The sequence below is a fragment of the Hyla sarda genome, unplaced genomic scaffold (assembly GCF_029499605.1).
Source record: "Hyla sarda isolate aHylSar1 unplaced genomic scaffold, aHylSar1.hap1 scaffold_398, whole genome shotgun sequence".
Classification (NCBI taxonomy): Eukaryota; Metazoa; Chordata; class Amphibia; order Anura; family Hylidae; genus Hyla; species Hyla sarda.
Genome location: NW_026610415.1, coordinates 1 through 278,950, shown reverse-complemented (window position 1 = coordinate 278,950; position 278,950 = coordinate 1). Strand labels below are relative to the sequence as shown.

Here is a 278,950-nt window from a genome sequence, read left to right as displayed (position 1 = left end):
ACAGACTTTGAGATCTATACTTTAGACTGTATCTAAACCTGCTCCAACATGGACTGACATTCTGGCCTACTTTCAGCCGATGCGACTTGTCTGTCGCTGAACAGTCGCTTTTTATGTATTCAGCACCTATGTATAATGTTGTAAAAATGCTCTAGAAGCTAAAGTCGCAGAAATGTCACACATATTTGGCCTGCAACTTTCTGTGCGACAAATTCAGACAGGAAAAATCAGTATAAATCCTTAGAAAATTATCCCCCAGTGTCTCCATCTGCTGGCGGTATTGAATAAGCATTGCTGCACAGATGGGGTATGCATTAGACGAAAAAAAAGAAGAAAAAGAAGAATAATACGCCCAGAAAAGAGGCGAAAAGGAGAAAAACGTAAAAAAACGTGAAAAAAAAGTAAGAGGAAGAGAAGGGAAAAAAAGGTGGAAATGGGTTTAAAAGTGATTTCGGCGGAGAAATATATATATGTATATATATATATATATATATATATATATATATATATACGCGCACACACACACATATATATAAACGTATTCTCCGTTGAGATATTGCAGCCGCTGCTGTGTCCAGGCCCAGGAGCCTTAGCACTGTGCTGTGATGTCACTCAATACCACTGACATCACTAGGTGTAAACAACATCTCTCCTTTGCTGTGTATGTGACTATGGAGCTGTTTGGTGATGTCGTCTATTATGGCCTTCATAGAAGCAACAGGAGATTGTTGCATCCATCTAGAACCCTCAGAACTACAGTGCTATGATGTCACTCACTTCCACAGGCCTTGCAGAGTGTAAACAACAACAACCCAGCTTTGTTGTGTATGTAACCATAGGGATTTGTGATGTCACCTAGAACCTTCACAGCAGCGACAGCTTTATGAGGAGCATCAGCACTGCTCTGCCTGAGCAGAACCATCACCGCCATAGGTTGTCAAATAACCCGGGTTTAACCCACACAGGTAAGTCCAATGGGGTGCAGGCATGTCCTCTATGCTTACAGCTTCCCGTGGGTGTTGGTTTGATACCGTTTGGGGACAGCCAAGGAGGCATCTGCAGGCAACAAAGGTAGGTGTGTGCTTGTGTGTGTGTTTCCTATGCAGATCCTAAGCCCAGTGTCACATGCAAGTAGGAGGAGTAAGAAGGGTTCCTGGCAAATCCGGGTTATGGATTGCATTTAAAAAGGCCCCGTGGGAGTGCAATGGGCCCCTGTCTTGCTGCTTAGCAATAATGGTATGGGTTTAGGTTCTGCTGTGTGTACTGGTGGTTGACTGCCCCCCAGCCCAGAGTGTGCATGGAAAATTGTCTGGCAGCCTCCCTGACAGCAAGCAGTGATAGTGCCCATGAAGGGCACCTTGTTGGGCCCGCCCCTTTCACGGTTATCGCTTCTCGGCCTTTTGGCTAAGATCAAGTGTAGTATCTGTTCTTATCAGTTTAATATCTGATACGTCCCCTATCTGGGGACCATATATTAAATGGATTTTTGAGAACGGGGGCCGATTTCGAAGCTTGCTTCCGTCGCCCTATGCATTGACCCGATATGGCAGTATCTTCGGGTACAGTGCACCACCCCCTTACAGGGTTAAAAAGAAAGATTCCTACTTTCATTGCTACCTGCTTGCTGGCTAGCCAGCTAGCCAGCCCTGTGGGCCTTGCTGCTGCTGCAGCCAAAAAACAAAAGGTGGTGCTGCTGCTGCTTCTGCTGCTTCTGCTTCTGCTTGTGTCTGGCCGCTGTTGGAGCGTCCAGGCACAGGACTTCTGCTGCTGCTGACTAAATGGCCTCCTTAATTGGATCATTTGAGTAGCCAGCACACCTGTGCAGGTAGGGCATGACATGATAGGCAGCTGCCTTGATAGCGGGTGGGTGCTGAATGTTCCTAATTGACAAAATAAGATTAATGCTTATGAAGAAATATAAAATCTCATCCCTTCCCCAATATCGCGCCACACCCCTACCCCTTAATTCCCTGGTTGAACTTGATGGACATATGTCTTTTTTCGACCGTACTAACTATGTAACTATGTAACATAACATGGGGGGGGGGGGGGGTCTCCTGGCTGTTCACACAGGTGTGTCATTGCTGTACATTGACCATGCATTGCTTCTGTGGTATTGCAAAGGCAAAGACAAATGCTTCCAGCCATCCATTGCACTAATGGATTGGTCATCAGCTGGCTGTCTATGTCCCGCATCAATATAGACCAAAGTACAGAGGGTTAGGCTATGCTATTGTGTACCTACCTGATGCATCAGAAGGTGCGAGGCCCTTGCTAAATTCTGTGCACAGACTTTGAGATCTATACTTTAGACTGTATCTAAACCTGCTCCAACATGGACTGACATTCTGGCCTACTTTCAGCCGATGCGACTTGTCTGTCGCTGAACAGTCGCTTTTTATGTATTCAGCACCTATGTATAATGTTGTAAAAATGCTCTAGAAGCTAAAGTCGCAGAAATGTCACACATATTTGGCCTGCAACTTTCTGTGCGACAAATTCAGAAAGGAAAAATCAGTATAAATCCTTTGAAAATTATCCCCCAGTGTCTCCATCTGCTGGCGGTATTGAATAAGCATTGCTGCACTGATGGGGTATGCATTAGACGAAAAAAAAGAAGAAAAAGAAGAATAATACGCCCAGAAAAGAGGCGAAAAGGAGAAAAACGTAAAAAAACGTGAAAAAAAAGTAAGAGGAAGAGAAGGGAAAAAAAGGTGGAAATGGGTTTAAAAGTGATTTCGGCGGAGAAATATATATATATATATATATATATATATATATATATATACGCGCACACACACACATATATATAAACGTATTCTCCGTTGAGATATTGCAGCCGCTGCTGTGTCCAGGCCCAGGAGCCTTAGCACTGTGCTGTGATGTCACTCAATACCACTGACATCACTAGGTGTAAACAACATCTCTCCTTTGCTGTGTATGTGACTATGGAGCTGTTTGGTGATGTCGTCTATTATGGCCTTCATAGAAGCAACAGGAGATTGTTGCATCCATCTAGAACCCTCAGAACTACAGTGCTATGATGTCACTCACTTCCACAGGCCTTGCAGAGTGTAAACAACAACAACCCAGCTTTGTTGTGTATGTAACCATAGGGATTTGTGATGTCACCTAGAACCTTCACAGCAGCGACAGCTTTATGAGGAGCATCAGCACTGCTCTGCCTGAGCAGAACCATCACCGCCATAGGTTGTCAAATAACCCGGGTTTAACCCACACAGGTAAGTCCAATGGGGTGCAGGCATGTCCTCTATGCTTACAGCTTCCCGTGGGTGTTGGTTTGATACCGTTTGGGGACAGCCAAGGAGGCATCTGCAGGCAACAAAGGTAGGTGTGTGCTTGTGTGTGTGTTTCCTATGCAGATCCTAAGCCCAGTGTCACATGCAAGTAGGAGGAGTAAGAAGGGTTCCTGGCAAATCCGGGTTATGGATTGCATTTAAAAAGGCCCCGTGGGAGTGCAATGGGCCCCTGTCTTGCTGCTTAGCAATAATGGTATGGGTTTAGGTTCTGCTGTGTGTACTGGTGGTTGACTGCCCCCCAGCCCAGAGTGTGCATGGAAAATTGTCTGGCAGCCTCCCTGACAGCAAGCAGTGATAGTGCCCATGAAGGGCACCTTGTTGGGCCCGCCCCTTTCACGGTTATCGCTTCTCGGCCTTTTGGCTAAGATCAAGTGTAGTATCTGTTCTTATCAGTTTAATATCTGATACGTCCCCTATCTGGGGACCATATATTAAATGGATTTTTGAGAACGGGGGCCGATTTCGAAGCTTGCTTCCGTCGCCCTATGCATTGACCCGATATGGCAGTATCTTCGGGTACAGTGCACCACCCCCTTACAGGGTTAAAAAGAAAGATTCCTACTTTCATTGCTACCTGCTTGCTGGCTAGCCAGCTAGCCAGCCCTGTGGGCCTTGCTGCTGCTGCAGCCAAAAAACAAAAGGTGGTGCTGCTGCTGCTTCTGCTGCTTCTGCTTCTGCTTGTGTCTGGCCGCTGTTGGAGCGTCCAGGCACAGGACTTCTGCTGCTGCTGACTAAATGGCCTCCTTAATTGGATCATTTGAGTAGCCAGCACACCTGTGCAGGTAGGGCATGACATGATAGGCAGCTGCCTTGATAGCGGGTGGGTGCTGAATGTTCCTAATTGACAAAATAAGATTAATGCTTATGAAGAAATATAAAATCTCATCCCTTCCCCAATATCGCGCCACACCCCTACCCCTTAATTCCCTGGTTGAACTTGATGGACATATGTCTTTTTTCGACCGTACTAACTATGTAACTATGTAACATAACATGGGGGGGGGGGGGGGGTCTCCTGGCTGTTCACACAGGTGTGTCATTGCTGTACATTGACCATGCATTGCTTCTGTGGTATTGCAAAGGCAAAGACAAATGCTTCCAGCCATCCATTGCACTAATGGATTGGTCATCAGCTGGCTGTCTATGTCCCGCATCAATATAGACCAAAGTACAGAGGGTTAGGCTATGCTATTGTGCACCTACCTGATGCATCAGAAGGTGCGAGGCCCTTGCTAAATTCTGTGCACAGACTTTGAGATCTATACTTTAGACTGTATCTAAACCTGCTCCAACATGGACTGACATTCTGGCCTACTTTCAGCCGATGCGACTTGTCTGTCGCTGAACAGTCGCTTTTTATGTATTCAGCACCTATGTATAATGTTGTAAAAATGCTCTAGAAGCTAAAGTCGCAGAAATGTCACACATATTTGGCCTGCAACTTTCTGTGCGACAAATTCAGACAGGAAAAATCTGTATAAATCCTTAGAAAATTATCCCCCAGTGTCTCCATCTGCTGGCGGTATTGAATAAGCATTGCTGCACAGATGGGGTATGCATTAGACGAAAAAAAAGAAGAAAAAGAAGAATAATACGCCCAGAAAAGAGGCGAAAAGGAGAAAAACGTAAAAAAACGTGAAAAAAAAGTAAGAGGAAGAGAAGGGAAAAAAAGGTGGAAATGGGTTTAAAAGTGATTTCGGCGGAGAAATATATATATGTATATATATATATATATATATATATATATATATATATACGCGCACACACACACATATATATAAACGTATTCTCCGTTGAGATATTGCAGCCGCTGCTGTGTCCAGGCCCAGGAGCCTTAGCACTGTGCTGTGATGTCACTCAATACCACTGACATCACTAGGTGTAAACAACATCTCTCCTTTGCTGTGTATGTGACTATGGAGCTGTTTGGTGATGTCGTCTATTATGGCCTTCATAGAAGCAACAGGAGATTGTTGCATCCATCTAGAACCCTCAGAACTACAGTGCTATGATGTCACTCACTTCCACAGGCCTTGCAGAGTGTAAACAACAACAACCCAGCTTTGTTGTGTATGTAACCATAGGGATTTGTGATGTCACCTAGAACCTTCACAGCAGCGACAGCTTTATGAGGAGCATCAGCACTGCTCTGCCTGAGCAGAACCATCACCGCCATAGGTTGTCAAATAACCCGGGTTTAACCCACACAGGTAAGTCCAATGGGGTGCAGGCATGTCCTCTATGCTTACAGCTTCCCGTGGGTGTTGGTTTGATACCGTTTGGGGACAGCCAAGGAGGCATCTGCAGGCAACAAAGGTAGGTGTGTGCTTGTGTGTGTGTTTCCTATGCAGATCCTAAGCCCAGTGTCACATGCAAGTAGGAGGAGTAAGAAGGGTTCCTGGCAAATCCGGGTTATGGATTGCATTTAAAAAGGCCCCGTGGGAGTGCAATGGGCCCCTGTCTTGCTGCTTAGCAATAATGGTATGGGTTTAGGTTCTGCTGTGTGTACTGGTGGTTGACTGCCCCCCAGCCCAGAGTGTGCATGGAAAATTGTCTGGCAGCCTCCCTGACAGCAAGCAGTGATAGTGCCCATGAAGGGCACCTTGTTGGGCCCGCCCCTTTCATGGTTATCGCTTCTCGGCCTTTTGGCTAAGATCAAGTGTAGTATCTGTTCTTATCAGTTTAATATCTGATACGTCCCCTATCTGGGGACCATATATTAAATGGATTTTTGAGAACGGGGGCCGATTTCGAAGCTTGCTTCCGTCGCCCTATGCATTGACCCGATATGGCAGTATCTTCGGGTACAGTGCACCACCCCCTTACAGGGTTAAAAAGAAAGATTCCTACTTTCATTGCTACCTGCTTGCTGGCTAGCCAGCTAGCCAGCCCTGTGGGCCTTGCTGCTGCTGCAGCCAAAAAACAAAAGGTGGTGCTGCTGCTGCTTCTGCTGCTTCTGCTTCTGCTTGTGTCTGGCCGCTGTTGGAGCGTCCAGGCACAGGACTTCTGCTGCTGCTGACTAAATGGCCTCCTTAATTGGATCATTTGAGTAGCCAGCACACCTGTGCAGGTAGGGCATGACATGATAGGCAGCTGCCTTGATAGCGGGTGGGTGCTGAATGTTCCTAATTGACAAAATAAGATTAATGCTTATGAAGAAATATAAAATCTCATCCCTTCCCCAATATCGCGCCACACCCCTACCCCTTAATTCCCTGGTTGAACTTGATGGACATATGTCTTTTTTCGACCGTACTAACTATGTAACTATGTAACATAACATGGGGGGGGGGGGGGGGGTCTCCTGGCTGTTCACACAGGTGTGTCATTGCTGTACATTGACCATGCATTGCTTCTGTGGTATTGCAAAGGCAAAGACAAATGCTTCCAGCCATCCATTGCACTAATGGATTGGTCATCAGCTGGCTGTCTATGTCCCGCATCAATATAGACCAAAGTACAGAGGGTTAGGCTATGCTATTGTGCACCTACCTGATGCATCAGAAGGTGCGAGGCCCTTGCTAAATTCTGTGCACAGACTTTGAGATCTATACTTTAGACTGTATCTAAACCTGCTCCAACATGGACTGACATTCTGGCCTACTTTCAGCCGATGCGACTTGTCTGTCGCTGAACAGTCGCTTTTTATGTATTCAGCACCTATGTATAATGTTGTAAAAATGCTCTAGAAGCTAAAGTCGCAGAAATGTCACACATATTTGGCCTGCAACTTTCTGTGCGACAAATTCAGACAGGAAAAATCAGTATAAATCCTTAGAAAATTATCCCCCAGTGTCTCCATCTGCTGGCGGTATTGAATAAGCATTGCTGCACTGATGGGGTATGCATTAGACGAAAAAAAGAAGAAAAAGAAGAATAATACGCCCAGAAAAGAGGCGAAAAGGAGAAAAACGTAAAAAAACGTGAAAAAAAAGTAAGAGGAAGAGAAGGGAAAAAAAGGTGGAAATGGGTTTAAAAGTGATTTCGGCGGAGAAATATATATATATATATATATATATATATATATATATATATACGCGCACACACACACATATATAAACGTATTCTCCGTTGAGATATTGCAGCCGCTGCTGTGTCCAGGCCCAGGAGCCTTAGCACTGTGCTGTGATGTCACTCAATACCACTGACATCACTAGGTGTAAACAACATCTCTCCTTTGCTGTGTATGTGACTATGGAGCTGTTTGGTGATGTCGTCTATTATGGCCTTCATAGAAGCAACAGGAGATTGTTGCATCCATCTAGAACCCTCAGAACTACAGTGCTATGATGTCACTCACTTCCACAGGCCTTGCAGAGTGTAAACAACAACAACCCAGCTTTGTTGTGTATGTAACCATAGGGATTTGTGATGTCACCTAGAACCTTCACAGCAGCGACAGCTTTATGAGGAGCATCAGCACTGCTCTGCCTGAGCAGAACCATCACCGCCATAGGTTGTCAAATAACCCGGGTTTAACCCACACAGGTAAGTCCAATGGGGTGCAGGCATGTCCTCTATGCTTACAGCTTCCCGTGGGTGTTGGTTTGATACCGTTTGGGGACAGCCAAGGAGGCATCTGCAGGCAACAAAGGTAGGTGTGTGCTTGTGTGTGTGTTTCCTATGCAGATCCTAAGCCCAGTGTCACATGCAAGTAGGAGGAGTAAGAAGGGTTCCTGGCAAATCCGGGTTATGGATTGCATTTAAAAAGGCCCCGTGGGAGTGCAATGGGCCCCTGTCTTGCTGCTTAGCAATAATGGTATGGGTTTAGGTTCTGCTGTGTGTACTGGTGGTTGACTGCCCCCCAGCCCAGAGTGTGCATGGAAAATTGTCTGGCAGCCTCCCTGACAGCAAGCAGTGATAGTGCCCATGAAGGGCACCTTGTTGGGCCCGCCCCTTTCACGGTTATCGCTTCTCGGCCTTTTGGCTAAGATCAAGTGTAGTATCTGTTCTTATCAGTTTAATATCTGATACGTCCCCTATCTGGGGACCATATATTAAATGGATTTTTGAGAACGGGGGCCGATTTCGAAGCTTGCTTCCGTCGCCCTATGCATTGACCCGATATGGCAGTATCTTCGGGTACAGTGCACCACCCCCTTACAGGGTTAAAAAGAAAGATTCCTACTTTCATTGCTACCTGCTTGCTGGCTAGCCAGCTAGCCAGCCCTGTGGGCCTTGCTGCTGCTGCAGCCAAAAAACAAAAGGTGGTGCTGCTGCTGCTTCTGCTGCTTCTGCTTCTGCTTGTGTCTGGCCGCTGTTGGAGCGTCCAGGCACAGGACTTCTGCTGCTGCTGACTAAATGGCCTCCTTAATTGGATCATTTGAGTAGCCAGCACACCTGTGCAGGTAGGGCATGACATGATAGGCAGCTGCCTTGATAGCGGGTGGGTGCTGAATGTTCCTAATTGACAAAATAAGATTAATGCTTATGAAGAAATATAAAATCTCATCCCTTCCCCAATATCGCGCCACACCCCTACCCCTTAATTCCCTGGTTGAACTTGATGGACATATGTCTTTTTTCGACCGTACTAACTATGTAACTATGTAACATAACATGGGGGGGGGGGGGGGTCTCCTGGCTGTTCACACAGGTGTGTCATTGCTGTACATTGACCATGCATTGCTTCTGTGGTATTGCAAAGGCAAAGACAAATGCTTCCAGCCATCCATTGCACTAATGGATTGGTCATCAGCTGGCTGTCTATGTCCCGCATCAATATAGACCAAAGTACAGAGGGTTAGGCTATGCTATTGTGTACCTACCTGATGCATCAGAAGGTGCGAGGCCCTTGCTAAATTCTGTGCACAGACTTTGAGATCTATACTTTAGACTGTATCTAAACCTGCTCCAACATGGACTGACATTCTGGCCTACTTTCAGCCGATGCGACTTGTCTGTCGCTGAACAGTCGCTTTTTATGTATTCAGCACCTATGTATAATGTTGTAAAAATGCTCTAGAAGCTAAAGTCGCAGAAATGTCACACATATTTGGCCTGCAACTTTCTGTGCGACAAATTCAGAAAGGAAAAATCAGTATAAATCCTTTGAAAATTATCCCCCAGTGTCTCCATCTGCTGGCGGTATTGAATAAGCATTGCTGCACTGATGGGGTATGCATTAGACGAAAAAAAAGAAGAAAAAGAAGAATAATACGCCCAGAAAAGAGGCGAAAAGGAGAAAAACGTAAAAAAACGTGAAAAAAAAGTAAGAGGAAGAGAAGGGAAAAAAAGGTGGAAATGGGTTTAAAAGTGATTTCGGCGGAGAAATATATATATATATATATATATATATATATATATATATATATACGCGCACACACACACATATATATAAACGTATTCTCCGTTGAGATATTGCAGCCGCTGCTGTGTCCAGGCCCAGGAGCCTTAGCACTGTGCTGTGATGTCACTCAATACCACTGACATCACTAGGTGTAAACAACATCTCTCCTTTGCTGTGTATGTGACTATGGAGCTGTTTGGTGATGTCGTCTATTATGGCCTTCATAGAAGCAACAGGAGATTGTTGCATCCATCTAGAACCCTCAGAACTACAGTGCTATGATGTCACTCACTTCCACAGGCCTTGCAGAGTGTAAACAACAACAACCCAGCTTTGTTGTGTATGTAACCATAGGGATTTGTGATGTCACCTAGAACCTTCACAGCAGCGACAGCTTTATGAGGAGCATCAGCACTGCTCTGCCTGAGCAGAACCATCACCGCCATAGGTTGTCAAATAACCCGGGTTTAACCCACACAGGTAAGTCCAATGGGGTGCAGGCATGTCCTCTATGCTTACAGCTTCCCGTGGGTGTTGGTTTGATACCGTTTGGGGACAGCCAAGGAGGCATCTGCAGGCAACAAAGGTAGGTGTGTGCTTGTGTGTGTGTTTCCTATGCAGATCCTAAGCCCAGTGTCACATGCAAGTAGGAGGAGTAAGAAGGGTTCCTGGCAAATCCGGGTTATGGATTGCATTTAAAAAGGCCCCGTGGGAGTGCAATGGGCCCCTGTCTTGCTGCTTAGCAATAATGGTATGGGTTTAGGTTCTGCTGTGTGTACTGGTGGTTGACTGCCCCCCAGCCCAGAGTGTGCATGGAAAATTGTCTGGCAGCCTCCCTGACAGCAAGCAGTGATAGTGCCCATGAAGGGCACCTTGTTGGGCCCGCCCCTTTCACGGTTATCGCTTCTCGGCCTTTTGGCTAAGATCAAGTGTAGTATCTGTTCTTATCAGTTTAATATCTGATACGTCCCCTATCTGGGGACCATATATTAAATGGATTTTTGAGAACGGGGGCCGATTTCGAAGCTTGCTTCCGTCGCCCTATGCATTGACCCGATATGGCAGTATCTTCGGGTACAGTGCACCACCCCCTTACAGGGTTAAAAAGAAAGATTCCTACTTTCATTGCTACCTGCTTGCTGGCTAGCCAGCTAGCCAGCCCTGTGGGCCTTGCTGCTGCTGCAGCCAAAAAACAAAAGGTGGTGCTGCTGCTGCTTCTGCTGCTTCTGCTTCTGCTTGTGTCTGGCCGCTGTTGGAGCGTCCAGGCACAGGACTTCTGCTGCTGCTGACTAAATGGCCTCCTTAATTGGATCATTTGAGTAGCCAGCACACCTGTGCAGGTAGGGCATGACATGATAGGCAGCTGCCTTGATAGCGGGTGGGTGCTGAATGTTCCTAATTGACAAAATAAGATTAATGCTTATGAAGAAATATAAAATCTCATCCCTTCCCCAATATCGCGCCACACCCCTACCCCTTAATTCCCTGGTTGAACTTGATGGACATATGTCTTTTTTCGACCGTACTAACTATGTAACTATGTAACATAACATGGGGGGGGGGGGGGTCTCCTGGCTGTTCACACAGGTGTGTCATTGCTGTACATTGACCATGCATTGCTTCTGTGGTATTGCAAAGGCAAAGACAAATGCTTCCAGCCATCCATTGCACTAATGGATTGGTCATCAGCTGGCTGTCTATGTCCCGCATCAATATAGACCAAAGTACAGAGGGTTAGGCTATGCTATTGTGCACCTACCTGATGCATCAGAAGGTGCGAGGCCCTTGCTAAATTCTGTGCACAGACTTTGAGATCTATACTTTAGACTGTATCTAAACCTGCTCCAACATGGACTGACATTCTGGCCTACTTTCAGCCGATGCGACTTGTCTGTCGCTGAACAGTCGCTTTTTATGTATTCAGCACCTATGTATAATGTTGTAAAAATGCTCTAGAAGCTAAAGTCGCAGAAATGTCACACATATTTGGCCTGCAACTTTCTGTGCGACAAATTCAGACAGGAAAAATCAGTATAAATCCTTAGAAAATTATCCCCCAGTGTCTCCATCTGCTGGCGGTATTGAATAAGCATTGCTGCACAGATGGGGTATGCATTAGACGAAAAAAAAGAAGAAAAAGAAGAATAATACGCCCAGAAAAGAGGCGAAAAGGAGAAAAACGTAAAAAAACGTGAAAAAAAAGTAAGAGGAAGAGAAGGGAAAAAAAGGTGGAAATGGGTTTAAAAGTGATTTCGGCGGAGAAATATATATATGTATATATATATATATATATATATATATATATATACGCGCACACACACACATATATATAAACGTATTCTCCGTTGAGATATTGCAGCCGCTGCTGTGTCCAGGCCCAGGAGCCTTAGCACTGTGCTGTGATGTCACTCAATACCACTGACATCACTAGGTGTAAACAACATCTCTCCTTTGCTGTGTATGTGACTATGGAGCTGTTTGGTGATGTCGTCTATTATGGCCTTCATAGAAGCAACAGGAGATTGTTGCATCCATCTAGAACCCTCAGAACTACAGTGCTATGATGTCACTCACTTCCACAGGCCTTGCAGAGTGTAAACAACAACAACCCAGCTTTGTTGTGTATGTAACCATAGGGATTTGTGATGTCACCTAGAACCTTCACAGCAGCGACAGCTTTATGAGGAGCATCAGCACTGCTCTGCCTGAGCAGAACCATCACCGCCATAGGTTGTCAAATAACCCGGGTTTAACCCACACAGGTAAGTCCAATGGGGTGCAGGCATGTCCTCTATGCTTACAGCTTCCCGTGGGTGTTGGTTTGATACCGTTTGGGGACAGCCAAGGAGGCATCTGCAGGCAACAAAGGTAGGTGTGTGCTTGTGTGTGTGTTTCCTATGCAGATCCTAAGCCCAGTGTCACATGCAAGTAGGAGGAGTAAGAAGGGTTCCTGGCAAATCCGGGTTATGGATTGCATTTAAAAAGGCCCCGTGGGAGTGCAATGGGCCCCTGTCTTGCTGCTTAGCAATAATGGTATGGGTTTAGGTTCTGCTGTGTGTACTGGTGGTTGACTGCCCCCCAGCCCAGAGTGTGCATGGAAAATTGTCTGGCAGCCTCCCTGACAGCAAGCAGTGATAGTGCCCATGAAGGGCACCTTGTTGGGCCCGCCCCTTTCACGGTTATCGCTTCTCGGCCTTTTGGCTAAGATCAAGTGTAGTATCTGTTCTTATCAGTTTAATATCTGATACGTCCCCTATCTGGGGACCATATATTAAATGGATTTTTGAGAACGGGGGCCGATTTCGAAGCTTGCTTCCGTCGCCCTATGCATTGACCCGATATGGCAGTATCTTCGGGTACAGTGCACCACCCCCTTACAGGGTTAAAAAGAAAGATTCCTACTTTCATTGCTACCTGCTTGCTGGCTAGCCAGCTAGCCAGCCCTGTGGGCCTTGCTGCTGCTGCAGCCAAAAAACAAAAGGTGGTGCTGCTGCTGCTTCTGCTGCTTCTGCTTCTGCTTGTGTCTGGCCGCTGTTGGAGCGTCCAGGCACAGGACTTCTGCTGCTGCTGACTAAATGGCCTCCTTAATTGGATCATTTGAGTAGCCAGCACACCTGTGCAGGTAGGGCATGACATGATAGGCAGCTGCCTTGATAGCGGGTGGGTGCTGAATGTTCCTAATTGACAAAATAAGATTAATGCTTATGAAGAAATATAAAATCTCATCCCTTCCCCAATATCGCGCCACACCCCTACCCCTTAATTCCCTGGTTGAACTTGATGGACATATGTCTTTTTTCGACCGTACTAACTATGTAACTATGTAACATAACATGGGGGGGGGGGGGGGTCTCCTGGCTGTTCACACAGGTGTGTCATTGCTGTACATTGACCATGCATTGCTTCTGTGGTATTGCAAAGGCAAAGACAAATGCTTCCAGCCATCCATTGCACTAATGGATTGGTCATCAGCTGGCTGTCTATGTCCCGCATCAATATAGACCAAAGTACAGAGGGTTAGGCTATGCTATTGTGCACCTACCTGATGCATCAGAAGGTGCGAGGCCCTTGCTAAATTCTGTGCACAGACTTTGAGATCTATACTTTAGACTGTATCTAAACCTGCTCCAACATGGACTGACATTCTGGCCTACTTTCAGCCGATGCGACTTGTCTGTCGCTGAACAGTCGCTTTTTATGTATTCAGCACCTATGTATAATGTTGTAAAAATGCTCTAGAAGCTAAAGTCGCAGAAATGTCACACATATTTGGCCTGCAACTTTCTGTGCGACAAATTCAGACAGGAAAAATCAGTATAAATCCTTAGAAAATTATCCCCCAGTGTCTCCACGGTATTGAATAAGCATTGCTGCACTGATGGGGTATGCATTAGACGAAAAAAAAGAAGAAAAAGAAGAATAATACGCCCAGAAAAGAGGCGAAAAGGAGAAAAACGTAAAAAAACGTGAAAAAAAAGTAAGAGGAAGAGAAGGGAAAAAAAGGTGGAAATGGGTTTAAAAGTGATTTCGGCGGAGAAATATATATATATATATATATATATATATATATATATATATATATATACGCGCACACACACACATATATAAACGTATTCTCCGTTGAGATATTGCAGCCGCTGCTGTGTCCAGGCCCAGGAGCCTTAGCACTGTGCTGTGATGTCACTCAATACCACTGACATCACTAGGTGTAAACAACATCTCTCCTTTGCTGTGTATGTGACTATGGAGCTGTTTGGTGATGTCGTCTATTATGGCCTTCATAGAAGCAACAGGAGATTGTTGCATCCATCTAGAACCCTCAGAACTACAGTGCTATGATGTCACTCACTTCCACAGGCCTTGCAGAGTGTAAACAACAACAACCCAGCTTTGTTGTGTATGTAACCATAGGGATTTGTGATGTCACCTAGAACCTTCACAGCAGCGACAGCTTTATGAGGAGCATCAGCACTGCTCTGCCTGAGCAGAACCATCACCGCCATAGGTTGTCAAATAACCCGGGTTTAACCCACACAGGTAAGTCCAATGGGGTGCAGGCATGTCCTCTATGCTTACAGCTTCCCGTGGGTGTTGGTTTGATACCGTTTGGGGACAGCCAAGGAGGCATCTGCAGGCAACAAAGGTAGGTGTGTGCTTGTGTGTGTGTTTCCTATGCAGATCCTAAGCCCAGTGTCACATGCAAGTAGGAGGAGTAAGAAGGGTTCCTGGCAAATCCGGGTTATGGATTGCATTTAAAAAGGCCCCGTGGGAGTGCAATGGGCCCCTGTCTTGCTGCTTAGCAATAATGGTATGGGTTTAGGTTCTGCTGTGTGTACTGGTGGTTGACTGCCCCCCAGCCCAGAGTGTGCATGGAAAATTGTCTGGCAGCCTCCCTGACAGCAAGCAGTGATAGTGCCCATGAAGGGCACCTTGTTGGGCCCGCCCCTTTCACGGTTATCGCTTCTCGGCCTTTTGGCTAAGATCAAGTGTAGTATCTGTTCTTATCAGTTTAATATCTGATACGTCCCCTATCTGGGGACCATATATTAAATGGATTTTTGAGAACGGGGGCCGATTTCGAAGCTTGCTTCCGTCGCCCTATGCATTGACCCGATATGGCAGTATCTTCGGGTACAGTGCACCACCCCCTTACAGGGTTAAAAAGAAAGATTCCTACTTTCATTGCTACCTGCTTGCTGGCTAGCCAGCTAGCCAGCCCTGTGGGCCTTGCTGCTGCTGCAGCCAAAAAACAAAAGGTGGTGCTGCTGCTGCTTCTGCTGCTTCTGCTTCTGCTTGTGTCTGGCCGCTGTTGGAGCGTCCAGGCACAGGACTTCTGCTGCTGCTGACTAAATGGCCTCCTTAATTGGATCATTTGAGTAGCCAGCACACCTGTGCAGGTAGGGCATGACATGATAGGCAGCTGCCTTGATAGCGGGTGGGTGCTGAATGTTCCTAATTGACAAAATAAGATTAATGCTTATGAAGAAATATAAAATCTCATCCCTTCCCCAATATCGCGCCACACCCCTACCCCTTAATTCCCTGGTTGAACTTGATGGACATATGTCTTTTTTCGACCGTACTAACTATGTAACTATGTAACATAACATGGGGGGGGGGGGGGGTCTCCTGGCTGTTCACACAGGTGTGTCATTGCTGTACATTGACCATGCATTGCTTCTGTGGTATTGCAAAGGCAAAGACAAATGCTTCCAGCCATCCATTGCACTAATGGATTGGTCATCAGCTGGCTGTCTATGTCCCGCATCAATATAGACCAAAGTACAGAGGGTTAGGCTATGCTATTGTGCACCTACCTGATGCATCAGAAGGTGCGAGGCCCTTGCTAAATTCTGTGCACAGACTTTGAGATCTATACTTTAGACTGTATCTAAACCTGCTCCAACATGGACTGACATTCTGGCCTACTTTCAGCCGATGCGACTTGTCTGTCGCTGAACAGTCGCTTTTTATGTATTCAGCACCTATGTATAATGTTGTAAAAATGCTCTAGAAGCTAAAGTCGCAGAAATGTCACACATATTTGGCCTGCAACTTTCTGTGCGACAAATTCAGACAGGAAAAATCAGTATAAATCCTTAGAAAATTATCCCCCAGTGTCTCCATCTGCTGGCGGTATTGAATAAGCATTGCTGCACTGATGGGGTATGCATTAGACGAAAAAAAGAAGAAAAAGAAGAATAATACGCCCAGAAAAGAGGCGAAAAGGAGAAAAACGTAAAAAAACGTGAAAAAAAAGTAAGAGGAAGAGAAGGGAAAAAAAGGTGGAAATGAGTTTAAAAGTGATTTCGGCGGAGAAATATATATATATATATATATATATATATATATATATATATATATATACGCGCACACACACACATATATAAACGTATTCTCCGTTGAGATATTGCAGCCGCTGCTGTGTCCAGGCCCAGGAGCCTTAGCACTGTGCTGTGATGTCACTCAATACCACTGACATCACTAGGTGTAAACAACATCTCTCCTTTGCTGTGTATGTGACTATGGAGCTGTTTGGTGATGTCGTCTATTATGGCCTTCATAGAAGCAACAGGAGATTGTTGCATCCATCTAGAACCCTCAGAACTACAGTGCTATGATGTCACTCACTTCCACAGGCCTTGCAGAGTGTAAACAACAACAACCCAGCTTTGTTGTGTATGTAACCATAGGGATTTGTGATGTCACCTAGAACCTTCACAGCAGCGACAGCTTTATGAGGAGCATCAGCACTGCTCTGCCTGAGCAGAACCATCACCGCCATAGGTTGTCAAATAACCCGGGTTTAACCCACACAGGTAAGTCCAATGGGGTGCAGGCATGTCCTCTATGCTTACAGCTTCCCGTGGGTGTTGGTTTGATACCGTTTGGGGACAGCCAAGGAGGCATCTGCAGGCAACAAAGGTAGGTGTGTGCTTGTGTGTGTGTTTCCTATGCAGATCCTAAGCCCAGTGTCACATGCAAGTAGGAGGAGTAAGAAGGGTTCCTGGCAAATCCGGGTTATGGATTGCATTTAAAAAGGCCCCGTGGGAGTGCAATGGGCCCCTGTCTTGCTGCTTAGCAATAATGGTATGGGTTTAGGTTCTGCTGTGTGTACTGGTGGTTGACTGCCCCCCAGCCCAGAGTGTGCATGGAAAATTGTCTGGCAGCCTCCCTGACAGCAAGCAGTGATAGTGCCCATGAAGGGCACCTTGTTGGGCCCGCCCCTTTCACGGTTATCGCTTCTCGGCCTTTTGGCTAAGATCAAGTGTAGTATCTGTTCTTATCAGTTTAATATCTGATACGTCCCCTATCTGGGGACCATATATTAAATGGATTTTTGAGAACGGGGGCCGATTTCGAAGCTTGCTTCCGTCGCCCTATGCATTGACCCGATATGGCAGTATCTTCGGGTACAGTGCACCACCCCCTTACAGGGTTAAAAAGAAAGATTCCTACTTTCATTGCTACCTGCTTGCTGGCTAGCCAGCTAGCCAGCCCTGTGGGCCTTGCTGCTGCTGCAGCCAAAAAACAAAAGGTGGTGCTGCTGCTGCTTCTGCTGCTTCTGCTTCTGCTTGTGTCTGGCCGCTGTTGGAGCGTCCAGGCACAGGACTTCTGCTGCTGCTGACTAAATGGCCTCCTTAATTGGATCATTTGAGTAGCCAGCACACCTGTGCAGGTAGGGCATGACATGATAGGCAGCTGCCTTGATAGCGGGTGGGTGCTGAATGTTCCTAATTGACAAAATAAGATTAATGCTTATGAAGAAATATAAAATCTCATCCCTTCCCCAATATCGCGCCACACCCCTACCCCTTAATTCCCTGGTTGAACTTGATGGACATATGTCTTTTTTCGACCGTACTAACTATGTAACTATGTAACATAACATGGGGGGGGGGGGGGGGTCTCCTGGCTGTTCACACAGGTGTGTCATTGCTGTACATTGACCATGCATTGCTTCTGTGGTATTGCAAAGGCAAAGACAAATGCTTCCAGCCATCCATTGCACTAATGGATTGGTCATCAGCTGGCTGTCTATGTCCCGCATCAATATAGACCAAAGTACAGAGGGTTAGGCTATGCTATTGTGCACCTACCTGATGCATCAGAAGGTGCGAGGCCCTTGCTAAATTCTGTGCACAGACTTTGAGATCTATACTTTAGACTGTATCTAAACCTGCTCCAACATGGACTGACATTCTGGCCTACTTTCAGCCGATGCGACTTGTCTGTCGCTGAACAGTCGCTTTTTATGTATTCAGCACCTATGTATAATGTTGTAAAAATGCTCTAGAAGCTAAAGTCGCAGAAATGTCACACATATTTGGCCTGCAACTTTCTGTGCGACAAATTCAGACAGGAAAAATCAGTATAAATCCTTAGAAAATTATCCCCCAGTGTCTCCATCTGCTGGCGGTATTGAATAAGCATTGCTGCACTGATGGGGTATGCATTAGACGAAAAAAAGAAGAAAAAGAAGAATAATACGCCCAGAAAAGAGGCGAAAAGGAGAAAAACGTAAAAAAACGTGAAAAAAAAGTAAGAGGAAGAGAAGGGAAAAAAAGGTGGAAATGGGTTTAAAAGTGATTTCGGCGGAGAAATATATATATATATATATATATATATATATATATACGCGCACACACACACATATATAAACGTATTCTCCGTTGAGATATTGCAGCCGCTGCTGTGTCCAGGCCCAGGAGCCTTAGCACTGTGCTGTGATGTCACTCAATACCACTGACATCACTAGGTGTAAACAACATCTCTCCTTTGCTGTGTATGTGACTATGGAGCTGTTTGGTGATGTCGTCTATTATGGCCTTCATAGAAGCAACAGGAGATTGTTGCATCCATCTAGAACCCTCAGAACTACAGTGCTATGATGTCACTCACTTCCACAGGCCTTGCAGAGTGTAAACAACAACAACCCAGCTTTGTTGTGTATGTAACCATAGGGATTTGTGATGTCACCTAGAACCTTCACAGCAGCGACAGCTTTATGAGGAGCATCAGCACTGCTCTGCCTGAGCAGAACCATCACCGCCATAGGTTGTCAAATAACCCGGGTTTAACCCACACAGGTAAGTCCAATGGGGTGCAGGCATGTCCTCTATGCTTACAGCTTCCCGTGGGTGTTGGTTTGATACCGTTTGGGGACAGCCAAGGAGGCATCTGCAGGCAACAAAGGTAGGTGTGTGCTTGTGTGTGTGTTTCCTATGCAGATCCTAAGCCCAGTGTCACATGCAAGTAGGAGGAGTAAGAAGGGTTCCTGGCAAATCCGGGTTATGGATTGCATTTAAAAAGGCCCCGTGGGAGTGCAATGGGCCCCTGTCTTGCTGCTTAGCAATAATGGTATGGGTTTAGGTTCTGCTGTGTGTACTGGTGGTTGACTGCCCCCCAGCCCAGAGTGTGCATGGAAAATTGTCTGGCAGCCTCCCTGACAGCAAGCAGTGATAGTGCCCATGAAGGGCACCTTGTTGGGCCCGCCCCTTTCACGGTTATCGCTTCTCGGCCTTTTGGCTAAGATCAAGTGTAGTATCTGTTCTTATCAGTTTAATATCTGATACGTCCCCTATCTGGGGACCATATATTAAATGGATTTTTGAGAACGGGGGCCGATTTCGAAGCTTGCTTCCGTCGCCCTATGCATTGACCCGATATGGCAGTATCTTCGGGTACAGTGCACCACCCCCTTACAGGGTTAAAAAGAAAGATTCCTACTTTCATTGCTACCTGCTTGCTGGCTAGCCAGCTAGCCAGCCCTGTGGGCCTTGCTGCTGCTGCAGCCAAAAAACAAAAGGTGGTGCTGCTGCTGCTTCTGCTGCTTCTGCTTCTGCTTGTGTCTGGCCGCTGTTGGAGCGTCCAGGCACAGGACTTCTGCTGCTGCTGACTAAATGGCCTCCTTAATTGGATCATTTGAGTAGCCAGCACACCTGTGCAGGTAGGGCATGACATGATAGGCAGCTGCCTTGATAGCGGGTGGGTGCTGAATGTTCCTAATTGACAAAATAAGATTAATGCTTATGAAGAAATATAAAATCTCATCCCTTCCCCAATATCGCGCCACACCCCTACCCCTTAATTCCCTGGTTGAACTTGATGGACATATGTCTTTTTTCGACCGTACTAACTATGTAACTATGTAACATAACATGGGGGGGGGGGGGTCTCCTGGCTGTTCACACAGGTGTGTCATTGCTGTACATTGACCATGCATTGCTTCTGTGGTATTGCAAAGGCAAAGACAAATGCTTCCAGCCATCCATTGCACTAATGGATTGGTCATCAGCTGGCTGTCTATGTCCCGCATCAATATAGACCAAAGTACAGAGGGTTAGGCTATGCTATTGTGCACCTACCTGATGCATCAGAAGGTGCGAGGCCCTTGCTAAATTCTGTGCACAGACTTTGAGATCTATACTTTAGACTGTATCTAAACCTGCTCCAACATGGACTGACATTCTGGCCTACTTTCAGCCGATGCGACTTGTCTGTCGCTGAACAGTCGCTTTTTATGTATTCAGCACCTATGTATAATGTTGTAAAAATGCTCTAGAAGCTAAAGTCGCAGAAATGTCACACATATTTGGCCTGCAACTTTCTGTGCGACAAATTCAGACAGGAAAAATCAGTATAAATCCTTAGAAAATTATCCCCCAGTGTCTCCATCTGCTGGCGGTATTGAATAAGCATTGCTGCACTGATGGGGTATGCATTAGACGAAAAAAAAGAAGAAAAAGAAGAATAATACACCCAGAAAAGAGGCGAAAAGGAGAAAAACGTAAAAAAACGTGAAAAAAAAGTAAGAGGAAGAGAAGGGAAAAAAAGGTGGAAATGGGTTTAAAAGTGATTTCGGCGGAGAAATATATATATATATATATATACGCGCACACACACACATATATATAAACGTATTCTCCGTTGAGATATTGCAGCCGCTGCTGTGTCCAGGCCCAGGAGCCTTAGCACTGTGCTGTGATGTCACTCAATACCACTGACATCACTAGGTGTAAACAACATCTCTCCTTTGCTGTGTATGTGACTATGGAGCTGTTTGGTGATGTCGTCTATTATGGCCTTCATAGAAGCAACAGGAGATTGTTGCATCCATCTAGAACCCTCAGAACTACAGTGCTATGATGTCACTCACTTCCACAGGCCTTGCAGAGTGTAAACAACAACAACCCAGCTTTGTTGTGTATGTAACCATAGGGATTTGTGATGTCACCTAGAACCTTCACAGCAGCGACAGCTTTATGAGGAGCATCAGCACTGCTCTGCCTGAGCAGAACCATCACCGCCATAGGTTGTCAAATAACCCGGGTTTAACCCACACAGGTAAGTCCAATGGGGTGCAGGCATGTCCTCTATGCTTACAGCTTCCCGTGGGTGTTGGTTTGATACCGTTTGGGGACAGCCAAGGAGGCATCTGCAGGCAACAAAGGTAGGTGTGTGCTTGTGTGTGTGTTTCCTATGCAGATCCTAAGCCCAGTGTCACATGCAAGTAGGAGGAGTAAGAAGGGTTCCTGGCAAATCCGGGTTATGGATTGCATTTAAAAAGGCCCCGTGGGAGTGCAATGGGCCCCTGTCTTGCTGCTTAGCAATAATGGTATGGGTTTAGGTTCTGCTGTGTGTACTGGTGGTTGACTGCCCCCCAGCCCAGAGTGTGCATGGAAAATTGTCTGGCAGCCTCCCTGACAGCAAGCAGTGATAGTGCCCATGAAGGGCACCTTGTTGGGCCCGCCCCTTTCACGGTTATCGCTTCTCGGCCTTTTGGCTAAGATCAAGTGTAGTATCTGTTCTTATCAGTTTAATATCTGATACGTCCCCTATCTGGGGACCATATATTAAATGGATTTTTGAGAACGGGGGCCGATTTCGAAGCTTGCTTCCGTCGCCCTATGCATTGACCCGATATGGCAGTATCTTCGGGTACAGTGCACCACCCCCTTACAGGGTTAAAAAGAAAGATTCCTACTTTCATTGCTACCTGCTTGCTGGCTAGCCAGCTAGCCAGCCCTGTGGGCCTTGCTGCTGCTGCAGCCAAAAAACAAAAGGTGGTGCTGCTGCTGCTTCTGCTGCTTCTGCTTCTGCTTGTGTCTGGCCGCTGTTGGAGCGTCCAGGCACAGGACTTCTGCTGCTGCTGACTAAATGGCCTCCTTAATTGGATCATTTGAGTAGCCAGCACACCTGTGCAGGTAGGGCATGACATGATAGGCAGCTGCCTTGATAGCGGGTGGGTGCTGAATGTTCCTAATTGACAAAATAAGATTAATGCTTATGAAGAAATATAAAATCTCATCCCTTCCCCAATATCGCGCCACACCCCTACCCCTTAATTCCCTGGTTGAACTTGATGGACATATGTCTTTTTTCGACCGTACTAACTATGTAACTATGTAACATAACATGGGGGGGGGGGGTCTCCTGGCTGTTCACACAGGTGTGTCATTGCTGTACATTGACCATGCATTGCTTCTGTGGTATTGCAAAGGCAAAGACAAATGCTTCCAGCCATCCATTGCACTAATGGATTGGTCATCAGCTGGCTGTCTATGTCCCGCATCAATATAGACCAAAGTACAGAGGGTTAGGCTATGCTATTGTGCACCTACCTGATGCATCAGAAGGTGCGAGGCCCTTGCTAAATTCTGTGCACAAACTTTGAGATCTATACTTTAGACTGTATCTAAACCTGCTCCAACATGGACTGACATTCTGGCCTACTTTCAGCCGATGCGACTTGTCTGTCGCTGAACAGTCGCTTTTTATGTATTCAGCACCTATGTATAATGTTGTAAAAATGCTCTAGAAGCTAAAGTCGCAGAAATGTCACACATATTTGGCCTGCAACTTTCTGTGCGACAAATTCAGACAGGAAAAATCAGTATAAATCCTTAGAAAATTATCCCCCAGTGTCTCCATCTGCTGGCGGTATTGAATAAGCATTGCTGCACTGATGGGGTATGCATTAGACGAAAAAAAAGAAGAAAAAGAAGAATAATACGCCCAGAAAAGAGGCGAAAAGGAGAAAAACGTAAAAAAACGTGAAAAAAAAGTAAGAGGAAGAGAAGGGAAAAAAAGGTGGAAATGGGTTTAAAAGTGATTTCGGCGGAGAAATATATATATATATATATATATACGCGCACACACACACATATATATAAACGTATTCTCCGTTGAGATATTGCAGCCGCTGCTGTGTCCAGGCCCAGGAGCCTTAGCACTGTGCTGTGATGTCACTCAATACCACTGACATCACTAGGTGTAAACAACATCTCTCCTTTGCTGTGTATGTGACTATGGAGCTGTTTGGTGATGTCGTCTATTATGGCCTTCATAGAAGCAACAGGAGATTGTTGCATCCATCTAGAACCCTCAGAACTACAGTGCTATGATGTCACTCACTTCCACAGGCCTTGCAGAGTGTAAACAACAACAACCCAGCTTTGTTGTGTATGTAACCATAGGGATTTGTGATGTCACCTAGAACCTTCACAGCAGCGACAGCTTTATGAGGAGCATCAGCACTGCTCTGCCTGAGCAGAACCATCACCGCCATAGGTTGTCAAATAACCCGGGTTTAACCCACACAGGTAAGTCCAATGGGGTGCAGGCATGTCCTCTATGCTTACAGCTTCCCGTGGGTGTTGGTTTGATACCGTTTGGGGACAGCCAAGGAGGCATCTGCAGGCAACAAAGGTAGGTGTGTGCTTGTGTGTGTGTTTCCTATGCAGATCCTAAGCCCAGTGTCACATGCAAGTAGGAGGAGTAAGAAGGGTTCCTGGCAAATCCGGGTTATGGATTGCATTTAAAAAGGCCCCGTGGGAGTGCAATGGGCCCCTGTCTTGCTGCTTAGCAATAATGGTATGGGTTTAGGTTCTGCTGTGTGTACTGGTGGTTGACTGCCCCCCAGCCCAGAGTGTGCATGGAAAATTGTCTGGCAGCCTCCCTGACAGCAAGCAGTGATAGTGCCCATGAAGGGCACCTTGTTGGGCCCGCCCCTTTCACGGTTATCGCTTCTCGGCCTTTTGGCTAAGATCAAATGTAGTATCTGTTCTTATCAGTTTAATATCTGATACGTCCCCTATCTGGGGACCATATATTAAATGGATTTTTGAGAACGGGGGCCGATTTCGAAGCTTGCTTCCGTCGCCCTATGCATTGACCCGATATGGCAGTATCTTCGGGTACAGTGCACCACCCCCTTACAGGGTTAAAAAGAAAGATTCCTACTTTCATTGCTACCTGCTTGCTGGCTAGCCAGCTAGCCAGCCCTGTGGGCCTTGCTGCTGCCGCAGCCAAAAAACAAAAGGTGGTGCTGCTGCTGCTTCTGCTGCTTCTGCTTCTGCTTGTGTCTGGCCGCTGTTGGAGCGTCCAGGCACAGGACTTCTGCTGCTGCTGACTAAATGGCCTCCTTAATTGGATCATTTGAGTAGCCAGCACACCTGTGCAGGTAGGGCATGACATGATAGGCAGCTGCCTTGATAGCGGGTGGGTGCTGAATGTTCCTAATTGACAAAATAAGATTAATGCTTATGAAGAAATATAAAATCTCATCCCTTCCCCAATATCGCGCCACACCCCTACCCCTTAATTCCCTGGTTGAACTTGATGGACATATGTCTTTTTTCGACCGTACTAACTATGTAACTATGTAACATAACATGGGGGGGGGGGGGGGTCTCCTGGCTGTTCACACAGGTGTGTCATTGCTGTACATTGACCATGCATTGCTTCTGTGGTATTGCAAAGGCAAAGACAAATGCTTCCAGCCATCCATTGCACTAATGGATTGGTCATCAGCTGGCTGTCTATGTCCCGCATCAATATAGACCAAAGTACAGAGGGTTAGGCTATGCTATTGTGCACCTACCTGATGCATCAGAAGGTGCGAGGCCCTTGCTAAATTCTGTGCACAGACTTTGAGATCTATACTTTAGACTGTATCTAAACCTGCTCCAACATGGACTGACATTCTGGCCTACTTTCAGCCGATGCGACTTGTCTGTCGCTGAACAGTCGCTTTTTATGTATTCAGCACCTATGTATAATGTTGTAAAAATGCTCTAGAAGCTAAAGTCGCAGAAATGTCACACATATTTGGCCTGCAACTTTCTGTGCGACAAATTCAGACAGGAAAAATCAGTATAAATCCTTAGAAAATTATCCCCCAGTGTCTCCATCTGCTGGCGGTATTGAATAAGCATTGCTGCACTGATGGGGTATGCATTAGACGAAAAAAAAGAAGAAAAAGAAGAATAATACGCCCAGAAAAGAGGCGAAAAGGAGAAAACGTAAAAAAACGTGAAAAAAAAGTAAGAGGAAGAGAAGGGAAAAAAAGGTGGAAATGGGTTTAAAAGTGATTTCGGCGGAGAAATATATATATATATATATATATATATATATATATATATACGCGCACACACACACATATATATAAACGTATTCTCCGTTGAGATATTGCAGCCGCTGCTGTGTCCAGGCCCAGGAGCCTTAGCACTGTGCTGTGATGTCACTCAATACCACTGACATCACTAGGTGTAAACAACATCTCTCCTTTGCTGTGTATGTGACTATGGAGCTGTTTGGTGATGTCGTCTATTATGGCCTTCATAGAAGCAACAGGAGATTGTTGCATCCATCTAGAACCCTCAGAACTACAGTGCTATGATGTCACTCACTTCCACAGGCCTTGCAGAGTGTAAACAACAACAACCCAGCTTTGTTGTGTATGTAACCATAGGGATTTGTGATGTCACCTAGAACCTTCACAGCAGCGACAGCTTTATGAGGAGCATCAGCACTGCTCTGCCTGAGCAGAACCATCACCGCCATAGGTTGTCAAATAACCCGGGTTTAACCCACACAGGTAAGTCCAATGGGGTGCAGGCATGTCCTCTATGCTTACAGCTTCCCGTGGGTGTTGGTTTGATACCGTTTGGGGACAGCCAAGGAGGCATCTGCAGGCAACAAAGGTAGGTGTGTGCTTGTGTGTGTGTTTCCTATGCAGATCCTAAGCCCAGTGTCACATGCAAGTAGGAGGAGTAAGAAGGGTTCCTGGCAAATCCGGGTTATGGATTGCATTTAAAAAGGCCCCGTGGGAGTGCAATGGGCCCCTGTCTTGCTGCTTAGCAATAATGGTATGGGTTTAGGTTCTGCTGTGTGTACTGGTGGTTGACTGCCCCCCAGCCCAGAGTGTGCATGGAAAATTGTCTGGCAGCCTCCCTGACAGCAAGCAGTGATAGTGCCCATGAAGGGCACCTTGTTGGGCCCGCCCCTTTCACGGTTATCGCTTCTCGGCCTTTTGGCTAAGATCAAGTGTAGTATCTGTTCTTATCAGTTTTCATGCTGGTGGGGATGGGTGCTGCATGGAGGATGCAGGTGTACCAGGGCTTTCCGGGGCTGGTTCTGAGGAATCAGCTCGACGGCTGCCCCGATGTGACCTGTTCCCTTCGGGTCTCGCCATGAGGCTGAGAGGGTCTAGAGCCGAGGTACTTTTGTGCCTCGGGGAGTGGTGACCCCGAGGTGCCGAAACTCACTGGGAGAATAGACTCACTGAGTTGAAGCACGGGCACCATAATCTCTTCACCTTGTGGCACTCACCTCTTGATTCCCGGCCTTCTGGCTAGGATCAGAGAAATTTTTATAGATCCGGCCGGATGTCCGGGCAGTATATCTGCACACATTCACTTATTTATTTATTTTTTGTCTCACTGTGTCACTTTTTGCGTGTTGTGTGTTCACAGGATTTGTCAGGATGCGGTAGCCCTTCTGGGTGTCCCTCCTGGCGGTCTAGGGGAGGTGTGTGTGGCCATTAGGTTCCGCACCTCCCTGCAAACACCCCGGGTACTCCTGCTTTGGCAGGGTACCTACCGTAATCGGCTCTGCGGGCAGATACCTTGGCTAACGCCAAGGGGGATGCCGGGAGCATTTGTGGTCCCCTAGTAGCTTCGGCGAAAAGGGACATCGAACCTGGAACCTCGCAGGTACCTTTTGGTCCGGAGGCGAAGGGTAAGGTTTGTTGGGGGGCCTCTCTCCTATCGGAGAAGGGCTTGCGATAGACCGCATCCTTTGTGCACGTTTTTTTTAGTGTAACACGTTTGCACTTTTTCTTGCACTTTGGGTGAATCGAAAGCACGTTCCTCGGCTTTAGATAAAAAAAAAAAAAAAAAAAAAAAAATCTGTTCTTATCAGTTTAATATCTGATACGTCCCCTATCTGGGGACCATATATTAAATGGATTTTTGAGAACGGGGGCCGATTTCGAAGCTTGCTTCCGTCGCCCTATGCATTGACCCGATATGGCAGTATCTTCGGGTACAGTGCACCACCCCCTTACAGGGTTAAAAAGAAAGATTCCTACTTTCATTGCTACCTGCTTGCTGGCTAGCCAGCTAGCCAGCCCTGTGGGCCTTGCTGCTGCTGCAGCCAAAAAACAAAAGGTGGTGCTGCTGCTGCTTCTGCTGCTTCTGCTTCTGCTTGTGTCTGGCCGCTGTTGGAGCGTCCAGGCACAGGACTTCTGCTGCTGCTGACTAAATGGCCTCCTTAATTGGATCATTTGAGTAGCCAGCACACCTGTGCAGGTAGGGCATGACATGATAGGCAGCTGCCTTGATAGCGGGTGGGTGCTGAATGTTCCTAATTGACAAAATAAGATTAATGCTTATGAAGAAATATAAAATCTCATCCCTTCCCCAATATCGCGCCACACCCCTACCCCTTAATTCCCTGGTTGAACTTGATGGACATATGTCTTTTTTCGACCATACTAACTATGTAACTATGTAACATAACATGGGGGGGGGGGGGGTCTCCTGGCTGTTCACACAGGTGTGTCATTGCTGTACATTGACCATGCATTGCTTCTGTGGTATTGCAAAGGCAAAGACAAATGCTTCCAGCCATCCATTGCACTAATGGATTGGTCATCAGCTGGCTGTCTATGTCCCGCATCAATATAGACCAAAGTACAGAGGGTTAGGCTATGCTATTGTGCACCTACCTGATGCATCAGAAGGTGCGAGGCCCTTGCTAAATTCTGTGCACAGACTTTGAGATCTATACTTTAGACTGTATCTAAACCTGCTCCAACATGGACTGACATTCTGGCCTACTTTCAGCCGATGCGACTTGTCTGTCGCTGAACAGTCGCTTTTTATGTATTCAGCACCTATGTATAATGTTGTAAAAATGCTCTAGAAGCTAAAGTCGCAGAAATGTCACACATATTTGGCCTGCAACTTTCTGTGCGACAAATTCAGACAGGAAAAATCAGTATAAATCCTTAGAAAATTATCCCCCAGTGTCTCCATCTGCTGGCGGTATTGAATAAGCATTGCTGCACTGATGGGGTATGCATTAGACGAAAAAAAAGAAGAAAAAGAAGAATAATACGCCCAGAAAAGAGGCGAAAAGGAGAAAAACGTAAAAAAACGTGAAAAAAAAGTAAGAGGAAGAGAAGGGAAAAAAAGGTGGAAATGGGTTTAAAAGTGATTTCGGCGGAGAAATATATATATATATATATATATATATATATATATATATATATATATATACGCGCACACACACACATATATATAAACGTATTCTCCGTTGAGATATTGCAGCCGCTGCTGTGTCCAGGCCCAGGAGCCTTAGCACTGTGCTGTGATGTCACTCAATACCACTGACATCACTAGGTGTAAACAACATCTCTGCTTTGCTGTGTATGTGACTATGGAGCTGTTTGGTGATGTCGTCTATTATGGCCTTCATAGAAGCAACAGGAGATTGTTGCATCCATCTAGAACCCTCAGAACTACAGTGCTATGATGTCACTCACTTCCACAGGCCTTGCAGAGTGTAAACAACAACAACCCAGCTTTGTTGTGTATGTAACCATAGGGATTTGTGATGTCACCTAGAACCTTCACAGCAGCGACAGCTTTATGAGGAGCATCAGCACTGCTCTGCCTGAGCAGAACCATCACCGCCATAGGTTGTCAAATAACCCGGGTTTAACCCACACAGGTAAGTCCAATGGGGTGCAGGCATGTCCTCTATGCTTACAGCTTCCCGTGGGTGTTGGTTTGATACCGTTTGGGGACAGCCAAGGAGGCATCTGCAGGCAACAAAGGTAGGTGTGTGCTTGTGTGTGTGTTTCCTATGCAGATCCTAAGCCCAGTGTCACATGCAAGTAGGAGGAGTAAGAAGGGTTCCTGGCAAATCCGGGTTATGGATTGCATTTAAAAAGGCCCCGTGGGAGTGCAATGGGCCCCTGTCTTGCTGCTTAGCAATAATGGTATGGGTTTAGGTTCTGCTGTGTGTACTGGTGGTTGACTGCCCCCCAGCCCAGAGTGTGCATGGAAAATTGTCTGGCAGCCTCCCTGACAGCAAGCAGTGATAGTGCCCATGAAGGGCACCTTGTTGGGCCCGCCCCTTTCACGGTTATCGCTTCTCGGCCTTTTGGCTAAGATCAAGTGTAGTATCTGTTCTTATCAGTTTAATATCTGATACGTCCCCTATCTGGGGACCATATATTAAATGGATTTTTGAGAACGGGGGCCGATTTCGAAGCTTGCTTCCGTCGCCCTATGCATTGACCCGATATGGCAGTATCTTCGGGTACAGTGCACCACCCCCTTACAGGGTTAAAAAGAAAGATTCCTACTTTCATTGCTACCTGCTTGCTGGCTAGCCAGCTAGCCAGCCCTGTGGGCCTTGCTGCTGCTGCAGCCAAAAAACAAAAGGTGGTGCTGCTGCTGCTTCTGCTGCTTCTGCTTCTGCTTGTGTCTGGCCGCTGTTGGAGCGTCCAGGCACAGGACTTCTGCTGCTGCTGACTAAATGGCCTCCTTAATTGGATCATTTGAGTAGCCAGCACACCTGTGCAGGTAGGGCATGACATGATAGGCAGCTGCCTTGATAGCGGGTGGGTGCTGAATGTTCCTAATTGACAAAATAAGATTAATGCTTATGAAGAAATATAAAATCTCATCCCTTCCCCAATATCGCGCCACACCCCTACCCCTTAATTCCCTGGTTGAACTTGATGGACATATGTCTTTTTTCGACCGTACTAACTATGTAACTATGTAACATAACATGGGGGGGGGGGGGTCTCCTGGCTGTTCACACAGGTGTGTCATTGCTGTACATTGACCATGCATTGCTTCTGTGGTATTGCAAAGGCAAAGACAAATGCTTCCAGCCATCCATTGCACTAATGGATTGGTCATCAGCTGGCTGTCTATGTCCCGCATCAATATAGACCAAAGTACAGAGGGTTAGGCTATGCTATTGTGCACCTACCTGATGCATCAGAAGGTGCGAGGCCCTTGCTAAATTCTGTGCACAGACTTTGAGATCTATACTTTAGACTGTATCTAAACCTGCTCCAACATGGACTGACATTCTGGCCTACTTTCAGCCGATGCGACTTGTCTGTCGCTGAACAGTCGCTTTTTATGTATTCAGCACCTATGTATAATGTTGTAAAAATGCTCTAGAAGCTAAAGTCGCAGAAATGTCACACATATTTGGCCTGCAACTTTCTGTGCGACAAATTCAGACAGGAAAAATCAGTATAAATCCTTAGAAAATTATCCCCCAGTGTCTCCATCTGCTGGCGGTATTGAATAAGCATTGCTGCACTGATGGGGTATGCATTAGACGAAAAAAAAGAAGAAAAAGAAGAATAATACGCCCAGAAAAGAGGCGAAAAGGAGAAAAACGTAAAAAAACGTGAAAAAAAAGTAAGAGGAAGAGAAGGGAAAAAAAGGTGGAAATGGGTTTAAAAGTGATTTCGGCGGAGAAATATATATATATATATATATATATATATATATATATATATATATACGCGCACACACACACATATATATAAACGTATTCTCCGTTGAGATATTGCAGCCGCTGCTGTGTCCAGGCCCAGGAGCCTTAGCACTGTGCTGTGATGTCACTCAATACCACTGACATCACTAGGTGTAAACAACATCTCTCCTTTGCTGTGTATGTGACTATGGAGCTGTTTGGTGATGTCGTCTATTATGGCCTTCATAGAAGCAACAGGAGATTGTTGCATCCATCTAGAACCCTCAGAACTACAGTGCTATGATGTCACTCACTTCCACAGGCCTTGCAGAGTGTAAACAACAACAACCCAGCTTTGTTGTGTATGTAACCATAGGGATTTGTGATGTCACCTAGAACCTTCACAGCAGCGACAGCTTTATGAGGAGCATCAGCACTGCTCTGCCTGAGCAGAACCATCACCGCCATAGGTTGTCAAATAACCCGGGTTTAACCCACACAGGTAAGTCCAATGGGGTGCAGGCATGTCCTCTATGCTTACAGCTTCCCGTGGGTGTTGGTTTGATACCGTTTGGGGACAGCCAAGGAGGCATCTGCAGGCAACAAAGGTAGGTGTGTGCTTGTGTGTGTGTTTCCTATGCAGATCCTAAGCCCAGTGTCACATGCAAGTAGGAGGAGTAAGAAGGGTTCCTGGCAAATCCGGGTTATGGATTGCATTTAAAAAGGCCCCGTGGGAGTGCAATGGGCCCCTGTCTTGCTGCTTAGCAATAATGGTATGGGTTTAGGTTCTGCTGTGTGTACTGGTGGTTGACTGCCCCCCAGCCCAGAGTGTGCATGGAAAATTGTCTGGCAGCCTCCCTGACAGCAAGCAGTGATAGTGCCCATGAAGGGCACCTTGTTGGGCCCGCCCCTTTCACGGTTATCGCTTCTCGGCCTTTTGGCTAAGATCAAGTGTAGTATCTGTTCTTATCAGTTTAATATCTGATACGTCCCCTATCTGGGGACCATATATTAAATGGATTTTTGAGAACGGGGGCCGATTTCGAAGCTTGCTTCCGTCGCCCTATGCATTGACCCGATATGGCAGTATCTTCGGGTACAGTGCACCACCCCCTTACAGGGTTAAAAAGAAAGATTCCTACTTTCATTGCTACCTGCTTGCTGGCTAGCCAGCTAGCCAGCCCTGTGGGCCTTGCTGCTGCTGCAGCCAAAAAACAAAAGGTGGTGCTGCTGCTGCTTCTGCTGCTTCTGCTTCTGCTTGTGTCTGGCCGCTGTTGGAGCGTCCAGGCACAGGACTTCTGCTGCTGCTGACTAAATGGCCTCCTTAATTGGATCATTTGAGTAGCCAGCACACCTGTGCAGGTAGGGCATGACATGATAGGCAGCTGCCTTGATAGCGGGTGGGTGCTGAATGTTCCTAATTGACAAAATAAGATTAATGCTTATGAAGAAATATAAAATCTCATCCCTTCCCCAATATCGCGCCACACCCCTACCCCTTAATTCCCTGGTTGAACTTGATGGACATATGTCTTTTTTCGACCGTACTAACTATGTAACTATGTAACATAACATGGGGGGGGGGGGGTCTCCTGGCTGTTCACACAGGTGTGTCATTGCTGTACATTGACCATGCATTGCTTCTGTGGTATTGCAAAGGCAAAGACAAATGCTTCCAGCCATCCATTGCACTAATGGATTGGTCATCAGCTGGCTGTCTATGTCCCGCATCAATATAGACCAAAGTACAGAGGGTTAGGCTATGCTATTGTGCACCTACCTGATGCATCAGAAGGTGCGAGGCCCTTGCTAAATTCTGTGCACAGACTTTGAGATCTATACTTTAGACTGTATCTAAACCTGCTCCAACATGGACTGACATTCTTGCCTACTTTCAGCCGATGCGACTTGTCTGTCACTGAACAGTCGCTTTTTATGTATTCAGCACCTATGTATAATGTTGTAAAAATGCTCTAGAAGCTAAAGTCGCAGAAATGTCACACATATTTGGCCTGCAACTTTCTGTGCGACAAATTCAGACAGGAAAAATCTGTATAAATCCTTAGAAAATTATCCCCCAGTGTCTCCATCTGCTGGCGGTATTGAATAAGCATTGCTGCACTGATGGGGTATGCATTAGACGAAAAAAAAGAAGAAAAAGAAGAATAATACGCCCAGAAAAGAGGCGAAAAGGAGAAAAACGTAAAAAAACGTGAAAAAAAAGTAAGAGGAAGAGAAGGGAAAAAAAGGTGGAAATGGGTTTAAAAGTGATTTCGGCGGAGAAATATATATATATATATATATATATATATATATATATATATATATATACGCGCACACACACACATATATATAAACGTATTCTCCGTTGAGATATTGCAGCCGCTGCTGTGTCCAGGCCCAGGAGCCTTAGCACTGTGCTGTGATGTCACTCAATACCACTGACATCACTAGGTGTAAACAACATCTCTCCTTTGCTGTGTATGTGACTATGGAGCTGTTTGGTGATGTGGTCTATTATGGCCTTCATAGAAGCAACAGGAGATTGTTGCATCCATCTAGAACCCTCAGAACTACAGTGCTATGATGTCACTCACTTCCACAGGCCTTGCAGAGTGTAAACAACAACAACCCAGCTTTGTTGTGTATGTAACCATAGGGATTTGTGATGTCACCTAGAACCTTCACAGCAGCGACAGCTTTATGAGGAGCATCAGCACTGCTCTGCCTGAGCAGAACCATCACCGCCATAGGTTGTCAAATAACCCGGGTTTAACCCACACAGGTAAGTCCAATGGGGTGCAGGCATGTCCTCTATGCTTACAGCTTCCCGTGGGTGTTGGTTTGATACCGTTTGGGGACAGCCAAGGAGGCATCTGCAGGCAACAAAGGTAGGTGTGTGCTTGTGTGTGTGTTTCCTATGCAGATCCTAAGCCCAGTGTCACATGCAAGTAGGAGGAGTAAGAAGGGTTCCTGGCAAATCCGGGTTATGGATTGCATTTAAAAAGGCCCCGTGGGAGTGCAATGGGCCCCTGTCTTGCTGCTTAGCAATAATGGTATGGGTTTAGGTTCTGCTGTGTGTACTGGTGGTTGACTGCCCCCCAGCCCAGAGTGTGCATGGAAAATTGTCTGGCAGCCTCCCTGACAGCAAGCAGTGATAGTGCCCATGAAGGGCACCTTGTTGGGCCCGCCCCTTTCACGGTTATCGCTTCTCGGCCTTTTGGCTAAGATCAAGTGTAGTATCTGTTCTTATCAGTTTAATATCTGATACGTCCCCTATCTGGGGACCATATATTAAATGGATTTTTGAGAACGGGGGCCGATTTCGAAGCTTGCTTCCGTCGCCCTATGCATTGACCCGATATGGCAGTATCTTCGGGTACAGTGCACCACCCCCTTACAGGGTTAAAAAGAAAGATTCCTACTTTCATTGCTACCTGCTTGCTGGCTAGCCAGCTAGCCAGCCCTGTGGGCCTTGCTGCTGCTGCAGCCAAAAAACAAAAGGTGGTGCTGCTGCTGCTTCTGCTGCTTCTGCTTCTGCTTGTGTCTGGCCGCTGTTGGAGCGTCCAGGCACAGGACTTCTGCTGCTGCTGACTAAATGGCCTCCTTAATTGGATCATTTGAGTAGCCAGCACACCTGTGCAGGTAGGGCATGACATGATAGGCAGCTGCCTTGATAGCGGGTGGGTGCTGAATGTTCCTAATTGACAAAATAAGATTAATGCTTATGAAGAAATATAAAATCTCATCCCTTCCCCAATATCGCGCCACACCCCTACCCCTTAATTCCCTGGTTGAACTTGATGGACATATGTCTTTTTTCGACCGTGCTAACTATGTAACTATGTAACATAACATGGGGGGGGGGGGGTCTCCTGGCTGTTCACACAGGTGTGTCATTGCTGTACATTGACCATGCATTGCTTCTGTGGTATTGCAAAGGCAAAGACAAATGCTTCCAGCCATCCATTGCACTAATGGATTGGTCATCAGCTGGCTGTCTATGTCCCGCATCAATATAGACCAAAGTACAGAGGGTTAGGCTATGCTATTGTGCACCTACCTGATGCATCAGAAGGTGCGAGGCCCTTGCTAAATTCTGTGCACAGACTTTGAGATCTATACTTTAGACTGTATCTAAACCTGCTCCAACATGGACTGACATTCTGGCCTACTTTCAGCCGATGCGACTTGTCTGTCGCTGAACAGTCGCTTTTTATGTATTCAGCACCTATGTATAATGTTGTAAAAATGCTCTAGAAGCTAAAGTCGCAGAAATGTCACACATATTTGGCCTGCAACTTTCTGTGCGACAAATTCAGACAGGAAAAATCAGTATAAATCCTTAGAAAATTATCCCCCAGTGTCTCCATCTGCTGGCGGTATTGAATAAGCATTGCTGCACTGATGGGGTATGCATTAGACGAAAAAAAAGAAGAAAAAGAAGAATAATACGCCCAGAAAAGAGGCGAAAAGGAGAAAAACGTAAAAAAACGTGAAAAAAAAGTAAGAGGAAGAGAAGGGAAAAAAAGGTGGAAATGGGTTTAAAAGTGATTTCGGCGGAGAAATATATATATATATATATATATATATATATATATATATATATATACGCGCACACACACACATATATATAAACGTATTCTCCGTTGAGATATTGCAGCCGCTGCTGTGTCCAGGCCCAGGAGCCTTAGCACTGTGCTGTGATGTCACTCAATACCACTGACATCACTAGGTGTAAACAACATCTCTCCTTTGCTGTGTATGTGACTATGGAGCTGTTTGGTGATGTCGTCTATTATGGCCTTCATAGAAGCAACAGGAGATTGTTGCATCCATCTAGAACCCTCAGAACTACAGTGCTATGATGTCACTCACTTCCACAGGCCTTGCAGAGTGTAAACAACAACAACCCAGCTTTGTTGTGTATGTAACCATAGGGATTTGTGATGTCACCTAGAACCTTCACAGCAGCGACAGCTTTATGAGGAGCATCAGCACTGCTCTGCCTGAGCAGAACCATCACCGCCATAGGTTGTCAAATAACCCGGGTTTAACCCACACAGGTAAGTCCAATGGGGTGCAGGCATGTCCTCTATGCTTACAGCTTCCCGTGGGTGTTGGTTTGATACCGTTTGGGGACAGCCAAGGAGGCATCTGCAGGCAACAAAGGTAGGTGTGTGCTTGTGTGTGTGTTTCCTATGCAGATCCTAAGCCCAGTGTCACATGCAAGTAGGAGGAGTAAGAAGGGTTCCTGGCAAATCCGGGTTATGGATTGCATTTAAAAAGGCCCCGTGGGAGTGCAATGGGCCCCTGTCTTGCTGCTTAGCAATAATGGTATGGGTTTAGGTTCTGCTGTGTGTACTGGTGGTTGACTGCCCCCCAGCCCAGAGTGTGCATGGAAAATTGTCTGGCAGCCTCCCTGACAGCAAGCAGTGATAGTGCCCATGAAGGGCACCTTGTTGGGCCCGCCCCTTTCACGGTTATCGCTTCTCGGCCTTTTGGCTAAGATCAAGTGTAGTATCTGTTCTTATCAGTTTAATATCTGATACGTCCCCTATCTGGGGACCATATATTAAATGGATTTTTGAGAACGGGGGCCGATTTCGAAGCTTGCTTCCGTCGCCCTATGCATTGACCCGATATGGCAGTATCTTCGGGTACAGTGCACCACCCCCTTACAGGGTTAAAAAGAAAGATTCCTACTTTCATTGCTACCTGCTTGCTGGCTAGCCAGCTAGCCAGCCCTGTGGGCCTTGCTGCTGCTGCAGCCAAAAAACAAAAGGTGGTGCTGCTGCTGCTTCTGCTGCTTCTGCTTCTGCTTGTGTCTGGCCGCTGTTGGAGCGTCCAGGCACAGGACTTCTGCTGCTGCTGACTAAATGGCCTCCTTAATTGGATCATTTGAGTAGCCAGCACACCTGTGCAGGTAGGGCATGACATGATAGGCAGCTGCCTTGATAGCGGGTGGGTGCTGAATGTTCCTAATTGACAAAATAAGATTAATGCTTATGAAGAAATATAAAATCTCATCCCTTCCCCAATATCGCGCCACACCCCTACCCCTTAATTCCCTGGTTGAACTTGATGGACATATGTCTTTTTTCGACCGTACTAACTATGTAACTATGTAACATAACATGGGGGGGGGGGGGGGGTCTCCTGGCTGTTCACACAGGTGTGTCATTGCTGTACATTGACCATGCATTGCTTCTGTGGTATTGCAAAGGCAAAGACAAATGCTTCCAGCCATCCATTGCACTAATGGATTGGTCATCAGCTGGCTGTCTATGTCCCGCATCAATATAGACCAAAGTACAGAGGGTTAGGCTATGCTATTGTGCACCTACCTGATGCATCAGAAGGTGCGAGGCCCTTGCTAAATTCTGTGCACAGACTTTGAGATCTATACTTTAGACTGTATCTAAACCTGCTCCAACATGGACTGACATTCTGGCCTACTTTCAGCCGATGCGACTTGTCTGTCGCTGAACAGTCGCTTTTTATGTATTCAGCACCTATGTATAATGTTGTAAAAATGCTCTAGAAGCTAAAGTCGCAGAAATGTCACACATATTTGGCCTGCAACTTTCTGTGCGACAAATTCAGACAGGAAAAATCAGTATAAATCCTTAGAAAATTATCCCCCAGTGTCTCCATCTGCTGGCGGTATTGAATAAGCATTGCTGCACTGATGGGGTATGCATTAGACGAAAAAAAAGAAGAAAAAGAAGAATAATACGCCCAGAAAAGAGGCGAAAAGGAGAAAAACGTAAAAAAACGTGAAAAAAAAGTAAGAGGAAGAGAAGGGAAAAAAAGGTGGAAATGGGTTTAAAAGTGATTTCGGCGGAGAAATATATATATATATATATATATATATATATATACGCGCACACACACACATATATATAAACGTATTCTCCGTTGAGATATTGCAGCCGCTGCTGTGTCCAGGCCCAGGAGCCTTAGCACTGTGCTGTGATGTCACTCAATACCACTGACATCACTAGGTGTAAACAACATCTCTCCTTTGCTGTGTATGTGACTATGGAGCTGTTTGGTGATGTCGTCTATTATGGCCTTCATAGAAGCAACAGGAGATTGTTGCATCCATCTAGAACCCTCAGAACTACAGTGCTATGATGTCACTCACTTCCACAGGCCTTGCAGAGTGTAAACAACAACAACCCAGCTTTGTTGTGTATGTAACCATAGGGATTTGTGATGTCACCTAGAACCTTCACAGCAGCGACAGCTTTATGAGGAGCATCAGCACTGCTCTGCCTGAGCAGAACCATCACCGCCATAGGTTGTCAAATAACCCGGGTTTAACCCACACAGGTAAGTCCAATGGGGTGCAGGCATGTCCTCTATGCTTACAGCTTCCCGTGGGTGTTGGTTTGATACCGTTTGGGGACAGCCAAGGAGGCATCTGCAGGCAACAAAGGTAGGTGTGTGCTTGTGTATGTGTTTCCTATGCAGATCCTAAGCCCAGTGTCACATGCAAGTAGGAGGAGTAAGAAGGGTTCCTGGCAAATCCGGGTTATGGATTGCATTTAAAAAGGCCCCGTGGGAGTGCAATGGGCCCCTGTCTTGCTGCTTAGCAATAATGGTATGGGTTTAGGTTCTGCTGTGTGTACTGGTGGTTGACTGCCCCCCAGCCCAGAGTGTGCATGGAAAATTGTCTGGCAGCCTCCCTGACAGCAAGCAGTGATAGTGCCCATGAAGGGCACCTTGTTGGGCCCGCCCCTTTCACGGTTATCGCTTCTCGGCCTTTTGGCTAAGATCAAGTGTAGTATCTGTTCTTATCAGTTTAATATCTGATACGTCCCCTATCTGGGGACCATATATTAAATGGATTTTTGAGAACGGGGGCCGATTTCGAAGCTTGCTTCCGTCGCCCTATGCATTGACCCGATATGGCAGTATCTTCGGGTACAGTGCACCACCCCCTTACAGGGTTAAAAAGAAAGATTCCTACTTTCATTGCTACCTGCTTGCTGGCTAGCCAGCTAGCCAGCCCTGTGGGCCTTGCTGCTGCTGCAGCCAAAAAACAAAAGGTGGTGCTGCTGCTGCTTCTGCTGCTTCTGCTTCTGCTTGTGTCTGGCCACTGTTGGAGCGTCCAGGCACAGGACTTCTGCTGCTGCTGACTAAATGGCCTCCTTAATTGGATCATTTGAGTAGCCAGCACACCTGTGCAGGTAGGGCATGACATGATAGGCAGCTGCCTTGATAGCGGGTGGGTGCTGAATGTTCCTAATTGACAAAATAAGATTAATGCTTATGAAGAAATATAAAATCTCATCCCTTCCCCAATATCGCGCCACACCCCTACCCCTTAATTCCCTGGTTGAACTTGATGGACATATGTCTTTTTTCGACCGTACTAACTATGTAACTATGTAACATAACATGGGGGGGGGGGGGGGTCTCCTGGCTGTTCACACAGGTGTGTCATTGCTGTACATTGACCATGCATTGCTTCTGTGGTATTGCAAAGGCAAAGACAAATGCTTCCAGCCATCCATTGCACTAATGGATTGGTCATCAGCTGGCTGTCTATGTCCCGCATCAATATAGACCAAAGTACAGAGGGTTAGGCTATGCTATTGTGCACCTACCTGATGCATCAGAAGGTGCGAGGCCCTTGCTAAATTCTGTGCACAGACTTTGAGATCTATACTTTAGACTGTATCTAAACCTGCTCCAACATGGACTGACATTCTGGCCTACTTTCAGCCGATGCGACTTGTCTGTCGCTGAACAGTCGCTTTTTGTGTATTCAGCACCTATGTATAATGTTGTAAAAATGCTCTAGAAGCTAAAGTCGCAGAAATGTCACACATATTTGGCCTGCAACTTTCTGTGCGACAAATTCAGACAGGAAAAATCAGTATAAATCCTTAGAAAATTATCCCCCAGTGTCTCCATCTGCTGGCGGTATTGAATAAGCATTGCTGCACTGATGGGGTATGCATTAGACGAAAAAAAAGAAGAAAAAGAAGAATAATACGCCCAGAAAAGAGGCGAAAAGGAGAAAAACGTAAAAAAACGTGAAAAAAAAGTAAGAGGAAGAGAAGGGAAAAAAAGGTGGAAATGGGTTTAAAAGTGATTTCGGCGGAGATATATATATATATATATATATATATATATATATATATATATATATATACGCGCACACACACACATATATATAAACGTATTCTCCGTTGAGATATTGCAGCCGCTGCTGTGTCCAGGCCCAGGAGCCTTAGCACTGTGCTGTGATGTCACTCAATACCACTGACATCACTAGGTGTAAACAACATCTCTCCTTTGCTGTGTATGTGACTATGGAGCTGTTTGGTGATGTCGTCTATTATGGCCTTCATAGAAGCAACAGGAGATTGTTGCATCCATCTAGAACCCTCAGAACTACAGTGCTATGATGTCACTCACTTCCACAGGCCTTGCAGAGTGTAAACAACAACAACCCAGCTTTGTTGTGTATGTAACCATAGGGATTTGTGATGTCACCTAGAACCTTCACAGCAGCGACAGCTTTATGAGGAGCATCAGCACTGCTCTGCCTGAGCAGAACCATCACCGCCATAGGTTGTCAAATAACCCGGGTTTAACCCACACAGGTAAGTCCAATGGGGTGCAGGCATGTCCTCTATGCTTACAGCTTCCCGTGGGTGTTGGTTTGATACCGTTTGGGGACAGCCAAGGAGGCATCTGCAGGCAACAAAGGTAGGTGTGTGCTTGTGTGTGTGTTTCCTATGCAGATCCTAAGCCCAGTGTCACATGCAAGTAGGAGGAGTAAGAAGGGTTCCTGGCAAATCCGGGTTATGGATTGCATTTAAAAAGGCCCCGTGGGAGTGCAATGGGCCCCTGTCTTGCTGCTTAGCAATAATGGTATGGGTTTAGGTTCTGCTGTGTGTACTGGTGGTTGACTGCCCCCCAGCCCAGAGTGTGCATGGAAAATTGTCTGGCAGCCTCCCTGACAGCAAGCAGTGATAGTGCCCATGAAGGGCAACTTGTTGGGCCCGCCCCTTCCACGGTTATCGCTTCTCGGCCTTTTGGCTAAGATCAAGTGTAGTATCTGCTCACTTGGTCTGGCTGGAAGGTTCCTGGGGTACCCGTGCCTTGGCCTTGGGGGATCGCTCTACCTATTTGGTGGAGCTTCACCCCCTTGCTGCTTTTGGGGTTACGGCTTACTCCCCAGTAAACGAGAAGTGATCACCAGGCAGCCACTGGGTCGCCTGGTTGCAAACAGAGGACGGAAGAAGATCTCGGCAGCTGAACAGACATGGCGGATATACCTGAATATGCTCGGGTCAAAAATGCTGTTCGATTTATCGTGGAGGAGCAAGCCAGAGGAGAAAAGAATCTGGACTTCTTAATCGTGGAGATCTTGTTTGGTCTGTTCCAAGTGCCAAGAATGGAGATCTTGACAGTCATGGATTACCCTCGAAAGGGAGTCTATGATGTTACTTTCAACAGCAAGTCTTTCTACAGAAAATTTTTGGAAACCTTGGAGAAAACCCGGAATCATCCAAAGATGGAAGGCATAAAATTGGTTGAGCACTTCGTGGACAATACCAAGCTGTTCACAGTTAAGATGTACTCGCCATACACGAAAGAAAGTGACATCAAGCTCTTTTTGCAGGAATTTTGTGTGGAAGTAGAGGAAAGAGGTAAAGTCCTTAACCAACACCAGCTTTGGACAGGAAAATGGAAGTTCTTGTGCAGACTGAAAGAGGATGCGGGGGCGCCCGGAAGATTGTTGCTCCCACCAGCTCGGTTTAAAATAGGGAAGGACACAGGGGATTTATTTTTCCCAGAGATGGGAACTTTCTGCAAAAACTGCAAACAATACGGGCATGAAAGTTGTGGAAAGATAATATGTACCAAATGTCTAAAGGAAGGTCATGTCTTTTCTGAGTGTGGCCAAAGTAAGACCTGCAGGGCCTGTAAAAAGACTGGGCATTTCTTTAAAGACTGCCCGGAAAAATCTGAGGCTATGGAAGTTGGGGTGAAATTGAAGAGGAAGACAAAAGAAGAGAATATAGTTCCAGAGGCCAAAAAAGTTTCTGGCAAGAGCAAAGAAAAGTTGGACACAGGAAAAGAAATGGAAGAAGAAAGCGTAAGTGAGGCTTCTGAAGGGGAGCACACAGAGGAATTAAAGAAAATAATTCTCAGTGAGTATTTTTCTGGATATTTGGGTGAGGTGCTAGACCAAGCCCCAAAGGAAGAAACAGAAATATTTGTTCAAGACCTAGTGAAATTTAAAATAAAAGTGAATACCCGGCTTGAAACTGTGAGGGGAAAAATAATGCAGTCCATGAAGCCTGATGTAAGGCGCTTCATGGCGACCTACCAAGTGTCACCATGGTTGGCAGTCCCTGTCAAAGAAGCTTTGAAGAGTGGAGCTCTTCAATTCGGTTTAATTGATTATTTGGCAGTTTTCGCATGGAGAAAGGGTTTCATTTTGGATTAAGGTTTATTTGAGTTATTCTTGTTAGTTGTTTTGTTGTTTTAATTTGTTTTATTCTGGAAATAAAAAAAAAAAAAAAAAAGTTACCTGATGATGAGCACAAAAATCTAGTTCATATGAGATCTTAGAACTATGATTTAGTTCTGAGGGAAACTTAAAAATCTGTTCTTATCAGTTTAATATCTGATACGTCCCCTATCTGGGGACCATATATTAAATGGATTTTTGAGAACGGGGGCCGATTTCGAAGCTTGCTTCCGTCGCCCTATGCATTGACCCGATATGGCAGTATCTTCGGGTACAGTGCACCACCCCCTTACAGGGTTAAAAAGAAAGATTCCTACTTTCATTGCTACCTGCTTGCTGGCTAGCCAGCTAGCCAGCCCTGTGGGCCTTGCTGCTGCTGCAGCCAAAAAACAAAAGGTGGTGCTTCTGCTGCTTCTGCTTCTGCTTGTGTCTGGCCGCTGTTGGAGCGTCCAGGCACAGGACTTCTGCTGCTGCTGACTAAATGGCCTCCTTAATTGGATCATTTGAGTAGCCAGCACACCTGTGCAGGTAGGGCATGACATGATAGGCAGCTGCCTTGATAGCGGGTGGGTGCTGAATGTTCCTAATTGACAAAATAAGATTAATGCTTATGAAGAAATATAAAATCTCATCCCTTCCCCAATATCGCGCCACACCCCTACCCCTTAATTCCCTGGTTGAACTTGATGGACATATGTCTTTTTTCGACCGTACTAACTATGTAACTATGTAACATAACATGGGGGGGGGTCTCCTGGCTGTTCACACAGGTGTGTCATTGCTGTACATTGACCATGCATTGCTTCTGTGGTATTGCAAAGGCAAAGACAAATGCTTCCAGCCATCCATTGCACTAATGGATTGGTCATCAGCTGGCTGTCTATGTCCCGCATCAATATAGACCAAAGTACAGAGGGTTAGGCTATGCTATTGTGCACCTACCTGATGCATCAGAAGGTGCGAGGCCCTTGCTAAATTCTGTGCACAGACTTTGAGATCTATACTTTAGACTGTATCTAAACCTGCTCCAACATGGACTGACATTCTGGCCTACTTTCAGCCGATGCGACTTGTCTGTCGCTGAACAGTCGCTTTTTATGTATTCAGCACCTATGTATAATGTTGTAAAAATGCTCTAGAAGCTAAAGTCGCAGAAATGTCACACATATTTGGCCTGCAACTTTCTGTGCGACAAATTCAGACAGGAAAAATCAGTATAAATCCTTAGAAAATTATCCCCCAGTGTCTCCATCTGCTGGCGGTATTGAATAAGCATTGCTGCACTGATGGGGTATGCATTAGACGAAAAAAAAGAAGAAAAAGAAGAATAATACGCCCAGAAAAGAGGCGAAAAGGAGAAAAACGTAAAAAAAACGTGAAAAAAAAGTAAGAGGAAGAGAAGGGAAAAAAAGGTGGAAATGGGTTTAAAAGTGATTTCGGCGGAGAAATATATATATATATATATATATATACGCGCACACACACACATATATATAAACGTATTCTCCGTTGAGATATTGCAGCCGCTGCTGTGTCCAGGCCCAGGAGCCTTAGCACTGTGCTGTGATGTCACTCAATACCACTGACATCACTAGGTGTAAACAACATCTCTCCTTTGCTGTGTATGTGACTATGGAGCTGTTTGGTGATGTCGTCTATTATGGCCTTCATAGAAGCAACAGGAGATTGTTGCATCCATCTAGAACCCTCAGAACTACAGTGCTATGATGTCACTCACTTCCACAGGCCTTGCAGAGTGTAAACAACAACAACCCAGCTTTGTTGTGTATGTAACCATAGGGATTTGTGATGTCACCTAGAACCTTCACAGCAGCGACAGCTTTATGAGGAGCATCAGCACTGCTCTGCCTGAGCAGAACCATCACCGCCATAGGTTGTCAAATAACCCGGGTTTAACCCACACAGGTAAGTCCAATGGGGTGCAGGCATGTCCTCTATGCTTACAGCTTCCCGTGGGTGTTGGTTTGATACCGTTTGGGGACAGCCAAGGAGGCATCTGCAGGCAACAAAGGTAGGTGTGTGCTTGTGTGTGTGTTTCCTATGCAGATCCTAAGCCCAGTGTCACATGCAAGTAGGAGGAGTAAGAAGGGTTCCTGGCAAATCCGGGTTATGGATTGCATTTAAAAAGGCCCCGTGGGAGTGCAATGGGCCCCTGTCTTGCTGCTTAGCAATAATGGTATGGGTTTAGGTTCTGCTGTGTGTACTGGTGGTTGACTGCCCCCCAGCCCAGAGTGTGCATGGAAAATTGTCTGGCAGCCTCCCTGACAGCAAGCAGTGATAGTGCCCATGAAGGGCACCTTGTTGGGCCCGCCCCTTTCACGGTTATCGCTTCTCGGCCTTTTGGCTAAGATCAAATGTAGTATCTGTTCTTATCAGTTTAATATCTGATACGTCCCCTATCTGGGGACCATATATTAAATGGATTTTTGAGAACGGGGGCCGATTTCGAAGCTTGCTTCCGTCGCCCTATGCATTGACCCGATATGGCAGTATCTTCGGGTACAGTGCACCACCCCCTTACAGGGTTAAAAAGAAAGATTCCTACTTTCATTGCTACCTGCTTGCTGGCTAGCCAGCTAGCCAGCCCTGTGGGCCTTGCTGCTGCCGCAGCCAAAAAACAAAAGGTGGTGCTGCTGCTGCTTCTGCTGCTTCTGCTTCTGCTTGTGTCTGGCCGCTGTTGGAGCGTCCAGGCACAGGACTTCTGCTGCTGCTGACTAAATGGCCTCTTTAATTGGATCATTTGAGTAGCCAGCACACCTGTGCAGGTAGGGCATGACATGATAGGCAGCTGCCTTGATAGCGGGTGGGTGCTGAATGTTCCTAATTGACAAAATAAGATTAATGCTTATGAAGAAATATAAAATCTCATCCCTTCCCCAATATCGCGCCACACCCCTACCCCTTAATTCCCTGGTTGAACTTGATGGACATATGTCTTTTTTCGACCGTACTAACTATGTAACTATGTAACATAACATGGGGGGGGGGGGGGGGGTCTCCTGGCTGTTCACACAGGTGTGTCATTGCTGTACATTGACCATGCATTGCTTCTGTGGTATTGCAAAGGCAAAGACAAATGCTTCCAGCCATCCATTGCACTAATGGATTGGTCATCAGCTGGCTGTCTATGTCCCGCATCAATATAGACCAAAGTACAGAGGGTTAGGCTATGCTATTGTGCACCTACCTGATGCATCAGAAGGTGCGAGGCCCTTGCTAAATTCTGTGCACAGACTTTGAGATCTATACTTTAGACTGTATCTAAACCTGCTCCAACATGGACTGACATTCTGGCCTACTTTCAGCCGATGCGACTTGTCTGTCGCTGAACAGTCGCTTTTTATGTATTCAGCACCTATGTATAATGTTGTAAAAATGCTCTAGAAGCTAAAGTCGCAGAAATGTCACACATATTTGGCCTGCAACTTTCTGTGCGACAAATTCAGACAGGAAAAATCAGTATAAATCCTTAGAAAATTATCCCCCAGTGTCTCCATCTGCTGGCGGTATTGAATAAGCATTGCTGCACTGATGGGGTATGCATTAGACGAAAAAAAAGAAGAAAAAGAAGAATAATACGCCCAGAAAAGAGGCGAAAAGGAGAAAACGTAAAAAAACGTGAAAAAAAAGTAAGAGGAAGAGAAGGGAAAAAAAGGTGGAAATGGGTTTAAAAGTGATTTCGGCGGAGAAATATATATATATATATATATATATATATATATATATATACGCGCACACACACACATATATATAAACGTATTCTCCGTTGAGATATTGCAGCCGCTGCTGTGTCCAGGCCCAGGAGCCTTAGCACTGTGCTGTGATGTCACTCAATACCACTGACATCACTAGGTGTAAACAACATCTCTCCTTTGCTGTGTATGTGACTATGGAGCTGTTTGGTGATGTCGTCTATTATGGCCTTCATAGAAGCAACAGGAGATTGTTGCATCCATCTAGAACCCTCAGAACTACAGTGCTATGATGTCACTCACTTCCACAGGCCTTGCAGAGTGTAAACAACAACAACCCAGCTTTGTTGTGTATGTAACCATAGGGATTTGTGATGTCACCTAGAACCTTCACAGCAGCGACAGCTTTATGAGGAGCATCAGCACTGCTCTGCCTGAGCAGAACCATCACCGCCATAGGTTGTCAAATAACCCGGGTTTAACCCACACAGGTAAGTCCAATGGGGTGCAGGCATGTCCTCTATGCTTACAGCTTCCCGTGGGTGTTGGTTTGATACCGTTTGGGGACAGCCAAGGAGGCATCTGCAGGCAACAAAGGTAGGTGTGTGCTTGTGTGTGTGTTTCCTATGCAGATCCTAAGCCCAGTGTCACATGCAAGTAGGAGGAGTAAGAAGGGTTCCTGGCAAATCCGGGTTATGGATTGCATTTAAAAAGGCCCCGTGGGAGTGCAATGGGCCCCTGTCTTGCTGCTTAGCAATAATGGTATGGGTTTAGGTTCTGCTGTGTGTACTGGTGGTTGACTGCCCCCCAGCCCAGAGTGTGCATGGAAAATTGTCTGGCAGCCTCCCTGACAGCAAGCAGTGATAGTGCCCATGAAGGGCACCTTGTTGGGCCCGCCCCTTTCACGGTTATCGCTTCTCGGCCTTTTGGCTAAGATCAAGTGTAGTATCTGTTCTTATCAGTTTAATATCTGATACGTCCCCTATCTGGGGACCATATATTAAATGGATTTTTGAGAACGGGGGCCGATTTCGAAGCTTGCTTCCGTCGCCCTATGCATTGACCCGATATGGCAGTATCTTCGGGTACAGTGCACCACCCCCTTACAGGGTTAAAAAGAAAGATTCCTACTTTCATTGCTACCTGCTTGCTGGCTAGCCAGCTAGCCAGCCCTGTGGGCCTTGCTGCTGCTGCAGCCAAAAAACAAAAGGTGGTGCTGCTGCTGCTTCTGCTGCTTCTGCTTCTGCTTGTGTCTGGCCGCTGTTGGAGCGTCCAGGCACAGGACTTCTGCTGCTGCTGACTAAATGGCCTCCTTAATTGGATCATTTGAGTAGCCAGCACACCTGTGCAGGTAGGGCATGACATGATAGGCAGCTGCCTTGATAGCGGGTGGGTGCTGAATGTTCCTAATTGACAAAATAAGATTAATGCTTATGAAGAAATATAAAATCTCATCCCTTCCCCAATATCGCGCCACACCCCTACCCCTTAATTCCCTGGTTGAACTTGATGGACATATGTCTTTTTTCGACCGTACTAACTATGTAACTATGTAACATAACATGGGGGGGGGGGGGTCTCCTGGCTGTTCACACAGGTGTGTCATTGCTGTACATTGACCATGCATTGCTTCTGTGGTATTGCAAAGGCAAAGACAAATGCTTCCAGCCATCCATTGCACTAATGGATTGGTCATCAGCTGGCTGTCTATGTCCCGCATCAATATAGACCAAAGTACAGAGGGTTAGGCTATGCTATTGTGCACCTACCTGATGCATCAGAAGGTGCGAGGCCCTTGCTAAATTCTGTGCACAGACTTTGAGATCTATACTTTAGACTGTATCTAAACCTGCTCCAACATGGACTGACATTCTGGCCTACTTTCAGCCGATGCGACTTGTCTGTCGCTGAACAGTCGCTTTTTATGTATTCAGCACCTATGTATAATGTTGTAAAAATGCTCTAGAAGCTAAAGTCGCAGAAATGTCACACATATTTGGCCTGCAACTTTCTGTGCGACAAATTCAGACAGGAAAAATCAGTATAAATCCTTAGAAAATTATCCCCCAGTGTCTCCATCTGCTGGCGGTATTGAATAAGCATTGCTGCACTGATGGGGTATGCATTAGACGAAAAAAAAGAAGAAAAAGAAGAATAATACGCCCAGAAAAGAGGCGAAAAGGAGAAAACGTAAAAAAACGTGAAAAAAAAGTAAGAGGAAGAGAAGGGAAAAAAAGGTGGAAATGGGTTTAAAAGTGATTTCGGCGGAGAAATATATATATATATATATATATATATATATATATATATATATATACGCGCACACACACACATATATATAAACGTATTCTCCGTTGAGATATTGCAGCCGCTGCTGTGTCCAGGCCCAGGAGCCTTAGCACTGTGCTGTGATGTCACTCAATACCACTGACATCACTAGGTGTAAACAACATCTCTCCTTTGCTGTGTATGTGACTATGGAGCTGTTTGGTGATGTCGTCTATTATGGCCTTCATAGAAGCAACAGGAGATTGTTGCATCCATCTAGAACCCTCAGAACTACAGTGCTATGATGTCACTCACTTCCACAGGCCTTGCAGAGTGTAAACAACAACAACCCAGCTTTGTTGTGTATGTAACCATAGGGATTTGTGATGTCACCTAGAACCTTCACAGCAGCGACAGCTTTATGAGGAGCATCAGCACTGCTCTGCCTGAGCAGAACCATCACCGCCATAGGTTGTCAAATAACCCGGGTTTAACCCACACAGGTAAGTCCAATGGGGTGCAGGCATGTCCTCTATGCTTACAGCTTCCCGTGGGTGTTGGTTTGATACCGTTTGGGGACAGCCAAGGAGGCATCTGCAGGCAACAAAGGTAGGTGTGTGCTTGTGTGTGTGTTTCCTATGCAGATCCTAAGCCCAGTGTCACATGCAAGTAGGAGGAGTAAGAAGGGTTCCTGGCAAATCCGGGTTATGGATTGCATTTAAAAAGGCCCCGTGGGAGTGCAATGGGCCCCTGTCTTGCTGCTTAGCAATAATGGTATGGGTTTAGGTTCTGCTGTGTGTACTGGTGGTTGACTGCCCCCCAGCCCAGAGTGTGCATGGAAAATTGTCTGGCAGCCTCCCTGACAGCAAGCAGTGATAGTGCCCATGAAGGGCACCTTGTTGGGCCCGCCCCTTTCACGGTTATCGCTTCTCGGCCTTTTGGCTAAGATCAAGTGTAGTATCTGTTCTTATCAGTTTAATATCTGATACGTCCCCTATCTGGGGACCATATATTAAATGGATTTTTGAGAACGGGGGCCGATTTCGAAGCTTGCTTCCGTCGCCCTATGCATTGACCCGATATGGCAGTATCTTCGGGTACAGTGCACCACCCCCTTACAGGGTTAAAAAGAAAGATTCCTACTTTCATTGCTACCTGCTTGCTGGCTAGCCAGCTAGCCAGCCCTGTGGGCCTTGCTGCTGCTGCAGCCAAAAAACAAAAGGTGGTGCTGCTGCTGCTTCTGCTGCTTCTGCTTCTGCTTGTGTCTGGCCGCTGTTGGAGCGTCCAGGCACAGGACTTCTGCTGCTGCTGACTAAATGGCCTCCTTAATTGGATCATTTGAGTAGCCAGCACACCTGTGCAGGTAGGGCATGACATGATAGGCAGCTGCCTTGATAGCGGGTGGGTGCTGAATGTTCCTAATTGACAAAATAAGATTAATGCTTATGAAGAAATATAAAATCTCATCCCTTCCCCAATATCGCGCCACACCCCTACCCCTTAATTCCCTGGTTGAACTTGATGGACATATGTCTTTTTTCGACCGTACTAACTATGTAACTATGTAACATAACATGGGGGGGGGGGGTCTCCTGGCTGTTCACACAGGTGTGTCATTGCTGTACATTGACCATGCATTGCTTCTGTGGTATTGCAAAGGCAAAGACAAATGCTTCCAGCCATCCATTGCACTAATGGATTGGTCATCAGCTGGCTGTCTATGTCCCGCATCAATATAGACCAAAGTACAGAGGGTTAGGCTATGCTATTGTGCACCTACCTGATGCATCAGAAGGTGCGAGGCCCTTGCTAAATTCTGTGCACAGACTTTGAGATCTATACTTTAGACTGTATCTAAACCTGCTCCAACATGGACTGACATTCTTGCCTACTTTCAGCCGATGCGACTTGTCTGTCACTGAACAGTCGCTTTTTATGTATTCAGCACCTATGTATAATGTTGTAAAAATGCTCTAGAAGCTAAAGTCGCAGAAATGTCACACATATTTGGCCTGCAACTTTCTGTGCGACAAATTCAGACAGGAAAAATCTGTATAAATCCTTAGAAAATTATCCCCCAGTGTCTCCATCTGCTGGCGGTATTGAATAAGCATTGCTGCACTGATGGGGTATGCATTAGACGAAAAAAAAGAAGAAAAAGAAGAATAATACGCCCAGAAAAGAGGCGAAAAGGAGAAAAACGTAAAAAAACGTGAAAAAAAAGTAAGAGGAAGAGAAGGGAAAAAAAGGTGGAAATGGGTTTAAAAGTGATTTCGGCGGAGAAATATATATATATATATATATATATATATATATATATATATATATACGCGCACACACACACATATATATAAACGTATTCTCCGTTGAGATATTGCAGCCGCTGCTGTGTCCAGGCCCAGGAGCCTTAGCACTGTGCTGTGATGTCACTCAATACCACTGACATCACTAGGTGTAAACAACATCTCTCCTTTGCTGTGTATGTGACTATGGAGCTGTTTGGTGATGTGGTCTATTATGGCCTTCATAGAAGCAACAGGAGATTGTTGCATCCATCTAGAACCCTCAGAACTACAGTGCTATGATGTCACTCACTTCCACAGGCCTTGCAGAGTGTAAACAACAACAACCCAGCTTTGTTGTGTATGTAACCATAGGGATTTGTGATGTCACCTAGAACCTTCACAGCAGCGACAGCTTTATGAGGAGCATCAGCACTGCTCTGCCTGAGCAGAACCATCACCGCCATAGGTTGTCAAATAACCCGGGTTTAACCCACACAGGTAAGTCCAATGGGGTGCAGGCATGTCCTCTATGCTTACAGCTTCCCGTGGGTGTTGGTTTGATACCGTTTGGGGACAGCCAAGGAGGCATCTGCAGGCAACAAAGGTAGGTGTGTGCTTGTGTGTGTGTTTCCTATGCAGATCCTAAGCCCAGTGTCACATGCAAGTAGGAGGAGTAAGAAGGGTTCCTGGCAAATCCGGGTTATGGATTGCATTTAAAAAGGCCCCGTGGGAGTGCAATGGGCCCCTGTCTTGCTGCTTAGCAATAATGGTATGGGTTTAGGTTCTGCTGTGTGTACTGGTGGTTGACTGCCCCCCAGCCCAGAGTGTGCATGGAAAATTGTCTGGCAGCCTCCCTGACAGCAAGCAGTGATAGTGCCCATGAAGGGCACCTTGTTGGGCCCGCCCCTTTCACGGTTATCGCTTCTCGGCCTTTTGGCTAAGATCAAGTGTAGTATCTGTTCTTATCAGTTTAATATCTGATACGTCCCCTATCTGGGGACCATATATTAAATGGATTTTTGAGAACGGGGGCCGATTTCGAAGCTTGCTTCCGTCGCCCTATGCATTGACCCGATATGGCAGTATCTTCGGGTACAGTGCACCACCCCCTTACAGGGTTAAAAAGAAAGATTCCTACTTTCATTGCTACCTGCTTGCTGGCTAGCCAGCTAGCCAGCCCTGTGGGCCTTGCTGCTGCTGCAGCCAAAAAACAAAAGGTGGTGCTGCTGCTGCTTCTGCTGCTTCTGCTTCTGCTTGTGTCTGGCCGCTGTTGGAGCGTCCAGGCACAGGACTTCTGCTGCTGCTGACTAAATGGCCTCCTTAATTGGATCATTTGAGTAGCCAGCACACCTGTGCAGGTAGGGCATGACATGATAGGCAGCTGCCTTGATAGCGGGTGGGTGCTGAATGTTCCTAATTGACAAAATAAGATTAATGCTTATGAAGAAATATAAAATCTCATCCCTTCCCCAATATCGCGCCACACCCCTACCCCTTAATTCCCTGGTTGAACTTGATGGACATATGTCTTTTTTCGACCGTGCTAACTATGTAACTATGTAACATAACATGGGGGGGGGGGGGGTCTCCTGGCTGTTCACACAGGTGTGTCATTGCTGTACATTGACCATGCATTGCTTCTGTGGTATTGCAAAGGCAAAGACAAATGCTTCCAGCCATCCATTGCACTAATGGATTGGTCATCAGCTGGCTGTCTATGTCCCGCATCAATATAGACCAAAGTACAGAGGGTTAGGCTATGCTATTGTGCACCTACCTGATGCATCAGAAGGTGCGAGGCCCTTGCTAAATTCTGTGCACAGACTTTGAGATCTATACTTTAGACTGTATCTAAACCTGCTCCAACATGGACTGACATTCTGGCCTACTTTCAGCCGATGCGACTTGTCTGTCGCTGAACAGTCGCTTTTTATGTATTCAGCACCTATGTATAATGTTGTAAAAATGCTCTAGAAGCTAAAGTCGCAGAAATGTCACACATATTTGGCCTGCAACTTTCTGTGCGACAAATTCAGACAGGAAAAATCAGTATAAATCCTTAGAAAATGATCCCCCAGTGTCTCCATCTGCTGGCGGTATTGAATAAGCATTGCTGCACTAATGGGGTATGCATTAGACGAAAAAAAAGAAGAAAAAGAAGAATAATACGCCCAGAAAAGAGGCGAAAAGGAGAAAAACGTAAAAAAACGTGAAAAAAAAGTAAGAGGAAGAGAAGGGAAAAAAAGGTGGAAATGGGTTTAAAAGTGATTTCGGCGGAGAAATATATATATATATATATATATATATATATATATATATATATACGCGCACACACACACATATATATAAACGTATTCTCCGTTGAGATATTGCAGCCGCTGCTGTGTCCAGGCCCAGGAGCCTTAGCACTGTGCTGTGATGTCACTCAATACCACTGACATCACTAGGTGTAAACAACATCTCTCCTTTGCTGTGTATGTGACTATGGAGCTGTTTGGTGATGTCGTCTATTATGGCCTTCATAGAAGCAACAGGAGATTGTTGCATCCATCTAGAACCCTCAGAACTACAGTGCTATGATGTCACTCACTTCCACAGGCCTTGCAGAGTGTAAACAACAACAACCCAGCTTTGTTGTGTATGTAACCATAGGGATTTGTGATGTCACCTAGAACCTTCACAGCAGCGACAGCTTTATGAGGAGCATCAGCACTGCTCTGCCTGAGCAGAACCATCACCGCCATAGGTTGTCAAATAACCCGGGTTTAACCCACACAGGTAAGTCCAATGGGGTGCAGGCATGTCCTCTATGCTTACAGCTTCCCGTGGGTGTTGGTTTGATACCGTTTGGGGACAGCCAAGGAGGCATCTGCAGGCAACAAAGGTAGGTGTGTGCTTGTGTGTGTGTTTCCTATGCAGATCCTAAGCCCAGTGTCACATGCAAGTAGGAGGAGTAAGAAGGGTTCCTGGCAAATCCGGGTTATGGATTGCATTTAAAAAGGCCCCGTGGGAGTGCAATGGGCCCCTGTCTTGCTGCTTAGCAATAATGGTATGGGTTTAGGTTCTGCTGTGTGTACTGGTGGTTGACTGCCCCCCAGCCCAGAGTGTGCATGGAAAATTGTCTGGCAGCCTCCCTGACAGCAAGCAGTGATAGTGCCCATGAAGGGCACCTTGTTGGGCCCGCCCCTTTCACGGTTATCGCTTCTCGGCCTTTTGGCTCAGATCAAGTGTAAACTTGGTCTGGGTCAGGGGTGCGTGTTTCTCTGCTTGCAGAGGGTTTTTTCAGGAGGCGATACTGTGGTCTCAGACCGACAGAGAAGATGGCAGCTGGATTCGTTAAGAACACTATTCGGGTGAAGGTGGAGGTTTCTGATGTGGAGAAGAATAAGATCACGTTTGTGGGGCGTCGTTTGGTGGAGGACATGGCCGGGATACCGATGAAGGACGTCTTTTGCTTACAGGAAAGTAAGCGGCAAGGTATATATGATGTGAGTTTCTACACTATTAATGGGTGCCTGTCCTTTTACCAGAGCCTGCGTGAGAATGTGGAAAATACCATTATGAAGAATGTGTCGTTTGAGCCTTTGTTTGAGTTGGAGGAGAAACCCCTTTTAGTCCGTGTATACAACCCGTTTATGGATGTGAAGTTGGTGGAAAATTTTTTGAAGCAGTACTGTGAGACTGTCAGAGGAGGGATTGCACAGAAGAGCATATTGGGAGTGTTTAATGCGGAGTATAAGTTTTTGGTGAAGTTGAAGCAAGATGCCAGTGGAATTTACGGAGTGCAGCATCCCCCGGCGAGTTTTTCTATTGCGGGGCAGAGAGGTTATCTTACCTACCCTGGGCAGCCCATGTTCTGCAGAAAGTGCCATATGTTTGGGCATGTGAAGGAGAATTGTGCGGCTGTGAGAGTGTGCAGGAATTGCCAGAAAGAGGGACATGAGGCCAATGCGTGTCCTGAGCCAAAAAAATGCCATGTATGTGGAGAGGCTGGACATGTGATGAGAGAGTGCCCGGAAGAGAGAAAAAGGAGGGAGGAGGAGAAGATCGAAAGACAGAAAGAGGTAGAAAGGAAGCAGGAGGAGGGAAAGAGATACCTGGAAGAGAGAGATAAAATGGAGACAAGTGCTGTGATGGAGGGGACTCCAGTTTTGGAGGGGACTCCAGTTTTGGAGGGGTCTCCAATTTTGGAGGGAAATCCAATTTTGGAGGGAAAACCCGTTTTGGCGGGAAAACCTGGACTTAAGCTTATGGAGAGCAAGACTGTGGCTGTGGTGCAGAAGGAGTTGGAGGAAGAGATGGAGAATGAGCCTGTGATTGAAGATTTTACTACCGATTCAGAGAGTGCTGTGTCTTCAGGAAGGCATAGAGGGAAGAAAGTGGCGGATGATTTGTGTCACAGGTATCCAAAAAAAGCGAGAAAGAAAGAATGGGCTGAGAGGAGTGAGGAGACTTCGTTTAGTTCGAGAAACCCTTTCGAACCATTATTTAGATCCGAGGTGGATCAGGAAGGTGATGGACAAGTACCGCTTGGTACCTTAACCCGTAGAACATCGCATTGATTGGTGTTTTCTTTTGTATATAGGTGATTGTTTTGTTGTGTTTTTTCCTTTGTTTGTTTTTTTCATATGGGGATAGTAGTATGTCTTTTAAAATAATTTCATCTAATGTTAGGGTGTTTAGGAGTAGGGTTAGGAGGGCTGCAATTTTGCAGGAGTTGGCAGGTATGGGGGCTGATGTTATTTGTGTACAAGAGTGTGGGTTGGTGGAAGAGGTAGGGAAGGGGGAGTGGGGATATGGGGATTCTGTGTGGTCTATGTCTTCTGTAAATAGGAATGATGGGGTTGGTGTGTTATTTAAGGATAAGAGGTTCAAGGTAGAGAGCCATTCAGTGATTGAAGAGGGAAGGTGTTTGATGGTTAAGGTGGAGGTGGGTGGAGTTAAGGTTCGAATATTTAATGTGTATGCGTCTGTTAAGAAGAATGAGAGGGTGGAGTTGTTTGAGAAGTTAAAGTTGTTTTTGCCGGGGAGAGAGCCTATGGTATGTGTGGGGGATTTCAATTGTGAGATTGAAGGGAGTAAGATCGATGTATCTGGTAGGATGTTGAGGAATGTGGTGAATGATTTGAGGTTGCAAGATGTGGCTAAATTGTGTAATGTTGATGTGTGTCCGACTTATTTTTCAGATAGGGGAAAGTGTGCTTCAAGATTGGATATGTGTTTTGTGTCAAAAGGAGTGTTGGGTAGGGAGTATATGCAAATGAAGGTATTGTATTCAGATCATGAGTGTGTAAGATGTGATTTGGGGTTTAATGTGGAATGTTTGAGTGGGCGGGGTTTATGGAAATTGAATGTTAGTTTGATGGAGGAGGGAGGGGTGTATGAGAGGTATGTGAAGAAGTATGAGGTTTGGAAGAGGAGGAAAGCTGATTTTGTGGATGTATTGCAGTGGTGGAGTTGGGTGAAGGAGAGAACGCATGTTTTCTTTAAAAGAGAGGGGTATAAGAGAGCTGCGGGAAAGAGAAGAAGGTATGAGTGGCTGCAGAAGAGATTGATCTTTTTGAAAAAATGGAGGAAGAGTGGTGGTTGTGTGGAGAGTGAGATTGAAGAGATTAAGAAGGAAGTAGAGAAGTGGATGTTGGAGAGAGGAAGAGAGATTGTGTATCAGGCTAAGTTGAATAAGTTGGAGAAGGGTGAGAGATGCTCAAGGTTTTTCTTTAAAAGGGTGTCTGGTAAAAGAGAGGAGTTGATAGAGGTGTATGATAAGGATGGTGTGATGGTTAAAGGTAAAAGAGTGTTGAGTGTGGTTGAGGATTTTTATAAGGATTTATATGCTGAGAAGGAGTGTGATATGGGTCTGCAGTCTGAGGTGATTGGGAAGATTGAGAGCAGAGTGCATGACAGGGAGGCAGATAGCCTGGTGAAAGGTGTGGGAGTGAAAGAATTGGAGTTGGTGATTAAAAGTATGGCTAGAAATAAGACACCAGGTGAGGATGGGTTGCCGGTGGAATTTTATGCTAGAATGTGGGAGACGGTTAAAGTGGATTTGGTGGAGATTTATGATTTTGTGTGCAAGAATGGTAGATTGGAGGAAAGTATGAAGAGTGGAGTGGTGGTATTGATCTTTAAAAAAGGGGATAGAAAGGATGTGAGGAATTGGAGACCGATTACGTTATTGAATGTTGATTATAAAATTCTTGCAAAGGTGTTGGCGAATAGAATGAGGGATGTGATTGATCAGGTGATTGGAGAAGAACAAGTATGTGGTGTGCCAAAAAGAAGGATAAGTGAGAATTTGGGTTTGTTGCGTGATGTATTATGGGATTGCTTGGGTAGAGATCAGTGTGTTGGAGTGTTGTCTTTGGATTTTGAGAAAGCTTTTGATAGGTTGTCACATGAGTTTTTATTTAAAGTGTTGGATAGAATGGGTTTTCCGGAAGGTTTTGTTAAAATGATTAGAGTATTGTATGATGGAGTGTATAGTAAAGTATTAATTAATGGCTGGGTTAGTAAGAAAGTGAATGTGTGTTCTGGAGTGAGACAGGGGTGTCCCCTGTCACCCTTGGTCTTTATATGTGCGATAGAGCCTTTGTTGGAGTTGTTGAGAAGGGATAAGTGTATGAGAGGTGTGAGGATTCCTGGGAGTGGTGGGAGAGACTTGAAAGTGTTGGCATATATGGATGATGTTTGTGTGATCTGTGAGTATGTTGGAGCTTTGCAGAGAGCAAAGTTGTTGGCTGGGTATTTTTGTGGTGCTTCTGGTTTTAGAGTTAATTGGGATAAGAGTGAGTATAAGGTTTTTGGAAGGATGTATGAAGTAGAGGATGTAGGGGTGAAATGTGTAGACGGAGCGATTAAGGTGTTGGGAGTTAAATTTGATGAGAGGCTGGATGGAAGAGAAAGTTGGGAAGAGGTTGGTGTTAGAATAAAAAGGAAGTTGGATTTTTGGAGTATGAGAGAGTTGTCAATGATTGGTAAGATTGTGGTGATCAAGAGTGTGATATTGCCGATCCTGTTGTATGTGGCTTTGGTGTTTCCACCAGGTTATATGACACTGAGAAAGTTGAATAGGATTTTGTTTGTATTTTTCTGGGGGTCGAAAGTGGAGAAGGTGAGAAGAGAGAATGTGATGAAAGAGTGTAGGAATGGAGGAATGAATTTTCCTAATGTTGAAGTGTATCTGGGGATTAATCTATTGTTTGCTGTGAGGAGAAGTATGGGAGAGCAGTGGAAATTTGCATGTATGATGAGGTTTCTAGGAGGGGGTGTGTTATGCAGATTAGGGTGGATGGAGAGAGATCTGAGAAAGCCGTATGCTTTGGTGAGTCCTGGTTGGTATGGGTTTGTTGAGGTGTTCATGAGAAAGTTTGGTTTGATAGGTGTGAGACAGGATGTGTTAAAGGAGAAGAAGAGTATGGTGAAGTGTATTAGGGAGAAGGAAGTTCAGTGTAATATTAATATGGTGAGAGGACAGAATGTGAGTAAAGTGTGGAAGAGTTTGCAGACAGATGGTATGACTAATAGACAGAGAGAGATTGTATGGCAGAGTTTGCATGGTGCATTGCCAGTAAGAGAGGTACAGAAGAGTCGGGGGATTGGAAGGAGTGAGAGATGTCCGAGAGAGGGTTGTGGAGGGAATGAGAGTATTATGCATTTGTTTTGGAATTGTGATAGAGCGCAAGAAGTGTGGAAGGGAATTGGTCCGTTGGCCAAAGAATTGATGGGGGTAAGAAAGTGGTCTTTTGAAGTGATTATGTTTGGTCTGGCGGTGGTAGGTGGGAGGAAGGAGAGAATGTTATATGTGTTGTTAGCGATAATTAAGGAGGTATTGTGGGATGTTAGGAATTTGTATATATTTAAGAAGAAGGATGTGTCGGTTGAAGAGTGTATGAGAATGATATTAGATAGATTGCATACTGTATATTTGTGGGATAAGAAGAGATTTGGAGAGGATGATGCGGAGGGGACTTGGAAGTTTTTAAAATGGAGACACGTGGTGAGGGTTTGAGGGTGGTGTGTTGTTATGCTATGTACTTTGTTTTTGGGTGTATTTTGTTATATGTTGATAAAGTAACCTAATGATGAGTTTGATGAATTGTGACTAAGTTCAGTAAATCTGAGAGGCAAACGTGAAGTAAACCTGAACGATTAAGTTTTAATTCAAACCTGAAGGTTTTAAAAAAAAAAAAAAAAAAAAAAAAAAATCTGTTCTTATCAGTTTAATATCTGATACGTCCCCTATCTGGGGACCATATATTAAATGGATTTTTGAGAACGGGGGCCGATTTCGAAGCTTGCTTCCGTCGCCCTATGCATTGACCCGATATGGCAGTATCTTCGGGTACAGTGCACCACCCCCTTACAGGGTTAAAAAGAAAGATTCCTACTTTCATTGCTACCTGCTTGCTGGCTAGCCAGCTAGCCAGCCCTGTGGGCCTTGCTGCTGCTGCAGCCAAAAAACAAAAGGTGGTGCTGCTGCTGCTTCTGCTGCTTCTGCTTCTGCTTGTGTCTGGCCGCTGTTGGAGCGTCCAGGCACAGGACTTCTGCTGCTGCTGACTAAATGGCCTCCTTAATTGGATCATTTGAGTAGCCAGCACACCTGTGCAGGTAGGGCATGACATGATAGGCAGCTGCCTTGATAGCGGGTGGGTGCTGAATGTTCCTAATTGACAAAATAAGATTAATGCTTATGAAGAAATATAAAATCTCATCCCTTCCCCAATATCGCGCCACACCCCTACCCCTTAATTCCCTGGTTGAACTTGATGGACATATGTCTTTTTTCGACCGTACTAACTATGTAACTATGTAACATAACATGGGGGGGGGGGGTCTCCTGGCTGTTCACACAGGTGTGTCATTGCTGTACATTGACCATGCATTGCTTCTGTGGTATTGCAAAGGCAAAGACAAATGCTTCCAGCCATCCATTGCACTAATGGATTGGTCATCAGCTGGCTGTCTATGTCCCGCATCAATATAGACCAAAGTACAGAGGGTTAGGCTATGCTATTGTGCACCTACCTGATGCATCAGAAGGTGCGAGGCCCTTGCTAAATTCTGTGCACAGACTTTGAGATCTATACTTTAGACTGTATCTAAACCTGCTCCAACATGGACTGACATTCTTGCCTACTTTCAGCCGATGCGACTTGTCTGTCACTGAACAGTCGCTTTTTATGTATTCAGCACCTATGTATAATGTTGTAAAAATGCTCTAGAAGCTAAAGTCGCAGAAATGTCACACATATTTGGCCTGCAACTTTCTGTGCGACAAATTCAGACAGGAAAAATCTGTATAAATCCTTAGAAAATTATCCCCCAGTGTCTCCATCTGCTGGCGGTATTGAATAAGCATTGCTGCACTGATGGGGTATGCATTAGACGAAAAAAAAGAAGAAAAAGAAGAATAATACGCCCAGAAAAGAGGCGAAAAGGAGAAAAACGTAAAAAAACGTGAAAAAAAAGTAAGAGGAAGAGAAGGGAAAAAAAGGTGGAAATGGGTTTAAAAGTGATTTCGGCGGAGAAATATATATATATATATATATATATATATATATATATATATACGCGCACACACACACATATATATAAACGTATTCTCCGTTGAGATATTGCAGCCGCTGCTGTGTCCAGGCCCAGGAGCCTTAGCACTGTGCTGTGATGTCACTCAATACCACTGACATCACTAGGTGTAAACAACATCTCTCCTTTGCTGTGTATGTGACTATGGAGCTGTTTGGTGATGTGGTCTATTATGGCCTTCATAGAAGCAACAGGAGATTGTTGCATCCATCTAGAACCCTCAGAACTACAGTGCTATGATGTCACTCACTTCCACAGGCCTTGCAGAGTGTAAACAACAACAACCCAGCTTTGTTGTGTATGTAACCATAGGGATTTGTGATGTCACCTAGAACCTTCACAGCAGCGACAGCTTTATGAGGAGCATCAGCACTGCTCTGCCTGAGCAGAACCATCACCGCCATAGGTTGTCAAATAACCCGGGTTTAACCCACACAGGTAAGTCCAATGGGGTGCAGGCATGTCCTCTATGCTTACAGCTTCCCGTGGGTGTTGGTTTGATACCGTTTGGGGACAGCCAAGGAGGCATCTGCAGGCAACAAAGGTAGGTGTGTGCTTGTGTGTGTGTTTCCTATGCAGATCCTAAGCCCAGTGTCACATGCAAGTAGGAGGAGTAAGAAGGGTTCCTGGCAAATCCGGGTTATGGATTGCATTTAAAAAGGCCCCGTGGGAGTGCAATGGGCCCCTGTCTTGCTGCTTAGCAATAATGGTATGGGTTTAGGTTCTGCTGTGTGTACTGGTGGTTGACTGCCCCCCAGCCCAGAGTGTGCATGGAAAATTGTCTGGCAGCCTCCCTGACAGCAAGCAGTGATAGTGCCCATGAAGGGCACCTTGTTGGGCCCGCCCCTTTCACGGTTATCGCTTCTCGGCCTTTTGGCTAAGATCTTGTATCTTGTCAAGGGGCTCTGAGTTCGTCGAACCTTCGGCCTTGAGGCATCGACGGTTTTTTAGCCGTCTTAAGCCTCATGCTGCTATAGGAGGAGGACTTACAAAGAACGGGAAGGCGATCCCCCATGGCGACCCTTAGGTTTGCTGCGCATACTGAAACTCGGATTAAGAACACCTTCCGTATTGAAGTGGATGAGGAGAAAAAGGAGAAGATGACTTTGGAATTTTTTGTCAAGAGAATTATGCTGGATTTATTGCACATTCAGAGAGAAGATGTGTTTTGCCTAAAAGACCCAGGTAAAGGACTTTTCATTCTTACCTTGACTTCCGCATCTGCATGTGACCATATGTTTGAGAAAGTTCGGGAGCTTGCCAATGAGGAGGATATGAAAGGACTTGTTTTCATTGCTCTATATTCTAATGGCGATGTTCCACTGGTGGTTACTATGCACGATCCATACGTTGATATAAGAGACATTGTCTTATTTTTAAACCAATATTGTGCGGAAGTCAAATACTCTCATAAAATAATGAATGCAATGGACTTTTGGACTGGAAAGCATAAGTTTGCTGTTAAGTTCAGAGAGGATGTGAGAGGAATTGGAGGTCTGTGTCGCCCACCTGCAAATTTTTTAATTGGGCGTAAACGTGGCTATTTATTCTACCCTGGGATGCCGTATTATTGCAGGAAATGCCATGAATATGGTCATACACAAGAATCTTGCAAAGAGGAAGTGGTTATTTGCAAAAGATGTGGCCAAAAAGGCCACACCACTTTTGACTGTCAAAATGAGATTCTGTGTAATGTGTGTAAGCAGAAAGGACACGCTTTTAAGGATTGTCCTCAACGCTCCTGGGCCAATATTGTGGCTACGTCGGCTGGTCCCTCGATGAGGAAGAGCTCCATGGATGCTGTGCCTGTGCCTAAGACCCACACCCTGAAAGTGATGCCTGAGTCTTCTGCTACCGGAATTCCTGTGATACCTGCTGTGGCTCATGTCTCCAAAAGCATTGTGTCCCCGGGGAAGGTCGTGGGACCTGAGACAGAAGTGAGGGGTTCTCCTCTCATGGAAGTTGAGGGTCCTGGACCGCCCAGAAGGGATACAGAGGAGATGGATGTAGAAGAACGGCGAAAGAGGAAAAGCAGAGACCGGAAAGAGGAAAAGGGCCTTAACATCAAAAGGAGTGGTCGAGTTAGTGCGGACGAGGGGAACGTGGAGATTGTCTGCCAAAAGGTTATAACAGCATCCGACCCTGTTAATATTGAGGAATTTGTGTCACCACCTACAGATTGGGGTTCTTTGTCTGAGGATAATGAATGACCCAGGAGCTACCAAGTGTTAATATCTCCTCCTTCAATGTGAGGAGTTTGAAGAGCCCAGAGAGGAGGGCTGCTTTATTTTCTTTCTTGTCTTCTTTGCCTACAGACATTTTATTTTTACAGGAATGTGCCATTGATTATGATATCAATTATTCATCTTTGAGATCTGAATGGACTCTTGGCCCGTCTGTGTGGTCAGGGGATAATGAGAGGAAAGTGACTGGTGTTGGCATACTGTTCAAGAGCAGTGAGTATAAAGTTACCTCCTTCACAGACATTGTACCCGGTAGAGCCCTGCTCGTTCATATTATTTATAATGACATGAATATGAGACTTTTAAATGTATATGCCTCTCCAGATAAGGATGAAAGATCTGATTTATTAGAGAAAATTCAGTTTTATTTACCGGGTTCATCCCCGCTTATCATCGCTGGTGATTTTAATTGTATAATGGCAGGAGAGGAGCGGGCTGGAGGATCTGAACAAAGGAAAGATAAGACTGAAAAACAACTAAAGGATTTTATAGTTGATTTTAATTTAAAAGATTTGTGGAGAACCTCTTTCCCTAATGACCCTGGGTATACCTGGGGGAATAGCCTTTATATGTCAAGGATTGATTATATTTTTGCTTCTGGATTTGCATTTTATGGGAATATGCAATTGACTTCTACCTTTTTTTCAGATCATAAGATTTTATCTGCTACATGTAAGTTTGATGGGGTTTGCAGAGCCAAAGGAGTCTGGCGTCTGAATGTCTCTTTGCTTGAAGATGAAGAAATTAAATGTAATTTTATCTATCTTTTTAAAAAATTGCAGAACTCAAGGACTAATTTTAATTCTCTTTTAGCATGGTGGGAATTCTGCAAGGTAAAATTTAAAGAGTATTTTATTAAGATGGGTGTTAAAAAAACAAAAGAGAAATTGAAATGGTATAGAGATCTTAACACAAAACTACAAACCTATTATCAACTCAAAGAGCTGGGTGTATATGTAGACGATCTGATTTTAAGTGTTAAAAGTGATATTCAGAAGGCTATAACTAACAAAGGGAAAGAAATAATTTTTAACTCCAAAGTTGAATGTAAAGAGAAGGATGAAAAGTGTACAAGATTCTTTTTTAAAAAGGTAATGGAAACAAAAAAGTTAATGATTAACATTGAGGATGAAACTACTAATGTAGGAATGTTATCCAAAGCTAAATCCTTTTATCAAGATCTGTTTAATGAGAAACCCATTGATATATCTGCTGCTAATTTTCTCCTAAGCACTTTAGATTGTGGTTTAAGTAAGGAGGACCAAGATGCACTTTGCACAGAAGTAAGATGCCAAGAATTAGAAATTGCTGCTAAAAGTTTATCCACAGGTAAAACACCAGGTTCTGATGGACTTCCTGTAGAGTTTTATAAAACCTTTTGGGAGATTTTTAAAGATGATTTGCTTAATATTTTTAAGGAGGCTTTTAATTCTGATGTTCTACCTTTATCTTGGAGGAGTGGTATAGTGTCTCTGATCCCCAAAAAGGGGGATAGGAACAGCTTAGAAAATTGGAGACCAATTACGCTTCTTAATGTTGATTATAAGATTATGTCAAAAATTTTTGTTAACAGAATGAAGCCGTTTTTGTACAAGGTCATCCATGTGGATCAGGTATGTGGTGTCCCAGGAAGGAGTGTAGCTGAACCTTTAAATGCTATTAGGGACGTCATATGGTATCAGCAAGAGCGGAATCAAAATCTAGCCATTCTATCTCTAGATTTTCATAAAGCGTTCGATAGAGTATCACATTGTTTTTTATGGATGGTTTTACAACGCATGGGTTTTCCTAACATATTTATTCAGCAAATTGCTCTCTTATATAAAGGTTCTTTTAGCAGGATTTTAATAAATGGTTTCCTTACAGATTTTATTAATTTATCATCAGGGGTAAAGCAAGGCTGCCCTCTGTCTCCTATACTGTTTATATGTGCAATAGAACCTCTGTTAAACTTAATAAGGAATGATAAAATAATAAAAGGAGTGCCAGTTCCTGGAGGTAATAATGCCACCCTTAAAGTGTGTGGCTATATGGATGATATTAATGTTTTTTGTGAAAGTGCCTTCTCTTTACAAAGAGTTGTTGATGTTACTGATTTCTTTTGTAAAGCTTCTGCTTTTAAACTTAATTTATCTAAATGTGACTGTTTTTATATAGGTAAATGGGAAAACGTGCAAATACCAAACCTAAAATTACAGTCAGAAAAAATAAAAATCCTTGGAGTCATCTTTGATAAAAATAACAATGGTGAGGAAAGTTGGCTAATGGTAAAAGAAAAGGTAAAGAAAAAGGTAGACTTTTGGTCCCTTAGGAAATTATCCTTAGAAGGTAAAATTTTGGTGATTAAGGCTATGCTAATACCCATTATGCTCTATTTAAATATGATTTATCCTCCTAATGAACTTATGTCTAGGCAACTTCAGAGGATTCTCTTTGAGTTTCTATGGAGTTCTAAAGCAGAAAAATTAAAAAGAGATACTATGTATAAGTCACAAAAAAATGGAGGAAAACAGGTTCCCTGTATTAGAAAATTTTTATACTTAAGGTTTTTTAGTTGGTGTTTTAGGGGACTTTTTATGAAAAGTGTATGGTCCTGTTTTTTAAAGTACTCTGCGGGACATATTTTTAGAAAAAGAGAATGGGTGTTTTTATCATTATCTTCTCCTGTACTTTTAACTCCGCCTAAACATTATGCCATCTTAGAAAAAATTATACGTATGTATAACCTTAAAGACTTTGACTTGTTAACCTTGAGGGATGCTCGCAAGATAGAAGTACAGTTAAATTTGCAAGAAGAAATATGTATGGTCTCTAATTTTTCTTATAATAGGTGTGTACAAATATGGAAAAAGGTAAACGAGCCATATCTTTTTAATGAGCACAAGGATTTAGCATGGATGATTATCCATGAGTGTCTTCCGGTAAGATTTTTCCAATATAGAAGAGGTCTAAATGCTGTATGTGTCTGTCCCCGGGATAATTGCAATATAGATGAAACTGTTTTGCACCTTTTCTGGAATTGTTATTTTGCACAAAAGGTTTTTAGACTAATTGGTTCTTTATTGAAATTCCTAACAGGTCTAAAAGTTTTAAATCATGAAGTTGTTTTATATGGCAAAAGTGATGGAGTTACAAAAGAAAAAGAGAGAATTTTGTGGATTTTTATCAACTGTACAAAAAATGTATTATGGAAAGTTCGTAATATCCTTGTCTTCAAAAGAGATTTTATTTGTGAAAAAGAATGTTTGAAGATGATATACAGTGAAGTTTACTTGTACTATTTAATTGATAAAAAGAGATATGGGCAGAAAAAAGCATTAGCTATGTGGAATTTACATTTATGGAAAACAGTATTTGATGTATTGTAAACATTTTTTGTGATGTATTTAAGTTTTTGAGTTTTTTTCAATAAAAATGTAAAAAAAAAAAAAAAAAAAAAAAAATCTGTTCTTATCAGTTTAATATCTGATACGTCCCCTATCTGGGGACCATATATTAAATGGATTTTTGAGAACGGGGGCCGATTTCGAAGCTTGCTTCCGTCGCCCTATGCATTGACCCGATATGGCAGTATCTTCGGGTACAGTGCACCACCCCCTTACAGGGTTAAAAAGAAAGATTCCTACTTTCATTGCTACCTGCTTGCTGGCTAGCCAGCTAGCCAGCCCTGTGGGCCTTGCTGCTGCTGCAGCCAAAAAACAAAAGGTGGTGCTGCTGCTGCTTCTGCTGCTTCTGCTTCTGCTTGTGTCTGGCCGCTGTTGGAGCGTCCAGGCACAGGACTTCTGCTGCTGCTGACTAAATGGCCTCCTTAATTGGATCATTTGAGTAGCCAGCACACCTGTGCAGGTAGGGCATGACATGATAGGCAGCTGCCTTGATAGCGGGTGGGTGCTGAATGTTCCTAATTGACAAAATAAGATTAATGCTTATGAAGAAATATAAAATCTCATCCCTTCCCCAATATCGCGCCACACCCCTACCCCTTAATTCCCTGGTTGAACTTGATGGACATATGTCTTTTTTCGACCGTGCTAACTATGTAACTATGTAACATAACATGGGGGGGGGGGGTCTCCTGGCTGTTCACACAGGTGTGTCATTGCTGTACATTGACCATGCATTGCTTCTGTGGTATTGCAAAGGCAAAGACAAATGCTTCCAGCCATCCATTGCACTAATGGATTGGTCATCAGCTGGCTGTCTATGTCCCGCATCAATATAGACCAAAGTACAGAGGGTTAGGCTATGCTATTGTGCACCTACCTGATGCATCAGAAGGTGCGAGGCCCTTGCTAAATTCTGTGCACAGACTTTGAGATCTATACTTTAGACTGTATCTAAACCTGCTCCAACATGGACTGACATTCTGGCCTACTTTCAGCCGATGCGACTTGTCTGTCGCTGAACAGTCGCTTTTTATGTATTCAGCACCTATGTATAATGTTGTAAAAATGCTCTAGAAGCTAAAGTCGCAGAAATGTCACACATATTTGGCCTGCAACTTTCTGTGCGACAAATTCAGACAGGAAAAATCAGTATAAATCCTTAGAAAATGATCCCCCAGTGTCTCCATCTGCTGGCGGTATTGAATAAGCATTGCTGCACTGATGGGGTATGCATTAGACGAAAAAAAAGAAGAAAAAGAAGAATAATACGCCCAGAAAAGAGGCGAAAAGGAGAAAAACGTAAAAAAACGTGAAAAAAAAGTAAGAGGAAGAGAAGGGAAAAAAAGGTGGAAATGGGTTTAAAAGTGATTTCGGCGGAGAAATATATATATATATATATATATATATATATATATATATATACGCGCACACACACACATATATATAAACGTATTCTCCGTTGAGATATTGCAGCCGCTGCTGTGTCCAGGCCCAGGAGCCTTAGCACTGTGCTGTGATGTCACTCAATACCACTGACATCACTAGGTGTAAACAACATCTCTCCTTTGCTGTGTATGTGACTATGGAGCTGTTTGGTGATGTGGTCTATTATGGCCTTCATAGAAGCAACAGGAGATTGTTGCATCCATCTAGAACCCTCAGAACTACAGTGCTATGATGTCACTCACTTCCACAGGCCTTGCAGAGTGTAAACAACAACAACCCAGCTTTGTTGTGTATGTAACCATAGGGATTTGTGATGTCACCTAGAACCTTCACAGCAGCGACAGCTTTATGAGGAGCATCAGCACTGCTCTGCCTGAGCAGAACCATCACCGCCATAGGTTGTCAAATAACCCGGGTTTAACCCACACAGGTAAGTCCAATGGGGTGCAGGCATGTCCTCTATGCTTACAGCTTCCCGTGGGTGTTGGTTTGATACCGTTTGGGGACAGCCAAGGAGGCATCTGCAGGCAACAAAGGTAGGTGTGTGCTTGTGTGTGTGTTTCCTATGCAGATCCTAAGCCCAGTGTCACATGCAAGTAGGAGGAGTAAGAAGGGTTCCTGGCAAATCCGGGTTATGGATTGCATTTAAAAAGGCCCCGTGGGAGTGCAATGGGCCCCTGTCTTGCTGCTTAGCAATAATGGTATGGGTTTAGGTTCTGCTGTGTGTACTGGTGGTTGACTGCCCCCCAGCCCAGAGTGTGCATGGAAAATTGTCTGGCAGCCTCCCTGACAGCAAGCAGTGATAGTGCCCATGAAGGGCACCTTGTTGGGCCCGCCCCTTTCACGGTTATCGCTTCTCGGCCTTTTGGCTAAGATCAAGTGTAGTATCTGTTCTTATCAGTTTAATATCTGATACGTCCCCTATCTGGGGACCATATATTAAATGGATTTTTGAGAACGGGGGCCGATTTCGAAGCTTGCTTCCGTCGCCCTATGCATTGACCCGATATGGCAGTATCTTCGGGTACAGTGCACCACCCCCTTACAGGGTTAAAAAGAAAGATTCCTACTTTCATTGCTACCTGCTTGCTGGCTAGCCAGCTAGCCAGCCCTGTGGGCCTTGCTGCTGCTGCAGCCAAAAAACAAAAGGTGGTGCTGCTGCTGCTTCTGCTGCTTCTGCTTCTGCTTGTGTCTGGCCGCTGTTGGAGCGTCCAGGCACAGGACTTCTGCTGCTGCTGACTAAATGGCCTCCTTAATTGGATCATTTGAGTAGCCAGCACACCTGTGCAGGTAGGGCATGACATGATAGGCAGCTGCCTTGATAGCGGGTGGGTGCTGAATGTTCCTAATTGACAAAATAAGATTAATGCTTATGAAGAAATATAAAATCTCATCCCTTCCCCAATATCGCGCCACACCCCTACCCCTTAATTCCCTGGTTGAACTTGATGGACATATGTCTTTTTTCGACCGTGCTAACTATGTAACTATGTAACATAACATGGGGGGGGGGGGTCTCCTGGCTGTTCACACAGGTGTGTCATTGCTGTACATTGACCATGCATTGCTTCTGTGGTATTGCAAAGGCAAAGACAAATGCTTCCAGCCATCCATTGCACTAATGGATTGGTCATCAGCTGGCTGTCTATGTCCCGCATCAATATAGACCAAAGTACAGAGGGTTAGGCTATGCTATTGTGCACCTACCTGATGCATCAGAAGGTGCGAGGCCCTTGCTAAATTCTGTGCACAGACTTTGAGATCTATACTTTAGACTGTATCTAAACCTGCTCCAACATGGACTGACATTCTGGCCTACTTTCAGCCGATGCGACTTGTCTGTCGCTGAACAGTCGCTTTTTATGTATTCAGCACCTATGTATAATGTTGTAAAAATGCTCTAGAAGCTAAAGTCGCAGAAATGTCACACATATTTGGCCTGCAACTTTCTGTGCGACAAATTCAGACAGGAAAAATCAGTATAAATCCTTAGAAAATGATCCCCCAGTGTCTCCATCTGCTGGCGGTATTGAATAAGCATTGCTGCACTGATGGGGTATGCATTAGACGAAAAAAAAGAAGAAAAAGAAGAATAATACGCCCAGAAAAGAGGCGAAAAGGAGAAAAACGTAAAAAAACGTGAAAAAAAAGTAAGAGGAAGAGAAGGGAAAAAAAGGTGGAAATGGGTTTAAAAGTGATTTCGGCGGAGAAATATATATATATATATATATATATATATATATATATATATACGCGCACACACACACATATATATAAACGTATTCTCCGTTGAGATATTGCAGCCGCTGCTGTGTCCAGGCCCAGGAGCCTTAGCACTGTGCTGTGATGTCACTCAATACCACTGACATCACTAGGTGTAAACAACATCTCTCCTTTGCTGTGTATGTGACTATGGAGCTGTTTGGTGATGTCGTCTATTATGGCCTTCATAGAAGCAACAGGAGATTGTTGCATCCATCTAGAACCCTCAGAACTACAGTGCTATGATGTCACTCACTTCCACAGGCCTTGCAGAGTGTAAACAACAACAACCCAGCTTTGTTGTGTATGTAACCATAGGGATTTGTGATGTCACCTAGAACCTTCACAGCAGCGACAGCTTTATGAGGAGCATCAGCACTGCTCTGCCTGAGCAGAACCATCACCGCCATAGGTTGTCAAATAACCCGGGTTTAACCCACACAGGTAAGTCCAATGGGGTGCAGGCATGTCCTCTATGCTTACAGCTTCCCGTGGGTGTTGGTTTGATACCGTTTGGGGACAGCCAAGGAGGCATCTGCAGGCAACAAAGGTAGGTGTGTGCTTGTGTGTGTGTTTCCTATGCAGATCCTAAGCCCAGTGTCACATGCAAGTAGGAGGAGTAAGAAGGGTTCCTGGCAAATCCGGGTTATGGATTGCATTTAAAAAGGCCCCGTGGGAGTGCAATGGGCCCCTGTCTTGCTGCTTAGCAATAATGGTATGGGTTTAGGTTCTGCTGTGTGTACTGGTGGTTGACTGCCCCCCAGCCCAGAGTGTGCATGGAAAATTGTCTGGCAGCCTCCCTGACAGCAAGCAGTGATAGTGCCCATGAAGGGCACCTTGTTGGGCCCGCCCCTTTCACGGTTATCGCTTCTCGGCCTTTTGGCTCAGATCAAGTGTAAACTTGGTCTGGGTCAGGGGTGCGTGTTTCTCTGCTTGCAGAGGGTTTTTTCAGGAGGCGATACTGTGGTCTCAGACCGACAGAGAAGATGGCAGCTGGATTCGTTAAGAACACTATTCGGGTGAAGGTGGAGGTTTCTGATGTGGAGAAGAATAAGATCACGTTTGTGGGGCGTCGTTTGGTGGAGGACATGGCCGGGATACCGATGAAGGACGTCTTTTGCTTACAGGAAAGTAAGCGGCAAGGTATATATGATGTGAGTTTCTACACTATTAATGGGTGCCTGTCCTTTTACCAGAGCCTGCGTGAGAATGTGGAAAATACCATTATGAAGAATGTGTCGTTTGAGCCTTTGTTTGAGTTGGAGGAGAAACCCCTTTTAGTCCGTGTATACAACCCGTTTATGGATGTGAAGTTGGTGGAAAATTTTTTGAAGCAGTACTGTGAGACTGTCAGAGGAGGGATTGCACAGAAGAGCATATTGGGAGTGTTTAATGCGGAGTATAAGTTTTTGGTGAAGTTGAAGCAAGATGCCAGTGGAATTTACGGAGTGCAGCATCCCCCGGCGAGTTTTTCTATTGCGGGGCAGAGAGGTTATCTTACCTACCCTGGGCAGCCCATGTTCTGCAGAAAGTGCCATATGTTTGGGCATGTGAAGGAGAATTGTGCGGCTGTGAGAGTGTGCAGGAATTGCCAGAAAGAGGGACATGAGGCCAATGCGTGTCCTGAGCCAAAAAAATGCCATGTATGTGGAGAGGCTGGACATGTGATGAGAGAGTGCCCGGAAGAGAGAAAAAGGAGGGAGGAGGAGAAGATCGAAAGACAGAAAGAGGTAGAAAGGAAGCAGGAGGAGGGAAAGAGATACCTGGAAGAGAGAGATAAAATGGAGACAAGTGCTGTGATGGAGGGGACTCCAGTTTTGGAGGGGACTCCAGTTTTGGAGGGGTCTCCAATTTTGGAGGGAAATCCAATTTTGGAGGGAAAACCCGTTTTGGCGGGAAAACCTGGACTTAAGCTTATGGAGAGCAAGACTGTGGCTGTGGTGCAGAAGGAGTTGGAGGAAGAGATGGAGAATGAGCCTGTGATTGAAGATTTTACTACCGATTCAGAGAGTGCTGTGTCTTCAGGAAGGCATAGAGGGAAGAAAGTGGCGGATGATTTGTGTCACAGGTATCCAAAAAAAGCGAGAAAGAAAGAATGGGCTGAGAGGAGTGAGGAGACTTCGTTTAGTTCGAGAAACCCTTTCGAACCATTATTTAGATCCGAGGTGGATCAGGAAGGTGATGGACAAGTACCGCTTGGTACCTTAACCCGTAGAACATCGCATTGATTGGTGTTTTCTTTTGTATATAGGTGATTGTTTTGTTGTGTTTTTTCCTTTGTTTGTTTTTTTCATATGGGGATAGTAGTATGTCTTTTAAAATAATTTCATCTAATGTTAGGGTGTTTAGGAGTAGGGTTAGGAGGGCTGCAATTTTGCAGGAGTTGGCAGGTATGGGGGCTGATGTTATTTGTGTACAAGAGTGTGGGTTGGTGGAAGAGGTAGGGAAGGGGGAGTGGGGATATGGGGATTCTGTGTGGTCTATGTCTTCTGTAAATAGGAATGATGGGGTTGGTGTGTTATTTAAGGATAAGAGGTTCAAGGTAGAGAGCCATTCAGTGATTGAAGAGGGAAGGTGTTTGATGGTTAAGGTGGAGGTGGGTGGAGTTAAGGTTCGAATATTTAATGTGTATGCGTCTGTTAAGAAGAATGAGAGGGTGGAGTTGTTTGAGAAGTTAAAGTTGTTTTTGCCGGGGAGAGAGCCTATGGTATGTGTGGGGGATTTCAATTGTGAGATTGAAGGGAGTAAGATCGATGTATCTGGTAGGATGTTGAGGAATGTGGTGAATGATTTGAGGTTGCAAGATGTGGCTAAATTGTGTAATGTTGATGTGTGTCCGACTTATTTTTCAGATAGGGGAAAGTGTGCTTCAAGATTGGATATGTGTTTTGTGTCAAAAGGAGTGTTGGGTAGGGAGTATATGCAAATGAAGGTATTGTATTCAGATCATGAGTGTGTAAGATGTGATTTGGGGTTTAATGTGGAATGTTTGAGTGGGCGGGGTTTATGGAAATTGAATGTTAGTTTGATGGAGGAGGGAGGGGTGTATGAGAGGTATGTGAAGAAGTATGAGGTTTGGAAGAGGAGGAAAGCTGATTTTGTGGATGTATTGCAGTGGTGGAGTTGGGTGAAGGAGAGAACGCATGTTTTCTTTAAAAGAGAGGGGTATAAGAGAGCTGCGGGAAAGAGAAGAAGGTATGAGTGGCTGCAGAAGAGATTGATCTTTTTGAAAAAATGGAGGAAGAGTGGTGGTTGTGTGGAGAGTGAGATTGAAGAGATTAAGAAGGAAGTAGAGAAGTGGATGTTGGAGAGAGGAAGAGAGATTGTGTATCAGGCTAAGTTGAATAAGTTGGAGAAGGGTGAGAGATGCTCAAGGTTTTTCTTTAAAAGGGTGTCTGGTAAAAGAGAGGAGTTGATAGAGGTGTATGATAAGGATGGTGTGATGGTTAAAGGTAAAAGAGTGTTGAGTGTGGTTGAGGATTTTTATAAGGATTTATATGCTGAGAAGGAGTGTGATATGGGTCTGCAGTCTGAGGTGATTGGGAAGATTGAGAGCAGAGTGCATGACAGGGAGGCAGATAGCCTGGTGAAAGGTGTGGGAGTGAAAGAATTGGAGTTGGTGATTAAAAGTATGGCTAGAAATAAGACACCAGGTGAGGATGGGTTGCCGGTGGAATTTTATGCTAGAATGTGGGAGACGGTTAAAGTGGATTTGGTGGAGATTTATGATTTTGTGTGCAAGAATGGTAGATTGGAGGAAAGTATGAAGAGTGGAGTGGTGGTATTGATCTTTAAAAAAGGGGATAGAAAGGATGTGAGGAATTGGAGACCGATTACGTTATTGAATGTTGATTATAAAATTCTTGCAAAGGTGTTGGCGAATAGAATGAGGGATGTGATTGATCAGGTGATTGGAGAAGAACAAGTATGTGGTGTGCCAAAAAGAAGGATAAGTGAGAATTTGGGTTTGTTGCGTGATGTATTATGGGATTGCTTGGGTAGAGATCAGTGTGTTGGAGTGTTGTCTTTGGATTTTGAGAAAGCTTTTGATAGGTTGTCACATGAGTTTTTATTTAAAGTGTTGGATAGAATGGGTTTTCCGGAAGGTTTTGTTAAAATGATTAGAGTATTGTATGATGGAGTGTATAGTAAAGTATTAATTAATGGCTGGGTTAGTAAGAAAGTGAATGTGTGTTCTGGAGTGAGACAGGGGTGTCCCCTGTCACCCTTGGTCTTTATATGTGCGATAGAGCCTTTGTTGGAGTTGTTGAGAAGGGATAAGTGTATGAGAGGTGTGAGGATTCCTGGGAGTGGTGGGAGAGACTTGAAAGTGTTGGCATATATGGATGATGTTTGTGTGATCTGTGAGTATGTTGGAGCTTTGCAGAGAGCAAAGTTGTTGGCTGGGTATTTTTGTGGTGCTTCTGGTTTTAGAGTTAATTGGGATAAGAGTGAGTATAAGGTTTTTGGAAGGATGTATGAAGTAGAGGATGTAGGGGTGAAATGTGTAGACGGAGCGATTAAGGTGTTGGGAGTTAAATTTGATGAGAGGCTGGATGGAAGAGAAAGTTGGGAAGAGGTTGGTGTTAGAATAAAAAGGAAGTTGGATTTTTGGAGTATGAGAGAGTTGTCAATGATTGGTAAGATTGTGGTGATCAAGAGTGTGATATTGCCGATCCTGTTGTATGTGGCTTTGGTGTTTCCACCAGGTTATATGACACTGAGAAAGTTGAATAGGATTTTGTTTGTATTTTTCTGGGGGTCGAAAGTGGAGAAGGTGAGAAGAGAGAATGTGATGAAAGAGTGTAGGAATGGAGGAATGAATTTTCCTAATGTTGAAGTGTATCTGGGGATTAATCTATTGTTTGCTGTGAGGAGAAGTATGGGAGAGCAGTGGAAATTTGCATGTATGATGAGGTTTCTAGGAGGGGGTGTGTTATGCAGATTAGGGTGGATGGAGAGAGATCTGAGAAAGCCGTATGCTTTGGTGAGTCCTGGTTGGTATGGGTTTGTTGAGGTGTTCATGAGAAAGTTTGGTTTGATAGGTGTGAGACAGGATGTGTTAAAGGAGAAGAAGAGTATGGTGAAGTGTATTAGGGAGAAGGAAGTTCAGTGTAATATTAATATGGTGAGAGGACAGAATGTGAGTAAAGTGTGGAAGAGTTTGCAGACAGATGGTATGACTAATAGACAGAGAGAGATTGTATGGCAGAGTTTGCATGGTGCATTGCCAGTAAGAGAGGTACAGAAGAGTCGGGGGATTGGAAGGAGTGAGAGATGTCCGAGAGAGGGTTGTGGAGGGAATGAGAGTATTATGCATTTGTTTTGGAATTGTGATAGAGCGCAAGAAGTGTGGAAGGGAATTGGTCCGTTGGCCAAAGAATTGATGGGGGTAAGAAAGTGGTCTTTTGAAGTGATTATGTTTGGTCTGGCGGTGGTAGGTGGGAGGAAGGAGAGAATGTTATATGTGTTGTTAGCGATAATTAAGGAGGTATTGTGGGATGTTAGGAATTTGTATATATTTAAGAAGAAGGATGTGTCGGTTGAAGAGTGTATGAGAATGATATTAGATAGATTGCATACTGTATATTTGTGGGATAAGAAGAGATTTGGAGAGGATGATGCGGAGGGGACTTGGAAGTTTTTAAAATGGAGACACGTGGTGAGGGTTTGAGGGTGGTGTGTTGTTATGCTATGTACTTTGTTTTTGGGTGTATTTTGTTATATGTTGATAAAGTAACCTAATGATGAGTTTGATGAATTGTGACTAAGTTCAGTAAATCTGAGAGGCAAACGTGAAGTAAACCTGAACGATTAAGTTTTAATTCAAACCTGAAGGTTTTAAAAAAAAAAAAAAAAAAAAAAAAAATCTGTTCTTATCAGTTTAATATCTGATACGTCCCCTATCTGGGGACCATATATTAAATGGATTTTTGAGAACGGGGGCCGATTTCGAAGCTTGCTTCCGTCGCCCTATGCATTGACCCGATATGGCAGTATCTTCGGGTACAGTGCACCACCCCCTTACAGGGTTAAAAAGAAAGATTCCTACTTTCATTGCTACCTGCTTGCTGGCTAGCCAGCTAGCCAGCCCTGTGGGCCTTGCTGCTGCTGCAGCCAAAAAACAAAAGGTGGTGCTGCTGCTGCTTCTGCTGCTTCTGCTTCTGCTTGTGTCTGGCCGCTGTTGGAGCGTCCAGGCACAGGACTTCTGCTGCTGCTGACTAAATGGCCTCCTTAATTGGATCATTTGAGTAGCCAGCACACCTGTGCAGGTAGGGCATGACATGATAGGCAGCTGCCTTGATAGCGGGTGGGTGCTGAATGTTCCTAATTGACAAAATAAGATTAATGCTTATGAAGAAATATAAAATCTCATCCCTTCCCCAATATCGCGCCACACCCCTACCCCTTAATTCCCTGGTTGAACTTGATGGACATATGTCTTTTTTCGACCGTACTAACTATGTAACTATGTAACATAACATGGGGGGGGGGGGTCTCCTGGCTGTTCACACAGGTGTGTCATTGCTGTACATTGACCATGCATTGCTTCTGTGGTATTGCAAAGGCAAAGACAAATGCTTCCAGCCATCCATTGCACTAATGGATTGGTCATCAGCTGGCTGTCTATGTCCCGCATCAATATAGACCAAAGTACAGAGGGTTAGGCTATGCTATTGTGCACCTACCTGATGCATCAGAAGGTGCGAGGCCCTTGCTAAATTCTGTGCACAGACTTTGAGATCTATACTTTAGACTGTATCTAAACCTGCTCCAACATGGACTGACATTCTTGCCTACTTTCAGCCGATGCGACTTGTCTGTCACTGAACAGTCGCTTTTTATGTATTCAGCACCTATGTATAATGTTGTAAAAATGCTCTAGAAGCTAAAGTCGCAGAAATGTCACACATATTTGGCCTGCAACTTTCTGTGCGACAAATTCAGACAGGAAAAATCTGTATAAATCCTTAGAAAATTATCCCCCAGTGTCTCCATCTGCTGGCGGTATTGAATAAGCATTGCTGCACTGATGGGGTATGCATTAGACGAAAAAAAAGAAGAAAAAGAAGAATAATACGCCCAGAAAAGAGGCGAAAAGGAGAAAAACGTAAAAAAACGTGAAAAAAAAGTAAGAGGAAGAGAAGGGAAAAAAAGGTGGAAATGGGTTTAAAAGTGATTTCGGCGGAGAAATATATATATATATATATATATATATATATATATATATATACGCGCACACACACACATATATATAAACGTATTCTCCGTTGAGATATTGCAGCCGCTGCTGTGTCCAGGCCCAGGAGCCTTAGCACTGTGCTGTGATGTCACTCAATACCACTGACATCACTAGGTGTAAACAACATCTCTCCTTTGCTGTGTATGTGACTATGGAGCTGTTTGGTGATGTGGTCTATTATGGCCTTCATAGAAGCAACAGGAGATTGTTGCATCCATCTAGAACCCTCAGAACTACAGTGCTATGATGTCACTCACTTCCACAGGCCTTGCAGAGTGTAAACAACAACAACCCAGCTTTGTTGTGTATGTAACCATAGGGATTTGTGATGTCACCTAGAACCTTCACAGCAGCGACAGCTTTATGAGGAGCATCAGCACTGCTCTGCCTGAGCAGAACCATCACCGCCATAGGTTGTCAAATAACCCGGGTTTAACCCACACAGGTAAGTCCAATGGGGTGCAGGCATGTCCTCTATGCTTACAGCTTCCCGTGGGTGTTGGTTTGATACCGTTTGGGGACAGCCAAGGAGGCATCTGCAGGCAACAAAGGTAGGTGTGTGCTTGTGTGTGTGTTTCCTATGCAGATCCTAAGCCCAGTGTCACATGCAAGTAGGAGGAGTAAGAAGGGTTCCTGGCAAATCCGGGTTATGGATTGCATTTAAAAAGGCCCCGTGGGAGTGCAATGGGCCCCTGTCTTGCTGCTTAGCAATAATGGTATGGGTTTAGGTTCTGCTGTGTGTACTGGTGGTTGACTGCCCCCCAGCCCAGAGTGTGCATGGAAAATTGTCTGGCAGCCTCCCTGACAGCAAGCAGTGATAGTGCCCATGAAGGGCACCTTGTTGGGCCCGCCCCTTTCACGGTTATCGCTTCTCGGCCTTTTGGCTAAGATCAAGTGTAGTATCTGTTCTTATCAGTTTAATATCTGATACGTCCCCTATCTGGGGACCATATATTAAATGGATTTTTGAGAACGGGGGCCGATTTCGAAGCTTGCTTCCGTCGCCCTATGCATTGACCCGATATGGCAGTATCTTCGGGTACAGTGCACCACCCCCTTACAGGGTTAAAAAGAAAGATTCCTACTTTCATTGCTACCTGCTTGCTGGCTAGCCAGCTAGCCAGCCCTGTGGGCCTTGCTGCTGCTGCAGCCAAAAAACAAAAGGTGGTGCTGCTGCTGCTTCTGCTGCTTCTGCTTCTGCTTGTGTCTGGCCGCTGTTGGAGCGTCCAGGCACAGGACTTCTGCTGCTGCTGACTAAATGGCCTCCTTAATTGGATCATTTGAGTAGCCAGCACACCTGTGCAGGTAGGGCATGACATGATAGGCAGCTGCCTTGATAGCGGGTGGGTGCTGAATGTTCCTAATTGACAAAATAAGATTAATGCTTATGAAGAAATATAAAATCTCATCCCTTCCCCAATATCGCGCCACACCCCTACCCCTTAATTCCCTGGTTGAACTTGATGGACATATGTCTTTTTTCGACCGTGCTAACTATGTAACTATGTAACATAACATGGGGGGGGGGGGGTCTCCTGGCTGTTCACACAGGTGTGTCATTGCTGTACATTGACCATGCATTGCTTCTGTGGTATTGCAAAGGCAAAGACAAATGCTTCCAGCCATCCATTGCACTAATGGATTGGTCATCAGCTGGCTGTCTATGTCCCGCATCAATATAGACCAAAGTACAGAGGGTTAGGCTATGCTATTGTGCACCTACCTGATGCATCAGAAGGTGCGAGGCCCTTGCTAAATTCTGTGCACAGACTTTGAGATCTATACTTTAGACTGTATCTAAACCTGCTCCAACATGGACTGACATTCTGGCCTACTTTCAGCCGATGCGACTTGTCTGTCGCTGAACAGTCGCTTTTTATGTATTCAGCACCTATGTATAATGTTGTAAAAATGCTCTAGAAGCTAAAGTCGCAGAAATGTCACACATATTTGGCCTGCAACTTTCTGTGCGACAAATTCAGACAGGAAAAATCAGTATAAATCCTTAGAAAATGATCCCCCAGTGTCTCCATCTGCTGGCGGTATTGAATAAGCATTGCTGCACTGATGGGGTATGCATTAGACGAAAAAAAAGAAGAAAAAGAAGAATAATACGCCCAGAAAAGAGGCGAAAAGGAGAAAAACGTAAAAAAACGTGAAAAAAAAGTAAGAGGAAGAGAAGGGAAAAAAAGGTGGAAATGGGTTTAAAAGTGATTTCGGCGGAGAAATATATATATATATATATATATATATATATATATATATATATACGCGCACACACACACATATATATAAACGTATTCTCCGTTGAGATATTGCAGCCGCTGCTGTGTCCAGGCCCAGGAGCCTTAGCACTGTGCTGTGATGTCACTCAATACCACTGACATCACTAGGTGTAAACAACATCTCTCCTTTGCTGTGTATGTGACTATGGAGCTGTTTGGTGATGTCGTCTATTATGGCCTTCATAGAAGCAACAGGAGATTGTTGCATCCATCTAGAACCCTCAGAACTACAGTGCTATGATGTCACTCACTTCCACAGGCCTTGCAGAGTGTAAACAACAACAACCCAGCTTTGTTGTGTATGTAACCATAGGGATTTGTGATGTCACCTAGAACCTTCACAGCAGCGACAGCTTTATGAGGAGCATCAGCACTGCTCTGCCTGAGCAGAACCATCACCGCCATAGGTTGTCAAATAACCCGGGTTTAACCCACACAGGTAAGTCCAATGGGGTGCAGGCATGTCCTCTATGCTTACAGCTTCCCGTGGGTGTTGGTTTGATACCGTTTGGGGACAGCCAAGGAGGCATCTGCAGGCAACAAAGGTAGGTGTGTGCTTGTGTGTGTGTTTCCTATGCAGATCCTAAGCCCAGTGTCACATGCAAGTAGGAGGAGTAAGAAGGGTTCCTGGCAAATCCGGGTTATGGATTGCATTTAAAAAGGCCCCGTGGGAGTGCAATGGGCCCCTGTCTTGCTGCTTAGCAATAATGGTATGGGTTTAGGTTCTGCTGTGTGTACTGGTGGTTGACTGCCCCCCAGCCCAGAGTGTGCATGGAAAATTGTCTGGCAGCCTCCCTGACAGCAAGCAGTGATAGTGCCCATGAAGGGCACCTTGTTGGGCCCGCCCCTTTCACGGTTATCGCTTCTCGGCCTTTTGGCTAAGATCAAGTGTAGTATCTGTTCTTATCAGTTTAATATCTGATACGTCCCCTATCTGGGGACCATATATTAAATGGATTTTTGAGAACGGGGGCCGATTTCGAAGCTTGCTTCCGTCGCCCTATGCATTGACCCGATATGGCAGTATCTTCGGGTACAGTGCACCACCCCCTTACAGGGTTAAAAAGAAAGATTCCTACTTTCATTGCTACCTGCTTGCTGGCTAGCCAGCTAGCCAGCCCTGTGGGCCTTGCTGCTGCTGCAGCCAAAAAACAAAAGGTGGTGCTGCTGCTGCTTCTGCTGCTTCTGCTTCTGCTTGTGTCTGGCCGCTGTTGGAGCGTCCAGGCACAGGACTTCTGCTGCTGCTGACTAAATGGCCTCCTTAATTGGATCATTTGAGTAGCCAGCACACCTGTGCAGGTAGGGCATGACATGATAGGCAGCTGCCTTGATAGCGGGTGGGTGCTGAATGTTCCTAATTGACAAAATAAGATTAATGCTTATGAAGAAATATAAAATCTCATCCCTTCCCCAATATCGCGCCACACCCCTACCCCTTAATTCCCTGGTTGAACTTGATGGACATATGTCTTTTTTCGACCGTACTAACTATGTAACTATGTAACATAACATGGGGGGGGGGGGGGGGGTCTCCTGGCTGTTCACACAGGTGTGTCATTGCTGTACATTGACCATGCATTGCTTCTGTGGTATTGCAAAGGCAAAGACAAATGCTTCCAGCCATCCATTGCACTAATGGATTGGTCATCAGCTGGCTGTCTATGTCCCGCATCAATATAGACCAAAGTACAGAGGGTTAGGCTATGCTATTGTGCACCTACCTGATGCATCAGAAGGTGCGAGGCCCTTGCTAAATTCTGTGCACAGACTTTGAGATCTATACTTTAGACTGTATCTAAACCTGCTCCAACATGGACTGACATTCTGGCCTACTTTCAGCCGATGCGACTTGTCTGTCGCTGAACAGTCGCTTTTTATGTATTCAGCACCTATGTATAATGTTGTAAAAATGCTCTAGAAGCTAAAGTCGCAGAAATGTCACACATATTTGGCCTGCAACTTTCTGTGCGACAAATTCAGACAGGAAAAATCAGTATAAATCCTTAGAAAATTATCCCCCAGTGTCTCCATCTGCTGGCGGTATTGAATAAGCATTGCTGCACTGATGGGGTATGCATTAGACGAAAAAAAAGAAGAAAAAGAAGAATAATACGCCCAGAAAAGAGGCGAAAAGGAGAAAAACGTAAAAAAACGTGAAAAAAAAGTAAGAGGAAGAGAAGGGAAAAAAAGGTGGAAATGGGTTTAAAAGTGATTTCGGCGGAGAAATATATATATATATATATATATATATATATATATATATATACGCGCACACACACACATATATATAAACGTATTCTCCGTTGAGATATTGCAGCCGCTGCTGTGTCCAGGCCCAGGAGCCTTAGCACTGTGCTGTGATGTCACTCAATACCACTGACATCACTAGGTGTAAACAACATCTCTCCTTTGCTGTGTATGTGACTATGGAGCTGTTTGGTGATGTCGTCTATTATGGCCTTCATAGAAGCAACAGGAGATTGTTGCATCCATCTAGAACCCTCAGAACTACAGTGCTATGATGTCACTCACTTCCACAGGCCTTGCAGAGTGTAAACAACAACAACCCAGCTTTGTTGTGTATGTAACCATAGGGATTTGTGATGTCACCTAGAACCTTCACAGCAGCGACAGCTTTATGAGGAGCATCAGCACTGCTCTGCCTGAGCAGAACCATCACCGCCATAGGTTGTCAAATAACCCGGGTTTAACCCACACAGGTAAGTCCAATGGGGTGCAGGCATGTCCTCTATGCTTACAGCTTCCCGTGGGTGTTGGTTTGATACCGTTTGGGGACAGCCAAGGAGGCATCTGCAGGCAACAAAGGTAGGTGTGTGCTTGTGTATGTGTTTCCTATGCAGATCCTAAGCCCAGTGTCACATGCAAGTAGGAGGAGTAAGAAGGGTTCCTGGCAAATCCGGGTTATGGATTGCATTTAAAAAGGCCCCGTGGGAGTGCAATGGGCCCCTGTCTTGCTGCTTAGCAATAATGGTATGGGTTTAGGTTCTGCTGTGTGTACTGGTGGTTGACTGCCCCCCAGCCCAGAGTGTGCATGGAAAATTGTCTGGCAGCCTCCCTGACAGCAAGCAGTGATAGTGCCCATGAAGGGCACCTTGTTGGGCCCGCCCCTTTCACGGTTATCGCTTCTCGGCCTTTTGGCTAAGATCAAGTGTAGTATCTGTTCTTATCAGTTTAATATCTGATACGTCCCCTATCTGGGGACCATATATTAAATGGATTTTTGAGAACGGGGGCCGATTTCGAAGCTTGCTTCCGTCGCCCTATGCATTGACCCGATATGGCAGTATCTTCGGGTACAGTGCACCACCCCCTTACAGGGTTAAAAAGAAAGATTCCTACTTTCATTGCTACCTGCTTGCTGGCTAGCCAGCTAGCCAGCCCTGTGGGCCTTGCTGCTGCTGCAGCCAAAAAACAAAAGGTGGTGCTGCTGCTGCTTCTGCTGCTTCTGCTTCTGCTTGTGTCTGGCCACTGTTGGAGCGTCCAGGCACAGGACTTCTGCTGCTGCTGACTAAATGGCCTCCTTAATTGGATCATTTGAGTAGCCAGCACACCTGTGCAGGTAGGGCATGACATGATAGGCAGCTGCCTTGATAGCGGGTGGGTGCTGAATGTTCCTAATTGACAAAATAAGATTAATGCTTATGAAGAAATATAAAATCTCATCCCTTCCCCAATATCGCGCCACACCCCTACCCCTTAATTCCCTGGTTGAACTTGATGGACATATGTCTTTTTTCGACCGTACTAACTATGTAACTATGTAACATAACATGGGGGGGGGGGGGGGTCTCCTGGCTGTTCACACAGGTGTGTCATTGCTGTACATTGACCATGCATTGCTTCTGTGGTATTGCAAAGGCAAAGACAAATGCTTCCAGCCATCCATTGCACTAATGGATTGGTCATCAGCTGGCTGTCTATGTCCCGCATCAATATAGACCAAAGTACAGAGGGTTAGGCTATGCTATTGTGCACCTACCTGATGCATCAGAAGGTGCGAGGCCCTTGCTAAATTCTGTGCACAGACTTTGAGATCTATACTTTAGACTGTATCTAAACCTGCTCCAACATGGACTGACATTCTGGCCTACTTTCAGCCGATGCGACTTGTCTGTCGCTGAACAGTCGCTTTTTGTGTATTCAGCACCTATGTATAATGTTGTAAAAATGCTCTAGAAGCTAAAGTCGCAGAAATGTCACACATATTTGGCCTGCAACTTTCTGTGCGACAAATTCAGACAGGAAAAATCAGTATAAATCCTTAGAAAATTATCCCCCAGTGTCTCCATCTGCTGGCGGTATTGAATAAGCATTGCTGCACTGATGGGGTATGCATTAGACGAAAAAAAAGAAGAAAAAGAAGAATAATACGCCCAGAAAAGAGGCGAAAAGGAGAAAAACGTAAAAAAACGTGAAAAAAAAGTAAGAGGAAGAGAAGGGAAAAAAAGGTGGAAATGGGTTTAAAAGTGATTTCGGCGGAGAAATATATATATATATATATATATATATATATATATATATATATATATATACGCGCACACACACACATATATATAAACGTATTCTCCGTTGAGATATTGCAGCCGCTGCTGTGTCCAGGCCCAGGAGCCTTAGCACTGTGCTGTGATGTCACTCAATACCACTGACATCACTAGGTGTAAACAACATCTCTCCTTTGCTGTGTATGTGACTATGGAGCTGTTTGGTGATGTCGTCTATTATGGCCTTCATAGAAGCAACAGGAGATTGTTGCATCCATCTAGAACCCTCAGAACTACAGTGCTATGATGTCACTCACTTCCACAGGCCTTGCAGAGTGTAAACAACAACAACCCAGCTTTGTTGTGTATGTAACCATAGGGATTTGTGATGTCACCTAGAACCTTCACAGCAGCGACAGCTTTATGAGGAGCATCAGCACTGCTCTGCCTGAGCAGAACCATCACCGCCATAGGTTGTCAAATAACCCGGGTTTAACCCACACAGGTAAGTCCAATGGGGTGCAGGCATGTCCTCTATGCTTACAGCTTCCCGTGGGTGTTGGTTTGATACCGTTTGGGGACAGCCAAGGAGGCATCTGCAGGCAACAAAGGTAGGTGTGTGCTTGTGTGTGTGTTTCCTATGCAGATCCTAAGCCCAGTGTCACATGCAAGTAGGAGGAGTAAGAAGGGTTCCTGGCAAATCCGGGTTATGGATTGCATTTAAAAAGGCCCCGTGGGAGTGCAATGGGCCCCTGTCTTGCTGCTTAGCAATAATGGTATGGGTTTAGGTTCTGCTGTGTGTACTGGTGGTTGACTGCCCCCCAGCCCAGAGTGTGCATGGAAAATTGTCTGGCAGCCTCCCTGACAGCAAGCAGTGATAGTGCCCATGAAGGGCAACTTGTTGGGCCCGCCCCTTCCACGGTTATCGCTTCTCGGCCTTTTGGCTAAGATCAAGTGTAGTATCTGCTCACTTGGTCTGGCTGGAAGGTTCCTGGGGTACCCGTGCCTTGGCCTTGGGGGATCGCTCTACCTATTTGGTGGAGCTTCACCCCCTTGCTGCTTTTGGGGTTACGGCTTACTCCCCAGTAAACGAGAAGTGATCACCAGGCAGCCACTGGGTCGCCTGGTTGCAAACAGAGGACGGAAGAAGATCTCGGCAGCTGAACAGACATGGCGGATATACCTGAATATGCTCGGGTCAAAAATGCTGTTCGATTTATCGTGGAGGAGCAAGCCAGAGGAGAAAAGAATCTGGACTTCTTAATCGTGGAGATCTTGTTTGGTCTGTTCCAAGTGCCAAGAATGGAGATCTTGACAGTCATGGATTACCCTCGAAAGGGAGTCTATGATGTTACTTTCAACAGCAAGTCTTTCTACAGAAAATTTTTGGAAACCTTGGAGAAAACCCGGAATCATCCAAAGATGGAAGGCATAAAATTGGTTGAGCACTTCGTGGACAATACCAAGCTGTTCACAGTTAAGATGTACTCGCCATACACGAAAGAAAGTGACATCAAGCTCTTTTTGCAGGAATTTTGTGTGGAAGTAGAGGAAAGAGGTAAAGTCCTTAACCAACACCAGCTTTGGACAGGAAAATGGAAGTTCTTGTGCAGACTGAAAGAGGATGCGGGGGCGCCCGGAAGATTGTTGCTCCCACCAGCTCGGTTTAAAATAGGGAAGGACACAGGGGATTTATTTTTCCCAGAGATGGGAACTTTCTGCAAAAACTGCAAACAATACGGGCATGAAAGTTGTGGAAAGATAATATGTACCAAATGTCTAAAGGAAGGTCATGTCTTTTCTGAGTGTGGCCAAAGTAAGACCTGCAGGGCCTGTAAAAAGACTGGGCATTTCTTTAAAGACTGCCCGGAAAAATCTGAGGCTATGGAAGTTGGGGTGAAATTGAAGAGGAAGACAAAAGAAGAGAATATAGTTCCAGAGGCCAAAAAAGTTTCTGGCAAGAGCAAAGAAAAGTTGGACACAGGAAAAGAAATGGAAGAAGAAAGCGTAAGTGAGGCTTCTGAAGGGGAGCACACAGAGGAATTAAAGAAAATAATTCTCAGTGAGTATTTTTCTGGATATTTGGGTGAGGTGCTAGACCAAGCCCCAAAGGAAGAAACAGAAATATTTGTTCAAGACCTAGTGAAATTTAAAATAAAAGTGAATACCCGGCTTGAAACTGTGAGGGGAAAAATAATGCAGTCCATGAAGCCTGATGTAAGGCGCTTCATGGCGACCTACCAAGTGTCACCATGGTTGGCAGTCCCTGTCAAAGAAGCTTTGAAGAGTGGAGCTCTTCAATTCGGTTTAATTGATTATTTGGCAGTTTTCGCATGGAGAAAGGGTTTCATTTTGGATTAAGGTTTATTTGAGTTATTCTTGTTAGTTGTTTTGTTGTTTTAATTTGTTTTATTCTGGAAATAAAAAAAAAAAAAAAAAAGTTACCTGATGATGAGCACAAAAATCTAGTTCATATGAGATCTTAGAACTATGATTTAGTTCTGAGGGAAACTTAAAAATCTGTTCTTATCAGTTTAATATCTGATACGTCCCCTATCTGGGGACCATATATTAAATGGATTTTTGAGAACGGGGGCCGATTTCGAAGCTTGCTTCCGTCGCCCTATGCATTGACCCGATATGGCAGTATCTTCGGGTACAGTGCACCACCCCCTTACAGGGTTAAAAAGAAAGATTCCTACTTTCATTGCTACCTGCTTGCTGGCTAGCCAGCTAGCCAGCCCTGTGGGCCTTGCTGCTGCTGCAGCCAAAAAACAAAAGGTGGTGCTTCTGCTGCTTCTGCTTCTGCTTGTGTCTGGCCGCTGTTGGAGCGTCCAGGCACAGGACTTCTGCTGCTGCTGACTAAATGGCCTCCTTAATTGGATCATTTGAGTAGCCAGCACACCTGTGCAGGTAGGGCATGACATGATAGGCAGCTGCCTTGATAGCGGGTGGGTGCTGAATGTTCCTAATTGACAAAATAAGATTAATGCTTATGAAGAAATATAAAATCTCATCCCTTCCCCAATATCGCGCCACACCCCTACCCCTTAATTCCCTGGTTGAACTTGATGGACATATGTCTTTTTTCGACCGTACTAACTATGTAACTATGTAACATAACATGGGGGGGGGGGGGTCTCCTGGCTGTTCACACAGGTGTGTCATTGCTGTACATTGACCATGCATTGCTTCTGTGGTATTGCAAAGGCAAAGACAAATGCTTCCAGCCATCCATTGCACTAATGGATTGGTCATCAGCTGGCTGTCTATGTCCCGCATCAATATAGACCAAAGTACAGAGGGTTAGGCTATGCTATTGTGCACCTACCTGATGCATCAGAAGGTGCGAGGCCCTTGCTAAATTCTGTGCACAGACTTTGAGATCTATACTTTAGACTGTATCTAAACCTGCTCCAACATGGACTGACATTCTGGCCTACTTTCAGCCGATGCGACTTGTCTGTCGCTGAACAGTCGCTTTTTATGTATTCAGCACCTATGTATAATGTTGTAAAAATGCTCTAGAAGCTAAAGTCGCAGAAATGTCACACATATTTGGCCTGCAACTTTCTGTGCGACAAATTCAGACAGGAAAAATCAGTATAAATCCTTAGAAAATTATCCCCCAGTGTCTCCATCTGCTGGCGGTATTGAATAAGCATTGCTGCACTGATGGGGTATGCATTAGACGAAAAAAAAGAAGAAAAAGAAGAATAATACGCCCAGAAAAGAGGCGAAAAGGAGAAAAACGTAAAAAAAACGTGAAAAAAAAGTAAGAGGAAGAGAAGGGAAAAAAAGGTGGAAATGGGTTTAAAAGTGATTTCGGCGGAGAAATATATATATATATATATATATATATATATATATATATATATACGCGCACACACACACATATATATAAACGTATTCTCCGTTGAGATATTGCAGCCGCTGCTGTGTCCAGGCCCAGGAGCCTTAGCACTGTGCTGTGATGTCACTCAATACCACTGACATCACTAGGTGTAAACAACATCTCTCCTTTGCTGTGTATGTGACTATGGAGCTGTTTGGTGATGTCGTCTATTATGGCCTTCATAGAAGCAACAGGAGATTGTTGCATCCATCTAGAACCCTCAGAACTACAGTGCTATGATGTCACTCACTTCCACAGGCCTTGCAGAGTGTAAACAACAACAACCCAGCTTTGTTGTGTATGTAACCATAGGGATTTGTGATGTCACCTAGAACCTTCACAGCAGCGACAACTTTATGAGAAGCATCAGCACTGCTCTGCCTGAGCAGAACCATCACCGCCATAGGTTGTCAAATAACCCGGGTTTAACCCACACAGGTAAGTCCAATGGGGTGCAGGCATGTCCTCTATGCTTACAGCTTCCCGTGGGTGTTGGTTTGATACCGTTTGGGGACAGCCAAGGAGGCATCTGCAGGCAACAAAGGTAGGTGTGTGCTTGTGTGTGTGTTTCCTATGCAGATCCTAAGCCCAGTGTCACATGCAAGTAGGAGGAGTAAGAAGGGTTCCTGGCAAATCCGGGTTATGGATTGCATTTAAAAAGGCCCCGTGGGAGTGCAATGGGCCCCTGTCTTGCTGCTTAGCAATAATGGTATGGGTTTAGGTTCTGCTGTGTGTACTGGTGGTTGACTGCCCCCCAGCCCAGAGTGTGCATGGAAAATTGTCTGGCAGCCTCCCTGACAGCAAGCAGTGATAGTGCCCATGAAGGGCACCTTGTTGGGCCCGCCCCTTTCACGGTTATCGCTTCTCGGCCTTTTGGCTAAGATCAAGTGTAGTATCTGTTCTTATCAGTTTAATATCTGATACGTCCCCTATCTGGGGACCATATATTAAATGGATTTTTGAGAACGGGGGCCGATTTCGAAGCTTGCTTCCGTCGCCCTATGCATTGACCCGATATGGCAGTATCTTCGGGTACAGTGCACCACCCCCTTACAGGGTTAAAAAGAAAGATTCCTACTTTCATTGCTACCTGCTTGCTGGCTAGCCAGCTAGCCAGCCCTGTGGGCCTTGCTGCTGCTGCAGCCAAAAAACAAAAGGTGGTGCTGCTGCTGCTTCTGCTGCTTCTGCTTCTGCTTGTGTCTGGCCGCTGTTGGAGCGTCCAGGCACAGGACTTCTGCTGCTGCTGACTAAATGGCCTCCTTAATTGGATCATTTGAGTAGCCAGCACACCTGTGCAGGTAGGGCATGACATGATAGGCAGCTGCCTTGATAGCGGGTGGGTGCTGAATGTTCCTAATTGACAAAATAAGATTAATGCTTATGAAGAAATATAAAATCTCATCCCTTCCCCAATATCGCGCCACACCCCTACCCCTTAATTCCCTGGTTGAACTTGATGGACATATGTCTTTTTTCGACCGTACTAACTATGTAACTATGTAACATAACATGGGGGGGGGGGGGGTCTCCTGGCTGTTCACACAGGTGTGTCATTGCTGTACATTGACCATGCATTGCTTCTGTGGTATTGCAAAGGCAAAGACAAATGCTTCCAGCCATCCATTGCACTAATGGATTGGTCATCAGCTGGCTGTCTATGTCCCGCATCAATATAGACCAAAGTACAGAGGGTTAGGCTATGCTATTGTGCACCTACCTGATGCATCAGAAGGTGCGAGGCCCTTGCTAAATTCTGTGCACAGACTTTGAGATCTATACTTTAGACTGTATCTAAACCTGCTCCAACATGGACTGACATTCTGGCCTACTTTCAGCCGATGCGACTTGTCTGTCGCTGAACAGTCGCTTTTTATGTATTCAGCACCTATGTATAATGTTGTAAAAATGCTCTAGAAGCTAAAGTCGCAGAAATGTCACACATATTTGGCCTGCAACTTTCTGTGCGACAAATTCAGACAGGAAAAATCAGTATAAATCCTTAGAAAATTATCCCCCAGTGTCTCCATCTGCTGGCGGTATTGAATAAGCATTGCTGCACTGATGGGGTATGCATTAGACGAAAAAAAAGAAGAAAAAGAAGAATAATACGCCCAGAAAAGAGGCGAAAAGGAGAAAAACGTAAAAAAAACGTGAAAAAAAAGTAAGAGGAAGAGAAGGGAAAAAAAGGTGGAAATGGGTTTAAAAGTGATTTCGGCGGAGAAATATATATATATATATATATATATATATATATATATATATATACGCGCACACACACACATATATATAAACGTATTCTCCGTTGAGATATTGCAGCCGCTGCTGTGTCCAGGCCCAGGAGCCTTAGCACTGTGCTGTGATGTCACTCAATACCACTGACATCACTAGGTGTAAACAACATCTCTCCTTTGCTGTGTATGTGACTATGGAGCTGTTTGGTGATGTCGTCTATTATGGCCTTCATAGAAGCAACAGGAGATTGTTGCATCCATCTAGAACCCTCAGAACTACAGTGCTATGATGTCACTCACTTCCACAGGCCTTGCAGAGTGTAAACAACAACAACCCAGCTTTGTTGTGTATGTAACCATAGGGATTTGTGATGTCACCTAGAACCTTCACAGCAGCGACAACTTTATGAGGAGCATCAGCACTGCTCTGCCTGAGCAGAACCATCACCGCCATAGGTTGTCAAATAACCCGGGTTTAACCCACACAGGTAAGTCCAATGGGGTGCAGGCATGTCCTCTATGCTTACAGCTTCCCGTGGGTGTTGGTTTGATACCGTTTGGGGACAGCCAAGGAGGCATCTGCAGGCAACAAAGGTAGGTGTGTGCTTGTGTGTGTGTTTCCTATGCAGATCCTAAGCCCAGTGTCACATGCAAGTAGGAGGAGTAAGAAGGGTTCCTGGCAAATCCGGGTTATGGATTGCATTTAAAAAGGCCCCGTGGGAGTGCAATGGGCCCCTGTCTTGCTGCTTAGCAATAATGGTATGGGTTTAGGTTCTGCTGTGTGTACTGGTGGTTGACTGCCCCCCAGCCCAGAGTGTGCATGGAAAATTGTCTGGCAGCCTCCCTGACAGCAAGCAGTGATAGTGCCCATGAAGGGCACCTTGTTGGGCCCGCCCCTTTCACGGTTATCGCTTCTCGGCCTTTTGGCTAAGATCAAGTGTAGTATCTGTTCTTATCAGTTTAATATCTGATACGTCCCCTATCTGGGGACCATATATTAAATGGATTTTTGAGAACGGGGGCCGATTTCGAAGCTTGCTTCCGTCGCCCTATGCATTGACCCGATATGGCAGTATCTTCGGGTACAGTGCACCACCCCCTTACAGGGTTAAAAAGAAAGATTCCTACTTTCATTGCTACCTGCTTGCTGGCTAGCCAGCTAGCCAGCCCTGTGGGCCTTGCTGCTGCTGCAGCCAAAAAACAAAAGGTGGTGCTGCTGCTGCTTCTGCTGCTTCTGCTTCTGCTTGTGTCTGGCCGCTGTTGGAGCGTCCAGGCACAGGACTTCTGCTGCTGCTGACTAAATGGCCTCCTTAATTGGATCATTTGAGTAGCCAGCACACCTGTGCAGGTAGGGCATGACATGATAGGCAGCTGCCTTGATAGCGGGTGGGTGCTGAATGTTCCTAATTGACAAAATAAGATTAATGCTTATGAAGAAATATAAAATCTCATCCCTTCCCCAATATCGCGCCACACCCCTACCCCTTAATTCCCTGGTTGAACTTGATGGACATATGTCTTTTTTCGACCGTACTAACTATGTAACTATGTAACATAACATGGGGGGGGGGGGGGGTCTCCTGGCTGTTCACACAGGTGTGTCATTGCTGTACATTGACCATGCATTGCTTCTGTGGTATTGCAAAGGCAAAGACAAATGCTTCCAGCCATCCATTGCACTAATGGATTGGTCATCAGCTGGCTGTCTATGTCCCGCATCAATATAGACCAAAGTACAGAGGGTTAGGCTATGCTATTGTGCACCTACCTGATGCATCAGAAGGTGCGAGGCCCTTGCTAAATTCTGTGCACAGACTTTGAGATCTATACTTTAGACTGTATCTAAACCTGCTCCAACATGGACTGACATTCTGGCCTACTTTCAGCCGATGCGACTTGTCTGTCGCTGAACAGTCGCTTTTTATGTATTCAGCACCTATGTATAATGTTGTAAAAATGCTCTAGAAGCTAAAGTCGCAGAAATGTCACACATATTTGGCCTGCAACTTTCTGTGCGACAAATTCAGACAGGAAAAATCAGTATAAATCCTTAGAAAATTATCCCCCAGTGTCTCCATCTGCTGGCGGTATTGAATAAGCATTGCTGCACTGATGGGGTATGCATTAGACGAAAAAAAAGAAGAAAAAGAAGAATAATACGCCCAGAAAAGAGGCGAAAAGGAGAAAAACGTAAAAAAACGTGAAAAAAAAGTAAGAGGAAGAGAAGGGAAAAAAAGGTGGAAATGGGTTTAAAAGTGATTTCGGCGGAGAAATATATATATATATATATATATATATATATATATATATATATACGCGCACACACACACATATATATAAACGTATTCTCCGTTGAGATATTGCAGCCGCTGCTGTGTCCAGGCCCAGGAGCCTTAGCACTGTGCTGTGATGTCACTCAATACCACTGACATCACTAGGTGTAAACAACATCTCTCCTTTGCTGTGTATGTGACTATGGAGCTGTTTGGTGATGTCGTCTATTATGGCCTTCATAGAAGCAACAGGAGATTGTTGCATCCATCTAGAACCCTCAGAACTACAGTGCTATGATGTCACTCACTTCCACAGGCCTTGCAGAGTGTAAACAACAACAACCCAGCTTTGTTGTGTATGTAACCATAGGGATTTGTGATGTCACCTAGAACCTTCACAGCAGCGACAGCTTTATGAGGAGCATCAGCACTGCTCTGCCTGAGCAGAACCATCACCGCCATAGGTTGTCAAATAACCCGGGTTTAACCCACACAGGTAAGTCCAATGGGGTGCAGGCATGTCCTCTATGCTTACAGCTTCCCGTGGGTGTTGGTTTGATACCGTTTGGGGACAGCCAAGGAGGCATCTGCAGGCAACAAAGGTAGGTGTGTGCTTGTGTGTGTGTTTCCTATGCAGATCCTAAGCCCAGTGTCACATGCAAGTAGGAGGAGTAAGAAGGGTTCCTGGCAAATCCGGGTTATGGATTGCATTTAAAAAGGCCCCGTGGGAGTGCAATGGGCCCCTGTCTTGCTGCTTAGCAATAATGGTATGGGTTTAGGTTCTGCTGTGTGTACTGGTGGTTGACTGCCCCCCAGCCCAGAGTGTGCATGGAAAATTGTCTGGCAGCCTCCCTGACAGCAAGCAGTGATAGTGCCCATGAAGGGCACCTTGTTGGGCCCGCCCCTTTCACGGTTATCGCTTCTCGGCCTTTTGGCTAAGATCAAGTGTAGTATCTGTTCTTATCAGTTTAATATCTGATACGTCCCCTATCTGGGGACCATATATTAAATGGATTTTTGAGAACGGGGGCCGATTTCGAAGCTTGCTTCCGTCGCCCTATGCATTGACCCGATATGGCAGTATCTTCGGGTACAGTGCACCACCCCCTTACAGGGTTAAAAAGAAAGATTCCTACTTTCATTGCTACCTGCTTGCTGGCTAGCCAGCTAGCCAGCCCTGTGGGCCTTGCTGCTGCTGCAGCCAAAAAACAAAAGGTGGTGCTGCTGCTGCTTCTGCTGCTTCTGCTTCTGCTTGTGTCTGGCCGCTGTTGGAGCGTCCAGGCACAGGACTTCTGCTGCTGCTGACTAAATGGCCTCCTTAATTGGATCATTTGAGTAGCCAGCACACCTGTGCAGGTAGGGCATGACATGATAGGCAGCTGCGTTGATAGCGGGTGGGTGCTGAATGTTCCTAATTGACAAAATAAGATTAATGCTTATGAAGAAATATAAAATCTCATCCCTTCCCCAATATCGCGCCACACCCCTACCCCTTAATTCCCTGGTTGAACTTGATGGACATATGTCTTTTTTCGACCGTACTAACTATGTAACTATGTAACATAACATGGGGGGGGGGGGGGGGGTCTCCTGGCTGTTCACACAGGTGTGTCATTGCTGTACATTGACCATGCATTGCTTCTGTGGTATTGCAAAGGCAAAGACAAATGCTTCCAGCCATCCATTGCACTAATGGATTGGTCATCAGCTGGCTGTCTATGTCCCACATCAATATAGACCAAAGTACAGAGGGTTAGGCTATGCTATTGTGCACCTACCTGATGCATCAGAAGGTGCGAGGCCCTTGCTAAATTCTGTGCACAGACTTTGAGATCTATACTTTAGACTGTATCTAAACCTGCTCCAACATGGACTGACATTCTGGCCTACTTTCAGCCGATGCGACTTGTCTGTCGCTGAACAGTCGCTTTTTATGTATTCAGCACCTATGTATAATGTTGTAAAAATGCTCTAGAAGCTAAAGTCGCAGAAATGTCACACATATTTGGCCTGCAACTTTCTGTGCGACAAATTCAGACAGGAAAAATCAGTATAAATCCTTAGAAAATTATCCCCCAGTGTCTCCATCTGCTGGCGGTATTGAATAAGCATTGCTGCACTGATCGGGTATGCATTAGATGAAAAAAAAGAAGAAAAAGAAGAATAATACGCCCAGAAAAGAGGCGAAAAGGAGAAAAACGTAAAAAAACGTGAAAAAAAAGTAAGAGGAAGAGAAGGGAAAAAAAGGTGGAAATGGGTTTAAAAGTGATTTCGGCGGAGAAATATATATATATATATATATATATATATATATATATATATATATATATATACGCGCACACACACACATATATATAAACGTATTCTCCGTTGAGATATTGCAGCCGCTGCTGTGTCCAGGCCCAGGAGCCTTAGCACTGTGCTGTGATGTCACTCAATACCACTGACATCACTAGGTGTAAACAACATCTCTCCTTTGCTGTGTATGTGACTATGGAGCTGTTTGGTGATGTTGTCTATTATGGCCTTCATAGAAGCAACAGGAGATTGTTGCATCCATCTAGAACCCTCAGAACTACAGTGCTATGATGTCACTCACTTCCACAGGCCTTGCAGAGTGTAAACAACAACAACCCAGCTTTGTTGTGTATGTAACCATAGGGATTTGTGATGTCACCTAGAACCTTCACAGCAGCGACAGCTTTATGAGGAGCATCAGCACTGCTCTGCCTGAGCAGAACCATCACCGCCATAGGTTGTCAAATAACCCGGGTTTAACCCACACAGGTAAGTCCAATGGGGTGCAGGCATGTCCTCTATGCTTACAGCTTCCCGTGGGTGTTGGTTTGATACCGTTTGGGGACAGCCAAGGAGGCATCTGCAGGCAACAAAGGTAGGTGTGTGCTTGTGTGTGTGTTTCCTATGCAGATCCTAAGCCCAGTGTCACATGCAAGTAGGAGGAGTAAGAAGGGTTCCTGGCAAATCCGGGTTATGGATTGCATTTAAAAAGGCCCCGTGGGAGTGCAATGGGCCCCTGTCTTGCTGCTTAGCAATAATGGTATGGGTTTAGGTTCTGCTGTGTGTACTGGTGGTTGACTGCCCCCCAGCCCAGAGTGTGCATGGAAAATTGTCTGGCAGCCTCCCTGACAGCAAGCAGTGATAGTGCCCATGAAGGGCACCTTGTTGGGCCCGCCCCTTTCACGGTTATCGCTTCTCGGCCTTTTGGCTAAGATCAAGTGTAGTATCTGTTCTTATCAGTTTAATATCTGATACGTCCCCTATCTGGGGACCATATATTAAATGGATTTTTGAGAACGGGGGCCGATTTCGAAGCTTGCTTCCGTCGCCCTATGCATTGACCCGATATGGCAGTATCTTCGGGTACAGTGCACCACCCCCTTACAGGGTTAAAAAGAAAGATTCCTACTTTCATTGCTACCTGCTTGCTGGCTAGCCAGCTAGCCAGCCCTGTGGGCCTTGCTGCTGCTGCAGCCAAAAAACAAAAGGTGGTGCTGCTGCTGCTTCTGCTGCTTCTGCTTCTGCTTGTGTCTGGCCGCTGTTGGAGCGTCCAGGCACAGGACTTCTGCTGCTGCTGACTAAATGGCCTCCTTAATTGGATCATTTGAGTAGCCAGCACACCTGTGCAGGTAGGGCATGACATGATAGGCAGCTGCCTTGATAGCGGGTGGGTGCTGAATGTTCCTAATTGACAAAATAAGATTAATGCTTATGAAGAAATATAAAATCTCATCCCTTCCCCAATATCGCGCCACACCCCTACCCCTTAATTCCCTGGTTGAACTTGATGGACATATGTCTTTTTTCGACCGTACTAACTATGTAACTATGTAACATAACATGGGGGGGGGGGGGTCTCCTGGCTGTTCACACAGGTGTGTCATTGCTGTACATTGACCATGCATTGCTTCTGTGGTATTGCAAAGGCAAAGACAAATGCTTCCAGCCATCCATTGCACTAATGGATTGGTCATCAGCTGGCTGTCTATGTCCCGCATCAATATAGACCAAAGTACAGAGGGTTAGGCTATGCTATTGTGCACCTACCTGATGCATCAGAAGGTGCGAGGCCCTTGCTAAATTCTGTGCACAGACTTTGAGATCTATACTTTAGACTGTATCTAAACCTGCTCCAACATGGACTGACATTCTGGCCTACTTTCAGCCGATGCGACTTGTCTGTCGCTGAACAGTCGCTTTTTATGTATTCAGCACCTATGTATAATGTTGTAAAAATGCTCTAGAAGCTAAAGTCGCAGAAATGTCACACATATTTGGCCTGCAACTTTCTGTGCGACAAATTCAGACAGGAAAAATCAGTATAAATCCTTAGAAAATTATCCCCCAGTGTCTCCATCTGCTGGCGGTATTGAATAAGCATTGCTGCACTGATGGGGTATGCATTAGACGAAAAAAAAGAAGAAAAAGAAGAATAATACGCCCAGAAAAGAGGCGAAAAGGAGAAAAACGTAAAAAAACGTGAAAAAAAAGTAAGAGGAAGAGAAGGGAAAAAAAGGTGGAAATGGGTTTAAAAGTGATTTCGGCGGAGAAATATATATATATATATATATATATATATATATATATATATATACGCGCACACACACACATATATATAAACGTATTCTCCGTTGAGATATTGCAGCCGCTGCTGTGTCCAGGCCCAGGAGCCTTAGCACTGTGCTGTGATGTCACTCAATACCACTGACATCACTAGGTGTAAACAACATCTCTCCTTTGCTGTGTATGTGACTATGGAGCTGTTTGGTGATGTCGTCTATTATGGCCTTCATAGAAGCAACAGGAGATTGTTGCATCCATCTAGAACCCTCAGAACTACAGTGCTATGATGTCACTCACTTCCACAGGCCTTGCAGAGTGTAAACAACAACAACCCAGCTTTGTTGTGTATGTAACCATAGGGATTTGTGATGTCACCTAGAACCTTCACAGCAGCGACAGCTTTATGAGGAGCATCAGCACTGCTCTGCCTGAGCAGAACCATCACCGCCATAGGTTGTCAAATAACCCGGGTTTAACCCACACAGGTAAGTCCAATGGGGTGCAGGCATGTCCTCTATGCTTACAGCTTCCCGTGGGTGTTGGTTTGATACCGTTTGGGGACAGCCAAGGAGGCATCTGCAGGCAACAAAGGTAGGTGTGTGCTTGTGTGTGTGTTTCCTATGCAGATCCTAAGCCCAGTGTCACATGCAAGTAGGAGGAGTAAGAAGGGTTCCTGGCAAATCCGGGTTATGGATTGCATTTAAAAAGGCCCCGTGGGAGTGCAATGGGCCCCTGTCTTGCTGCTTAGCAATAATGGTATGGGTTTAGGTTCTGCTGTGTGTACTGGTGGTTGACTGCCCCCCAGCCCAGAGTGTGCATGGAAAATTGTCTGGCAGCCTCCCTGACAGCAAGCAGTGATAGTGCCCATGAAGGGCACCTTGTTGGGCCCGCCCCTTTCACGGTTATCGCTTCTCGGCCTTTTGGCTAAGATCAAGTGTAGTATCTGTTCTTATCAGTTTAATATCTGATACGTCCCCTATCTGGGGACCATATATTAAATGGATTTTTGAGAACGGGGGCCGATTTCGAAGCTTGCTTCCGTCGCCCTATGCATTGACCCGATATGGCAGTATCTTCGGGTACAGTGCACCACCCCCTTACAGGGTTAAAAAGAAAGATTCCTACTTTCATTGCTACCTGCTTGCTGGCTAGCCAGCTAGCCAGCCCTGTGGGCCTTGCTGCTGCTGCAGCCAAAAAACAAAAGGTGGTGCTGCTGCTGCTGCTGCTTCTGCTTCTGCTTGTGTCTGGCCGCTGTTGGAGCGTCCAGGCACAGGACTTCTGCTGCTGCTGACTAAATGGCCTCCTTAATTGGATCATTTGAGTAGCCAGCACACCTGTGCAGGTAGGGCATGACATGATAGGCAGCTGCCTTGATAGCGGGTGGGTGCTGAATGTTCCTAATTGACAAAATAAGATTAATGCTTATGAAGAAATATAAAATCTCATCCCTTCCCCAATATCGCGCCACACCCCTACCCCTTAATTCCCTGGTTGAACTTGATGGACATATGTCTTTTTTCGACCGTACTAACTATGTAACTATGTAACATAACATGGGGGGGGGGGGGGTCTCCTGGCTGTTCACACAGGTGTGTCATTGCTGTACATTGACCATGCATTGCTTCTGTGGTATTGCAAAGGCAAAGACAAATGCTTCCAGCCATCCATTGCACTAATGGATTGGTCATCAGCTGGCTGTCTATGTCCCGCATCAATATAGACCAAAGTACAGAGGGTTAGGCTATGCTATTGTGCACCTACCTGATGCATCAGAAGGTGCGAGGCCCTTGCTAAATTCTGTGCACAGACTTTGAGATCTATACTTTAGACTGTATCTAAACCTGCTCCAACATGGACTGACATTCTGGCCTACTTTCAGCCGATGCGACTTGTCTGTCGCTGAACAGTCGCTTTTTATGTATTCAGCACCTATGTATAATGTTGTAAAAATGCTCTAGAAGCTAAAGTCGCAGAAATGTCACACATATTTGGCCTGCAACTTTCTGTGCGACAAATTCAGACAGGAAAAATCAGTATAAATCCTTAGAAAATTATCCCCCAGTGTCTCCATCTGCTGGCGGTATTGAATAAGCATTGCTGCACTGATGGGGTATGCATTAGACGAAAAAAAAGAAGAAAAAGAAGAATAATACGCCCAGAAAAGAGGCGAAAAGGAGAAAAACGTAAAAAAACGTGAAAAAAAAGTAAGAGGAAGAGAAGGGAAAAAAAGGTGGAAATGGGTTTAAAAGTTATTTCGGCGGAGAAATATATATATATATATATATATATATATATATATATATATATATATACGCGCACACACACACATATATATAAACGTATTCTCCGTTGAGATATTGCAGCCGCTGCTGTGTCCAGGCCCAGGAGCCTTAGCACTGTGCTGTGATGTCACTCAATACCACTGACATCACTAGGTGTAAACAACATCTCTCCTTTGCTGTGTATGTGACTATGGAGCTGTTTGGTGATGTCGTCTATTATGGCCTTCATAGAAGCAACAGGAGATTGTTGCATCCATCTAGAACCCTCAGAACTACAGTGCTATGATGTCACTCACTTCCACAGGCCTTGCAGAGTGTAAACAACAACAACCCAGCTTTGTTGTGTATGTAACCATAGGGATTTGTGATGTCACCTAGAACCTTCACAGCAGCGACAGCTTTATGAGGAGCATCAGCACTGCTCTGCCTGAGCAGAACCATCACCGCCATAGGTTGTCAAATAACCCGGGTTTAACCCACACAGGTAAGTCCAATGGGGTGCAGGCATGTCCTCTATGCTTACAGCTTCCCGTGGGTGTTGGTTTGATACCGTTTGGGGACAGCCAAGGAGGCATCTGCAGGCAACAAAGGTAGGTGTGTGCTTGTGTGTGTGTTTCCTATGCAGATCCTAAGCCCAGTGTCACATGCAAGTAGGAGGAGTAAGAAGGGTTCCTGGCAAATCCGGGTTATGGATTGCATTTAAAAAGGCCCCGTGGGAGTGCAATGGGCCCCTGTCTTGCTGCTTAGCAATAATGGTATGGGTTTAGGTTCTGCTGTGTGTACTAGTGGTTGACTGCCCCCCAGCCCAGAGTGTGCATGGAAAATTGTCTGGCAGCCTCCCTGACAGCAAGCAGTGATAGTGCCCATGAAGGGCACCTTGTTGGGCCCGCCCCTTTCACGGTTATCGCTTCTCGGCCTTTTGGCTAAGATCAAGTGTAGTATCTGTTCTTATCAGTTTAATATCTGATACGTCCCCTATCTGGGGACCATTTATTAAATGGATTTTTGAGAACGGGGGCCGATTTCGAAGCTTGCTTCCGTCGCCCTATGCATTGACCCGATATGGCAGTATCTTCGGGTACAGCGCACCACCCCCTTACAGGGTTAAAAAGAAAGATTCCTACTTTCATTGCTACCTGCTTGCTGGCTAGCCAGCTAGCCAGCCCTGTGGGCCTTGCTGCTGCTGCAGCCAAAAAACAAAAGGTGGTGCTGCTGCTGCTTCTGCTGCTTCTGCTTCTGCTTGTGTCTGGCCGCTGTTGGAGCGTCCAGGCACAGGACTTCTGCTGCTGCTGACTAAATGGCCTCCTTAATTGGATCATTTGAGTAGCCAGCACACCTGTGCAGGTAGGGCATGACATGATAGGCAGCTGCCTTGATAGCGGGTGGGTGCTGAATGTTCCTAATTGACAAAATAAGATTAATGCTTATGAAGAAATATAAAATCTCATCCCTTCCCCAATATCGCGCCACACCCCTACCCCTTAATTCCCTGGTTGAACTTGATGGACATATGTCTTTTTTCGACCGTACTAACTATGTAACTATGTAACATAACATGGGGGGGGGGGTCTCCTGGCTGTTCACACAGGTGTGTCATTGCTGTACATTGACCATGCATTGCTTCTGTGGTATTGCAAAGGCAAAGACAAATGCTTCCAGCCATCCATTGCACTAATGGATTGGTCATCAGCTGGCTGTCTATGTCCCGCATCAATATAGACCAAAGTACAGAGGGTTAGGCTATGCTATTGTGCACCTACCTGATGCATCAGAAGGTGCGAGGCCCTTGCTAAATTCTGTGCACAGACTTTGAGATCTATACTTTAGACTGTATCTAAACCTGCTCCAACATGGACTGACATTCTGGCCTACTTTCAGCCGATGCGACTTGTCTGTCGCTGAACAGTCGCTTTTTATGTATTCAGCACCTATGTATAATGTTGTAAAAATGCTCTAGAAGCTAAAGTCGCAGAAATGTCACACATATTTGGCCTGCAACTTTCTGTGCGACAAATTCAGACAGGAAAAATCAGTATAAATCCTTAGAAAATTATCCCCCAGTGTCTCCATCTGCTGGCGGTATTGAATAAGCATTGCTGCACTGATCGGGTATGCATTAGATGAAAAAAAAGAAGAAAAAGAAGAATAATACGCCCAGAAAAGAGGCGAAAAGGAGAAAAACGTAAAAAAACGTGAAAAAAAAGTAAGAGGAAGAGAAGGGAAAAAAAGGTGGAAATGGGTTTAAAAGTGATTTCGGCGGAGAATATATATATATATATATATATATATATATATATATATATATATATATACGCGCACACACACACATATATATAAACGTATTCTCCGTTGAGATATTGCAGCCGCTGCTGTGTCCAGGCCCAGGAGCCTTAGCACTGTGCTGTGATGTCACTCAATACCACTGACATCACTAGGTGTAAACAACATCTCTCCTTTGCTGTGTATGTGACTATGGAGCTGTTTGGTGATGTTGTCTATTATGGCCTTCATAGAAGCAACAGGAGATTGTTGCATCCATCTAGAACCCTCAGAACTACAGTGCTATGATGTCACTCACTTCCACAGGCCTTGCAGAGTGTAAACAACAACAACCCAGCTTTGTTGTGTATGTAACCATAGGGATTTGTGATGTCACCTAGAACCTTCACAGCAGCGACAGCTTTATGAGGAGCATCAGCACTGCTCTGCCTGAGCAGAACCATCACCGCCATAGGTTGTCAAATAACCCGGGTTTAACCCACACAGGTAAGTCCAATGGGGTGCAGGCATGTCCTCTATGCTTACAGCTTCCCGTGGGTGTTGGTTTGATACCGTTTGGGGACAGCCAAGGAGGCATCTGCAGGCAACAAAGGTAGGTGTGTGCTTGTGTGTGTGTTTCCTATGCAGATCCTAAGCCCAGTGTCACATGCAAGTAGGAGGAGTAAGAAGGGTTCCTGGCAAATCCGGGTTATGGATTGCATTTAAAAAGGCCCCGTGGGAGTGCAATGGGCCCCTGTCTTGCTGCTTAGCAATAATGGTATGGGTTTAGGTTCTGCTGTGTGTACTGGTGGTTGACTGCCCCCCAGCCCAGAGTGTGCATGGAAAATTGTCTGGCAGCCTCCCTGACAGCAAGCAGTGATAGTGCCCATGAAGGGCACCTTGTTGGGCCCGCCCCTTTCACGGTTATCGCTTCTCGGCCTTTTGGCTAAGATCAAGTGTAGTATCTGTTCTTATCAGTTTAATATCTGATACGTCCCCTATCTGGGGACCATATATTAAATGGATTTTTGAGAACGGGGGCCGATTTCGAAGCTTGCTTCCGTCGCCCTATGCATTGACCCGATATGGCAGTATCTTCGGGTACAGTGCACCACCCCCTTACAGGGTTAAAAAGAAAGATTCCTACTTTCATTGCTACCTGCTTGCTGGCTAGCCAGCTAGCCAGCCCTGTGGGCCTTGCTGCTGCTGCAGCCAAAAAACAAAAGGTGGTGCTGCTGCTGCTTCTGCTGCTTCTGCTTCTGCTTGTGTCTGGCCGCTGTTGGAGCGTCCAGGCACAGGACTTCTGCTGCTGCTGACTAAATGGCCTCCTTAATTGGATCATTTGAGTAGCCAGCACACCTGTGCAGGTAGGGCATGACATGATAGGCAGCTGCCTTGATAGCGGGTGGGTGCTGAATGTTCCTAATTGACAAAATAAGATTAATGCTTATGAAGAAATATAAAATCTCATCCCTTCCCCAATATCGCGCCACACCCCTACCCCTTAATTCCCTGGTTGAACTTGATGGACATATGTCTTTTTTCGACCGTACTAACTATGTAACTATGTAACATAACATGGGGGGGGGGGGGGTCTCCTGGCTGTTCACACAGGTGTGTCATTGCTGTACATTGACCATGCATTGCTTCTGTGGTATTGCAAAGGCAAAGACAAATGCTTCCAGCCATCCATTGCACTAATGGATTGGTCATCAGCTGGCTGTCTATGTCCCGCATCAATATAGACCAAAGTACAGAGGGTTAGGCTATGCTATTGTGCACCTACCTGATGCATCAGAAGGTGCGAGGCCCTTGCTAAATTCTGTGCACAGACTTTGAGATCTATACTTTAGACTGTATCTAAACCTGCTCCAACATGGACTGACATTCTGGCCTACTTTCAGCCGATGCGACTTGTCTGTCGCTGAACAGTCGCTTTTTATGTATTCAGCACCTATGTATAATGTTGTAAAAATGCTCTAGAAGCTAAAGTCGCAGAAATGTCACACATATTTGGCCTGCAACTTTCTGTGCGACAAATTCAGACAGGAAAAATCAGTATAAATCCTTAGAAAATTATCCCCCAGTGTCTCCATCTGCTGGCGGTATTGAATAAGCATTGCTGCACTGATGGGGTATGCATTAGACGAAAAAAAAGAAGAAAAAGAAGAATAATACGCCCAGAAAAGAGGCGAAAAGGAGAAAAACGTAAAAAAACGTGAAAAAAAAGTAAGAGGAAGAGAAGGGAAAAAAAGGTGGAAATGGGTTTAAAAGTGATTTCGGCGGAGAAATATATATATATATATATATATATATATATATATATATATATATACGCGCACACACACACATATATATAAACGTATTCTCCGTTGAGATATTGCAGCCGCTGCTGTGTCCAGGCCCAGGAGCCTTAGCACTGTGCTGTGATGTCACTCAATACCACTGACATCACTAGGTGTAAACAACATCTCTCCTTTGCTGTGTATGTGACTATGGAGCTGTTTGGTGATGTCGTCTATTATGGCCTTCATAGAAGCAACAGGAGATTGTTGCATCCATCTAGAACCCTCAGAACTACAGTGCTATGATGTCACTCACTTCCACAGGCCTTGCAGAGTGTAAACAACAACAACCCAGCTTTGTTGTGTATGTAACCATAGGGATTTGTGATGTCACCTAGAACCTTCACAGCAGCGACAGCTTTATGAGGAGCATCAGCACTGCTCTGCCTGAGCAGAACCATCACCGCCATAGGTTGTCAAATAACCCGGGTTTAACCCACACAGGTAAGTCCAATGGGGTGCAGGCATGTCCTCTATGCTTACAGCTTCCCGTGGGTGTTGGTTTGATACCGTTTGGGGACAGCCAAGGAGGCATCTGCAGGCAACAAAGGTAGGTGTGTGCTTGTGTGTGTGTTTCCTATGCAGATCCTAAGCCCAGTGTCACATGCAAGTAGGAGGAGTAAGAAGGGTTCCTGGCAAATCCGGGTTATGGATTGCATTTAAAAAGGCCCCGTGGGAGTGCAATGGGCCCCTGTCTTGCTGCTTAGCAATAATGGTATGGGTTTAGGTTCTGCTGTGTGTACTGGTGGTTGACTGCCCCCCAGCCCAGAGTGTGCATGGAAAATTGTCTGGCAGCCTCCCTGACAGCAAGCAGTGATAGTGCCCATGAAGGGCACCTTGTTGGGCCCGCCCCTTTCACGGTTATCGCTTCTCGGCCTTTTGGCTAAGATCAAGTGTAGTATCTGTTCTTATCAGTTTAATATCTGATACGTCCCCTATCTGGGGACCATATATTAAATGGATTTTTGAGAACGGGGGCCGATTTCGAAGCTTGCTTCCGTCGCCCTATGCATTGACCCGATATGGCAGTATCTTCGGGTACAGTGCACCACCCCCTTACAGGGTTAAAAAGAAAGATTCCTACTTTCATTGCTACCTGCTTGCTGGCTAGCCAGCTAGCCAGCCCTGTGGGCCTTGCTGCTGCTGCAGCCAAAAAACAAAAGGTGGTGCTGCTGCTGCTGCTGCTTCTGCTTCTGCTTGTGTCTGGCCGCTGTTGGAGCGTCCAGGCACAGGACTTCTGCTGCTGCTGACTAAATGGCCTCCTTAATTGGATCATTTGAGTAGCCAGCACACCTGTGCAGGTAGGGCATGACATGATAGGCAGCTGCCTTGATAGCGGGTGGGTGCTGAATGTTCCTAATTGACAAAATAAGATTAATGCTTATGAAGAAATATAAAATCTCATCCCTTCCCCAATATCGCGCCACACCCCTACCCCTTAATTCCCTGGTTGAACTTGATGGACATATGTCTTTTTTCGACCGTACTAACTATGTAACTATGTAACATAACATGGGGGGGGGGGGGTCTCCTGGCTGTTCACACAGGTGTGTCATTGCTGTACATTGACCATGCATTGCTTCTGTGGTATTGCAAAGGCAAAGACAAATGCTTCCAGCCATCCATTGCACTAATGGATTGGTCATCAGCTGGCTGTCTATGTCCCGCATCAATATAGACCAAAGTACAGAGGGTTAGGCTATGCTATTGTGCACCTACCTGATGCATCAGAAGGTGCGAGGCCCTTGCTAAATTCTGTGCACAGACTTTGAGATCTATACTTTAGACTGTATCTAAACCTGCTCCAACATGGACTGACATTCTGGCCTACTTTCAGCCGATGCGACTTGTCTGTCGCTGAACAGTCGCTTTTTATGTATTCAGCACCTATGTATAATGTTGTAAAAATGCTCTAGAAGCTAAAGTCGCAGAAATGTCACACATATTTGGCCTGCAACTTTCTGTGCGACAAATTCAGACAGGAAAAATCAGTATAAATCCTTAGAAAATTATCCCCCAGTGTCTCCATCTGCTGGCGGTATTGAATAAGCATTGCTGCACTGATGGGGTATGCATTAGACGAAAAAAAAGAAGAAAAAGAAGAATAATACGCCCAGAAAAGAGGCGAAAAGGAGAAAAACGTAAAAAAACGTGAAAAAAAAGTAAGAGGAAGAGAAGGGAAAAAAAGGTGGAAATGGGTTTAAAAGTTATTTCGGCGGAGAAATATATATATATATATATATATAATATATATATATATATATATATATATATATATATACGCGCACACACACACATATATATAAACGTATTCTCCGTTGAGATATTGCAGCCGCTGCTGTGTCCAGGCCCAGGAGCCTTAGCACTGTGCTGTGATGTCACTCAATACCACTGACATCACTAGGTGTAAACAACATCTCTCCTTTGCTGTGTATGTGACTATGGAGCTGTTTGGTGATGTCGTCTATTATGGCCTTCATAGAAGCAACAGGAGATTGTTGCATCCATCTAGAACCCTCAGAACTACAGTGCTATGATGTCACTCACTTCCACAGGCCTTGCAGAGTGTAAACAACAACAACCCAGCTTTGTTGTGTATGTAACCATAGGGATTTGTGATGTCACCTAGAACCTTCACAGCAGCGACAGCTTTATGAGGAGCATCAGCACTGCTCTGCCTGAGCAGAACCATCACCGCCATAGGTTGTCAAATAACCCGGGTTTAACCCACACAGGTAAGTCCAATGGGGTGCAGGCATGTCCTCTATGCTTACAGCTTCCCGTGGGTGTTGGTTTGATACCGTTTGGGGACAGCCAAGGAGGCATCTGCAGGCAACAAAGGTAGGTGTGTGCTTGTGTGTGTGTTTCCTATGCAGATCCTAAGCCCAGTGTCACATGCAAGTAGGAGGAGTAAGAAGGGTTCCTGGCAAATCCGGGTTATGGATTGCATTTAAAAAGGCCCCGTGGGAGTGCAATGGGCCCCTGTCTTGCTGCTTAGCAATAATGGTATGGGTTTAGGTTCTGCTGTGTGTACTAGTGGTTGACTGCCCCCCAGCCCAGAGTGTGCATGGAAAATTGTCTGGCAGCCTCCCTGACAGCAAGCAGTGATAGTGCCCATGAAGGGCACCTTGTTGGGCCCGCCCCTTTCACGGTTATCGCTTCTCGGCCTTTTGGCTAAGATCAAGTGTAGTATCTGTTCTTATCAGTTTAATATCTGATACGTCCCCTATCTGGGGACCATTTATTAAATGGATTTTTGAGAACGGGGGCCGATTTCGAAGCTTGCTTCCGTCGCCCTATGCATTGACCCGATATGGCAGTATCTTCGGGTACAGCGCACCACCCCCTTACAGGGTTAAAAAGAAAGATTCCTACTTTCATTGCTACCTGCTTGCTGGCTAGCCAGCTAGCCAGCCCTGTGGGCCTTGCTGCTGCTGCAGCCAAAAAACAAAAGGTGGTGCTGCTGCTGCTTCTGCTGCTTCTGCTTCTGCTTGTGTCTGGCCGCTGTTGGAGCGTCCAGGCACAGGACTTCTGCTGCTGCTGACTAAATGGCCTCCTTAATTGGATCATTTGAGTAGCCAGCACACCTGTGCAGGTAGGGCATGACATGATAGGCAGCTGCCTTGATAGCGGGTGGGTGCTGAATGTTCCTAATTGACAAAATAAGATTAATGCTTATGAAGAAATATAAAATCTCATCCCTTCCCCAATATCGCGCCACACCCCTACCCCTTAATTCCCTGGTTGAACTTGATGGACATATGTCTTTTTTCGACCGTACTAACTATGTAACTATGTAACATAACATGGGGGGGGGGGTCTCCTGGCTGTTCACACAGGTGTGTCATTGCTGTACATTGACCATGCATTGCTTCTGTGGTATTGCAAAGGCAAAGACAAATGCTTCCAGCCATCCATTGCACTAATGGATTGGTCATCAGCTGGCTGTCTATGTCCCGCATCAATATAGACCAAAGTACAGAGGGTTAGGCTATGCTATTGTGCACCTACCTGATGCATCAGAAGGTGCGAGGCCCTTGCTAAATTCTGTGCACAGACTTTGAGATCTATGCTTTAGACTGTATCTAAACCTGCTCCAACATGGACTGACATTCTGGCCTACTTTCAGCCGATGCGACTTGTCTGTCGCTGAACAGTCGCTTTTTATGTATTCAGCACCTATGTATAATGTTGTAAAAATGCTCTAGAAGCTAAAGTCGCAGAAATGTCACACATATTTGGCCTGCAACTTTCTGTGCGACAAATTCAGACAGGAAAAATCAGTATAAATCCTTAGAAAATTATCCCCCAGTGTCTCCATCTGCTGGCGGTATTGAATAAGCATTGCTGCACTGATGGGGTATGCATTAGACGAAAAAAAAGAAGAAAAAGAAGAATAATACGCCCAGAAAAGAGGCGAAAAGGAGAAAAACGTAAAAAAACGTGAAAAAAAAGTAAGAGGAAGAGAAGGGAAAAAAAGGTGGAAATGGGTTTAAAAGTGATTTCGGCGGAGATATATATATATATATATATATATATATATATATATATATATACGCGCACACACACACATATATATAAACGTATTCTCCGTTGAGATATTGCAGCCGCTGCTGTGTCCAGGCCCAGGAGCCTTAGCACTGTGCTGTGATGTCACTCAATACCACTGACATCACTAGGTGTAAACAACATCTCTCCTTTGCTGTGTATGTGACTATGGAGCTGTTTGGTGATGTCGTCTATTATGGCCTTCATAGAAGCAACAGGAGATTGTTGCATCCATCTAGAACCCTCAGAACTACAGTGCTATGATGTCACTCACTTCCACAGGCCTTGCAGAGTGTAAACAACAACAACCCAGCTTTGTTGTGTATGTAACCATAGGGATTTGTGATGTCACCTAGAACCTTCACAGCAGCGACAGCTTTATGAGGAGCATCAGCACTGCTCTGCCTGAGCAGAACCATCACCGCCATAGGTTGTCAAATAACCCGGGTTTAACCCACACAGGTAAGTCCAATGGGGTGCAGGCATGTCCTCTATGCTTACAGCTTCCCGTGGGTGTTGGTTTGATACCGTTTGGGGACAGCCAAGGAGGCATCTGCAGGCAACAAAGGTAGGTGTGTGCTTGTGTGTGTGTTTCCTATGCAGATCCTAAGCCCAGTGTCACATGCAAGTAGGAGGAGTAAGAAGGGTTCCTGGCAAATCCGGGTTATGGATTGCATTTAAAAAGGCCCCGTGGGAGTGCAATGGGCCCCTGTCTTGCTGCTTAGCAATAATGGTATGGGTTTAGGTTCTGCTGTGTGTACTGGTGGTTGACTGCCCCCCAGCCCAGAGTGTGCATGGAAAATTGTCTGGCAGCCTCCCTGACAGCAAGCAGTGATAGTGCCCATGAAGGGCACCTTGTTGGGCCCGCCCCTTTCACGGTTATCGCTTCTCGGCCTTTTGGCTAAGATCAAGTGTAGTATCTGTTCTTATCAGTTTAATATCTGATACGTCCCCTATCTGGGGACCATATATTAAATGGATTTTTGAGAACGGGGGCCGATTTCGAAGCTTGCTTCCGTCGCCCTATGCATTGACCCGATATGGCAGTATCTTCGGGTACAGTGCACCACCCCCTTACAGGGTTAAAAAGAAAGATTCCTACTTTCATTGCTACCTGCTTGCTGGCTAGCCAGCTAGCCAGCCCTGTGGGCCTTGCTGCTGCTGCAGCCAAAAAACAAAAGGTGGTGCTGCTGCTGCTTCTGCTGCTTCTGCTTCTGCTTGTGTCTGGCCGCTGTTGGAGCGTCCAGGCACAGGACTTCTGCTGCTGCTGACTAAATGGCCTCCTTAATTGGATCATTTGAGTAGCCAGCACACCTGTGCAGGTAGGGCATGACATGATAGGCAGCTGCCTTGATAGCGGGTGGGTGCTGAATGTTCCTAATTGACAAAATAAGATTAATGCTTATGAAGAAATATAAAATCTCATCCCTTCCCCAATATCGCGCCACACCCCTACCCCTTAATTCCCTGGTTGAACTTGATGGACATATGTCTTTTTTCGACCGTACTAACTATGTAACTATGTAACATAACATGGGGGGGGGGGGGGGGGTCTCCTGGCTGTTCACACAGGTGTGTCATTGCTGTACATTGACCATGCATTGCTTCTGTGGTATTGCAAAGGCAAAGACAAATGCTTCCAGCCATCCATTGCACTAATGGATTGGTCATCAGCTGGCTGTCTATGTCCCGCATCAATATAGACCAAAGTACAGAGGGTTAGGCTATGCTATTGTGCACCTACCTGATGCATCAGAAGGTGCGAGGCCCTTGCTAAATTCTGTGCACAGACTTTGAGATCTATACTTTAGACTGTATCTAAACCTGCTCCAACATGGACTGACATTCTGGCCTACTTTCAGCCGATGCGACTTGTCTGTCGCTGAACAGTCGCTTTTTATGTATTCAGCACCTATGTATAATGTTGTAAAAATGCTCTAGAAGCTAAAGTCGCAGAAATGTCACACATATTTGGCCTGCAACTTTCTGTGCGACAAATTCAGACAGGAAAAATCAGTATAAATCCTTAGAAAATTATCCCCCAGTGTCTCCATCTGCTGGCGGTATTGAATAAGCATTGCTGCACTGATGGGGTATGCATTAGACGAAAAAAAAGAAGAAAAAGAAGAATAATACGCCCAGAAAAGAGGCGAAAAGGAGAAAAACGTAAAAAAACGTGAAAAAAAAGTAAGAGGAAGAGAAGGGAAAAAAGGTGGAAATGGGTTTAAAAGTGATTTCGGCGGAGAAATATATATATATATATATATATATATATATATATATATATATATATACGCGCACACACACACATATATATAAACGTATTCTCCGTTGAGATATTGCAGCCGCAGCTGTGTCCAGGCCCAGGAGCCTTAGCACTGTGCTGTGATGTCACTCAATACCACTGACATCACTAGGTGTAAACAACATCTCTCCTTTGCTGTGTATGTGACTATGGAGCTGTTTGGTGATGTCGTCTATTATGGCCTTCATAGAAGCAACAGGAGATTGTTGCATCCATCTAGAACCCTCAGAACTACAGTGCTATGATGTCACTCACTTCCACAGGCCTTGCAGAGTGTAAACAACAACAACCCAGCTTTGTTGTGTATGTAACCATAGGGATTTGTGATGTCACCTAGAACCTTCACAGCAGCGACAGCTTTATGAGGAGCATCAGCACTGCTCTGCCTGAGCAGAACCATCACCGCCATAGGTTGTCAAATAACCCGGGTTTAACCCACACAGGTAAGTCCAATGGGGTGCAGGCATGTCCTCTATGCTTACAGCTTCCCGTGGGTGTTGGTTTGATACCGTTTGGGGACAGCCAAGGAGGCATCTGCAGGCAACAAAGGTAGGTGTGTGCTTGTGTGTGTGTTTCCTATGCAGATCCTAAGCCCAGTGTCACATGCAAGTAGGAGGAGTAAGAAGGGTTCCTGGCAAATCCGGGTTATGGATTGCATTTAAAAAGGCCCCGTGGGAGTGCAATGGGCCCCTGTCTTGCTGCTTAGCAATAATGGTATGGGTTTAGGTTCTGCTGTGTGTACTGGTGGTTGACTGCCCCCCAGCCCAGAGTGTGCATGGAAAATTGTCTGGCAGCCTCCCTGACAGCAAGCAGTGATAGTGCCCATGAAGGGCACCTTGTTGGGCCCGCCCCTTTCACGGTTATCGCTTCTCGGCCTTTTGGCTAAGATCAAGTGTAGTATCTGTTCTTATCAGTTTAATATCTGATACGTCCCCTATCTGGGGACCATATATTAAATGGATTTTTGAGAACGGGGGCCGATTTCGAAGCTTGCTTCCGTCGCCCTATGCATTGACCCGATATGGCAGTATCTTCGGGTACAGTGCACCACCCCCTTACAGGGTTAAAAAGAAAGATTCCTACTTTCATTGCTACCTGCTTGCTGGCTAGCCAGCTAGCCAGCCCTGTGGGCCTTGCTGCTGCTGCAGCCAAAAAACAAAAGGTGGTGCTGCTGCTGCTTCTGCTGCTTCTGCTTCTGCTTGTGTCTGGCCGCTGTTGGAGCGTCCAGGCACAGGACTTCTGCTGCTGCTGACTAAATGGCCTCCTTAATTGGATCATTTGAGTAGCCAGCACACCTGTGCAGGTAGGGCATGACATGATAGGCAGCTGCCTTGATAGCGGGTGGGTGCTGAATGTTCCTAATTGACAAAATAAGATTAATGCTTATGAAGAAATATAAAATCTCATCCCTTCCCCAATATCGCGCCACACCCCTACCCCTTAATTCCCTGGTTGAACTTGATGGACATATGTCTTTTTTCGACCGTACTAACTATGTAACTATGTAACATAACATGGGGGGGGGGGGGTCTCCTGGCTGTTCACACAGGTGTGTCATTGCTGTACATTGACCATGCATTGCTTCTGTGGTATTGCAAAGGCAAAGACAAATGCTTCCAGCCATCCATTGCACTAATGGATTGGTCATCAGCTGGCTGTCTATGTCCCGCATCAATATAGACCAAAGTACAGAGGGTTAGGCTATGCTATTGTGCACCTACCTGATGCATCAGAAGGTGCGAGGCCCTTGCTAAATTCTGTGCACAGACTTTGAGATCTATACTTTAGACTGTATCTAAACCTGCTCCAACATGGACTGACATTCTGGCCTACTTTCAGCCGATGCGACTTGTCTGTCGCTGAACAGTCGCTTTTTATGTATTCAGCACCTATGTATAATGTTGTAAAAATGCTCTAGAAGCTAAAGTCGCAGAAATGTCACACATATTTGGCCTGCAACTTTCTGTGCGACAAATTCAGACAGGAAAAATCAGTATAAATCCTTAGAAAATTATCCCCCAGTGTCTCCATCTGCTGGCGGTATTGAATAAGCATTGCTGCACTGATGGGGTATGCATTAGACGAAAAAAAAGAAGAAAAAGAAGAATAATACGCCCAGAAAAGAGGCGAAAAGGAGAAAAACGTTAAAAAACGTGAAAAAAAAGTAAGAGGAAGAGAAGGGAAAAAAAGGTGGAAATGGGTTTAAAAGTGATTTCGGCGGAGAAATATATATATATATATATATATATATATATATCTATATATATATATATATATATACGCGCACACACACACATATATATATAAACGTATTCTCCGTTGAGATATTGCAGCCGCTGCTGTGTCCAGGCCCAGGAGCCTTAGCACTGTGCTGTGATGTCACTCAATACCACTGACATCACTAGGTGTAAACAACATCTCTCCTTTGCTGTGTATGTGACTATGGAGCTGTTTGGTGATGTCGTCTATTATGGCCTTCATAGAAGCAACAGGAGATTGTTGCATCCATCTAGAACCCTCAGAACTACAGTGCTATGATGTCACTCACTTCCACAGGCCTTGCAGAGTGTAAACAACAACAACCCAGCTTTGTTGTGTATGTAACCATAGGGATTTGTGATGTCACCTAGAACCTTCACAGCAGCGACAGCTTTATGAGGAGCATCAGCACTGCTCTGCCTGAGCAGAACCATCACCGCCATAGGTTGTCAAATAACCCGGGTTTAACCCACACAGGTAAGTCCAATGGGGTGCAGGCATGTCCTCTATGCTTACAGCTTCCCGTGGGTGTTGGTTTGATACCGTTTGGGGACAGCCAAGGAGGCATCTGCAGGCAACAAAGGTAGGTGTGTGCTTGTGTGTGTGTTTCCTATGCAGATCCTAAGCCCAGTGTCACATGCAAGTAGGAGGAGTAAGAAGGGTTCCTGGCAAATCTGGGTTATGGATTGCATTTAAAAAGGCCCCGTGGGAGTGCAATGGGCCCCTGTCTTGCTGCTTAGCAATAATGGTATGGGTTTAGGTTCTGCTGTGTGTACTGGTGGTTGACTGCCCCCCAGCCCAGAGTGTGCATGGAAAATTGTCTGGCAGCCTCCCTGACAGCAAGCAGTGATAGTGCCCATGAAGGGCACCTTGTTGGGCCCGCCCCTTTCATGGTTATCGCTTCTCGGCCTTTTGGCTAAGATCAAGTGTAGTATCTGTTCTTATCAGTTTAATATCTGATACGTAGAATGCCCTTCTGGGGGGCGTGTCCTGCAGTGCATGGCGGCGGTCGCATAAACCTTGTGCTCCGCTGCAGCCCAGGCCTAATAGCGGCTACACAGCATTGATCCTGAGCATATCGCTACGGCAATTGTGCCCACCGGTACCTGAACTATCGGGGCACCTGATGATGACCCGGAGGCGAGGGAAAAAGAGCCCACTGAAGCTCACGGCGTTCTTTCCTGCTGCAGAGGCCTCACAAGATGGCGCGGCTCAGTGCGGGTCAGCGTCTCCGGCTACTGGAAGTGCCTCACCAGCGTCTTCATCCTCTCAGACGGGCTGCGCCCTGGAGGCTTCTCCTTCAACTCCTCCGATTCTCCTGACAGGCTGGTCGCCTTCGGTGCAGCAGGACCCGCAGGTACCGTTTTCCCCGATCTCCTCCAAGCCACTGGGAGCGGGGACCCTGCATACTAGAGGCCCAGGAGGCCCTGATGGGAGCTCTCCGTCGGCGCCCCTAACTGAACCTATTATGAGGGGGCTTCTCGCTGAGTTACATACCTCCATTCAGGGAGACATTAAGGCAGCCGTGTCCAATATACAGCATGAGATCTCCTCTCTTGGACACCGCACATCGCACATTGAGAACAAGATGGCGGAACTCACCTCTTCTCATAATGAAGTAGTGGACTTAGCTAATGGCCTGGAGGATGAGGTTGCCGCTCTTCAACTTAAGATAGCTGATATGGAGGACAGGTCTCGCCGAAACAATTTAAGGGTGAGAGGGGTGCCGGAGTCTGTGAAAACGGAGGACCTCAACACCTTCCTAACGGATTATTTTGCATTGTTGCTGCCTCAGGCTTCCACCCTAGATCTGCTAATGGACAGAGTCCACAGGCTTCCTAAGCCCAAAACCCTACCTGCTGCTACACCAAGGGATGTGATTCTGCGCCTTCACTTTTACCATATTAAGGAGCAATTGATGTTGGTGGCGCGCTCCTCACCCTCCCTACCAGATGGGTATTCGGGACTCCAACTTTTCACGGATCTCTCTGCTGCCACTCTAGCCAGGAGACGTGAGTTCAGTACAGGGACTAAAGCTCTCAGAGAAAAAGGGATCCCTTATAAATGGGGATTCCCTGTGAAATTGATTATCACCAATAAGGGGTCCAAACATGTGGTCTCTTCCCCGGAGACCCTTTTGCAACTGTGTGCGGAATGGAACTTGCCTGTTGATCTGACTGCTCAGAGGTCCCTGGACATACCACATGCTGCAAAGATAGCTGAGGAATGGAAGGTTGTCTCCCACCGCAAGAAAAAAATCAAGACATGAACTGTTCCTCTGCCTTTAGACAGGCCTGTCCGACTTGTCTCACTGGCTTGCGACTGGGGTATCCTTCCCCATCTTTTGGGTTACTTATCCTCTTAGTGCTCTGGATACTTTTCCTGAATGTTTAAACATTCGGCCTAACTGCAGTCGAATGTACTTACCTACCCCCATTAAGACCTACCACATGGTCTTTACTACTGCTTGCTCAATTTATTTGTTCTTTGTTGTTCGTTCTGTTTACTTGTTTTCTGTCCCGTTGGTCCTCCATCACTCACTTTCTCTGATAATGGATATGAGAGGCTCCTCTTGCGAGCTGCTAAGTGTAGATGTATCCTCTTCGACGGGAGTACCTGCTCCTTTTCAGTTTACTGTGCTAATGGTTCTGCTTTGCGTTGATGTATACTTTAACTATGGTTATTAAGGTTGTGTCTATGAATGTGCGGGGTCTTAACTCACCGTATAAAAGGTCTCTGGTGTGGAAGGAGGCTAGACGCCTAGCGGCCGATGTCCTCTGTATACAAGAATCCCATTTATTAGCCCTAGATGCCCATAGACTCCAAAATAAGAGATATCCACATATCTATCAAGCGCATGCTGTTCACAAAAAAGGAGGAGTGGCGATTGCATTTAAGAACACCCTGACGGTTACTGTCCAGCACTCTGTGATAGATGATAGAGGTCGTTTTATAATTATTGTGTGCTTACTAAACAATGTTCAATATACCTTAGGCTCCTTATATGCGCCTAATGCGAAACAGTGTACCTTCCTCAGGGCATTCTTGCGTAAATTGGAGTCCTTGAGAAAGGGACACTGCCTACTGCTAGGAGATTTTAATATGACCATGTGGCCTAGTGTAGATTCTACTTCGCCCAGTTTGAAAAAAGAACCCACAGGTTTCTTCACTAGTGTGTCCCAAAATGACCTATATGATGTTTGGCGTATATCCCACCCCACGGAAAGGGACTTCACCTTCTTTTCTCATGTGCATAAGATATACACCAGAATAGATTACGCCCTTACCTCCCACTCTCTCCTATCATTGGTTTCAGAGGCCCGAATTATGCCCATAGAATGGTCGGACCATTCCCCCATAAGCGTAACCATTAAAGAATCGCATAGCACCCGCCCGACCTATATTTGGAGACTTAACCCACTAATACTCCATAATCCTGAATACTCTGAAGCGACCAAGTTGGCGGTTGATGCCTACTTCCGCATTAATGATACTGGTGATGTCACAGACCCCATGCTTTGGTGTGCGTTTAAGGCTACAATTAGGGGTCACTTTATTAGTCAAACAGCCTATGACAGGAAGCTCCGCCAGACCAAAACTCTAGAACTCCAACAGCGCCTTGCGGAATTACATAGGCGCAATAAGACCTCGTGCTCTCCATCACTAATAGGAGAAATTTCTCAGGTTAGTGCTACCCTACACTCCCTCTCTTTACACAGCTATGAGATGGCACTGAGAAGGCTCAAAATGACATGGTATTGGCAGGGTAATAGATCTGGCTCTATACTGGCTAAACAACTTAAAAAACGTCAGGATAAGGAGAGAATCCCCTTCCTTACTAAATCTGATGGTTCTATAGTTACTGACCCTCAAAGTATAGCCAATTGTTTTGCAGATTTTTATAGTAAATTGTACAATCTTCAACATGACATTGCTACTCCACAGCCTGATGAAGCAGTTATCTCTTCTTTTCTGTCCTCTATGTCCCTCCCCTCTCTGTCCGCGGACCAAGCATCTGATCTTTGCTCTCCCTTCTCCACAGAAGAAATTCTTGAATGTGTGCGTTCCCTCAAGCCCTCGAAGTCACCTGGCCCTGATGGTATTACAAATGAATTTTATAAGCGATTTGGCCCTTCCGTAGCTCCCTTTTTGACCAGAGCCTTTAACCGTATTAAGGAGAACGGTGTGCCCCCTAAGGAGATGTTGGATGCTCTGGTCATTACCATACCTAAACCTGGTAAGCCACTGGACTCTACCCTAAATTACAGACCAATCTCTCTCCTAAATAGTGATATTAAATTGTATGCCCTGGCTCTTGCTGCCAGGTTGAATAGGGTTTTGCCGGACCTAATTCACAGGGACCAGGTTGGCTTCGTCAAGGGTCGTCAAACGGTGGATGGTACGAGACGCTTTCTCGACATCATCACAAAAGCGCATTCCGATCGGACGCCTTCTCTCTTGCTATCCCTTGATGCGGAGAAGGCGTTCGATCGAGTGCACTGGGGATATTTGCGAAGTGTGCTGCGTAAGTTTGGTTTTCCCCACTCTTTGGAATCCGCCATTATGGCACTATATACGCTCCCATCTGCTAGAATTTACACGATGGGTACCCTTTCTAATAGTTTCTCACTTAGCAATGGGACTAGACAGGGGTGCCCACTGTCCCCCCTTATATTTACCTTAGTTATGGAGCCGCTTGCTCAATCCATCAGGGACTCCCCAGACATTGCGGGCATTCAAATAGGTAAAGTAGACCACAGGATTGGCTTGTTTGCCGACGATGTTATCATTAGTCTCTCCAACCCCCTGAGTTCTTTAGGCCCAGTTATGGACATTATTGATGCCTTTAGTCGAGTTAGCTTTTATAAGATTAACCCCACAAAGTCGTGTATCTTACCATTGCAGATACCCACTGAGCAACAGCGAGTACTACAAGCTAAATATCCCTTTCAATGGGTCACTGACCAGATTCCTTACCTAGGCATAGTCCTTACTGCGTTGCCTGATAAGACAATTGCTTCTAATTTTGCTGTTATGCGGTCCCTGCTTACCAAAGAAATTGATCACTTCTCCAGGCTTCCTGTCTCATGGGCGGGACGTGTTGCCACTGCTAAGATGATGCTGCTCCCTAAAATTTTATATTTTTTTAGATGCCTGCCGATGATAGTGCCCGCCTTCTTCCTCTCACAACTACAGAGAATGCTCTTACGATTTATTTGGGATGGTAAGCATCCTAGGGTTGGTGCGAATATATTGTATCGCCCTGTGCATGAGGGGGGTATGGGGGTGCCGAACCTTAAAATGTACTATCACGCTGTTCTACTCGATCAGCTTAAAAAATGGTGGTGGCAGGACGCTCCCCCCCTGTGGGTAGATATTGAAGCTGCTGTCCTCAATGTTTCTAATTTTAATAACTTTCTCTGGGCATTGCGCTTTAACCCTACCTTTGCTCCCTCTTCTCCTTTCTCTACTATTGCGGCTGCTATCAGGTTGTGGAGTAAGGTGGCGCGAATTAAAAGTCTTTGTCCACCTAGAGTGAAGGATATCCCTTTAGCTGCTATAGGAGACTATATTCTAGATATAGATTTTAAGCCCTGGATAGATGCGGGCATCCTCACTGTGGCATTGATTAGCGATGCTAATGGGTTGATGCCTTTCACTGATATTGTACGCATGTTCTCTATATCACAGAAAGACTTTTACAAATATTTGAGGCTTAGACATTTTTTGAGGTCTCTCCCTTGGGATAGCTCTCGGCCTCGCACTGCGTATGAACATCATTTCCTGTGCAGGGACTCCTTTACTAGGGGTATCTCCCTTGCTTATGTAGCTTTGACTGAGGAGGAGGGGGAAATGGACAGTACGTTTAAGTCCAGATGGGAGGAGGACCTGGCGCGCAGATTCACGGCTGAGCAGTGGAGCTGTGTCTTTGACATGCACAAAAAATATTCTAAATGTGTTAATCATTTCGAAGCTTCTAGGAAGCTCCTATACCGATGGTACTACACGCCGGTTCGTCTGGCTAAAATATACCCTACCACCTCCCCAGTGTGTTGGAGATGTAACCGGGAAAGTGGTACCTTGCTACACGTGTGGTGGACTTGCCCGTTAATTGCACCTCTTTGGACCGAAATTAAGAAGTTATTGGACAACCTAGTGGACTGCCCCTTCTCATGGGGCCCAGAGAGTGCACTACTATTCCTGTCCCTAGAACAAGTTCCCCCGCATTATATGACCATTTTATATCATATTCTGATAGTTGTGAGGGCTCACATTGCTCGGAGGTGGAAGTCGACTGAGGTGCCGGGTCTTCCTGCCATTCTGGCGGAGGTGCATAGTAACCTCGTGTTGGAGGGATTGATAGCGAAGAGGTGTGGGGCTTCTAATAGCCATATAGCTACTCTGTCCCAGTGGACGGACAGTTGTTCGACCTCAATTAGGGTCGTAGATTAGCTAATCGTATATGCACGATGTATCTCACTCTGATATGTGTATTATGATATGTGTATTATGATTATGATTGTATTGGTGGTCTCTCATTCCTTGTTTTATACATTATATATTGAGGACCTTACTGTTGTTCTTGTTATATGAAAATTTATAAATAAAGTTTAAAAAAAAAAAAAAAGGCCCCGTGGGAGTGCAATGGGCCCCTGTCTTGCTGCTTAGCAATAATGGTATGGGTTTAGGTTCTGCTGTGTGTACTGGTGGTTGACTGCCCCCCAGCCCAGAGTGTGCATGGAAAATTGTCTGGCAGCCTCCCTGACAGCAAGCAGTGATAGTGCCCATGAAGGGCACCTTGTTGGGCCCGCCCCTTTCACGGTTATCGCTTCTCGGCCTTTTGGCTAAGATCAAGTGTAGTATCTGTTCTTATCAGTTTAATATCTGATACGTCCCCTATCTGGGGACCATATATTAAATGGATTTTTGAGAACGGGGGCCGATTTCGAAGCTTGCTTCCGTCGCCCTATGCATTGACCCGATATGGCAGTATCTTCGGGTACAGTGCACCACCCCCTTACAGGGTTAAAAAGAAAGATTCCTACTTTCATTGCTACCTGCTTGCTGGCTAGCCAGCTAGCCAGCCCTGTGGGCCTTGCTGCTGCTGCAGCCAAAAAACAAAAGGTGGTGCTGCTGCTGCTTCTGCTGCTTCTGCTTCTGCTTGTGTCTGGCCGCTGTTGGAGCGTCCAGGCACAGGACTTCTGCTGCTGCTGACTAAATGGCCTCCTTAATTGGATCATTTGAGTAGCCAGCACACCTGTGCAGGTAGGGCATGACATGATAGGCAGCTGCCTTGATAGCGGGTGGGTGCTGAATGTTCCTAATTGACAAAATAAGATTAATGCTTATGAAGAAATATAAAATCTCATCCCTTCCCCAATATCGCGCCACACCCCTACCCCTTAATTCCCTGGTTGAACTTGATGGACATATGTCTTTTTTCGACCGTACTAACTATGTAACTATGTAACATAACATGGGGGGGGGGGGGGGTCTCCTGGCTGTTCACACAGGTGTGTCATTGCTGTACATTGACCATGCATTGCTTCTGTGGTATTGCAAAGGCAAAGACAAATGCTTCCAGCCATCCATTGCACTAATGGATTGGTCATCAGCTGGCTGTCTATGTCCCGCATCAATATAGACCAAAGTACAGAGGGTTAGGCTATGCTATTGTGCACCTACCTGATGCATCAGAAGGTGCGAGGCCCTTGCTAAATTCTGTGCACAGACTTTGAGATCTATACTTTAGACTGTATCTAAACCTGCTCCAACATGGACTGACATTCTGGCCTACTTTCAGCCGATGCGACTTGTCTGTCGCTGAACAGTCGCTTTTTATGTATTCAGCACCTATGTATAATGTTGTAAAAATGCTCTAGAAGCTAAAGTCGCAGAAATGTCACACATATTTGGCCTGCAACTTTCTGTGCGACAAATTCAGACAGGAAAAATCAGTATAAATCCTTAGAAAATTATCCCCCAGTGTCTCCATCTGCTGGCGGTATTGAATAAGCATTGCTGCACTGATGGGGTATGCATTAGACGAAAAAAAAGAAGAAAAAGAAGAATAATACGCCCAGAAAAGAGGCGAAAAGGAGAAAAACGTAAAAAAACGTGAAAAAAAAGTAAGAGGAAGAGAAGGGAAAAAAAGGTGGAAATGGGTTTAAAAGTGATTTCGGCGGAGAAATATATATATATATATATATATATATATATATATATATATATATATACGCGCACACACACACATATATATAAACGTATTCTCCGTTGAGATATTGCAGCCGCTGCTGTGTCCAGGCCCAGGAGCCTTAGCACTGTGCTGTGATGTCACTCAATACCACTGACATCACTAGGTGTAAACAACATCTCTCCTTTGCTGTGTATGTGACTATGGAGCTGTTTGGTGATGTCGTCTATTATGGCCTTCATAGAAGCAACAGGAGATTGTTGCATCCATCTAGAACCCTCAGAACTACAGTGCTATGATGTCACTCACTTCCACAGGCCTTGCAGAGTGTAAACAACAACAACCCAGCTTTGTTGTGTATGTAACCATAGGGATTTGTGATGTCACCTAGAACCTTCACAGCAGCGACAGCTTTATGAGGAGCATCAGCACTGCTCTGCCTGAGCAGAACCATCACCGCCATAGGTTGTCAAATAACCCGGGTTTAACCCACACAGGTAAGTCCAATGGGGTGCAGGCATGTCCTCTATGCTTACAGCTTCCCGTGGGTGTTGGTTTGATACCGTTTGGGGACAGCCAAGGAGGCATCTGCAGGCAACAAAGGTAGGTGTGTGCTTGTGTGTGTGTTTCCTATGCAGATCCTAAGCCCAGTGTCACATGCAAGTAGGAGGAGTAAGAAGGGTTCCTGGCAAATCCGGGTTATGGATTGCATTTAAAAAGGCCCCGTGGGAGTGCAATGGGCCCCTGTCTTGCTGCTTAGCAATAATGGTATGGGTTTAGGTTCTGCTGTGTGTACTGGTGGTTGACTGCCCCCCAGCCCAGAGTGTGCATGGAAAATTGTCTGGCAGCCTCCCTGACAGCAAGCAGTGATAGTGCCCATGAAGGGCACCTTGTTGGGCCCGCCCCTTTCACGGTTATCGCTTCTCGGCCTTTTGGCTAAGATCAAGTGTAGTATCTGTTCTTATCAGTTTAATATCTGATACGTCCCCTATCTGGGGACCATATATTAAATGGATTTTTGAGAACGGGGGCCGATTTCGAAGCTTGCTTCCGTCGCCCTATGCATTGACCCGATATGGCAGTATCTTCGGGTACAGTGCACCACCCCCTTACAGGGTTAAAAAGAAAGATTCCTACTTTCATTGCTACCTGCTTGCTGGCTAGCCAGCTAGCCAGCCCTGTGGGCCTTGCTGCTGCTGCAGCCAAAAAACAAAAGGTGGTGCTGCTGCTGCTTCTGCTGCTTCTGCTTCTGCTTGTGTCTGGCCGCTGTTGGAGCGTCCAGGCACAGGACTTCTGCTGCTGCTGACTAAATGGCCTCCTTAATTGGATCATTTGAGTAGCCAGCACACCTGTGCAGGTAGGGCATGACATGATAGGCAGCTGCCTTGATAGCGGGTGGGTGCTGAATGTTCCTAATTGACAAAATAAGATTAATGCTTATGAAGAAATATAAAATCTCATCCCTTCCCCAATATCGCGCCACACCCCTACCCCTTAATTCCCTGGTTGAACTTGATGGACATATGTCTTTTTTCGACCGTGCTAACTATGTAACTATGTAACATAACATGGGGGGGGGGGGGTCTCCTGGCTGTTCACACAGGTGTGTCATTGCTGTACATTGACCATGCATTGCTTCTGTGGTATTGCAAAGGCAAAGACAAATGCTTCCAGCCATCCATTGCACTAATGGATTGGTCATCAGCTGGCTGTCTATGTCCCGCATCAATATAGACCAAAGTACAGAGGGTTAGGCTATGCTATTGTGCACCTACCTGATGCATCAGAAGGTGCGAGGCCCTTGCTAAATTCTGTGCACAGACTTTGAGATCTATACTTTAGACTGTATCTAAACCTGCTCCAACATGGACTGACATTCTGGCCTACTTTCAGCCGATGCGACTTGTCTGTCGCTGAACAGTCGCTTTTTATGTATTCAGCACCTATGTATAATGTTGTAAAAATGCTCTAGAAGCTAAAGTCGCAGAAATGTCACACATATTTGGCCTGCAACTTTCTGTGCGACAAATTCAGACAGGAAAAATCAGTATAAATCCTTAGAAAATTATCCCCCAGTGTCTCCATCTGCTGGCGGTATTGAATAAGCATTGCTGCACTGATGGGGTATGCATTAGACGAAAAAAAAGAAGAAAAAGAAGAATAATACGCCCAGAAAAGAGGCGAAAAGGAGAAAAACGTAAAAAAACGTGAAAAAAAAGTAAGAGGAAGAGAAGGGAAAAAAAGGTGGAAATGGGTTTAAAAGTGATTTCGGCGGAGAAATATATATATATATATATATATATATATATATATATATATATACGCGCACACACACACATATATATAAACGTATTCTCCGTTGAGATATTGCAGCCGCTGCTGTGTCCAGGCCCAGGAGCCTTAGCACTGTGCTGTGATGTCACTCAATACCACTGACATCACTAGGTGTAAACAACATCTCTCCTTTGCTGTGTATGTGACTATGGAGCTGTTTGGTGATGTCGTCTATTATGGCCTTCATAGAAGCAACAGGAGATTGTTGCATCCATCTAGAACCCTCAGAACTACAGTGCTATGATGTCACTCACTTCCACAGGCCTTGCAGAGTGTAAACAACAACAACCCAGCTTTGTTGTGTATGTAACCATAGGGATTTGTGATGTCACCTAGAACCTTCACAGCAGCGACAGCTTTATGAGGAGCATCAGCACTGCTCTGCCTGAGCAGAACCATCACCGCCATAGGTTGTCAAATAACCCGGGTTTAACCCACACAGGTAAGTCCAATGGGGTGCAGGCATGTCCTCTATGCTTACAGCTTCCCGTGGGTGTTGGTTTGATACCGTTTGGGGACAGCCAAGGAGGCATCTGCAGGCAACAAAGGTAGGTGTGTGCTTGTGTGTGTGTTTCCTATGCAGATCCTAAGCCCAGTGTCACATGCAAGTAGGAGGAGTAAGAAGGGTTCCTGGCAAATCCGGGTTATGGATTGCATTTAAAAAGGCCCCGTGGGAGTGCAATGGGCCCCTGTCTTGCTGCTTAGCAATAATGGTATGGGTTTAGGTTCTGCTGTGTGTACTGGTGGTTGACTGCCCCCCAGCCCAGAGTGTGCATGGAAAATTGTCTGGCAGCCTCCCTGACAGCAAGCAGTGATAGTGCCCATGAAGGGCACCTTGTTGGGCCCGCCCCTTTCACGGTTATCGCTTCTCGGCCTTTTGGCTAAGATCAAGTGTAGTATCTGTCCTTATCAGTTTAATATCTGATACGTCCCCTATCTGGGCACCATATATTAAATGGATTTTTGAGAACGGGGGCCGATTTCGAAGCTTGCTTCCGTCGCCCTATGCATTGACCCGATATGGCAGTATCTTCGGGTACAGTGCACCACCCCCTTACAGGGTTAAAAAGAAAGATTCCTACTTTCATTGCTACCTGCTTGCTGGCTAGCCAGCTAGCCAGCCCTGTGGGCCTTGCTGCTGCTGCAGCCAAAAAACAAAAGGTGGTGCTGCTGCTGCTTCTGCTGCTTCTGCTTCTGCTTGTGTCTGGCCGCTGTTGGAGCGTCCAGGCACAGGACTTCTGCTGCTGCTGACTAAATGGCCTCCTTAATTGGATCATTTGAGTAGCCAGCACACCTGTGCAGGTAGGGCATGACATGATAGGCAGCTGCCTTGATAGCGGGTGGGTGCTGAATGTTCCTAATTGACAAAATAAGATTAATGCTTATGAAGAAATATAAAATCTCATCCCTTCCCCAATATCGCGCCACACCCCTACCCCTTAATTCCCTGGTTGAACTTGATGGACATATGTCTTTTTTCGACCGTACTAACTATGTAACTATGTAACATAACATGGGGGGGGGGGGGGGGGGGGTCTCCTGGCTGTTCACACAGGTGTGTCATTGCTGTACATTGACCATGCATTGCTTCTGTGGTATTGCAAAGGCAAAGACAAATGCTTCCAGCCATCCATTGCACTAATGGATTGGTCATCAGCTGGCTGTCTATGTCCCGCATCAATATAGACCAAAGTACAGAGGGTTAGGCTATGCTATTGTGCACCTACCTGATGCATCAGAAGGTGCGAGGCCCTTGCTAAATTCTGTGCACAGACTTTGAGATCTATACTTTAGACTGTATCTAAACCTGCTCCAACATGGACTGACATTCTGGCCTACTTTCAGCCGATGCGACTTGTCTGTCGCTGAACAGTCGCTTTTTATGTATTCAGCACCTATGTATAATGTTGTAAAAATGCTCTAGAAGCTAAAGTCGCAGAAATGTCACACATATTTGGCCTGCAACTTTCTGTGCGACAAATTCAGACAGGAAAAATCAGTATAAATCCTTAGAAAATTATCCCCCAGTGTCTCCATCTGCTGGCGGTATTGAATAAGCATTGCTGCACTGATGGGGTATGCATTAGACGAAAAAAAAGAAGAAAAAGAAGAATAATACGCCCAGAAAAGAGGCGAAAAGGAGAAAAACGTAAAAAAACGTGAAAAAAAAGTAAGAGGAAGAGAAGGGAAAAAAAGGTGGAAATGGGTTTAAAAGTGATTTCGGCGGAGAAATATATATATATATATATATATATATATATATATATATATATACGCGCACACACACACATATATATAAACGTATTCTCCGTTGAGATATTGCAGCCGCTGCTGTGTCCAGGCCCAGGAGCCTTAGCACTGTGCTGTGATGTCACTCAATACCACTGACATCACTAGGTGTAAACAACATCTCTCCTTTGCTGTGTATGTGACTATGGAGCTGTTTGGTGATGTCGTCTATTATGGCCTTCATAGAAGCAACAGGAGATTGTTGCATCCATCTAGAACCCTCAGAACTACAGTGCTATGATGTCACTCACTTCCACAGGCCTTGCAGAGTGTAAACAACAACAACCCAGCTTTGTTGTGTATGTAACCATAGGGATTTGTGATGTCACCTAGAACCTTCACAGCAGCGACAGCTTTATGAGGAGCATCAGCACTGCTCTGCCTGAGCAGAACCATCACCGCCATAGGTTGTCAAATAACCCGGGTTTAACCCACACAGGTAAGTCCAATGGGGTGCAGGCATGTCCTCTATGCTTACAGCTTCCCATGGGTGTTGGTTTGATACCGTTTGGGGACAGCCAAGGAGGCATCTGCAGGCAACAAAGGTAGGTGTGTGCTTGTGTGTGTGTTTCCTATGCAGATCCTAAGCCCAGTGTCACATGCAAGTAGGAGGAGTAAGAAGGGTTCCTGGCAAATCCGGGTTATGGATTGCATTTAAAAAGGCCCCGTGGGAGTGCAATGGGCCCCTGTCTTGCTGCTTAGCAATAATGGTATGGGTTTAGGTTCTGCTGTGTGTACTGGTGGTTGACTGCCCCCCAGCCCAGAGTGTGCATGGAAAATTGTCTGGCAGCCTCCCTGACAGCAAGCAGTGATAGTGCCCATGAAGGGCACCTTGTTGGGCCCGCCCCTTTCACGGTTATCGCTTCTCGGCCTTTTGGCTAAGATCAAGTGTAGTATCTGCATTTGGTCTGGTCGGAAGGTGTCTGTGGTACCCCGCTTCTCGGCCTTGGGGGATTGTCTCTCCTTACGGAGGGACTTCACCCCCTTGCTGCTATTGGGGAGCGGGCTTAGTCCACGGACAACGGGTTGCGATCCCCCTGTCTCTGGGACCTTGTATCTCAGAAGGCATTTTCGGTACGTTGAGCGTTACCTGTAGCTTCGGAAGCACCTAGGGTACCCCCGACCTCTGCCTTGGGTAAGGGTTCCGCTTTTATAGCGGGATTCCGAGCCCCTGCTGCTATTGGGGAAGGGGCTTAGTCCCTGGGTGTGGAAGATGCCGTTCTCCTGGGCTTTCCCCTCTGGGGAAATGTCGATGCGAAATACCATCCGCATAGAGGTGTCGGAGAGCCATCGTCAGTTGAAGAACCTCCGCTTCATTGCGGAGGTGATTCTTCTTGACTACTTCCGCCTCAATAGGGAGGACATCCTGTGTCTAAATGACCAGGAAAGCCGTGGCCTGTATACCGTCACCTTCACGGCCACGGCGTGTTGCGATAACATCTATGCAACCTTGTCTGGTGCGGACCAGAGGGACGATCGACTCGACGGTCTTTCGTTCCAGTTCCTCTATGGTGAGGAACATATACCGTTGGTGGTGGCTATGCACAGCCCTCATGTGACCACGGAGGATATAGCCACTTTTCTTCGGCGATACTGCGAAGAGGTGCGATTCGCAAACAAAATCTTGAACTCCGTGCGGTTCTGGAACGGCAAGAGGAAGTTCTGGGTCAAGCTCCGTAAGGATCCCGGTGGTATTGGGGGTCTTTGCCATCCGCCCCCAAATTTTGCCATCGGGAGAGTTCGGGGCTTCCTGTTCTATCCTCAAATGCCTATGTATTGCCGAAATTGCTTGAGGTTTGGCCACACCCAGGAGACCTGCGGCGCGGAGCGTGTGATTCGCTGCAATAGGTGTGGCCAAGAAGGTTACATAGCCTCAAGATGTAGCCATACGATAAGGTGCAACCTCTGCGGAGAGGAAAATCACGATTTTAATTCCTGTCCCCATAAAGCAAAAACTACGATGGGTGGGTCAAGGCTGGGCCCACCCAAAGAGGGGACAGGACAAAAGACGTCCTTTTTTAAGATGCCCAAACCCCAGATGGCAGGTACTGATGGGTCCAGGCCCAAGACCTCTGGTGCTCCATCGGGGGGCCCACCGGTGGTAGTGCTAGGGGGAGGCCATGGGGATTCCACGAAGCCCGGGCGGGTGATCGAGTTTACTGCCCGGGAAATTGAAAGACGTCGATCGACTTCCTACCTGGCTCAAGAGCCCGCCAAAACTTCTGAAGGGGGCTCACCTGTGGCGGGTGGCAGCCGACGGGCCTCGGTGGGGGCAAAAGTGGACCCAAAATTGCAGCATAAGCCAGGTACTGGCTTGGCCCAGGGTCGCCCTGCTCCGGACGAAGAGGCCCCGGTGAAAGCCCGCCGGAAGGGGAGCCAGGTGGCCAGGTCTGAGCCCGGTCCTGTTACTCCGCCTATACAGGACAGGGCCAAGAAGACAAGTGGCGCCAAACCAGGGTTTGCTGCCCCGCCAGCAGTGGACCCGGTGGGTAAAACTGGCCATCGTCGATCGATGGGGAAGTTGGAGCAACAGTCCTCAGCAACGCTTGCTGGGGAACAAGCGATGAAAACTTCCCAAGGTAGCGGCAAAGGTTCCGGAAAAGAGGCCTCACAGGCCCCTGTGCAGCAGTTCCAGTCGTCAAATGATGAAAGAAGACGCAGATCCATCAGCCGGGGGCCAGAGATTACATCGAGTGAGAGCAACACAGAGGATATGGACAGCAGTGTGACATTTAAAAGACAAAGAGAAGAAGAAGAGGAAGACATTCAAAGGAAAGCGGCGTGCCGTAGTTCGGACGAGAGCGAGCTCAGGGTCGGGGCATCATCGATCTCAAGCTCCGACCCTCAGAACATCAAGGAGCTGATGACCCCGCAGGCGGGGGATGACGGTACGCAGCTTATTATTGACTTTGATTCTCCAAGCACGGACTCTCCATAAACTATGCCTATCCCTGTAAAAATTGCCTCACTCAATGTGAGGTCCTTAAAGAGCCCTGATCGCAGGGCTGCTTTATTTTCTTATCTAGAGACATGTGACTTTGACCTTTGCCTGCTACAAGAATGTGGAATCCCTAGTAAAATGGACTATAAAGACTTAAAAGAAGACTGGAAGCTGGGCCCATCCATATGGTCCGGTGCAAATGACTGTCGTTCTGTGGGTGTTGGGCTGCTCTGCCGAGGCCAGTCCTTTTCTATTCATACAGTAACTGAGATTGTGCCTGGCAGAGCTCTTTTAATTCATCTATATTTTAATGGACTTTTAATTCGTGTTTTAAATGTGTATGCCCCTCCTGATAAACAGGAGCGGGCAGAACTATTTGAAATTTTACCACTGTTTTGTGTTGGGTCTTCCCCCCTGCTGGTGGGAGGTGATTTTAACTGCATACGTGATGGGGAACACCGGCAGGGTGGGGATATTAATCGTAAAGACCGCACTTCTTACCTGCTTAAAAATTTTATTGATGATTTTAATTTGAAAGATTGCTGGAAGGATCTCTTGCCGGAGGACCCAGGCGCCACATGGTCCAATGGAAGAGTGAGCTCCAGAATCGATTTTATTTTTTCCTCTAGAGCTTTTAAACCCCTGAAATGCACGCTCGAGCAGAATATCTTCTCTGATCATAAGCTCCTCTTGGTGGGCCTGGAGCTAGAGGGGGAGCAAAAAGCAAAAAGGGGCCTCTGGAGATTAAACACCACACTCCTAGAGGACCCTGAGATAAAAGAGGAGTTTGTGCGGACCTACCAATGCTGGCAATCACAAAGAAAACCCCACGAGCCTATGCTGCACTGGTGGGAGGGCACCAAATCTAAAATCAGATTTTTTTTTATCAAAGCAGGTAAGAAGAAGGCAAAAATGGAAAAACAGTGGTTTTATGTTCTTAACATGCGTTTAAATGTACTTTTTAAATTGAAAGAAGCTGGTATGGATGTAGAAAATGATATTTTAAACCTTAAAACTGAAATAAAACATGCCATAGAAAAGAAAGGGAAACAAATCATTTTTAACTCACATGTGCAGCACCTGGAGGAGGGCGAGAAATGTTCCCGTTTCTTTTTTAAAAAAGTGATGAATAGGAGGGATATCATCCAAAACCTTGAGGGTGAATCCACTCCAAAAGGCATGTTAGATGCAGTTTTTAACTTCTACCAGCTTCTTTTTAATAAGAAAGATCTTAATCCATCCTTTTTAGAACATGTTCTTAATTCCCTTGATTTTAAGCTAGATGTTTTAGACCAGGAGGTTTTATCCCGTGATCTTAACTTAGATGAACTTTTATTTGTTTTTAAAAGTTTTTCTAGTGGGAAGGCCCCTGGGGAAGATGGTTTACCCATCGAATTTTATTTAGCTTTTTGGGATATTTTAAAGGATGATATGGTTTTATTGTATAAAGAAACTTTTATTGTTAATGAACTTCCCCCTTCCTGGAGGAGGGGGATTGTATCATTACTTTTTAAAAAGGGTGAAAAGGATATGCTAAAAAATTGGCGCCCCATCACACTTTTAAATGTCGATTATAAAGTTTTAGCCAAGTTATTAGCTGTCCGTTTTAAACCTTTTATTCATAAATTAATTCACCCAAATCAGGTTTGTGGGGTACCTGGAAGGTCTATAGCTGAATCCCTAAATATTTTAAGAGATGTTTTATGGTATTTTAAGGATAGAAATCAAACTGTAGCAATTTTATCCTTAGACTTTGAAAAAGCCTTTGATAGGGTCTCCCATGAATACCTGTTTTTAGTTCTTAAAAAGATGGCAGTGCCTGAAACGATTTTAAGCCGAATCATGCTTTTATACCGATCCTGTTTTAGTCAAGTCTCTGTTAATGGCTTTTTAACCAGCGGTGTTCCTCTTTTATCAGGTGTCAAACAGGGCTGCCCCCTGTCCCCACTCCTTTTTATTTGCGCAATCGAACCACTGATGGCCCTCCTCAGAAAAGACCGGGTAGTAAGAGGCGTACCGATACCTGGTGGAGGAGGGACCCATCTAAAGGTGTTGGGGTACATGGATGATGTCACCATACTGTGCCCGGACTCTCCATCCATGAGGGGGGCATTGAGGAACACCAGCTATTTCTGCGAGGTCTCTGGTTTTAAGCTAAACACAGATAAATGTGACTGTTTTTATATTGGCTCCTGGGATTCATCCATCACCCCAGGAGTCACAATGCAACAGGATCAAATTAAAGTTTTAGGTATTGTTTTTAACCAGGTCAATGATGGGAGCCCTAACTGGGATTCAGCTATAGCTAAGATGGAGAAGAAGATTTTAATGTGGAATCTTAGAAACCTTACCATGGAGGGGAAGATTTTAATAATAAAGATGGTTTTACTCCCTATTATGCTATACATTGCCATGGTATTTCCTCCATCTATTTTATACATTAAAAAAGTAACTAGAATTGTTTTTACTTTTTTATGGGGTTCAAAAATGGAGAAATTAAAGCGTGATTTTATGTACAAAAGTAAAGATAATGGCGGGAAAGATGTTCCTAACCTTTTTACTTTCTTTTACATAAAGTATTTCTGTTTCTGTTTTAAAATTATTAAATCCGATGGCATTTTTAGCTGCTTTTTAAGGTACGCTGCGGGCATGGTTTTTAAAAGATGGTTGCGCATCCCTCTGAACGCTCCGGTGCTTCTGTGTCCCCCAAAACATTATGTGGTGTTGGAAAAGACAGTCAGGCTCCTAGGTCTCCAAGATTTGGAGCCTGACATACTGGGGGACCAGAGAAAGGTATCAAAGGTCCTCAGGCGGAGTGAGGTTACCCTGGCAGTGTCCAATTTCACACAGGCAAGATCCAAAAAGGTATGGCGGAACGTGTACGGGAAGTTTCTGGCGAATGTACACAGGGATCTTGCCTGGGCAATCGTCCACCAGTGCCTCCCTACTCGTGAGTTCCAGCACAGGCGAGGACTGGTGGCGAGAGCCAAGTGCCCGAGAGATGGCTGCGGAGTGGACGAAACGGTGCTGCACATATTTTGGAACTGCCCTTTTGCACGGGAGCTTTGGAGGAAGGTAGGCCCACTTTTGAAGTGGGCCTGCGGCCTAAAAGATTTTAGTCACGAATGTGTCTTTTACGGTCTTTTTAACTGCCCCAATTTTAAACAGCAGATGATCTGCTGGATGATTATTAATTGTTTTAAAAATGCCATCTGGAAAGTTAGGAACATCTTACTTTTTAAACATGATTTTATTGATGTTAAAAACTGTATAAAGCTGGCCCTGAGTGAGATGTACATCTATTACCTAAGAGACAAGAAACAGTTGGGGGCCAGCGAGGCAGCATCCATGTGGTGTCTGCCTCTATGGAACGAAATAACAGTATAATCAGTTTTTATGACATTTGTATAATGTTTTATCCTGCCATTTTTATTTTTTCTCCTTTTATTACTGGTTTTATTATTTGTATTTTAAAACTTTTGTGAACCTTTTATTATTTTGCATTTTAAATTTTGTATGGTTTCTTATTTATTCAATAAAATTTTGTTGAAACCTTATCTGTTCTTATCAGTTTAATATCTGATACGTCCCCTATCTGGGGACCATATATTAAATGGATTTTTGAGAACGGGGGCCGATTTCGAAGCTTGCTTCCGTCGCCCTATGCATTGACCCGATATGGCAGTATCTTCGGGTACAGTGCACCACCCCCTTACAGGGTTAAAAAGAAAGATTCCTACTTTCATTGCTACCTGCTTGCTGGCTAGCCAGCTAGCCAGCCCTGTGGGCCTTGCTGCTGCTGCAGCCAAAAAACAAAAGGTGGTGCTGCTGCTGCTTCTGCTGCTTCTGCTTCTGCTTGTGTCTGGCCGCTGTTGGAGCGTCCAGGCACAGGACTTCTGCTGCTGCTGACTAAATGGCCTCCTTAATTGGATCATTTGAGTAGCCAGCACACCTGTGCAGGTAGGGCATGACATGATAGGCAGCTGCCTTGATAGCGGGTGGGTGCTGAATGTTCCTAATTGACAAAATAAGATTAATGCTTATGAAGAAATATAAAATCTCATCCCTTCCCCAATATCGCGCCACACCCCTACCCCTTAATTCCCTGGTTGAACTTGATGGACATATGTCTTTTTTCGACCGTACTAACTATGTAACTATGTAACATAACATGGGGGGGGGGGGGGGGGGGGGGTCTCCTGGCTGTTCACACAGGTGTGTCATTGCTGTACATTGACCATGCATTGCTTCTGTGGTATTGCAAAGGCAAAGACAAATGCTTCCAGCCATCCATTGCACTAATGGATTGGTCATCAGCTGGCTGTCTATGTCCCGCATCAATATAGACCAAAGTACAGAGGGTTAGGCTATGCTATTGTGCACCTACCTGATGCATCAGAAGGTGCGAGGCCCTTGCTAAATTCTGTGCACAGACTTTGAGATCTATACTTTAGACTGTATCTAAACCTGCTCCAACATGGACTGACATTCTGGCCTACTTTCAGCCGATGCGACTTGTCTGTCGCTGAACAGTCGCTTTTTATGTATTCAATTCAGCACCTATGTATAATGTTGTAAAAATGCTCTAGAAGCTAAAGTCGCAGAAATGTCACACATATTTGGCCTGCAACTTTCTGTGCGACAAATTCAGACAGGAAAAATCAGTATAAATCCTTAGAAAATTATCCCCCAGTGTCTCCATCTGCTGGCGGTATTGAATAAGCATTGCTGCACTGATGGGGTATGCATTAGACGAAAAAAAAGAAGAAAAAGAAGAATAATACGCCCAGAAAAGAGGCGAAAAGGAGAAAAACGTAAAAAAACGTGAAAAAAAAGTAAGAGGAAGAGAAGGGAAAAAAAGGTGGAAATGGGTTTAAAAGTGATTTCGGCGGAGAAATATATATATATATATATATATATATATATATATATATATACGCGCACACACACACATATATATAAACGTATTCTCCGTTGAGATATTGCAGCCGCTGCTGTGTCCAGGCCCAGAGCCTTAGCACTGTGCTGTGATGTCACTCAATACCACTGACATCACTAGGTGTAAACAACATCTCTCCTTTGCTGTGTATGTGACTATGGAGCTGTTTGGTGATGTCGTCTATTATGGCCTTCATAGAAGCAACAGGAGATTGTTGCATCCATCTAGAACCCTCAGAACTACAGTGCTATGATGTCACTCACTTCCACAGGCCTTGCAGAGTGTAAACAACACAACCCAGCTTTGTTGTGTATGTAACCATAGGGATTTGTGATGTCACCTAGAACCTTCACAGCAGCGACAGCTTTATGAGGAGCATCAGCACTGCTCTGCCTGAGCAGAACCATCACCGCCATAGGTTGTCAAATAACCCGGGTTTAACCCACACAGGTAAGTCCAATGGGGTGCAGGCATGTCCTCTATGCTTACAGCTTCCGTGGGTGTTGGTTTGATACCGTTTGGGGACAGCCAAGGAGGCATCTGCAGGCAACAAAGGTAGGTGTGTGCTTGTGTGTGTGTTTCCTATGCAGATCCTAAGCCCAGTGTCACATGCAAGTGGAGGAGTAAGAAGGGTTCCTGGCAAATCCGGGTTATGGATTGCATTTAAAAAGGCCCCGTGGGAGTGCAATGGGCCCCTGTCTTGCTGCTTAGCAATAATGGTATGGGTTTAGGTTCTTGCTGTGTGTACTGGTGGTTGACTGCCCCCCAGCCCAGAGTGTGCATGGAAAATTGTCTGGCAGCCTCCCTGACAGCAAGCAGTGATAGTGCCCATGAAGGGCACCTTGTTGGGCCCGCCCCTTTCACGGTTATCGCTTCTCGGCCTTTTGGCTAAGATCAAGTGTAGTATCTGTTCTTATCAGTTTAATATCTGATACGTCCCCTATCTGGGGACCATATATTAAATGGATTTTTGAGAACGGGGGCCGATTCGAAGCTTGCTTCCGTCGCCCTATGCATTGACCCGATATGGCAGTAACTTCGGGTACAGTGCACCACCCCCTTACAGGGTTAAAAAGAAAGATTCCTACTTTCATTGCTACCTGCTTGCTGGCTAGCCAGCTAGCCAGCCCTGTGGGCCTTGCTGCTGCTGCAGCCAAAAAACAAAAGGTGGTGCTGCTGCTGCTGCTTCTGCTTCTGCTTGTGTCTGGCCGCTGTTGGAGCGTCCAGGCACAGGACTTCTGCTGCTGCTGACTAAATGGCCTCCTTAATTGGATCATTTGAGTAGTCAGCACACCTGTGCAGGTAGGGCATGACATGATAGGCAGCTGCCTTGATAGCGGGTGGGTGCTGAATGTTCCTAATTGACAAAATAAGATTAATGCTTATGAAGAAATATAAAATCTCATCCCTTCCCCAATATCGCGCCACACCCCTACCCCTTAATTCCCTGGTTGAACTTGATGGACATATGTCTTTTTTCGACCGTACTAACTATGTAACTATGTAACATAACATGGGGGGGGGGGGTCTCCTGGCTGTTCACACAGGTGTGTCATTGCTGTACATTGACCATGCATTGCTTCTGTGGTATTGCAAAGGCAAAGACAAATGCTTCCAGCCATCCATTGCACTAATGGATTGGTCATCAGCTGGCTGTCTATGTCCCGCATCAATATAGACCAAAGTACAGAGGGTTAGGCTATGCTATTGTGCACCTACCTGATGCATCAGAAGGTGCGAGGCCCTTGCTAAATTCTGTGCACAGACTTTGAGATCTATACTTTAGACTGTATCTAAACCTGCTCCAACATGGACTGACATTCTGGCCTACTTTCAGCCGATGCGACTTGTCTGTCGCTGAACAGTTGCTTTTTATGTATTCAGCACCTATGTATAATGTTGTAAAAATGCTCTAGAAGCTAAAGTCGCAGAAATGTCACACATATTTGGCCTGCAACTTTCTGTGCGACAAATTCAGACAGGAAAAATCAGTATAAATCCTTAGAAAATTATCCCCCAGTGTCTCCATCTGCTGGCGGTATTGAATAAGCATTGCTGCACTGATGGGGTATGCATTAGACGAAAAAAAAGAAGAAAAAGAAGAATAATACGCCCAGAAAAGAGGCGAAAAGGAGAAAAACGTAAAAAAACGTGAAAAAAAAGTAAGAGGAAGAGAAGGGAAAAAAAGGTGGAAATGGGTTTAAAAGGTGATTTCGGCGGAGAAATATATATATATATATATATATATATATATATATATATATATATATATATACGCGCACACACACACATATATATAAACGTATTCTCCGTTGAGATATTGCAGCCGCTGCTGTGTCCAGGCCCAGGAGCCTTAGCACTGTGCTGTGATGTCACTCAATACCACTGACATCACTAGGTGTAAACAACATCTCTCCTTTGCTGTGTATGTGACTATGGAGTTGTTTGGTGATGTCGTCTATTATGGCCTTCATAGAAGCAACAGGAGATTGTTGCATCCATCTAGAACCCTCAGAACTACAGAGCTATGATGTCACTCACTTCCACAGGCCTTGCAGAGTGTAAACAACAACAACCCAGCTTTGTTGTGTATGTAACCATAGGGATTTGTGATGTCACCTAGACCTTCACAGCAGCGACTGCTTTATGAGGAGCATCAGCACTGCTCTGCCTGAGCAGAACCATCACCGCCATAGGTTGTCAAATAACCCAGGTTTAACCCACACAGGTAAGTCCAATGGGGGTGCAGGCATGTCCTCTATGCTTACAGCTTCCCGTGGGTGTTGTTTGATACCGTTTGGGACAGCCAAGGAGGCATCTGCAGGCAACAAAGGTAGGTGTGTGCTTGTGTGTGTGTTTCTATGCAGATCCTAAGCCCAGTGTCACATGCAAGTAGGAGGAGTAAGAAGGGTTCCTGGCAAATCGGGTTATGGATTGCATTTAAAAAGGCCCCGTGGGAGTGCAATGGGCCCCTGTCTTGCTGCTTAGCAATAATGGTATGGGTTTAGGTTCTGCTGTGTGTACTGGTGGTTGACTGCCCCCCAGCCCAGAGTGTGCATGGAAAATTGTCTGGCAGCCTCCCTGACAGCAAGCAGTGATAGTGCCCATGAAGGGCACCTTGTTGGGCCCGCCCCTTTCACGTTATCGCTTCTCGGCCTTTTGGCTAAGATCAAGTGTAGTATCTGTTCTTATCAGTTTAATATCTGATACGTCCCCTATCTGGGGACCATATATTAAATGGATTTTTGAGAACGGGGGCCGATTTCGAAGCTTGCTTCCGTCGCCCTATGCATTGACCCGATATGGCAGTATCTTCGGGTACAGTGCACCACCCCTTACAGGGTTAAAAAGAAAGATTCCTACTTTCATTGCTACCTGCTTGCTGGCTAGCCAGCTAGCCAGCCCTGTGGGCCTTGCTGCTGCTGCAGCCAAAAAACAAAAGGTGGTGCTGCTGCTGCTTCTGCTGCTTCTGCTTCTGCTTGTGTCTGGCCGCTGTTGGAGCGTCCAGGCACAGGACTTCTGCTGCTGCTGACTAAATGGCCTCCTTAATTGGATCATTTGAGTAGCCAGCACACCTGTGCAGGTAGGGCATGACATGATAGGCAGCTGCCTTGATAGCGGGTGGGTGCTGAATGTTCCTAATTGACAAAATAAGATTAATGCTTATGAAGAAATATAAAATCTCATCCCTTCCCCAATATCGCGCCACACCCCTACCCCTTAATTCCCTGGTTGAACTTGATGGACATATGTCTTTTTTCGACCGTACTAACTATGTAACTATGTAACATAACATGGGGGGGGGGGGGGGTCTCCTGGCTGTTCACACAGGTGTGTCATTGCTGTACATTGACCATGCATTGCTTCTGTGGTATTGCAAAGGCAAAGACAAATGCTTCCAGCCATCCATTGCACCTAATGGATTGGTCATCAGCTGGCTGTCTATGTCCCGCATCAATATAGACCAAAGTACAGAGGGTTAGGCTATGCTATTGTGCACCTACCTGATGCATCAGAAGGTGCGAGGCCCTTGCTAAATTCTGTGCACAGACTTTGAGATCTATACTTTAGACTGTATCTAAACCTGCTCCAACATGGACTGACATTCTGGCCTACTTTCAGCCGATGCGACTTGTCTGTCGCTGAACAGTCGCTTTTTATGTATTCAGCACCTATGTATAATGTTGTAAAAATGCTCTAGAAGCTAAAGTCGCAGAAATGTCACACATATTTGGCCTGCAACTTTCTGTGCGACAAATTCAGACAGGAAAAATCAGTATAAATCCTTAGAAAATTATCCCCCAGTGTCTCCATCTGCTGGCGGTATTGAATAAGCATTGCTGCACTGATGGGGTATGCATTAGACGAAAAAAAAGAAGAAAAAGAAGAATAATACGCCCAGAAAAGAGGCGAAAAGGAGAAAAACGTAAAAAAACGTGAAAAAAAAGTAAGAGGAAGAGAAGGGAAAAAAAGGTGGAAATGGGTTTAAAAGTGATTTTGGCGGAGAAATATATATATATATATATATATATATATATATCCGCGCACACACACACATATATATAAACGTATTCTCCGTTGAGATATTGCAGCGCTGCTGTGTCCAGGCCCAGGAGCCTTAGCACTGTGTCTGTGATGTCACTCAATACCACTGACATCACTAGGTGTAAACAACATCTCTCCTTTGCTGTGTATGTGACTATGGAGCTGTTTGGTGATGTCGTCTATTATGGCCTTCATAGAAGCAACAGGAGATTGTTGCATCCATCTAGAACCCTCAGGAACTACAGTGCTATGATGTCACTCACTTCCACAGGCCTTGCAGAGTGTAAACAACAACAACCCAGCTTTGTTGTGTATGTAACCATAGGGATTTGTGATGTCACCTAGAACCTTCACAGCAGCGACAGCTTTATGAGGAGCATCAGCACTGCTCTGCCTGAGCAGAACCATCACCGCCATAGGTTGTCAAATAACCCGGTTTAACCCACACAGGTAAGTCCAATGGGGTGGCAGGCATGTCCTCTATGCTTACAGCTTCCCGTGGGTGTTGGTTTGATACCGTTTGGGGACAGCCAAGGAGGCATCTGCAGGCAACAAAGGTAGGTGTGTGCTTGTGTGTGTGTTTCCTATGCAGATCCTAAGCCCAGTGTCACATGCAAGTAGGAGGAGTAAGAAGGGTTCCTGGCAAATCCGGGTTATGGATTGCATTTAAAAAGGCCCCGTGGGAGTGCAATGGGCCCCTGTCTTGCTGCTTAGCAATAATGTATGGGTTTAGGTTCTGCTGTGTGTACTGGTGGTTGACTGCCCCCCAGCCCAGAGTGTGCATGGAAAATTGTCTGGCAGCCTCCCTGACAGCAAGCAGTGATAGTGCCCATGAAGGGCACCTTGTTGGGCCCGCCCCTTTCACGGTTATCGCTTCTCGGCCTTTTGGCTAAGATCAAGTGTAGTATCTGTTCTTATCAGTTTAATATCTGATACGTCCCCTATCTGGGGACCATATATTAAATGGATTTTTGAGAACGGGGGCCGATTTCGAAGCTTGCTTCCGTCGCCCTATGCATTGACCCGATATGGCAGTATCTTCGGGTACAGTGCACCACCCCCTTACAGGGTTAAAAAGAAAGATTCCTACTTTCATTGCTACCTGCTTGCTGGCTAGCCAGCTAGCCAGCCCTGTGGGCCTTGCTGCTGCTGCAGCCAAAAAACAAAAGGTGGTGCTGCTGCTGCTTCTGCTGCTTCTGCTTCTGCTTGTGTCTGCCGCTGTTGGAGCGTCCAGGCACAGGACTTCTGCTGCTGCTGACTAAATGGCCTCCTTAATTGGATCATTTGAGTAGCCAGCACACCTGTGCAGGTAGGGCATGACATGATAGGCAGCTGCCTTGATAGCGGGTGGTGCTGAATGTTCCTAATTGACAAAATAAGATTAATGCTTATGAAGAAATATAAAATCTCATCCCTTCCCCAATATCGCGCCACACCCCTACCCCTTAATTCCCTGGTTGAACTTGATGGACATATGTCTTTTTTTCGACCGTACTAACTATGTAACTATGTAACATAACATGGGGGGGGGGGGGGTCTCCTGGCTGTTCACACAGGTGTGTCATTGCTGTACATTGACCATGCATTGCTTCTGTGGTATTGCAAAGGCAAAGACAAATGCTTCCAGCCATCCATTGCACTAATGGATTGGTCATCAGCTGGCTGTCTATGTCCCGCATCAATATAGACCAAAGTACAGAGGGTTAGGCTATGCTATTGTGCACCTACCTGATGCATCAGAAGGTGCGAGGCCCCTTGCTAAATTCTGTGCACAGACTTTGAGATCTATACTTAGACTGTATCTAAACCTGCTCCAACATGGACTGACATTCTGGCCTACTTTCAGCCGATGCGACTTGTCTGTCGCTGAACAGTCGCTTTTTATGTATTCAGCACCTATGTATAATGTTGTAAAAATGCTCTAGAAGCTAAAGTCGCAGAAATGTCACACATATTTGGCCTGCAACTTTCTGTGTGCGACAAATTCAGACAGGAAAAATCTGTATAAATCCTTAGAAAATTATCCCCCAGTGTCTCCATCTGCTGGCGGTATTGAATAAGCATTGCTGCACTGATGGGGTATGCATTAGACGAAAAAAAAGAAGAAAAAGAAGAATAATACGCCCAGAAAAGAGGCGAAAAAGGAGAAAAACGTAAAAAAACGTGAAAAAAAAGTAAGAGGAAGAGAAGGGAAAAAAAGGTGGAAATGGGTTTAAAAGTGATTTCGCGGAGAAATATATATATATATATATATATATATATATATATATATACGCGCACACACACACATATATATAAACGTATTCTCCGTTGAGATATTGCAGCCGCTGCTGTGTCCATGGCCCAGGAGCCTTAGCACTGTGCTGTGATGTCACTCAATACCACTGACATCACTAGGTGTAAACAACATCTCTCCTTTGCTGTGTATGTGACTATGGAGCTGTTTGGTGATGTCGTCTATTATGGCCTTCATAGAAGCAACAGGAGATTGTTGCATCCATCTAGAACCCTCAGAACTACAGTGCTATGATGTCACTCACTTCCACAGGCCTTGCAGAGTGTAAACAACAACAACCACAGCTTTGTTGTGTATGTAACACATAGGGATTTGTGATGTCACCTAGAACCTTCACAGCAGCGACAGCTTTATGAGGAGCATCAGCACTGCTCTGCCTGAGCAGAACCATCACCGCCATAGGTTGTCAAATAACCCGGGTTTAACCCACACAGGTAAGTCCAATGGGGTGCAGGCATGTCCTCTATGCTTACAGCTTCCCGTGGGTGTTGGTTTGATACCGTTTGGGGACAGCCAAGGAGGCATCTGCAGGCAACAAAGGTAGGTGTGTGCTTGTGTGTGTGTTTCCTATGCAGATCCTAAGCCCAGTGTCACATGCAAGTAGGAGGAGTAAGAAGGGTTTCCTGGCAAATCCGGGTTATGGATTGCATTTAAAAATGGCCCCGTGGGAGTGCAATGGGCCCCTGTCTTGCTGCTTAGCAATAATGGTATGGGTTTAGGTTCTGCTGTGTGTACTGGTGGTTGACTGCCCCCCAGCCCAGAGTGTGCATGGAAAATTGTCTGGCAGCCTCCCTGACAGCAAGCAGTGATAGTGCCCATGAAGGGCACCTTGTTGGGCCCGCCCCTTTCACGGTTATCGCTTCTCGGCCTTTTGGCTAAGATCAAGTGTAGTATCTGTTCTTATCAGTTTAATATCTGATACGTCCCCTATCTGGGGACCATATATTAAATGGATTTTTGAGAACGGGGGCCGATTTCGAAGCTTGCTTCCGTCGCCCTATGCATTGACCCGATATGGCAGTATCTTCGGGTACAGTGCACCACCCCCTTACAGGGTTAAAAAGAAAGATTCCTACTTTCATTGCTACCTGCTTGCTGGCTAGCCAGCTAGCCAGCCCTGTGGGCCTTGCTGCTGCTGCAGCCAAAAAACAAAAGGTGGTGCTGCTGCTGCTTCTGCTGCTTCTGCTTCTGCTTGTGTCTGGCCGCTGTTGGAGCGTCCAGGCACAGGACTTCTGCTGCTGCTGACTAAATGGCCTCCTTAATTGGATCATTTGAATAGCCAGCACACCTGTGCAGGTAGGGCATGACATGATAGGCAGCTGCCTTGATAGCGGGTGGGTGCTGAATGTTCCTAATTGACAAAATAAGATTAATGCTTATGAAGAAATATAAAATCTCATCCCTTCCCCAATATCGCGCCACACCCCTACCCCTTAATTCCCTGGTTGAACTTGATGGACATATGTCTTTTTTCGACCGTACTAACTATGTAACTATGTAACATAACATGGGGGGGGGGGGGGGTCTCCTGGCTGTTCACACAGGTGTGTCATTGCTGTACATTGACCATGCATTGCTTCTGTGGTATTGCAAAGGCAAAGACAAATGCTTCCAGCCATCCATTGCACTAATGGATTGGTCATCAGCTGGCTGTCTATGTCCCGCATCAATATAGACCAAAGTACAGAGGGTTAGGCTATGCTATTGTGCACCTACCTGATGCATCAGAAGGTGCGAGGCCCTTGCTAAATTCTGTGCACAGACTTTGAGATCTATACTTTAGACTGTATCTAAACCTGCTCCAACATGGACTGACATTCTGGCCTACTTTCAGCCGATGCGACTTGTCTGTCGCTGAACAGTCGCTTTTTATGTATTCAGCACCTATATATAATGTTGTAAAAATGCTCTAGAAGCTAAAGTCGCAGAAATGTCACACATATTTGGCCTGCAACTTTCTGTGCGACAAATTCAGACAGGAAAAATCAGTATAAATCCTTAGAAAATTATCCCCCAGTGTCTCCATCTGCTGGCGGTATTGAATAAGCATTGCTGCACTGATGGGGTATGCATTAGACGAAAAAAAAGAAGAAAAAGAAGAATAATACGCCCAGAAAAGAGGCGAAAAGGAGAAAAACGTAAAAAAACGTGAAAAAAAAGTAAGAGGAAGAGAAGGGAAAAAAAGGTGGAAATGGGTTTAAAAGTGATTTCGGCGGAGAAATATATATATATATATATATATATATATATATATATATATATATACGCGCACACACACACATATATATAAACGTATTCTCCGTTGAGATATTGCAGCCGCTGCTGTGTCCAGGCCCAGGAGCCTTAGCACTGTGCTGTGATGTCACTCAATACCACTGACATCACTAGGTGTAAACAACATCTCTCCTTTGCTGTGTATGTGACTATGGAGCTGTTTGGTGATGTTGTCTATTATGGCCTTCATAGAAGCAACAGGAGATTGTTGCATCCATCTAGAACCCTCAGAACTACAGTGCTATGATGTCACTCACTTCCACAGGCCTTGCAGAGTGTAAACAACAACAACCCAGCTTTGTTGTGTATGTAACCATAGGGATTTGTGATGTCACCTAGAACCTTCACAGCAGCGACAGCTTTATGAGGAGCATCAGCACTGCTCTGCCTGAGCAGAACCATCACCGCCATAGGTTGTCAAATAACCCGGGTTTAACCCACACAGGTAAGTCCAATGGGGTGCAGGCATGTCCTCTATGCTTACAGCTTCCCGTGGGTGTTGGTTTGATACCGTTTGGGGACAGCCAAGGAGGCATCTGCAGGCAACAAAGGTAGGTGTGTGCTTGTGTGTGTGTTTCCTATGCAGATCCTAAGCCCAGTGTCACATGCAAGTAGGAGGAGTAAGAAGGGTTCCTGGCAAATCCGGGTTATGGATTGCATTTAAAAAGGCCCCGTGGGAGTGCAATGGGCCCCTGTCTTGCTGCTTAGCAATAATGGTATGGGTTTAGGTTCTGCTGTGTGTACTGGTGGTTGACTGCCCCCCAGCCCAGAGTGTGCATGGAAAATTGTCTGGCAGCCTCCCTGACAGCAAGCAGTGATAGTGCCCATGAAGGGCACCTTGTTGGGCCCGCCCCTTTCACGGTTATCGCTTCTCGGCCTTTTGGCTAAGATCAAGTGTAGTATCTGTTCTTATCAGTTTAATATCTGATACGTCCCCTATCTGGGGACCATATATTAAATGGATTTTTGAGAACGGGGGCCGATTTCGAAGCTTGCTTCCGTCGCCCTATGCATTGACCCGATATGGCAGTATCTTCGGGTACAGTGCACCACCCCCTTACAGGGTTAAAAAGAAAGATTCCTACTTTCATTGCTACCTGCTTGCTGGCTAGCCAGCTAGCCAGCCCTGTGGGCCTTGCTGCTGCTGCAGCCAAAAAACAAAAGGTGGTGCTGCTGCTGCTTCTGCTGCTTCTGCTTCTGCTTGTGTCTGGCCGCTGTTGGAGCGTCCAGGCACAGGACTTCTGCTGCTGCTGACTAAATGGCCTCCTTAATTGGATCATTTGAGTAGCCAGCACACCTGTGCAGGTAGGGCATGACATGATAGGCAGCTGCCTTGATAGCGGGTGGGTGCTGAATGTTCCTAATTGACAAAATAAGATTAATGCTTATGAAGAAATATAAAATCTCATCCCTTCCCCAATATCGCGCCACACCCCTACCCCTTAATTCCCTGGTTGAACTTGATGGACATATGTCTTTTTTCGACCGTACTATGTAACTATGTAACATAACATGGGGGGGGGGGGGGTCTCCTGGCTGTTCACACAGGTGTGTCATTGCTGTACATTGACCATGCATTGCTTCTGTGGTATTGCAAAGGCAAAGACAAATGCTTCCAGCCATCCATTGCACTAATGGATTGGTCATCAGCTGGCTGTCTATGTCCCGCATCAATATAGACCAAAGTACAGAGGGTTAGGCTATGCTATTGTGCACCTACCTGATGCATCAGAAGGTGCGAGGCCCTTGCTAAATTCTGTGCACAGACTTTGAGATCTATACTTTAGACTGTATCTAAACCTGCTCCAACATGGACTGACATTCTGGCCTACTTTCAGCCGATGCGACTTGTCTGTCGCTGAACAGTCGCTTTTTATGTATTCAGCACCTATGTATAATGTTGTAAAAATGCTCTAGAAGCTAAAGTCGCAGAAATGTCACACATATTTGGCCTGCAACTTTCTGTGCGACAAATTCAGACAGGAAAAATCAGTATAAATCCTTAGAAAATTATCCCCCAGTGTCTCCATCTGCTGGCGGTATTGAATAAGCATTGCTGCACTGATGGGGTATGCATTAGACGAAAAAAAAGAAGAAAAAGAAGAATAATACGCCCAGAAAAGAGGCGAAAAGGAGAAAAACGTAAAAAAACGTGAAAAAAAAGTAAGAGGAAGAGAAGGGAAAAAAAGGTGGAAATGGGTTTAAAAGTGATTTCGGCGGAGAAATATATATATATATATATATATATATATATATATATACGCGCACACACACACATATATATAAACGTATTCTCCGTTGAGATATTGCAGCCGCTGCTGTGTCCAGGCCCAGGAGCCTTAGCACTGTGCTGTGATGTCACTCAATACCACTGACATCACTAGGTGTAAACAACATCTCTCCTTTGCTGTGTATGTGACTATGGAGCTGTTTGGTGATGTCGTCTATTATGGCCTTCATAGAAGCAACAGGAGATTGTTGCATCCATCTAGAACCCTCAGAACTACAGTGCTATGATGTCACTCACTTCCACAGGCCTTGCAGAGTGTAAACAACAACAACCCAGCTTTGTTGTATATGTAACCATAGGGATTGTGATGTCACCTAGAACCTTCACAGCAGCGACAGCTTTATGAGGAGCATCAGCACTGCTCTGCCTGAGCAGAACCATCACCGCCATAGGTTGTCAAATAACCCGGGTTTAACCCACACAGGTAAGTCCAATGGGGTGCAGGCATGTCCTCTATGCTTACAGCTTCCCGTGGGTGTTGGTTTGATACCGTTTGGGGACAGCCAAGGAGGCATCTGCAGGCAACAAAGGTAGGTGTGTGCTTGTGTGTGTGTTTCCTATGCAGATCCTAAGCCCAGTGTCACATGCAAGTAGGAGGAGTAAGAAGGGTTCCTGGCAAATCCGGGTTATGGATTGCATTTAAAAAGGCCCCGTGGGAGTGCAATGGGCCCCTGTCTTGCTGCTTAGCAATAATGGTATGGGTTTAGGTTCTGCTGTGTGTACTGGTGGTTGACTGCCCCCCAGCCCAGAGTGTGCATGGAAAATTGTCTGGCAGCCTCCCTGACAGCAAGCAGTGATAGTGCCCATGAAGGGCACCTTGTTGGGCCCGCCCCTTTCACGGTTATCGCTTCTCGGCCTTTTGGCTAAGATCAAGTGTAGTATCTGTTCTTATCAGTTTAATATCTGATACGTCCCCTATCTGGGGACCATATATTAAATGGATTTTTGAGAACGGGGGCCGATTTCGAAGCTTGCTTCCGTCGCCCTATGCATTGACCCGATATGGCAGTATCTTCGGGTACAGTGCACCACCCCCTTACAGGGTTAAAAAGAAAGATTCCTACTTTCATTGCTACCTGCTTGCTGGCTAGCCAGCTAGCCAGCCCTGTGGGCCTTGCTGCTGCTGCAGCCAAAAAACAAAAGGTGGTGCTGCTGCTGCTTCTGCTGCTTCTGCTTCTGCTTGTGTCTGGCCGCTGTTGGAGCGTCCAGGCACAGGACTTCTGCTGCTGCTGACTAAATGGCCTCCTTAATTGGATCATTTGAGTAGCCAGCACACCTGTGCAGGTACGGCATGACATGATAGGCAGCTGCCTTGATAGCGGGTGGGTGCTGAATGTTCCTAATTGACAAAATAAGATTAATGCTTATGAAGAAATATAAAATCTCATCCCTTCCCCAATATCGCGCCACACCCCTACCCCTTAATTCCCTGGTTGAACTTGATGGACATATGTCTTTTTTCGACCGTACTAACTATGTAACTATGTAACATAACATGGGGGGGGGGGGGTCTCCTGGCTGTTCACACAGGTGTGTCATTGCTGTACATTGACCATGCATTGCTTCTGTGGTATTGCAAAGGCAAAGACAAATGCTTCCAGCCATCCATTGCACTAATGGATTGGTCATCAGCTGGCTGTCTATGTCCCGCATCAATATAGACCAAAGTACAGAGGGTTAGGCTATGCTATTGTGCACCTACCTGATGCATCAGAAGGTGCGAGGCCCTTGCTAAATTCTGTGCACAGACTTTGAGATCTATACTTTAGACTGTATCTAAACCTGCTCCAACATGGACTGACATTCTGGCCTACTTTCAGCCGATGCGACTTGTCTGTCGCTGAACAGTCGCTTTTTATGTATTCAGCACCTATGTATAATGTTGTAAAAATGCTCTAGAAGCTAAAGTCGCAGAAATGTCACACATATTTGGCCTGCAACTTTCTGTGCGACAAATTCAGACAGGAAAAATCAGTATAAATCCTTAGAAAATTATCCCCCAGTGTCTCCATCTGGTGGCGGTATTGAATAAGCATTGCTGCACTGATGGGGTATGCATTAGACGAAAAAAAAGAAGAAAAAGAAGAATAATACGCCCAGAAAAGAGGCGAAAAGGAGAAAAACGTAAAAAAACGTGAAAAAAAAGTAAGAGGAAGAGAAGGGAAAAAAAGGTGGAAATGGGTTTAAAAGTGATTTCGGCGGAGAAATATATATATATATATATATATATATATATATATATACGCGCACACACACACATATATATAAACGTATTCTCCGTTGAGATATTGCAGCCGCTGCTGTGTCCAGGCCCAGGAGCCTTAGCACTGTGCTGTGATGTCACTCAATACCACTGACATCACTAGGTGTAAACAACATCTCTCCTTTGCTGTGTATGTGACTATGGAGCTGTTTGGTGATGTCGTCTATTATGGCCTTCATAGAAGCAACAGGAGATTGTTGCATCCATCTAGAACCCTCAGAACTACAGTGCTATGATGTCACTCACTTCCACAGGCCTTGCAGAGTGTAAACAACAACAACCCAGCTTTGTTGTGTATGTAACCATAGGGATTTGTGATGTCACCTAGAACCTTCACAGCAGCGACAGCTTTATGAGGAGCATCAGCACTGCTCTGCCTGAGCAGAACCATCACCGCCATAGGTTGTCAAATAACCCGGGTTTAACCCACACAGGTAAGTCCAATGGGGTGCAGGCATGTCCTCTATGCTTACAGCTTCCCGTGGGTGTTGGTTTGATACCGTTTGGGGACAGCCAAGGAGGCATCTGCAGGCAACAAAGGTAGGTGTGTGCTTGTGTGTGTGTTTCCTATGCAGATCCTAAGCCCAGTGTCACATGCAAGTAGGAGGAGTAAGAAGGGTTCCTGGCAAATCCGGGTTATGGATTGCATTTAAAAAGGCCCCGTGGGAGTGCAATGGGCCCCTGTCTTGCTGCTTAGCAATAATGGTATGGGTTTAGGTTCTGCTGTGTGTACTGGTGGTTGACTGCCCCCCAGCCCAGAGTGTGCATGGAAAATTGTCTGGCAGCCTCCCTGACAGCAAGCAGTGATAGTGCCCATGAAGGGCACCTTGTTGGGCCCGCCCCTTTCACGGTTATCGCTTCTCGGCCTTTTGGCTAAGATCAAGTGTAGTATCTGTTCTTATCAGTTTAATATCTGATACGTCCCCTATCTGGGGACCATATATTAAATGGATTTTTGAGAACGGGGGCCGATTTCGAAGCTTGCTTCCGTCGCCCTATGCATTGACCCGATATGGCAGTATCTTCGGGTACAGTGCACCACCCCCTTACAGGGTTAAAAAGAAAGATTCCTACTTTCATTGCTACCTGCTTGCTGGCTAGCCAGCTAGCCAGCCCTGTGGGCCTTGCTGCTGCTGCAGCCAAAAAACAAAAGGTGGTGCTGCTGCTGCTTCTGCTGCTTCTGCTGCTGCTTGTGTCTGGCCGCTGTTGGAGCGTCCAGGCACAGGACTTCTGCTGCTGCTGACTAAATGGCCTCCTTAATTGGATCATTTGAGTAGCCAGCACACCTGTGCAGGTAGGGCATGACATGATAGGCAGCTGCCTTGATAGCGGGTGGGTGCTGAATGTTCCTAATTGACAAAATAAGATTAATGCTTATGAAGAAATATAAAATCTCATCCCTTCCCCAATATCGCGCCACACCCCTACCCCTTAATTCCCTGGTTGAACTTGATGGACATATGTCTTTTTTCGACCGTACTAACTATGTAACTATGTAACATAACATGGGGGGGGGGGGGGGTCTCCTGGCTGTTCACACAGGTGTGTCATTGCTGTACATTGACCATGCATTGCTTCTGTGGTATTGCAAAGGCAAAGACAAATGCTTCCAGCCATCCATTGCACTAATGGATTGGTCATCAGCTGGCTGTCTATGTCCCGCATCAATATAGACCAAAGTACAGAGGGTTAGGCTATGCTATTGTGCACCTACCTGATGCATCAGAAGGTGCGAGGCCCTTGCTAAATTCTGTGCACAGACTTTGAGATCTATACTTTAGACTGTATCTAAACCTGCTCCAACATGGACTGACATTCTGGCCTACTTTCAGCCGATGCGACTTGTCTGTCGCTGAACAGTCGCTTTTTATGTATTCAGCACCTATGTATAATGTTGTAAAAATGCTCTAGAAGCTAAAGTCGCAGAAATGTCACACATATTTGGCCTGCAACTTTCTGTGCGACAAATTCAGACAGGAAAAATCAGTATAAATCCTTAGAAAATTATCCCCCAGTGTCTCCATCTGCTGGCGGTATTGAATAAGCATTGCTGCACTGATGGGGTATGCATTAGACGAAAAAAAAGAAGAAAAAGAAGAATAATACGCCCAGAAAAGAGGCGAAAAGGAGAAAAACGTAAAAAAACGTGAAAAAAAAGTAAGAGGAAGAGAAGGGAAAAAAAGGTGGAAATGGGTTTAAAAGTGATTTCGGCGGAGAAATATATATATATATATATATATATATATATATATATACGCGCACACACACACATATATATAAACGTATTCTCCGTTGAGATATTGCAGCCGCTGCTGTGTCCAGGCCCAGGAGCCTTAGCACTGTGCTGTGATGTCACTCAATACCACTGACATCACTAGGTGTAAACAACATCTCTCCTTTGCTGTGTATGTGACTATGGAGCTGTTTGGTGATGTCGTCTATTATGGCCTTCATAGAAGCAACAGGAGATTGTTGCATCCATCTAGAACCCTCAGAACTACAGTGCTATGATGTCACTCACTTCCACAGGCCTTGCAGAGTGTAAACAACAACAACCCAGCTTTGTTGTGTATGTAACCATAGGGATTTGTGATGTCACCTAGAACCTTCACAGCAGCGACAGCTTTATGAGGAGCATCAGCACTGCTCTGCCTGAGCAGAACCATCACCGCCATAGGTTGTCAAATAACCCGGGTTTAACCCACACAGGTAAGTCCAATGGGGTGCAGGCATGTCCTCTATGCTTACAGCTTCCCGTGGGTGTTGGTTTGATACCGTTTGGGGACAGCCAAGGAGGCATCTGCAGGCAACAAAGGTAGGTGTGTGCTTGTGTGTGTGTTTCCTATGCAGATCCTAAGCCCAGTGTCACATGCAAGTAGGAGGAGTAAGAAGGGTTCCTGGCAAATCCGGGTTATGGATTGCATTTAAAAAGGCCCCGTGGGAGTGCAATGGGCCCCTGTCTTGCTGCTTAGCAATAATGGTATGGGTTTAGGTTCTGCTGTGTGTACTGGTGGTTGACTGCCCCCCAGCCCAGAGTGTGCATGGAAAATTGTCTGGCAGCCTCCCTGACAGCAAGCAGTGATAGTGCCCATGAAGGGCACCTTGTTGGGCCCGCCCCTTTCACGGTTATCGCTTCTCGGCCTTTTGGCTAAGATCAAGTGTAGTAATACAGGAGATCTGGTCAGAAGGTACTCGGGTACCCCTCTCCTCGGCCTTGTGGGATCGCCCAGGTTTATTGCCTGGGCTTCACCCACTTGTTGCTATTGGGGAGAGGGCCTAGTCCCAGGGTAACGAGTAGCGATCGCCTCTCAAGACCTTCGGGTGGAGAGAGGTTAGAACCATGGATGATGATCCGGATCCAGGTTCTGTGCCGGCATACGCAAGGATCAAAAACACCGTGAGAGTCATTCTCACGGATGATACCAAAAGGGCGGACGATTTGAAATTCGTAGTAGAGGACGTGCTCGGAGGAGTTTTCGGAATACAGAAGGGCGAGATATTGGCAATCCAGGACTACCCGAAGCGTAAAATTTTTGATGTGACGTTCACACAAAATGGCATCCACAGAGATTTTGTTACCAGAGCTGCTGCGAGTAAAGACAAAAAGCTTCAGGGTGTCCGGATTATTGAGCACGTTCTAGACGATATTAAGCTGGTGGTAGTAAAGATGTATTCCCCTTTCGCCAACCTACACGATGTTGAGTTGTTTTTACAAGTCTATTTTAGTAAGGTTGAGTGCAGAGGAAAAATCATGAACAGCTGTGGCATCTGGACATCTAAGTGGAGATTTCAGGTTACATGCAAAAAAGATGACAGATTGCCAGGGGGAATACAACTACCACCAGCTCGTTTTAAAATAAATAATATGTGTGGCGACCTCTTTTATGCGGGGATGCCAAGCTACTGCAGGAAGTGTCACAGATATGGACACACAAAAGAAAACTGTGAAAGTACATGCAAAAAATGTGGTAGCACACAGCACGAGACAGAGAAATGCACAAGAGGAGGGAGGTGCAATTTCTGTCAACAATTCGGTCACCTTTTCTCCTCTTGTCCCCACAGACATAGGACGGAGCAGCAGTGGCAACCCTGGAGGCAGCAAGGACAGCAACCGGGACACCAGCCGAGGCAAGCAGAGCCAGTGATTACCCCCCCACAAGAGGTAAGCGGTGAGATGGAGAAGGAGAAAGACCCCCCTCAGGCAAAAGGAGGGGACCCTAAAGAGCAGAGGATGGCCAAAAAACGTGCAAGCGGTGAAAAAACTGGCCCCCAGGAGCATGCTGGGTTAAGAGAGGAGCGGACGGCGGCCGAATCCGCTCCTCAGCAACCTCTGGCTCAGGGTCCCCCTGAGAGCGATGATCCGGGTGGAGAGGTGAAGGTTAAAAGGCGGAGGGGCTCCAGAAGACTCTATTCGGAGGCGGTCCAGGGGGAGCCGATGGAAGTACCTGCGGATGCAGGGAACCCAAGTGACGTTCCTCCACAGGTCCCCATAGGGGATACCCCCCCTCCTCCCTGCCAGGAGGAGGTTTCAGGGGTGACCGTCTCTGAGGTACCAGAGACGGAACTAAGTGAACACCCGACCCCTATGGAGGGGCAAGAGGTGGAAGAACCCAATGAGTCTGGAGCCCTGATTGCCAGGATGCCCGAGAACAACTATGCCTCAATCATGATGGAGGAGGGGGGTCGGCTGAGTGATGGTGCCTCCTCTCCTGCTTCCTCTATGCGTACAGTTGAGTCAGATTTTGGGGGGTATGAGGCTTCGGAGGGGGAATCAGAGGTGTAAGACGTTTTCTTGTACATTCCCATGGCTGAGTTGTCCGGTCTGTCCTTGAACGTGAGAAGTGTGAGCGCCAGAGTAAGAAGGGTTGCCCTATTTAATTACTTGTCGGTTTTTGCTGCTTCCGTCCTTTTCCTGCAGGAATGTGGCATCCCGCACAGATTAAATTATAAAGAATATGAAGATGATTGGGTGCACGGTCCATCAGTCTGGTCTGGATCAAATGAGTCCAGATCAGCAGGGGTCGCCATACTTTTTAAAGGGAACGTTTTAATTGAGAGTTTTAACGAAATTTTACCAGGCAGAATTTTATTGCTCAGCGCTTTTATTAATGGTATTAAATGGCAGTTTTTAAATTTTTATGGTTCTCCTGATAAGAATGAAAGAATAAAAATGTTGGAGATTTTACCCCTTTTTATTAACAATTCTAGTCCTCTTGTTTTATCAGGTGATTTTAATTGTATTTTAAGGGGAGAACGCCGTTTTTCGAACGCAGTGAGTAGGAACTATGATAAGACGTCTTTTATGTTAAAAAACTTGATTTTAGATTTTAATCTCACTGATGTTTTTAAAAAATGTAATTTTAACGTACCAGAGGAAGACGGTGTTACCTGGAGCAATGCAAGCTGTAGCTCCAGGATAGATTTTATTTTTTGTTCTTATCAAGTACTGCCTTTTAACTGTGATCTTTTTACCAATGTTTTTTCTGACCATAAATTATTGTATTTTAAAGTTAAAAGTGATTTTAAAAGGAGAATTGGTAGGAATGCCTGGAAGTTAAACGTGTCCCTTTTAGAAGATCCGCAGGTTTTATCAGATTTTATCACCTTTTACAAGGAATGCAGACGAGTAAAAGACCCCAACACTCCCACCAGTATCTGGTGGGAAAAAATGAAACTAAAAATAAAAGAATTTTTTATCCGTGTTGGGGTTAGGAAAGCTAAAGAAAAACGTGAATTTTATAATATCCTAAATACTCGTCTGCAAACCCTGTACAAATTCAGAGCACATGGGATGGAGGTGGAGAAGGAGGTACATGATCTTAAAAAAGAAATAACTAAGTGCCTGGAGCAGAAAGGAAAAGAAATTATCTTTAGGTCTCGAATACAGCATCTTGAGGAAAACGAGACCTGCTCCAGGTATTTTTTTAAGAAAATACATGAAAATAGAAGGTTAATAGAAAACATTGAAGGAGTGAATGATGTACAGGGTATTTTAAAAAAGGTGCAAGAGTTTTATGCGGATCTTTTTAATGTAAAACACATTGATGAATGTTTTATGAATGACTCGTTAAAGGAGATCACCAATTTTTTAGATCCTGTCTCACAGTCTTTTTTATTGCAGAATATTTCAGAGCAGGAGATTTTAGAGACCGTCAAGAGTTTTAAAACAGGTAAAGTGCCTGGGCCGGATGGTATACCCATTGAATTTTATGTTACTTTTTATGGTATTTTAAAAGAAGATTTGTTCTCCCTTTTTACGGAAGTCTTTAAGTCTAAAATCCTCCCAGGCTCATGGAAGAAGGGTGATGTCTCCCTGCTATTCAAAAAGGGAGACCGGTCGGAACTCAAAAACTGGAGACCAATCACCCTTCTGAACTGCGACTATAAAATAATGGCGAAACTGTGTGCTAACCGCTTAAAGAACGTAATCCATAAAATAATTCATACAAACCAAGTCTGTGGGGTGCCTGGGAGGAGTTTATGGGAGAACCTAAACCTTTTAAAGGATGTAATTAGCGACACCAAATTAAGAAAAGGAAAGCTGGCGGTTTTATCCATAGATTTTGAAAAAGCTTTCGACAGGGTGTCACATTTTTATCTTTTTAAGGTTTTAGAGAAAATGGGTATACCTGATGGCTTTTTATTGTCTCTTAGAGCTTTTTATGATAACTGTACTAGTAAAATTTTAGTAAATGGTTTTAAGACACAGGGCGTGATTTTAAATTCCGGAGTGAAGCAGGGGTGTCCCTTGTCCCCACTACTCTTCATTTGCGCAATAGAGCCTCTTTTATGTACAATACGAAAGGATAAGCAGATACATGGAGTCCCCCTGCCAGGAGGAGGGGGACTAGAGGCGAAGGTAGTGGGGTACATGGACGATGTTGCGGTGTTTTGCAGGGACACCCCATCGCTTCAGAAGACGCTAAAACAGATTCAATATTTTAATTGTGCCTCCGGTTTTAAAGTCAATTTTAACAAAAGTAACATTTTAAACATAGGCGGAATGCCTTTGTATGATGTGCCCGTCCCTGTGTCTGAGTCGGTGCAGATTTTAGGTGTCTCCTTTGACGAGTCTAATAATGGTTTTAATAGCTGGGACTTGGTGGCTCAAAAAATAAATAAGAAAATATGTATGTGGAACATGCGAGAACTTACAATGGAAGGGAAGGTTTTAATTACAAAAATGGTGCTTTTACCTATTTTATTGTATTTAAGTTGTCACGATGCCGGCTGGCAGGTAGTGGATCCTCTGTGCCAGAGAGGGATTGGCGTGGACCGTGCTAGAGGATCGGTTCTAAGTCACTACTGGTTTTCACCAGAGCCCGCCGCAAAGCGGGATGGTCTTGCTGCGGCGGTAGTGACCAGGTCGTATCCCCTAGCAACGGCTCAACCTCTCTGGCTGCTGAAGATAGGCGCGGTACAAGGGAGTAGACAGAAGCAAGGTCGGACGTAGCAGAAGGTCGGGGCAGGCAGCAAGGATCGTAGTCAGGGGCAACGGCAGAAGGTCTGGAATCACAGGCAAGGAACACACAAGGAACGCTTTCACTGGCACTAGGGCAACAAGATCCGGCGAGGGAGTGAAGGGGAAGTGAGGTGATATAGGGAAGTGCACAGGTGTAAACACTAATTGGAACCACTGCACCAATCAGCGGTGCAGTGGCCCTTTAAATCGCAAAGACCCGGCGCGCGCGCGCCCTAGGGAGCGGGGCCGCGCGCGCCGGGACAGAACTGACGGGGAGCGAGTAAGGTACGGGAGCCGGGGTGCGCATCGCGAGCGGGCGCTACCCGCATCGCGAATCGCATCCCGGCCGGAGGTGGTAACGCAGCGCCCCGGGTCCGTGGAACCGACCGGGGCGCTGCAGTGAGGGAAGTGTAGCGAGCGCTCCGGGGAGGAGCGGGGACCCGGAGCGCTCGGCGTAACAGTACCCCCCCCCTTGGGTCTCCCCCTCTTCTTGGGGCCTGAGAACCTGAGGATCAGACTTTTGTCCAGGATATTGTCCTCAGGTTCCCAGGACCTCTCTTCTGGACCACAACCCTCCCAATCCACTAAAAAAAAAGTTCTTCCCCTGACCTTTTTAGAGGCCAAAATCTCTTTGACAGAGAAGATGTCCGAGGAGCCGGAAACAGGAGTGGGAGGAACAGATTTAGGAGAAAAACGGTTGAGGATGAGAGGTTTAAGAAGAGAGACGTGAAAGGCATTAGGGATACGAAGAGAAGGAGGAAGAAGAAGTTTGTAAGAGACAGGATTAATTTGACACAAAACTTTAAAAGGACCAAGATAGCGTGGTCCCAACTTATAGCTCGGGACATGGAAACGGACATATTTAGCGGAGAGCCATACCTTGTCTCCAGGGGAAAAAATGGGAGGAGCTCTTCTTTTCTTATCTGCGAATCTCTTCATGCGAGAAGAAGCCTGTAAGAGAGAATTTTGGGTCTCTTTCCATATGGTGGAAAGATCACGAGAAATTTCATCCACAGCGGGCAGACCAGAGGGCAAGGGGGTAGGGAGGGGGGGAAGAGGGTGACGGCCGTACACCACGAAAAACGGAGATTTGGAGGAAGATTCAGAGATTCTGAAATTATACGAGAATTCGGCCCAAGGTAGAAGATCTGCCCAGTCATCCTGGCGGGAGGAAACAAAATGTCGTAAATAGTCACCCAAGATCTGGTTAATTCTCTCTACTTGTCCATTGGATTGAGGATGGTATGCAGAAGAAAAATTTAATTTAATCTTGAGTTGTTTACAGAGAGCCCTCCAGAATTTAGACACAAATTGGACGCCTCTATCCGAGACGATCTGTGTAGGCAACCCGTGAAGACGAAAAATGTGTACAAAAAATTGTTTAGCCAACTGAGGCGCTGAAGGAAGACCAGGAAGAGGGATGAAATGTGCCATTTTGGAGAATCGATCAACGACCACCCAAATAACAGTGTTGCCATGGGATGGGGGTAAGTCAGTAATAAAATCCATACCAATCAGAGACCAAGGTTGTTCGGGGACAGGTAGAGGATGAAGAAAACCAGCGGGCTTCTGGCGAGGAGTCTTATCCCGGGCACAGATAGTGCAGGCTCGCACAAAGTCCACCACATCAGTCTCTAGAGTCGGCCACCAATAGAAGCGAGAGATGAGTTGCACAGATTTCTTGATGCCCGCATGACCTGCGAGATGGGAGGAGTGACCCCATTTGAGGATCCCAAGGCGTTGGCGTGGAGAAACAAAGGTCTTTCCTGGAGGAGTTTGCCTGATGGAGGCTGGAGAAGTGGAAATCAGGCAGTCAGGAGGAATGATGTGTTGAGGAGAGAGTTCAATTTCAGAGGCATCTGAGGAACGAGAGAGAGCATCGGCCCTAATGTTTTTATCAGCAGGCCGAAAGTGAATTTCAAAATTAAATCGGGCAAAGAACAGAGACCACCTGGCCTGACGAGGATTCAGCCGTTGGGCAGACTGGAGGTAGGAGAGGTTCTTGTGATCGGTGTAAATAATAACTGGAAATCTTGATCCCTCCAGCAGATGCCTCCATTCCTCAAGTGCTAATTTAATGGCTAGAAGCTCTCGATCCCCGATGGAGTAGTTCCTCTCCGCCGGAGAGAAGGTCCTGGAAAAAAAACCACAAGTAACAGCATGCCCGGAAGAGTTTTTTTGTAGAAGGACAGCTCCAGCTCCCACTGAGGAGGCATCAACCTCCAATAGGAAGGGTTTAGATGGGTCAGGTCTGGAGAGCACGGGAGCCGAAGAAAAGGCAGACTTGAGTCGTTTAAAGGCGTCTTCCGCTTGAGGAGGCCAAGACTTGGGATCGGCATTTTTTTTTGTTAAAGCCACAATAGGAGCCACAATGGTAGAAAAATGTGGAATAAATTGCCTGTAATAATTGGCGAACCCCAAAAAACGTTGGATGGCACGGAGTCCGGAGGGGCGTGGCCAATCTAAGACGGCAGAGAGTTTATCTGGGTCCATTTGTAGTCCCTGGCCAGAGACCAAGTATCCTAGAAAAGGAAGAGATTGGCATTCAAACAGACATTTCTCTATTTTGGCATAGAGTTGATTATCACGAAGTCTCTGAAGAACCATACGGACATGCTGGCGGTGTTCTTCAAGATTGGCAGAAAAAATCAGGATATCGTCCAGATATACAACAACACAGGAGTATAGTAGATCACGAAAAATTTCATTAACAAAGTCTTGGAAGACGGCAGGGGCGTTGCATAGACCAAAGGGCATGACCAGATACTCAAAGTGTCCATCTCTGGTGTTAAATGCCGTTTTCCATTCATCCCCCTCTCTGATGCGGATGAGATTATAAGCACCTCTTAAGTCCAGTTTGGTAAAAATATGGGCACCTTGGAGACGATCAAAGAGTTCAGAGATGAGGGGTAGGGGGTAGCGGTTCTTAACCGTGATTTTATTAAGACCGCGGTAGTCAATGCAAGGACGTAGAGAGCCATCTTTTTTGGACACAAAGAAAAATCCGGCTCCGGCAGGAGAGGAGGATTTACGGATAAAGCCCTTTTTTAAATTTTCTTGGACGTATTCAGACATGGCAAGAGTCTCTGGGACGGACAGAGGATAGATTCTGCCCCGGGGTGGAGTAGTGCCCGGGAGGAGGTCAATGGGACAATCATAAGGCCTGTGAGGAGGTAGAGTCTCAGCTTGTTTTTTGCAAAAAACGTCCGCAAAGTCCATATAGGCCTTAGGGAGACCGGTTACATGAGGAAGCACAGGGACACGGCAAGGTTTACTGGGAACCGGTTTTAAGCAGTCCTTGGAACAAGAGGGCCCCCAACTCTTGATCTCCCCAGTGGACCAATCCAGGATTGGGGAATGGAGTTGAAGCCAGGGAAGTCCAAGAAGGATTTCAGAAGTGCAATTGGGGAGGACCAACAGTTCAATCCTCTCGTGATGAGATCCGATGCACATTAGAAGGGGCTCCGTGCGGAAACGTATAGTACAGTCCAATCTTTCATTGTTTACACAATTGATGTAGAGGGGTCTGGCGAGACTGGTCACCGGGATGTTGAACCTGTTGACGAGAGAGGCTAAGATGAAATTTCCTGCAGATCCAGAGTCCAAGAAGGCCACAGCAGAGAAGGAGAAGGCAGAGGCAGACATCCGCACAGGCACAGTAAGACGTGGAGAAGCAGAGTAGACATCAAGGACTGTCTCACCTTTGTGCGGAGTCAGCGGACGTCTTTCCAGGCGGGGAGGACGGATAGGACAATCCTTCAGGAAGTGTTCGGTACTAGCACAGTACAGGCAGAGATTCTCCATGCGGCGTCGTGTCCTCTCTTGGGGTGTCAGGCGAGACCGGTCGACCTGCATAGCCTCCACGGCGGGAGGCACAGGAACAGATTGCAGGGGACCAGAGGAGAGAGGAGCCGGGGAGAAGAAACGCCTCGTGCGAACAGAGTCCATATCCTGGCGGAGCTCCTGACGCCGTTCGGAAAAACGCATGTCAATGCGAGTGGCAAGATGGATGAGTTCATGTAGGTTAGCAGGGATTTCTCGTGCGGCCAGAACATCTTTAATGTTGCTGGATAGGCCTTTTTTAAAGGTCGCGCAGAGTGCCTCATTATTCCAGGATAATTCTGAAGCAAGGGTACGGAACTGTACGGCATACTCGCCAACGGAAGAATTACCCTGGACCAGGTTCAACAGGGCAGTCTCAGCAGAAGAGGCTCGGGCAGGTTCCTCAAAGACACTTCGAATTTCCGAGAAGAAGGAGTGTACAGAGGCAGTGACGGGGTCATTGCGGTCCCAGAGCGGTGTGGCCCAAGCCAGGGCTTTTCCAGACAGCAGGCTGACTACGAAAGCCACCTTAGACCTTTCAGTGGGGAACTGGTCCGACATCATCTCCAAGTGTAATGAACATTGGGAAAGAAAGCCACGGCAAAACTTAGAGTCCCCATCAAATTTATCCGGCAAGGATAGTCGTATTCCAGAAGCGGCCACTCGCTGCGGAGGAGGTACAGGAGCTGGCGGAGGAGATGATTGCTGGAGCTGTGGTAGTAACTGTTGTAGCATAACAGTCAGTTGAGACAGCTGTTGGCCTTGTTGCGCAATCTGTTGTGACTGCTGGGCGACCACCGTGGTGAGGTCAGCGACAACTGGCAGAGGAACTTCAGCGGGATCCATGGCCGGATCTACTGTCACGATGCCGGCTGGCAGGTAGTGGATCCTCTGTGCCAGAGAGGGATTGGCGTGGACCGTGCTAGAGGATCGGTTCTAAGTCACTACTGGTTTTCACCAGAGCCCGCCGCAAAGCGGGATGGTCTTGCTGCGGCGGTAGTGACCAGGTCGTATCCCCTAGCAACGGCTCAACCTCTCTGGCTGCTGAAGATAGGCGCGGTACAAGGGAGTAGACAGAAGCAAGGTCGGACGTAGCAGAAGGTCGGGGCAGGCAGCAAGGATCGTAGTCAGGGGCAACGGCAGAAGGTCTGGAATCACAGGCAAGGAACACACAAGGAACGCTTTCACTGGCACTAGGGCAACAAGATCCGGCGAGGGAGTGAAGGGGAAGTGAGGTGATATAGGGAAGTGCACAGGTGTAAACACTAATTGGAACCACTGCACCAATCAGCGGTGCAGTGGCCCTTTAAATCGCAAAGACCCGGCGCGCGCGCGCCCTAGGGAGCGGGGCCGCGCGCGCCGGGACAGAACTGACGGGGAGCGAGTAAGGTACGGGAGCCGGGGTGCGCATCGCGAGCGGGCGCTACCCGCATCGCGAATCGCATCCCGGCCGGAGGTGGTAACGCAGCGCCCCGGGTCCGTGGAACCGACCGGGGCGCTGCAGTGAGGGAAGTGTAGCGAGCGCTCCGGGGAGGAGCGGGGACCCGGAGCGCTCGGCGTAACATAAGTCTGGTTTTCCCACCCCCCGAAATGGTTCTAAAGAAAATAACAAAAGCTTGTTTTACTTTCTTTTGGAGTTCTAAGAGCGAAAAATTAAAGAGACAAATTGTGATAAAACCGAACTCCAGGGGCGGTAAGGATTTTCCAGATTTTAAAGCTTTCCTTTTAATAAAGTTTTTTAGCATGTGTTTTACTACTGTTTTTAAAGATAGCTATTGGTCTTATTTTGTTCGTTTTAATACTGGTTATTTTATGCGGAGGAACGGCTGGTTTTCTACAGTTTTAAGTTGCCCTTATTCTTTGAATTTACCCCCTCAATACATGATTTTAGGAAAAATTTTAAACTTATATAATTTTAAAGGTAAAAGTGTTCAGGATCTGTGCAATAGCAAAAAACTACTAAAGGAAATAAAAGAAACCAGTACCGTGACTCCCATCAAAAATTTTAACGAACAGAAGTGTATACAGATTTGGAAGATGTTGAGTATTAATTATCTTTTTAATTCACAGAAGGACCTGGCCTGGAGCTGCGCACACGAGTGTCTTCCATGCCGGGCATTCCAGCACCGAAGAGGATTATCCAACTCTGCAACCTGCCCGAGGGAGGGATGCCGACAAGAGGAGACCGTGCACCATCTAATATGGACTTGTTTTTACTCGCAGAAAATATGGACAAAGATACTCCCTCTGGTAAAAAGGATAACTGGACTAAAAGACTTAAATATTGCAGTGGTTTTTTATGGTTGCCTGGAATGCCCAACACGGACTCAAGAGACTATTGCATGGAAGATCATAAACTGTGTGAAGGCAGCTCTGTGGAAGGCCAGGAATATTTTATTGTTCAAGCATGAGGTTTTATCTGTGAAGGACATTTTATCTATCTGTTTTTATGAAATGTACCAGTACTATCTTTTAGACAAGAAGAGATTTCCGCTTTTATCTAGAAAATGGTTTTTAAAAGAATGGAATTCTATCTTGTAAAGCCACCAAGTGCCCATTTTATGTTTTAATATGTTGTAAATATGTTATTTATATGTAACTGTATTTATTGACATATTTGCACAACTTTGTTAACATTATTTAATTTTTAATAAAGTTGCCCCCGTAAGGGTAGTCAAGTTAAAAAAAAAATCTGTTCTTATCAGTTTAATATCTGATACGTCCCCTATCTGGGGACCATATATTAAATGGATTTTTGAGAACGGGGGCCGATTTCGAAGCTTGCTTCCGTCGCCCTATGCATTGACCCGATATGGCAGTATCTTCGGGTACAGTGCACCACCCCCTTACAGGGTTAAAAAGAAAGATTCCTACTTTCATTGCTACCTGCTTGCTGGCTAGCCAGCTAGCCAGCCCTGTGGGCCTTGCTGCTGCTGCAGCCAAAAAACAAAAGGTGGTGCTGCTGCTGCTTCTGCTGCTTCTGCTTCTGCTTGTGTCTGGCCGCTGTTGGAGCGTCCAGGCACAGGACTTCTGCTGCTGCTGACTAAATGGCCTCCTTAATTGGATCATTTGAGTAGCCAGCACACCTGTGCAGGTACGGCATGACATGATAGGCAGCTGCCTTGATAGCGGGTGGGTGCTGAATGTTCCTAATTGACAAAATAAGATTAATGCTTATGAAGAAATATAAAATCTCATCCCTTCCCCAATATCGCGCCACACCCCTACCCCTTAATTCCCTGGTTGAACTTGATGGACATATGTCTTTTTTCGACCGTACTAACTATGTAACTATGTAACATAACATGGGGGGGGGGGGGTCTCCTGGCTGTTCACACAGGTGTGTCATTGCTGTACATTGACCATGCATTGCTTCTGTGGTATTGCAAAGGCAAAGACAAATGCTTCCAGCCATCCATTGCACTAATGGATTGGTCATCAGCTGGCTGTCTATGTCCCGCATCAATATAGACCAAAGTACAGAGGGTTAGGCTATGCTATTGTGCACCTACCTGATGCATCAGAAGGTGCGAGGCCCTTGCTAAATTCTGTGCACAGACTTTGAGATCTATACTTTAGACTGTATCTAAACCTGCTCCAACATGGACTGACATTCTGGCCTACTTTCAGCCGATGCGACTTGTCTGTCGCTGAACAGTCGCTTTTTATGTATTCAGCACCTATGTATAATGTTGTAAAAATGCTCTAGAAGCTAAAGTCGCAGAAATGTCACACATATTTGGCCTGCAACTTTCTGTGCGACAAATTCAGACAGGAAAAATCTGTATAAATCCTTAGAAAATTATCCCCCAGTGTCTCCATCTGCTGGCGGTATTGAATAAGCATTGCTGCACTGATGGGGTATGCATTAGACGAAAAAAAAGAAGAAAAAGAAGAATAATACGCCCAGAAAAGAGGCGAAAAGGAGAAAAACGTAAAAAAACGTGAAAAAAAAGTAAGAGGAAGAGAAGGGAAAAAAAGGTGGAAATGGGTTTAAAAGTGATTTCGGCGGAGAAATATATATATATATATATATATATATATATATATATATATACGCGCACACACACACATATATATAAACGTATTCTCCGTTGAGATATTGCAGCCGCTGCTGTGTCCAGGCCCAGGAGCCTTAGCACTGTGCTGTGATGTCACTCAATACCACTGACATCACTAGGTGTAAACAACATCTCTCCTTTGCTGTGTATGTGACTATGGAGCTGTTTGGTGATGTCGTCTATTATGGCCTTCATAGAAGCAACAGGAGATTGTTGCATCCATCTAGAACCCTCAGAACTACAGTGCTATGATGTCACTCACTTCCACAGGCCTTGCAGAGTGTAAACAACAACAACCCAGCTTTGTTGTGTATGTAACCATAGGGATTTGTGATGTCACCTAGAACCTTCACAGCAGCGACAGCTTTATGAGGAGCATCAGCACTGCTCTGCCTGAGCAGAACCATCACCGCCATAGGTTGTCAAATAACCCGGGTTTAACCCACACAGGTAAGTCCAATGGGGTGCAGGCATGTCCTCTATGCTTACAGCTTCCCGTGGGTGTTGGTTTGATACCGTTTGGGGACAGCCAAGGAGGCATCTGCAGGCAACAAAGGTAGGTGTGTGCTTGTGTGTGTGTTTCCTATGCAGATCCTAAGCCCAGTGTCACATGCAAGTAGGAGGAGTAAGAAGGGTTCCTGGCAAATCCGGGTTATGGATTGCATTTAAAAAGGCCCCGTGGGAGTGCAATGGGCCCCTGTCTTGCTGCTTAGCAATAATGGTATGGGTTTAGGTTCTGCTGTGTGTACTGGTGGTTGACTGCCCCCCAGCCCAGAGTGTGCATGGAAAATTGTCTGGCAGCCTCCCTGACAGCAAGCAGTGATAGTGCCCATGAAGGGCACCTTGTTGGGCCCGCCCCTTTCACGGTTATCGCTTCTCGGCCTTTTGGCTAAGATCAAGTGTAGTATCTGTTCTTATCAGTTTAATATCTGATACGTCCCCTATCTGGGGACCATATATTAAATGGATTTTTGAGAACGGGGGCCGATTTCGAAGCTTGCTTCCGTCGCCCTATGCATTGACCCGATATGGCAGTATCTTCGGGTACAGTGCACCACCCCCTTACAGGGTTAAAAAGAAAGATTCCTACTTTCATTGCTACCTGCTTGCTGGCTAGCCAGCTAGCCAGCCCTGTGGGCCTTGCTGCTGCTGCAGCCAAAAAACAAAAGGTGGTGCTGCTGCTGCTTCTGCTGCTTCTGCTTCTGCTTGTGTCTGGCCGCTGTTGGAGCGTCCAGGCACAGGACTTCTGCTGCTGCTGACTAAATGGCCTCCTTAATTGGATCATTTGAGTAGCCAGCACACCTGTGCAGGTACGGCATGACATGATAGGCAGCTGCCTTGATAGCAGGTGGGTGCTGAATGTTCCTAATTGACAAAATAAGATTAATGCTTATGAAGAAATATAAAATCTCATCCCTTCCCCAATATCGCGCCACACCCCTACCCCTTAATTCCCTGGTTGAACTTGATGGACATATGTCTTTTTTCGACCGTACTAACTATGTAACTATGTAACATAACATGGGGGGGGGGGGGGTCTCCTGGCTGTTCACACAGGTGTGTCATTGCTGTACATTGACCATGCATTGCTTCTGTGGTATTGCAAAGGCAAAGACAAATGCTTCCAGCCATCCATTGCACTAATGGATTGGTCATCAGCTGGCTGTCTATGTCCCGCATCAATATAGACCAAAGTACAGAGGGTTAGGCTATGCTATTGTGCACCTACCTGATGCATCAGAAGGTGCGAGGCCCTTGCTAAATTCTGTGCACAGACTTTGAGATCTATACTTTAGACTGTATCTAAACCTGCTCCAACATGGACTGACATTCTGGCCTACTTTCAGCCGATGCGACTTGTCTGTCGCTGAACAGTCGCTTTTTATGTATTCAGCACCTATGTATAATGTTGTAAAAATGCTCTAGAAGCTAAAGTCGCAGAAATGTCACACATATTTGGCCTGCAACTTTCTGTGCGACAAATTCAGACAGGAAAAATCAGTATAAATCCTTAGAAAATTATCCCCCAGTGTCTCCATCTGCTGGCGGTATTGAATAAGCATTGCTGCACTGATGGGGTATGCATTAGACGAAAAAAAAGAAGAAAAAGAAGAATAATACGCCCAGAAAAGAGGCGAAAAGGAGAAAAACGTAAAAAAACGTGAAAAAAAAGTAAGAGGAAGAGAAGGGAAAAAAAGGTGGAAATGGGTTTAAAAGTGATTTCGGCGGAGAAATATATATATATATATATATATATATATATATATATATATACGCGCACACACACACATATATATAAACGTATTCTCCGTTGAGATATTGCAGCCGCTGCTGTGTCCAGGCCCAGGAGCCTTAGCACTGTGCTGTGATGTCACTCAATACCACTGACATCACTAGGTGTAAACAACATCTCTCCTTTGCTGTGTATGTGACTATGGAGCTGTTTGGTGATGTTGTCTATTATGGCCTTCATAGAAGCAACAGGAGATTGTTGCATCCATCTAGAACCCTCAGAACTACAGTGCTATGATGTCACTCACTTCCACAGGCCTTGCAGAGTGTAAACAACAACAACCCAGCTTTGTTGTGTATGTAACCATAGGGATTTGTGATGTCACCTAGAACCTTCACAGCAGCGACAGCTTTATGAGGAGCATCAGCACTGCTCTGCCTGAGCAGAACCATCACCGCCATAGGTTGTCAAATAACCCGGGTTTAACCCACACAGGTAAGTCCAATGGGGTGCAGGCATGTCCTCTATGCTTACAGCTTCCCGTGGGTGTTGGTTTGATACCGTTTGGGGACAGCCAAGGAGGCATCTGCAGGCAACAAAGGTAGGTGTGTGCTTGTGTGTGTGTTTCCTATGCAGATCCTAAGCCCAGTGTCACATGCAAGTAGGAGGAGTAAGAAGGGTTCCTGGCAAATCCGGGTTATGGATTGCATTTAAAAAGGCCCCGTGGGAGTGCAATGGGCCCCTGTCTTGCTGCTTAGCAATAATGGTATGGGTTTAGGTTCTGCTGTGTGTACTGGTGGTTGACTGCCCCCCAGCCCAGAGTGTGCATGGAAAATTGTCTGGCAGCCTCCCTGACAGCAAGCAGTGATAGTGCCCATGAAGGGCACCTTGTTGGGCCCGCCCCTTTCACGGTTATCGCTTCTCGGCCTTTTGGCTAAGATCAAGTGTAGTATCTGTTCTTATCAGTTTAATATCTGATACGTCCCCTATCTGGGGACCATATATTAAATGGATTTTTGAGAACGGGGGCCGATTTCGAAGCTTGCTTCCGTCGCCCTATGCATTGACCCGATATGGCAGTATCTTCGGGTACAGTGCACCACCCCCTTACAGGGTTAAAAAGAAAGATTCCTACTTTCATTGCTACCTGCTTGCTGGCTAGCCAGCTAGCCAGCCCTGTGGGCCTTGCTGCTGCTGCAGCCAAAAAACAAAAGGTGGTGCTGCTGCTGCTTCTGCTGCTTCTGCTTCTGCTTGTGTCTGGCCGCTGTTGGAGCGTCCAGGCACAGGACTTCTGCTGCTGCTGACTAAATGGCCTCCTTAATTGGATCATTTGAGTAGCCAGCACACCTGTGCAGGTACGGCATGACATGATAGGCAGCTGCCTTGATAGCGGGTGGGTGCTGAATGTTCCTAATTGACAAAATAAGATTAATGCTTATGAAGAAATATAAAATCTCATCCCTTCCCCAATATCGCGCCACACCCCTACCCCTTAATTCCCTGGTTGAACTTGATGGACATATGTCTTTTTTCGACCGTACTAACTATGTAACTATGTAACATAACATGGGGGGGGGGGGGTCTCCTGGCTGTTCACACAGGTGTGTCATTGCTGTACATTGACCATGCATTGCTTCTGTGGTATTGCAAAGGCAAAGACAAATGCTTCCAGCCATCCATTGCACTAATGGATTGGTCATCAGCTGGCTGTCTATGTCCCGCATCAATATAGACCAAAGTACAGAGGGTTAGGCTATGCTATTGTGCACCTACCTGATGCATCAGAAGGTGCGAGGCCCTTGCTAAATTCTGTGCACAGACTTTGAGATCTATACTTTAGACTGTATCTAAACCTGCTCCAACATGGACTGACATTCTGGCCTACTTTCAGCCGATGCGACTTGTCTGTCGCTGAACAGTCGCTTTTTATGTATTCAGCACCTATGTATAATGTTGTAAAAATGCTCTAGAAGCTAAAGTCGCAGAAATGTCACACATATTTGGCCTGCAACTTTCTGTGCGACAAATTCAGACAGGAAAAATCAGTATAAATCCTTAGAAAATTATCCCCCAGTGTCTCCATCTGCTGGCGGTATTGAATAAGCATTGCTGCACTGATGGGGTATGCATTAGACGAAAAAAAAGAAGAAAAAGAAGAATAATACGCCCAGAAAAGAGGCGAAAAGGAGAAAAACGTAAAAAAACGTGAAAAAAAAGTAAGAGGAAGAGAAGGGAAAAAAAGGTGGAAATGGGTTTAAAAGTGATTTCGGCGGAGAAATATATATATATATATATATATATATATATATATATATATATATATATACGCGCACACACACACATATATATAAACGTATTCCCCGTTGAGATATTGCAGCCGCTGCTGTGTCCAGGCCCAGGAGCCTTAGCACTGTGCTGTGATGTCACTCAATACCACTGACATCACTAGGTGTAAACAACATCTCTCCTTTGCTGTGTATGTGACTATGGAGCTGTTTGGTGATGTCGTCTATTATGGCCTTCATAGAAGCAACAGGAGATTGTTGCATCCATCTAGAACCCTCAGAACTACAGTGCTATGATGTCACTCACTTCCACAGGCCTTGCAGAGTGTAAACAACAACAACCCAGCTTTGTTGTGTATGTAACCATAGGGATTTGTGATGTCACCTAGAACCTTCACAGCAGCGACAGCTTTATGAGGAGCATCAGCACTGCTCTGCCTGAGCAGAACCATCACCGCCATAGGTTGTCAAATAACCCGGGTTTAACCCACACAGGTAAGTCCAATGGGGTGCAGGCATGTCCTCTATGCTTACAGCTTCCCGTGGGTGTTGGTTTGATACCGTTTGGGGACAGCCAAGGAGGCATCTGCAGGCAACAAAGGTAGGTGTGTGCTTGTGTGTGTGTTTCCTATGCAGATCCTAAGCCCAGTGTCACATGCAAGTAGGAGGAGTAAGAAGGGTTCCTGGCAAATCCGGGTTATGGATTGCATTTAAAAAGGCCCCGTGGGAGTGCAATGGGCCCCTGTCTTGCTGCTTAGCAATAATGGTATGGGTTTAGGTTCTGCTGTGTGTACTGGTGGTTGACTGCCCCCCAGCCCAGAGTGTGCATGGAAAATTGTCTGGCAGCCTCCCTGACAGCAAGCAGTGATAGTGCCCATGAAGGGCACCTTGTTGGGCCCGCCCCTTTCACGGTTATCGCTTCTCGGCCTTTTGGCTAAGATCAAGTGTAGTATCTGTTCTTATCAGTTTTCATGCTGGTGGGGATGGGTGCTGCATGGAGGATGCAGGTGTACCAGGGCTTTCCGGGGCTGGTTCTGAGGAATCAGCTCGACGGCTGCCCCGATGTGACCTGTTCCCTCCGGGTCTCGCCATGAGGCTGAGAGGGTCTAGAGCCGAGGTACTTTTGTGCCTCGGGGAGTGGTGACCCCGAGGTGCCGAAACTCACTGGGAGAATAGGCTCACTGAGTTGAAGCACGGGCACCATAATCTCTTCACCTTGTGGCACTCACCTCTTGATTCCCGGCCTTCTGGCTAGGATCAGAGAAATTTTTATAGATCCGGCCGGATGTCCGGGCAGTATATCTGCACACATTCACTTATTTATTTATTTTTTGTCTCACTGTGTCACTTTTTGCGTGTTGTGTGTTCACAGGATTTGTCAGGATGCGGTAGCCCTTCTGGGTGTCCCTCCTGGCGGTCTAGGGGAGGTGTGTGTGGCCATTAGGTTCCGCACCTCCCTGCAAACACCCCGGGTACTCCTGCTTCGCAGGGTACCTACCGTAATCGGCTCTGCGGGCAGATACCTTGGCTAACGCCAAGGGGGATGCCGGGAGCATTTGTGGTCTCCTAGTAGCTTCGGCGAAAAGGGACATCGAACCTGGAACCTCGCAGGTACCTTTTGGTCTGGAGGCGAAGGGTAAGGTTTGTTGGGGGGCCTCTCTCCTATCGGAGAAGGGCTTGCGATAGACCGCATCCTTTGTGCACGTTTTTTTAGTGTAACACGTTTGCACTTTTTCTTGCACTTTGGGTGAATCGAAAGCACGTTCCTCGGCTTTAGATAAAAAAAAAAAAAAAAAAAAAAAAAAAAAAAAAATCTGTTCTTATCAGTTTAATATCTGATACGTCCCCTATCTGGGGACCATATATTAAATGGATTTTTGAGAACGGGGGCCGATTTCGAAGCTTGCTTCCGTCGCCCTATGCATTGACCCGATATGGCAGTATCTTCGGGTACAGTGCACCACCCCCTTACAGGGTTAAAAAGAAAGATTCCTACTTTCATTGCTACCTGCTTGCTGGCTAGCCAGCTAGCCAGCCCTGTGGGCCTTGCTGCTGCTGCAGCCAAAAAACAAAAGGTGGTGCTGCTGCTGCTTCTGCTGCTTCTGCTTCTGCTTGTGTCTGGCCGCTGTTGGAGCGTCCAGGCACAGGACTTCTGCTGCTGCTGACTAAATGGCCTCCTTAATTGGATCATTTGAGTAGCCAGCACACCTGTGCAGGTAGGGCATGACATGATAGGCAGCTGCCTTGATAGCGGGTGGGTGCTGAATGTTCCTAATTGACAAAATAAGATTAATGCTTATGAAGAAATATAAAATCTCATCCCTTCCCCAATATCGCGCCACACCCCTACCCCTTAATTCCCTGGTTGAACTTGATGGACATATGTCTTTTTTCGACCGTACTAACTATGTAACTATGTAACATAACATGGGGGGGGGGGTGTCTCCTGGCTGTTCACACAGGTGTGTCATTGCTGTACATTGACCATGCATTGCTTCTGTGGTATTGCAAAGGCAAAGACAAATGCTTCCAGCCATCCATTGCACTAATGGATTGGTCATCAGCTGGCTGTCTATGTCCCGCATCAATATAGACCAAAGTACAGAGGGTTAGGCTATGCTATTGTGCACCTACCTGATGCATCAGAAGGTGCGAGGCCCTTGCTAAATTCTGTGCACAGACTTTGAGATCTATACTTTAGACTGTATCTAAACCTGCTCCAACATGGACTGACATTCTGGCCTACTTTCAGCCGATGCGACTTGTCTGTCGCTGAACAGTCGCTTTTTATGTATTCAGCACCTATGTATAATGTTGTAAAAATGCTCTAGAAGCTAAAGTCGCAGAAATGTCACACATATTTGGCCTGCAACTTTCTGTGCGACAAATTCAGACAGGAAAAATCAGTATAAATCCTTAGAAAATTATCCCCCAGTGTCTCCATCTGCTGGCGGTATTGAATAAGCATTGCTGCACTGATGGGGTATGCATTAGACGAAAAAAAAGAAGAAAAAGAAGAATAATACGCCCAGAAAAGAGGCGAAAAGGAGAAAAACGTAAAAAAACTTGAAAAAAAAGTAAGAGGAAGAGAAGGGAAAAAAAGGTGGAAATGGGTTTAAAAGTGATTTCGACGGAGAAATATATATATATATATATATATATATATATATATATATATATACGCGCACACACACACATATATATAAACGTATTCTCCGTTGAGATATTGCAGCCGCTGCTGTGTCCAGGCCCATGAGCCTTAGCACTGTGCTGTGATGTCACTCAATACCACTGACATCACTAGGTGTAAACAACATCTCTCCTTTGCTGTGTATGTGACTATGGAGCTGTTTGGTGATGTCGTCTATTATGGCCTTCATAGAAGCAACAGGAGATTGTTGCATCCATCTAGAACCCTCAGAACTACAGTGCTATGATGTCACTCACTTCCACAGGCCTTGCAGAGTGTAAACAACAACAACCCAGCTTTGTTGTGTATGTAACCATAGGGATTTGTGATGTCACCTAGAACCTTCACAGCAGCGACAGCTTTATGAGGAGCATCAGCACTGCTCTGCCTGAGCAGAACCATCACCGCCATAGGTTGTCAAATAACCCGGGTTTAACCCACACAGGTAAGTCCAATGGGGTGCAGGCATGTCCTCTATGCTTACAGCTTCCCGTGGGTGTTGGTTTGATACCGTTTGGGGACAGCCAAGGAGGCATCTGCAGGCAACAAAGGTAGGTGTGTGCTTGTGTGTGTGTTTCCTATGCAGATCCTAAGCCCAGTGTCACATGCAAGTAGGAGGAGTAAGAAGGGTTCCTGGCAAATCCGGGTTATGGATTGCATTTAAAAAGGCCCCGTGGGAGTGCAATGGGCCCCTGTCTTGCTGCTTAGCAATAATGGTATGGGTTTAGGTTCTGCTGTGTGTATTGGTGGTTGACTGCCCCCCAGCCCAGAGTGTGCATGGAAAATTGTCTGGCAGCCTCCCTGACAGCAAGCAGTGATAGTGCCCATGAAGGGCACCTTGTTGGGCCCGCCCCTTTCACGGTTATCGCTTCTCGGCCTTTTGGCTAAGATCACGTGTGGATTTCTGTGCGTGGTTTGGGTTGAAAGGAGTGGTGATCGGGGCCCTCTTTACGGGGGGCCCTGGATTGTTGCTGAGCTGCGATCGTGGGTTTTACCTGCAAAAATGAGCGAGAAGGCGCGTGGACTTGAGGACACGGTGCGGATCTACGTTCCTGGCGAGCACCGGGGGACGATCGGACTTGACCAAATCGTTGTGGAGATTCTTCGCAAGCTTGATTACCTACAGGTATGGAATGTATTGGCTATACAGGATTTTCCTAGGCAAGGAATTTATGATATTACTTTTTGTGGTTCTGAGATTTGCCAGAGAGTCTATATGGATCTTGAAGAAATGAAGAGGAAAAGTGAGCCTGCTATAATGAAGAAGATTAAAGTGGAACCGTTATTTATGAATACAACAAAGGTAGTAATTGTCCACATGTATAATCCTAAGGTTTCTGATGAAATGGTTACAAACTTTTTGTTCCGGTATTGCGAGGAAGTGAAATTTATAGGAAGACTTAAGAACAAGTTTGGGTACTTTAATTGTAAGAGAAAGTTTATTGTAAAATTTAAAAAAGATGAAGGAATGCAAGATGGAAGGAAGAGCATACCACAGGTGTTTTCTATCGGAGGAGAGAGAGGTTTCTGCTTTTATGAAGGCCAGTTGCAATATTGTAGAAAGTGCCATGCCTATGGCCATGTGCAGGATTATTGCCCTGAGAAAGGAGAATGTTGCAGAAATTGTGGGAAAACTGGTCATGAAGCAAGTATTTGTACAGAGAAGAAGACATGTGATATCTGTGGAAGTGAGGAACATTTGGCAAGAGGCTGTGATATGTGGTATAAAAAGAAGAGAAGTTATGCTGATGCAGCTGGGAATAGAGGAGAACAAAGAGAAAAAGGGGGAGGGAGGTTTGTTCCTGGAGTTGGTGAGAGTGTGAGTGTGAGTGTTAATGTGGCACAGGTGGCTGAGGAAAGTTCTGTGATAGTGGAGCACATTAGCACTCAGGAGAGGTCAGGGGAGGAGGGTGTTTCCACTGCTGTGACTGGTGAGGAGACAGGTGTGGGAGGTGAATTTACCTTGGTGAAAAAGAAAAAAGAAAAAAAAGTGAAAGTGGTGGAGAAAATTGAGACAGTGTATGGTGATGTTCTTTCTAGTGAAGAGGCTATGGATGATATTGAATGTCCAAACCCAATTGTGGGGGAGGAGGAGGGAATGGAAGTTGTTAGGTCATCTCAGAGATCTCTAACACCTGGTCAGAGAGTTTCTCGCAGTAAGGAAGAAGAGGAGGAGGAAGATGAGGATGTGCAGGTTGTGAATAAAAGGTGTAAGACAGGGAGCTGGTCTGAGGATCAGGAAGCCCTTGTTCTTGGTAATGATAATGAAATAGACAGGGACTCTAACATAGGGTCGCCTGATTGTTTTGCAAGTTTACATAGGAAAGTTGAAGGCCAAAATGTTAATTTCTAAGTTAAGATGGATTTTAAAGCATTTGGTTTTCTTTTCCTAGTTATTATGACTTTGGTTGTAACAACTATTAATGTAAGAAGTATTGAGTCTGAAATTAGGAGAGCTGCAATTTTTGATATTCTTGAGAATGTTAGAAGTGATGTGATATGTTTACAGGAGTGTGCAATAAAGTCAGCACCTTATGCAAATGAGTGGAAGTGTGGGCAGTCCTTCTGGTCCACATGTGCAGAAAACAAAAATGAAGGTGTTGGGATTTTATTGCGAAACAGGGACATTAAAGTTTTAAATTGCCAAACTTTAGTACCTGGTCGTTGTATGGTTTTAATTTTTGAGGTTTTGGGCCAGAGGATGAGAATTTTTAATGTGTATGCTCCAGCAGAAAAACAAGCACGTTTGTCTTTTTTAGAGTCCCTTAAGTTTTTTATCCCTGGTCGTGAAGATACTATTATTGTTGGCGATTTTAACTGCATTAGATCCGTCAATGATCGTGAGAGCTCTGCTGAGGTTAGAACTGATATTACTTCCAATGTTTTAAATCAAATTATTCAAGACTTGCATTTTACTGATGTTGGACTGATGGTTAGCACTGATGAAAGATATACGTACATATCAGATAGTGGCCGCTGTAAATCCCGGATCGATTACATCCTGGTCTCTGATGGGATTAAGGTGGTCCGGTGCAATCAAATGATGTCAACTTTCTCAGACCACAAGATGGTGTCGGCTGAGATAAGTGTCACAGAGTCCCTTCATTTTGGGAGGGGGCTCTGGAAATTAAATGTAAGTCTATTGGAAGATGAGGAAGTAATGGCTGGTTTTAATCATGTGTTTTTATCCTGTGTTTCTAAACAACCTGATTTTAGTAATGTCTTAGTGTGGTGGGAATGGGCTAAAGGAGAGTTTTCTAATTTCTTTAAGATGTTTTGCATAAAGAGAGCACAAGAGAAGAGGAGGAGTGATGAAAGGCTTGTATCCCGGTTAGAGACTCTCTATAAGTTTAAACGTGTTGGTGTGGAGGTGGAGGATGAGATTGTTAAGGTGAAGGGGGAGATGAAAAAAAGGTTGTTGGAAAAGGGAAGGAATATTGTATATAAGTCTAAAGTGCAGCACCTAGAAGAAAATGAGCAGTGTACACGGTATTTCTTTAAAAAATGTTTTAATGCTAAAGGTGTTTTTAAATCTGTTTTTACCCCTACGGGGGAAGTTTTTGGAGAGGAGATGGTGAAGGAGATTGGCAGATTTTATGAGACACTCTTTAGTAATAAGAGCAGAGCCAGTGAGACGGAGATGAATGATTATTGTAATATTTTGGAGAATAATGTTCCTGTTGAAAAAGTAGATTTTTTGATTGATGATGTTAGTGAAGGGGAGATCAAGCAGGCCCTGGATAAGATGGCCAAAGGGAAGACACCAGGCTGTGATGGTCTCCCCGCTGAGTTTTATTCCGCGTTCTGGAATATTTTAAGTAAAGAGTTTACACGGGTGGTGCAATATGTTTTTAACTCAGGTGTTTTAGCTGAATCTATGAAGAAAGGGGTCATAACATTAATTCATAAAAAAGGTGATGGCAGAGATCTTAAAAATTGGAGACCTATAACTTTATTAAATTGTGACTACAAGATAATTGCTAAGATTGTGGCTAATAGACTGAGTGATGTAGTGGACCACCTTGTGGGAGAATACCAAGTTTGTGCAGTACCGAAAAGAAAAATAACAGATAATTTATTGCTTTTAAGAGACTCTATTTATTACAGTAACTTTAACAAGAATGCACTGTTTGTTGAGTCCATAGATTTCGAAAAGGCTTATGATAAGGTTGCACATGATTTTATGTTCATTGCTTTAAAACACTTAGGTATTCCAGAAAAGTTATTATCTGTTATTATGAGTTTTTATCATGGGGTGACAAGTCAGATTTTAGTAAATGGGCATGTGGGGCCTGCTTTTAATGTCTTGTCTGGAGTCAGACAGGGATGCCCACTCTCCCCAATTCTGTTTATATGCGTTATAGAGGGCCTGTTGAAGAATGTGCAGAAAGATAAATGTGTGAGTGGTGTTTTTATTCCAGGTAGTGATGGTAGTAAGTTAAAGGTTTTAAGTTATATGGACGATGTGGTTTTTACTTGTACATCCCAAGCAGATCTCAACAGAGTAAATTTGCATGTGAGGATTTTTTGTTGTGTGGCTGGGATGAATGTGAACTGGGGGAAGTGCCAATTATGCAGTTTTGGGAACCAAGAGAATATAGTAGTGGATGGTGTTAAGGAAAAAGAAGACATTGAAGTGCTAGGAGTGATATTTGATAAATACCTCAAAGGAAAGAAAAGTTATGAGACTTTGGACAGTAAAATTGAGAAGAAGCTATCCTTCTGGAGGTTAAGGAACTTGTCACTTAAAGGGAAAGTTCTTATCATTAAGTCTGTAATCCTACCGCTTCTCTTGTATACGGCTATGGTGCTTCCTCCAGGGAAGTTATGGACTAGGAGAGTCACAAGGAAGCTTTTTGTGTTCTTCTGGGGGTCTAAGATGGAGAAAATGAGAAGAGAAGAAGTGATGAAGAGTATGAATTTGGGCGGATATAACTTTCCAAACATTGATCTGTTTTTAAAGGTGCACTATTTTCTTTTAATTTTTAAATTGATACAGTGCAATAATAGGGCGGCAGACATGAGTAAATACCTTGCAGGATGGTTGTTTTCCAAATGGGGCTGGTGTGAGAGGGATTTGAGGAGACCCATAGCACATGTGATACCTACCTTCTATGTGCTCCTCAGGTCTTTCAATGATCAATTTGGTTTGAGCTCTTTAGGTGAACCTGATAAAAAGAAAATAGAACAAGAAATAAGGAAAAATGAGAGATTATATGAAGTACCATTCTGCACTAATGCTCAGTCTGTGAAGCTTTGGAAGTTTTTTAAAGTTATTGGACTATCAAACAGACAAAAAGACGTTAGTTGGATGTCCTTTCATGGCTGCCTCCCAACCCGATCTTTTTTAAATGGAAGAGGTTTGAGAATAAGTGACAGATGCCCAAGAGAGGGTTGTGGAGGTAGAGAAGACTTAGTGCACCTTTATTGGGACTGTTTTTATGCAAAAGAATTTTTTATGTTTTTAAAGAAGTTTTTAATCCAACTCACTGGATATAACAGTTTTTCTTTTGAGAAAGTTTTTATTGGTCAAGATCTTAGTAAAAAGGAAGATACACGTACTAATTGGATTCTTTTTTCTGTTTTTAAAGAGGTTTTATGGGACTCACGCAATTTGCTTGTTTTTAAAAATGTTGTTATTTCTCCGAGGGAATTGAAAAGATTGTTTTTAGGAAGGATTTTTACTATCTTTCTACTGGACAAAAAGAGAATTGGTGAAGAAGAAGCGGAGAAAATCTGGATGCATACACGATGGAAAAATTTATAAGAAGTACGTAAAGGAGAAAGCTGTAAGTTTTTGACCAATTTCTGTGATTGTTTTTGACATGTTTTTTTGTTTTGTTGTTTGGTCACTTTTTCTTGGCACTCGGTTCCCTTAGTTAGTTTTTTCCGTATGATGTTTTTTCAGATATTGTTTTAAGTGACGAGTCTTGGTAGGTGACCTGATGATCGTCCAAACAATAGTCTGTAACTGAGGAAAAAAAAAAAAAAAAATCTGTTCTTATCAGTTTAATATCTGATACGTCCCCTATCTGGGGACCATATATTAAATGGATTTTTGAGAACGGGGGCCGATTTCGAAGCTTGCTTCCGTCGCCCTATGCATTGACCCGATATGGCAGTATCTTCGGGTACAGTGCACCACCCCCTTACAGGGTTAAAAAGAAAGATTCCTACTTTCATTGCTACCTGCTTGCTGGCTAGCCAGCTAGCCAGCCCTGTGGGCCTTGCTGCTGCTGCAGCCAAAAAACAAAAGGTGGTGCTGCTGCTGCTTCTGCTGCTTCTGCTTCTGCTTGTGTCTGGCCGCTGTTGGAGCGTCCAGGCACAGGACTTCTGCTGCTGCTGACTAAATGGCCTCCTTAATTGGATCATTTGAGTAGCCAGCACACCTGTGCAGGTAGGGCATGACATGATAGGCAGCTGCCTTGATAGCGGGTGGGTGCTGAATGTTCCTAATTGACAAAATAAGATTAATGCTTATGAAGAAATATAAAATCTCATCCCTTCCCCAATATCGCGCCACACCCCTACCCCTTAATTCCCTGGTTGAACTTGATGGACATATGTCTTTTTTCGACCGTACTAACTATGTAACTATGTAACATAACATGGGGGGGGGGGGGGGGGGTCTCCTGGCTGTTCACACAGGTGTGTCATTGCTGTACATTGACCATGCATTGCTTCTGTGGTATTGCAAAGGCAAAGACAAATGCTTCCAGCCATCCATTGCACTAATGGATTGGTCATCAGCTGGCTGTCTATGTCCCGCATCAATATAGACCAAAGTACAGAGGGTTAGGCTATGCTATTGTGCACCTACCTGATGCATCAGAAGGTGCGAGGCCCTTGCTAAATTCTGTGCACAGACTTTGAGATCTATACTTTAGACTGTATCTAAACCTGCTCCAACATGGACTGACATTCTGGCCTACTTTCAGCCGATGCGACTTGTCTGTCGCTGAACAGTCGCTTTTTATGTATTCAGCACCTATGTATAATGTTGTAAAAATGCTCTAGAAGCTAAAGTCGCAGAAATGTCACACATATTTGGCCTGCAACTTTCTGTGCGACAAATTCAGACAGGAAAAATCAGTATAAATCCTTAGAAAATTATCCCCCAGTGTCTCCATCTGCTGGCGGTATTGAATAAGCATTGCTGCACTGATGGGGTATGCATTAGACGAAAAAAAAGAAGAAAAAGAAGAATAATACGCCCAGAAAAGAGGCGAAAAGGAGAAAAACGTAAAAAAAACGTGAAAAAAAAGTAAGAGGAAGAGAAGGGAAAAAAAGGTGGAAATGGGTTTAAAAGTGATTTCGGCGGAGAAATATATACATATATATATATATATATATATATATATATATATACGCGCACACACACACATATATATAAACGTATTCTCCGTTGAGATATTGCAGCCGCTGCTGTGTCCAGGCCCAGGAGCCTTAGCACTGTGCTGTGATGTCACTCAATACCACTGACATCACTAGGTGTAAACAACATCTCTCCTTTGCTGTGTATGTGACTATGGAGCTGTTTGGTGATGTTGTCTATTATGGCCTTCATAGAAGCAACAGGAGATTGTTGCATCCATCTAGAACCCTCAGAACTACAGTGCTATGATGTCACTCACTTCCACAGGCCTTGCAGAGTGTAAACAACAACAACCCAGCTTTGTTGTGTATGTAACCATAGGGATTTGTGATGTCACCTAGAACCTTCACAGCAGCGACAGCTTTATGAGGAGCATCAGCACTGCTCTGCCTGAGCAGAACCATCACCGCCATAGGTTGTCAAATAACCCGGGTTTAACCCACACAGGTAAGTCCAATGGGGTGCAGGCATGTCCTCTATGCTTACAGCTTCCCGTGGGTGTTGGTTTGATACCGTTTGGGGACAGCCAAGGAGGCATCTGCAGGCAACAAAGGTAGGTGTGTGCTTGTGTGTGTGTTTCCTATGCAGATCCTAAGCCCAGTGTCACATGCAAGTAGGAGGAGTAAGAAGGGTTCCTGGCAAATCCGGGTTATGGATTGCATTTAAAAAGGCCCCGTGGGAGTGCAATGGGCCCCTGTCTTGCTGCTTAGCAATAATGGTATGGGTTTAGGTTCTGCTGTGTGTACTGGTGGTTGACTGCCCCCCAGCCCAGAGTGTGCATGGAAAATTGTCTGGCAGCCTCCCTGACAGCAAGCAGTGATAGTGCCCATGAAGGGCACCTTGTTGGGCCCGCCCCTTTCACGGTTATCGCTTCTCGGCCTTTTGGCTAAGATCAAGTGTAGTATCTGTTCTTATCAGTTTAATATCTGATACGTCCCCTATCTGGGGACCATATATTAAATGGATTTTTGAGAACGGGGGCCGATTTCGAAGCTTGCTTCCGTCGCCCTATGCATTGACCCGATATGGCAGTATCTTCGGGTACAGTGCACCACCCCCTTACAGGGTTAAAAAGAAAGATTCCTACTTTCATTGCTACCTGCTTGCTGGCTAGCCAGCTAGCCAGCCCTGTGGGCCTTGCTGCTGCTGCAGCCAAAAAACAAAAGGTGGTGCTGCTGCTGCTTCTGCTGCTTCTGCTTCTGCTTGTGTCTGGCCGCTGTTGGAGCGTCCAGGCACAGGACTTCTGCTGCTGCTGACTAAATGGCCTCCTTAATTGGATCATTTGAGTAGCCAGCACACCTGTGCAGGTAGGGCATGACATGATAGGCAGCTGCCTTGATAGCGGGTGGGTGCTGAATGTTCCTAATTGACAAAATAAGATTAATGCTTATGAAGAAATATAAAATCTCATCCCTTCCCCAATATCGCGCCACACCCCTACCCCTTAATTCCCTGGTTGAACTTGATGGACATATGTCTTTTTTCGACCGTACTAACTATGTAACTATGTAACATAACATGGGGGGGGGGGGTCTCCTGGCTGTTCACACAGGTGTGTCATTGCTGTACATTGACCATGCATTGCTTCTGTGGTATTGCAAAGGCAAAGACAAATGCTTCCAGCCATCCATTGCACTAATGGATTGGTCATCAGCTGGCTGTCTATGTCCCGCATCAATATAGACCAAAGTACAGAGGGTTAGGCTATGCTATTGTGCACCTACCTGATGCATCAGAAGGTGCGAGGCCCTTGCTAAATTCTGTGCACAGACTTTGAGATCTATGCTTTAGACTGTATCTAAACCTGCTCCAACATGGACTGACATTCTGGCCTACTTTCAGCCGATGCGACTTGTCTGTCGCTGAACAGTCGCTTTTTATGTATTCAGCACCTATGTATAATGTTGTAAAAATGCTCTAGAAGCTAAAGTCGCAGAAATGTCACACATATTTGGCCTGCAACTTTCTGTGCGACAAATTCAGACAGGAAAAATCAGTATAAATCCTTAGAAAATTATCCCCCAGTGTCTCCATCTGCTGGCGGTATTGAATAAGCATTGCTGCACTGATGGGGTATGCATTAGACGAAAAAAAAGAAGAAAAAGAAGAATAATACGCCCAGAAGAGAGGCGAAAAGGAGAAAAACGTAAAAAAACGTGAAAAAAAAGTAAGAGGAAGAGAAGGGAAAAAAAGGTGGAAATGGGTTTAAAAGTGATTTCGGCGGAGAAATATATATATATATATATATATATATATATATATATATATATACGCGCACACACACACATATATATAAACGTATTCTCCGTTGAGATATTGCAGCCGCTGCTGTGTCCAGGCCCAGGAGCCTTAGCACTGTGCTGTGATGTCACTCAATACCACTGACATCACTAGGTGTAAACAACATCTCTCCTTTGCTGTGTATGTGACTATGGAGCTGTTTGGTGATGTCGTCTATTATGGCCTTCATAGAAGCAACAGGAGATTGTTGCATCCATCTAGAACCCTCAGAACTACAGTGCTATGATGTCACTCACTTCCACAGGCCTTGCAGAGTGTAAACAACAACAACCCAGCTTTGTTGTGTATGTAACCATAGGGATTTGTGATGTCACCTAGAACCTTCACAGCAGCGACAGCTTTATGAGGAGCATCAGCACTGCTCTGCCTGAGCAGAACCATCACCGCCATAGGTTGTCAAATAACCCGGGTTTAACCCACACAGGTAAGTCCAATGGGGTGCAGGCATGTCCTCTATGCTTACAGCTTCCCGTGGGTGTTGGTTTGATACCGTTTGGGGACAGCCAAGGAGGCATCTGCAGGCAACAAAGGTAGGTGTGTGCTTGTGTGTGTGTTTCCTATGCAGATCCTAAGCCCAGTGTCACATGCAAGTAGGAGGAGTAAGAAGGGTTCCTGGCAAATCCGGGTTATGGATTGCATTTAAAAAGGCCCCGTGGGAGTGCAATGGGCCCCTGTCTTGCTGCTTAGCAATAATGGTATGGGTTTAGGTTCTGCTGTGTGTACTGGTGGTTGACTGCCCCCCAGCCCAGAGTGTGCATGGAAAATTGTCTGGCAGCCTCCCTGACAGCAAGCAGTGATAGTGCCCATGAAGGGCACCTTGTTGGGCCCGCCCCTTTCACGGTTATCGCTTCTCGGCCTTTTGGCTAAGATCAAGTGTAGTATCTGTTCTTATCAGTTTAATATCTGATACGTCCCCTATCTGGGGACCATATATTAAATGGATTTTTGAGAACGGGGGCCGATTTCGAAGCTTGCTTCCGTCGCCCTATGCATTGACCCGATATGGCAGTATCTTCGGGTACAGTGCACCACCCCCTTACAGGGTTAAAAAGAAAGATTCCTACTTTCATTGCTACCTGCTTGCTGGCTAGCCAGCTAGCCAGCCCTGTGGGCCTTGCTGCTGCTGCAGCCAAAAAACAAAAGGTGGTGCTGCTGCTGCTTCTGCTGCTTCTGCTTCTGCTTGTGTCTGGCCGCTGTTGGAGCGTCCAGGCACAGGACTTCTGCTGCTGCTGACTAAATGGCCTCCTTAATTGGATCATTTGAGTAGCCAGCACACCTGTGCAGGTAGGGCATGACATGATAGGCAGCTGCCTTGATAGCGGGTGGGTGCTGAATGTTCCTAATTGACAAAATAAGATTAATGCTTATGAAGAAATATAAAATCTCATCCCTTCCCCAATATCGCGCCACACCCCTACCCCTTAATTCCCTGGTTGAACTTGATGGACATATGTCTTTTTTCGACCGTACTAACTATGTAACTATGTAACATAACATGGGGGGGGGGGGGTCTCCTGGCTGTTCACACAGGTGTGTCATTGCTGTACATTGACCATGCATTGCTTCTGTGGTATTGCAAAGGCAAAGACAAATGCTTCCAGCCATCCATTGCACTAATGGATTGGTCATCAGCTGGCTGTCTATGTCCCGCATCAATATAGACCAAAGTACAGAGGGTTAGGCTATGCTATTGTGCACCTACCTGATGCATCAGAAGGTGCGAGGCCCTTGCTAAATTCTGTGCACAGACTTTGAGATCTATACTTTAGACTGTATCTAAACCTGCTCCAACATGGACTGACATTCTGGCCTACTTTCAGCCGATGCGACTTGTCTGTCGCTGAACAGTCGCTTTTTATGTATTCAGCACCTATGTATAATGTTGTAAAAATGCTCTAGAAGCTAAAGTCGCAGAAATGTCACACATATTTGGCCTGCAACTTTCTGTGCGACAAATTCAGACAGGAAAAATCAGTATAAATCCTTAGAAAATTATCCCCCAGTGTCTCCATCTGCTGGCGGTATTGAATAAGCATTGCTGCACTGATGGGGTATGCATTAGACGGAAAAAAAGAAGAAAAAGAAGAATAATACGCCCAGAAAAGAGGCGAAAAGGAGAAAAACGTAAAAAAACGTGAAAAAAAAGTAAGAGGAAGAGAAGGGAAAAAAACGTGGAAATGGGTTTAAAAGTGATTTCGGCGGAGAAATATATATATATATATATATATATATATATATATATATACGCGCACACACACACATATATATAAACGTATTCCCCGTTGAGATATTGCAGCCGCTGCTGTGTCCAGGCCCAGGAGCCTTAGCACTGTGCTGTGATGTCACTCAATACCACTGACATCACTAGGTGTAAACAACATCTCTCCTTTGCTGTGTATGTGACTATGGAGCTGTTTGGTGATGTCGTCTATTATGGCCTTCATAGAAGCAACAGGAGATTGTTGCATCCATCTAGAACCCTCAGAACTACAGTGCTATGATGTCACTCACTTCCACAGGCCTTGCAGAGTGTAAACAACAACAACCCAGCTTTGTTGTGTATGTAACCATAGGGATTTGTGATGTCACCTAGAACCTTCACAGCAGCGACAGCTTTATGAGGAGCATCAGCACTGCTCTGCCTGAGCAGAACCATCACCGCCATAGGTTGTCAAATAACCCGGGTTTAACCCACACAGGTAAGTCCAATGGGGTGCAGGCATGTCCTCTATGCTTACAGCTTCCCGTGGGTGTTGGTTTGATACCGTTTGGGGACAGCCAAGGAGGCATCTGCAGGCAACAAAGGTAGGTGTGTGCTTGTGTGTGTGTTTCCTATGCAGATCCTAAGCCCAGTGTCACATGCAAGTAGGAGGAGTAAGAAGGGTTCCTGGCAAATCCGGGTTATGGATTGCATTTAAAAAGGCCCCGTGGGAGTGCAATGGGCCCCTGTCTTGCTGCTTAGCAATAATGGTATGGGTTTAGGTTCTGCTGTGTGTACTGGTGGTTGACTGCCCCCCAGCCCAGAGTGTGCATGGAAAATTGTCTGGCAGCCTCCCTGACAGCAAGCAGTGATAGTGCCCATGAAGGGCACCTTGTTGGGCCCGCCCCTTTCACGGTTATCGCTTCTCGGCCTTTTGGCTAAGATCAAGTGTAGTATCTGTTCTTATCAGTTTAATATCTGATACGTCCCCTATCTGGGGACCATATATTAAATGGATTTTTGAGAACGGGGGCCGATTTCGAAGCTTGCTTCCGTCGCCCTATGCATTGACCCGATATGGCAGTATCTTCGGGTACAGTGCACCACCCCCTTACAGGGTTAAAAAGAAAGATTCCTACTTTCATTGCTACCTGCTTGCTGGCTAGCCAGCTAGCCAGCCCTGTGGGCCTTGCTGCTGCTGCTGCAGCCAAAAAACAAAAGGTGGTGCTGCTGCTGCTTCTGCTGCTTCTGCTTCTGCTTGTGTCTGGCCGCTGTTGGAGCGTCCAGGCACAGGACTTCTGCTGCTGCTGACTAAATGGCCTCCTTAATTGGATCATTTGAGTAGCCAGCACACCTGTGCAGGTAGGGCATGACATGATAGGCAGCTGCCTTGATAGCGGGTGGGTGCTGAATGTTCCTAATTGACAAAATAAGATTAATGCTTATGAAGAAAAATAAAATCTCATCCCTTCCCCAATATCGCGCCACACCCCTACCCCTTAATTCCCTGGTTGAACTTGATGGACATATGTCTTTTTTCGACCGTACTAACTATGTAACTATGTAACATAACATGGGGGGGGGGGGGGGGGGTCTCCTGGCTGTTCACACAGGTGTGTCATTGCTGTACATTGACCATGCATTGCTTCTGTGGTATTGCAAAGGCAAAGACAAATGCTTCCAGCCATCCATTGCACTAATGGATTGGTCATCAGCTGGCTGTCTATGTCCCGCATCAATATAGACCAAAGTACAGAGGGTTAGGCTATGCTATTGTGCACCTACCTGATGCATCAGAAGGTGCGAGGCCCTTGCTAAATTCTGTGCACAGACTTTGAGATCTATACTTTAGACTGTATCTAAACCTGCTCCAACATGGACTGACATTCTGGCCTACTTTCAGCCGATGCGACTTGTCTGTCGCTGAACAGTCGCTTTTTATGTATTCAGCACCTATGTATAATGTTGTAAAAATGCTCTAGAAGCTAAAGTCGCAGAAATGTCACACATATTTGGCCTGCAACTTTCTGTGCGACAAATTCAGACAGGAAAAATCAGTATAAATCCTTAGAAAATTATCCCCCAGTGTCTCCATCTGCTGGCGGTATTGAATAAGCATTGCTGCACTGATGGGGTATGCATTAGACGAAAAAAAAGAAGAAAAAGAAGAATAATACGCCCAGAAAAGAGGCGAAAAGGAGAAAAACGTAAAAAAACGTGAAAAAAAAGTAAGAGGAAGAGAAGGGAAAAAAAGGTGGAAATGGGTTTAAAAGTGATTTCGGCGGAGAAATATATATATATATATATATATATATATACGCGCACACACACACATATATATAAACGTATTCTCCGTTGAGATATTGCAGCCGCTGCTGTGTCCAGGCCCAGGAGCCTTAGCACTGTGCTGTGATGTCACTCAATACCACTGACATCACTAGGTGTAAACAACATCTCTCCTTTGCTGTGTATGTGACTATGGAGCTGTTTGGTGATGTCGTCTATTATGGCCTTCATAGAAGCAACAGGAGATTGTTGCATCCATCTAGAACCCTCAGAACTACAGTGCTATGATGTCACTCACTTCCACAGGCCTTGCAGAGTGTAAACAACAACAACCCAGCTTTGTTGTGTATGTAACCATAGGGATTTGTGATGTCACCTAGAACCTTCACAGCAGCGACAGCTTTATGAGGAGCATCAGCACTGCTCTGCCTGAGCAGAACCATCACCGCCATAGGTTGTCAAATAACCCGGGTTTAACCCACACAGGTAAGTCCAATGGGGTGCAGGCATGTCCTCTATGCTTACAGCTTCCCGTGGGTGTTGGTTTGATACCGTTTGGGGACAGCCAAGGAGGCATCTGCAGGCAACAAAGGTAGGTGTGTGCTTGTGTGTGTGTTTCCTATGCAGATCCTAAGCCCAGTGTCACATGCAAGTAGGAGGAGTAAGAAGGGTTCCTGGCAAATCCGGGTTATGGATTGCATTTAAAAAGGCCCCGTGGGAGTGCAATGGGCCCCTGTCTTGCTGCTTAGCAATAATGGTATGGGTTTAGGTTCTGCTGTGTGTACTGGTGGTTGACTGCCCCCCAGCCCAGAGTGTGCATGGAAAATTGTCTGGCAGCCTCCCTGACAGCAAGCAGTGATAGTGCCCATGAAGGGCACCTTGTTGGGCCCGCCCCTTTCACGGTTATCGCTTCTCGGCCTTTTGGCTAAGATCAAGTGTAGTATCTGTTCTTATCAGTTTAATATCTGATACGTCCCCTATCTGGGGACCATATATTAAATGGATTTTTGAGAACGGGGGCCGATTTCGAAGCTTGCTTCCGTCGCCCTATGCATTGACCCGATATGGCAGTATCTTCGGGTACAGTGCACCACCCCCTTACAGGGTTAAAAAGAAAGATTCCTACTTTCATTGCTACCTGCTTGCTGGCTAGCCAGCTAGCCAGCCCTGTGGGCCTTGCTGCTGCTGCAGCCAAAAAACAAAAGGTGGTGCTGCTGCTGCTTCTGCTGCTTCTGCTTCTGCTTGTGTCTGGCCGCTGTTGGAGCGTCCAGGCACAGGACTTCTGCTGCTGCTGACTAAATGGCCTCCTTAATTGGATCATTTGAGTAGCCAGCACACCTGTGCAGGTAGGGCATGACATGATAGGCAGCTGCCTTGATAGCGGGTGGGTGCTGAATGTTCCTAATTGACAAAATAAGATTAATGCTTATGAAGAAATATAAAATCTCATCCCTTCCCCAATATCGCGCCACACCCCTACCCCTTAATTCCCTGGTTGAACTTGATGGACATATGTCTTTTTTCGACCGTACTAACTATGTAACTATGTAACATAACATGGGGGGGGGGGGGGTCTCCTGGCTGTTCACACAGGTGTGTCATTGCTGTACATTGACCATGCATTGCTTCTGTGGTATTGCAAAGGCAAAGACAAATGCTTCCAGCCATCCATTGCACTAATGGATTGGTCATCAGCTGGCTGTCTATGTCCCGCATCAATATAGACCAAAGTACAGAGGGTTAGGCTATGCTATTGTGCACCTACCTGATGCATCAGAAGGTGCGAGGCCCTTGCTAAATTCTGTGCACAGACTTTGAGATCTATACTTTAGACTGTATCTAAACCTGCTCCAACATGGACTGACATTCTGGCCTACTTTCAGCCGATGCGACTTGTCTGTCGCTGAACAGTCGCTTTTTATGTATTCAGCACCTATGTATAATGTTGTAAAAATGCTCTAGAAGCTAAAGTCGCAGAAATGTCACACATATTTGGCCTGCAACTTTCTGTGCGACAAATTCAGACAGGAAAAATCAGTATAAATCCTTAGAAAATTATCCCCCAGTGTCTCCATCTGCTGGCGGTATTGAATAAGCATTGCTGCACTGATGGGGTATGCATTAGACGAAAAAAAAGAAGAAAAAGAAGAATAATACGCCCAGAAAAGAGGCGAAAAGGAGAAAAACGTAAAAAAAACGTGAAAAAAAAGTAAGAGGAAGAGAAGGGAAAAAAAGGTGGAAATGGGTTTAAAAGTGATTTCGGCGGAGAAATATATATATATCTATATATATATATATATATATATATATATATATATATATATATACGCGCACACACACACATATATATAAACGTATTCTCCGTTGAGATATTGCAGCCGCTGCTGTGTCCAGGCCCAGGAGCCTTAGCACTGTGCTGTGATGTCACTCAATACCACTGACATCACTAGGTGTAAACAACATCTCTCCTTTGCTGTGTATGTGACTATGGAGCTGTTTGGTGATGTCGTCTATTATGGCCTTCATAGAAGCAACAGGAGATTGTTGCATCCATCTAGAACCCTCAGAACTACAGTGCTATGATGTCACTCACTTCCACAGGCCTTGCAGAGTGTAAACAACAACAACCCAGCTTTGTTGTGTATGTAACCATAGGGATTTGTGATGTCACCTAGAACCTTCACAGCAGCGACAGCTTTATGAGGAGCATCAGCACTGCTCTGCCTGAGCAGAACCATCACCGCCATAGGTTGTCAAATAACCCGGGTTTAACCCACACAGGTAAGTCCAATGGGGTGCAGGCATGTCCTCTATGCTTACAGCTTCCCGTGGGTGTTGGTTTGATACCGTTTGGGGACAGCCAAGGAGGCATCTGCAGGCAACAAAGGTAGGTGTGTGCTTGTGTGTGTGTTTCCTATGCAGATCCTAAGCCCAGTGTCACATGCAAGTAGGAGGAGTAAGAAGGGTTCCTGGCAAATCCGGGTTATGGATTGCATTTAAAAAGGCCCCGTGGGAGTGCAATGGGCCCCTGTCTTGCTGCTTAGCAATAATGGTATGGGTTTAGGTTCTGCTGTGTGTACTGGTGGTTGACTGCCCCCCAGCCCAGAGTGTGCATGGAAAATTGTCTGGCAGCCTCCCTGACAGCAAGCAGTGATAGTGCCCATGAAGGGCACCTTGTTGGGCCCGCCCCTTTCACGGTTATCGCTTCTCGGCCTTTTGGCTAAGATCAAGTGTAGTATCTGTTCTTATCAGTTTAATATCTGATACGTCCCCTATCTGGGGACCATATATTAAATGGATTTTTGAGAACGGGGGCCGATTTCGAAGCTTGCTTCCGTCGCCCTATGCATTGACCCGATATGGCAGTATCTTCGGGTACAGTGCACCACCCCCTTACAGGGTTAAAAAGAAAGATTCCTACTTTCATTGCTACCTGCTTGCTGGCTAGCCAGCTAGCCAGCCCTGTGGGCCTTGCTGCTGCTGCAGCCAAAAAACAAAAGGTGGTGCTGCTGCTGCTTCTGCTGCTTCTGCTTCTGCTTGTGTCTGGCCGCTGTTGGAGCGTCCAGGCACAGGACTTCTGCTGCTGCTGACTAAATGGCCTCCTTAATTGGATCATTTGAGTAGCCAGCACACCTGTGCAGGTAGGGCATGACATGATAGGCAGCTGCCTTGATAGCGGGTGGGTGCTGAATGTTCCTAATTGACAAAATAAGATTAATGCTTATGAAGAAATATAAAATCTCATCCCTTCCCCAATATCGCGCCACACCCCTACCCCTTAATTCCCTGGTTGAACTTGATGGACATATGTCTTTTTTCGACCGTACTAACTATGTAACTATGTAACATAACATGGGGGGGGGGGTCTCCTGGCTGTTCACACAGGTGTGTCATTGCTGTACATTGACCATGCATTGCTTCTGTGGTATTGCAAAGGCAAAGACAAATGCTTCCAGCCATCCATTGCACTAATGGATTGGTCATCAGCTGGCTGTCTATGTCCCGCATCAATATAGACCAAAGTACAGAGGGTTAGGCTATGCTATTGTGCACCTACCTGATGCATCAGAAGGTGCGAGGCCCTTGCTAAATTCTGTGCACAGACTTTGAGATCTATACTTTAGACTGTATCTAAACCTGCTCCAACATGGACTGACATTCTGGCCTACTTTCAGCCGATGCGACTTGTCTGTCGCTGAACAGTCGCTTTTTATGTATTCAGCACCTATGTATAATGTTGTAAAAATGCTCTAGAAGCTAAAGTCGCAGAAATGTCACACATATTTGGCCTGCAACTTTCTGTGCGACAAATTCAGACAGGAAAAATCAGTATAAATCCTTAGAAAATTATCCCCCAGTGTCTCCATCTGCTGGCGGTATTGAATAAGCATTGCTGCACTGATGGGGTATGCATTAGACGAAAAAAAAGAAGAAAAAGAAGAATAATACGCCCAGAAAAGAGGCGAAAAGGAGAAAAACGTAAAAAAACGTGAAAAAAAAGTAAGAGGAAGAGAAGGGAAAAAAAGGTGGAAATGGGTTTAAAAGTGATTTCGGCGGAGAAATATATATATATATATATATATATATATATATATATATATATATATATACGCGCACACACACACATATATATAAACGTATTCTCCGTTGAGATATTGCAGCCGCTGCTGTGTCCAGGCCCAGGAGCCTTAGCACTGTGCTGTGATGTCACTCAATACCACTGACATCACTAGGTGTAAACAACATCTCTCCTTTGCTGTGTATGTGACTATGGAGCTGTTTGGTGATGTCGTCTATTATGGCCTTCATAGAAGCAACAGGAGATTGTTGCATCCATCTAGAACCCTCAGAACTACAGTGCTATGATGTCACTCACTTCCACAGGCCTTGCAGAGTGTAAACAACAACAACCCAGCTTTGTTGTGTATGTAACCATAGGGATTTGTGATGTCACCTAGAACCTTCACAGCAGCGACAGCTTTATGAGGAGCATCAGCACTGCTCTGCCTGAGCAGAACCATCACCGCCATAGGTTGTCAAATAACCCGGGTTTAACCCACACAGGTAAGTCCAATGGGGTGCAGGCATGTCCTCTATGCTTACAGCTTCCCGTGGGTGTTGGTTTGATACCGTTTGGGGACAGCCAAGGAGGCATCTGCAGGCAACAAAGGTAGGTGTGTGCTTGTGTGTGTGTTTCCTATGCAGATCCTAAGCCCAGTGTCACATGCAAGTAGGAGGAGTAAGAAGGGTTCCTGGCAAATCCGGGTTATGGATTGCATTTAAAAAGGCCCCGTGGGAGTGCAATGGGCCCCTGTCTTGCTGCTTAGCAATAATGGTATGGGTTTAGGTTCTGCTGTGTGTACTGGTGGTTGACTGCCCCCCAGCCCAGAGTGTGCATGGAAAATTGTCTGGCAGCCTCCCTGACAGCAAGCAGTGATAGTGCCCATGAAGGGCACCTTGTTGGGCCCGCCCCTTTCACGGTTATCGCTTCTCGGCCTTTTGGCTAAGATCAAGTGTAGTATCTGTTCTTATCAGTTTAATATCTGATACGTCCCCTATCTGGGGACCATATATTAAATGGATTTTTGAGAACGGGGGCCGATTTCGAAGCTTGCTTCCGTCGCCCTATGCATTGACCCGATATGGCAGTATCTTCGGGTACAGTGCACCACCCCCTTACAGGGTTAAAAAGAAAGATTCCTACTTTCATTGCTACCTGCTTGCTGGCTAGCCAGCTAGCCAGCCCTGTGGGCCTTGCTGCTGCTGCAGCCAAAAAACAAAAGGTGGTGCTGCTGCTGCTTCTGCTGCTTCTGCTTCTGCTTGTGTCTGGCCGCTGTTGGAGCGTCCAGGCACAGGACTTCTGCTGCTGCTGACTAAATGGCCTCCTTAATTGGATCATTTGAGTAGCCAGCACACCTGTGCAGGTAGGGCATGACATGATAGGCAGCTGCCTTGATAGCGGGTGGGTGCTGAATGTTCCTAATTGACAAAATAAGATTAATGCTTATGAAGAAATATAAAATCTCATCCCTTCCCCAATATCGCGCCACACCCCTACCCCTTAATTCCCTGGTTGAACTTGATGGACATATGTCTTTTTTCGACCGTACTAACTATGTAACTATGTAACATAACATGGGGGGGGGGGGGGGTCTCCTGGCTGTTCACACAGGTGTGTCATTGCTGTACATTGACCATGCATTGCTTCTGTGGTATTGCAAAGGCAAAGACAAATGCTTCCAGCCATCCATTGCACTAATGGATTGGTCATCAGCTGGCTGTCTATGTCCCGCATCAATATAGACCAAAGTACAGAGGGTTAGGCTATGCTATTGTGCACCTACCTGATGCATCAGAAGGTGCGAGGCCCTTGCTAAATTCTGTGCACAGACTTTGAGATCTATACTTTAGACTGTATCTAAACCTGCTCCAACATGGACTGACATTCTGGCCTACTTTCAGCCGATGCGACTTGTCTGTCGCTGAACAGTCGCTTTTTATGTATTCAGCACCTATGTATAATGTTGTAAAAATGCTCTAGAAGCTAAAGTCGCAGAAATGTCACACATATTTGGCCTGCAACTTTCTGTGCGACAAATTCAGACAGGAAAAATCAGTATAAATCCTTAGAAAATTATCCCCCAGTGTCTCCATCTGCTGGCGGTATTGAATAAGCATTGCTGCACTGATGGGGTATGCATTAGACGAAAAAAAAGAAGAAAAAGAAGAATAATACGCCCAGAAAAGAGGCGAAAAGGAGAAAAACGTAAAAAAACGTGAAAAAAAAGTAAGAGGAAGAGAAGGGAAAAAAAGGTGGAAATGGGTTTAAAAGTGATTTCGGCGGAGAAATATATATATATATATATATATATATATATATATATATATATATATACGCGCACACACACACATATATATAAACGTATTCTCCGTTGAGATATTGCAGCCGCTGCTGTGTCCAGGCCCAGGAGCCTTAGCACTGTGCTGTGATGTCACTCAATACCACTGACATCACTAGGTGTAAACAACATCTCTCCTTTGCTGTGTATGTGACTATGGAGCTGTTTGGTGATGTCGTCTATTATGGCCTTCATAGAAGCAACAGGAGATTGTTGCATCCATCTAGAACCCTCAGAACTACAGTGCTATGATGTCACTCACTTCCACAGGCCTTGCAGAGTGTAAACAACAACAACCCAGCTTTGTTGTGTATGTAACCATAGGGATTTGTGATGTCACCTAGAACCTTCACAGCAGCGACAGCTTTATGAGGAGCATCAGCACTGCTCTGCCTGAGCAGAACCATCACCGCCATAGGTTGTCAAATAACCCGGGTTTAACCCACACAGGTAAGTCCAATGGGGTGCAGGCATGTCCTCTATGCTTACAGCTTCCCGTGGGTGTTGGTTTGATACCGTTTGGGGACAGCCAAGGAGGCATCTGCAGGCAACAAAGGTAGGTGTGTGCTTGTGTGTGTGTTTCCTATGCAGATCCTAAGCCCAGTGTCACATGCAAGTAGGAGGAGTAAGAAGGGTTCCTGGCAAATCCGGGTTATGGATTGCATTTAAAAAGGCCCCGTGGGAGTGCAATGGGCCCCTGTCTTGCTGCTTAGCAATAATGGTATGGGTTTAGGTTCTGCTGTGTGTACTGGTGGTTGACTGCCCCCCAGCCCAGAGTGTGCATGGAAAATTGTCTGGCAGCCTCCCTGACAGCAAGCAGTGATAGTGCCCATGAAGGGCACCTTGTTGGGCCCGCCCCTTTTACGGTTATCGCTTCTCGGCCTTTTGGCTAAGATCAAGTGTAGTATCTGTTCTTATCAGTTTAATATCTGATACGTCCCCTATCTGGGGACCATATATTAAATGGATTTTTGAGAACGGGGGCCGATTTCGAAGCTTGCTTCCGTCGCCCTATGCATTGACCCGATATGGCAGTATCTTCGGGTACAGTGCACCACCCCCTTACAGGGTTAAAAAGAAAGATTCCTACTTTCATTGCTACCTGCTTGCTGGCTAGCCAGCTAGCCAGCCCTGTGGGCCTTGCTGCTGCTGCTGCAGCCAAAAAACAAAAGGTGGTGCTGCTGCTGCTTCTGCTGCTTCTGCTTCTGCTTGTGTCTGGCCGCTGTTGGAGCGTCCAGGCACAGGACTTCTGCTGCTGCTGACTAAATGGCCTCCTTAATTGGATCATTTGAGTAGCCAGCACACCTGTGCAGGTAGGGCATGAGATGATAGGCAGCTGCCTTGATAGTGGGTGGGTGCTGAATGTTCCTAATTGACAAAATAAGATTAATGCTTATGAAGAAATATAAAATCTCATCCCTTCCCCAATATCGCGCCACACCCCTACCCCTTAATTCCCTGGTTGAACTTGATGGACATATGTCTTTTTTCGACCGTACTAACTATGTAACTATGTAACATAACATGGGGGGGGGGGGGGGTCTCCTGGCTGTTCACACAGGTGTGTCATTGCTGTACATTGACCATGCATTGCTTCTGTGGTATTGCAAAGGCAAAGACAAATGCTTCCAGCCATCCATTGCACTAATGGATTGGTCATCAGCTGGCTGTCTATGTCCCGCATCAATATAGACCAAAGTACAGAGGGTTAGGCTATGCTATTGTGCACCTACCTGATGCATCAGAAGGTGCGAGGCCCTTGCTAAATTCTGTGCACAGACTTTGAGATCTATACTTTAGACTGTATCTAAACCTGCTCCAACATGGACTGACATTCTGGCCTACTTTCAGCCGATGCGACTTGTCTGTCGCTGAACAGTCGCTTTTTATGTATTCAGCACCTATGTATAATGTTGTAAAAATGCTCTAGAAGCTAAAGTCGCAGAAATGTCACACATATTTGGCCTGCAACTTTCTGTGCGACAAATTCAGACAGGAAAAATCAGTATAAATCCTTAGAAAATTATCCCCCAGTGTCTCCATCTGCTGGCGGTATTGAATAAGCATTGCTGCACTGATGGGGTATGCATTAGACGAAAAAAAAGAAGAAAAAGAAGAATAATACGCCCAGAAAAGAGGCGAAAAGGAGAAAAACGTAAAAAAACGTGAAAAAAAAGTAAGAGGAAGAGAAGGGAAAAAAAGGTGGAAATGGGTTTAAAAGTGATTTCGGTGGAGAAATATATATATATATATATATATATATATATATATATATATATATACGCGCACACACACACATATATATAAACGTATTCTCCGTTGAGATATTGCAGCCGCTGCTGTGTCCAGGCCCAGGAGCCTTAGCACTGTGCTGTGATGTCACTCAATACCACTGACATCACTAGGTGTAAACAACATCTCTCCTTTGCTGTGTATGTGACTATGGAGCTGTTTGGTGATGTCGTCTATTATGGCCTTCATAGAAGCAACAGGAGATTGTTGCATCCATCTAGAACCCTCAGAACTACAGTGCTATGATGTCACTCACTTCCACAGGCCTTGCAGAGTGTAAACAACAACAACCCAGCTTTGTTGTGTATGTAACCATAGGGATTTGTGATGTCACCTAGAACCTTCACAGCAGCGACAGCTTTATGAGGAGCATCAGCACTGCTCTGCCTGAGCAGAACCATCACCGCCATAGGTTGTCAAATAACCCGGGTTTAACCCACACAGGTAAGTCCAATGGGGTGCAGGCATGTCCTCTATGCTTACAGCTTCCCGTGGGTGTTGGTTTGATACCGTTTGGGGACAGCCAAGGAGGCATCTGCAGGCAACAAAGGTAGGTGTGTGCTTGTGTGTGTGTTTCCTATGCAGATCCTAAGCCCAGTGTCACATGCAAGTAGGAGGAGTAAGAAGGGTTCCTGGCAAATCCGGGTTATGGATTGCATTTAAAAAGGCCACGTGGGAGTGCAATGGGCCCCTGTCTTGCTGCTTAGCAATAATGGTATGGGTTTAGGTTCTGCTGTGTGTACTGGTGGTTGACTGCCCCCCAGCCCAGAGTGTGCATGGAAAATTGTCTGGCAGCCTCCCTGACAGCAAGCAGTGATAGTGCCCATGAAGGGCACCTTGTTGGGCCCGCCCCTTTCACGGTTATCGCTTCTCGGCCTTTTGGCTAAGATCAAGTGTAGTATCTGTTCTTATCAGTTTAATATCTGATACGTCCCCTATCTGGGGACCATATATTAAATGGATTTTTGAGAACGGGGGCCGATTTCGAAGCTTGCTTCCGTCGCCCTATGCATTGACCCGATATGGCAGTATCTTCGGGTACAGTGCACCACCCCCTTACAGGGTTAAAAAGAAAGATTCCTACTTTCATTGCTACCTGCTTGCTGGCTAGCCAGCTAGCCAGCCCTGTGGGCCTTGCTGCTGCTGCAGCCAAAAAACAAAAGGTGGTGCTGCTGCTGCTTCTGCTGCTTCTGCTTCTGCTTGTGTCTGGCCGCTGTGGGAGCGTCCAGGCACAGGACTTCTGCTGCTGCTGACTAAATGGCCTCCTTAATTGGATCATTTGAGTAGCCAGCACACCTGTGCAGGTAGGGCATGACATGATAGGCAGCTGCCTTGATAGCGGGTGGGTGCTGAATGTTCCTAATTGACAAAATAAGATTAATGCTTATGAAGAAATATAAAATCTCATCCCTTCCCCAATATCGCGCCACACCCCTACCCCTTAATTCCCTGGTTGAACTTGATGGACATATGTCTTTTTTCGACCGTACTAACTATGTAACTATGTAACATAACATGGGGGGGGGGGGGGGGGGGTCTCCTGGCTGTTCACACAGGTGTGTCATTGCTGTACATTGACCATGCATTGCTTCTGTGGTATTGCAAAGGCAAAGACAAATGCTTCCAGCCATCCATTGCACTAATGGATTGGTCATCAGCTGGCTGTCTATGTCCCGCATCAATATAGACCAAAGTACAGAGGGTTAGGCTATGCTATTGTGCACCTACCTGATGCATCAGAAGGTGCGAGGCCCTTGCTAAATTCTGTGCACAGACTTTGAGATCTATACTTTAGACTGTATCTAAACCTGCTCCAACATGGACTGACATTCTGGCCTACTTTCAGCCGATGCGACTTGTCTGTCGCTGAACAGTCGCTTTTTATGTATTCAGCACCTATGTATAATGTTGTAAAAATGCTCTAGAAGCTAAAGTCGCAGAAATGTCACACATATTTGGCCTGCAACTTTCTGTGCGACAAATTCAGACAGGAAAAATCAGTATAAATCCTTAGAAAATTATCCCCCAGTGTCTCCATCTGCTGGCGGTATTGAATAAGCATTGCTGCACTGATGGGGTATGCATTAGACGAAAAAAAAGAAGAAAAAGAAGAATAATACGCCCAGAAAAGAGGCGAAAAGGAGAAAAACGTAAAAAAAACTTGAAAAAAAAGTAAGAGGAAGAGAAGGGAAAAAAAGGTGGAAATGGGTTTAAAAGTGATTTCGGCGGAGAAATATATATATATATATATATATATATATATATATATATATATACGCGCACACACACACATATATATAAACGTATTCTCCGTTGAGATATTGCAGCCGCTGCTGTGTCCAGGCCCAGGAGCCTTAGCACTGTGCTGTGATGTCACTCAATACCACTGACATCACTAGGTGTAAACAACATCTCTCCTTTGCTGTGTATGTGACTATGGAGCTGTTTGGTGATGTCGTCTATTATGGCCTTCATAGAAGCAACAGGAGATTGTTGCATCCATCTAGAACCCTCAGAACTACAGTGCTATGATGTCACTCACTTCCACAGGCCTTGCAGAGTGTAAACAACAACAACCCAGCTTTGTTGTGTATGTAACCATAGGGATTTGTGATGTCACCTAGAACCTTCACAGCAGCGACAGCTTTATGAGGAGCATCAGCACTGCTCTGCCTGAGCAGAACCATCACCGCCATAGGTTGTCAAATAACCCGGGTTTAACCCACACAGGTAAGTCCAATGGGGTGCAGGCATGTCCTCTATGCTTACAGCTTCCCGTGGGTGTTGGTTTGATACCGTTTGGGGACAGCCAAGGAGGCATCTGCAGGCAACAAAGGTAGGTGTGTGCTTGTGTGTGTGTTTCCTATGCAGATCCTAAGCCCAGTGTCACATGCAAGTAGGAGGAGTAAGAAGGGTTCCTGGCAAATCCGGGTTATGGATTGCATTTAAAAAGGCCCCGTGGGAGTGCAATGGGCCCCTGTCTTGCTGCTTAGCAATAATGGTATGGGTTTAGGTTCTGCTGTGTGTACTGGTGGTTGACTGCCCCCCAGCCCAGAGTGTGCATGGAAAATTGTCTGGCAGCCTCCCTGACAGCAAGCAGTGATAGTGCCCATGAAGGGCACCTTGTTGGGCCCGCCCCTTTCACGGTTATCGCTTCTCGGCCTTTTGGCTAAGATCAAGTGTAGTATCTGTTCTTATCAGTTTATACTGACCTGGCAGGGGAGATACCATGATCGCTACGGTCTGAAGAACTCCAAGCATTGTGGTAGAGATTTTGCGTAGTACGATTGCAGTACTTTTCGTTCTTATTAGAACCGCATTTCTCTAGAGCATACCACCTGAAGATCGTCTCCTGCCTGCCTCGGAACATCTGAAGAAGGAGAAGATCTTGAAGACTGCAGCTCCGGAAGAAGCCGACGAAGAACCTGGAAGAAGGGAATCGGCGGTGAATTCCGGAACAGCGGCGAAGAGGAAGGCGGCGCAGAATCTTTTCGAAGAAACTCGCTGCCTCTGGAGAAGGATTTGCATAGCTCCTCCCACCGGGACCGGATCTGCATAGCTCCTCCCACCCGGGAAAGAAGACTTTGCGAAGCCTCTCTCCACAAGCAAGCAAGGAAGCGGAAAAGAGCCTGCTGGAAGAAGCCATGGCCTCAACCAGCAAGTCCACCCAGGAGGCTGCAGGGCAAGGCCTGGAGGTCCAGCCCCAACCACAGCAAGCTTCAACCTCCACCACGGCAAGGCAGAAGGGCGGCAGAATTCCTAACCTGGAAGCTGGAGCCCTGGATGAGGCAGACTGTTGCCTTGAAGCTCAAGCCCGTGGACGGAAGGGTGCCGGACATGTCCCACGACGTGTTCTGCAAGAAGATGCTGGCGGATCAAGGCTTCCCCACGGCTGACACCCTGGGAATAGCAACCTTCTTTTCGGGAATCTTCTACATCACCTTTGCCACCATTGGGACCTGTAGAAGATACTGGGAGGTGGTGAAAGCGGCGAGTCCCGAATCCCCTTTCTCTCGCTTTGTGGGCAACTGCCTTATTCAAAGAGAGGAGAGGCGGGTGACGGTCTCAATGCGGAACCCACACACCCCAGGCACGGACATCTCGACCTTCCTGAAGCGCTTCTGCACCGTGGTGAGGGAGCCCACCCGCATCCTGAACTCACTCGGATACTGGACCTGCAAGTGGTCTGTGGTCGTCAGACTCAACAAGAACCCTGCTTCTCCAGACGGACTACAGCACCTGCCAACGACATTTTCCTTGGGCAACTCCACAGGACTTATCTTCTACCCGGACATGCCGCAGACCTGCAGGAGATGTGGCAAGATGGGCCACGAGGGCAAGGACTGTACGGAGGATGCCTGCAGGTATTGCCGTGTGACAGGTCACACGACCAAGGACTGCCCCAAGAGCAAGACCTGCAACCTCTGCGGACTGGCAGCCCACAGCTACAAGGACTGCCCCCAGAGGGAGAGAACATGGGCATCTGTGGCAGCGAGAGCACCGAAGCCAGCCCCAGCTCCGGAGCCAACACCACGGATGGCCAAGCCGACCAAGGAGGGTAAGAAGGCGAAAGCCACCACCCCTGCCCCGTCCCGCCCCTCCCCTGCCCCTCCCGCCCCATCCCCTGCCCCTCCCGCCCCATCTCCTGCCCCATCCCGCCCCACCCCTGCCCCATCCCGTCCCACCCCTGCCCCATCCCGTCCCACCCCTGCCCCATCCCGTCCCACCCCTGCCCCTCCTGCCCCATCCCGTCCCACCCCCGCCCCTCCTGCCCCATCCCGTCCCACCCCTGCCCCATCCCGCCCCACCCCCGCCCCCCGTACCCCACCCCGGCCCACCCCCGCCCCCCGTACCCCACCCCGGCCCACCCCTGCCCCGTCCTCCCCTGCCCGGCCCACCCCTGCCCCGTCCTCCCCTGCCCGGGCACTCTCTCCTGCCCCCCGCCCCACCCAGCCTCCTTTCTCTCCTGGCCCAGCAGCACCTAACCCCCCTCCAGCTGCTGGTGCCCGCCCTTCGGAGGACTTTCCTGTGCTTCCTCCCCCAGGTACCATACAGAGGAAGAGGAAAGGAAGGGACAACATATCAGAAGAGTCCCACAAAAGAAAGATAATCGAGACCTGCGAGACCCCTCAAGCTTCAGATGAGGAGGAGGAGATGGAGCAGGTCTGCGAGAGCCTTGAGGCTTCAGAAGGAGAGGAGGTGATGGAGCAGGCCCAAGTGGAGCAGGTCCAAGCAGAGCCAGTCCAAGCTCAATCTATGGAGGAGCTGCTGCAGGACCCAGAGGTTAAGAAAATCCTGGACACTCCGTCCAACACGGTCTACGACGAGTTCTTGGAAGGGCGCTACGAGAAGCCACAGGAGCCGACAGGCGCCAGAGAAGAGGACCCGTCCGACCAGACTGGTAACTAGTATCAGAACTAACCTCTCTTTTTATTCCCATGGCTGATCTCAACATCTTCTGCATTAATGTGAGGAGTATTAGAGCTTGGTTTAGATTTCAGACTGTTCTTACGTTCTTAGATTCCCAGAGGTGTGATGTTTACATGTTGCAGGAATGTGCTTTGTCTGCTTCTAGGTCTTACAACCATCTGGCCAGGCAGTGGCCTCACGGCCCTTCCTACTGGTCTGGTGGGGGCGACAATAGGTCTGCGGGGGTGGCCATCCTGATCAGGGGAGGTAACTTTGCACTTGATTCCGTCCGGGAGCTCGTCTGTGGCAGACTTCTTGTCGCAGACGGTTCCTGGGCGGGTGAGCCCGTGCGGCTCATCAACGTGTATGCCTCCCCTGAGAGGGATGTCCGACTGGAGGTTCTCCAGGCCCTGCGGGCTGAACTCGCCACCACTAGGGCAGTAGTGTTGGGTGGTGACTTCAACTGCCCCATTGAGGTGGACGGGCGCAGTTCTGGCACATCCGCCAACCTGGACGTGACGTCTAAACTGCTGATTGAGATGGTGACGGAGGCATCCTTGCAGGACGTTGTCGGGTCCATCGGGAACGGCTCCGTAAACTATACGTGGAGCCGCCCCGATGGCTCGCTCCGTTCTCGGATAGACTTCATCTTCACTTCGAGAGCAGTCAGAAAGGTGTCGTACTCTATGGTCCCCTGCTTCTTCTCTGACCACAGGGCCATTCGATTCCGGGGGACTCTGGGCCATGGATTCCCACCTGGCCCGGGCTCCTGGAAGTTGAATTGTGCCCTGTTGGAGCAGAGGGAGGCCATGGAGGAACTTAGGGATGCTTACCTTGTATGGCGAAATGACAAATGTCTGTTCAAGTGCATCAGCGATTGGTGGGAATATGTTAAAGTCGAATTCCGTTGTTTCTTTCAGGCAAAAGGCAGACAACAGGCGTGTGCGAAGAAGTGGGACTTGAGGAAACTGCAGCGCGAGCTGCGGTCCCTGCAGGACCTGCTCCAGTGTGGCTGGGACGTCAGGGAGGAGCTGGAGGAGACCAAAAAGAGCTTGAAAAGGCACTTTGAGGAGGAATCCAAGCGAATCGTCTTTCGTTCCAAGGTGGAGAACCTGGAGAAGGGTGAGAAATGTAACTCTTTCTTTTTCAGGAAGCTCCATGCCGGCCACACGCCCCTGACTGAGCTACGAGATGAGACCGGACACATGAGAAGCGGCAAGGAGGAAGTGATGGGGGTCGTCCACGACTTCTACAGCAACCTCTACGCCCCCAAGTCATCCGACCCCTAAGCCGCCGAGAGGTTCCTGTCAGGTGTCACTAACGTTGTTGATCCCGCAGGTGCGGCGGCTATGGACGATCCCTTGACGGTGGGGGAGCTGCTCTCTGCCGCTAAATCCTTTAAGCCCGGCAAGACCCCGGGCAGTGACGGTCTCCCGGCCGAGCTCTACGTAGCGCTGGGTGACCTGATCTGTCCGGACCTGTTGGAGGTGTACGAGGAGATGGTGGTGGGGGGCAGAATGCCTCCGTCGTTGAGGGAAGGGATGATCACGATCTTGTATAAGCGGAAGGGGGAGAGATGTGACCTGAAAAACTGGCGTCCCATCTCTCTCCTGAACGTGGACTACAAGATCCTCGCCAAGGTGCTGGCCAACAGGCTGAAACCTGTCATGGGGCAGATCGTCCATCCGGACCAGACCTGCAGCATTCCTGGCCGCAGGATTGCTGACAGCCTTGCCCTTGTGAGAGACACGGTCCATTACATCCAGGACCGCGGGGGCCGCGCCGCCCTGGTCAGCTTAGATCAGGAGAAGGCGTTCGACCGTGTCTCCCATGCATTCATGGACAGGGTTTTGCGCAGGCTGGGTCTGGGGAAGATGTTTTGCTCTTTTGTTAACGTTATGTATTTTGACATTTACAGCACGGTGTTGGTGAACGGCTGGAAGACTGACCCCTTTTCCATTCTTTCAGGGGTTAGACAAGGCTGCCCTCTTTCACCTCTCCTTTTTGTTTGTGTTATAGAGCTCTTCGCTGAGACTATCCGGCAGAATGGAGAGATCAGAGGGATCACCGCACCAGGACCAGATCGCCACGAGGTCAAGTGCTCGCTCTACATGGACGACGTGACCGTCTTCTGCGCTGACCAGCGTTCGGTGACTGCACTCGTCCAGACCTGCGAGGACTTCGGCAGAGCTTCGGGGGCAAAAGTCAACTGCGGGAAGTCGGAGGCCATGCTCTTCGGGGAATGGCACCTGGCTTCTTCCGCCCCCTTCCCCTTTACTATTAAGCCGGACTTCATTCAAATTCTTGGAGTCTGGTTCGGGAAGGAAGGAGCGGCCCTTAAGTCTTGGCAAGACCGACTAGGAAGGATAAACTCGAAGATCGGACTGTGGAGCTCCAGAAAGCTCACGATGGAAGGCAAGGCACTTGTCCTGCGGAGTGAAGTTTTGCCTGTGCTCCAATACACCGCACAGGCCTGGCCTCCCCATACCACCGTTTGCAAGGCCATCACCCGGACAGTGTTTGGCTTCGTCTGGGGCAAAATGGACAGAGTCAAGAGGACCGTGATGTACAAGGAACCCCGCAAGGGTGGGAAGGGAATACCCGACATCCCCGCTCTGCTGAGGGCCTCCTTTGCATGTGTCACGGTGCAGCGGACTCTTGTAGAAAAGACTGGCTCAGCGGGCAGGTCCATGTCTCGCTTGCTTCTCATGCCCCTCTGGAGACAGCTGGGCTGGGACAAGTGGGACAGCTCCATCCCTTACAACTGGAGCACTCCCTGGTTCTATGGGGATGTTGTCCGGTTTGTGAGGGAGCACCAGCTGGAAGGACTGAAACCAGACCTATGGAAGCCAAAGACAATCCACAAGCTCATCCGAGCTAAGGACTCGACCGAGCTGGTTCCGGGACTCCCCGCAGCCACTGCAGAGACAGTTTGGAACAATGTGGCCTCAAAGCGGCTTACCAATGGACACAAGGACTTGTCGTGGATGGCCGTCATGGGAGGTCTCTCTCTCAGGTCATTCATGCATGCCCGCAACCTGTGCAAGACCCGGTACTGCCCCCGTTGCCCCTACGTGGAGGAAACATCTTTCCACGTGTTTTGGCAGTGCCCCTTTGCACAGGGTCTGTTGGACGCCCTAGAACAGGAACTCAGAGACTCAGTGCCCAGGAGCTGCCTATCGTACCATTCGGTGCTTTACGGCCTCTTCCCTGGGACCCACGACGTGGAGGCCATCCAGGAGGCCTGGCGCCTTATGAACTGTTTTAAGGACGCAGTGTGGCTTGCCAGGAACCGCCTCGTGATCAACAGGGAAAACATGTCCGTCCGGGACTGCCGCAGGTTCATCAAGAACCTGCTTAGAGACTATTCCATCTTGGACAGCTCGGCCGTTGATGAGGAAGAAGAGGAGTGAAGACCCCTCTCCTTCTCCCATGTCTCCCTGAAGATACAGCCCAACAGTTTGGCCCTGTGATCCGCCCCCTCCCTACCCCCACATAGTCGCCCACACCCTAACCCGATCACAGATTGTATTATTTGGTTTTTGTTTGATCTCTTGTGCTTTTCTATTGCAGGATTGAGCTGAATGTTAGAGTAGCATGGTGTGCGATGTATAGCTTAGGGAACCTTTGCTGTGTATTGTACTATCATGCTTTGTGTGACTGTAATTTATTGTACGACTTGTAATGACTGAACGGTAAATAAAGCTCTTTCAATCAAAAAAAAAAAATCTGTTCTTATCAGTTTAATATCTGATACGTCCCCTATCTGGGGACCATATATTAAATGGATTTTTGAGAACGGGGACCGATTTCGAAGCTTGCTTCCGTCGCCCTATGCATTGACCCGATATGGCAGTATCTTCGGGTACAGTGCACCACCCCCTTACAGGGTTAAAAAGAAAGATTCCTACTTTCATTGCTACCTGCTTGCTGGCTAGCCAGCTAGCCAGCCCTGTGGGCCTTGCTGCTGCTGCAGCCAAAAAACAAAAGGTGGTGCTGCTGCTGCTTCTGCTGCTTCTGCTTCTGCTTGTGTCTGGCCGCTGTTGGAGCGTCCAGGCACAGGACTTCTGCTGCTGCTGACTAAATGGCCTCCTTAATTGGATCATTTGAGTAGCCAGCACACCTGTGCAGGTAGGGCATGACATGATAGGCAGCTGCCTTGATAGCGGGTGGGTGCTGAATGTTCCTAATTGACAAAATAAGATTAATGCTTATGAAGAAATATAAAATCTCATCCCTTCCCCAATATCGCGCCACACCCCTACCCCTTAATTCCCTGGTTGAACTTGATGGACATATGTCTTTTTTCGACCGTACTAACTATGTAACTATGTAACATAACATGGGGGGGGGGGGGGTCTCCTGGCTGTTCACACAGGTGTGTCATTGCTGTACATTGACCATGCATTGCTTCTGTGGTATTGCAAAGGCAAAGACAAATGCTTCCAGCCATCCATTGCACTAATGGATTGGTCATCAGCTGGCTGTCTATGTCCCGCATCAATATAGACCAAAGTACAGAGGGTTAGGCTATGCTATTGTGCACCTACCTGATGCATCAGAAGGTGCGAGGCCCTTGCTAAATTCTGTGCACAGACTTTGAGATCTATACTTTAGACTGTATCTAAACCTGCTCCAACATGGACTGACATTCTGGCCTACTTTCAGCCGATGCGACTTGTCTGTCGCTGAACAGTCGCTTTTTATGTATTCAGCACCTATGTATAATGTTGTAAAAATGCTCTAGAAGCTAAAGTCGCAGAAATGTCACACATATTTGGCCTGCAACTTTCTGTGCGACAAATTCAGACAGGAAAAATCAGTATAAATCCTTAGAAAATTATCCCCCAGTGTCTCCATCTGCTGGCGGTATTGAATAAGCATTGCTGCACTGATGGGGTATGCATTAGACGAAAAAAAAGAAGAAAAAGAAGAATAATACGCCCAGAAAAGAGGCGAAAAGGAGAAAAACGTAAAAAAACGTGAAAAAAAAGTAAGAGGAAGAGAAGGGAAAAAAAGGTGGAAATGGGTTTAAAAGTGATTTCGGCGGAGAAATATATATATATATATATATATATATATATATATATATATATATGCGCACACACACACATATATATAAACGTATTCTCCGTTGAGATATTGCAGCCGCTGCTGTGTCCAGGCCCAGGAGCCTTAGCACTGTGCTGTGATGTCACTCAATACCACTGACATCACTAGGTGTAAACAACATCTCTCCTTTGCTGTGTATGTGACTATGGAGCTGTTTGGTGATGTCGTCTATTATGGCCTTCATAGAAGCAACAGGAGATTGTTGCATCCATCTAGAACCCTCAGAACTACAGTGCTATGATGTCACTCACTTCCACAGGCCTTGCAGAGTGTAAACAACAACAACCCAGCTTTGTTGTGTATGTAACCATAGGGATTTGTGATGTCACCTAGAACCTTCACAGCAGCGACAGCTTTATGAGGAGCATCAGCACTGCTCTGCCTGAGCAGAACCATCACCGCCATAGGTTGTCAAATAACCCGGGTTTAACCCACACAGGTAAGTCCAATGGGGTGCAGGCATGTCCTCTATGCTTACAGCTTCCCGTGGGTGTTGGTTTGATACCGTTTGGGGACAGCCAAGGAGGCATCTGCAGGCAACAAAGGTAGGTGTGTGCTTGTGTGTGTGTTTCCTATGCAGATCCTAAGCCCAGTGTCACATGCAAGTAGGAGGAGTAAGAAGGGTTCCTGGCAAATCCGGGTTATGGATTGCATTTAAAAAGGCCCCGTGGGAGTGCAATGGGCCCCTGTCTTGCTGCTTAGCAATAATGGTATGGGTTTAGGTTCTGCTGTGTGTACTGGTGGTTGACTGCCCCCCAGCCCAGAGTGTGCATGGAAAATTGTCTGGCAGCCTCCCTGACAGCAAGCAGTGATAGTGCCCATGAAGGGCACCTTGTTGGGCCCGCCCCTTTCACGGTTATCGCTTCTCGGCCTTTTGGCTAAGATCAAGTGTAGTATCTGTTCTTATCAGTTAAATATCTGATACGTCCCCTATCTGGGGACCATATATTAAATGGATTTTTGAGAACGGGGGCCGATTTCGAAGCTTGCTTCCGTCGCCCTATGCATTGACCCGATATGGCAGTATCTTCGGGTACAGTGCACCACCCCCTTACAGGGTTAAAAAGAAAGATTCCTACTTTCATTGCTACCTGCTTGCTGGCTAGCCAGCTAGCCAGCCCTGTGGGCCTTGCTGCTGCTGCAGCCAAAAAACAAAAGGTGGTGCTTCTGCTGCTTCTGCTTCTGCTTGTGTCTGGCCGCTGTTGGAGCGTCCAGGCACAGGACTTCTGCTGCTGCTGACTAAATGGCCTCCTTAATTGGATCATTTGAGTAGCCAGCACACCTGTGCAGGTAGGGCATGACATGATAGGCAGCTGCCTTGATAGCGGGTGGGTGCTGAATGTTCCTAATTGACAAAATAAGATTAATGCTTATGAAGAAATATAAAATCTCATCCCTTCCCCAATATCGCGCCACACCCCTACCCCTTAATTCCCTGGTTGAACTTGATGGACATATGTCTTTTTTCGACCGTACTAACTATGTAACTATGTAACATAACATGGGGGGGGGGGGGTCTCCTGGCTGTTCACACAGGTGTGTCATTGCTGTACATTGACCATGCATTGCTTCTGTGGTGTTGCAAAGGCAAAGACAAATGCTTCCAGCCATCCATTGCACTAATGGATTGGTCATCAGCTGGCTGTCTATGTCCCGCATCAATATAGACCAAAGTACAGAGGGTTAGGCTATGCTATTGTGCACCTACCTGATGCATCAGAAGGTGCGAGGCCCTTGCTAAATTCTGTGCACAGACTTTGAGATCTATACTTTAGACTGTATCTAAACCTGCTCCAACATGGACTGACATTCTGGCCTACTTTCAGCCGATGCGACTTGTCTGTCGCTGAACAGTCGCTTTTTATGTATTCAGCACCTATGTATAATGTTGTAAAAATGCTCTAGAAGCTAAAGTCGCAGAAATGTCACACATATTTGGCCTGCAACTTTCTGTGCGACAAATTCAGACAGGAAAAATCAGTATAAATCCTTAGAAAATTATCCCCCAGTGTCTCCATCTGCTGGCGGTATTGAATAAGCATTGCTGCACTGATGGGGTATGCATTAGACGAAAAAAAAGAAGAAAAAGAAGAATAATACGCCCAGAAAAGAGGCGAAAAGGAGAAAAACGTAAAAAAACGTGAAAAAAAAGTAAGAGGAAGAGAAGGGAAAAAAAGGTGGAAATGGGTTTAAAAGTGATTTCGGCGGAGAAATATATATATATATATATATATATATATATATATATATATACGCGCACACACACACATATATATAAACGTATTCTCCGTTGAGATATTGCAGCCGCTGCTGTGTCCAGGCCCAGGAGCCTTAGCACTGTGCTGTGATGTCACTCAATACCACTGACATCACTAGGTGTAAACAACATCTCTCCTTTGCTGTGTATGTGACTATGGAGCTGTTTGGTGATGTCGTCTATTATGGCCTTCATAGAAGCAACAGGAGATTGTTGCATCCATCTAGAACCCTCAGAACTACAGTGCTATGATGTCACTCACTTCCACAGGCCTTGCAGAGTGTAAACAACAACAACCCAGCTTTGTTGTGTATGTAACCATAGGGATTTGTGATGTCACCTAGAACCTTCACAGCAGCGACAGCTTTATGAGGAGCATCAGCACTGCTCTGCCTGAGCAGAACCATCACCGCCATAGGTTGTCAAATAACCCGGGTTTAACCCACACAGGTAAGTCCAATGGGGTGCAGGCATGTCCTCTATGCTTACAGCTTCCCGTGGGTGTTGGTTTGATACCGTTTGGGGACAGCCAAGGAGGCATCTGCAGGCAACAAAGGTAGGTGTGTGCTTGTGTGTGTGTTTCCTATGCAGATCCTAAGCCCAGTGTCACATGCAAGTAGGAGGAGTAAGAAGGGTTCCTGGCAAATCCGGGTTATGGATTGCATTTAAAAAGGCCCCGTGGGAGTGCAATGGGCCCCTGTCTTGCTGCTTAGCAATAATGGTATGGGTTTAGGTTCTGCTGTGTGTACTGGTGGTTGACTGCCCCCCAGCCCAGAGTGTGCATGGAAAATTGTCTGGCAGCCTCCCTGACAGCAAGCAGTGATAGTGCCCATGAAGGGCACCTTGTTGGGCCCGCCCCTTTCACGGTTATCGCTTCTCGGCCTTTTGGCTAAGATCAAGTGTAGTATCTGTTCTTATCAGTTTAATATCTGATACGTCCCCTATCTGGGGACCATATATTAAATGGATTTTTGAGAACGGGGGCCGATTTCGAAGCTTGCTTCCGTCGCCCTATGCATTGACCCGATATGGCAGTATCTTCGGGTACAGTGCACCACCCCCTTACAGGGTTAAAAAGAAAGATTCCTACTTTCATTGCTACCTGCTTGCTGGCTAGCCAGCTAGCCAGCCCTGTGGGCCTTGCTGCTGCTGCAGCCAAAAAACAAAAGGTGGTGCTGCTGCTGCTTCTGCTGCTTCTGCTTCTGCTTGTGTCTGGCCGCTGTTGGAGCGTCCAGGCACAGGACTTCTGCTGCTGCTGACTAAATGGCCTCCTTAATTGGATCATTTGAGTAGCCAGCACACCTGTGCAGGTAGGGCATGACATGATAGGCAGCTGCCTTGATAGCGGGTGGGTGCTGAATGTTCCTAATTGACAAAATAAGATTAATGCTTATGAAGAAATATAAAATCTCATCCCTTCCCCAATATCGCGCCACACCCCTACCCCTTAATTCCCTGGTTGAACTTGATGGACATATGTCTTTTTTCGACCGTACTAACTATGTAACTATGTAACATAACATGGGGGGGGGGGGGGTCTCCTGGCTGTTCACACAGGTGTGTCATTGCTGTACATTGACCATGCATTGCTTCTGTGGTATTGCAAAGGCAAAGACAAATGCTTCCAGCCATCCATTGCACTAATGGATTGGTCATCAGCTGGCTGTCTATGTCCCGCATCAATATAGACCAAAGTACAGAGGGTTAGGCTATGCTATCGTGCACCTACCTGATGCATCAGAAGGTGCGAGGCCCTTGCTAAATTCTGTGCACAGACTTTGAGATCTATACTTTAGACTGTATCTAAACCTGCTCCAACATGGACTGACATTCTGGCCTACTTTCAGCCGATGCGACTTGTCTGTCGCTGAACAGTCGCTTTTTATGTATTCAGCACCTATGTATAATGTTGTAAAAATGCTCTAGAAGCTAAAGTCGCAGAAATGTCACACATATTTGGCCTGCAACTTTCTGTGCGACAAATTCAGACAGGAAAAATCAGTATAAATCCTTAGAAAATTATCCCCCAGTGTCTCCATCTGCTGGCGGTATTGAATAAGCATTGCTGCACTGATGGGGTATGCATTAGACGAAAAAAAAGAAGAAAAAGAAGAATAATACGCCCAGAAAAGAGGCGAAAAGGAGAAAAACGTAAAAAAACGTGAAAAAAAAGTAAGAGGAAGAGAAGGGAAAAAAAGGTGGAAATGGGTTTAAAAGTGATTTCGGCGGAGAAATATATATATATATATATATATATATATATATATATATATATATATATACGCGCACACACACACATATATATAAACGTATTCTCCGTTGAGATATTGCAGCCGCTGCTGTGTCCAGGCCCAGGAGCCTTAGCACTGTGCTGTGATGTCACTCAATACCACTGACATCACTAGGTGTAAACAACATCTCTCCTTTGCTGTGTATGTGACTATGGAGCTGTTTGGTGATGTCGTCTATTATGGCCTTCATAGAAGCAACAGGAGATTGTTGCATCCATCTAGAACCCTCAGAACTACAGTGCTATGATGTCACTCACTTCCACAGGCCTTGCAGAGTGTAAACAACAACAACCCAGCTTTGTTGTGTATGTAACCATAGGGATTTGTGATGTCACCTAGAACCTTCACAGCAGCGACAGCTTTATGAGGAGCATCAGCACTGCTCTGCCTGAGCAGAACCATCACCGCCATAGGTTGTCAAATAACCCGGGTTTAACCCACACAGGTAAGTCCAATGGGGTGCAGGCATGTCCTCTATGCTTACAGCTTCCCGTGGGTGTTGGTTTGATACCGTTTGGGGACAGCCAAGGAGGCATCTGCAGGCAACAAAGGTAGGTGTGTGCTTGTGTGTGTGTTTCCTATGCAGATCCTAAGCCCAGTGTCACATGCAAGTAGGAGGAGTAAGAAGGGTTCCTGGCAAATCCGGGTTATGGATTGCATTTAAAAAGGCCCCGTGGGAGTGCAATGGGCCCCTGTCTTGCTGCTTAGCAATAATGGTATGGGTTTAGGTTCTGCTGTGTGTACTGGTGGTTGACTGCCCCCCAGCCCAGAGTGTGCATGGAAAATTGTCTGGCAGCCTCCCTGACAGCAAGCAGTGATAGTGCCCATGAAGGGCACCTTGTTGGGCCCGCCCCTTTCACGGTTATCGCTTCTCGGCCTTTTGGCTAAGATCAAGTGTAGTTTCGGCTCACTTGGTCTGGCCAGAGGGTGTCTGGGGTACCCGGCTCCTTGGCCTTGGGGGATCGTCCTTCCTAACGGAGGGACTTCACCCCCTTGCTGCAATTGGGGAGCCGGCCTAGTCCCCGGACAACGGGGAGCGATCCCCTTTCACTGCCCACATTCTGTGGGGGAGTGTCTTTTGTTCCTGTTGGACGTGATTTTCTACAAGATGGCAGAAGAACCGGAGATGCCTGGAACCAGAGAAGAGGAGATGCCCTTTTTCGGGAGGATTAAAAATGGCGTTCGCATCCTGCTGAAGGACTCTGCTAAGAGAGGAAGAGGACTTTCTTTTGTAGTGGAGGACATGCTGTTTGGACTTCTGCACGTATCCAAGGTACAGATTCTGTCTATGCTGGAATTCCCCAAGAGGGGGTGTTATGACATAATCTTTGTCTCTGATGAAGATTGTGATTCATTTTGTAAGAAAGTGGATGCCTCTAAGACTCATGTAATCTGGGAAGGCGTGGAAGTTATTCCCCATTTTCCAGGGAAAGAAAAAATATTGACTGTAAGAATGTATAGTCCATATATCCCTGAAGAGGACATAGTTGTTTTTTTGGACCAGTTTTGTGAAGAGATTGTGCCTTTGGGTAAAGTATTTAACCAGTATGGGGTTTGGACAACAAAATGGAAGTTTAAAGTAAAATTTAGGGAGGAGGCGGGAGGGGGAACAGTGTTTCCTCCTTCCCGTTTCAAGATAGGTTCCATAAATGGGGACCTGTTTTTTGCTGGAATGCAGAATTTCTGCCGTAAGTGCAGACAATATGGACACCTGAAAGATGAATGTACGTATCTATGGTGTTATAAATGCCAGAAGGAAGGACATGGAACAGAGTCGTGTACCCAGAGGGGTAAATGTAATTTGTGTAACCAAAGTGGACATTTGTACGCAAATTGTCCAAAGAAGAAAAAGAAGAGAGAAGATGTGGGTTTGCTGCAAGATGAACCAGAAATTAATAAGAAGACTGGGCATTACTCTAAAAACTGCCCAGAAAAATCTGTGGCTATGGAGTTTGAAAGTGAAGTAAAGTTGAAGAGGAAGAAAAAAGAAGAAGAAAGTGGGAGTGAGGCTTCTGAAGGGGAGCCAACAGAGGAATTGAAGAAAAGATTTCTTGGTGAATATTTTGTTGGTTTTTTGGGCGAGGTGCTGGACCAAGCCCCAAAGGAAGAAAGAGAAGTATTTGTGCAAGATTTACTAAAATTTAAAATAAAAGTGAACACTCGACTTGAAACTGCGAGGGAAAAAGTATTGCAGTCCTTAAAGCCTGATGTGGGACGCTTCATGGCGACCTACCAAGTGTCGCCATGGTTGGCAGTTCCAGTTAAAAAAGCTTTGAAGAGTGGAGCTCTTCAATTCGGATTAATTGATTATTTGGGAGTTTTTGCTTGGAGAAAGGGTTTGATTTTGGAATAAGGTTTATTTGAGTTTTTGTTGTTAGTTATGTTGTTTTAATTTGTTTTATTTTGGAAATAAATAAAAAAGTTACCTGATGATGAGCACAAAAATCTAGTTCACATAAGATCTTAGAACTATGATTTAGTTCTGAGGGAAACTTAAAAAAAAAATCTGTTCTTATCAGTTTAATATCTGATACGTCCCCTATCTGGGGACCATATATTAAATGGATTTTTGAGAACGGGGGCCGATTTCGAAGCTTGCTTCCGTCGCCCTATGCATTGACCCGATATGGCAGTATCTTCGGGTACAGTGCACCACCCCCTTACAGGGTTAAAAAGAAAGATTCCTACTTTCATTGCTACCTGCTTGCTGGCTAGCCAGCTAGCCAGCCCTGTGGGCCTTGCTGCTGCTGCAGACAAAAAACAAAAGGTGGTGCTGCTGCTGCTTCTGCTGCTTCTGCTTCTGCTTGTGTCTGGCCGCTGTTGGAGCGTCCAGGCACAGGACTTCTGCTGCTGCTGACTAAATGGCCTCCTTAATTGGATCATTTGAGTAGCCAGCACACCTGTGCAGGTAGGGCATGACATGATAGGCAGCTGCCTTGATAGCGGGTGGGTGCTGAATGTTCCTAATTGACAAAATAAGATTAATGCTTATGAAGAAATATAAAATCTCATCCCTTCCCCAATATCGCGCCACACCCCTACCCCTTAATTCCCTGGTTGAACTTGATGGACATATGTCTTTTTTCGACCGTACTAACTATGTAACTATGTAACATAACATGGGGGGGGGGGGGGGGTCTCCTGGCTGTTCACACAGGTGTGTCATTGCTGTACATTGACCATGCATTGCTTCTGTGGTATTGCAAAGGCAAAGACAAATGCTTCCAGCCATCCATTGCACTAATGGATTGGTCATCAGCTGGCTGTCTATGTCCCGCATCAATATAGACCAAAGTACAGAGGGTTAGGCTATGCTATTGTGCACCTACCTGATGCATCAGAAGGTGCGAGGCCCTTGCTAAATTCTGTGCACAGACTTTGAGATCTATACTTTAGACTGTATCTAAACCTGCTCCAACATGGACTGACATTCTGGCCTACTTTCAGCCGATGCGACTTGTCTGTCGCTGAACAGTCGCTTTTTATGTATTCAGCACCTATGTATAATGTTGTAAAAATGCTCTAGAAGCTAAAGTCGCAGAAATGTCACACATATTTGGCCTGCAACTTTCTGTGCGACAAATTCAGACAGGAAAAATCAGTATAAATCCTTAGAAAATTATCCCCCAGTGTCTCCATCTGCTGGCGGTATTGAATAAGCATTGCTGCACTGATGGGGTATGCATTAGACAAAAAAAAAGAAGAAAAAGAAGAATAATACGCCCAGAAAAGAGGCGAAAAGGAGAAAAACGTAAAAAAACGTGAAAAAAAAGTAAGAGGAAGAGAAGGGAAAAAAAGGTGGAAATGGGTTTAAAAGTGATTTCGGCGGAGAAATATATATATATATATATATATATATATATATATATATATATACGCGCACACACACACATATATATAAACGTATTCTCCGTTGAGATATTGCAGCCGCTGCTGTGTCCAGGCCCAGGAGCCTTAGCACTGTGCTGTGATGTCACTCAATACCACTGACATCACTAGGTGTAAACAACATCTCTCCTTTGCTGTGTATGTGACTATGGAGCTGTTTGGTGATGTCGTCTATTATGGCCTTCATAGAAGCAACAGGAGATTGTTGCATCCATCTAGAACCCTCAGAACTACAGTGCTATGATGTCACTCACTTCCACAGGCCTTGCAGAGTGTAAACAACAACAACCCAGCTTTGTTGTGTATGTAACCATAGGGATTTGTGATGTCACCTAGAACCTTCACAGCAGCGACAGCTTTATGAGGAGCATCAGCACTGCTCTGCCTGAGCAGAACCATCACCGCCATAGGTTGTCAAATAACCCGGGTTTAACCCACACAGGTAAGTCCAATGGGGTGCAGGCATGTACTCTATGCTTACAGCTTCCCGTGGGTGTTGGTTTGATACCGTTTGGGGACAGCCAAGGAGGCATCTGCAGGCAACAAAGGTAGGTGTGTGCTTGTGTGTGTGTTTCTTATGCAGATCCTAAGCCCAGTGTCACATGCAAGTAGGAGGAGTAAGAAGGGTTCCTGGCAAATCCGGGTTATGGATTGCATTTAAAAAGGCCCCGTGGGAGTGCAATGGGCCCCTGTCTTGCTGCTTAGCAATAATGGTATGGGTTTAGGTTCTGCTGTGTGTACTGGTGGTTGACTGCCCCCCAGCCCAGAGTGTGCATGGAAAATTGTCTGGCAGCCTCCCTGACAGCAAGCAGTGATAGTGCCCATGAAGGGCACCTTGTTGGGCCCGCCCCTTTCACGGTTATCGCTTCTCGGCCTTTTGGCTAAGATCAAGTGTAGTATCTGTTCTTATCAGTTTAATATCTGATATGTCCCCTATCTGGGGACCATATATTAAATGGATTTTTGAGAACGGGGGCCGATTTCAAAGCTTGCTTCCGTCGCCCTATGCATTGACCCGATATGGCAGTATCTTCGGGTACAGTGCACCACCCCCTTACAGGGTTAAAAAGAAAGATTCCTACTTTCATTGCTACCTGCTTGCTGGCTAGCCAGCTAGCCAGCCCTGTGGGCCTTGCTGCTGCTGCAGCCAAAAAACAAAAGGTGGTGGTGCTGCTGCTGCTGCTTCTGCTGCTTCTGCTTCTGCTTGTGTCTGGCCGCTGTTGGAGCGTCCAGGCACAGGACTTCTGCTGCTGCTGACTAAATGGCCTCCTTAATTGGATCATTTGAGTAGCCAGCACACCTGTGCAGGTAGGTCATGACATGATAGGCAGCTGCCTTGATAGCGGGTGGGTGCTGAATGTTCCTAATTGACAAAATAAGATTAATGCTTATGAAGAAATATAAAATCTCATCCCTTCCCCAATATCGCGCCACACCCCTACCCCTTAATTCCCTGGTTGAACTTGATGGACATATGTCTTTTTTCGACCGTACTAACTATGTAACTATGTAACATAACATGGGGGGGGGGGGGTCTCCTGGCTGTTCACACAGGTGTGTCATTGCTGTACATTGACCATGCATTGCTTCTGTGGTATTGCAAAGGCAAAGACAAATGCTTCCAGCCATCCATTGCACTAATGGATTGGTCATCAGCTGGCTGTCTATGTCCCGCATCAATATAGACCAAAGTACAGAGGGTTAGGCTATGCTATTGTGCACCTACCTGATGCATCAGAAGGTGCGAGGCCCTTGCTAAATTCTGTGCACAGACTTTGAGATCTATACTTTAGACTGTATCTAAACCTGCTCCAACATGGACTGACATTCTGGCCTACTTTCAGCCGATGCGACTTGTCTGTCGCTGAACAGTCGCTTTTTATGTATTCAGCACCTATGTATAATGTTGTAAAAATGCTCTAGAAGCTAAAGTCGCAGAAATGTCACACATATTTGGCCTGCAACTTTCTGTGCGACAAATTCAGACAGGAAAAATCAGTATAAATCCTTAGAAAATTATCCCCCAGTGTCTCCATCTGCTGGCGGTATTGAATAAGCATTGCTGCACTGATGGGGTATGCATTAGACGAAAAAAAAAGAAGAAAAAGAAGAATAATACGCCCAGAAAAGAGGCGAAAAGGAGAAAAACGTAAAAAAACGTGAAAAAAAAGTAAGAGGAAGAGAAGGGAAAAAAAGGTGGAAATGGGTTTAAAAGTGATTTCGGCGGAGAATATATATATATATATATATATATATATATATATATATATATATATACGCGCACACACACACATATATATTAACGTATTCTCCGTTGAGATATTGCAGCCGCTGCTGTGTCCAGGCCCAGGAGCCTTAGCACTGTGCTGTGATGTCACTCAATACCACTGACATCACTAGGTGTAAACAACATCTCTCCTTTGCTGTGTATGTGACTATGGAGCTGTTTGGTGATGTCGTCTATTATGGCCTTCATAGAAGCAACAGGAGATTGTTGCATCCATCTAGAACCCTCAGAACTACAGTGCTATGATGTCACTCACTTCCACAGGCCTTGCAGAGTGTAAACAGCAACAACCCAGCTTTGTTGTGTATGTAACCATAGGGATTTGTGATGTCACCTAGAACCTTCACAGCAGCGACAGCTTTATGAGGAGCATCAGCACTGCTCTGCCTGAGCAGAACCATCACCGCCATAGGTTGTCAAATAACCCGGGTTTAACCCACACAGGTAAGTCCAATGGGGTGCAGGCATGTCCTCTATGCTTACAGCTTCCCGTGGGTGTTGGTTTGATACCGTTTGGGGACAGCCAAGGAGGCATCTGCAGGCAACAAAGGTAGGTGTGTGCTTGTGTGTGTGTTTCCTATGCAGATCCTAAGCCCAGTGTCACATGCAAGTAGGAGGAGTAAGAAGGGTTCCTGGCAAATCCGGGTTATGGATTGCATTTAAAAAGGCCCCGTGGGAGTGCAATGGGCCCCTGTCTTGCTGCTTAGCAATAATGGTATGGGTTTAGGTTCTGCTGTGTGTACTGGTGGTTGACTGCCCCCCAGCCCAGAGTGTGCATGGAAAATTGTCTGGCAGCCTCCCTGACAGCAAGCAGTGATAGTGCCCATGAAGGGCACCTTGTTGGGCCCGCCCCTTTCACGGTTATCGCTTCTCGGCCTTTTGGCTAAGATCAAGTGTAGTATCTGTTCTTATCAGTTTATACTGACCTGGCAGGGGAGATACCATGATCGCTACGGTCTGAAGAACTCCAAGCATTGTGGTAGAGATTTTGCGTAGTACGATTGCAGTACTTTTCGTTCTTATTAGAACCGCATTTCTCTAGAGCATACCACCTGAAGATCGTCTCCTGCCTGCCTCGGAACATCTGAAGAAGGAGAAGATCTTGAAGACTGCAGCTCCGGAAGAAGCCGACGAAGAACCTGGAAGAAGGGAATCGGCGGTGAATTCCGGAACAGCGGCGAAGAGGAAGGCGGCGCAGAATCTTTTCGAAGAAACTCGCTGCCTCTGGAGAAGGATTTGCATAGCTCCTCCCACCGGGACCGGATCTGCATAGCTCCTCCCACCCGGGAAAGAAGACTTTGCGAAGCCTCTCTCCACAAGCAAGCAAGGAAGCGGAAAAGAGCCTGCTGGAAGAAGCCATGGCCTCAACCAGCAAGTCCACCCAGGAGGCTGCAGGGCAAGGCCTGGAGGTCCAGCCCCAACCACAGCAAGCTTCAACCTCCACCACGGCAAGGCAGAAGGGCGGCAGAAGTCCTAACCTGGAAGCCCCAACCCTGGAGCCCTGGATGAGGCAGACTGTTGCCTTGAAGCTCAAGCCCGTGGACGGAAGGGTGCCGGACATGTCCCACGACGTGTTCTGCAAGAAGATGCTGGCGGATCAAGGCTTCCCCACGGCTGACACCCTGGGAATAGCAACCTTCTTTTCGGGAATCTTCTACATCACCTTTGCCACCATTGGGACCTGTAGAAGATACTGGGAGGTGGTGAAAGCGGCGAGTCCCGAATCCCCTTTCTCTCGCTTTGTGGGCAACTGCCTTATTCAAAGAGAGGAGAGGCGGGTGACGGTCTCAATGCGGAACCCACACACCCCAGGCACGGACATCTCGACCTTCCTGAAGCGCTTCTGCACCGTGGTGAGGGAGCCCACCCGCATCCTGAACTCACTCGGATACTGGACCTGCAAGTGGTCTGTGGTCGTCAGACTCAACAAGAACCCTGCTTCTCCAGACGGACTACAGCACCTGCCAACGACATTTTCCTTGGGCAACTCCACAGGACTTATCTTCTACCCGGACATGCCGCAGACCTGCAGGAGATGTGGCAAGATGGGCCACGAGGGCAAGGACTGTACGGAGGATGCCTGCAGGTATTGCCGTGTGACAGGTCACACGACCAAGGACTGCCCCAAGAGCAAGACCTGCAACCTCTGCGGACTGGCAGCCCACAGCTACAAGGACTGCCCCCAGAGGGAGAGAACATGGGCATCTGTGGCAGCGAGAGCACCGAAGCCAGCCCCAGCTCCGGAGCCAACACCACGGATGGCCAAGCCGACCAAGGAGGGTAAGAAGGCGAAAGCCACCACCCCTGCCCTGTCCCGCCCCTCCCCTGCCCCTCCCGCCCCATCCCCTGCCCCTCCCGCCCCATCTCCTGCCCCTCCCGCCCCATCTCCTGCCCCTCCCGCCCCATCTCCTGCCCCATCCCGCTCCACCCCCGCCCCATCCCGTCCCACCCCTGCCCCACCCCGTCCCACCCCTGCCCCTCCTGCCCCATCCCGTCCCACCCCTGCCCCTCCTGCCCCATCCCGTCCCACCCCTGCCCCTCCTGCCCCATCCCGCCCCACCCCTGCCCCCCGTACCCCACCCCGGCCCACCCCTGCCCCGTCCTCCCCTGCCCCGTCCTCCCCTGCCCGGCCCACCCCTGCCCCGTCCTCCCCTGCCCGACCCACCCCTGCCCCGTCCTCCCCTGCCCGGGCACTCTCTCCTGCCCCCCGCCCCACCCAGCCTCCTTTCTCTCCTGGCCCAGCAGCACCTAACCCCCCTCCAGCTGCTGGTGCCCGCCCTTCGGAGGACTTTCCTGTGATTCCTCCCCCAGGTACCATACAGAGGAAGAGGAAAGGAAGGGACAACGCATCAGAAGAGTCCCACAAAAGAAAGATAATCGAGACCTGCGAGACCCCTCAAGCTTCAGATGAGGAGGAGGAGATGGAGCAGGTCTGCGAGAGCCTTGAAGCTTCAGAAGGAGAGGAGGTGATGGAGCAGGCCCAAGTGGAACAGGTCCAAGCAGAGCCAGTCCAAGCTCAATCTATGGAGGAGCTGCTGCAGGACCCAGAGGTCAAGAAAATCCTGGACACTCCGTCCAACACGGTCTACGACGAGTTCTTGGAAGGGCGCTACGAGAAGCCACACGAGCCGACAGGCGCCAGAGAAGAGGACCCGTCCGACCAGACTGGTAACTAGTATCAGAACTAACCTCTCTTTTTATTCCCATGGCTGATCTCAACATCTTCTGCATTAATGTGAGGAGTATTAGAGCTTGGTTTAGATTTCAGACTGTTCTTACGTTCTTAGATTCCCAGAGGTGTGATGTTTACATGTTGCAGGAATGTGCTTTGTCTGTTTCTAGGTCTTACAACCATCTGGCCAGGCAGTGGCCTCACGGCCCTTCCTACTGGTCTGGTGGGGGCGACAATAGGTCTGCGGGGGTGGCCATCCTGATCAGGGGAGGTAACTTTGCACTTGATTCCGTCCGGGAGCTCGTCTGTGGCAGACTTCTTGTCGCAGACGGTTCCTGGGCGGGTGAGCCCGTGCGGCTCATCAACGTGTATGCCTCCCCTGAGAGGGATGTCCGACTGGAGGTTCTCCAGGCCCTGCGGGCTGAACTCGCCACCACTAGGGCAGTAGTGTTGGGTGGTGACTTCAACTGCCCCATTGAGGTGGACGGGCGCAGTTCTGGCACATCCGCCAACCTGGACGTGACGTCTAAACTGCTGATTGAGATGGTGACGGAGGCATCCTTGCAGGACGTTGTCGGGTCCATCGGGAACGGCTCCGTAAACTATACGTGGAGCCGCCCCGATGGCTCGCTCCGTTCTCGGATAGACTTCATCTTCACTTCGAGAGCAGTCAGAAAGGTGTCGTACTCTATGGTCCCCTGCTTCTTCTCTGACCACAGGGCCATTCGATTCCGGGGGACTCTGGGCCATGGATTCCCACCTGGCCCAGGCTCCTGGAAGTTGAATTGTGCCCTGTTGGAGCAGAGGGAGGTCATGGAGGAACTTAGGGATGCGTACCTTGTATGGCGAAATGACAAATGTCTGTTCAAGTGCATCAGCGATTGGTGGGAATATGTTAAAGTCGAATTCCGTTGTTTCTTTCAAGCAAAAGGCAGACAACAGGCGTGTGCGAAGAAGTGGGACTTGAGGAAACTGCAGCGCGAGCTGCGGTCCCTGCAGGACCTGCTCCAGTGTGGCTGGGACGTCAGGGAGGAGCTGGAGGAGACCAAAAAGAGCTTGAAAAGGCACTTTGAGGAGGAATCCAAGCGAATCGTCTTTCGTTCCAAGGTGGAGAACCTGGAGAAGGGTGAGAAATGTAACTCTTTCTTTTTCAGGAAGCTCCATGCCGGCCACACGCCCCTGACTGAGCTACGAGATGAGACCGGACACATGAGGAGCGGCAAGGAGGAAGTGATGGGGGTCGTCCACGACTTCTACGGCAACCTCTACGCCCCCAAGTCATTCGACCCCGAAGCCGCCGAGAGGTTCCTGTCAGGTGTCACTAACGTTGTTGATCCCGCAGGTGCGGCGGCTATGGACGATCCCTTGACGGTGGGGGAGCTGCTCTCTGCCGCTAAATCCTTTAAGCCCGGCAGGACCCCGGGCAGTGACGGTCTCCCGGCCGAGCTCTACGTAGCGCTGGGTGACCTGATCTGTCCGGACCTGTTGGAGGTGTACGAGGAGATGGTGGTGGGGGGCAGAATGCCTCCGTCGTTGAGGGAAGGGATGATCACGATCTTGTATAAGCGGAAGGGGGAGAGATGTGACCTGAAAAACTGGCGTCCCATCTCTCTCCTGAACGTGGACTACAAGATCCTCGCCAAGGTGCTGGCCAACAGGCTGAAACCTGTCATGGGGCAGATCGTCCATCCGGACCAGACCTGCAGCATTCCTGGCCGCAGGATTGCCGACAGCCTTGCCCTTGTGAGAGACACGGTCCATTACATCCAGGACCGCGGGGGCCGCGCCGCCCTGGTCAGCTTAGATCAGGAGAAGGCGTTCGACCGTGTCTCCCACGCATTCATGGACAGGGTTTTGCGCAGGCTGGGTCTGGGGAAGATGTTTTGCTCTTTTGTTAACGTTATGTATTTTGACATTTACAGCACGGTGTTGGTGAACGGCTGGAAGACTGACCCCTTTCCTATTCTTTCAGGGGTTAGACAAGGCTGCCCTCTTTCACCTCTCCTTTTTGTTTGTGTTATAGAGCTCTTCGCTGAGACTATCCGGCAGAATGGAGAGATCAGAGGGATCACCGCACCAGGACCAGATCGCCACGAGGTCAAGTGCTCGCTCTACATGGACGACGTGACCGTCTTCTGCGCTGACCAGCGTTCGGTGACTGCACTCGTCCAGACCTGCGAGGACTTCGGCAGAGCTTCGGGGGCAAAAGTCAACTGCGGGAAGTCGGAGGCCATGCTCTTCGGGGAGTGGCACCTGGCTTCTTCCGCCCCCTTCCCCTTTACTATTAAGCCGGACTTCATTCAAATTCTTGGAGTCTGGTTCGGGAAGGAAGGAGCGGCCCTTAAGTCTTGGCAAGACCGACTAGGAAGGATAAACTCAAAGATCGGACTGTGGAGCTCCAGAAAGCTCACGATGGAAGGCAAGGCACTTGTCCTGCGGAGTGAAGTTTTGCCTGTGCTCCAATATACCGCACAGGCCTGGCCTCCCCATACCACCGTTTGCAAGGCCATCACCCGGACAGTGTTTGGCTTCATCTGGGGCAAAATGGACAGAGTCAAGAGGACCGTGATGTACAAGGAACCCCGCAAGGGTGGGAAGGGAATACCCGACATCCCCGCTCTGCTGAGGGCCTCCTTTGCATGTGTCACGGTGCAGCGGACTCTTGTAGAAAAGACTGGCTCAGCGGGCAGGTCCATGTCTCGCTTGCTTCTCATGCCCCTCTGGAGACAGCTGGGCTGGGACAAGTGGGACAGCTCCATCCCTTACAACTGGAACACTCCCTGGTTCTATGGGGATGTTGTCCGGTTTGTGAGGGAGCACCAGCTGGAAGGACTGAAACCAGACCTATGGAAGCCAAAGACAATCCACAAGCTCATCCGAGCTAAGGACTCGACCGAGCTGGTTCCGGGACTCCCCGCAGCCACTGCAGAGACAGTTTGGAACAATGTGGCCTCAAAGCGGCTTACCAATGGACACAAGGACTTGTCGTGGATGGCCGTCATGGGAGGTCTCTCTCTCAGGTCATTCATGCATGCCCGCAACCTGTGCAAGACCCGGTACTGCCCCCGTTGCCCCTACGTGGAGGAAACATCTTTCCACGTGTTTTGGCAGTGCCCCTTTGCACAGGGTCTGTTGGACGCCCTAGAACATGAACTCAGAGACTCAGTGCCCAGGAGCTGCCTATCGTACCATTCGGTGCTTTACGGCCTGTTCCCTGGGACCCACGACGTGGAGGCCATCCAGGAGGCCTGGCGCCTTATGAACTGTTTTAAGGACGCAGTGTGGCTTGCCAGGAACCGCCTCGTGATCAACAGGGAAAACATGTCCGTCCGGGACTGCCGCAGGTTCATCAAGAACCTGCTTAGAGACTATTCCATCTTGGACAGCTCGGCCGTTGATGAGGAAGAAGAGGAGTGAAGACCCCTCTCCTTCTCCCATGTCTCCCTGAAGATACAGCCCAACAGTTTGGCCCTGTGATCCGCCCCCTCCCTACCCCCACATAGTCGCCCACACCCCTACCCCGATCACAGATTGTATTATTTGGTTTTTGTTTGATCTCTTGTGCCTTTATATTGCAGGATTGAGCTGAATGTTAGAGTAGCATGGTGTGCGATGTATAGCTTAGGGAACCTTTGCTGTGTATTGTACTATCATGCTTTGTGTGACTGTAATTTATTGTACGACTTGTAATGACTGAACGGTAAATAAAGCTCTTTCAATCAAAAAAAAAAAAATCTGTTCTTATCAGTTTAATATCTGATACGTCCCCTATCTGGGGACCATATATTAAATGGATTTTTGAGAACGGGGGCCGATTTCGAAGCTTGCTTCCGTCGCCCTATGCATTGACCCGATATGGCAGTATCTTCGGGTACAGTGCACCACCCCCTTACAGGGTTAAAAAGAAAGATTCCTACTTTCATTGCTACCTGCTTGCTGGCTAGCCAGCTAGCCAGCCCTGTGGGCCTTGCTGCTGCTGCAGCCAAAAAACAAAAGGTGGTGCTGCTGCTGCTTCTGCTGCTTCTGCTTCTGCTTGTGTCTGGCCGCTGTTGGAGCGTCCAGGCACAGGACTTCTGCTGCTGCTGACTAAATGGCCTCCTTAATTGGATCATTTGAGTAGCCAGCACACCTGTGCAGGTAGGGCATGACATGATAGGCAGCTGCCTTGATAGCGGGTGGGTGCTGAATGTTCCTAATTGACAAAATAAGATTAATGCTTATGAAGAAATATAAAATCTCATCCCTTCCCCAATATCGCGCCACACCCCTACCCCTTAATTCCCTGGTTGAACTTGATGGACATATGTCTTTTTTCGACCGTACTAACTATGTAACTATGTAACATAACATGGGGGGGGGGGGGGGTCTCCTGGCTGTTCACACAGGTGTGTCATTGCTGTACATTGACCATGCATTGCTTCTGTGGTATTGCAAAGGCAAAGACAAATGCTTCCAGCCATCCATTGCACTAATGGATTGGTCATCAGCTGGCTGTCTATGTCCCGCATCAATATAGACCAAAGTACAGAGGGTTAGGCTATGCTATTGTGCACCTACCTGATGCATCAGAAGGTGCGAGGCCCTTGCTAAATTCTGTGCACAGACTTTGAGATCTATACTTTAGACTGTATCTAAACCTGCTCCAACATGGACTGACATTCTGGCCTACTTTCAGCCGATGCGACTTGTCTGTCGCTGAACAGTCGCTTTTTATGTATTCAGCACCTATGTATAATGTTGTAAAAATGCTCTAGAAGCTAAAGTCGCAGAAATGTCACACATATTTGGCCTGCAACTTTCTGTGCGACAAATTCAGACAGGAAAAATCAGTATAAATCCTTAGAAAATTATCCCCCAGTGTCTCCATCTGCTGGCGGTATTGAATAAGCATTGCTGCACTGATGGGGTATGCATTAGACGAAAAAAAAGAAGAAAAAGAAGAACAATACGCCCAGAAAAGAGGCGAAAAGGAGAAAAACGTAAAAAAACGTGAAAAAAAAATAAGAGGAAGAGAAGGGAAAAAAAGGTGGAAATGGGTTTAAAAGTGATTTCGGCGGAGAAATATATATATATATATATATATATATATATATATATATATATACATATATATATATATATACGCGCACACACACACATATATATAAACGTATTCTCCGTTGAGATATTGCAGCCGCTGCTGTGTCCAGGCCCAGGAGCCTTAGCACTGTGCTGTGATGTCACTCAATACCACTGACATCAATAGGTGTAAACAACATCTCTCCTTTGCTGTGTATGTGACTATGGAGCTCTTTGGTGATGTCGTCTATTATGGCCTTCATAGAAGCAACAGGAGATTGTTGCATCCATCTAGAACCCTCAGAACTACAGTGCTATGATGTCACTCACTTCCACAGGCCTTGCAGAGTGTAAACAACAACAACCCAGCTTTGTTGTGTATGTAACCATAGGGATTTGTGATGTCACCTAGAACCTTCACAGCAGCGACAGCTTTATGAGGAGCATCAGCACTGCTCTGCCTGAGCAGAACCATCACCGCCATAGGTTGTCAAATAACCCGGGTTTAACCCACACAGGTAAGTCCAATGGGGTGCAGGCATGTCCTCTATGCTTACAGCTTCCCGTGGGTGTTGGTTTGATACCGTTTGGGGACAGCCAAGGAGGCATCTGCAGGCAACAAAGGTAGGTGTGTGCTTGTGTGTGTGTTTCCTATGCAGATCCTAAGCCCAGTGTCACATGCAAGTAGGAGGAGTAAGAAGGGTTCCTGGCAAATCCGGGTTATGGATTGCATTTAAAAAGGCCCCGTGGGAGTGCAATGGGCCCCTGTCTTGCTGCTTAGCAATAATGGTATGGGTTTAGGTTCTGCTGTGTGTACTGGTGGTTGACTGCCCCCCAGCCCAGAGTGTGCATGGAAAATTGTCTGGCAGCCTCCCTGACAGCAAGCAGTGATAGTGCCCATGAAGGGCACCTTGTTGGGCCCGCCCCTTTCACGGTTATCGCTTCTCGGCCTTTTGGCTAAGATCAAGTGTAGTATCTGTTCTTATCAGTTTAATATCTGATACGTCCCCTATCTGGGGACCATATATTAAATGGATTTTTGAGAACGGGGGCCGATTTCGAAGCTTGCTTCCGTCGCCCTATGCATTGACCCGATATGGCAGTATCTTCGGGTACAGTGCACCACCCCCTTACAGGGTTAAAAAGAAAGATTCCTACTTTCATTGCTACCTGCTTGCTGGCTAGCCAGCTAGCCAGCCCTGTGGGCCTTGCTGCTGCTGCAGCCAAAAAACAAAAGGTGGTGCTGCTGCTGCTTCTGCTGCTTCTGCTTCTGCTTGTGTCTGGCCGCTGTTGGAGCGTCCAGGCACAGGACTTCTGCTGCTGCTGACTAAATGGCCTCCTTAATTGGATCATTTGAGTAGCCAGCACACCTGTGCAGGTAGGGCATGACATGATAGGCAGCTGCCTTGATAGCGGGTGGGTGCTGAATGTTCCTAATTGACAAAATAAGATTAATGCTTATGAAGAAATATAAAATCTCATCCCTTCCCCAATATCGCGCCACACCCCTACCCCTTAATTCCCTGGTTGAACTTGATGGACATATGTCTTTTTTCGACCGTACTAACTATGTAACTATGTAACATAACATGGGGGGGGGGGGGGGTCTCCTGGCTGTTCACACAGGTGTGTCATTGCTGTACATTGACCATGCATTGCTTCTGTGGTATTGCAAAGGCAAAGACAAATGCTTCCAGCCATCCATTGCACTAATGGATTGGTCATCAGCTGGCTGTCTATGTCCCGCATCAATATAGACCAAAGTACAGAGGGTTAGGCTATGCTATTGTGCACCTACCTGATGCATCAGAAGGTGCGAGGCCCTTGCTAAATTCTGTGCACAGACTTTGAGATCTATACTTTAGACTGTATCTAAACCTGCTCCAACATGGACTGACATTCTGGCCTACTTTCAGCCGATGCGACTTGTCTGTCGCTGAACAGTCGCTTTTTATGTATTCAGCACCTATGTATAATGTTGTAAAAATGCTCTAGAAGCTAAAGTCGCAGAAATGTCACACATATTTGGCCTGCAACTTTCTGTGCGACAAATTCAGACAGGAAAAATCAGTATAAATCCTTAGAAAATTATCCCCCAGTGTCTCCATCTGCTGGCGGTATTGAATAAGCATTGCTGCACTGATGGGGTATGCATTAGACGAAAAAAAAGAAGAAAAAGAAGAATAATACGCCCAGAAAAGAGGCGAAAAGGAGAAAAACGTAAAAAAACTTGAAAAAAAAGTAAGAGGAAGAGAAGGGAAAAAAAGGTGGAAATGGGTTTAAAAGTGATTTCGGCGGAGAAATATATATATATATATATATATATATATATATATATATATATATACGCGCACACACACACATATATATAAACGTATTCTCCGTTGAGATATTGCAGCCGCTGCTGTGTCCAGACCCAGGAGCCTTAGCACTGTGCTGTGATGTCACTCAATACCACTGACATCACTAGGTGTAAACAACATCTCTCCTTTGCTGTGTATGTGACTATGGAGCTGTTTGGTGATGTCGTCTATTATGGCCTTCATAGAAGCAACAGGAGATTGTTGCATCCATCTAGAACCCTCAGAACTACAGTGCTATGATGTCACTCACTTCCACAGGCCTTGCAGAGTGTAAACAACAACAACCCAGCTTTGTTGTGTATGTAACCATAGGGATTTGTGATGTCACCTAGAACCTTCACAGCAGCGACAGCTTTATGAGGAGCATCAGCACTGCTCTGCCTGAGCAGAACCATCACCGCCATAGGTTGTCAAATAACCCGGGTTTAACCCACACAGGTAAGTCCAATGGGGTGCAGGCATGTCCTCTATGCTTACAGCTTCCCGTGGGTGTTGGTTTGATACCGTTTGGGGACAGCCAAGGAGGCATCTGCAGGCAACAAAGGTAGGTGTGTGCTTGTGTGTGTGTTTCCTATGCAGATCCTAAGCCCAGTGTCACATGCAAGTAGGAGGAGTAAGAAGGGTTCCTGGCAAATCCGGGTTATGGATTGCATTTAAAAAGGCCCCGTGGGAGTGCAATGGGCCCCTGTCTTGCTGCTTAGCAATAATGGTATGGGTTTAGGTTCTGCTGTGTGTACTGGTGGTTGACTGCCCCCCAGCCCAGAGTGTGCATGGAAAATTGTCTGGCAGCCTCCCTGACAGCAAGCAGTGATAGTGCCCATGAAGGGCACCTTGTTGGGCCCGCCCCTTTCACGGTTATCGCTTCTCGGCCTTTTGGCTAAGATCAAGTGTAGTATCTGTTCTTATCAGTTTAATATCTGATACGTCCCCTATCTGGGGACCATATATTAAATGGATTTTTGAGAACGGGGGCCGATTTCGAAGCTTGCTTCCGTCGCCCTATGCATTGACCCGATATGGCAGTATCTTCGGGTACAGTGCACCACCCCCTTACAGGGTTAAAAAGAAAGATTCCTACTTTCATTGCTACCTGCTTGCTGGCTAGCCAGCTAGCCAGCCCTGTGGGCCTTGCTGCTGCTGCAGCCAAAAAACAAAAGGTGGTGCTGCTGCTGCTTCTGCTGCTTCTGCTTCTGCTTGTGTCTGGCCGCTGTTGGAGCATCCAGGCACAGGACTTCTGCTGCTGCTGACTAAATGGCCTCCTTAATTGGATCATTTGAGTAGCCAGCACACCTGTGCAGGTAGGGCATGACATGATAGGCAGCTGCCTTGATAGCGGGTGGGTGCTGAATGTTCCTAATTGACAAAATAAGATTAATGCTTATGAAGAAATATAAAATCTCATCCCTTCCCCAATATCGCGCCACACCCCTACCCCTTAATTCCCTGGTTGAACTTGATGGACATATGTCTTTTTTCGACCGTACTAACTATGTAACTATGTAACATAACATGGGGGGGGGGGGGGGGTCTCCTGGCTGTTCACACAGGTGTGTCATTGCTGTACATTGACCATGCATTGCTTCTGTGGTATTGCAAAGGCAAAGACAAATGCTTCCAGCCATCCATTGCACTAATGGATTGGTCATCAGCTGGCTGTCTATGTCCCGCATCAATATAGACCAAAGTACAGAGGGTTAGGCTATGCTATTGTGCACCTACCTGATGCATCAGAAGGTGCGAGGCCCTTGCTAAATTCTGTGCACAGACTTTGAGATCTATACTTTAGACTGTATCTAAACCTGCTCCAACATGGACTGACATTCTGGCCTACTTTCAGCCGATGCGACTTGTCTGTCGCTGAACAGTCGCTTTTTATGTATTCAGCACCTATGTATAATGTTGTAAAAATGCTCTAGAAGCTAAAGTCGCAGAAATGTCACACATATTTGGCCTGCAACTTTCTGTGCGACAAATTCAGACAGGAAAAATCAGTATAAATCCTTAGAAAATTATCCCCCAGTGTCTCCATCTGCTGGCGGTATTGAATAAGCATTGCTGCACTGATGGGGTATGCATTAGACGAAAAAAAAGAAGAAAAAGAAGAATAATACGCCCAGAAAAGAGGCGAAAAGGAGAAAAACGTAAAAAAACGTGAAAAAAAAATAAGAGGAAGAGAAGGGAAAAAAAGGTGGAAATGGGTTTAAAAGTGATTTCGGCGGAGAAATATATATATATATATATATATATATATATATATATATATATATATACATATATATATATATATATACGCGCACACACACACAAACGTATTCTCCGTTGAGATATTGCAGCCGCTGCTGTGTCCAGGCCCAGGAGCCTTAGCACTGTGCTGTGATGTCACTCAATACCACTGACATCAATAGGTGTAAACAACATCTCTCCTTTGCTGTGTATGTGACTATGGAGCTCTTTGGTGATGTCGTCTATTATGGCCTTCATAGAAGCAACAGGAGATTGTTGCATCCATCTAGAACCCTCAGAACTACAGTGCTATGATGTCACTCACTTCCACAGGCCTTGCAGAGTGTAAACAACAACAACCCAGCTTTGTTGTGTATGTAACCATAGGGATTTGTGATGTCACCTAGAACCTTCACAGCAGCGACAGCTTTATGAGGAGCATCAGCACTGCTCTGCCTGAGCAGAACCATCACCGCCATAGGTTGTCAAATAACCCGGGTTTAACCCACACAGGTAAGTCCAATGGGGTGCAGGCATGTCCTCTATGCTTACAGCTTCCCGTGGGTGTTGGTTTGATACCGTTTGGGGACAGCCAAGGAGGCATCTGCAGGCAACAAAGGTAGGTGTGTGCTTGTGTGTGTGTTTCCTATGCAGATCCTAAGCCCAGTGTCACATGCAAGTAGGAGGAGTAAGAAGGGTTCCTGGCAAATCCGGGTTATGGATTGCATTTAAAAAGGCCCCGTGGGAGTGCAATGGGCCCCTGTCTTGCTGCTTAGCAATAATGGTATGGGTTTAGGTTCTGCTGTGTGTACTGGTGGTTGACTGCCCCCCAGCCCAGAGTGTGCATGGAAAATTGTCTGGCAGCCTCCCTGACAGCAAGCAGTGATAGTGCCCATGAAGGGCACCTTGTTGGGCCCGCCCCTTTCACGGTTATCGCTTCTCGGCCTTTTGGCTAAGATCAAGTGTAGTATCTGTTCTTATCAGTTTAATATCTGATACGTCCCCTATCTGGGGACCATATATTAAATGGATTTTTGAGAACGGGGGCCGATTTCGAAGCTTGCTTCCGTCGCCCTATGCATTGACCCGATATGGCAGTATCTTCGGGTACAGTGCACCACCCCCTTACAGGGTTAAAAAGAAAGATTCCTACTTTCATTGCTACCTGCTTGCTGGCTAGCCAGCTAGCCAGCCCTGTGGGCCTTGCTGCTGCTGCAGCCAAAAAACAAAAGGTGGTGCTGCTGCTGCTTCTGCTGCTTCTGCTTCTGCTTGTGTCTGGCCGCTGTTGGAGCGTCCAGGCACAGGACTTCTGCTGCTGCTGACTAAATGGCCTCCTTAATTGGATCATTTGAGTAGCCAGCACACCTGTGCAGGTAGGGCATGACATGATAGGCAGCTGCCTTGATAGCGGGTGGGTGCTGAATGTTCCTAATTGACAAAATAAGATTAATGCTTATGAAGAAATATAAAATCTCATCCCTTCCCCAATATCGCGCCACACCCCTACCCCTTAATTCCCTGGTTGAACTTGATGGACATATGTCTTTTTTCGACCGTACTAACTATGTAACTATGTAACATAACATGGGGGGGGGGGGGGTCTCCTGGCTGTTCACACAGGTGTGTCATTGCTGTACATTGACCATGCATTGCTTCTGTGGTATTGCAAAGGCAAAGACAAATGCTTCCAGCCATCCATTGCACTAATGGATTGGTCATCAGCTGGCTGTCTATGTCCCGCATCAATATAGACCAAAGTACAGAGGGTTAGGCTATGCTATTGTGCACCTACCTGATGCATCAGAAGGTGCGAGGCCCTTGCTAAATTCTGTGCACAGACTTTGAGATCTATACTTTAGACTGTATCTAAACATGCTCCAACATGGACTGACATTCTGGCCTACTTTCAGCCGATGCGACTTGTCTGTCGCTGAACAGTCGCTTTTTATGTATTCAGCACCTATGTATAATGTTGTAAAAATGCTCTAGAAGCTAAAGTCGCAGAAATGTCACACATATTTGGCCTGCAACTTTCTGTGCGACAAATTCAGACAGGAAAAATCAGTATAAATCCTTAGAAAATTATCCCCCAGTGTCTCCATCTGCTGGCGGTATTGAATAAGCATTGCTGCACTGATGGGGTATGCATTAGACGAAAAAAAAGAAGAAAAAGAAGAATAATACGCCCAGAAAAGAGGCGAAAAGGAGAAAAACGTAAAAAAACGTGAAAAAAAAGTAAGAGGAAGAGAAGGGAAAAAAAGGTGGAAATGGGTTTAAAAGTGATTTCGGCGGAGATATATATATATATATATATATATATATATATATATATATATATATATATATATACGCGCACACACACACATATATATAAACGTATTCTCCGTTGAGATATTGCAGCCGCTGCTGTGTCCAGGCCCAGGAGCCTTAGCACTGTGCTGTGATGTCACTCAATACCACTGACATCACTAGGTGTAAACAACATCTCTCCTTTGCTGTGTATGTGACTATGGAGCTGTTTGGTGATGTCGTCTATTATGGCCTTCATAGAAGCAACAGGAGATTGTTGCATCCATCTAGAACCCTCAGAACTACAGTGCTATGATGTCACTCACTTCCACAGGCCTTGCAGAGTGTAAACAACAACAACCCAGCTTTGTTGTGTATGTAACCATAGGGATTTGTGATGTCACCTAGAACCTTCACAGCAGCGACAGCTTTATGAGGAGCATCAGCACTGCTCTGCCTGAGCAGAACCATCACCGCCATAGGTTGTCAAATAACCCGGGTTTAACCCACACAGGTAAGTCCAATGGGGTGCAGGCATGTCCTCTATGCTTACAGCTTCCCGTGGGTGTTGGTTTGATACCGTTTGGGGACAGCCAAGGAGGCATCTGCAGGCAACAAAGGTAGGTGTGTGCTTGTGTGTGTGTTTCCTATGCAGATCCTAAGCCCAGTGTCACATGCAAGTAGGAGGAGTAAGAAGGGTTCCTGGCAAATCCGGGTTATGGATTGCATTTAAAAAGGCCCCGTGGGAGTGCAATGGGCCCCTGTCTTGCTGCTTAGCAATAATGGTATGGGTTTAGGTTCTGCTGTGTGTACTGGTGGTTGACTGCCCCCCAGCCCAGAGTGTGCATGGAAAATTGTCTGGCAGCCTCCCTGACAGCAAGCAGTGATAGTGCCCATGAAGGGCACCTTGTTGGGCCCGCCCCTTTCACGGTTATCGCTTCTCGGCCTTTTGGCTAAGATCAAGTGTAGTATCTGTTCTTATCAGTTTAATATCTGATACGTCCCCTATCTGGGGACCATATATTAAATGGATTTTTGAGAACGGGGGCCGATTTCGAAGCTTGCTTCCGTCGCCCTATGCATTGACCCGATATGGCAGTATCTTCGGGTACAGTGCACCACCCCCTTACAGGGTTAAAAAGAAAGATTCCTACTTTCATTGCTACCTGCTTGCTGGCTAGCCAGCTAGCCAGCCCTGTGGGCCTTGCTGCTGCTGCAGCCAAAAAACAAAAGGTGGTGCTGCTGCTGCTTCTGCTGCTTCTGCTTCTGCTTGTGTCTGGCCGCTGTTGGAGCGTCCAGGCACAGGACTTCTGCTGCTGCTGACTAAATGGCCTCCTTAATTGGATCATTTGAGTAGCCAGCACACCTGTGCAGGTAGGGCATGACATGATAGGCAGCTGCCTTGATAGCGGGTGGGTGCTGAATGTTCCTAATTGACAAAATAAGATTAATGCTTATGAAGAAATATAAAATCTCATCCCTTCCCCAATATCGCGCCACACCCCTACCCCTTAATTCCCTGGTTGAACTTGATGGACATATGTCTTTTTTCGACCGTACTAACTATGTAACTATGTAACATAACATGGGGGGGGGGGGGGGTCTCCTGGCTGTTCACACAGGTGTGTCATTGCTGTACATTGACCATGCATTGCTTCTGTGGTATTGCAAAGGCAAAGACAAATGCTTCCAGCCATCCATTGCACTAATGGATTGGTCATTAGCTGGCTGTCTATGTCCCGCATCAATATAGACCAAAGTACAGAGGGTTAGGCTATGCTATTGTGCACCTACCTGATGCATCAGAAGGTGCGAGGCCCTTGCTAAATTCTGTGCACAGACTTTGAGATCTATACTTTAGACTGTATCTAAACCTGCTCCAACATGGACTGACATTCTGGCCTACTTTCAGCCGATGCGACTTGTCTGTCGCTGAACAGTCGCTTTTTATGTATTCAGCACCTATGTATAATGTTGTAAAAATGCTCTAGAAGCTAAAGTCGCAGAAATGTCACACATATTTGGCCTGCAACTTTCTGTGCGACAAATTCAGACAGGAAAAATCAGTATAAATCCTTAGAAAATTATCCCCCAGTGTCTCCATCTGCTGGCGGTATTGAATAAGCATTGCTGCACTGATGGGGTATGCATTAGACGAAAAAAAAGAAGAAAAAGAAGAATAATACGCCCAGAAAAGAGGCGAAAAGGAGAAAAACGTAAAAAAACGTGAAAAAAAAGTAAGAGGAAGAGAAGGGAAAAAAAGGTGGAAATGGGTTTAAAAGTGATTTCGGCGGAGAAATATATATATATATATATATATATATATATATATATATATATATACGCGCACACACACACATATATATAAACGTATTCTCCGTTGAGATATTGCAGCCGCTGCTGTGTCCAGGCCCAGGAGCCTTAGCACTGTGCTGTGATGTCACTCAATACCACTGACATCACTAGGTGTAAACAACATCTCTCCTTTGCTGTGTATGTGACTATGGAGCTGTTTGGTGATGTCGTCTATTATGGCCTTCATAGAAGCAACAGGAGATTGTTGCATCCATCTAGAACCCTCAGAACTACAGTGCTATGATGTCACTCACTTCCACAGGCCTTGCAGAGTGTAAACAACAACAACCCAGCTTTGTTGTGTATGTAACCATAGGGATTTGTGATGTCACCTAGAACCTTCACAGCAGCGACAGCTTTATGAGGAGCATCAGCACTGCTCTGCCTGAGCAGAACCATCACCGCCATAGGTTGTCAAATAACCCGGGTTTAACCCACACAGGTAAGTCCAATGGGGTGCAGGCATGTCCTCTATGCTTACAGCTTCCCGTGGGTGTTGGTTTGATACCGTTTGGGGACAGCCAAGGAGGCATCTGCAGGCAACAAAGGTAGGTGTGTGCTTGTGTGTGTGTTTCCTATGCAGATCCTAAGCCCAGTGTCACATGCAAGTAGGAGGAGTAAGAAGGGTTCCTGGCAAATCCGGGTTATGGATTGCATGTGGTCTCTTCCCCGGAGACCCTTTTGCAACTGTGTGCGGAATGGAACTTGCCTGTTGATCTGACTGCTCAGAGGTCCCTGGACATACCACATGCTGCAAAGATAGCTGAGGAATGGAAGGTTGTCTCCCACCGCAAGAAAAAAATCAAGACATGAACTGTTCCTCTGCCTTTAGACAGGCCTGTCCGACTTGTCTCACTGGCTTGCGACTGGGGTATCCTTCCCCATCTTTTGGGTTACTTATCCTCTTAGTGCTCTGGATACTTTTCCTGAATGTTTAAACATTCGGCCTAACTGCAGTCGAATGTACTTACCTACCCCCATTAAGACCTACCACATGGTCTTTACTACTGCTTGCTCAATTTATTTGTTCTTTGTTGTTCGTTCTGTTTACTTGTTTTCTGTCCCGTTGGTCCTCCATCACTCACTTTCTCTGATAATGGATATGAGAGGCTCCTCTTGCGAGCTGCTAAGTGTAGATGTATCCTCTTCGACGGGAGTACCTGCTCCTTTTCAGTTTACTGTGCTAATGGTTCTGCTTTGCGTTGATGTATACTTTAACTATGGTTATTAAGGTTGTGTCTATGAATGTGCGGGGTCTTAACTCACCGTATAAAAGGTCTCTGGTGTGGAAGGAGGCTAGACGCCTAGCGGCCGATGTCCTCTGTATACAAGAATCCCATTTATTAGCCCTAGATGCCCATAGACTCCAAAATAAGAGATATCCACATATCTATCAAGCGCATGCTGTTCACAAAAAAGGAGGAGTGGCGATTGCATTTAAGAACACCCTGACGGTTACTGTCCAGCACTCTGTGATAGATGATAGAGGTCGTTTTATAATTATTGTGTGCTTACTAAACAATGTTCAATATACCTTAGGCTCCTTATATGCGCCTAATGCGAAACAGTGTACCTTCCTCAGGGCATTCTTGCGTAAATTGGAGTCCTTGAGAAAGGGACACTGCCTACTGCTAGGAGATTTTAATATGACCATGTGGCCTAGTGTAGATTCTACTTCGCCCAGTTTGAAAAAAGAACCCACAGGTTTCTTCACTAGTGTGTCCCAAAATGACCTATATGATGTTTGGCGTATATCCCACCCCACGGAAAGGGACTTCACCTTCTTTTCTCATGTGCATAAGATATACACCAGAATAGATTACGCCCTTACCTCCCACTCTCTCCTATCATTGGTTTCAGAGGCCCGAATTATGCCCATAGAATGGTCGGACCATTCCCCCATAAGCGTAACCATTAAAGAATCGCATAGCACCCGCCCGACCTATATTTGGAGACTTAACCCACTAATACTCCATAATCCTGAATACTCTGAAGCGACCAAGTTGGCGGTTGATGCCTACTTCCGCATTAATGATACTGGTGATGTCACAGACCCCATGCTTTGGTGTGCGTTTAAGGCTACAATTAGGGGTCACTTTATTAGTCAAACAGCCTATGACAGGAAGCTCCGCCAGACCAAAACTCTAGAACTCCAACAGCGCCTTGCGGAATTACATAGGCGCAATAAGACCTCGTGCTCTCCATCACTAATAGGAGAAATTTCTCAGGTTAGTGCTACCCTACACTCCCTCTCTTTACACAGCTATGAGATGGCACTGAGAAGGCTCAAAATGACATGGTATTGGCAGGGTAATAGATCTGGCTCTATACTGGCTAAACAACTTAAAAAACGTCAGGATAAGGAGAGAATCCCCTTCCTTACTAAATCTGATGGTTCTATAGTTACTGACCCTCAAAGTATAGCCAATTGTTTTGCAGATTTTTATAGTAAATTGTACAATCTTCAACATGACATTGCTACTCCACAGCCTGATGAAGCAGTTATCTCTTCTTTTCTGTCCTCTATGTCCCTCCCCTCTCTGTCCGCGGACCAAGCATCTGATCTTTGCTCTCCCTTCTCCACAGAAGAAATTCTTGAATGTGTGCGTTCCCTCAAGCCCTCGAAGTCACCTGGCCCTGATGGTATTACAAATGAATTTTATAAGCGATTTGGCCCTTCCGTAGCTCCCTTTTTGACCAGAGCCTTTAACCGTATTAAGGAGAACGGTGTGCCCCCTAAGGAGATGTTGGATGCTCTGGTCATTACCATACCTAAACCTGGTAAGCCACTGGACTCTACCCTAAATTACAGACCAATCTCTCTCCTAAATAGTGATATTAAATTGTATGCCCTGGCTCTTGCTGCCAGTTTGAATAGGGTTTTGCCGGACCTAATTCACAGGGACCAGGTTGGCTTCGTCAAGGGTCGTCAAACGGTGGACGGTACGAGACGCTTTCTCGACATCATCACAAAAGCGCATTCCGATCGGACGCCTTCTCTCTTGCTATCCCTTGATGCGGAGAAGGCGTTCGATCGAGTGCACTGGGGATATTTGCGAAGTGTGCTGCGTAAGTTTGGTTTTCCCCACTCTTTGGAATCCGCCATTATGGCACTATATACGCTCCCATCTGCTAGAATTTACACGATGGGTACCCTTTCTAATAGTTTCTCACTTAGCAATGGGACTAGACAGGGGTGCCCACTGTCCCCCCTTATATTTACCTTAGTTATGGAGCCGCTTGCTCAATCCATCAGGGACTCCCCAGACATTGCGGGCATTCAAATAGGTAAAGTAGACCACAGGATTGGCTTGTTTGCCGACGATGTTATCATTAGTCTCTCCAACCCCCTGAGTTCTTTAGGCCCAGTTATGGACATTATTGATGCCTTTAGTCGAGTTAGCTTTTATAAGATTAACCCCACAAAGTCGTGTATCTTACCATTGCAGATACCCACTGAGCAACAGCGAGTACTACAAGCTAAATATCCCTTTCAATGGGTCACTGACCAGATTCCTTACCTAGGCATAGTCCTTACTGCGTTGCCTGATAAGACAATTGCTTCTAATTTTGCTGTTATGCGGTCCCTGCTTACCAAAGAAATTGATCACTTCTCCAGGCTTCCTGTCTCATGGGCGGGACGTGTTGCCACTGCTAAGATGATGCTGCTCCCTAAAATTTTATATTTTTTTAGATGCCTGCCGATGATAGTGCCCGCCTCCTTCCTCTCACAACTACAGAGAATGCTCTTACGATTTATTTGGGATGGTAAGCATCCTAGGGTTGGTGCGAATATATTGTATCGCCCTGTGCATGAGGGGGGTATGGGGGTGCCGAACCTTAAAATGTACTATCACGCTGTTCTACTCGATCAGCTTAAAAAATGGTGGTGGCAGGACGCTCCCCCCCTGTGGGTAGATATTGAAGCTGCTGTCCTCAATGTTTCTAATTTTAATAACTTTCTCTGGGCATTGCGCTTTAACCCTACCTTTGCTCCCTCTTCTCCTTTCTCTACTATTGCGGCTGCTATCAGGTTGTGGAGTAAGGTGGCGCGAATTAAAAGTCTTTGTCCACCTAGAGTGAAGGATATCCCTTTAGCTGCTATAGGAGACTATATTCTAGATATAGATTTTAAGCCCTGGATAGATGCGGGCATCCTCACTGTGGCATTGATTAGCGATGCTAATGGGTTGATGCCTTTCACTGATATTGTACGCATGTTCTCTATATCACAGAAAGACTTTTACAAATATTTGAGGCTTAGACATTTTTTGAGGTCTCTCCCTTGGGATAGCTCTCGGCCTCGCACTGCGTATGAACATCATTTCCTGTGCAGGGACTCCTTTACTAGGGGTATCTCCCTTGCTTATGTAGCTTTGACTGAGGAGGAGGGGGAAATGGACAGTACGTTTAAGTCCAGATGGGAGGAGGACCTGGCGCGCAGATTCACGGCTGAGCAGTGGAGCTGTGTCTTTGACATGCACAAAAAATATTCTAAATGTGTTAATCATTTCGAAGCTTCTAGGAAGCTCCTATACCGATGGTACTACACGCCGGTTCGTCTGGCTAAAATATACCCTACCACCTCCCCAGTGTGTTGGAGATGTAACCGGGAAAGTGGTACCTTGCTACACGTGTGGTGGACTTGCCCGTTAATTGCACCTCTTTGGACCGAAATTAAGAAGTTATTGGACAACCTAGTGGACTGCCCCTTCTCATGGGGCCCAGAGAGTGCACTACTATTCCTGTCCCTAGAACAAGTTCCCCCGCATTATATGACCATTTTATATCATATTCTGATAGTTGTGAGGGCTCACATTGCTCGGAGGTGGAAGTCGACTGAGGTGCCGGGTCTTCCTGCCATTCTGGCGGAGGTGCATAGTAACCTCGTGTTGGAGGGATTGATAGCGAAGAGGTGTGGGGCTTCTAATAGCCGTATAGCTACTCTGTCCCAGTGGACGGACAGTTGTTCGACCTCAATTAGGGTCGTAGATTAGCTAATCGTATATGCACGATGTATCTCACTCTGATATGTGTATTATGATATGTGTATTATGATTATGATTGTATTGGTGGTCTCTCATTCCTTGTTTTATACATTATATATTGAGGACCTTACTGTTGTTCTTGTTATATGAAAATTTATAAATAAAGTTTTTAAAAAAAAAAAAAGGCCCCGTGGGAGTGCAATGGGCCCCTGTCTTGCTGCTTAGCAATAATGGTATGGGTTTAGGTTCTGCTGTGTGTACTGGTGGTTGACTGCCCCCCAGCCCAGAGTGTGCATGGAAAATTGTCTGGCAGCCTCCCTGACAGCAAGCAGTGATAGTGCCCATGAAGGGCACCTTGTTGGGCCCGCCCCTTTCACGGTTATCGCTTCTCGGCCTTTTGGCTAAGATCAAGTGTAGTATCTGTTCTTATCAGTTTAATATCTGATACGTCCCCTATCTGGGGACCATATATTAAATGGATTTTTGAGAACGGGGGCCGATTTCGAAGCTTGCTTCCGTCGCCCTATGCATTGACCCGATATGGCAGTATCTTCGGGTACAGTGCACCACCCCCTTACAGGGTTAAAAAGAAAGATTCCTACTTTCATTGCTACCTGCTTGCTGGCTAGCCAGCTAGCCAGCCCTGTGGGCCTTGCTGCTGCTGCAGCCAAAAAACAAAAGGTGGTGCTGCTGCTGCTTCTGCTGCTTCTGCTTCTGCTTGTGTCTGGCCGCTGTTGGAGCGTCCAGGCACAGGACTTCTGCTGCTGCTGACTAAATGGCCTCCTTAATTGGATCATTTGAGTAGCCAGCACACCTGTGCAGGTAGGGCATGACATGATAGGCAGCTGCCTTGATAGCGGGTGGGTGCTGAATGTTCCTAATTGACAAAATAAGATTAATGCTTATGAAGAAATATAAAATCTCATCCCTTCCCCAATATCGCGCCACACCCCTACCCCTTAATTCCCTGGTTGAACTTGATGGACATATGTCTTTTTTCGACCGTACTAACTATGTAACTATGTAACATAACATGGGGGGGGGGGGGGGTCTCCTGGCTGTTCACACAGGTGTGTCATTGCTGTACATTGACCATGCATTGCTTCTGTGGTATTGCAAAGGCAAAGACAAATGCTTCCAGCCATCCATTGCACTAATGGATTGGTCATCAGCTGGCTGTCTATGTCCCGCATCAATATAGACCAAAGTACAGAGGGTTAGGCTATGCTATTGTGCACCTACCTGATGCATCAGAAGGTGCGAGGCCCTTGCTAAATTCTGTGCACAGACTTTGAGATCTATACTTTAGACTGTATCTAAACCTGCTCCAACATGGACTGACATTCTGGCCTACTTTCAGCCGATGCGACTTGTCTGTCGCTGAACAGTCGCTTTTTATGTATTCAGCACCTATGTATAATGTTGTAAAAATGCTCTAGAAGCTAAAGTCGCAGAAATGTCACACATATTTGGCCTGCAACTTTCTGTGCGACAAATTCAGACAGGAAAAATCAGTATAAATCCTTAGAAAATTATCCCCCAGTGTCTCCATCTGCTGGCGGTATTGAATAAGCATTGCTGCACTGATGGGGTATGCATTAGACGAAAAAAAAGAAGAAAAAGAAGAATAATACGCCCAGAAAAGAGGCGAAAAGGAGAAAAACGTAAAAAAACGTGAAAAAAAAGTAAGAGGAAGAGAAGGGAAAAAAAGGTGGAAATGGGTTTAAAAGTGATTTCGGCGGAGAATATATATATATATATATATATATATATATATATATATATATACGCGCACACACACACATATATATAAACGTATTCTCCGTTGAGATATTGCAGCCGCTGCTGTGTCCAGGCCCAGGAGCCTTAGCACTGTGCTGTGATGTCACTCAATACCACTGACATCACTAGGTGTAAACAACATCTCTCCTTTGCTGTGTATGTGACTATGGAGCTGTTTGGTGATGTCGTCTATTATGGCCTTCATAGAAGCAACAGGAGATTGTTGCATCCATCTAGAACCCTCAGAACTACAGTGCTATGATGTCACTCACTTCCACAGGCCTTGCAGAGTGTAAACAACAACAACCCAGCTTTGTTGTGTATGTAACCATAGGAATTTGTGATGTCACCTAGAACCTTCACAGCAGCGACAGCTTTATGAGGAGCATCAGCACTGCTCTGCCTGAGCAGAACCATCACCGCCATAGGTTGTCAAATAACCCGGGTTTAACCCACACAGGTAAGTCCAATGGGGTGCAGGCATGTCCTCTATGCTTACAGCTTCCCGTGGGTGTTGGTTTGATACCGTTTGGGGACAGCCAAGGAGGCATCTGCAGGCAACAAAGGTAGGTGTGTGCTTGTGTGTGTGTTTCCTATGCAGATCCTAAGCCCAGTGTCACATGCAAGTAGGAGGAGTAAGAAGGGTTCCTGGCAAATCCGGGTTATGGATTGCATTTAAAAAGGCCCCGTGGGAGTGCAATGGGCCCCTGTCTTGCTGCTTAGCAATAATGGTATGGGTTTAGGTTCTGCTGTGTGTACTGGTGGTTGACTGCCCCCCAGCCCAGAGTGTGCATGGAAAATTGTCTGGCAGCCTCCCTGACAGCAAGCAGTGATAGTGCCCATGAAGGGCACCTTGTTGGGCCCGCCCCTTTCACGGTTATCGCTTCTCGGCCTTTTGGCTAAGATCAAGTGTAGTATCTGTTCTTATCAGTTTAATATCTGATACGTCCCCTATCTGGGGACCATATATTAAATGGATTTTTGAGAACGGGGGCCGATTTCGAAGCTTGCTTCCGTCGCCCTATGCATTGACCCGATATGGCAGTATCTTCGGGTACAGTGCACCACCCCCTTACAGGGTTAAAAAGAAAGATTCCTACTTTCATTGCTACCTGCTTGCTGGCTAGCCAGCTAGCCAGCCCTGTGGGCCTTGCTGCTGCTGCAGCCGCCAAAAAACAAAAGGTGGTGCTGCTGCTGCTTCTGCTGCTTCTGCTTCTGCTTGTGTCTGGCCGCTGTTGGAGCGTCCAGGCACAGGACTTCTGCTGCTGCTGACTAAATGGCCTCCTTAATTGGATCATTTGAGTAGCCAGCACACCTGTGCAGGTAGGGCATGACATGATAGGCAGCTGCCTTGATAGCGGGTGGGTGCTGAATGTTCCTAATTGACAAAATAAGATTAATGCTTATGAAGAAATATAAAATCTCATCCCTTCCCCAATATCGCGCCACACCCCTACCCCTTAATTCCCTGGTTGAACTTGATGGACATATGTCTTTTTTCGACCGTACTAACTATGTAACTATGTAACATAACATGGGGGGGGGGGGGTCTCCTGGCTGTTCACACAGGTGTGTCATTGCTGTACATTGACCATGCATTGCTTCTGTGGTATTGCAAAGGCAAAGACAAATGCTTCCAGCCATCCATTGCACTAATGGATTGGTCATCAGCTGGCTGTCTATGTCCCGCATCAATATAGACCAAAGTACAGAGGGTTAGGCTATGCTATTGTGCACCTACCTGATGCATCAGAAGGTGCGAGGCCCTTCTAAATTCTGTGCACAGACTTTGAGATCTATACTTTAGACTGTATCTAAACCTGCTCCAACATGGACTGACATTCTGGCCTACTTTCAGCCGATGCGACTTGTCTGTCGCTGAACAGTCGCTTTTTATGTATTCAGCACCTATGTATAATGTTGTAAAAATGCTCTAGAAGCTAAAGTCGCAGAAATGTCACACATATTTGGCCTGCAACTTTCTGTGCGACAAATTCAGACAGGAAAAATCAGTATAAATCCTTAGAAAATTATCCCCCAGTGTCTCCATCTGCTGGCGGTATTGAATAAGCATTGCTGCACTGATGGGGTATGCATTAGACGAAAAAAAAGAAGAAAAAGAAGAATAATACGCCCAGAAAAGAGGCGAAAAGGAGAAAAACGTAAAAAAACGTGAAAAAAAAGTAAGAGGAAGAGAAGGGAAAAAAAGGTGGAAATGGGTTTAAAAGTGATTTCGGCGGAGAAATATATATATATATATATATATATATATATATATATATATATATATACGCGCACACACACACATATATATAAACGTATTCTCCGTTGAGATATTGCAGCCGCTGCTGTGTCCAGGCCCAGGAGCCTTAGCACTGTGCTGTGATGTCACTCAATACCACTGACATCACTAGGTGTAAACAACATCTCTCCTTTGCTGTGTATGTGACTATGGAGCTGTTTGGTGATGTCGTCTATTATGGCCTTCATAGAAGCAACAGGAGATTGTTGCATCCATCTAGAACCCTCAGAACTACAGTGCTATGATGTCACTCACTTCCACAGGCCTTGCAGAGTGTAAACAACAACAACCCAGCTTTGTTGTGTATGTAACCATAGGGATTTGTGATGTCACCTAGAACCTTCACAGCAGCGACAGCTTTATGAGGAGCATCAGCACTGCTCTGCCTGAGCAGAACCATCACCGCCATAGGTTGTCAAATAACCCGGGTTTAACCCACACAGGTAAGTCCAATGGGGTGCAGGCATGTCCTCTATGCTTACAGCTTCCCGTGGGTGTTGGTTTGATACCGTTTGGGGACAGCCAAGGAGGCATCTGCAGGCAACAAAGGTAGGTGTGTGCTTGTGTGTGTGTTTCCTATGCAGATCCTAAGCCCAGTGTCACATGCAAGTAGGAGGAGTAAGAAGGGTTCCTGGCAAATCCGGGTTATGGATTGCATTTAAAAAGGCCCCGTGGGAGTGCAATGGGCCCCTGTCTTGCTGCTTAGCAATAATGGTATGGGTTTAGGTTCTGCTGTGTGTACTGGTGGTTGACTGCCCCCCAGCCCAGAGTGTGCATGGAAAATTGTCTGGCAGCCTCCCTGACAGCAAGCAGTGATAGTGCCCATGAAGGGCACCTTGTTGGGCCCGCCCCTTTCACGGTTATCGCTTCTCGGCCTTTTGGCTAAGATCAAGTGTAGTATCTGTTCTTATCAGTTTAATATCTGATACGTCCCCTATCTGGGGACCATATATTAAATGGATTTTTGAGAACGGGGGCCGATTTCGAAGCTTGCTTCCGTCGCCCTATGCATTGACCCGATATGGCAGTATCTTCGGGTACAGTGCACCACCCCCTTACAGGGTTAAAAAGAAAGATTCCTACTTTCATTGCTACCTGCTTGCTGGCTAGCCAGCTAGCCAGCCCTGTGGGCCTTGCTGCTGCTGCAGCCAAAAAACAAAAGGTGGTGCTGCTGCTGCTTCTGCTGCTTCTGCTTCTGCTTGTGTCTGGCCGCTGTTGGAGCGTCCAGGCACAGGACTTCTGCTGCTGCTGACTAAATGGCCTCCTTAATTGGATCATTTGAGTAGCCAGCACACCTGTGCAGGTAGGGCATGACATGATAGGCAGCTGCCTTGATAGCGGGTGGGTGCTGAATGTTCCTAATTGACAAAATAAGATTAATGCTTATGAAGAAATATAAAATCTCATCCCTTCCCCAATATCGCGCCACACCCCTACCCCTTAATTCCCTGGTTGAACTTGATGGACATATGTCTTTTTTCGACCGTACTAACTATGTAACTATGTAACATAACATGGGGGGGGGGGTCTCCTGGCTGTTCACACAGGTGTGTCATTGCTGTACATTGACCATGCATTGCTTCTGTGGTATTGCAAAGGCAAAGACAAATGCTTCCAGCCATCCATTGCACTAATGGATTGGTCATCAGCTGGCTGTCTATGTCCCGCATCAATATAGACCAAAGTACAGAGGGTTAGGCTATGCTATTGTGCACCTACCTGATGCATCAGAAGGTGCGAGGCCCTTGCTAAATTCTGTGCACAGACTTTGAGATCTATACTTTAGACTGTATCTAAACCTGCTCCAACATGGACTGACATTCTGGCCTTTTCAGCCGATGCGACTTGTCTGTCGCTGAACAGTCGCTTTTTATGTATTCAGCACCTATGTATAATGTTGTAAAAATGCTCTAGAAGCTAAAGTCGCAGAAATGTCACACATATTTGGCCTGCAACTTTCTGTGCGACAAATTCAGACAGGAAAAATCAGTATAAATCCTTAGAAAATTATCCCCCAGTGTCTCCATCTGCTGGCGGTATTGAATAAGCATTGCTGCACTGATGGGGTATGCATTAGACGAAAAAAAAGAAGAAAAAGAAGAATAATATGCCCAGAAAAGAGGCGAAAAGGAGAAAAACGTAAAAAAACGTGAAAAAAAAGTAAGAGGAAGAGAAGGGAAAAAAAGGTGGAAATGGGTTTAAAAGTGATTTCGGCGGAGAAATATATATATATATATATATATATATATATATATATATATATATATACGCGCACACACACACATATATATAAACGTATTCTCCGTTGAGATATTGCAGCCGCTGCTGTGTCCAGGCCCAGGAGCCTTAGCACTGTGCTGTGATGTCACTCAATACCACTGACATCACTAGGTGTAAACAACATCTCTCCTTTGCTGTGTATGTGACTATGGAGCTGTTTGGTGATGTCGTCTATTATGGCCTTCATAGAAGCAACAGGAGATTGTTGCATCCATCTAGAACCCTCAGAACTACAGTGCTATGATGTCACTCACTTCCACAGGCCTTGCAGAGTGTAAACAACAACAACCCAGCTTTGTTGTGTATGTAACCATAGGGATTTGTGATGTCACCTAGAACCTTCACAGCAGCGACAGCTTTATGAGGAGCATCAGCACTGCTCTGCCTGAGCAGAACCATCACCGCCATAGGTTGTCAAATAACCCGGGTTTAACCCACACAGGTAAGTCCAATGGGGTGCAGGCATGTCCTCTATGCTTACAGCTTCCCGTGGGTGTTGGTTTGATACCGTTTGGGGACAGCCAAGGAGGCATCTGCAGGCAACAAAGGTAGGTGTGTGCTTGTGTGTGTGTTTCCTATGCAGATCCTAAGCCCAGTGTCACATGCAAGTAGGAGGAGTAAGAAGGGTTCCTGGCAAATCCGGGTTATGGATTGCATTTAAAAAGGCCCCGTGGGAGTGCAATGGGCCCCTGTCTTGCTGCTTAGCAATAATGGTATGGGTTTAGGTTCTGCTGTGTGTACTGGTGGTTGACTGCCCCCCAGCCCAGAGTGTGCATGGAAAATTGTCTGGCAGCCTCCCTGACAGCAAGCAGTGATAGTGCCCATGAAGGGCACCTTGTTGGGCCCGCCCCTTTCACGGTTATCGCTTCTCGGCCTTTTGGCTAAGATCAAGTGTAGTATCTGTTCTTATCAGTTTAATATCTGATACGTCCCCTATCTGGGGACCATATATTAAATGGATTTTTGAGAACGGGGGCCGATTTCGAAGCTTGCTTCCGTCGCCCTATGCATTGACCCGATATGGCAGTATCTTCGGGTACAGTGCACCACCCCCTTACAGGGTTAAAAAGAAAGATTCCTACTTTCATTGCTACCTGCTTGCTGGCTAGCCAGCTAGCCAGCCCTGTGGGCCTTGCTGCTGCTGCAGCCAAAAAACAAAAGGTGGTGCTGCTGCTGCTTCTGCTGCTTCTGCTTCTGCTTGTGTCTGGCCGCTGTTGGAGCGTCCAGGCACAGGACTTCTGCTGCTGCTGACTAAATGGCCTCCTTAATTGGATCATTTGAGTAGCCAGCACACCTGTGCAGGTAGGGCATGACATGATAGGCAGCTGCCTTGATAGCGGGTGGGTGCTGAATGTTCCTAATTGACAAAATAAGATTAATGCTTATGAAGAAATATAAAATCTCATCCCTTCCCCAATATCGCGCCACACCCCTACCCCTTAATTCCCTGGTTGAACTTGATGGACATATGTCTTTTTTCGACCGTACTAACTATGTAACTATGTAACATAACATGGGGGGGGGGGGGTCTCCTGGCTGTTCACACAGGTGTGTCATTGCTGTACATTGACCATGCATTGCTTCTGTGGTATTGCAAAGGCAAAGACAAATGCTTCCAGCCATCCATTGCACTAATGGATTGGTCATCAGCTGGCTGTCTATGTCCCGCATCAATATAGACCAAAGTACAGAGGGTTAGGCTATGCTATTGTGCACCTACCTGATGCATCAGAAGGTGCGAGGCCCTTGCTAAATTCTGTGCACAGACTTTGAGATCTATACTTTAGACTGTATCTAAACCTGCTCCAACATGGACTGACATTCTGGCCTACTTTCAGCCGATGCGACTTGTCTGTCGCTGAACAGTCGCTTTTTATGTATTCAGCACCTATGTATAATGTTGTAAAAATGCTCTAGAAGCTAAAGTCGCAGAAATGTCACACATATTTGGCCTGCAACTTTCTGTGCGACAAATTCAGACAGGAAAAATCAGTATAAATCCTTAGAAAATTATCCCCCAGTGTCTCCATCTGCTGGCGGTATTGAATAAGCATTGCTGCACTGATGGGGTATGCATTAGACGAAAAAAAAGAAGAAAAAGAAGAATAATACGCCCAGAAAAGAGGCGAAAAGGAGAAAAACGTAAAAAAACGTGAAAAAAAAGTAAGAGGAAGAGAAGGGAAAAAAAGGTGGAAATGGGTTTAAAAGTGATTTCGGCGGAGAAATATATATATATATATATATATATATATATATATATATATATACGCGCACACACACACATATATATAAACGTATTCTCCGTTGAGATATTGCAGCCGCTGCTGTGTCCAGGCCCAGGAGCCTTAGCACTGTGCTGTGATGTCACTCAATACCACTGACATCACTAGGTGTAAACAACATCTCTCCTTTGCTGTGTATGTGACTATGGAGCTGTTTGGTGATGTCGTCTATTATGGCCTTCATAGAAGCAACAGGAGATTGTTGCATCCATCTAGAACCCTCAGAACTACAGTGCTATGATGTCACTCACTTCCACAGGCCTTGCAGAGTGTAAACAACAACAACCCAGCTTTGTTGTGTATGTAACCATAGGGATTTGTGATGTCACCTAGAACCTTCACAGCAGCGACAGCTTTATGAGGAGCATCAGCACTGCTCTGCCTGAGCAGAACCATCACCGCCATAGGTTGTCAAATAACCCGGGTTTAACCCACACAGGTAAGTCCAATGGGGTGCAGGCATGTCCTCTATGCTTACAGCTTCCCGTGGGTGTTGGTTTGATACCGTTTGGGGACAGCCAAGGAGGCATCTGCAGGCAACAAAGGTAGGTGTGTGCTTGTGTGTGTGTTTCCTATGCAGATCCTAAGCCCAGTGTCACATGCAAGTAGGAGGAGTAAGAAGGGTTCCTGGCAAATCCGGGTTATGGATTGCATTTAAAAAGGCCCCGTGGGAGTGCAATGGGCCCCTGTCTTGCTGCTTAGCAATAATGGTATGGGTTTAGGTTCTGCTGTGTGTACTGGTGGTTGACTGCCCCCCAGCCCAGAGTGTGCATGGAAAATTGTCTGGCAGCCTCCCTGACAGCAAGCAGTGATAGTGCCCATGAAGGGCACCTTGTTGGGCCCGCCCCTTTCATGGTTATCGCTTCTCGGCCTTTTGGCTAAGATCAAGTGTAGTATCTGTTCTTATCAGTTTAATATCTGATACGTCCCCTATCTGGGGACCATATATTAAATGGATTTTTGAGAACGGGGGCCGATTTCGAAGCTTGCTTCCGTCGCCCTATGCATTGACCCGATATAGCAGTATCTTCGGGTACAGTGCACCACCCCCTTACAGGGTTAAAAAGAAAGATTCCTACTTTCATTGCTACCTGCTTGCTGGCTAGCCAGCTAGCCAGCCCTGTGGGCCTTGCTGCTGCTGCAGCCAAAAAACAAAAGGTGGTGCTGCTGCTGCTTCTGCTGCTTCTGCTTCTGCTTGTGTCTGGCCGCTGTTGGAGCGTCCAGGCACAGGACTTCTGCTGCTGCTGACTAAATGGCCTCCTTAATTGGATCATTTGAGTAGCCAGCACACCTGTGCAGGTAGGGCATGACATGATAGGCAGCTGCCTTGATAGCGGGTGGGTGCTGAATGTTCCTAATTGACAAAATAAGATTAATGCTTATGAAGAAATATAAAATCTCATCCCTTCCCCAATATCGCGCCACACCCCTACCCCTTAATTCCCTGGTTGAACTTGATGGACATATGTCTTTTTTCGACCGTACTAACTATGTAACTATGTAACATAACATGGGGGGGGGGGGGGGGGGTCTCCTGGCTGTTCACACAGGTGTGTCATTGCTGTACATTGACCATGCATTGCTTCTGTGGTATTGCAAAGGCAAAGACAAATGCTTCCAGCCATCCATTGCACTAATGGATTGGTCATCAGCTGGCTGTCTATGTCCCGCATCAATATAGACCAAAGTACAGAGGGTTAGGCTATGCTATTGTGCACCTACCTGATGCATCAGAAGGTGCGAGGCCCTTGCTAAATTCTGTGCACAGACTTTGAGATCTATACTTTAGACTGTATCTAAACCTGCTCCAACATGGACTGACATTCTGGCCTACTTTCAGCCGATGCGACTTGTCTGTCGCTGAACAGTCGCTTTTTATGTATTCAGCACCTATGTATAATGTTGTAAAAATGCTCTAGAAGCTAAAGTCGCAGAAATGTCACACATATTTGGCCTGCAACTTTCTGTGCGACAAATTCAGACAGGAAAAATCAGTATAAATCCTTAGAAAATTATCCCCCAGTGTCTCCATCTGCTGGCGGTATTGAATAAGCATTGCTGCACTGATGGGGTATGCATTAGACGAAAAAAAAGAAGAAAAAGAAGAATAATACGCCCAGAAAAGAGGCGAAAAGGAGAAAAACGTAAAAAACGTGAAAAAAAAGGAAGAGGAAGAGAAGGGAAAAAAAGGTGGAAATGGGTTTAAAAGTGATTTCGGCGGAGAAATATATATATATATATATATATATATATATATATATATATATATATACGCGCACACACACACATATATATAAACGTATTCTCCGTTGAGATATTGCAGCCGCTGCTGTGTCCAGGCCCAGGAGCCTTAGCACTGTGCTGTGATGTCACTCAATACCACTGACATCACTAGGTGTAAACAACATCTCTCCTTTGCTGTGTATGTGACTATGGAGCTGTTTGGTGATGTCGTCTATTATGGCCTTCATAGAAGCAACAGGAGATTGTTGCATCCATCTAGAACCCTCAGAACTACAGTGCTATGATGTCACTCACTTCCACAGGCCTTGCAGAGTGTAAACAACAACAACCCAGCTTTGTTGTGTATGTAACCATAGGGATTTGTGATGTCACCTAGAACCTTCACAGCAGCGACAGCTTTATGAGGAGCATCAGCACTGCTCTGCCTGAGCAGAACCATCACCGCCATAGGTTGTCAAATAACCCGGGTTTAACCCACACAGGTAAGTCCAATGGGGTGCAGGCATGTCCTCTATGCTTACAGCTTCCCGTGGGTGTTGGTTTGATACCGTTTGGGGACAGCCAAGGAGGCATCTGCAGGCAACAAAGGTAGGTGTGTGCTTGTGTGTGTGTTTCCTATGCAGATCCTAAGCCCAGTGTCACATGCAAGTAGGAGGAGTAAGAAGGGTTCCTGGCAAATCCGGGTTATGGATTGCATTTAAAAAGGCCCCGTGGGAGTGCAATGGGCCCCTGTCTTGCTGCTTAGCAATAATGGTATGGGTTTAGGTTCTGCTGTGTGTACTGGTGGTTGACTGCCCCCCAGCCCAGAGTGTGCATGGAAAATTGTCTGGCAGCCTCCCTGACAGCAAGCAGTGATAGTGCCCATGAAGGGCACCTTGTTGGGCCCGCCCCTTTCACGGTTATCGCTTCTCGGCCTTTTGGCTAAGATCAAGTGTAGTATCTGTTCTTATCAGTTTAATATCTGATACGTCCCCTATCTGGGGACCATATATTAAATGGATTTTTGAGAACGGGGGCCGATTTCGAAGCTTGCTTCCGTCGCCCTATGCATTGACCCGATATAGCAGTATCTTCGGGTACAGTGCACCACCCCCTTACAGGGTTAAAAAGAAAGATTCCTACTTTCATTGCTACCTGCTTGCTGGCTAGCCAGCTAGCCAGCCCTGTGGGCCTTGCTGCTGCTGCAGCCAAAAAACAAAAGGTGGTGCTGCTGCTGCTTCTGCTGCTTCTGCTTCTGCTTGTGTCTGGCCGCTGTTGGAGCGTCCAGGCACAGGACTTCTGCTGCTGCTGACTAAATGGCCTCCTTAATTGGATCATTTGAGTAGCCAGCACACCTGTGCAGGTAGGGCATGACATGATAGGCAGCTGCCTTGATAGCGGGTGGGTGCTGAATGTTCCTAATTGACAAAATAAGATTAATGCTTATGAAGAAATATAAAATCTCATCCCTTCCCCAATATCGCGCCACACCCCTACCCCTTAATTCCCTGGTTGAACTTGATGGACATATGTCTTTTTTCGACCGTACTAACTATGTAACTATGTAACATAACATGGGGGGGGGGGGGGGGGGGTCTCCTGGCTGTTCACACAGGTGTGTCATTGCTGTACATTGACCATGCATTGCTTCTGTGGTATTGCAAAGGCAAAGACAAATGCTTCCAGCCATCCATTGCACTAATGGATTGGTCATCAGCTGGCTGTCTATGTCCCGCATCAATATAGACCAAAGTACAGAGGGTTAGGCTATGCTATTGTGCACCTACCTGATGCATCAGAAGGTGCGAGGCCCTTGCTAAATTCTGTGCACAGACTTTGAGATCTATACTTTAGACTGTATCTAAACCTGCTCCAACATGGACTGACATTCTGGCCTACTTTCAGCCGATGCGACTTGTCTGTCGCTGAACAGTCGCTTTTTATGTATTCAGCACCTATGTATAATGTTGTAAAAATGCTCTAGAAGCTAAAGTCGCAGAAATGTCACACATATTTGGCCTGCAACTTTCTGTGCGACAAATTCAGACAGGAAAAATCAGTATAAATCCTTAGAAAATTATCCCCCAGTGTCTCCATCTGCTGGCGGTATTGAATAAGCATTGCTGCACTGATGGGGTATGCATTAGACGAAAAAAAAGAAGAAAAAGAAGAATAATACGCCCAGAAAAGAGGCGAAAAGGAGAAAAACGTAAAAAACGTGAAAAAAAAGGAAGAGGAAGAGAAGGGAAAAAAAGGTGGAAATGGGTTTAAAAGTGATTTCGGCGGAGAAATATATATATATATATATATATATATATATATATATATATATATATATATATATATACGCGCACACACACACATATATATAAACGTATTCTCCGTTGAGATATTGCAGCCGCTGCTGTGTCCAGGCCCAGGAGCCTTAGCACTGTGCTGTGATGTCACTCAATACCACTGACATCACTAGGTGTAAACAACATCTCTCCTTTGCTGTGTATGTGACTATGGAGCTGTTTGGTGATGTCGTCTATTATGGCCTTCATAGAAGCAACAGGAGATTGTTGCATCCATCTAGAACCCTCAGAACTACAGTGCTATGATGTCACTCACTTCCACAGGCCTTGCAGAGTGTAAACAACAACAACCCAGCTTTGTTGTGTATGTAACCATAGGGATTTGTGATGTCACCTAGAACCTTCACAGCAGCGACAGCTTTATGAGGAGCATCAGCACTGCTCTGCCTGAGCAGAACCATCACCGCCATAGGTTGTCAAATAACCCGGGTTTAACCCACACAGGTAAGTCCAATGGGGTGCAGGCATGTCCTCTATGCTTACAGCTTCCCGTGGGTGTTGGTTTGATACCGTTTGGGGACAGCCAAGGAGGCATCTGCAGGCAACAAAGGTAGGTGTGTGCTTGTGTGTGTGTTTCCTATGCAGATCCTAAGCCCAGTGTCACATGCAAGTAGGAGGAGTAAGAAGGGTTCCTGGCAAATCCGGGTTATGGATTGCATTTAAAAAGGCCCCGTGGGAGTGCAATGGGCCCCTGTCTTGCTGCTTAGCAATAATGGTATGGGTTTAGGTTCTGCTGTGTGTACTGGTGGTTGACTGCCCCCCAGCCCAGAGTGTGCATGGAAAATTGTCTGGCAGCCTCCCTGACAGCAAGCAGTGATAGTGCCCATGAAGGGCACCTTGTTGGGCCCGCCCCTTTCACGGTTATCGCTTCCCGGCCTTTTGGCTAAGATCAAGTGTAGTATCTGTTCTTATCAGTTTAATATCTGATACGTCCCCTATCTGGGGACCATATATTAATTGGATTTTTGAGAACGGGGGCCGATTTCGAAGCTTGCTTCCGTCGCCCTATGCATTGACCCGATATGGCAGTATCTTCGGGTACAGTGCACCACCCCCTTACAGGGTTAAAAAGAAAGATTCCTACTTTCATTGCTACCTGCTTGCTGGCTAGCCAGCTAGCCAGCCCTGTGGGCCTTGCTGCTGCTGCAGCCAAAAAACAAAAGGTGGTGCTGCTGCTGCTTCTGCTGCTTCTGCTTCTGCTTGTGTCTGGCCGCTGTTGGAGCGTCCAGGCACAGGACTTCTGCTGCTGCTGACTAAATGGCCTCCTTAATTGGATCATTTGAGTAGCCAGCACACCTGTGCAGGTAGGGCATGACATGATAGGCAGCTGCCTTGATAGCGGGTGGGTGCTGAATGTTCCTAATTGACAAAATAAGATTAATGCTTATGAAGAAATATAAAATCTCATCCCTTCCCCAATATCGCACCACACCCCTACCCCTTAATTCCCTGGTTGAACTTGATGGACATATGTCTTTTTTCGACCGTACTAACTATGTAACTATGTAACATAACATGGGGGGGGGGGGGGTCTCCTGGCTGTTCACACAGGTGTGTCATTGCTGTACATTGACCATGCATTGCTTCTGTGGTATTGCAAAGGCAAAGACAAATGCTTCCAGCCATCCATTGCACTAATGGATTGGTCATCAGCTGGCTGTCTATGTCCCGCATCAATATAGACCAAAGTACAGAGGGTTAGGCTATGCTATTGTGCACCTACCTGATGCATCAGAAGGTGCGAGGCCCTTGCTAAATTCTGTGCACAGACTTTGAGATCTATACTTTAGACTGTATCTAAACCTGCTCCAACATGGACTGACATTCTGGCCTACTTTCAGCCGATGCGACTTGTCTGTCGCTGAACAGTCGCTTTTTATGTATTCAGCACCTATGTATAATGTTGTAAAAATGCTCTAGAAGCTAAAGTCGCAGAAATGTCACACATATTTGGCCTGCAACTTTCTGTGCGACAAATTCAGACAGGAAAAATCAGTATAAATCCTTAGAAAATTATCCCCCAGTGTCTCCATCTGCTGGCGGTATTGAATAAGCATTGCTGCACTGATGGGGTATGCATTAGACGAAAAAAAAGAAGAAAAAGAAGAATAATACGCCCAGAAAAGAGGCGAAAAGGAGAAAAACGTAAAAAAACGTGAAAAAAAAGTAAGAGGAAGAGAAGGGAAAAAAAGGTGGAAATGGGTTTAAAAGTGATTTCGGCGGAGAAATATATATATATATATATATATATATATATATATATATATATATATACGCGCACACACACACATATATATAAACGTATTCTCCGTTGAGATATTGCAGCCGCTGCTGTGTCCAGGCCCAGGAGCCTTAGCACTGTGCTGTGATGTCACTCAATACCACTGACATCACTAGGTGTAAACAACATCTCTCCTTTGCTGTGTATGTGATTATGGAGCTGTTTGGTGATGTCGTCTATTATGGCCTTCATAGAAGCAACAGGAGATTGTTGCATCCATCTAGAACCCTCAGAACTACAGTGCTATGATGTCACTCACTTCCACAGGCCTTGCAGAGTGTAAACAACAACAACCCAGCTTTGTTGTGTATGTAACCATAGGGATTTGTGATGTCACCTAGAACCTTCACAGCAGCGACAGCTTTATGAGGAGCATCAGCACTGCTCTGCCTGAGCAGAACCATCACCGCCATAGGTTGTCAAATAACCCGGGTTTAACCCACACAGGTAAGTCCAATGGGGTGCAGGCATGTCCTCTATGCTTACAGCTTCCCGTGGGTGTTGGTTTGATACCGTTTGGGGACAGCCAAGGAGGCATCTGCAGGCAACAAAGGTAGGTGTGTGCTTGTGTGTGTGTTTCCTATGCAGATCCTAAGCCCAGTGTCACATGCAAGTAGGAGGAGTAAGAAGGGTTCCTGGCAAATCCGGGTTATGGATTGCATTTAAAAAGGCCCCGTGGGAGTGCAATGGGCCCCTGTCTTGCTGCTTAGCAATAATGGTATGGGTTTAGGTTCTGCTGTGTGTACTGGTGGTTGACTGCCCCCCAGCCCAGAGTGTGCATGGAAAATTGTCTGGCAGCCTCCCTGACAGCAAGCAGTGATAGTGCCCATGAAGGGCACCTTGTTGGGCCCGCCCCTTTCACGGTTATCGCTTCTCGGCCTTTTGGCTAAGATCAAGTGTAGTATCTGTTCTTATCAGTTTAATATCTGATACGTCCCCTATCTGGGGACCATATATTAAATGGATTTTTGAGAACGGGGGCCGATTTCGAAGCTTGCTTCCGTCGCCCTATGCATTGACCCGATATGGCAGTATCTTCGGGTACAGTGCACCACCCCCTTACAGGGTTAAAAAGAAAGATTCCTACTTTCATTGCTACCTGCTTGCTGGCTAGCCAGCTAGCCAGCCCTGTGGGCCTTGCTGCTGCTGCAGCCAAAAAACAAAAGGTGGTGCTGCTGCTGCTTCTGCTGCTTCTGCTTCTGCTTGTGTCTGGCCGCTGTTGGAGCGTCCAGGCACAGGACTTCTGCTGCTGCTGACTAAATGGCCTCCTTAATTGGATCATTTGAGTAGCCAGCACACCTGTGCAGGTAGGGCATGACATGATAGGCAGCTGCCTTGATAGCGGGTGGGTGCTGAATGTTCCTAATTGACAAAATAAGATTAATGCTTATGAAGAAATATAAAATCTCATCCCTTCCCCAATATCGCGCCACACCCCTACCCCTTAATTCCCTGGTTGAACTTGATGGACATATGTCTTTTTTCGACCGTACTAACTATGTAACTATGTAACATAACATGGGGGGGGGGGGGGTCTCCTGGCTGTTCACACAGGTGTGTCATTGCTGTACATTGACCATGCATTGCTTCTGTGGTATTGCAAAGGCAAAGACAAATGCTTCCAGCCATCCATTGCACTAATGGATTGGTCATCAGCTGGCTGTCTATGTCCCGCATCAATATAGACCAAAGTACAGAGGGTTAGGCTATGCTATTGTGCACCTACCTGATGCATCAGAAGGTGCGAGGCCCTTGCTAAATTCTGTGCACAGACTTTGAGATCTATACTTTAGACTGTATCTAAACCTGCTCCAACATGGACTGACATTCTGGCCTACTTTCAGCCGATGCGACTTGTCTGTCGCTGAACAGTCGCTTTTTATGTATTCAGCACCTATGTATAATGTTGTAAAAATGCTCTAGAAGCTAAAGTCGCAGAAATGTCACACATATTTGGCCTGCAACTTTCTGTGCGACAAATTCAGACAGGAAAAATCAGTATAAATCCTTAGAAAATTATCCCCCAGTGTCTCCATCTGCTGGCGGTATTGAATAAGCATTGCTGCACTGATGGGGTATGCATTAGACGAAAAAAAAGAAGAAAAAGAAGAATAATACGCCCAGAAAAGAGGTGAAAAGGAGAAAAACGTAAAAAAAACGTGAAAAAAAAGTAAGAGGAAGAGAAGGGAAAAAAAGGTGGAAATGGGTTTAAAAGTGATTTCGGCGGAGAAATATATATATATATATATATATATATATATATATATATATATATATATACGCGCACACACACACATATATATAAACGTATTCTCCGTTGAGATATTGCAGCCGCTGCTGTGTCCAGGCCCAGGAGCCTTAGCACTGTGCTGTGATGTCACTCAATACCACTGACATCACTAGGTGTAAACAACATCTCTCCTTTGCTGTGTATGTGACTATGGAGCTGTTTGGTTATGTCGTCTATTATGGCCTTCATAGAAGCAACAGGAGATTGTTGCATCCATCTAGAACCCTCAGAACTACAGTGCTATGATGTCACTCACTTCCACAGGCCTTGCAGAGTGTAAACAACAACAACCCAGCTTTGTTGTGTATGTAACCATAGGGATTTGTGATGTCACCTAGAACCTTCACAGCAGCGACAGCTTTATGAGGAGCATCAGCACTGCTCTGCCTGAGCAGAACCATCACCGCCATAGGTTGTCAAATAACCCGGGTTTAACCCACACAGGTAAGTCCAATGGGGTGCAGGCATGTCCTCTATGCTTACAGCTTCCCGTGGGTGTTGGTTTGATACCGTTTGGGGACAGCCAAGGAGGCATCTGCAGGCAACAAAGGTAGGTGTGTGCTTGTGTGTGTGTTTCCTATGCAGATCCTAAGCCCAGTGTCACATGCAAGTAGGAGGAGTAAGAAGGGTTCCTGGCAAATCCGGGTTATGGATTGCATTTAAAAAGGCCCCGTGGGAGTGCAATGGGCCCCTGTTTTGCTGCTTAGCAATAATGGTATGGGTTTAGGTTCTGCTGTGTGTACTGGTGGTTGACTGCCCCCCAGCCCAGAGTGTGCATGGAAAATTGTCTGGCAGCCTCCCTGACAGCAAGCAGTGATAGTGCCCATGAAGGGCACCTTGTTGGGCCCGCCCCTTTCACGGTTATCGCTTCTCGGCCTTTTGGCTAAGATCAAGTGTAGTATCTGTTCTTATCAGTTTAATATCTGATACGTCCCCTATATGGGGACCATATATTAAATGGATTTTTGAGAACGGGGGCCGATTTCGAAGCTTGCTTCCGTCGCCCTATGCATTGACCCGATATGGCAGTATCTTCGGGTACAGTGCACCACCCCCTTACAGGGTTAAAAAGAAAGATTCCTACTTTCATTGCTACCTGCTTGCTGGCTAGCCAGCTAGCCAGCCCTGTGGGCCTTGCTGCTGCTGCAGCCAAAAAACAAAAGGTGGTGCTGCTGCTGCTTCTGCTGCTTCTGCTTCTGCTTGTGTCTGGCCGCTGTTGGAGCGTCCAGGCACAGGACTTCTGCTGCTGCTGACTAAATGGCCTCCTTAATTGGATCATTTGAGTAGCCAGCACACCTGTGCAGGTAGGGCATGACATGATAGGCAGCTGCCTTGATAGCGGGTGGGTGCTGAATGTTCCTAATTGACAAAATAAGATTAATGCTTATGAAGAAATATAAAATCTCATCCCTTCCCCAATATCGCGCCACACCCCTACCCCTTAATTCCCTGGTTGAACTTGATGGACATATGTCTTTTTTCGACCGTACTAACTATGTAACTATGTAACATAACATGGGGGGGGGGGGGGTCTCCTGGCTGTTCACACAGGTGTGTCATTGCTGTACATTGACCATGCATTGCTTCTGTGGTATTGCAAAGGCAAAGACAAATGCTTCCAGCCATCCATTGCACTAATGGATTGGTCATCAGCTGGCTGTCTATGTCCCGCATCAATATAGACCAAAGTACAGAGGGTTAGGCTATGCTATTGTGCACCTACCTGATGCATCAGAAGGTGCGAGGCCCTTGCTAAATTCTGTGCACAGACTTTGAGATCTATACTTTAGACTGTATCTAAACCTGCTCCAACATGGACTGACATTCTGGCCTACTTTCAGCCGATGCGACTTGTCTGTCGCTGAACAGTCGCTTTTTATGTATTCAGCACCTATGTATAATGTTGTAAAAATGCTCTAGAAGCTAAAGTCGCAGAAATGTCACACATATTTGGCCTGCAACTTTCTGTGCGACAAATTCAGACAGGAAAAATCAGTATAAATCCTTAGAAAATTATCCCCCAGTGTCTCCATCTGCTGGCGGTATTGAATAAGCATTGCTGCACTGATGGGATATGCATTAGACGAAAAAAAAGAAGAAAAAGAAGAATAATACGCCCAGAAAAGAGGCGAAAAGGAGAAAAACGTAAAAAAACGTGAAAAAAAAGTAAGAGGAAGAGAAGGGAAAAAAAGGTGGAAATGGGTTTAAAAGTGATTTTGGCGGAGAAATATATATATATATATATATATATATATATATATATATATATATACGCGCACACACACACATATATATAAACGTATTCTCCGTTGAGATATTGCAGCCGCTGCTGTGTCCAGGCCCAGGAGCCTTAGCACTGTGCTGTGATGTCACTCAATACCACTGACATCACTAGGTGTAAACAACATCTCTCCTTTGCTGTGTATGTGACTATGGAGCTGTTTGGTGATGTCGTCTATTATGGCCTTCATAGAAGCAACAGGAGATTGTTGCATCCATCTAGAACCCTCAGAACTACAGTGCTATGATGTCACTCACTTCCACAGGCCTTGCAGAGTGTAAACAACAACAACCCAGCTTTGTTGTGTATGTAACCATAGGGATTTGTGATGTCACCTAGAACCTTCACAGCAGCGACAGCTTTATGAGGAGCATCAGCACTGCTCTGCCTGAGCAGAACCATCACCGCCATAGGTTGTCAAATAACCCGGGTTTAACCCACACAGGTAAGTCCAATGGGGTGCAGGCATGTCCTCTATGCTTACAGCTTCCCGTGGGTGTTGGTTTGATACCGTTTGGGGACAGCCAAGGAGGCATCTGCAGGCAACAAAGGTAGGTGTGTGCTTGTGTGTGTGTTTCCTATGCAGATCCTAAGCCCAGTGTCACATGCAAGTAGGAGGAGTAAGAAGGGTTCCTGGCAAATCCGGGTTATGGATTGCATTTAAAAAGGCCCCGTGGGAGTGCAATGGGCCCCTGTCTTGCTGCTTAGCAATAATGGTATGGGTTTAGGTTCTGCTGTGTGTACTGGTGGTTGACTGCCCCCCAGCCCAGAGTGTGCATGGAAAATTGTCTGGCAGCCTCCCTGACAGCAAGCAGTGATAGTGCCCATGAAGGGCACCTTGTTGGGCCCGCCCCTTTCACGGTTATCGCTTCTCGGCCTTTTGGCTAAGATCAAGTGTAGTATCTGTTCTTATCAGTTTAATATCTGATACGTCCCCTATCTGGGGACCATATATTAAATGGATTTTTGAGAACGGGGGCCGATTTCGAAGCTTGCTTCCGTCGCCCTATGCATTGACCCGATATGGCAGTATCTTCGGGTACAGTGCACCACCCCCTTACAGGGTTAAAAAGAAAGATTCCTACTTTCATTGCTACCTGCTTGCTGGCTAGCCAGCTAGCCAGCCCTGTGGGCCTTGCTGCTGCTGCAGCCAAAAAACAAAAGGTGGTGCTGCTGCTGCTTCTGCTGCTTCTGCTTCTGCTTGTGTCTGGCCGCTGTTGGAGCGTCCAGGCACAGGACTTCTGCTGCTGCTGACTAAATGGCCTCCTTAATTGGATCATTTGAGTAGCCAGCACACCTGTGCAGGTAGGGCATGACATGATAGGCAGCTGCCTTGATAGCGGGTGGGTGCTGAATGTTCCTAATTGACAAAATAAGATTAATGCTTATGAAGAAATATAAAATCTCATCCCTTCCCCAATATCGCGCCACACCCCTACCCCTTAATTCCCTGGTTGAACTTGATGGACATATGTCTTTTTTCGACCGTACTAACTATGTAACTATGTAACATAACATGGGGGGGGGGGGGGGGTCTCCTGGCTGTTCACACAGGTGTGTCATTGCTGTACATTGACCATGCATTGCTTCTGTGGTATTGCAAAGGCAAAGACAAATGCTTCCAGCCATCCATTGCACTAATGGATTGGTCATCAGCTGGCTGTCTATGTCCCGCATCAATATAGACCAAAGTACAGAGGGTTAGGCTATGCTATTGTGCACCTACCTGATGCATCAGAAGGTGCGAGGCCCTTGCTAAATTCTGTGCACAGACTTTGAGATCTATACTTTAGACTGTATCTAAACCTGCTCCAACATGGACTGACATTCTGGCCTACTTTCAGCCGATGCGACTTGTCTGTCGCTGAACAGTCGCTTTTTATGTATTCAGCACCTATGTATAATGTTGTAAAAATGCTCTAGAAGCTAAAGTCGCAGAAATGTCACACATATTTGGCCTGCAACTTTCTGTGCGACAAATTCAGACAGGAAAAATCAGTATAAATCCTTAGAAAATTATCCCCCAGTGTCTCCATCTGCTGGCGGTATTGAATAAGCATTGCTGCACTGATGGGGTATGCATTAGACGAAAAAAAGAAGAAAAAGAAGAATAATACGCCCAGAAAAGAGGCGAAAAGGAGAAAAACGTAAAAAAACGTGAAAAAAAAGTAAGAGGAAGAGAAGGGAAAAAAAGGTGGAAATGGGTTTAAAAGTGATTTCGGCGGAGAAATATATATATATATATATATATATATATATATATATATATATATATATATACGCGCACACACACATATATATAAACGTATTCTCCGTTGAGATATTGCAGCCGCTGCTGTGTCCAGGCCCAGGAGCCTTAGCACTGTGCTGTGATGTCACTCAATACCACTGACATCACTAGGTGTAAACAACATCTCTCCTTTGCTGTGTATGTGACTATGGAGCTGTTTGGTGATGTCGTCTATTATGGCCTTCATAGAAGCAACAGGAGATTGTTGCATCCATCTAGAACCCTCAGAACTACAGTGCTATGATGTCACTCACTTCCACAGGCCTTGCAGAGTGTAAACAACAACAACCCAGCTTTGTTGTGTATGTAACCATAGGGATTTGTGATGTCACCTAGAACCTTCACAGCAGCGACAGCTTTATGAGGAGCATCAGCACTGCTCTGCCTGAGCAGAACCATCACCGCCATAGGTTGTCAAATAACCCGGGTTTAACCCACACAGGTAAGTCCAATGGGGTGCAGGCATGTCCTCTATGCTTACAGCTTCCCGTGGGTGTTGGTTTGATACCGTTTGGGGACAGCCAAGGAGGCATCTGCAGGCAACAAAGGTAGGTGTGTGCTTGTGTGTGTGTTTCCTATGCAGATCCTAAGCCCAGTGTCACATGCAAGTAGGAGGAGTAAGAAGGGTTCCTGGCAAATCCGGGTTATGGATTGCATTTAAAAAGGCCCCGTGGGAGTGCAATGGGCCCCTGTCTTGCTGCTTAGCAATAATGGTATGGGTTTAGGTTCTGCTGTGTGTACTGGTGGTTGACTGCCCCCCAGCCCAGAGTGTGCATGGAAAATTGTCTGGCAGCCTCCCTGACAGCAAGCAGTGATAGTGCCCATGAAGGGCACCTTGTTGGGCCCGCCCCTTTCACGGTTATCGCTTCTCGGCCTTTTGGCTAAGATCAAGTGTAGTATCTGTTCTTATCAGTTTAATATCTGATACGTCCCCTATCTGGGGACCATATATTAAATGGATTTTTGAGAACGGGGGCCGATTTCGAAGCTTGCTTCCGTCGCCCTATGCATTGACCCGATATGGCAGTATCTTCGGGTACAGTGCACCACCCCCTTACAGGGTTAAAAAGAAAGATTCCTACTTTCATTGCTACCTGCTTGCTGGCTAGCCAGCTAGCCAGCCCTGTGGGCCTTGCTGCTGCTGCAGCCAAAAAACAAAAGGTGGTGCTGCTGCTGCTTCTGCTGCTTCTGCTTCTGCTTGTGTCTGGCCGCTGTTGGAGCGTCCAGGCACAGGACTTCTGCTGCTGCTGACTAAATGGCCTCCTTAATTGGATCATTTGAGTAGCCAGCACACCTGTGCAGGTAGGGCATGACATGATAGGCAGCTGCCTTGATAGCGGGTGGGTGCTGAATGTTCCTAATTGACAAAATAAGATTAATGCTTATGAAGAAATATAAAATCTCATCCCTTCCCCAATATCGCGCCACACCCCTACCCCTTAATTCCCTGGTTGAACTTGATGGACATATGTCTTTTTTCGACCGTACTAACTATGTAACTATGTAACATAACATGGGGGGGGGGGGGGGTCTCCTGGCTGTTCACACAGGTGTGTCATTGCTGTACATTGACCATGCATTGCTTCTGTGGTATTGCAAAGGCAAAGACAAATGCTTCCAGCCATCCATTGCACTAATGGATTGGTCATCAGCTGGCTGTCTATGTCCCGCATCAATATAGACCAAAGTACAGAGGGTTAGGCTATGCTATTGTGCACCTACCTGATGCATCAGAAGGTGCGAGGCCCTTGCTAAATTCTGTGCACAGACTTTGAGATCTATACTTTAGACTGTATCTAAACCTGCTCCAACATGGACTGACATTCTGGCCTACTTTCAGCCGATGCGACTTGTCTGTCGCTGAACAGTCGCTTTTTATGTATTCAGCACCTATGTATAATGTTGTAAAAATGCTCTAGAAGCTAAAGTCGCAGAAATGTCACACATATTTGGCCTGCAACTTTCTGTGCGACAAATTCAGACAGGAAAAATCAGTATAAATCCTTAGAAAATTATCCCCCAGTGTCTCCATCTGCTGGCGGTATTGAATAAGCATTGCTGCACTGATGGGGTATGCATTAGACGAAAAAAAAGAAGAAAAAGAAGAATAATACGCCCAGAAAAGAGGCGAAAAGGAGAAAAATGTAAAAAAACGTGAAAAAAAAGTAAGAGGAAGAGAAGGGAAAAAAAGGTGGAAATGGGTTTAAAAGTGATTTCGGCGGAGAAATATATATATATATATATATATATATATATATATATATATATATACGCGCACACACACACATATATATAAACGTATTCTCTGTTGAGATATTGCAGCCGCTGCTGTGTCCAGGCCCAGGAGCCTTAGCACTGTGCTGTGATGTCACTCAAAACCAGTGACATCACTAGGTGTAAACAACATCTCTCCTTTGCTGTGTATGTGACTATGGAGCTGTTTGGTGATGTCGTCTATTATGGCCTTCATAGAAGCAACAGGAGATTGTTGCATCCATCTAGAACCCTCAGAACTACAGTGCTATGATGTCACTCACTTCCACAGGCCTTGCAGAGTGTAAACAACAACAACCCAGCTTTGTTGTGTATGTAACCATAGGGATTTGTGATGTCACCTAGAACCTTCACAGCAGCGACAGCTTTATGAGGAGCATCAGCACTGCTCTGCCTGAGCAGAACCATCACCGCCATAGGTTGTCAAATAACCCGGGTTTAACCCACACAGGTAAGTCCAATGGGGTGCAGGCATGTCCTCTATGCTTACAGCTTCCCGTGGGTGTTGGTTTGATACCGTTTGGGGACAGCCAAGGAGGCATCTGCAGGCAACAAAGGTAGGTGTGTGCTTGTGTGTGTGTTTCCTATGCAGATCCTAAGCCCAGTGTCACATGCAAGTAGGAGGAGTAAGAAGGGTTCCTGGCAAATCCGGGTTATGGATTGCATTTAAAAAGGCCCCGTGGGAGTGCAATGGGCCCCTGTCTTGCTGCTTAGCAATAATGGTATGGGTTTAGGTTCTGCTGTGTGTACTGGTGGTTGACTGCCCCCCAGCCCAGAGTGTGCATGGAAAATTGTCTGGCAGCCTCCCTGACAGCAAGCAGTGATAGTGCCCATGAAGGGCACCTTGTTGGGCCCGCCCCTTTCACGGTTATCGCTTCTCGGCCTTTTGGCTAAGATCAAGTGTAGTATCTGTTCTTATCAGTTTAATATCTGATACGTCCCCTATCTGGGGACCATATATTAAATGGATTTTTGAGAACGGGGGCCGATTTCGAAGCTTGCTTCCGTCGCCCTATGCATTGACCCGATATGGCAGTATCTTCGGGTACAGTGCACCACCCCCTTACAGGGTTAAAAAGAAAGATTCCTACTTTCATTGCTACCTGCTTGCTGGCTAGCCAGCTAGCCAGCCCTGTGGGCCTTGCTGCTGCTGCAGCCAAAAAACAAAAGGTGGTGCTGCTGCTGCTTCTGCTGCTTCTGCTTCTGCTTGTGTCTGGCCGCTGTTGGAGCGTCCAGGCACAGGACTTCTGCTGCTGCTGACTAAATGGCCTCCTTAATTGGATCATTTGAGTAGCCAGCACACCTGTGCAGGTAGGGCATGACATGATAGGCAGCTGCCTTGATAGCGGGTGGGTGCTGAATGTTCCTAATTGACAAAATAAGATTAATGCTTATGAAGAAATATAAAATCTCATCCCTTCCCCAATATCGCGCCACACCCCTACCCCTTAATTCCCTGGTTGAACTTGATGGACATATGTCTTTTTTCGACCGTACTAACTATGTAACTATGTAACATAACATGGGGGGGGGGGGTCTCCTGGCTGTTCACACAGGTGTGTCATTGCTGTACATTGACCATGCATTGCTTCTGTGGTATTGCAAAGGCAAAGACAAATGCTTCCAGCCATCCATTGCACTAATGGATTGGTCATCAGCTGGCTGTCTATGTCCCGCATCAATATAGACCAAAGTACAGAGGGTTAGGCTATGCTATTGTGCACCTACCTGATGCATCAGAAGGTGCGAGGCCCTTGCTAAATTCTGTGCACAGACTTTGAGATCTATACTTTAGACTGTATCTAAACCTGCTCCAACATGGACTGACATTCTGGCCTACTTTCAGCCGATGCGACTTGTCTGTCGCTGAACAGTCGCTTTTTATGTATTCAGCACCTATGTATAATGTTGTAAAAATGCTCTAGAAGCTAAAGTCGCAGAAATGTCACACATATTTGGCCTGCAACTTTCTGTGCGACAAATTCAGACAGGAAAAATCAGTATAAATCCTTAGAAAATTATCCCCCAGTGTCTCCATCTGCTGGCGGTATTGAATAAGCATTGCTGCACTGATGGGGTATGCATTAGACGAAAAAAAAGAAGAAAAAGAAGAATAATACGCCCAGAAAAGAGGCGAAAAGGAGAAAAATGTAAAAAAACGTGAAAAAAAAGTAAGAGGAAGAGAAGGGAAAAAAAGGTGGAAATGGGTTTAAAAGTGATTTCGGCGGAGAAATATATATATATATATATATATATATATATATATATATATATATATACGCGCACACACACACATATATATAAACGTATTCTCTGTTGAGATATTGCAGCCGCTGCTGTGTCCAGGCCCAGGAGCCTTAGCACTGTGCTGTGATGTCACTCAATACCACTGACATCACTAGGTGTAAACAACATCTCTCCTTTGCTGTGTATGTGACTATGGAGCTGTTTGGTGATGTCGTCTATTATGGCCTTCATAGAAGCAACAGGAGATTGTTGCATCCATCTAGAACCCTCAGAACTACAGTGCTATGATGTCACTCACTTCCACAGGCCTTGCAGAGTGTAAACAACAACAACCCAGCTTTGTTGTGTATGTAACCATAGGGATTTGTGATGTCACCTAGAACCTTCACAGCAGCGACAGCTTTATGAGGAGCATCAGCACTGCTCTGCCTGAGCAGAACCATCACCGCCATAGGTTGTCAAATAACCCGGGTTTAACCCACACAGGTAAGTCCAATGGGGTGCAGGCATGTCCTCTATGCTTACAGCTTCCCGTGGGTGTTGGTTTGATACCGTTTGGGGACAGCCAAGGAGGCATCTGCAGGCAACAAAGGTAGGTGTGTGCTTGTGTGTGTGTTTCCTATGCAGATCCTAAGCCCAGTGTCACATGCAAGTAGGAGGAGTAAGAAGGGTTCCTGGCAAATCCGGGTTATGGATTGCATTTAAAAAGGCCCCGTGGGAGTGCAATGGGCCCCTGTCTTGCTGCTTAGCAATAATGGTATGGGTTTAGGTTCTGCTGTGTGTACTGGTGGTTGACTGCCCCCCAGCCCAGAGTGTGCATGGAAAATTTTCTGGCAGCCTCCCTGACAGCAAGCAGTGATAGTGCCCATGAAGGGCACCTTGTTGGGCCCGCCCCTTTCACGGTTATCGCTTCTCGGCCTTTTGGCTAAGATCAAGTGTAGTATCTGTTCTTATCAGTTTTCATGCTGGTGGGGATGGGTGCTGCATGGAGGATGCAGGTGTACCAGGGCTTTCCGGGGCTGGTTCTGAGGAATCAGCTCGACGGCTGCCCCGATGTGACCTGTTCCCTCCGGGTCTCGCCATGAGGCTGAGAGGGTCTAGAGCCGAGGTACTTTTGTGCCTCGGGGAGTGGTGACCCCGAGGTGCCGAAACTCACTGGGAGAATAGGCTCACTGAGTTGAAGCACGGGCACCATAATCTCTTCACCTTGTGGCACTCACCTCTTGATTCCCGGCCTTCTGGCTAGGATCAGAGAAATTTTTATAGATCCGGCCGGATGTCCGGGCAGTATATCTGCACACATTCACTTATTTATTTCCTTTTTGTCTCACTGTGTCACCTTTTGCGTGTTGTGTGTTCACAGGATTTGTCAGGATGCGGTAGCCCTTCTGGGTGTCCCTCCTGGCGGTCTAGGGGAGGTGTGTGTGGCCATTAGGTTCCGCACCTCCCTGCAAACACCCCGGGTACTCCTGCTTTGGCAGGGTACCTACCGTAATCGGCTCTGCGGGCAGATACCTTGGCCAACGCCAAGGGGGATGCCGGGAGCATTTGTGGTCCCCTAGTAGCTTCGGCGAAAAGGGACATCGAACCTGGAACCTCGCAGGTACCTTTTGGTCCGGAGGCGAAGGGTAAGGTTTGTTGGGGGGCCTCTCTCCTATCGGAGAAGGGCTTGCGATAGACCGCATCCTTTGTGCACGTTTTTTTAGTGTAACACGTTTGCACTTTTTCTTGCACTTTGGGTGAATCGAAAGCACGTTCCTCGGCTAATTAAAAAAATAAAAAAAAAAAAATCTGTTCTTATCAGTTTAATATCTGATACGTCCCCTATCTGGGGACCATATATTAAATGGATTTTTGAGAACGGGGGCCGATTTCGAAGCTTGCTTCCGTCGCCCTATGCATTGACCCGATATGGCAGTATCTTCGGGTACAGTGCACCACCCCCTTACAGGGTTATAAAGAAAGATTCCTACTTTCATTGCTACCTGCTTGCTGGCTAGCCAGCTAGCCAGCCCTGTGGGCCTTGCTGCTGCTGCAGCCAAAAAACAAAAGGTGGTGCTGCTGCTGCTTCTGCTGCTTCTGCTTCTGCTTGTGTCTGGCCGCTGTTGGAGCGTCCAGGCACAGGACTTCTGCTGCTGCTGACTAAATGGCCTCCTTAATTGGATCATTTGAGTAGCCAGCACACCTGTGCAGGTAGGGCATGACATGATAGGCAGCTGCCTTGATAGCGGGTGGGTGCTGAATGTTCCTAATTGACAAAATAAGATTAATGCTTATGAAGAAATATAAAATCTCATCCCTTCCCCAATATCGCGCCACACCCCTACCCCTTAATTCCCTGGTTGAACTTGATGGACATATGTCTTTTTTCGACCGTACTAACTATGTAACTATGTAACATAACATGGGGGGGGGGGGGGGGTCTCCTGGCTGTTCACACAGGTGTGTCATTGCTGTACATTGACCATGCATTGCTTCTGTGGTATTGCAAAGGCAAAGACAAATGCTTCCAGCCATCCATTGCACTAATGGATTGGTCATCAGCTGGCTGTCTATGTCCCGCATCAATATAGACCAAAGTACAGAGGGTTAGGCTATGCTATTGTGCACCTACCTGATGCATCAGAAGGTGCGAGGCCCTTGCTAAATTCTGTGCACAGACTTTGAGATCTATACTTTAGACTGTATCTAAACCTGCTCCAACATGGACTGACATTCTGGCCTACTTTCAGCCGATGCGACTTGTCTGTCGCTGAACAGTCGCTTTTTATGTATTCAGCACCTATGTATAATGTTGTAAAAATGCTCTAGAAGCTAAAGTCGCAGAAATGTCACACATATTTGGCCTGCAACTTTCTGTGCGACAAATTCAGACAGGAAAAATCAGTATAAATCCTTAGAAAATTATCCCCCAGTGTCTCCATCTGCTGGCGGTATTGAATAAGCATTGCTGCACTGATGGGGTATGCATTAGACGAAAAAAAAGAAGAAAAAGAAGAATAATACGCCCAGAAAAGAGGCGAAAAGGAGAAAAACGTAAAAAAACGTGAAAAAAAAGTAAGAGGAAGAGAAGGGAAAAAAAGGTGGAAATGGGTTTAAAAGTGATTTCGGCGGAGAAATATATATATATATATATATATATATATATATATATATATATATATATATATACGCGCACACACACACATATATATAAACGTATTCTCCGTTGAGATATTGCAGCCGCTGCTGTGTCCAGGCCCAGGAGCCTTAGCACTGTGCTGTGATGTCACTCAATACCACTGACATCACTAGGTGTAAACAACATCTCTCCTTTGCTGTGTATGTGACTATGGAGCTGTTTGGTGATGTCGTCTATTATGGCCTTCATAGAAGCAACAGGAGATTGTTGCATCCATCTAGAACCCTCAGAACTACAGTGCTATGATGTCACTCACTTCCACAGGCCTTGCAGAGTGTAAACAACAACAACCCAGCTTTGTTGTGTATGTAACCATAGGGATTTGTGATGTCACCTAGAACCTTCACAGCAGCGACAGCTTTATGAGGAGCATCAGCACTGCTCTGCCTGAGCAGAACCATCACCGCCATAGGTTGTCAAATAACCCGGGTTTAACCCACACAGGTAAGTCCAATGGGGTGCAGGCATGTCCTCTATGCTTACAGCTTCCCGTGGGTGTTGGTTTGATACCGTTTGGGGACAGCCAAGGAGGCATCTGCAGGCAACAAAGGTAGGTGTGTGCTTGTGTGTGTGTTTCCTATGCAGATCCTAAGCCCAGTGTCACATGCAAGTAGGAGGAGTAAGAAGGGTTCCTGGCAAATCCGGGTTATGGATTGCATTTAAAAAGGCCCCGTGGGAGTGCAATGGGCCCCTGTCTTGCTGCTTAGCAATAATGGTATGGGTTTAGGTTCTGCTGTGTGTACTGGTGGTTGACTGCCCCCCAGCCCAGAGTGTGCATGGAAAATTGTCTGGCAGCCTCCCTGACAGCAAGCAGTGATAGTGCCCATGAAGGGCACCTTGTTGGGCCCGCCCCTTTCACGGTTATCGCTTCTCGGCCTTTTGGCTAAGATCAAGTGTAGTATCTGTTCTTATCAGTTTTCATGCTGGTGGGGATGGGTGCTGCATGGAGGATGCAGGTGTACCAGGGCTTTCCGGGGCTGGTTCTGAGGAATCAGCTTGACGGCTGCCCCGATGTGACCTGTTCCCTCCGGGTCTCGCCATGAGGCTGAGAGGGTCTAGAGCCGAGGTACTTTTGTGCCTCGGGGAGTGGTGACCCCGAGGTGCCGAAACTCACTGGGAGAATAGACTCACTGAGTTGAAGCACGGGCACCATAATCTCTTCACCTTGTGGCACTCACCTCTTGATTCCCGGCCTTCTGGCTAGGATCAGAGAAATTTTTATAGATCCGGCCGGATGTCCGGGCAGTATATCTGCACACATTCACTTATTTATTTCTTTTTTGTCTCACTGTGTCACTTTTTGCGTGTTGTGTGTTCACAGGATTGGTCAGGATGCGGTAGCCCTTCTGGGTGTCCCTCCTGGCGGTCTAGGGGAGGTGTGTGTGGCCATTAGGTTCCGCACCTCCCTGCAAACACCCCGGGTACTCCTGCTTTGGCAGGGTACCTACCGTAATCGGCTCTGCGGGCAGATACCTTGGCTAACGCCAAGGGGGATGCCGGGAGCATTTGTGGTCCCCTAGTAGCTTCGGCGAAAAGGGACATCGAACCTGGAACCTCGCAGGTACCTTTTGGTCCGGAGGCGAAGGGTAAGGTTTGTTGGGGGGCCTCTCTCCTATCGGAGAAGGGCTTGCGATAGACCGCATCCTTTGTGCACGTTTTTTTAGTGTAACACGTTTGCACTTTTTCTTGCACTTTGGGTGAATCGAAAGCACGTTCCTCGGCTTTAGAAAAAAAAAAAAAAAAAAAAAAAAAAAATCTGTTCTTATCAGTTTAATATCTGATACGTCCCCTATCTGGGGACCATATATTAAATGGATTTTTGAGAACGGGGGCCGATTTCGAAGCTTGCTTCCGTCGCCCTATGCATTGACCCGATATGGCAGTATCTTCGGGTACAGTGCACCACCCCCTTACAGGGTTAAAAAGAAAGATTCCTACTTTCATTGCTACCTGCTTGCTGGCTAGCCAGCTAGCTCGCCCTGTGGGCCTTGCTGCTGCTGCAGCCAAAAAACAAAAGGTGGTGCTGCTGCTGCTTCTGCTGCTTCTGCTTCTGCTTGTGTCTGGCCGCTGTTGGAGCGTCCAGGCACAGGACTTCTGCTGCTGCTGACTAAATGGCCTCCTTAATTGGATCATTTGAGTAGCCAGCACACCTGTGCAGGTAGGGCATGACATGATAGGCAGCTGCCTTGATAGCGGGTGGGTGCTGAATGTTCCTAATTGACAAAATAAGATTAATGCTTATGAAGAAATATAAAATCTCATCCCTTCCCCAATATCGCGCCACACCCCTACCCCTTAATTCCCTGGTTGAACTTGATGGACATATGTCTTTTTTCGACCGTACTAACTATGTAACTATGTAACATAACATGGGGGGGGGGTCTCCTGGCTGTTCACACAGGTGTGTCATTGCTGTACATTGACCATGCATTGCTTCTGTGGTATTGCAAAGGCAAAGACAAATGCTTCCAGCCATCCATTGCACTAATGGATTGGTCATCAGCTGGCTGTCTATGTCCCGCATCAATATAGACCAAAGTACAGAGGGTTAGGCTATGCTATTGTGCACCTACCTGATGCATCAGAAGGTGCGAGGCCCTTGCTAAATTCTGTGCACAGACTTTGAGATCTATGCTTTAGACTGTATCTAAACCTGCTCCAACATGGACTGACATTCTGGCCTACTTTCAGCCGATGCGACTTGTCTGTCGCTGAACAGTCGCTTTTTATGTATTCAGCACCTATGTATAATGTTGTAAAAATGCTCTAGAAGCTAAAGTCGCAGAAATGTCACACATATTTGGCCTGCAACTTTCTGTGCGACAAATTCAGACAGGAAAAATCAGTATAAATCCTTAGAAAATTATCCCCCAGTGTCTCCATCTGCTGGCGGTATTGAATAAGCATTGCTGCACTGATGGGGTATGCATTAGACGAAAAAAAAGAAGAAAAAGAAGAATAATACGGCCAGAAAAGAGGCGAAAAGGAGAAAAACGTAAAAAAACGTGAAAAAAAAGTAAGAGGAAGAGAAGGGAAAAAAAGGTGGAAATGGGTTTAAAAGTGATTTCGGCGGAGAAATATATATATATATATATATATATATATATATACACGCGCACACACACACATATATATAAACGTATTCTCCGTTGAGATATTGCAGCCGCTGCTGTGTCCAGGCCCAGGAGCCTTAGCACTGTGCTGTGATGTCACTCAATACCACTGACATCACTAGGTGTAAACAACATCTCTCCTTTGCTGTGTATGTGACTATGGAGCTGTTTGGTGATGTCGTCTATTATGGCCTTCATAGAAGCAACAGGAGATTGTTGCATCCATCTAGAACCCTCAGAACTACAGTGCTATGATGTCACTCACTTCCACAGGCCTTGCAGAGTGTAAACAACAACAACCCAGCTTTGTTGTGTATGTAACCATAGGGATTTGTGATGTCACCTAGAACCTTCACAGCAGCGACAGCTTTATGAGGAGCATCAGCACTGCTCTGCCTGAGCAGAACCATCACCGCCATAGGTTGTCAAATAACCCGGGTTTAACCCACACAGGTAAGTCCAATGGGGTGCAGGCATGTCCTCTATGCTTACAGCTTCCCGTGGGTGTTGGTTTGATACCGTTTGGGGACAGCCAAGGAGGCATCTGCAGGCAACAAAGGTAGGTGTGTGCTTGTGTGTGTGTTTCCTATGCAGATCCTAAGCCCAGTGTCACATGCAAGTAGGAGGAGTAAGAAGGGTTCCTGGCAAATCCGGGTTATGGATTGCATTTAAAAAGGCCCCGTGGGAGTGCAATGGGCCCCTGTCTTGCTGCTTAGCAATAATGGTATGGGTTTAGGTTCTGCTGTGTGTACTGGTGGTTGACTGCCCCCCAGCCCAGAGTGTGCATGGAAAATTGTCTGGCAGCCTCCCTGACAGCAAGCAGTGATAGTGCCCATGAAGGGCACCTTGTTGGGCCCGCCCCTTTCACGGTTATCGCTTCTCGGCCTTTTGGCTAAGATCAAGTGTAGTATCTGTTCTTATCAGTTTAATATCTGATACGTCCCCTATCTGGGGACCATATATTAAATGGATTTTTGAGAACGGGGGCCGATTTCGAAGCTTGCTTCCGTCGCCCTATGCATTGACCCGATATGGCAGTATCTTCGGGTACAGTGCACCACCCCCTTACAGGGTTAAAAAGAAAGATTCCTACTTTCATTGCTACCTGCTTGCTGGCTAGCCAGCTAGCCAGCCCTGTGGGCCTTGCTGCTGCTGCAGCCAAAAAACAAAAGGTGGTGCTGCTGCTGCTTCTGCTGCTTCTGCTTCTGCTTGTGTCTGGCCGCTGTTGGAGCGTCCAGGCACAGGACTTCTGCTGCTGCTGACTAAATGGCCTCCTTAATTGGATCATTTGAGTAGCCAGCACACCTGTGCAGGTAGGGCATGACATGATAGGCAGCTGCCTTGATAGCGGGTGGGTGCTGAATGTTCCTAATTGACAAAATAAGATTAATGCTTATGAAGAAATATAAAATCTCATCCCTTCCCCAATATCGCGCCACACCCCTACCCCTTAATTCCCTGGTTGAACTTGATGGACATATGTCTTTTTTCGACCGTACTAACTATGTAACTATGTAACATAACATGGGGGGGGGGGGGGGTCTCCTGGCTGTTCACACAGGTGTGTCATTGCTGTACATTGACCATGCATTGCTTCTGTGGTATTGCAAAGGCAAAGACAAATGCTTCCAGCCATCCATTGCACTAATGGATTGGTCATCAGCTGGCTGTCTATGTCCCGCATCAATATAGACCAAAGTACAGAGGGTTAGGCTATGCTATTGTGCACCTACCTGATGCATCAGAAGGTGCGAGGCCCTTGCTAAATTCTGTGCACAGACTTTGAGATCTATACTTTAGACTGTATCTAAACCTGCTCCAACATGGACTGACATTCTGGCCTACTTTCAGCCGATGCGACTTGTCTGTCGCTGAACAGTCGCTTTTTATGTATTCAGCACCTATGTATAATGTTGTAAAAATGCTCTAGAAGCTAAAGTCGCAGAAATGTCACACATATTTGGCCTGCAACTTTCTGTGCGACAAATTCAGACAGGAAAAATCAGTATAAATCCTTAGAAAATTATCCCCCAGTGTCTCCATCTGCTGGCGGTATTGAATAAGCATTGCTGCACTGATGGGGTATGCATTAGACGAAAAAAAAGAAGAAAAAGAAGAATAATACGCCCAGAAAAGAGGCGAAAAGGAGAAAAACGTAAAAAAACGTGAAAAAAAAGTAAGAGGAAGAGAAGGGAAAAAAAGGTGGAAATGGGTTTAAAAGTGATTTCGGCGGAGAAATATATATATATATATATATATATATATATATATATATATATACGCGCACACACACACATATATATAAACGTATTCTCCGTTGAGATATTGCAGCCGCTGCTGTGTCCAGGCCCAGGAGCCTTAGCACTGTGCTGTGATGTCACTCAATACCACTGACATCACTAGGTGTAAACAACATCTCTCCTTTGCTGTGTATGTGACTATGGAGCTGTTTGGTGATGTCGTCTATTATGGCCTTCATAGAAGCAACAGGAGATTGTTGCATCCATCTAGAACCCTCAGAACTACAGTGCTATGATGTCACTCACTTCCACAGGCCTTGCAGAGTGTAAACAACAACAACCCAGCTTTGTTGTGTATGTAACCATAGGGATTTGTGATGTCACCTAGAACCTTCACAGCAGCGACAGCTTTATGAGGAGCATCAGCACTGCTCTGCCTGAGCAGAACCATCACCGCCATAGGTTGTCAAATAACCCGGGTTTAACCCACACAGGTAAGTCCAATGGGGTGCAGGCATGTCCTCTATGCTTACAGCTTCCCGTGGGTGTTGGTTTGATACCGTTTGGGGACAGCCAAGGAGGCATCTGCAGGCAACAAAGGTAGGTGTGTGCTTGTGTGTGTGTTTCCTATGCAGATCCTAAGCCCAGTGTCACATGCAAGTAGGAGGAGTAAGAAGGGTTCCTGGCAAATCCGGGTTATGGATTGCATTTAAAAAGGCCCCGTGGGAGTGCAATGGGCCCCTGTCTTGCTGCTTAGCAATAATGGTATGGGTTTAGGTTCTGCTGTGTGTACTGGTGGTTGACTGCCCCCCAGCCCAGAGTGTGCATGGAAAATTGTCTGGCAGCCTCCCTGACAGCAAGCAGTGATAGTGCCCATGAAGGGCACCTTGTTGGGCCCGCCCCTTTCACGGTTATCGCTTCTCGGCCTTTTGGCTAAGATCAAGTGTAGTATCTGTTCTTATCAGTTTAATATCTGATACGTCCCCTATCTGGGGACCATATATTAAATGGATTTTTGAGAACGGGGGCCGATTTCGAAGCTTGCTTCCGTCGCCCTATGCATTGACCCGATATGGCAGTATCTTCGGGTACAGTGCACCACCCCCTTACAGGGTTAAAAAGAAAGATTCCTACTTTCATTGCTACCTGCTTGCTGGCTAGCCAGCTAGCCAGCCCTGTGGGCCTTGCTGCTGCTGCAGCCAAAAAACAAAAGGTGGTGCTGCTGCTGCTTCTGCTGCTTCTGCTTCTGCTTGTGTCTGGCCGCTGTTGGAGCGTCCAGGCACAGGACTTCTGCTGCTGCTGACTAAATGGCCTCCTTAATTGGATCATTTGAGTAGCCAGCACACCTGTGCAGGTAGGGCATGACATGATAGGCAGCTGCCTTGATAGCGGGTGGGTGCTGAATGTTCCTAATTGACAAAATAAGATTAATGCTTATGAAGAAATATAAAATCTCATCCCTTCCCCAATATCGCGCCACACCCCTACCCCTTAATTCCCTGGTTGAACTTGACGGACATATGTCTTTTTTCGACCGTACTAACTATGTAACTATGTAACATAACATGGGGGGGGGGGGGGGGTCTCCTGGCTGTTCACACAGGTGTGTCATTGCTGTACATTGACCATGCATTGCTTCTGTGGTATTGCAAAGGCAAAGACAAATGCTTCCAGCCATCCATTGCACTAATGGATTGGTCATCAGCTGGCTGTCTATGTCCCACATCAATATAGACCAAAGTACAGAGGGTTAGGCTATGCTATTGTGCACCTACCTGATGCATCAGAAGGTGCGAGGCCCTTGCTAAATTCTGTGCACAGACTTTGAGATCTATACTTTAGACTGTATCTAAACCTGCTCCAACATGGACTGACATTCTGGCCTACTTTCAGCCGATGCGACTTGTCTGTCGCTGAACAGTCGCTTTTTATGTATTCAGCACCTATGTATAATGTTGTAAAAATGCTCTAGAAGCTAAAGTCGCAGAAATGTCACACATATTTGGCCTGCAACTTTCTGTGCGACAAATTCAGACAGGAAAAATCAGTATAAATCCTTAGAAAATTATCCCCCAGTGTCTCCATCTGCTGGCGGTATTGAATAAGCATTGCTGCACTGATGGGGTATGCATTAGACGAAAAAAAAGAAGAAAAAGAAGAATAATACGCCCAGAAAAGAGGCGAAAAGGAGAAAAACGTAAAAAAACGTGAAAAAAAAGTAAGAGGAAGAGAAGGGAAAAAAAGGTGGAAATGGGTTTAAAAGTGATTTCGGCGGAGAAATATATATATATATATATATATATATATATATATATATATATATACGCGCACACACACACATATATATAAACGTATTCTCCGTTGAGATATTGCAGCCGCTGCTGTGTCCAGACCCAGGAGCCTTAGCACTGTGCTGTGATGTCACTCAATACCACTGACATCACTAGGTGTAAACAACATCTCTCCTTTGCTGTGTATGTGACTATGGAGCTGTTTGGTGATGTCGTCTATTATGGCCTTCATAGAAGCAACAGGAGATTGTTGCATCCATCTAGAACCCTCAGAACTACAGTGCTATGATGTCACTCACTTCCACAGGCCTTGCAGAGTGTAAACAACAACAACCCAGCTTTGTTGTGTATGTAACCATAGGGATTTGTGATGTCACCTAGAACCTTCACAGCAGCGACAGCTTTATGAGGAGCATCAGCACTGCTCTGCCTGAGCAGAACCATCACCGCCATAGGTTGTCAAATAACCCGGGTTTAACCCACACAGGTAAGTCCAATGGGGTGCAGGCATGTCCTCTATGCTTACAGCTTCCCGTGGGTGTTGGTTTGATACCGTTTGGGGACAGCCAAGGAGGCATCTGCAGGCAACAAAGGTAGGTGTGTGCTTGTGTGTGTGTTTCCTATGCAGATCCTAAGCCCAGTGTCACATGCAAGTAGGAGGAGTAAGAAGGGTTCCTGGCAAATCCGGGTTATGGATTGCATTTAAAAAGGCCCCGTGGGAGTGCAATGGGCCCCTGTCTTGCTGCTTAGCAATAATGGTATGGGTTTAGGTTCTGCTGTGTGTACTGGTGGTTGACTGCCCCCCAGCCCAGAGTGTGCATGGAAAATTGTCTGGCAGCCTCCCTGACAGCAAGCAGTGATAGTGCCCATGAAGGGCACCTTGTTGGGCCCGCCCCTTTCACGGTTATCGCTTCTCGGCCTTTTGGCTAAGATCAAGTGTAGTATCTGTTCTTATCAGTTTAATATCTGATACGTCCCCTATCTGGGGACCATATATTAAATGGATTTTTGAGAACGGGGGCCGATTTCGAAGCTTGCTTCCGTCGCCCTATGCATTGACCCGATATGGCAGTATCTTCGGGTACAGTGCACCACCCCCTTACAGGGTTAAAAAGAAAGATTCCTACTTTCATTGCTACCTGCTTGCTGGCTAGCCAGCTAGCCAGCCCTGTGGGCCTTGCTGCTGCTGCAGCCAAAAAACAAAAGGTGGTGCTGCTGCTGCTTCTGCTGCTTCTGCTTCTGCTTGTGTCTGGCCGCTGTTGGAGCGTCCAGGCACAGGACTTCTGCTGCTGCTGACTAAACGGCCTCCTTAATTGGATCATTTGAGTAGCCAGCACACCTGTGCAGGTAGGGCATGACATGATAGGCAGCTGCCTTGATAGCGGGTGGGTGCTGAATGTTCCTAATTGACAAAATAAGATTAATGCTTATGAAGAAATATAAAATCTCATCCCTTCCCCAATATCGCGCCACACCCCTACCCCTTAATTCCCTGGTTGAACTTGATGGACATATGTCTTTTTTCGACCGTACTAACTATGTAACTATGTAACATAACATGGGGGGGGGGGGGGGGGGGGTCTCCCGGCTGTTCACACAGGTGTGTCATTGCTGTACATTGACCATGCATTGCTTCTGTGGTATTGCAAAGGCAAAGACAAATGCTTCCAGCCATCCATTGCACTAATGGATTAGTCATCAGCTGGCTGTCTATGTCCCGCATCAATATAGACCAAAGTACAGAGGGTTAGGCTATGCTATTGTGCACCTACCTGATGCATCAGAAGGTGCGAGGCCCTTGCTAAATTCTGTGCACAGACTTTGAGATCTATACTTTAGACTGTATCTAAACCTGCTCCAACATGGACTGACATTCTGGCCTACTTTCAGCCGATGCGACTTGTCTGTCGCTGAACAGTCGCTTTTTATGTATTCAGCACCTATGTATAATGTTGTAAAAATGCTCTAGAAGCTAAAGTCGCAGAAATGTCACACATATTTGGCCTGCAACTTTCTGTGCGACAAATTCAGACAGGAAAAATCAGTATAAATCCTTAGAAAATTATCCCCCAGTGTCTCCATCTGCTGGCGGTATTGAATAAGCATTGCTGCACTGATGGGGTATGCATTAGACGAAAAAAAAGAAGAAAAAGAAGAATAATACGCCCAGAAAAGAGGCGAAAAGGAGAAAAACGTAAAAAAACGTGAAAAAAAAGTAAGAGGAAGAGAAGGGAAAAAAAGGTGGAAATGGGTTTAAAAGTGATTTCGGCGGAGAAATATATATATATATATATATATATATATATATATATATATATACGCGCACACACACACATATATATAAACGTATTCTCCGTTGAGATATTGCAGCCGCTGCTGTGTCCAGGCCCAGGAGCCTTAGCACTGTGCTGTGATGTCACTCAATACCACTGACATCACTAGGTGTAAACAACATCTCTCCTTTGCTGTGTATGTGACTATGGAGCTGTTTGGTGATGTCGTCTATTATGGCCTTCATAGAAGCAACAGGAGATTGTTGCATCCATCTAGAACCCTCAGAACTACAGTGCTATGATGTCACTCACTTCCACAGGCCTTGCAGAGTGTAAACAACAACAACCCAGCTTTGTTGTGTATGTAACCATAGGGATTTGTGATGTCACCTAGAACCTTCACAGCAGCGACAGCTTTATGAGGAGCATCAGCACTGCTCTGCCTGAGCAGAACCATCACCGCCATAGGTTGTCAAATAACCCGGGTTTAACCCACACAGGTAAGTCCAATGGGGTGCAGGCATGTCCTCTATGCTTACAGCTTCCCGTGGGTGTTGGTTTGATACCGTTTGGGGACAGCCAAGGAGGCATCTGCAGGCAACAAAGGTAGGTGTGTGCTTGTGTGTGTGTTTCCTATGCAGATCCTAAGCCCAGTGTCACATGCAAGTAGGAGGAGTAAGAAGGGTTCCTGGCAAATCCGGGTTATGGATTGCATTTAAAAAGGCCCCGTGGGAGTGCAATGGGCCCCTGTCTTGCTGCTTAGCAATAATGGTATGGGTTTAGGTTCTGCTGTGTGTACTGGTGGTTGACTGCCCCCCAGCCCAGAGTGTGCATGGAAAATTGTCTGGCAGCCTCCCTGACAGCAAGCAGTGATAGTGCCCATGAAGGGCACCTTGTTGGGCCCGCCCCTTTCACGGTTATCGCTTCTCGGCCTTTTGGCTAAGATCAAGTGTAGTATCTGTTCTTATCAGTTTAATATCTGATACGTCCCCTATCTGGGGACCATATATTAAATGGATTTTTGAGAACGGGGGCCGATTTCGAAGCTTGCTTCCGTCGCCCTATGCATTGACCCGATATGGCAGTATCTTCGGGTACAGTGCACCACCCCCTTACAGGGTTAAAAAGAAAGATTCCTACTTTCATTGCTACCTGCTTGCTGGCTAGCCAGCTAGCCAGCCCTGTGGGCCTTGCTGCTGCTGCAGCCAAAAAACAAAAGGTGGTGCTGCTGCTGCTTCTGCTGCTTCTGCTTCTGCTTGTGTCTGGCCGCTGTTGGAGCGTCCAGGCACAGGACTTCTGCTGCTGCTGACTAAATGGCCTCCTTAATTGGATCATTTGAGTAGCCAGCACACCTGTGCAGGTAGGGCATGACATGATAGGCAGCTGCCTTGATAGCGGGTGGGTGCTGAATGTTCCTAATTGACAAAATAAGATTAATGCTTATGAAGAAATATAAAATCTCATCCCTTCCCCAATATCGCGCCACACCCCTACCCCTTAATTCCCTGGTTGAACTTGATGGACATATGTCTTTTTTCGACCGTACTAACTATGTAACTATGTAACATAACATGGGGGGGGGGGGGGTCTCCTGGCTGTTCACACAGGTGTGTCATTGCTGTACATTGACCATGCATTGCTTCTGTGGTATTGCAAAGGCAAAGACAAATGCTTCCAGCCATCCATTGCACTAATGGATTGGTCATCAGCTGGCTGTCTATGTCCCGCATCAATATAGACCAAAGTACAGAGGGTTAGGCTATGCTATTGTGCACCTACCTGATGCATCAGAAGGTGCGAGGCCCTTGCTAAATTCTGTGCACAGACTTTGAGATCTATACTTTAGACTGTATCTAAACCTGCTCCAACATGGACTGACATTCTGGCCTACT

The 278,950-nt window shown here is 46.2% G+C and overlaps 87 non-coding genes and 17 pseudogenes across 87 annotated transcripts; all 104 read left to right on the top strand.

Annotated features, from left to right (window-relative positions):
• Positions 1 to 1,384: 1,384 nt before the first annotated feature.
• LOC130333006 (U2 spliceosomal RNA) lies at positions 1,385 to 1,575 on the top strand. The gene has a single exon (XR_008875391.1). It is a non-coding gene; the product is annotated as a U2 spliceosomal RNA (small nuclear RNA).
• A 2,086-nt stretch (positions 1,576 to 3,661) lies between these two features.
• On the top strand, positions 3,662 to 3,852 carry LOC130333005 (U2 spliceosomal RNA). The gene has a single exon (XR_008875390.1). It is a non-coding gene; the product is annotated as a U2 spliceosomal RNA (small nuclear RNA).
• Positions 3,853 to 5,949: 2,097 nt separating this feature from the next.
• Positions 5,950 to 6,140, top strand: LOC130333004 (U2 spliceosomal RNA). The gene has a single exon (XR_008875389.1). It is a non-coding gene; the product is annotated as a U2 spliceosomal RNA (small nuclear RNA).
• Positions 6,141 to 8,227: 2,087 nt separating this feature from the next.
• On the top strand, positions 8,228 to 8,418 carry LOC130333002 (U2 spliceosomal RNA). The gene has a single exon (XR_008875386.1). It is a non-coding gene; the product is annotated as a U2 spliceosomal RNA (small nuclear RNA).
• A 2,090-nt stretch (positions 8,419 to 10,508) lies between these two features.
• Positions 10,509 to 10,699, top strand: LOC130333001 (U2 spliceosomal RNA). The gene has a single exon (XR_008875385.1). It is a non-coding gene; the product is annotated as a U2 spliceosomal RNA (small nuclear RNA).
• Positions 10,700 to 12,790: 2,091 nt separating this feature from the next.
• On the top strand, positions 12,791 to 12,981 carry LOC130333000 (U2 spliceosomal RNA). Its single transcript, XR_008875384.1, has one exon. It is a non-coding gene; the product is annotated as a U2 spliceosomal RNA (small nuclear RNA).
• Positions 12,982 to 15,065: 2,084 nt separating this feature from the next.
• Positions 15,066 to 15,256, top strand: LOC130332999 (U2 spliceosomal RNA). The gene has a single exon (XR_008875383.1). It is a non-coding gene; the product is annotated as a U2 spliceosomal RNA (small nuclear RNA).
• A 2,091-nt stretch (positions 15,257 to 17,347) lies between these two features.
• LOC130332998 (U2 spliceosomal RNA) lies at positions 17,348 to 17,538 on the top strand. The gene has a single exon (XR_008875382.1). It is a non-coding gene; the product is annotated as a U2 spliceosomal RNA (small nuclear RNA).
• Positions 17,539 to 19,618: 2,080 nt separating this feature from the next.
• LOC130332996 (U2 spliceosomal RNA) lies at positions 19,619 to 19,809 on the top strand. The gene has a single exon (XR_008875381.1). It is a non-coding gene; the product is annotated as a U2 spliceosomal RNA (small nuclear RNA).
• A 2,066-nt stretch (positions 19,810 to 21,875) lies between these two features.
• Positions 21,876 to 22,066, top strand: LOC130332995 (U2 spliceosomal RNA). Its single transcript, XR_008875380.1, has one exon. It is a non-coding gene; the product is annotated as a U2 spliceosomal RNA (small nuclear RNA).
• Positions 22,067 to 24,133: 2,067 nt separating this feature from the next.
• LOC130333018 (U2 spliceosomal RNA) lies at positions 24,134 to 24,324 on the top strand. The gene has a single exon (XR_008875402.1). It is a non-coding gene; the product is annotated as a U2 spliceosomal RNA (small nuclear RNA).
• Positions 24,325 to 26,409: 2,085 nt separating this feature from the next.
• On the top strand, positions 26,410 to 26,569 carry LOC130333046 (U2 spliceosomal RNA; annotated as a pseudogene).
• A 694-nt stretch (positions 26,570 to 27,263) lies between these two features.
• On the top strand, positions 27,264 to 27,454 carry LOC130333036 (U2 spliceosomal RNA). Its single transcript, XR_008875413.1, has one exon. It is a non-coding gene; the product is annotated as a U2 spliceosomal RNA (small nuclear RNA).
• A 2,095-nt stretch (positions 27,455 to 29,549) lies between these two features.
• Positions 29,550 to 29,740, top strand: LOC130332994 (U2 spliceosomal RNA). Its single transcript, XR_008875379.1, has one exon. It is a non-coding gene; the product is annotated as a U2 spliceosomal RNA (small nuclear RNA).
• Positions 29,741 to 31,830: 2,090 nt separating this feature from the next.
• LOC130332993 (U2 spliceosomal RNA) lies at positions 31,831 to 32,021 on the top strand. The gene has a single exon (XR_008875378.1). It is a non-coding gene; the product is annotated as a U2 spliceosomal RNA (small nuclear RNA).
• Positions 32,022 to 34,113: 2,092 nt separating this feature from the next.
• Positions 34,114 to 34,304, top strand: LOC130332992 (U2 spliceosomal RNA). The gene has a single exon (XR_008875377.1). It is a non-coding gene; the product is annotated as a U2 spliceosomal RNA (small nuclear RNA).
• Positions 34,305 to 36,394: 2,090 nt separating this feature from the next.
• Positions 36,395 to 36,585, top strand: LOC130332990 (U2 spliceosomal RNA). Its single transcript, XR_008875375.1, has one exon. It is a non-coding gene; the product is annotated as a U2 spliceosomal RNA (small nuclear RNA).
• A 2,081-nt stretch (positions 36,586 to 38,666) lies between these two features.
• Positions 38,667 to 38,857, top strand: LOC130332989 (U2 spliceosomal RNA). The gene has a single exon (XR_008875374.1). It is a non-coding gene; the product is annotated as a U2 spliceosomal RNA (small nuclear RNA).
• Positions 38,858 to 40,951: 2,094 nt separating this feature from the next.
• Positions 40,952 to 41,104, top strand: LOC130333050 (U2 spliceosomal RNA; annotated as a pseudogene).
• A 1,402-nt stretch (positions 41,105 to 42,506) lies between these two features.
• On the top strand, positions 42,507 to 42,699 carry LOC130333031 (U2 spliceosomal RNA). The gene has a single exon (XR_008875410.1). It is a non-coding gene; the product is annotated as a U2 spliceosomal RNA (small nuclear RNA).
• A 2,058-nt stretch (positions 42,700 to 44,757) lies between these two features.
• Positions 44,758 to 44,948, top strand: LOC130333017 (U2 spliceosomal RNA). Its single transcript, XR_008875401.1, has one exon. It is a non-coding gene; the product is annotated as a U2 spliceosomal RNA (small nuclear RNA).
• Positions 44,949 to 47,035: 2,087 nt separating this feature from the next.
• On the top strand, positions 47,036 to 47,226 carry LOC130332988 (U2 spliceosomal RNA). The gene has a single exon (XR_008875373.1). It is a non-coding gene; the product is annotated as a U2 spliceosomal RNA (small nuclear RNA).
• A 2,089-nt stretch (positions 47,227 to 49,315) lies between these two features.
• LOC130332987 (U2 spliceosomal RNA) lies at positions 49,316 to 49,506 on the top strand. The gene has a single exon (XR_008875372.1). It is a non-coding gene; the product is annotated as a U2 spliceosomal RNA (small nuclear RNA).
• Positions 49,507 to 51,595: 2,089 nt separating this feature from the next.
• LOC130332985 (U2 spliceosomal RNA) lies at positions 51,596 to 51,786 on the top strand. The gene has a single exon (XR_008875371.1). It is a non-coding gene; the product is annotated as a U2 spliceosomal RNA (small nuclear RNA).
• A 7,040-nt stretch (positions 51,787 to 58,826) lies between these two features.
• On the top strand, positions 58,827 to 59,035 carry LOC130333035 (U2 spliceosomal RNA; annotated as a pseudogene).
• A 6,868-nt stretch (positions 59,036 to 65,903) lies between these two features.
• LOC130333028 (U2 spliceosomal RNA) lies at positions 65,904 to 66,102 on the top strand. Its single transcript, XR_008875408.1, has one exon. It is a non-coding gene; the product is annotated as a U2 spliceosomal RNA (small nuclear RNA).
• A 2,085-nt stretch (positions 66,103 to 68,187) lies between these two features.
• Positions 68,188 to 68,378, top strand: LOC130333102 (U2 spliceosomal RNA). Its single transcript, XR_008875460.1, has one exon. It is a non-coding gene; the product is annotated as a U2 spliceosomal RNA (small nuclear RNA).
• Positions 68,379 to 75,414: 7,036 nt separating this feature from the next.
• On the top strand, positions 75,415 to 75,622 carry LOC130333034 (U2 spliceosomal RNA; annotated as a pseudogene).
• Positions 75,623 to 77,707: 2,085 nt separating this feature from the next.
• On the top strand, positions 77,708 to 77,898 carry LOC130333101 (U2 spliceosomal RNA). Its single transcript, XR_008875459.1, has one exon. It is a non-coding gene; the product is annotated as a U2 spliceosomal RNA (small nuclear RNA).
• Positions 77,899 to 79,986: 2,088 nt separating this feature from the next.
• On the top strand, positions 79,987 to 80,177 carry LOC130333100 (U2 spliceosomal RNA). The gene has a single exon (XR_008875458.1). It is a non-coding gene; the product is annotated as a U2 spliceosomal RNA (small nuclear RNA).
• A 2,090-nt stretch (positions 80,178 to 82,267) lies between these two features.
• On the top strand, positions 82,268 to 82,458 carry LOC130333099 (U2 spliceosomal RNA). Its single transcript, XR_008875457.1, has one exon. It is a non-coding gene; the product is annotated as a U2 spliceosomal RNA (small nuclear RNA).
• A 2,096-nt stretch (positions 82,459 to 84,554) lies between these two features.
• Positions 84,555 to 84,707, top strand: LOC130333049 (U2 spliceosomal RNA; annotated as a pseudogene).
• Positions 84,708 to 86,109: 1,402 nt separating this feature from the next.
• On the top strand, positions 86,110 to 86,302 carry LOC130333029 (U2 spliceosomal RNA). Its single transcript, XR_008875409.1, has one exon. It is a non-coding gene; the product is annotated as a U2 spliceosomal RNA (small nuclear RNA).
• A 2,080-nt stretch (positions 86,303 to 88,382) lies between these two features.
• LOC130333098 (U2 spliceosomal RNA) lies at positions 88,383 to 88,573 on the top strand. Its single transcript, XR_008875456.1, has one exon. It is a non-coding gene; the product is annotated as a U2 spliceosomal RNA (small nuclear RNA).
• Positions 88,574 to 90,663: 2,090 nt separating this feature from the next.
• On the top strand, positions 90,664 to 90,854 carry LOC130333095 (U2 spliceosomal RNA). Its single transcript, XR_008875454.1, has one exon. It is a non-coding gene; the product is annotated as a U2 spliceosomal RNA (small nuclear RNA).
• A 2,090-nt stretch (positions 90,855 to 92,944) lies between these two features.
• On the top strand, positions 92,945 to 93,135 carry LOC130333094 (U2 spliceosomal RNA). The gene has a single exon (XR_008875453.1). It is a non-coding gene; the product is annotated as a U2 spliceosomal RNA (small nuclear RNA).
• A 2,100-nt stretch (positions 93,136 to 95,235) lies between these two features.
• On the top strand, positions 95,236 to 95,426 carry LOC130333093 (U2 spliceosomal RNA). The gene has a single exon (XR_008875452.1). It is a non-coding gene; the product is annotated as a U2 spliceosomal RNA (small nuclear RNA).
• Positions 95,427 to 97,514: 2,088 nt separating this feature from the next.
• LOC130333092 (U2 spliceosomal RNA) lies at positions 97,515 to 97,705 on the top strand. The gene has a single exon (XR_008875451.1). It is a non-coding gene; the product is annotated as a U2 spliceosomal RNA (small nuclear RNA).
• Positions 97,706 to 99,795: 2,090 nt separating this feature from the next.
• Positions 99,796 to 99,986, top strand: LOC130333016 (U2 spliceosomal RNA). Its single transcript, XR_008875400.1, has one exon. It is a non-coding gene; the product is annotated as a U2 spliceosomal RNA (small nuclear RNA).
• A 2,091-nt stretch (positions 99,987 to 102,077) lies between these two features.
• Positions 102,078 to 102,268, top strand: LOC130333091 (U2 spliceosomal RNA). Its single transcript, XR_008875450.1, has one exon. It is a non-coding gene; the product is annotated as a U2 spliceosomal RNA (small nuclear RNA).
• Positions 102,269 to 104,359: 2,091 nt separating this feature from the next.
• LOC130333090 (U2 spliceosomal RNA) lies at positions 104,360 to 104,550 on the top strand. The gene has a single exon (XR_008875449.1). It is a non-coding gene; the product is annotated as a U2 spliceosomal RNA (small nuclear RNA).
• A 2,100-nt stretch (positions 104,551 to 106,650) lies between these two features.
• Positions 106,651 to 106,841, top strand: LOC130333014 (U2 spliceosomal RNA). The gene has a single exon (XR_008875398.1). It is a non-coding gene; the product is annotated as a U2 spliceosomal RNA (small nuclear RNA).
• Positions 106,842 to 108,925: 2,084 nt separating this feature from the next.
• Positions 108,926 to 109,116, top strand: LOC130333089 (U2 spliceosomal RNA). The gene has a single exon (XR_008875448.1). It is a non-coding gene; the product is annotated as a U2 spliceosomal RNA (small nuclear RNA).
• A 2,095-nt stretch (positions 109,117 to 111,211) lies between these two features.
• On the top strand, positions 111,212 to 111,402 carry LOC130333088 (U2 spliceosomal RNA). The gene has a single exon (XR_008875447.1). It is a non-coding gene; the product is annotated as a U2 spliceosomal RNA (small nuclear RNA).
• Positions 111,403 to 113,504: 2,102 nt separating this feature from the next.
• LOC130333042 (U2 spliceosomal RNA) lies at positions 113,505 to 113,630 on the top strand (annotated as a pseudogene).
• A 5,803-nt stretch (positions 113,631 to 119,433) lies between these two features.
• Positions 119,434 to 119,624, top strand: LOC130333087 (U2 spliceosomal RNA). The gene has a single exon (XR_008875446.1). It is a non-coding gene; the product is annotated as a U2 spliceosomal RNA (small nuclear RNA).
• A 2,094-nt stretch (positions 119,625 to 121,718) lies between these two features.
• On the top strand, positions 121,719 to 121,909 carry LOC130333085 (U2 spliceosomal RNA). The gene has a single exon (XR_008875445.1). It is a non-coding gene; the product is annotated as a U2 spliceosomal RNA (small nuclear RNA).
• A 2,088-nt stretch (positions 121,910 to 123,997) lies between these two features.
• Positions 123,998 to 124,188, top strand: LOC130333022 (U2 spliceosomal RNA). The gene has a single exon (XR_008875405.1). It is a non-coding gene; the product is annotated as a U2 spliceosomal RNA (small nuclear RNA).
• A 2,095-nt stretch (positions 124,189 to 126,283) lies between these two features.
• On the top strand, positions 126,284 to 126,362 carry LOC130333053 (U2 spliceosomal RNA; annotated as a pseudogene).
• A 5,528-nt stretch (positions 126,363 to 131,890) lies between these two features.
• LOC130333023 (U2 spliceosomal RNA) lies at positions 131,891 to 132,076 on the top strand. Its single transcript, XR_008875406.1, has one exon. It is a non-coding gene; the product is annotated as a U2 spliceosomal RNA (small nuclear RNA).
• Positions 132,077 to 134,173: 2,097 nt separating this feature from the next.
• On the top strand, positions 134,174 to 134,363 carry LOC130333013 (U2 spliceosomal RNA). Its single transcript, XR_008875397.1, has one exon. It is a non-coding gene; the product is annotated as a U2 spliceosomal RNA (small nuclear RNA).
• A 2,085-nt stretch (positions 134,364 to 136,448) lies between these two features.
• Positions 136,449 to 136,639, top strand: LOC130333083 (U2 spliceosomal RNA). Its single transcript, XR_008875443.1, has one exon. It is a non-coding gene; the product is annotated as a U2 spliceosomal RNA (small nuclear RNA).
• A 2,080-nt stretch (positions 136,640 to 138,719) lies between these two features.
• LOC130333082 (U2 spliceosomal RNA) lies at positions 138,720 to 138,910 on the top strand. Its single transcript, XR_008875442.1, has one exon. It is a non-coding gene; the product is annotated as a U2 spliceosomal RNA (small nuclear RNA).
• Positions 138,911 to 141,001: 2,091 nt separating this feature from the next.
• LOC130333081 (U2 spliceosomal RNA) lies at positions 141,002 to 141,192 on the top strand. Its single transcript, XR_008875441.1, has one exon. It is a non-coding gene; the product is annotated as a U2 spliceosomal RNA (small nuclear RNA).
• Positions 141,193 to 143,284: 2,092 nt separating this feature from the next.
• Positions 143,285 to 143,475, top strand: LOC130333080 (U2 spliceosomal RNA). The gene has a single exon (XR_008875440.1). It is a non-coding gene; the product is annotated as a U2 spliceosomal RNA (small nuclear RNA).
• Positions 143,476 to 145,553: 2,078 nt separating this feature from the next.
• On the top strand, positions 145,554 to 145,744 carry LOC130333079 (U2 spliceosomal RNA). Its single transcript, XR_008875439.1, has one exon. It is a non-coding gene; the product is annotated as a U2 spliceosomal RNA (small nuclear RNA).
• A 2,082-nt stretch (positions 145,745 to 147,826) lies between these two features.
• LOC130333078 (U2 spliceosomal RNA) lies at positions 147,827 to 148,017 on the top strand. Its single transcript, XR_008875438.1, has one exon. It is a non-coding gene; the product is annotated as a U2 spliceosomal RNA (small nuclear RNA).
• A 2,084-nt stretch (positions 148,018 to 150,101) lies between these two features.
• On the top strand, positions 150,102 to 150,234 carry LOC130333054 (U2 spliceosomal RNA; annotated as a pseudogene).
• A 10,663-nt stretch (positions 150,235 to 160,897) lies between these two features.
• Positions 160,898 to 161,101, top strand: LOC130333025 (U2 spliceosomal RNA; annotated as a pseudogene).
• A 2,086-nt stretch (positions 161,102 to 163,187) lies between these two features.
• LOC130333077 (U2 spliceosomal RNA) lies at positions 163,188 to 163,378 on the top strand. The gene has a single exon (XR_008875437.1). It is a non-coding gene; the product is annotated as a U2 spliceosomal RNA (small nuclear RNA).
• A 2,087-nt stretch (positions 163,379 to 165,465) lies between these two features.
• On the top strand, positions 165,466 to 165,656 carry LOC130333076 (U2 spliceosomal RNA). The gene has a single exon (XR_008875436.1). It is a non-coding gene; the product is annotated as a U2 spliceosomal RNA (small nuclear RNA).
• Positions 165,657 to 167,750: 2,094 nt separating this feature from the next.
• Positions 167,751 to 167,910, top strand: LOC130333048 (U2 spliceosomal RNA; annotated as a pseudogene).
• A 692-nt stretch (positions 167,911 to 168,602) lies between these two features.
• LOC130333038 (U2 spliceosomal RNA) lies at positions 168,603 to 168,802 on the top strand. Its single transcript, XR_008875415.1, has one exon. It is a non-coding gene; the product is annotated as a U2 spliceosomal RNA (small nuclear RNA).
• Positions 168,803 to 175,986: 7,184 nt separating this feature from the next.
• LOC130333033 (U2 spliceosomal RNA) lies at positions 175,987 to 176,173 on the top strand. The gene has a single exon (XR_008875412.1). It is a non-coding gene; the product is annotated as a U2 spliceosomal RNA (small nuclear RNA).
• Positions 176,174 to 178,267: 2,094 nt separating this feature from the next.
• On the top strand, positions 178,268 to 178,458 carry LOC130333074 (U2 spliceosomal RNA). Its single transcript, XR_008875435.1, has one exon. It is a non-coding gene; the product is annotated as a U2 spliceosomal RNA (small nuclear RNA).
• A 2,087-nt stretch (positions 178,459 to 180,545) lies between these two features.
• LOC130333073 (U2 spliceosomal RNA) lies at positions 180,546 to 180,736 on the top strand. Its single transcript, XR_008875434.1, has one exon. It is a non-coding gene; the product is annotated as a U2 spliceosomal RNA (small nuclear RNA).
• A 2,084-nt stretch (positions 180,737 to 182,820) lies between these two features.
• Positions 182,821 to 183,011, top strand: LOC130333071 (U2 spliceosomal RNA). Its single transcript, XR_008875432.1, has one exon. It is a non-coding gene; the product is annotated as a U2 spliceosomal RNA (small nuclear RNA).
• Positions 183,012 to 185,093: 2,082 nt separating this feature from the next.
• On the top strand, positions 185,094 to 185,284 carry LOC130333070 (U2 spliceosomal RNA). The gene has a single exon (XR_008875431.1). It is a non-coding gene; the product is annotated as a U2 spliceosomal RNA (small nuclear RNA).
• Positions 185,285 to 187,388: 2,104 nt separating this feature from the next.
• On the top strand, positions 187,389 to 187,579 carry LOC130333069 (U2 spliceosomal RNA). The gene has a single exon (XR_008875430.1). It is a non-coding gene; the product is annotated as a U2 spliceosomal RNA (small nuclear RNA).
• A 2,092-nt stretch (positions 187,580 to 189,671) lies between these two features.
• Positions 189,672 to 189,862, top strand: LOC130333068 (U2 spliceosomal RNA). Its single transcript, XR_008875429.1, has one exon. It is a non-coding gene; the product is annotated as a U2 spliceosomal RNA (small nuclear RNA).
• A 2,094-nt stretch (positions 189,863 to 191,956) lies between these two features.
• LOC130333067 (U2 spliceosomal RNA) lies at positions 191,957 to 192,147 on the top strand. Its single transcript, XR_008875428.1, has one exon. It is a non-coding gene; the product is annotated as a U2 spliceosomal RNA (small nuclear RNA).
• Positions 192,148 to 194,242: 2,095 nt separating this feature from the next.
• Positions 194,243 to 194,433, top strand: LOC130333066 (U2 spliceosomal RNA). The gene has a single exon (XR_008875427.1). It is a non-coding gene; the product is annotated as a U2 spliceosomal RNA (small nuclear RNA).
• Positions 194,434 to 196,528: 2,095 nt separating this feature from the next.
• On the top strand, positions 196,529 to 196,680 carry LOC130333044 (U2 spliceosomal RNA; annotated as a pseudogene).
• A 5,809-nt stretch (positions 196,681 to 202,489) lies between these two features.
• LOC130333026 (U2 spliceosomal RNA) lies at positions 202,490 to 202,669 on the top strand (annotated as a pseudogene).
• A 2,089-nt stretch (positions 202,670 to 204,758) lies between these two features.
• LOC130333020 (U2 spliceosomal RNA) lies at positions 204,759 to 204,949 on the top strand. The gene has a single exon (XR_008875403.1). It is a non-coding gene; the product is annotated as a U2 spliceosomal RNA (small nuclear RNA).
• A 2,077-nt stretch (positions 204,950 to 207,026) lies between these two features.
• On the top strand, positions 207,027 to 207,217 carry LOC130333065 (U2 spliceosomal RNA). The gene has a single exon (XR_008875426.1). It is a non-coding gene; the product is annotated as a U2 spliceosomal RNA (small nuclear RNA).
• A 3,707-nt stretch (positions 207,218 to 210,924) lies between these two features.
• On the top strand, positions 210,925 to 211,106 carry LOC130333032 (U2 spliceosomal RNA). The gene has a single exon (XR_008875411.1). It is a non-coding gene; the product is annotated as a U2 spliceosomal RNA (small nuclear RNA).
• A 2,091-nt stretch (positions 211,107 to 213,197) lies between these two features.
• LOC130333012 (U2 spliceosomal RNA) lies at positions 213,198 to 213,388 on the top strand. Its single transcript, XR_008875396.1, has one exon. It is a non-coding gene; the product is annotated as a U2 spliceosomal RNA (small nuclear RNA).
• A 2,098-nt stretch (positions 213,389 to 215,486) lies between these two features.
• LOC130333043 (U2 spliceosomal RNA) lies at positions 215,487 to 215,638 on the top strand (annotated as a pseudogene).
• Positions 215,639 to 221,501: 5,863 nt separating this feature from the next.
• LOC130333024 (U2 spliceosomal RNA) lies at positions 221,502 to 221,682 on the top strand (annotated as a pseudogene).
• A 2,108-nt stretch (positions 221,683 to 223,790) lies between these two features.
• On the top strand, positions 223,791 to 223,981 carry LOC130333063 (U2 spliceosomal RNA). The gene has a single exon (XR_008875425.1). It is a non-coding gene; the product is annotated as a U2 spliceosomal RNA (small nuclear RNA).
• A 2,092-nt stretch (positions 223,982 to 226,073) lies between these two features.
• On the top strand, positions 226,074 to 226,264 carry LOC130333062 (U2 spliceosomal RNA). The gene has a single exon (XR_008875424.1). It is a non-coding gene; the product is annotated as a U2 spliceosomal RNA (small nuclear RNA).
• Positions 226,265 to 228,371: 2,107 nt separating this feature from the next.
• Positions 228,372 to 228,562, top strand: LOC130333061 (U2 spliceosomal RNA). The gene has a single exon (XR_008875423.1). It is a non-coding gene; the product is annotated as a U2 spliceosomal RNA (small nuclear RNA).
• A 2,099-nt stretch (positions 228,563 to 230,661) lies between these two features.
• On the top strand, positions 230,662 to 230,852 carry LOC130333059 (U2 spliceosomal RNA). The gene has a single exon (XR_008875421.1). It is a non-coding gene; the product is annotated as a U2 spliceosomal RNA (small nuclear RNA).
• Positions 230,853 to 237,452: 6,600 nt separating this feature from the next.
• Positions 237,453 to 237,643, top strand: LOC130333057 (U2 spliceosomal RNA). Its single transcript, XR_008875420.1, has one exon. It is a non-coding gene; the product is annotated as a U2 spliceosomal RNA (small nuclear RNA).
• Positions 237,644 to 239,732: 2,089 nt separating this feature from the next.
• On the top strand, positions 239,733 to 239,923 carry LOC130333056 (U2 spliceosomal RNA). Its single transcript, XR_008875419.1, has one exon. It is a non-coding gene; the product is annotated as a U2 spliceosomal RNA (small nuclear RNA).
• A 2,094-nt stretch (positions 239,924 to 242,017) lies between these two features.
• Positions 242,018 to 242,208, top strand: LOC130333055 (U2 spliceosomal RNA). Its single transcript, XR_008875418.1, has one exon. It is a non-coding gene; the product is annotated as a U2 spliceosomal RNA (small nuclear RNA).
• Positions 242,209 to 244,296: 2,088 nt separating this feature from the next.
• On the top strand, positions 244,297 to 244,487 carry LOC130333051 (U2 spliceosomal RNA). The gene has a single exon (XR_008875417.1). It is a non-coding gene; the product is annotated as a U2 spliceosomal RNA (small nuclear RNA).
• Positions 244,488 to 246,575: 2,088 nt separating this feature from the next.
• On the top strand, positions 246,576 to 246,766 carry LOC130333060 (U2 spliceosomal RNA). The gene has a single exon (XR_008875422.1). It is a non-coding gene; the product is annotated as a U2 spliceosomal RNA (small nuclear RNA).
• Positions 246,767 to 248,862: 2,096 nt separating this feature from the next.
• On the top strand, positions 248,863 to 249,053 carry LOC130332984 (U2 spliceosomal RNA). Its single transcript, XR_008875370.1, has one exon. It is a non-coding gene; the product is annotated as a U2 spliceosomal RNA (small nuclear RNA).
• Positions 249,054 to 251,160: 2,107 nt separating this feature from the next.
• LOC130333021 (U2 spliceosomal RNA) lies at positions 251,161 to 251,351 on the top strand. The gene has a single exon (XR_008875404.1). It is a non-coding gene; the product is annotated as a U2 spliceosomal RNA (small nuclear RNA).
• A 2,093-nt stretch (positions 251,352 to 253,444) lies between these two features.
• LOC130333039 (U2 spliceosomal RNA) lies at positions 253,445 to 253,635 on the top strand. Its single transcript, XR_008875416.1, has one exon. It is a non-coding gene; the product is annotated as a U2 spliceosomal RNA (small nuclear RNA).
• A 2,096-nt stretch (positions 253,636 to 255,731) lies between these two features.
• LOC130333011 (U2 spliceosomal RNA) lies at positions 255,732 to 255,922 on the top strand. The gene has a single exon (XR_008875395.1). It is a non-coding gene; the product is annotated as a U2 spliceosomal RNA (small nuclear RNA).
• A 2,091-nt stretch (positions 255,923 to 258,013) lies between these two features.
• On the top strand, positions 258,014 to 258,204 carry LOC130333027 (U2 spliceosomal RNA). Its single transcript, XR_008875407.1, has one exon. It is a non-coding gene; the product is annotated as a U2 spliceosomal RNA (small nuclear RNA).
• Positions 258,205 to 260,300: 2,096 nt separating this feature from the next.
• Positions 260,301 to 260,491, top strand: LOC130333015 (U2 spliceosomal RNA). The gene has a single exon (XR_008875399.1). It is a non-coding gene; the product is annotated as a U2 spliceosomal RNA (small nuclear RNA).
• A 2,092-nt stretch (positions 260,492 to 262,583) lies between these two features.
• Positions 262,584 to 262,774, top strand: LOC130333003 (U2 spliceosomal RNA). The gene has a single exon (XR_008875388.1). It is a non-coding gene; the product is annotated as a U2 spliceosomal RNA (small nuclear RNA).
• A 2,091-nt stretch (positions 262,775 to 264,865) lies between these two features.
• On the top strand, positions 264,866 to 265,025 carry LOC130333047 (U2 spliceosomal RNA; annotated as a pseudogene).
• A 658-nt stretch (positions 265,026 to 265,683) lies between these two features.
• Positions 265,684 to 265,903, top strand: LOC130333040 (U2 spliceosomal RNA; annotated as a pseudogene).
• A 2,101-nt stretch (positions 265,904 to 268,004) lies between these two features.
• Positions 268,005 to 268,164, top strand: LOC130333045 (U2 spliceosomal RNA; annotated as a pseudogene).
• Positions 268,165 to 268,857: 693 nt separating this feature from the next.
• On the top strand, positions 268,858 to 269,049 carry LOC130333037 (U2 spliceosomal RNA). The gene has a single exon (XR_008875414.1). It is a non-coding gene; the product is annotated as a U2 spliceosomal RNA (small nuclear RNA).
• Positions 269,050 to 271,126: 2,077 nt separating this feature from the next.
• LOC130332991 (U2 spliceosomal RNA) lies at positions 271,127 to 271,317 on the top strand. Its single transcript, XR_008875376.1, has one exon. It is a non-coding gene; the product is annotated as a U2 spliceosomal RNA (small nuclear RNA).
• A 2,090-nt stretch (positions 271,318 to 273,407) lies between these two features.
• On the top strand, positions 273,408 to 273,598 carry LOC130333096 (U2 spliceosomal RNA). Its single transcript, XR_008875455.1, has one exon. It is a non-coding gene; the product is annotated as a U2 spliceosomal RNA (small nuclear RNA).
• Positions 273,599 to 275,691: 2,093 nt separating this feature from the next.
• Positions 275,692 to 275,882, top strand: LOC130333084 (U2 spliceosomal RNA). Its single transcript, XR_008875444.1, has one exon. It is a non-coding gene; the product is annotated as a U2 spliceosomal RNA (small nuclear RNA).
• A 2,095-nt stretch (positions 275,883 to 277,977) lies between these two features.
• Positions 277,978 to 278,168, top strand: LOC130333072 (U2 spliceosomal RNA). Its single transcript, XR_008875433.1, has one exon. It is a non-coding gene; the product is annotated as a U2 spliceosomal RNA (small nuclear RNA).
• Positions 278,169 to 278,950: the final 782 nt, after the last annotated feature.